The sequence below is a fragment of the Melopsittacus undulatus genome, chromosome 7 (assembly GCF_012275295.1).
Source record: "Melopsittacus undulatus isolate bMelUnd1 chromosome 7, bMelUnd1.mat.Z, whole genome shotgun sequence".
Lineage (NCBI taxonomy): Eukaryota > Metazoa > Chordata > Aves > Psittaciformes > Psittaculidae > Melopsittacus > Melopsittacus undulatus.
The window spans coordinates 62,465,518-62,753,875 of NC_047533.1; the positions used below are offsets into that span (position 1 = coordinate 62,465,518).

General features: G+C 38.6%; 3 protein-coding genes across 7 annotated transcripts in view; 2 read left to right on the plus strand and 1 right to left on the minus strand.

The window, feature by feature from the left end:
* Window positions 1–15,899: 15,899 nt before the first annotated feature.
* TTC29 (tetratricopeptide repeat domain 29) lies at window positions 15,900–142,284 on the plus strand. The gene is made up of 12 exons (XM_034064461.1): window positions 15,900–15,990; window positions 18,832–18,928; window positions 22,388–22,471; window positions 36,682–36,905; window positions 49,475–49,660; window positions 68,618–68,830; window positions 72,055–72,137; window positions 88,406–88,497; window positions 93,253–93,376; window positions 96,380–96,611; window positions 141,980–142,052; window positions 142,179–142,284. Coding segments are annotated over exons 1-12 (1,500 nt in total). The 3' UTR covers window positions 142,180–142,284.
* Window positions 142,285–163,319: 21,035 nt separating this feature from the next.
* POU4F2 (POU class 4 homeobox 2) lies at window positions 163,320–165,003 on the minus strand. The gene is made up of 2 exons (XM_034064909.1): window positions 164,707–165,003; window positions 163,320–164,261 (listed from the first exon to the last, which is right to left on the minus strand). The coding sequence occupies exons 1-2, from the start codon at window positions 165,001–165,003 to the stop codon at window positions 163,320–163,322; spliced, it is 1,239 nt and encodes a 412-aa protein (XP_033920800.1).
* A 28,808-nt stretch (window positions 165,004–193,811) lies between these two features.
* The window catches only part of SLC10A7 (solute carrier family 10 member 7), a 144,240-nt gene continuing 49,693 nt past the window's right edge, over window positions 193,812–288,358 (plus strand). For 2 of the 5 annotated variants that reach the window (XM_034064948.1, XM_034064950.1), the window contains exons 1-5: window positions 193,883–194,018; window positions 197,806–197,888; window positions 203,102–203,238; window positions 207,450–207,525; window positions 242,269–242,307. In XM_034064948.1, coding sequence (XP_033920839.1) covers window positions 193,919–194,018; window positions 197,806–197,888; window positions 203,102–203,238; window positions 207,450–207,525; window positions 242,269–242,307 — 435 coding nt within the window. In that variant the 5' untranslated portion in view covers window positions 193,883–193,918. Of the gene's footprint in view, window positions 194,019–195,423; window positions 195,483–197,805; window positions 197,889–203,101; window positions 203,239–207,449; window positions 207,526–242,268; window positions 242,308–288,358 lie in introns of those variants that run through there. The other 3 variants (XM_034064949.1, XM_034064951.1, XM_034064952.1) reach the window with 3 other exon arrangements.

A 288,358-nucleotide genomic window follows, 5' to 3' on the forward strand; every position in this document is an offset into this window, starting at 1 on the left:
GGCAACCTGTTCCAGTGCTCTGTCACTCTTACAGTAAAGAAGTTCTTCCTGATGCTTATCAGATTTCTTCTGATGCTCTGGCAACTAATATCATGCTAAGACATTCTTAAAGAGAAATCCTTTCTCCACCAGTCTACCCACTCTGCTGGAATTTCCTTCTTCCAGCATCAGTCACATCATTGTCTCAGTTCTTTCAATGCTGCATAGGAAAGGTCAGCTCCAAGCAACACTACTTTGTGGCCTCCTCTTTACCTAGTAGTGGATGATTCTTGTCATCTCTGTTGGATGCAACCGTGTTAGTTTCTCTTTTTTCTGAAGTGGCTTAGGAAGAGCACTGTTCTTCATTTAAGAGTCTGCTTCTTTCCTACATTTTTATTTAGAAAAAGATGAAATGTAAACATCAGCAGTTTCTTCTAACACAGCACAATTTCTCTGGTACTCAAATATATAATTCAAAGCCACCACTATTAATGTTTTTTGCTGCCGAGATGTTATTTTAAAAAGATATTTTATGGTCCCCTCCCTTAAGAGAAATGACAGATAAAATTGTTACTCTTTTTAAATGGTGCCTGACTTGAAGATATTGTTAACATGTGGAATAGATAGAGCAATAGAAGATGGTACTCCCTTCATCAGGGTATTGCCACCTTGTCACTCAATCCTATCCTACTGAAGGTATCTGAGAATGAAAAGTCTGTTTATATGTTACAGCTGCCTTGGATATCTCACCTTTTCTTCAAAACTTCCAGGCATTGTATATCAGTCCACTGCATATCCAGTTGTATTTACCTGCATTTTCACTCTTCTTTCTCAGCCAATACCTGCCCTGATAATATTTTACCTCTATTTTCTCTCCAGAAGTGTATTCAACATGTTTTTAATAACTTACTTTCTTCCACTAACATTAGTTATGCCTTCTTTTCTTTGCATTCTAACTACTATTTTTAAATCTTTCATCGTCCTCCACACTTCCTGATCTTTCTTCACTAACCATTTTTATTTCTTTGGATTACCTGTTCCATGTTAGAAGTCTATTATTCTTCTCCTCCTCTTTCAATCTTCACCTTAGTGTCAATCTTTATTTCAAAATTTATCTTTTTTCTGAAAAGTTGTTCTTAGTTTCCACATACATCCTTTTCCAAAGGATTTCTAATCAGTGTGCTAATCTACAAAGTCATAGTCCTTTCTTCTTTCTGGAGATTACTCTTCATTGCTCAGTTGCCTTCTTGTTGCCTCTTGTATGCTTTACACCCAGTTTGCCGAGCTAGATATCTGAAGCAGCTATTAGCTGTTTAGGGCAAACCTAAACATATATGTTGATAAGATATCCAACTAGTAATAACAACCCTAAACCGGTCCTTGCACACAGATGTAAAACATCTTAATATTTGCTAAAGAAATTTAACAGGCATGAAGCAGCCAAGATCTAGGAATATAGTTCCGCAGTTACACAGCCCAGTTCAATGTTATGTTACAAAAAGCAATCTGAGCATTTTCTCCCTACTAATAACTAGTACGATCTTACCTGTACAATTAAAGAGCAATGTAACCACTTTACATTTAACCACTTAGCATTTAATTCACTAGCCATGAGTATATATATATATATATATATATATATATATATATTGGGTTTTAATGTTAAGTTAGGTGACCCAGTTTTATAGTTTGTGGTTTTATAACACAATAAAATTCTAGTCAAAATAACCACAGAATGTATATACAAGGTGAAGACACTGTATCATAGAAGAAAGATCCCTCTACCTCAATGAATAATTCATTTGTGAAGCATAGAGGTGATAAAAATCTGAGAATAATAAATAAATGTAATCCATACCACAAAGCTTGGGAGCGCTGAGCAGAGGTTACTCACTTGAGCTCAAAGATAGTGGAAACAGTTTGGTTCTAGCTGCCCTGCTGAAAATGCCAAGACTGTTATCTACTATGTTTATATAATCAAAGCTATGATCACAATCTCTTCAACCACAGGTGCAAAGAAAACACTACAGCAGAAAAGCAGCTGTCAGTTGTTTCTAGAGCAACTGAAGAAAACAGGTTGCTAATCCAAACTGATGACAAGAATGAAGAAAATTAAGAGACCTTTACTCCAAAAAGATTTTCAGTGGCTGGCAGCAGAGAATGTAGGAAATATACTGTGGTTTGTAATAATTGCTGTCTGCCCTGGGAAATGGCATCAAGGCCAGAGCAGTCACGGCTCCATGCAAGCACACACTCTAATTATTGAAAAACCTGTGTAGAGTCTCAATGTTAATCAGTCTCTCAGAGACTTCAGCTTTATGTGGTTAGTGCAGATTTATGGCATTTTTCTTTTCTTGTTATTAAAACTGATATTTCATAAGGAAGAAACTATCTCCAGACAACTGTTAAAATGCAAAGTTTCAGTCATAAAAGAGAACGGCAGGATTATTCTGAGACTATTCCACAGAGAACCCAAACAAGAAGGGTAAAGAAACAAAACATCAAAGACACAAGGAAAAATGCAAAAAGATGAGATTTTAAAATATTAACTAAAGATGCAACAGTTGGCCTATAGATTCAAGAGGTTATAGTGTAATTAATTAAGTGCTTGTTACAATTAGGGGAATAAAACAGTGCATACGCTAATGCAACATGAATAATGCATAATTATAAGAAAAATTAAAACAAATTCAGAGGTTTGCATGGCCACATTACCTGAGTTATTTACATATTGTATCAATAGTGTCCTTAGAAAACAAAAAAACCCAGAACTTTAAAATTCTAATACATAATCACAGTTTGCTTCCTTTTACTAATGTTGCAGTAATAGTATAACATACAATTACTGATTATTCCATATTTCAAATTATATTTTGGTCCACAGTACTGAAGAAGTTTCGAATTATACACAATGGTCTTTGCCAAATAATATACTTAATCAGTAACATTTCAGATTTTCTACCAGCTGTGTCTGCAAATTTCTGGAGAAGTAGAAAAAGTTGTGTGTCTCGGTATCTTTTCTCTTACTCTTACATATTACATCAATCTCTACTTTCCAGAAGTACCTGCCACTTCATAAATAGTAGAACCCTGTGAAAGTTCACAGAAACGAAACCATAAAAATTGCAAACTTCTGTGTCACTGACAGGATTGGAGAAGTGCTCGGGAGGGGGAGAGATAGCTGTGTTAGTCACACATCATTTAGTTGTTGTCATGATTTTGAAAATATGAAATTGGAGATCTGATTTGTCTACAGGTTTTAATTTACTAGTGATGGTTCACTCACTTCTGTGGCCTAAATTAGTATTAAAATAATCCTTCTGGAAAGACATGCATAAATACTGCATAAGAACTGACCGTAGATTGTACTTATAATTTAGAAGTGGCATGTTTACTCTGTGTAGAAAAAGACTGTGCAAGATACCCAATTATCTATATGGCAACAGGATGTTCAAAAGATGTAACCGGAATAAGCAGTTGGAATGCCTGAATCAGAGCACAAGACTGGAATCAAGAAAGGATATGCAAACTGACATCTGACATTGGCTTTTTATTTCACTTATGATGCTAATGCTTGAAAAGAAAATAAGGACAAAAATACCACAGATGTATGTGCAGAAAAGATGCACAATGATTTAAAGTACAAAAACTTGTATGGAAAAGCAAGCAATGTGTGTTCAAGAATTCTCTTATCATCGTACAAAGCTGTTAGATAGAAAGACATCTAGGACTCTATTTTAGACTAACTTACAGTCCACTTCCCTAACTGTGATGGTATGATAAATCATGTCACTTGCACTTAAAAGTAAATCACAGGTGAAGTTTTTTACTACCTGATTTACTCTGAAAATGCAAGCAATCACGTACAACAACCAAGAAATATTTATGCAGTCAAGTGCTTTATCTTCTGTAGAGATTATGACCAAGTCCAACCCACAACCAGAACACCTGTTTCTTGGTTTGGATTTGAATCTGAACAAGCTCCAGCTAATCCTGGGAGGAAAAACATGCACTGAAGTCAGTATTTTATTCTCAGAATGGCATATAAAAATGCATCCCCATATGAAGTAACGTGTACCAAAACAACTAATACTGTGATAATGGTTATAATAGCAAATAAAAATAACAGGGGAAACATAGAAAGCTGTGCTTGCTAGTGTGTTTGTGAGCCAGACAAATCAATTATACTGATGATTACTAATTGCAGATTATAACTTAGATGTGTATCAAAGAATGAAACCACTCTGTAATAACCTAATTGATGTTTTGTATATAGCAGTTTAGATCTGCATATTCTTACTTGTATACATTTTTATTTCTCAGTATTAGCTGCCACACTGCCTTAGTAGAGATGTATGTCTCTACTTCTGGATGCATGTCCAGAAAAAGTTGAGGGTTTCTCACTCTTTTATAAGAACATCATGCTGAATTGCAACTGTATGCTGATTATATATTATCTATAGCATAGACATGAAGGTCTAGGTTTTCATACTTCTTTCTACCTGCATCATTATAACTGTGCACTTGAATATTTAGATGCCCACTCTTAGAATTTGAAAAACTGAATTTTACTGGGTGAAATACAAAATGAAGTATCACATTTATAAAGTACAATATTCTACAGTAACTACTGCAAACTGCAGTATTGTTATTGTTACTTATAGTGTCTTAAACAATTGGTATAGAAATCCTGTAGTGATATTTTAAAAAAGAGGAGAAATGCTTGATTTGTACACGTAAATATAATTTCCATTCCCCCAAAATTAAAAATACTCAATTTAACTTTCAAATCATACATACAGCTATCATCAATATTTATCCTCTGCTTCAACTATATAAACATAAAAAAGTATAACACTTCATTCTATGATACATTATTATCAATTAGTGAAAATACAGCTGAAAGCATCAAAAATATAAACAGAAAGTGAATTTTAATAAGGGCTTAGTCCACTGCTTTTCTAACCTGCCATTTATTGACCTTATAATAATGACAGATTATTCTACCTTTTATAATAAATACAAGATTTTTTTTAGGTAAGAAACTATCTAACTCACCATAATCTTTTAAGACTGAATGGCAGGCTTGATTAGCACTTTTTTTTCACTTATAAATGAAGCAGATATTCTGCAGACTTAAAAAATTTAAATCAAAATTGTTGCATTAAGCAATCATTGGCCATATAAGAACATATATATGATTTTTTATTTTATTTCATTAAATTTTATCCTATTTTATAAGCCATCCACAATTATATGTCAATATCCTACTTTTGCCACTGCCTGCACTAGACATTGTAAGCTGTGTCTTGATGAGTTTTCATGTACATAAATAAGTTATCTGAAATGAATGAACCCTGACTAAATGTTTCCTAGAAAAAAAAAATAGATAACTCTTACTAAACTTCCATGTGGATATGACTGTGCTATAAGCAATATGATCTGCTTTTCTGGGCATGCCTGCCTATATACTAAGTTTCCAGTATTTCTGTGTGTTCCTGAAGCCCTGCTTGCCTACTCCCTGTCTGTATGGATACAGAATTTTGGCTCTCTTCAAGAGGCGATGTAAACATAATGAGAAAAAAATATCTAAGGTAAAAATGGCGAAACCAAGGGACTGCTGTTGTAAGAAGGCCCATTTTGCTATAAGCTCAAAGAAGAATCAAGAATTAGCTTTAAATTAGAAACATCAGTACTTGAAGGAAAACATTAGCTGCAAAGGAGAATCACTAGCTCTTTCTTTAGAAACATCTGCTTGAAAACAAGCCAGATAGCTGTGTGTGTGTCACACATTTTTGTCCAGTACTGTATATTGATAAAAGTAAAACCAATCAAGTGTAGGATCTTTGCAATGCCAGTATTTAATCCACTTCAGTGATTGCATTGCTATGGTACTTTAAGAATCTATGCCATTTAATTTGCAACTGAGAAAAGAAATACTAAATTCCTGAAGGTTCTTGGGGAGCTTGTCTTTGTAATGAGTTCTCTCTGGCTGGGTAACAGGGACCCAGCTCTCCCAGGAGTGTGCAAGGCAGTGAAACTGAATGCTGAAACTGTATACAAAGACTGAAAGGCAGTGCCTAAATTCTGCTGAGGTTGAAAAGGGTAACTATGAGACCTTAGCAAGAACTGAGATGCAGAAGTTTACAGGGCAGACAAGAAGACAGCTGTTAAATTACAAAATTAGGTAATCGTAAAATTAAAATGTAGGTGATTATAAACCTACATTATGCAAAATTCTTAACCCTGTGCTTTTTAAGCAGGAAAGGTTCTGGTTCTGCAGAACAGATAGGAGGAATTCTGTTGATTTCCAAACTTGTTATCCAACACACTGTCCCAAGCCAGTTCTACCATTTTTTTTTCTTGCTCTTTGGTCAGCTTCAGTTTAGCAATGCAGTCATGCTGCTGCTGGTTCCAAATACACACCTGAAGTCTTTCCCCCATCAGACTAAGCAGCTCTAACTAGGCCTTTCCATTCTACCCCCAGCAATGAGAAATGCCATTTTTTGGGATGTTGACCCCAGTAGTAGCTGGTAAAACCACCTTCCATAAGTAGAGGCACAGGTATGTCCTGGGTAAATACTCTCTTCAGGGTTCTGGAGACTCCAAATTCCTCCCAATAAATCCAAGAGTAAAGGCACATGGGTGCTGGCATTAGAGTGTATAATCCAGCAGGAGATTATGTCTTTCATTATGGATGTTAGCTTCTAATCTTTCTTGCAGCAAACTTGTATTGTTATCTTTAATATTGCTGTAATCCATCTCCCAGGTGAGCCAGGTGACTAAACTTCAGCTTGTTTCAAGACAGAGATACTGTGTACTTAGCTGAAACTGTTTGAAAAAAATTATTAATCACTCTGTAACATATATCTGGCAACATTTAAGACTAAAGACTGAAGCTAAAGACTGATGTTGGTATGACATAAATGTTATGAAGGTTTTGAATTGACAGTCAAGTCCCAAGAAAAGGAGCCCTTAGCATCATCCTCACTTCTTTCTGTAAAGATTAAAAATTCAGAAAGCATGAGGATTATGGAAAAAAATATGGTCAGGGTAGGTGATTCAGATGCCTGCATTCTCTGCATCTGAGGAAACTGTGGTGTAAAATTGCTACATATGTATGTACTACAGTTACAGTAAAGTTAATCCATAGAAGAATCAATGCCAAGAACATCCCTTTCCAATAAACAGTGTACTCTCCCTAAGGCTAATCCTTAAGAAACTGCCGGATACAAACTTCTGTTTCACATTTAGAAAAGAATGTGACTCCACAGTTTTGCCCATGTGGCCACCACAAGACAAAGGCATTTACGTCAGAGCCTACTGCAACTGCACGTAGATCCAAGTCCAGCTATTACCATAGCAAAATGTCTTTTCCAGGATTTATGGTCCTAAACTGTCATTGCCAGCTGCTGTCTTCAATTTCACTTTCTAAAAGATGTTACTTTGACTAGATAAGTGATCAGAAAAAGGCTGGACTGAACCAGTATTACTTTGAGTAACATTTGGATGTCCCTGCAGACTCAGGGGCAATAAATGTCATCTCCAACTCTAAACACTGTTTTGAGGCAGATCCATGAAGAATGAGTGAAGCTGTCCTTTCAGGGAGGCAGATATAATGGCTTATGCTGGGGAATTTCTGCTTCTCTATTCTGGACATCATGCAACAAGTTAAAAAAATCTTCCTTCTCTTTGCAAAGTACAGAAAAAAATCAGGCAAATGTTAGTGATTCCAGCAATATATCATTTCAACAGAAGCTCTGTGCCTTGGCAGTACTTTACTGAATTCTCTGGCTTCATCAGTTCAGTTATTATTTTATAGTATCTGGTAATTTAGATACAGTTATTGTAGGTTCTTCAGCCTGTATTAGATATTGTCTATACTCCCCAGAGTTTTGTATCCTGTTTCATACTTCTCTTGTTTTTACCAGTTATCACCTATTGTGCCTCAGTATTTTACTCTCAGGTGCTTCAATTACATATGAATGTGATGCGGTTCACAGCTGCTAGTTTCCATTTTCCATCTAAATACCTTTGTACATGAATGGAGTAACCTACATTTAAATTCATACAGTTGTGCAAATCTACTGTATTTCAATTTTGGGGTTTGGGGGTTGGTTTTATTTGATACATTATTTCTAACTGCTTTTTTCCTCTTTCCATATCAAAAATAAAACAGGAAAAAGAAAAAAAAAAGGGCAAGATGTCACAGAGCCTACCCCTAAACCTGAAGGGAAAGAAGGGAAAGAGGCTAGCTTGGAATATTAGAGAGCCTATTTGACCTAAGAGATTTGGTCATACTGGCTCCTTTGGTGTAGCTCATGTACTTAAGCTTGGCAATTTCCTTAAAAACATCTATTTCAAGAAAAAGTAGCTTGTCTTCTATCTTGTTTTAATGTCTTAGTAATAGCAGTAATTATTTGCAAAGCTTTGTTAGTACCCCACAAAACTGACTTTCAAAAGCACTTTCATCCTGCAATGAAGCAGAGGCTGTTTTCCCAGTACTCCTAAAAATAAGAACCTTTGAAAACAGAGACAAGGTCTCTGGTCTAAGAGTATTGCCTACATAGACAACAGCCAGGTAAAGAAGACGCAGATGTATGAACTGGCAATGACATTTATATGAATATTCTTTGACTCATTTTCAGCAAATATTTGCAATGTCCAATACACATACATGTATTTGACATATTTGACACTTGTGTAATTTTTAACATAAATACGAAATTCACATATACCTCACATCATACTTCTCTATGCTCCTCATATAGTACCACAGGATAGTGAAATAGAATTTAGTTTCAAATTCTTGCAACTTTGAGGTTGGGCTGTAAGTGTTAAAATCATATGAGACAAGAATCAGTGCACTATGTTATCAAAACCATTTTTCATTTTACCAGGTGATTTTTTTTCCTCACTTGTTTGTCAGAACGTCTTTGCCTCAGTCTACATTATTCAGAAAACATAGTTGGTAGAAAATATCAGTGAAGAAAAATAATCTGGCCACAACTGTTTTAAGGATGCTCCCACTTCTTAAAGTCACTTCACGGAGCAGATAATTATCTGTTCAAACTCATGGAAATGCTTTGAACTAATGGTATTAATACTCCTATGGTATTTTGTTAAGTACACATCTTTCTGCTTGTATCTGAATTTCATACTCAAGTATGCTTTTAATATAATGCCAGCCCTCAGAAAAAAAACATAAAAAAATAACCATATATTCTTGTAGGGGAAAAAAAATCTCAGTACTAGAACAGAAAACAGCTGCATTGGGACAAAAACAATTCAAAGCAGAATCCTTCAATATATAGCAATATAACATTGTATTTGTTTTGATTTTTTTCTCTTCTGAATCCCATGAACACTAAATGTATCTTTTAGACTAATTTGAAATAATTTTGAAAGTAAATAATTTGGTAGGACTTTCAAAATCAATTGTTAATCTATTATTTGACTGGCAGTCTCACTAATCAGGAAAGCAGCATGACCAAGGGTAAGTAAATACAAATCAAAATGCACCAAGAAATAAATGTCTGGAAAAACCAGCAATGCACCAGGGGATTTTCTGACTTCAAATTTGTGCAAATACAGATTGAGCTTAAGATGTGTGGTTATTGGTTAAACAATTTTTAATGAAATATAAAGACCTATGTGCTCTTAAATGGATAATTTATGTGCATTGTTATTGTCTCTCAAGGTTTAATTAAATGTTTGCCTTGTGGCTAATCAGCTACAATTAATAAATGAAGTCTATGCTCATGTCACTGATAGGGAATGTTAAAATGGCCTCCATTAGCATTTCAGTATCACTTTTGTGGATGATTGATAACAACAATACAATGTACCAGAAACTTACACAAAATAATTTGGTAAGAGTACTAAGACAAATTACATTCGTATAAAGCAATGTTTTTAACACGGTGCATAATTTTAAGTTCAGTTTGAAGGTAAGTAAATGTGGAAGTGCATGCCTGCAAAGTGCTTTTCATCCCCAAAGTTTCTGAAGTTCAATTTTAGTATCTACTACACCTAAAAAGAGCAACACTTCTTAGCCTTATAGAAGTTTACACAGGGGAGCAAAAACATCCATTAATCGCTTGACCTACTAAACCCAAAGGATTTGATCTCTGGCACAATACACGAAATTTTGTCCTAGGACTATGAAACAATGCCACATTATTTTCCTAGGCATGGCCTTTCCGTGCCTTTTCACTTCTGCTATTTTAAGTTATAATCCTCAGTAGGTGAGCATTTGAAATGTAGGTGAGCCTCTACCCACTCTCCCACCTGAATACATTATATAAATCACAGACCAAGAGAGAACAGGCCAAAGGCAATCCTGGCTGTCACTGACAGTGTTCCAGAAATCGACTAGAAAGAGAATTTCAGATCTCCTGACCTCAAAAGACATCTGTTCTATGTAGTTAACATACTGTTATTTATCATTTACACTGCAGTAGTGCACAGAGCTCTCAGGGCTAGGCTCCATCAGGAAATGTTACCTGTAAATAACACGTATTTACTTATCTATATCAGTGTTTAAGATGGGAGGCAATCAACGTGTGTAACCAGAGCTAGAAAACAATAATGGAAGAAGAATTTTATAGCAATTAAGGATAAACAACCTGCAGGGTCCAAGTGTAAAACTCAGAATTTCAACTTACTGAGGAAAAAAAATAATCCTTCAGTGTAACTTAATATGAGCACCTTTTGCTGTCAAAGTCTTTCTGATTATCTCAATTTTTTTTTCATTAATTTTAGCACAATCTATTAGACAAGGAAAAGAACTGTATTGGATAATTCTATTTTCATCACTCAAGTCATTAATTTTGACTGCACCTCTTTCGATTTAGTTAGGTTATCATTCAGCCACAAGTCATACCATATACAGAATCATGAACTTCGCTCATAGTAATATCCTCTATTAGTACAAAAAAGGCATAATCAATTACAGTACAGTAAGGATATTGGCTGTATACTTTGTCCCAGGAAATGAAAACATATTTAAGAATAACTTATTTCTTTTGGGGTTGTAAAGATATCTTTATCTGTAAGTCACTGTTCTTTTGCTCAGGCTTCTATTTATTACAGAATTAAGACTATACAAATAAATGTATCAGAGCTATTCAGCTCAATTCTCTACGAAACAGAGCTTGTCCCAGCACATACCAGAATAAACAGACAATGACACACTGTATACACAAAACACAGTGAAGTTTTCTACATATGATTATAGTGGCTATTTCTATCAGTCACTAATATCAGTTCTACAGATAAAGCTTTTTTAAAAAAAAAAATTCTGTAAGATAAACAGTCTTAACCTCATTCTGATTACTATTTTCCATTCAATCATGAAGGAGACCTTCAAACTCACTTGCCCGAGGCACTGAGAAGCTCCAGGTCTTTGACGCTCATGAAAGAAAGATAACGATCACTCTTCAGGGGAGAGAGATCTTATTATACATACCCCGTGGGGTTTTTTTATCCTTTATCAAACTGCACCTTTGTGGGCCTTTAATTTCTTAATGGGTTGTTTATCCTTTCCCCCATAATTCATGATGATAAGCTAGATGTCACACAGATATTGTTATGGTGATGAAAAAGTTGTACTGATGAGCCGAGTCAGTGATGTAGTTTGATTAACTTTTTATATAAATCTTTTTAGACAACTTTCCAAAGAAGACAAACCAAGTAAGTTGATAATGTTACAAATGTTTCAGAAGATTAAAATCTCATGCATACATATAAGTCTGTGAGTACTAACACTCGAAATAAGTAAACATTACCACAAAACTAGGAGGAGATATCAAAGGGATAAAAATCAGTTTATTGTAAAATGAGGGAGCAGAAGTAAATGTATAGAGTGCATGCTGGGACAGTTTTCTCTGCAATACATGTAGAATGTAGGCATACAATGGTATGATAGAAACGACAGCATAAGTTTTGGAAAGCAGTATTACTTGTGACTCCATTATTCACTAATAAGTTTATTCCTAGGCATGCAAAACAGTAATGCCCAATGATGAGAAATAATTTGTCCATTGTAGCCCTTAAACCTATTTGTTTAGAGCTAAACTTGGAAGAGTTGATACTTATTTTAGCAAGTTTTTAGCTACATGAGTAGCTCCATTTTGAGTGAATGGAAAAACTTACATAAGTAAATGTTCACTGTGTGTTAACACAGTCCTATTTTGCTTAGTTTCCCATTACAGTGTTTGAATTGCCATAAGCAAAGAGAAATGGAAATTGTGATAAAACAAAAGTTTATGGTGTCTAATCATTTTCTCTAATGCTACTCTGGAACATTTCCATCTATGAGTTGCAAGCTACAGCAAGATGAAACATGACAAGAACCATGAAGTAAAGATTTTGGAGACTTGCGTTCTCTGTCAAATATTTGGCTCATTCCTGAGCCTTGTATGCCAGCAATGAAACTTGACAGTGATCTAGTATACCGATGTGCAATATGTACATAATTTGGCATTGCACATTTAAGAACAGGCAGTATATTAACAATTCACTTTTCAAAAAACCATAAAAGCTGCATCAACACATTATCTGAAAGGGGACCAGCTACTCAAAATTATCAAGGTCTTGTACTTTTTGCCTCTTTAGATTACAGTTTTTGAATATTCCAACATCCAAACACCAAGTTTGCTCAAACAAATTTTCACAGTTTTTGCGAAGTTGATCTGCTATAAAATATTATCCGTCTTTGTACGTTATTGTTGCTTGCAGAAGTGGAAGAAGACCTATGCCAGTGATAGGAACAAACAGTGTTAGCAATTGAATTGTTGTGTTGTTTTTTTTCCATTAACAGACACCCTTTCCCTTCAGAACTTGCAGGCCAAACATTTCTAAACTAATTATATTGGTGCTGCAACATAACACTGTAGTAGGAGTTCGTTTCAACCTTAACCAGAAAAAGCCTTGTATAAATACATAGGTGTAGACTGCCTTTGATTCTTTTCTAGAGAGTGTCATCTCCAAGTTACATTTTGTTTGGCACGCAGGACCCTTTGAACACATATCCATAAAAAAAAATCTTACTTTGCTTCCAAGTCAAATAACTTATACATGCTTAATATGGAAGACGTAGCCATGGTGTAAAATGGCTGCTTGTGAAGTACTTCAGAAATCATTCCAGAATATTACCAGTAATTTTAAGTCTGCTGGTTTATCCTTTCAGTCTTTACAAGTTTTCTTTGTAAGTTTATGTACAGGATAGAGACAATTGTGCTACTGAAGTGTTTCACCAAAATACCCGTGATAATTACTCAAATGCTTTACTGAAATCTCATTAAATTACATCAATAAATGAAACCTGCAGCCTCATTAAGAAAACAAAGTCTGTTTGCCAGGCGCTATTTTTCTGACTATATACACATATATATATATGTGTGTGTATGCATGTGTATAGCAGAACCACAAGTTAATCAGAATTATCTGTGATCTTTTAAATTTTTTGTTAACTGGCTTTTATATTGGCTGTTCCATATTTTGCTTGTGAAGAGTGTGACATTGATAAATTACTATTAACCCTTTTATTCTTTTAAAGTATTGGAAAACTACCAGCTGTACCCTCTTCATGTAATAGTGTTCCAAGAAATTCTGAATATGAACATCATTAGTGTATACAATTTCTTGACATGTTCATTCAAAAACTCACTAATACCAGTTTTGGTTTAGTAACTGAAGTTGAACTGTCCTCCTACATTATCATTTGAATAGAAAACAACTAATTGATGCCATATAACATAACTGCTTCAGCTGCCATCCTCCCAAATGTGCAGAAGTAAGATGTGTGTGTGTGTGTATATATGTTTTAACATACAAAGTTTGTCACTAATTGTGGTTAAAGCTGACATCATCATTCTTTAATAGGGTCTTCTCACTACTCAGATAATTTTCTATCATCTATACTTAAAATTCCTTTTTCCACATTTTAACTTTGTTGACCATATGCATATTTTCCTCACAACCTTTTACTACCCACAGTAATTTTCTACAGTGTACATATATGATACCACATTTCCTTCTTCTGTTTCATACATGTTTTCCTTGTAAACTACCCTGGCTTTTCAGCAAATGTATTCCCTAGTTGTGGGATTACATCTTTGTGGGTATCTGGGCTAAGGTCCTTAAACGGTTTCCAATTAACATTCTCCCATTTCAGATCAAATTCTTTCTCCCAACAGCTTTACCTTATAATGGTATTCACCTTTATAAAATTAGCCCTTGCAAATCATTAAGTATATATATTGGTTTGGACTTAATTCTGTTTGCACATAACAAATGGGATCAAATCATTATGAGTTATATCTAAGGTATGGCTAATTTTTAGTTCTGTGATCAATTCCTTTTCATCTGACAAGATGAGGTCTAATATAGAATTCCCCTGTGTTGGATGCAACACTTTTTGAGTTAGGAAATTGACATTTAAAGTATTTTGAAATGCCAGGTACATTTTAACACAGGCAGCATGAGACCTCCAGCATATGTCACTCAGATTGAAATTCTCCACAGTACAGCAATGTTTTCCCTATATATTGTAGGTGGGTAAGACATAGGTCATGCTGTTCTCTAGTGTGATTTGATATCAGCTAAGTACCCTGTCAGTTTCTGACTTATCTATTAGAACACTGACCCATAAACATTCAAGATCATTTGCTTCCGACTGCCATCAACTCAGAGAGAGGTAATGCCATTTTTGAAGTGCTTTCTGTCCACTTGATCCTTCCAAAACAGATTATAACAATTGATTTTGACATTGTGGTTTTCCAAACAGTTTTAGCAATAAAAACTAGGTCAAGCCTGTGCTAAAAAAAAGTGATCTCTTCTGCAGGTTTCCAGCACCAAAAAAGAGGCTACTGAAAAACCTCTGCTCTTTGTATTCTTCAGCATCCTATTATATTTCTCTTATAATTTTCATTTGCATTTACAAAAAGCTCATTGGTTCCTTCTCACTATTTCCATTTCTTATAAATTCCCAGGATCCTTAACCAATCTGTCCCATAGAAGAACAGTTTCTTTCCTACAATAAATTGAACAGCAGGATCTCATCAACAGAAAGCAACAGAAATTTTCCATTAACCAAAAGCTTTCATGTTGTGTCATTCACTTAGCAATTAGGTCTAGACTTTTCTACTTGCTCTTTTCTGTTGCACAAAAGTCCTGAAGGATGTTGGGAAGATCAGAGATCCTGAAAGAAAAAAGCCTGCTTCCAGCAAGTGTTCATCTATAAACTGAGAGACTGCCCACAAACCTTCCTTTTTAAGTATCGATATGATATTGTCACTGGTTCTTTGTCAGCCTCAGAAATTCACTTAACTTTGAGACATGCTCCCGTTTCAGATAAGCTCATTTGGATTTCATTTGAGCTCCAAGAAACCACACAACCACTCCGTTAGCTGGAGGACCCGTTAACGAGGAGCACCTCGAGTGGTCCTGATTTCTCACAGCGGCCACGTTTTCCATGGTCTAAGCCGGACTTTGAGGCCCACCTGCCCCGGCCTCACCCAGAGGGAGGCACCAGGCTCGCTCCTCACGCCTCGGAGTCCAACCGCCCCTCACACACCAAGGGCAGAGGTGCCTCACACCGGGGCGGACGGTATGGCCTGAGGGAGGCGGGTTCGGGGCAGGCAGCGAGGCGGGAGGCCGGCCCTCAGCGCCGCCCACCCCCGTTGCCATGGCGAGGCACCAAGCGTCGCGGCTACGGGCGGTGGCAACGGGGCCGAAGCCGGCGGCAGAAAAGGGGCCACGACCGTTTGGGGCCATTGGGGGCTCCCTGTGCCCCCCGCCCGTCCCAGGACGCACACGTCGTCTCGTCTTAGGCGATGGCAGGAGAGTAACGAAGCCATTAAGCGAAGGGTTTGGAAGGCTCGGCAGCGAAGAGCTCATCCTGCAGCCGCAACACCATGGGTAGAGGTCTGTTCCCTTACAAAGTTCGGTTAATTCTTTCTTATTTATTTAAAGTGGCTGAGACCGTACCAGAGCCAAGGATTGAGGGTATGTAGGGTAAGAGGATGGTTAACAGGTGAGGGGAACAAAAAGTGTACCTGTTGGTGGCTGGTGAAGGACAGGAAGCGGCAAGGGGAGGCTGTCTTCTGTTGCCCACAGCCAGGGATGGATAGCCACAAAGCCAGAGGAGGTTCAAACCATGGGTCTGCTGCCCCAAAACCAAGTGCTGGTCTGAGCTGTGGCCTCATCCCGGCTACTTGCACCACATTCCATCTATCATGAAAGCTATAGATTAAAATAAATAAATAAATAAATAAATAAATAAATAAATTGTTTTAATCAATCATATTGGTACTTTCAGCGTGATAAAGAAGCATGGCTGTAAGTCAGTCCTGTCACACTCTGACATCCTTTTGTTTTATGAGGTGCTGGGTAGCAGCAAATAGGTGTGCAAAGGGAGCTGGATGTAGCCATGCCTACTTCCTAGGCTGCTGCCCCTCAGAAATGCTCAGCTTCCAGTTGCTTTTGTGCAGAAAATGCATGGGAAGAATGAGGTGGCAGCAAACATGTTTCCTAAAATGCGCCAGGAAACACCATCATGATCAGTTGGCATTTCATCTTTAGTCTCAATGCATGCTGGAGTAATTCCAGCCTCTGGGGAGATTCACTTCATGTGATGAAATAGCTCTTCTTTAGGAACAAACTTCACTGCCTTGTCTTTTGCTGAACTCTGCGGGTGCTTGATTAAGTAAATTAATTAAACTTGATTAAGTGGCTTGGGCCTTGTATTACAGCAGTAGGATGGAAAGGGATCAGCAGTCTTTAAATGGTCAGCAACAAAATGTATGTGAGTGTAATAGGGCACATTTCAGAAGGATGTGTTGCTGATACCTTCATGTCTCTCCATGATTGTAATTTACCTGTAAAGATTAGAGATACCTTGGAAATGAGAGAAGACCAGCATTTCATTGGAAAGCAACCTCCCCCTTCTAAAGCAAAAAATTAAATTGACATTAGTATGAAGCAGACTTTTTTTTTCAATCCCAAGATATGAGTTTGAAATAGGAATCAGCACAATAGTTTTAATCCTTGTGAGGCAGTATTGGACTCAGGAAATGTCTGTGTCTGTGCTTCATGTTAGTGTGAGACCTGTGTGTGCCAGGCTGTCTTATCATATGCTTGATGTCTGTAGGGTAGGAACCGGGAGTGTGTGGGTCAGTGAGGAGCTACTGTATGCTCCAGCTAGGTCCCACGTGGGTGCAACATGGCGCCTGTGACCTGTGGCATGCCACAGAACACAGCTACCAATTGATAGCTTTTCATGGTTGCAGTGTCTCCACCAGGGCTTTCCAGGGTCTCCCTTCAGCAGTTTACCCCTTCCTTTTCTACACTACAGCTGCAAATGGTCATCTATCCTGCCTTGCCAAATGCAACAGCTGCCATTAAGATGTTGTCTACTTGCTTTTTCTCACCTAATACCTCAAAACTAAGAGGACTGTAGAAAGATTTTCATCTTCTCTGGGCTTCAATATTGTTGTTCCAAAGTTTAATTACTATTTCTTACTGAACAGCATCTTCCTAAAAGGAGATTTTACTTTCTATATTGCTTGTGAATAGAAGCCCATCGTTCTTTGTAAAAAGTGTACTCTTTTATAGTGATGAATTACCCATATGCTTTTATTCTATTGATTTTGTTTTTCTATGACACACTTCTGTAAAATGCTGCCTTTAATTGTAGGTTAGTTTATTAATAAATAACATTATTTTCTTTCTGTAACAGATGTTAGCATTAGTACTAAGCCCTGAAAGAATGACTTAGGGGAAATGTCATATGCTGTCATCTTTTCAATCTCTAATTGTCTCAATTATTCCATTCTAAGTAATGCAATTAAAAAATTATTTCACTAAAACTGCAGCAAAACATTGCATCACTGGAATGTCTTTTGATCCCAGAAGTGCTAATATGTAAAATATCTGCTAGTCTGATGCTGATCATTCAGAATCAAGTTGGCTCATATCTAACATTTATTCCCTGTAAAATAAATTTCCTTTCACTAAATGTAGCAAATGGTTAAATTCTTCCCCCCCTCCTATTATATTCTATTTTCTCATTCCCATTAAAAGTTTCTGCCTTGAGGCCTACCAGCAGGGCATGCAATACCTACATTAAACCAAATTTAAAAGTAAGGGTGCTCCTGCTGCTAACGTCCTCAGATCACAGGCATGCAAAATGAAGGAACTGGCAGCTGAAACTTTAATGGTAGGAAGTGTAGACTGAATACTTGGGGAAAAAACACAGTAGCTCTATATGACAAAAAAGTCCTATTAGCATTTATGTACTTCAAAATGACAAGCTAGATGATTCTACATAACTGTGGGGCTTTCAGCTTTTGTTTTAAGTAAAACCCTGTGTTGTAAAAATAGCATTACTTACATTTTTTATTCAAAGGATTGTTACTATTATGATTATGTATTATTTTGAATGTTAATACAGTGCCTGTTGTTGCATTGCACTGTACATTCAATCATTTCTCCACCTTATGTATTAACTTAAAATATTACTAATACTTGGATGTAGATAGCTTGAGGAAGAGCAGGGAATCATGTGCAAGTAAGGTTCCTGAATTAGTTGTTCCTGTGCAAATCAAAAGCACTCTGAGGAAAAAGAGAAACTCATTGAAAGAAAGATCATGACCATTCATTCACGTTATGTCCTACTGAAGTAATGCTGAGGCCTGAAAAGATTTGTGTGGAACCTGAGTCCAGGTTTATATGTAATGCACTGGAAAAAAAAGGAAGTTGACTGAGGAGCAGCACAAAAAGGATAAGAAAGTTTGTCATTGTGAAGACATTGTTTCAAGTAACCTGTGTTTTGTTTGTTTGTTTTAGTTAAAGTGAATGTGTTGCCTCAAGAAATCCTGCAAAGCCCAGAGGAGCATCCCAGGTTCATAAACCAGACTCTTGGCCCCTCATTAGACTCTGCAAGGTATGTACCTCTTTTCTCTCAGAACTTATGGTGAATAGCTTCAACCAGCTAAGGTGACAAATTCTGTTTGGGTTTTTTGCAATATTTAAAACTGCAAAAATCAAAGGCAAAGAATTTCTTTTTTAGGAAATTTTCATAATTAAAAGAGGGGAAAAACCTATATAGGAAATGTGTTCTGCGTAAGGTAGATATCCTAATTTCTCAAAACCCCTTCAACAGCTGCAGGAAGGTAGTTCTGTTTAGCATTGTTATGAATGTAGGTCATTGAAAATGTACTTATTTGGATGGAAAGACAAGATTTTGGTTTTGTTGGGTTTTTTGTTGTTTGGGTTTTTTTTATTCAGGCACAAAATAGTTTTGCATCTCTCAAAATATGATGAATAAAACTGGCTTGAAAAGCATTATCCTGTACTTAATAACTGAGTTAACAACAGTGCCATAATACTTCTAAGCCATCTTCTTGCAGATTCCTACAAGGCTTCCTATTCCATTGCATTAATTTCTTGTTTTAGTTACTTGTATCTATACATTTTTGTCTCCCTCAGCACGTATTGGTCTCAGCTACTACTCTGCCCCAGTATGGTCTATTTCCTGGAACTGCCTCCATTTCAGAAATAATTGTGGCTAATTTCTTCTTCCTCCTCATTTCCCTAACACCTCCTCCCAAACCCCCATGCTCAATCACCTTAGCCTTTGGCTGAAGAGTCTGCAACATCTTAGAGTTCAGCAGCTGCATGTCCATGTCTAAAAGCAGTGAAGATTAGTAATGTGGAAGCCATATGCCCAGTCTCTCTGAGGGGCTCATACTGCCATATTCTTTGATAGGAAATTTTGAGAAAACTGGAGTCCGAGTTAACAGAATAGGCAGTGAGAATAGAAAGCTTTGTGAAAAACAGTTTGGTCCTTTATGGAACTTTGTTCTGTTCTTTAAGTAAAAAGCCAGGTGTATTAATCATTAAGTTTATTTCTAGGAAAAATAACAGTAGTTATTTTTTTTGTTGCGTAAACTGGTAACAGAAATAGTGATAGGAAAGCATGGTGTAAAATGTTAACTCTGGAATAGGTGTCCATTGGATTAAATATATTTGTTTTTAATAAATGAGTTATATAAAATTAAATAGAAGCCAATTTACAGGTGAAGTAGACTTTTTAATAAACTATTTATGAAATACTGTGAGTCATCCTGAAAACACTGGAGAAATAAGGCTAAAATAGTTTGGAAATAGCAAGTGACAACATCTGAAGGGAAAGAAAAAATGTGTCTTTAGCCAGTGCCACCCTCACCTCATTTCTTTATTAAGAATCAACATCCATTTCAAGTCACAATCCAGTTCTTCACATTAATTAAAATTATTGGTTTTAATTCTCATTGCATATTATAAACCATTTTAAAAAATTATTTGAGTTGACAAAATTTTCTACCACGTATTTTTTCCTATGTATCATCTGCCTGTCTTTTCTATGTTATTGCTGCATTAACACATTTGATAATAACAGCCAGAATGAGATAAGAATTGATTGTTTTTACTAACTTTAGAAAAGGTTATTGCAGAACTTACGTAAACAGTAATTGGTTTGCAATTTCTTGCTTTTGGTTTCCCCACCCCCCTTGGCTGTAGTTCTCTTTAAGTTAGAGGGTGTTAGCAAACAGAGCTCAGAAATTTATACCTTGACTATAAGGCAGGTGACATTTTAAATTGTATCTGATTCTAGGGGCTTTCTTCCTGATTACTTTTTCTTAAAACACCTTTGAGAAAATAAAGAGAAGGCATCAAGCTTTCCTTTGTTCCAGTTTAGAGATGATTTTTAGCTGCAGTGTAGATTAAATTACAGCAAGCTGATAGTGATGCCTAGGAATTTGTTTGTTTTAGTTGACTGTTTCAGTTTGGAGGTTTGGACACCCCACCCATATCTAGTGTGCCCTTTAAGTGCACAAAGCTAATTTTTGCAGTCTTAAAGTACGAAGGTCACCGAGTGCTTATTGTGTTGCCTACTGAACACTTCATATTTAACTATCCAGAGATATTATTTTTCAATTTTTGTATTACCTCATGTAAACCTACTGGATCTTGAAATATGTTTTACATCAAATTAAAATATGCAGTAATTACCTCATCTTCATTATCCTAATTTATCTTCCTAAATTGTCACTGGTTTGGTGTGAAAATTTTTATATGGATTAAATATTGGTATTGATTATAACTGATTTTTTATGGCAATATCCATAAGGTGTACATTTTTCATGGTCAGCAGCAGCTCATATGGCTTGTGTTATGTGCAGCTTGAAAGCATAAGCCCTTGTTTGGTGCAGCAGTAGTAATAAATTCTGGAACAAATTTAAATGTACTATTTATGCCAGAAGTTTTTACTATTACATTGTTTTAAATACAGACATGTCAAAATATCTCTACATTGCTTAGCTATTTTGTTTTCATTTAAATTAACTTCATGAAGTGTCTTTGGTGTTCTCAGAGCAATAAGGAGAATGACACTTATATTAGCTAACATTATGAAAAGAGTTTAGTCTCATCACTGTAATGAAAGACAGCAGTGTAATACAGAGAGAGAAAGAGGAAAGTAGTAGATTTATGTGGAACACTGATGTTGAATTTCTTTTATCTTTGAGTGATTAACCAGACAATCCTCATGCTCTTTTAAAGAAAAATAAAAATAAATTCACATTAATTTTATAAATATCCTCCAAAGTCAGGATATCAGCATCTATTCAAGTACACTTTATGGTCAGTAAGTATGTATTATCCTTTAAAATTCTAGGCATCTCTTGTGTATCAGAGTGGGGATGCAAAGAGATGATGGCTCAAGTGAAAGGTGAAATGATGTACAGTCCAAATTTTAAAATTCAATCCATGCATCTTGAAATTTGCTGTTTATTTTGATGCCCCTTGTATTACGCTGTTAGTGGACCACCTTTTGAAATATGCTGCTTGAAGTGTGGAAAGCTGAGAACAGCATTAAAAGTCTGCAATGCACTGAGGAAAACATTTTGAGTTGGGTTTGGGACAGTTTTTGCAGAGGTTTGTGTTTTTTTTTAATTTAAAAAAAAAATAAATACAAAATAGATTGGACCATTGTGGCCCATACTGGTAATACAAAAATGTAATGGTTCTTCTTTAGAAAACAGTTTAAATATGGATGGCTTAATCAATTATTACTGATTTAGCTAATACACAATTTCTTCTAGTTTAGACAGAAATATGAGGTAACTGGGTCCTAGAAAGCTAACACCAACTCTGTTTTCTTCTAGAAATCACGATTGAAATACCTACAGACCAAAAAATTAACAAGATATTTGTATGTGTTTATAGAATGTCTGATATATTACTTGCTCAGTATTTCAGTATTTAGCTCTACTTGGCAATGTTAATATATTATACATGCTGCAGAAGTCTATTCTACCACCTCACAGTGTTTCTTTTATTTTTTTTCATTTAAATTTAGGATTCATTTGATCAAAGACAAAGATGGCATAGATGATTATTTGGCGACGAATATCAAAGGGTTGTCAAAACAAGAAGCTGCTGCGTAAGTTGGCCTTTTTTGAGGCATTTTAACATACCTAAGTTTATTGTTTCCTTTGTTTCTACTCATCATAATCATTTAAATTTAAAGCTCCCCAGGCCCTACCCTTTTTAGTGGAACTTGGCATTTAAAATTGAAGTTGATATTAAATAGTGATGGTTCATTTCTCCTGATCTTAATATATCAAAGCATTTAACTCCTCAGTTAAATAATTTGTATATTTAACAATTATATCACATCTGTAACATTATTGTTAAGATTGTGTCAGTAATTATATTTGAAATTCTGTTTCTTTTTCTTTTTTTTCCCCCTTGCTTTTTTTTATTGAGCCTCTGTGAAATATCTCCTCTGGGGTGAAAGCTTTGTATACCGACATACACATTCTTGCAATTTTAAATTACTGTTTAGCCAAGCCCAAGTGCTGACTTCTGTGGTGAAGCATTTAATACACCATTAGTTATTTAAAAACCCAACGAAAGAAAGAAATCTAGATAACTTTTGATTTCTTAGAGCTGAGGTATTTACATTTAGAAGTTACAAGAGACTACAGCTGACTTATTCTTCTGGAGTCTTTTAACAGATCTGGGGTTCAGCATCATCAAAATTAATGAAAGAATTCTAAGAAATCTGAATTGCTGGTTGCTTAAGTGAGATTATTTATTTATTTCAATATTTAAATAATAAAAAGATGCATATACAAGGCCTCTAGGCACCTTAACAATTAATATTGTAAGATCACCCTTGCAGCATAAAAACATTTTATCAGTCAGACAGGAATTCGACCATTAGTTGCTTGCAAAGCATGCTTCTTTTCTCCTTCCTAGTTCAAATATGGACCGACAAACCTTTCCTAAAAACTTTCAAATTAAAATCTAGAAAATTAACAAATTTGAGTTGAGGGGTAATGACTTTAGCAGTGTCCTAAAACCATACCAGATAAGACTCAGCCAGCAGATGCCTTTCTCTTTCCTGTAACACATGTCCAATTTGCCTTTATTTTTACAATGGTAACATGATAAAGCTAGTAAGTGTTCTGACTGTCAGTACAAAGACTGTAATGTGTCTGGTCTGATGCTCTAGGAAAGCAGTCTATTTAAAGCAAACTCATACCCCAGTTCTTTTATTTGGGTTTTGCCTAGGTTCAAAAATGAAGGACTAAAGGTTCACTAAACCAAAGTTCAGTGGTAGGATTGATCAGGACCTTCTCAGTATGCCATTCCAGGGTTTGCAAAGTTCAATTTGTTCCTTTGTTTCTGTATGAGAATCTGTCATCGTGGTCATGGTCTGTGGGAGACAGCAGCCTGACAGTGACAGGAAAGTGAGTTAAGGAAGTCCCATGTTACTGCTCTGTGAGTACATGTGGTTGATGTGGGACAGTTACCTTTGATCATGCTGTCGTACTAATTGTGCTAGGTGTCATAGCTGGTTTAAATATTCCCTGCTTAAAGAGAAGGAAACTAGAATTGGTCTATGCCTCAGTCACATTCTGCCTGAGCTGGATCAAAATAAGGAACAGATCCTTCCTGAGCAAATGCTGTGTTGACAAGAGGTCCTGTCTCCTGAATTAGGGGTAATGTAGTTGCTCTGTGAGGAAAGATGTATCAGGTCCCAGGGAGCAAGCACAGAAATAAATACATTCACTTATTGTTACCCTAGTTCCATGCCAGCTATGCAGTGTTGCTGTAGTCACTACAACAATTTCTGTAGACCAACTTGCCTACCCAGTGACCTGTTTCAGTCATTAGACCCAGTGGATTTCCACAGTACATACACTGTGGTAGGGACAGAAGTGTTCTCTGTGATTACACAGGAAGTCACTGCTGTTTTAGTAAAGCCTTGGGGCTTCAAAGTTAATTTTACAGATCTGATTTGGTCATGTCAGCCTTTTACTGCTATTAAAAAAAAACCAACAAAAAAAAAAAAGCCAACAACAGCAACAAAAACCCACACCCAAAACCCCTTCCTATGCAATTTTTCTTTTTATATCCAAACTCTTAGTCTGGAGGTTGTGGAAAAAGAAACCAGCAAGGAAATCCACAATGAAGTGAGAATTTTATCATCTGTTTCGCAATACCTACACAAAGTGGGGTGTTTCCTTACTCGTTTGTAATATGCTGTTTTTCAAAGTTATCAAAGCATCTTGCAAGATTAAACTGATACATGTATTCTAATTTATTTCTATGGAGGTTTTTTGAGTACATCTTTTAAAAGACTATATTCATGTTCTTTGTGTTTAATTATTCTCAGAATTCTAGCTTTTGATAGTAGCTTAGCAGTTACAAAACTTTGATAGTATGTCATTTACTACTGCTCTTCCATAAACTTGATACAATCATTTGAGAACAAACAAGTGGTAAAAAACTAGCAGCTACACAATTAAATTAGTACTAAGATAATATCTTTATAAAAACCTAAATAACCAACTGTAATTTTAAACCAATTTATAAACTAAGGAAATGCCATATCTATAAATGATCTTACTGAAATCGATGTTATCCTTTCTATGCCTTGGCAGACAACAGATGTTTTTCTGGAAAAAAAAAAAGAGAGACAAATGGCTTATAATATGCTGTGTATTTCTTTAAGTAGTTTCCATTCAAAAAGTGGATTATTGCACTTTTATCTTCATATCTGTATTTTTGTTTAATATGGAGGTTGTCAGTCATTTCTCTGTTAAGAGAAATTCTTGTAGCCACATCCTTCCTTAATAGTAAGCACTCTTTTTTTTTGGGGGGGGGGGAGGAGGAGTTGTAGATGTTAGGCAGATTTATTACCTCCTAAATAAAGGAATGTATGGCTAGTAGCATATTTATGGGGAAAAGTAACAATATTTAAATGAAAACTGTTCCCTAAAATTGTGTCCTTCACAATATTCTTTAAAATTAAGTTAGTTTCTTCAGAGCTGAAGGAAAAAAAGGGTTGCAGTTATCCCTCTATTATACAGTACTGTACTTTGTTCCAGACTTCAGCAAACAAAATTTTTGTTGAGTGTGCTTATGTTATAACCTCATTTTTCTGTGAAAAAAAATTGGAGATTTTTTTCATTTCTCTTCTTTGTCATAATTTTGTGTCCCAGGGTGATATAAGAGGAAGAAAAAACAGTTCTTAAGAGATAGTACTTTAATCCTATTAAAACAGGTTATTACTTTCTTTTTTTCATTTTGCTTTCTTTCCTTCTCTAAAACTTTAACTTGAAGTAAGAAATGAATGCAGTGCATATAGCTGGAAATGGAAAAAAGTTAAAGTTCCATTAATGCAGCATGTGACTGCTTTCCTGCTACAGCATTAGGCTTTTGTGAGCTTATTAGGAGGTTCGCTGACTCCACTGGCTTCCAGTGAGCCTTCTGTGATACTTCTGTTCCTGGCCTTGACTCACCAAATCATTAATGCCTCAAAACTGGGTTGCCAGAAAAACCAAGTAATAGTTCTTTAATCTTCAAATCAATGAAAATTGTCCAAATATGACCATATCATCAAAACAGAGTTAAAGAATAGAAGAGATTTTGAAATATTTTTTGATGAAAGGAACAGTTTATTATTAACAAAAAAAAAAAAAAAAAAACAAAAAACAAAACCAAAACCAAACTTCCATTCGTGATGCTCCTAGATGTATTTCTGTGATTAGATGATGCAGTTCTAGTATCCTCAGTCAAGACCCCTTGGTAATCAAATGACACCTGAATTATTTTCCAGAGACCATATGGCTTGACCTAGATATGCAGAAAATTTGTGTTTGTATTTTCTGTCTTCTGAGTGGTGGGTCAGTGTGTTATTGCCTTGATAAATTTGTGTCAGTAAAGACAGGCTCTGATACGACTTTTTTAGGCAGGAGATGAGATTATTTTATATGCATTCAATCAGATGCTTTTGGAGATATAGTAGGTTGTTCTGCGTAGAATTCACCAGAAAGCTAGTCCTTTTCAAGATCACCTGGAACACAAAATGGCAAAGGCTTTCACCCTCAGGTGGGCTGTATCTCCCAGAGAAATTGCCAGCTAATTGCTAATACGGGGAAGATCAATCATTCAACTAGTTTGCAGATTGTATAGCAACAACTGGAATATAGTATTTTTGCTCTACGAGGAAATGGTTGAATATAGTAGCAACCCTTTGCTTCCGTAAATTTTTTGTCCTTCTCTTCAGATGGAGCAAAGGGATTTTCGTCTGAGTTTAACTGATACAGAGGACTAGGTTAATTACCACATATAATCAATTTAAATAACTAAGAATAAGTACTTTGATTAGTTAAACCCATTCTTTTAGGATTTACAAAACAGCTTTAGAACAGGGTGGATTATACTTTTGAAGCACCTGTTCCATAGCTTACATAGAGAGCTTAAGGTGACCAGCTCAAATGTAAACATGTAAATATACCATTAAGTCCTACATTGGAGAACGACTGAATTTTGAAAGTTGTAAAAAGGACTAGGTAGAAGTCTTAGAGTTGTGTTTACTACTTCCTGCAGTAGCATTTCTACAGGAAGCTGGCAAGTCCAGAACAAAAGTGACCTGGCATCTATTTTACATCTTCTGTTTGTGACATCTGCTAGAAGGTTATTTTTCCATTCTTCAGTGAGAGAATGAAAAGGGACAAATTCATTACTCTCCCCCACTGCCTCCCCCCCCCCCCCCCCCCCCCCCAATGTTTCTGCTGTTTTCAGTGCCAGTATCAGCTACGTACAGTTAAGGAAAAAAGATGCTGGAAAATAAGACTGAGTAATTCTGAGTACTCAAGTTTGTGGAAATAAAAGATTTCTTTCCTACATCCTTGCTTCTACTACCAATTTGGCTTCAAATATTCCACCCCATCTGTCCTCCAAGACTACAGGAAGAAACCTCCTCATCTGATTAGAGGCCAGGATGATTTGGAGAGTCCACTGCAGGAGAAGAATGGAGTTTGTGGGCTGTTGGAGAAGAGGAGGACTAGCTTGAAGGGTGTTTTGTTCCTTATTTTCATCATAGCCATGCGTCCTGAGTTCAGCCAGACTAGTAAACCCTACTATTAGGCTGGGCTTCTTATCTTGTCTTCTCTTTGTAAGTTATTTAAATCATTTGGTACTCAATTTTAGATTTTTTTTTTTTTGCTTTTCTATTTGTCCTTATTCTGTCTTTTGCATTGATGGACCAATTTATTAAGTAAGCTGAACACAAATATCTTCTTGGAGTTTTGATTAATCCAGGCTTTCTAGTAGCTGTCACTTCTACCAAATAAATCATTAAGGTGACTTCATAGGTGACCTATGAAATATTTTACTCAACAAATAGATTTGGACAGCTTATCATATTGTTATGGGTGAGGTTTCTTCTTTGTCATTATATCACATTGTTCTGGTTGGACCGTTTTTCACAACCTTAAATTTTTACTGGGGCTTCCCAATTTGAACATGCATAATTTAGGCTAAAGAATTCTGTGTCATGAAGTGGATATGACCGTTTCTGTGTTATGGGATGAGATGGTGTTATGTGGCACTTAAGTGACAGGGGAGGGATACTGCCAAGAATAAGAGTTAGGAGAAAAATAACTTGTTGGTGTGGGATTAAGGCAAGGAAGGAAGAGTGGCAGCTGCTGTTACTAGAAACCTTGCATAAGGCAATTTTAGACACAGATAATGTGTAAATGCAGATTCTGCTTCTATCTTGTATTGCAGTCCCTAATTGCACAGTATTTGGTTCTAGTGGTTTGAGCTGCTACCTTTTCTTGTAGATAAGCTAACTTTACTTTTGTAGATAACACTATGAAGGCAGAGGGAGAGAGGAGGGCTCAGGGTAGCTAAAGAAGAACACAGCAGCAAAAGGAGAAAGGAGTAAAGTGTTCTTTCTCTTTCATGTTCACGCCCAGCTTGATTTTGGTTCTTGCTGATGTCAATCTTTGGATATGACCTGTGAGCACCTTATGACTGTTTGCATTACTCTGAGAACTGGTGGAATGTTGTGTCAACTCCACATTTCATGAGGATATTTCTTCACTCTTAAATACTAAAAACTATGGAAAAGGGTAAATCACAACCAAAGAAATGTATCTTTTCATAGTAAAAGAAATTTTAAATTAAGGCACTCTATCCCAAACTCCCTGCTGATTGTGGAAAGGGAGATGGCACAAGTCACTTATTGAGCTAGATGATAAATTTTAAATTTCTTTTACAATATTATTTAAATATGTATTTTTTTCTGTCTGAATTATTCCTAACAATCTTTCTTGTCATGACCAGTTTTCAATGTTTATTAAACAACTTTCAAAAAGAGATTTTTAGCACTTAGAGGCATACATTCCTTTTGGTTAAATGAATGATCTCTGTGAATTTTAGGCCTGATAAACATATTATTTAGTGTAATTAGACAGTGATCTAAAGAACAGAACTGTGTGGGAAGTGAATGGTTTGCCTTTCCTAAAGAAACTTCTCTGAGAGTTTGTGTAATGTGAAAGGTTTTTCTTGAAAAGGTTAAAAAAAGTTCTAATCAACTTCTGTACATTATGTAGAACTTCATTTTCTAAACTCTGCAAAAGAAAGTTTCATATTTAATGGGAAATCATGAATTATTCCATTTATTATCTACTTCCTCCTTTCAAAGACATGATCTGGATAAAAGGCGGGGTGAATAATTTCAAAAAATACAATACATTTTTAATGGGAAGGTGCAAACTACAGATTCTCATGACTATTAGCAAGTATAGAGGAAACAGAATTTTACTTGCAAAAACTCATCAAACTCTTGCAAAGATAAAATACATGACATACTTTAATAAAGAAGAACACAGTGAGCTGAAGTTTTCCTTTTTTTATGTATCTTGTTGTTTTTACTAAGTTTGGTCTTACAGTTTTCTAGTGCTTTCATTTCTCAATAGTTCAATATTTAGTACTGAAGATAATATACAAGCAATGCACAACTGACTTCTATTTTTAAAACACTCATAAAAGTGAAGTATCTCTAACATACAAAGAGAGTCTGAAATAAAAAAAGACAGTCTAATTTGTCCTGGTACAATCATGACTTCCTAATAATTCTTGCAATGAATCCTTCTGAATTGTGTAAAATCCTCTCTTTTCTTTTTCCCTGTAAATTTCTGTGTGGTCTATTTGTCTTTAGACTACTGAATAAGTTCTGTTAGGGACTTGAATGAGCTATCATAAACAAAAGCAAAAATAGTGTGGGAATTGTTCATAGCAGTAGTATAATAAATGTACAGATTTCAATAGGGTTCTGTGATAATTCACAGCATCAGCTTGAGAAGAATCAGAAAGTAAATAGTTATGATTATCTTTTTCTAAAGACAATTTTGTACACTGTGAAAGAAACTTGCAGAGAAATTTGACTTCTCAAATATCATACAAGTCAAATGGAAAGGGTTCCAAATTCAGATGTTTCTAGCTCTCAGTCCACTAGGTTAGCTCTGAAATAAAAGAGGAAAGTTGAGAAATACTTCATTTTGATAAATAACAGTTCATAAAATATGGTTGGAATTACTCTTCGTTAATGAGCGTAATTAATTTAGAAAGAAATGCAGAAAGATTAATGAAGGTAATGTTTTTGTCTGATTATGCTTGAAATATTCACAGGTGTGTGTGAAGAATGTTTTTATAAGGCTAGCGCTTTTATCTTTATTTTTAGTCCTTTCTTTTCATTTCTGTTTAGGGACATAATGTTCCAAAAGTTCATTGCTAAATTTGTATTTCCATTTTCTGGGTTAATGAGGATTCTTAATTATTCCAATACTTACATTTATTTTAAAGTACTTTTTCTGTGTCATCCTTTGATGTTTGTAATTGATTAATTTTTCATTTTATGTAGTATTAAAGTGGCAGCGTAGCTTTGAACAAAAGGAAGCGAGTTCAATATATGTGTCCTTTGCAAGATCCTGCTGACAGGTTATGCATCCACCTTTGATTGCATGATTTAGGTTAAAGTTTGGTTTGACAATAGTCAGAGAGTCTGAAAGAGAAGATGAAAAATACTGCATTACTGATGCTGAAAGTTATATGGAATAGATGGTATAAAGTACTTATATACTTGTTTTCTGATATACTGTATTTTCATCTTTCTATTAATACTTCTGAATACATAGCACCATAAACCTTTTCTTATTTAAAAACAAAATCTAAATTGTTACAAAAGTCAATTTATATTAATGTTCTTCCTTCTCAAGATACATACAAATTATCATGCAATATTTTTTATTTATTGTTTAGAGTAGGGAATTCCTTTGATAACATTTTGGAGGCTTAGTTGATTTCATGTTTTGTTTTTTTTTTTTAATTAGGACAGTAGCTATTTCAGCTTTGTAATTTGGAATTAAACACCATGCACCCATTCCAATGTAAGCTAATTCTCAGCCTTAGTAATGAAAAATTCTGATGTGTAACCAATGTCTATTACTACTTAATGGCACTTATTGTACTTTCTTTAATGAGATTACTATAATCTACAATTTAACATATTACTATCCAGTAAATATTTCATAGAATTAGAAGTTTTTAAAGTACTTAAAAGTATTTAAAGTATTTATACAGTCTTTAAACTAGGATTAGAGAGTTGTGCCCTGATTCAGTTAAAGAGCTCTGTATAAGTAGCAGCATGCAGTGAAAATGTGCTGAGTACTTGACCAACTGATACACCAAAGTACTTATGTGTATAAATTTTGACACTGAACTCAGTTACTCAGGTGACTGAGATACATTTTCAAATTAGCTATGTACCTATAACTTTGGTGGATTGCAGCCCAAACACATGACATCTAGATTTCAACAGTGTGAGTACATGGGTATGTTTGTAATCCGAATCGTAACATTGCTGAATGCAATAGTCAAATCTTCAGCTTCCAAATTTACCAGGTATTGCCATAATTGCTTTTGGGTTCAGCAATGCCCTGCAGAACTCTGAACTGTATTTCAGATATGGGTCACTAACAGGGTTGGGTTTTGACTGTCCAACTATAACTAAATAATAATTCCTCTTTCAGTTCTTAGGCAGAGCAACCTGAAGGTGCAAGCTCTTACAGCATGCTTGGCTTTTTAGTGTTTTGTGTATAGTTTGTGGGGTTTTTTTGTTTTTTTTTTATTTAATGCCCATATTTTTTAAATTTTAGTGAGGAAATTCTGGTCTCCCCTTGTTTATGCTGTTTGTTTGCACATAAATTAAGCACAAAGTAGAAAAGTATTCACATACTGATTTAATTTTAATTTTTTTTAGATTTCTAGACAGGAGATGTGAGGGGGAAAATAGTAAAATGTATTTGTTTGAACAAACCTAAGCAAAAATGTCTTGATTATTTTTCATAATTTTGTGAGCCTTCTCCGAGACATTTATATCAGCCATTGATTTACTAACTGCAGAAGGAAATTCCAAATGGATGAAGCCTGTTTGAATACAGTTTTTAAACATTATAATAATTCATAATTATTTTACATGGGAAGTACATTTTAATATTTCATATACTATCATTGTTTAATCTGTGCCATTTTGTGTTTTACAAAATGGAAGTGCTATAGTACACTTGTGTTGTAATCAGCTGGCATTAACCTATAGTAGTAATTAAATCCTATAAATGTAAAGATATGAACCCTGATACTAAAAAAAAAACCACAAAAAAACCCCAAACCAACCACATAAAAACCCCCCAACCAACCAACCAAAACACACCAAAAAAAAACTCCTGTCATCTGAAAATAGTAGACTTTTCCACTTATTTTGCATGTCTGTAATTGACCACACCAGACAGGAGGCACAGAGAATTAAAATAATGATGAATAAATCTGTTATGCTATACTGACTGTTTTGAATTTTTCCGACACCAGTACCTGCCTCTTGGTCTCTTAATTTCTTTTTTCTTTTCTCTCTTTCAGTGTGAAGTGTAGAATGCCAATAGCCTTGCTGTGCAGGATTTTAAGTTAAAGGGAATGTAGTATAGTACTGTCCTGATCACCTGGCTTTGCTTAACTGTCTTGTAAAAGTACAATGCTAAAAGATAGGAAGGTACTTGAGATTGTGACAACAGTGTAATTTCATTAGCCTCGCTGAAGGTTATTATTTATGATTTTTGCATGGGTAAAGACAGATTAGAATCAGATTTCCATGGTTCCTCAGCATGATTCCAGATAATTTTAGAATAGCAATGATAATAAATAAAAAGAAATCCATATAAGAAAATCATATAAGTAGCTATGTAGTTTAAGAAAAGTATGCTTGTAGGAATACTAGGTACAGTTTAAGCACAGTGTTAACAATAGCAAGCAGTGCCTTTTCAAGCTTGCAGATCCACATTCAATAAATAGCTTCTTCCACCCATGTGATATACTACATGAAATCCTTATCTACAGCATGGCATCACCAAAATGACAATTTCAACTCTTGGTGGTTGTTTTTTTGGTGCTAAAAATTATTCTGATCCCTCACCCCCATGACACACATGCAGAAGGGTATAGATTTCTTTCAGCACCTCATGCATAAAATGTCACATTGCAGTAACTGCTGGTATAAGATAAATGCATAATACCTTACCAGAGCTACTAAGTGGACCTCATTTATGTTTAACCCAGTCTGATTAAATAAACACGCAACAACATGTGCACAATTTCAGTAATGACAGAGGTAACTGTACAGAGAACAGTGGATTCTCAGCACTGTTTATGTTTAAGTATTATAGTTTTCATCTGTTGAATTTCATGGATGGAAAAAAAAAGAAACAAATCTGCTTAAAATTAAAAACAGATTAATTGGTATCTTTGTTTTTACCAAAAATGCACATATATGCTGCATATTTCATTAAAAATTAACCTGTTTTCAAAAAAATCCATCTGAAACATTTTTTTTCCTGGCATGCCCATGTGATCATTCGAAAGGGAAAGAGGACTTTAGGTTTATATTCACCTCATGCTTCAGTTTTAACATTAAACCCAGCCAACATGACAGCTGCCTGCTCTTTCCAGTTCGACCGGTTGAGCTCCTTACAAGCAGCGTTTGTGTGGCTGTGGCACTGTTCTTCAGCAGCCCGGCATAAGGCAAACCGGAGCCTTCGCAGAGCAGGGAGAGCACCGTGCTGTCCCTGCGCGCTGCCGGAGGCGCTGCGCTTCCGCGTTTCACCCGCGCGGTCCCTTCCTTTGTTCTGCGGCCGTGCCCCGCCGCACTGACAGCTCCGGGATTAACATGTCCTGGGTGCAGTTTTCCGGATTTCCAGTAGATGCCCCCAGAGACCATTAAACCTCTTGAACGGCTGCAAACGAATGAAAGGCCAGTCTTTTTTCATTTTCCTTGTTGAAGTAACATCATTGTTCAAAGGAAGCCTAAACTCGGCGTGAGCGCCATGCAGAAAAACAAATTTACCTGCTTAACATTATTAGGTAGGAAGGTTCAAAAGGTTTAGCGTAAACTTCTTCATTAATGTAGTAGAAACATGCTGTTAACTGTTGGATTTTGTAAAATAATGTACCTTTAATTAGATATCAGGTTTTTAAACTGATATTAGAAATAAGGTGATATTCGGTTACATTAAACATGAAATGCTCTATTTAAACTCACATTTTATATGCTGCATAACAGCATAAAAAAAACAGTATGAAAAGGATTTTAAGGGTTGATTTATAGTTTATCTCAAGATATCATGAAAAGTTTACTTTTATCACCTACATTGCTCCTTCTGTTCAAAAGCACTGTTTGGTGGGTAAAAAAAGGGCGCTGGCATTTTCATCTGTAACCACTTCAATAACTGAATAAATTTCAGAATTCGTTGCAGTGTCAGGCTCTCTTAGGTGTCAAATACCATTCATCCACATAATATCATTCATTTCTAGCCCTATTTTATTGTTTGTGTGTGATCAGTCACTTGTGGCTGATATATTGTAGAAGTTTAAGAAAACAATAGTATTATTTTGTGCTTCGTGTATTTTCTGGTTTTAAGAATAACAGAGAGATAACTTTATGACTAAAATTTGAATGGTTGTACAATAGATAGCAGCTTCATTGCTTGTGAGCTAAAATCAGTTATCTTTGCCTAAGGAAAAAAACATGAGCTGTGCTGTATGATTACTGCAGCATTATTTCACTTTATTAATTAGGATAGGATTTCTTAAAAGAATATTGACACTCATTTTTAAAACTTACCTATTTTATTGTATGTTTGCTCTCCTGAACTAGTTTGCTAATAATGCTGTCTGGTGGAGAAAATATGCTTTGACTCCAAGCAAACAACATCAGTATATGGGAAATAATGTTACATGCACGTGGTCTTCCTGTTTATACAAGTATAAGTACTATGCTCAGTGACTATGCAGCAAATGTTAAAAATCAACTGAATGACATTTTGTTTAGTTACTGTAAAGATCTTTTTGCAGTATTTTCTTGTTTACTTCTGATACATCTAATGATCTAATGCAGGCACACATACACACATATAAAGATCACATTATAGGAATAAATATGCCTGTGTCTGCTCTGCAAGTTGTTATTTCACTGCTCTGAGTTGTATTACTGTTGGATTCAGTTCTAGGCCTTTGGAAGTTTACAGTAATTTTTACCCATATTCTTCAATTATTTTTAGTTAGAATTTTAAAACAGAAAGCAGAAAGCATTCAATATATGCTAGAGAATATATTGTATGGTATTAACATAATGTCTTTACCATATTTTTAAGCTATATACTGTGCATCTGATTTATGACAAATATAGCATATACTGGCAAATTAAAATGTACATTTTTAAAGATATCATTTACTTTTCTTAACATTTACTTCTCTTAACATTTACATTTACTTGTTGCAAATATTTTCTGGTACAAAATAGTTACATCTTTTCTCATGTCTGTATGAGCAATGCATGTTTTTCAATCTCAAAACCCACCTATTTATTTATTAAAGATAAAATCAGTACTGTCTAGTCTAAATTATATCAGGCTTTTGTAGTACTTTTGTGTTCAGTTTTGAAACTAAAATACAAAAAAAAAAAACCATGAAGGATTACCGTGCATCTATGGAGTAAGCAACAGATTTCATTTTAATCATATTAAATGTGAACTTATGCTGATTATTTACTTCTTACATCTTATATTATTTTTTATTTTATTCACATCTAGTTAAGAAGTTTTTTACATCATTTCCCTCTTACTAGCATTGTTAAAGAACTGCAGTAGCTATTTTTGGCTAGAGGTATTAGTCTCATTAGGCTATTGTTTAGCATGAGGTCATCTGAATTTATTACATACACTATAAATCCCAGTTTTCAGAATTTCATATTTATTTGAAAGCTGCTGAGAATCTGAAGTTAGTGGATTTTAATCTAAAAAGATAGTCTTGAAAACAGTTTGGAGACTTAATGGAATATAAAAAATAGAACTAACACTTCTGGGTCCTTGCCATTTTATTGGGACAAAGTTTTGTTTCCTCACACTAGATTCCTACTACTACAAACCTTTACATCTGTACTTTAGTGTTACAGGCAGTCCCATTGGACTCATAGTTTTCTCCAGGATGGGACACAATGATTGTTTCATGCCATATAAAAGAAATATTTTGATTATTCCCATAAGTAATACCCCAAAAAATGTATTACCTCTTGAGAATATCTGATTTCACAACTTTTTGATATGCATATCTTATCAGTGTTTATGAATGAGACAACTTTGATATAAATTCATCATTGCATCATTAAATTAGGGAGAAATTATCAAAAGTTTACATCAGTAAGCCAGTCCCAGGTGAAGTTACATGCTAAACAGAAGCAAAATAATACCTAATGATTATGTTTCTGGCATAGCATTTGTCTGACATTTTAAACCAACCCATCATGTCCTACAGCAAAACTATTTAACATATACATCGTTTTGACATGTGGAATGTGCCTCATTTTTCCCTGTGCACTGTTTTAAAACAAAATAAAAGTTCATTGTGTTTTCATGAACTAATATAAACATGGGGAGGGGGATCTCCCATCAGTTATCCTTTTTTACCAATATCAGCTAAAGAACACCAGTATATTTTTAATATGTTTTCAATATATATATATATTGGTATTTATTCATTACTGGCATATTTACTTCCCTATGGTATGACATTTGTAATCGTATTTTAGCAGAATGCTTTTTGAGCAGGGGATAAAAATACCCCTTCCCTGCTGCTGGACTGCAGAGGTCTCTTCTTGAAAGCTGTTTTAGTTATCTGTACTTATTTGGTAAGGCAGAGAACAGAATATGGGTTTAAAGGCTTAAAATCCATCTTTCTTATTCCCAGTAACAGGAATTCATACAAGAAGAACATCTGCATAGACATGCTGCGACAGGGTTATCACAAGTCCTTCTCCGAGCTCTTCGCTCTGATAGAGAAGTGGAATGCCTTGAGGGAGGCTGCAGGGCCTGGGTCAGCCATATGGCAGCAGAAGTCCCTGGAGGAGCAGCCTGATAAGCTGGATCAGCTTTACCACTTCCTGACCAGGGCTGAGGCAGCCCATCGAGCAGGTAAATGGGGGGATTGTGGGTAGCAGAGCAGCGGGAGCTGCAGCAGCAAATGCCTGGGGGAAGCTTCCAAATTGTTTCATGTATGAATTTGAAACGCTATTGCATCTTAGCACATTTCAGCCTTAGTCAACTAAGCTGTATTTATAGAATAAATGATTAGGAACTGCAGATATCAGGAGAGGTTTTGTGAAGGGAAAAAAAAAAAGGAAAACCATGTAGAGTGCATTATGATATCATCAGAAATGTTTGATGTATTTATAGCTTTGTTAAGATCTCGATTAATTTCCCATTGTTTTATTATTTATTGTTTTTCCTTCTCTATTGATTTGAGTAGCTGGGTTTGTATTAGAAAAATTTAATAGGTGGTATTCTGTTTCACACAGTAATAGTTTTATAAATCTGATTTTATTAAATATCCTGTCTGCTAACTGTGTTTGGATTTGTGACTGACTTAAAAAGGATTGTGAACATGTCAAATAAAATACAGCACACAGATGTAAAATGCCACCTGTGAATTACTAGATATTAGTGAAGACATAAGTCCAAATTACTGTATTTTCTCTATTGCCTACTATTTACTAAGCGGCCATATCTATCATTTCCTTTTACTATAAATAGTAATGTAACTTATTCTGTCTTTCTCCTTTGGAATAATTGTAGGGATAGAGGTGGATAAAACTCTAGCTGCAGTGCTGTTTGATGGCTGAGCTGATATCACTATAGTTGGCTTGTTTCAAGTTTTGATCATTATAAATATGAATACCTACAGTAAAATAATTTTAAAAGGGAACAGCAAAAAAACCCTTTCAGCACTTAAAAAAAAAAACCAAAAACAAAACAAAAAAAACCAACAAAAAAACCCTGCAAAGCATTCATTTTAAATGTTTATTCTATGTTTACTATGAAAGCCAAAAGTTGTTTTTCAATGTTAATTCACTGTAATTCTAGACAGGATGTCTAGCCATCCCATGACTGGAAGGAAGCTTCAGATTTGCATGAAATATATCTAAAACCTGAATGGAGACCCCTGTACCTTGCAGGAGTAAAAGAGAAAAGTTCTGCACTCAGACTGCCCTGACAGAAGCATACTACTGGCAGCAGGTTGTTCAAAAAGTAGTACATATGCCCTATTTTTGATGGACCTGCTTCCTGCAGCTGCTTAAGGAGATAATTTTGCCTTCCTTCAGTGCTACAGTGTTACAGACTGATGTGTGGCAACAGAGTTGGCAGACATGCAGCCAAAGTCTCAAGGCACTGTGGAGTTTCTGTCCCTAAGAAAGGCAGGGGCCATTTCCCTCACTGAATCCAGCAATTGTTGTTGCTGAGTTCCTGTAAGTCTTTCACCTCTTACAGAGACAAAATACTACCAATTGTCTGACTGATTGTATCTTGCATCTAGGAAAGAGTATCTCCTAGCTTTACCTGTTAAAGTTGACTAAAATGAAAGAACATTAAATGAGAACATATCTCCAGAGCTGGCAAGCATCTTTACTGAATTTTTAGATAAAGGTATATTTTTTTCACCTGTTTCAGTGCAAACCTTTGCACAAATCTCTTGTTTGCATTAAGTGAAGCTCAAGTCACCTGACATGTGAAGTGGTAGATGCTAATTCATATTGCAGGTGTTAGAGCTAGTAGCGCTGTGAAGATAACACAAATTACACAGCTCATCAAATACTAATTCAGTAGTTCTGCTAATCCAGTTACTCTCTGATTCTAATCAGATTGCTTGGGGCTCTGGCTTATGATCTCCTGACAACTCTAGTTGACACCATTTAAGAAGCATTCAGCATTTCACCTCAGCTGAAACTTAGCACGATGTAGCAGTCACAAGAGCAGATGACTTGTGTTCCCTCTTCAGCTGCCATAGTTCAAGCAAGGATGAAAGTATGATTTGAGGATGCAAACTGTAAGAATTTCAGTGTGTCTGCTATCACTAATATTAGGCTGAAAGAACCTTTCTCAGGCATGCTGTCCTGAGCTAGGAGTTGCGTGGAAGAAGGTATAAACTAGGAGGGAAAAAAAAAATCTTTGTGGCTTGTAAGGTTTTTGACAAATTTAAACTTCATGAGAGGATTGCTTTGTAACCTGAAGTGGTAAGTGGAAAGCAAAATTCCACTTACCTTGTCAGTAAATACTTTTCTTATTTGTTATTTCATTTTCTCACCTGGTATTCTTGCATCACAGAGTGTTTCTGTCTTAATTGTGAACATAACTTAGAGCTGCTGATTCTGTTTTAGAGTTTTATGGTTGTTACCATAGTGCACAGAGAAAGCTAGGTATTCATATACTTTCCATTTGCTGGTGGAATATGCCAATCTTCATTTTTTTTTGTAGTTTGCAGTTATAAGATACTGTAATGCTGGACATAAATTTTTTGCTTGAACAGGATCAGTGCCATCTGCCATGATGTGGAGGCTGGTATCAAAGAGGAATTACTTTCTTTACTGCTGGGCTTGAAAATAGTAACATATTGTTTATCAGTGTTAGATTGTACAGACTGTTTGCCTTTACATACACCAGTGAATGTTCTCTCTGTTTTCATTTTTAGTGGAACATTTTGATTGAATTTCAGATCATACAAGAGTCATCTTTTTTTTTTAATTGGTTATTACCAATATTATAGTGTGCAATGAAAATACCTTTCTTTTTTGTCCAGCTTAATCTCATTGTCATTGTATTTTAATACCTTCCAAGTATTTAAAAATAGACAGCTCGCATTAATCCTTGCAGCTTCTTGGAAAAATAGCTGACAGAGTTATTTTGAACTAGGTACAGCATTATCCCCAAACCAGTCGCAGATGGCAATACTTGACTGCATTCCTATTTGGTCCATTTTAATGTAAATACTGTAAATGTTTCTGACTTCAGAATTGAATAGTTTCTACTTATTCCCTGATCTTCCTTCATTATCCTGGACTAACCTCTTCTTTTACTAGTTCTAGTCTCAGCAGCTTAAAAAAAAAGAAATACAGTGAGACAGTCTAGCTGTTTAAATAAGTGTAGTAGGGGGTCTTTTACAGAAGAATGCAGGATAAATGCCAAAGCAACATACCTGCATAGCTTGGCTTTTGATGTATACAGTTATTTCTTGGCATGTGCATGGAACTGTTGGTTTGGTTTTGTTTGGGGTTTTATGTTTGAAGTTTTTTTTCAAAAAGAAAGTCATATTTTGAGGCTGTGAAATGGCCTCCCCGCTTGACTGACTGATTGAGCTGCTCAGAGTAATTTCACTTAAAGCTATAATTGTCCTTGAAAGGTATGATACACTGCTAGCAAGGTGTTGCTGCTATCTGTTTGAAAAGGCATAGCTCCCTAGCCTCTGCCCAGTACTGTTCTGCAAGTTAGCAGGAGGGAGAGTTTGAAGCCATTGTCCATCCCTGTCTGATATTAAGGATTGCTAACTTAATACCCTCTACCCTGTGAACAAATGATGACCATACCTTACAGTGGTGTACTAACTAGATGGAATATTTGTCTGTCTAAAACATGGACAAAATTTAACTCTATATGTCTGTGTATTTCAGTAGGTCACTGGGAAGATGTAGGAACAAAGACAATATGACTAAGAAATCTTTTATTTATATTTTGGATTTTTTTAACAGCACCCAGTGTAATGTGTGCCTGGAAGAACAGTGCGTTATAATGATAATCTTGTTCCTCAGATAAAAATATTTAAAAGTGAAATTAAAACCTCTAAGCTTGTATTTGTACATTTGTTCATTTTGCCATATGAATGTAACTGATACTTTAAATCACTACTTGGCTGTTATAATCTGTCTTATTGTTTTATAATGCATTGCTAATTTACTTGTTGGGTCTGTGGGCTCATCAGGCTAAGGCACTTAGTTCTTTGAATCATCTCATCAAAGTATGATGTAGCTACTTTTACTTAGTTCATTAACACTGAGCCTACTAGAAGAATGAATGATGTTATGCAGATTATACTGCAGAGCATCAATCATGTGGTTTAGGCTGAGGCCAGCCTCTCAATGATAGTGTACCAAATTTGATTTTTGTCAAATTAGAGGTCATCTGTCCCACTATTATTTCAGAAGGGCTTGGAAATTATTGCTCTTCATATTACATCTTAACTACATATTTAATATAGGTCTGAACCCTAACTGGATCCTTACCTAGGACTAGCTAAGGCCTTGAAGAACTGGTATGATCAGTGCTTGTTAGAGTGAGCTGCTTTACTTATACTGTACAAGAACAATTAAAGGAAGGGATGTCTCAGACATTGGCTCTACTTTACCAGAGCAGAGGAACAAAATCAGGGAAGGTGACACAGTTCAATAGCTGCAATGTGTATTGAGCAGTCAGCACTATAGCAACAGATCACTGTATTCATGGTGCCAAAACCAGTGCATGGAACCTATACCTGGGTATGAACATGCCTTCCAAAAGGCACTGCTAGTTAGTTGATCTCTGGGACAGCTGGTGGAGAGTAGGAGTTAAGACCTGGAAGCTGCTGCCATTCTCAGATTGCATCTGCTCATGACTCCTGACCCCATACAACCTTTGTGGTACGCTGTATGCTAAACACTGAATCTGTGTGGGTGCCGCAGGCTGCAGACCCTTGTTCTAGGGAATACCAAACATGCAGAATTAGAAGGAAGTGCTAACTTGCCTCTTTTTAACTCAATTCAGTGTAGAGAAAACTTTAGACAGTATGAGTTATCATTTGTTGTTGTTGTAAAAGATGACTTTTCATGAAGTTTATGAAGAAAGCATGAGTATTTGATATTTTTCCACTGGAAAATTTTTCTTTGTCTGAGGTACTTAAGGTTGAGAATGGAGTTTAGTATTTTACAGTAGAAAGCTTTTCTGTAAGATTTCACACTTATGCCTTAGGCTGGGCTAGAAACATTGCAATAACCATATTACCCATGCTATTTTGAAAAAAAAAAATGGAAAGAGGTCAAAAAGAAAGAACAAGGATGAGCATACCAAAACCTCTGCTAATATTTGCTTGGAAGAGGCATACTTTGGTTTGGTTTGGGTGGGTGAGGAAAGGAACACTCTTTTACATTCTGAGCAGATTTCTTATTCTTTTTCAGTTCTTATTCTTATTTCTTATTCTTATTCAGTTTTTATCACAGGGAAAAACACAGCAGTTGCTAAGGACCAGTGGAGGAGTTATTGTTTTTGTAATTATCTTACAAAAAGTGCAGTGATTCTGCCTAGGAAAGAAGCTTTATCGAAATATAACAAATTGTAGAACTACCATTGACTTCAGCAGAAGCAGCATTTCTTAGAAAAAATCTGTTGTGTGTTTTCATTGCAAAGTCTTGGAGTTCCACTTTAGCATCCAAGATTACCAGTTAAGTGCCTTATATCATTATCATTAGATATCTTTGCCCTAACTTGGCAAAATTACTTCCTGCCTGTTTCTTTAGTATCTCTGTATAGTTTGTACTTTCACTGAATATATTCCCCTTATGTAACCAGCAATATTGGAAGGGGTGTGCTCTTTGTACACTATGCCTCGTGATATATAGGAAACAGCAGGTCTGCCTGAAACTGAATGGTGTCAACATGCCAAACACATCAACATTTCTTTGTGTGTGAGTTTAGGTTATATATAAACTTTCTGGAAAGAAGAATGATTGGGTTGTCCTCAACCTGTAGATGTAGAAGCATGATTGTTAATGGCCTGATTTAAGAAACATATGTAAGGCATGAATTATCTACATAGTCAACTATTAACTATTTCTTTCTTTGATGTAAAAATGCAGGCTTAGTGAAAGTGGGTGTGTTCTTAAGCTTTTTTATGGGTCCTACTCTCAGTTTTCACTTATTTGGTGAAACAGGCTTCCAAAGGAAATGGTGGAATCCACCACTCCATTCCTGGAAGTGTTCAAAAACTGTGTAGATGAGGCCCTTGGCGACATGGTTTAGTGGTGCCCTTGGCAGTCCTGGGGTAAAAGTTGGACTAGATGATCTTAAAGGTCTTTTCAAGCCTAGTTTATTCTCTGATTCTATGATTATCCTGAACAAGCAAATGGGACTGATTCTTTGCTGTGTATGGATCCAGGTGGAACTAAAACTTCTTGCAGCACATACTCCATTGATATACATGCTTCTTTTCGAACCAGCAGTCTCCATTCTGGATCCTTCTGTATGTGGATTCTTCACAGCATCAGCTGTCTTGTTGCTAAGTCACTGGTATTGATCTCTTTGGCAAAAGAAAAATGGAATTTCCTGTATTAATGTTGTCTCATTCTGACATAAAAAAAAATGACTCCTAGTGACTTAATTGATCTTAGGCCACTCCTTTATATGTCTTCAATAATGAATGGTCAGTTATAATCAAATCATAATTGCTGAAAACAAGTAACTGAACTGGAAGACAAGTGTTAGCTGTTGAAAAGTTTCCATATGGCCTTCATCTGGCAGGAACAAATGACTAACTGGGGCTTTTTTTGAGTGGAAAATATTGAGCCATAAATGGATGTTGAAAAATTTCTTTCTGATATCTGTATTTCAAAAATAGGTAAAAGTTCTATTTTCCATTAACAACAACACTTCTCTTTTCAAGGACAATACCAGGATAGGATCACTTCATGATGTTGTTTTGATCTGTTCTCTAAAGACCGTTTTGTACTTCTTTTCCTTTCTTCCACTACCTCTTATCATGAAGGAGATCATGTACATGTGACAGCAGTTGTACTTACATCATAGTAGTATGGCTTGCAGATCTTCTATGTTTGTTTTCTCTCACCTTAGCTCTCTTGAGATTGTTAAACTCCACCTTGCTATCCCCATGCATTGCACTACTTAGTAGCTGTCTAGCTGAACACCACAAACATGCAAACCACTGAATGATCCTCTGTTCCATGCACAACTTTTCTTGCCTGAGGTCTCAGAAGATGCAATCAAAGATATTGTTCAGTGGTCTAATCTGGAGCTTTAGCTTGAGCATAGCAAGAGGAGATCCTACTTGACAGTTGAAATGCACTTGAAGAGATCCTGATGCAGAGTAGGAAATACTATATTGTTTAACATATGGAGTTTAATGTTTAAGTTCAATTTGAAGGTATTTTTTATTTTAAATAACAAAAAGATCTCACAAGATTTGATAGGGATACTTTCCTTTTGTGCATGCACACCCAATTTCAAAGTTGTTTTCCATTGCAAAAGTCAATAAAAATTAAATATTTTGTAAATTTCAGTTCAAACAAAAGGAAAGAAGTCCATTTTCTGTAATTTAAAATCTGTGACAGAAACATAAAAATATTAGAATATTAAAATAAATACTGCAACACAGCGTGACTTTCGTTTTCTGCTTAATTTTTGTGAAATATTACTGCCTTCAATTTGGTAATTCAGCATTGAAAAAAAATTTCTGTTGGATAATTCCTGATAAGATATGCTCTTAGCCCTGCTTCAGATCTTCAGTAAAGTCCAAAACTGCAAACTACCATGCCTCCTCACCATCTGCTCCATCAGGTTCTGTTTGCTCCATGTAGCTGCCAGTTCAGGTAGATGTTCATCTTTACAGTGTTCTTACAATCTTGTGACTTATATGTTCCATGAGACCTGAATTTAGCTTCCAGTGTTTTATGAAATGAATATCATTTTGGACATACTAATGGGATCAGCCTTTGAATTTTTATTCATGTGCTTTCTTAATTGTTTCTTGTTTAAAACCAGGCATTTTTCTTGCAGGAACCATTTTGCAATTGCTTGTGTGATTCAGACCTCTGTTTCTGTTCATTGGTATCACATTCCAGTGCCATCAGCCTCTGTCTGATAAGTGATGCAGATAATTTTTTATATGTATCAACAGATACATAATGATTACTTGTCAACATATATTCTGTTATCAGCTATAGAAAAATACAAAAAATCAGAGCTCAAAGACTTAATGACTGAACTAACTATGGGATATTTTATAGAAAAGAGTATTTACTTATTTTAATATATTTCTTCTCCTGGGGAGGTAAAAATACACTTTTACTAAGTCTGATGTGCTAGCTATATTGCTGTTGGAACAACCTTAATGAATTTCTTGATTTGTAAATCAGAGTTCAAATCCGGAAGACAATATGTCTTTTAAAAGTCTCTCTTTGGGGTTTATTTTATGACCAGCATATCTGGTCAGCCCATGTCCAAGACAATTACAGGGAAATGGTTGTCTTTGTGCACTTCTCATTGTTATTCACTGGCAGGATAGTCATCAGAGGGTCACATTAAAGTTCATTCAATCAAAGCTGTGGCAGTAGCAATAGTCCGCCTCAGGTCAATTCCCTCTCTTGGGATTTGTAGGGCACTACCTGAAGTTATTTGCGTAATTTTATGTAGCATTAGTGTCTTGATACTTTGTAGCAAAGATTTCAAAGGCAACAAATCTGCATCTAGTGTTCTACTCCAATGACAATCCAATTATCTTTCCTCTTACTGTGTTATTGTAACCATTTTTATGTATCCTCTGGTATCTTCTAAATTCATTTGCACTTAGCTGTAATCTACATATAATGTGTACTGTTATCTTTATGTTGGTTGTTATAATTAGGTTTTGTATTTCTCTGTTCATTTAGTTATTTGTTATGTACTTGTAAACATTGTTGGAACCTGTGCCTTTTACTTTTGAAATAATTTTTAAAAGCACTCCCTTCTGCTGCAATAGGTAAACCATAGCCAAGAAGTATCTGCTTTTCTTCAATGAAAGTAAAGGGATCTTAGGCAACCCATATCTATATCTAAATCAGTTAGTTTGGGTGAATCCCAACTGTGTCTTGGTTTTTTTAATCTATGCATATGTACAGATATGCTTAAATACACAGAGATTTATGTGTGCACATGCACACATAGATATACATATATTAAGGCCAAATCAGTTCTGTTACTTCCATTGCAGTATCATTTTCAGAGATTTTTATGAGGCTATTTTACCACAATATTCTTCATTTCTAATGCATGAATAAGTTTTATATGATGTACATTCCTGAATATTCTGCAGAAGAGGTACCTAAAAGGTACTTTTTCGCCCTGAAGGGGGAACAAAAACTTGAAAACTCACAGCCATGAAGAGTGTTCTGATCAGGAATATATGAAGTCTATATGTAGATAATTATTCCTCTCAAAGCCAAATTTCCAAACTTAAACTGATATTTTGGTATCAAACCTTAAATACAAATGAAAGCACGAGATTATAATCTAGATGTAATTTCTGGGATATTTCTATTTTGGGGATTCTAAAGATACTGTGAAACATTCTTATTTATTGGAAGAGGTGTTATTTAAAATACTAAAAATTGAAATGTATGTAACACAAACTGGTTCAAAATCATAATTTTATATATTTTGATGAGAATTATTAAAAAGTTAGAAACATGAGGTACTACTTCATGGAGGAAACCCTGTGAGAAAATAAATAGGACAGCAAAATAACAGCTAAAAAGTCTAAAGCAATGAAAAGTATTTTTTAGCATTAAAGAAGGTAAATTAACTTGTAAATCAAAAGACAAGGCCAGAGACTGTTTAAGAATGAGGAAAAAACGTTTCAGCTCAATTTCAGAAAAATAAGCATGGAAAATTCAGGCAATGTTCTCCAAAATGGCTTGAATAGATAAAGATGAGGGAGAAACAAATACTAGATAAACCTTTTTAAGACTGCAACATGATTAGGTGGTAACAATATTTTCAGAAAGCAGAATAAAGTTCTTACAGTGTTGTGCAGTGTGCTGGAAAGCTTTATCAGGATGTTCTGAAGTCAAAGAACTTAGCCATAGAATCACAGAATCATAGAACGGTTTGGGTTGGAAAGCACCTTAAGCTCATCTAGTTCCAATCTCCCTGCCATGGGCCAGGATGCCTCACACTAGGAATGGGTTGCCCAGGGAGGTAGTGAATGCTCCATCCCTGGCAGTGTTCAAGACCAGGTTGGAATGAAGCCTTGGATGATATGGTTTAGTGTGAGGTGTCCCTGCCCATGGCAGGGGGGTTGGAACTAGATGATCTTGAGGTCCTTTCCAATCCTAACTGTTCTATGATTCTATGATTCTATGTCACTCAAGGCTCTGTCCAGTCTGGCCTTGGACACTGCCAGGGACGGAGCATATACCACTTCCTTGGGCAACCTGTTCCAGTGCCTCACCACCCTCACAGTAAAGAACTTCCTTGTATCTAACCTTCTTCCCCTGTTTAAACTTGGACCCATTACCTCTTGTCCTACCACTAAAATCATGACAACAGACAGGAGATTAACATTACTTCCTATTACGCAATACATAATTTGTCATTTTTACTTTTGGGACAAGAGATGCTAGAGATGAGGCTGAGGAAACACTTTCTTGTGTGGTTTAGTGATACATTCCAAGTACTTTGTTGAGTAATTGTGGCTGTTCCAAACCATAGAAGTGACTCTCACAAATGATTGATAGAATTTGCAGTCAGGAAGTCCTTTTTGAAAGTCGGATTTTCCTTAATTCTTCCTGCAGATAACAAAAGACCAGAATTTAACTGCTTCTTCAAAACTTTTCTTCAAACTTGTTTTGATACAGTATCATAATTTTAAAACGCTTAGAGAAGATAAGGACTTTGAGTGAGATCTTGCCTGTATTGAAATATTGGGTTTTTTCCTCTGGATTTCTGTGTGGTGCTCAATAGCCAGGTGTTTCTTTTCCCCCTTTTTCTCTTTGTTGAGCAAAGATTACAAATTGCAGAACTCTCAAAAGAAAAGCAGTGCTGTTCACACATCTAGCTTAACCAGTCTATTAACTGCTCCAAGACTTGTGCTTCTTAACAACATCTTTATGCAACTACATGAAAATTCTTTTAAGAAGTAGCTGTTCAGCTTACATTCATTTAGCAGCCGCAAACAAAATAAATAGCAAATCAAATCTTCTATGGAATTTTAGCTAATTATTCTCTTTTCACATCTGATACAAGCAGTGTTGAAAGAAAATTGTAGTTCAGCTACTGATAAATTTAGCTGTGAAACATATACGTTCATTTTTGTCATGGTTTAAGCCCAGCCAGTAACTCAGAACCACACAGCCGCTCCAATCACTCCCCCCTCTTCTTCCTAACCCTGCTCCTGGAAGGATGGGGAGGAGAATCAAAAGAATACCATTCACATCATGCTCAGATATACATTTTTCAATATAACTAAGGTATAACACAAAACCACTGCTGCTACTACCAATAATAATAATGATAAAAGAAATAACAAGGGAAGAGAATACAACCACTCACCACCTGCCAACTGATACCCAGCCTGCCCCAAGCAGTGATCTAACCCTTCCAGGTGACTGCCCCTAGTTTATGTACTGAGCATGATGTGCTGTTGTATGGAATACCTTTCTGGTTAGTTTGGGTCAGGTGTCCTAAGACTCAGAAGTCCTTGGTGAGAGTAAAGATCACTGAGCAACAGCTAAAAACATCGGTGTTATCAGCACTGTTCCCAGGCTGAAAGCCAAAATCACAGCTCTGCACCAGCTACTAAGAAGGAGCAAAATGACTGCTACTGCTGAACCGAGGACAATGCTATACTTTATCTTACAGATTCTTCAGTATCATATAGGGAACATATATCTCAAATCCTCCTTAGGGATAAGATACTGTGAGAGTTGTCACATAAGTTTTAGATCTCTACTCCAAATTAATATAGTTTTGGAATAATTCAAAGATTTTTTTGTGGATTTTCTTTTTAAAGTGCTTTTCTGAGAGGAATAACTAATTCCATGGAGGCTCTCATTCTGAAATTTTAAATTGTGAATGATATATTTATTGATAAGCTTGTAATATGACTTAGATTTGTGACTTGCATTTGTTGTATAAATTTTAGCATTAGTGTGTGTTCATTTAGCTGTCTGAGATGAAAAAGAGCCGGATCAGGTTTTTTCTTCAGATCAAAAAGGAGTCTCCCCTACTTTCCACACTTGTTCTGAAAGCAATACCTAGTGACCTGTCTTTTTCGTGGCAAGGTGTAGAATTTCTTTGTCCTTAATTTTTGAGGATTATAAAAATGGGAATATAAATTAAAGCAGTAAGACTTAGAAGAAAGTCTTTCTTTAAACATTTTAAATTGTATGAATTAATGGGTTTTGATTGCAAAGTGATCTATTTGTCTCTTTATCTCCATCACCATAGTCACTCCCTTAGACCTGTTTTGAAAGCTCTCAGTGCCTTTTCAGGTTTAAGGGGCTCAGACAAACACTCCTCTGGAAGTGATTGTGTGCTTATTTTCTCACTGTAGCTTCTTTCTTTTGTCTTATCTAGGTTCTACATGTTTTATTGAACTGAATTTTGGTTTTTGCATACAAAATAAGAGCAATTGATTGTGGTTTTGTAAAGTTCTCAGTTCTGCCTAATCTGTAAGGTTATCATTTTCTCCTTATATTTCTTTGAGTGGACATGTAGGTGAAAGTTCTGCCTAATCTGAAAGGTTATAATTTTCCCCTTATATTTCTTTGAGTGGACATGTAGGAGAACTTGGTATTTGAGTGGTGGAAATATAAATAGCTCATAATTTTCATTACATGATTATTGCTGGGATTTGTAAAATTTCTGAAAGTTGATAATAATCTAACATTTTGATTATATTTTTTTTCTTGAAGGGCACTATGAGGAGGTGTATGACAACCAGCTTAACCTGGCCTACTATTTCAATGACCCTGAGGACAAGTGGTTAAGTAATTACTTTTATGAGGAATGCTTTAACACTGCTAAACTAATAACAACTGATATAAGGAAAAGAGAGGCACAAGCACATGCAAATATGGGCCTCATCAAAGAGGAACAAGGTAAGTCACTGAGATCATAAAGCTAAATTTTACCAGTATTTTAGACAGCCATCTTTGATTTGCAACCATAATTTGAAAGAAGTTTTAAAACAGTTACAATTTTAATTTTTGGAGCTGCAAATAGGAAGACAGAAAAATCTGTAATTATTCACAGATCTGTTTCCTCTGACATTCCATCTACTGTTGAGAGTACTCCATCAGATGAAAACCAAAACACAAGTTTAAAGGGTACATTTGTTCAGTGCAAAGTTTCTTTGGGTTTGACCTTACTTCATTTTGCTTGTTTTTGATGAGACTCCTGATGCTGCCTCAGGCCATCAGCATTTGAATAGAATGGCATCTGTGGTTACACAAACTGAATTGATTTAAGAGGTATAAATGAGTAATTCAGTGTAGTCCTGCCTCCAATTTACACTTGGATAAAATGGCCTATATTTTTTGTGTCCTTTTTAAAAACTACCTTCTGGCAGTTTGAGTGAACAAGGCACCCAGTTTGTTGGTACATGACTGTCACATTGGTGTTTGCTTCAGATTTGTATCTTACCACAAGCTCCTTTTCTCCATTCATGAATCTGTATCCTCAAACTGTGAGACTCTGAAATTCGAAAAGATATGAACAGAAGTAATTAGAATCATAAAATAGCCCAGGCTGGAAGAGATCTCTGGCCCAAACTTTCATGGGAAAGATTACCAAGATGAGATTGTTTAGGCACCTTGTCAAATCGCATCTTGAAAAGCCCCAGTAATGGGGACTCTACCACATCCCTGGGGAGGCTGTTCCAGCGAATTATTGCTCTCACTGTAACTATTACATTCTTATACCAAGATGAACCTTGTTTCTATGTTTAAAAACATGTACATTATCTTTCATGGCTGAAAGCTGTGTGTGTGTATAGTACTCTGGGTATATAAAAAAGTGTTTTTCTATATTTGTATTAAATCCTTTCATGCTGTGGGAAGACAAGCAATGAGTGATCCTCAAGTAACTGAATAAAATCTCTCAGTTTTAATTCCAAAGTGTAGTGGAGGCCTAACCTTTGCTTAAAATACATGTGGTTTGTATAGTTATCACAGTTTTATTTTTAAGTTTCTCTTTGTGAGTTGAAACTATCCCAACTTTGAGCTCAGCTTGTGGCTGGTTTCTTGAATAGAATGGCTTTTCTTAGAGAGAAAAAAGATTCACAGAATTTGAAATATTTTTTGGAAATAGTGCCATTCCTGTAAATATCTGACAGAATGGGTGTGTCTTGAAAGATGGCCTAATTTCCTAACAGAAACCTGGACGTAAAACACAAAACCTGCAGCCTTCTGTTCCCTTTCTGTCTCCCCTTCATCCTCCCCTCCTTCCTGCCCATTCCCTACCCCACCCTGCCCCCTTAAGAGGTGATTGTCCTGGGTTATTTTTCTCATCTTCTTTTGTAATTGAAACATCACACTTTTTTTCAGTATGTCCTCATATTTTCTAGGCTGCTGGTCATTTACACTGTTGTCCTCTGAACTGTTGCTGTATCTGTCTTGCCTGCAACATCCAGAGCTGAATTCAGTTTTAAAATTTGTGTTCCTATCAATGATAAAAAAACCCATTTGTTTTTCTTACAAGTGGTTGTATATGTGCTTTCAAGTATGACGTTCACATTCTTTGTTTCAGCTTAAATTGCATACTCAAATTCAGTTCATGACCTTTAGTAATCTCTAAATTTTTTCTGAAGAACAATTAAACAACTATTCTTTCTCCATTCTGAGATCAGCAGTTATTTCTGCCACAATGCAATATGTTGCTTTCTTTTTGCATGGAGTAGCATCCTGTGTTTTGCATGCAGTTTCTAGAAATTGTCAATATTGCTTTGAATTCTGAATTGCCCTTCAGCATGCTTTCTCTTTTTCCTACTTTGGAATTTTTTGAATGTTTTAAAAGCATTTTCTATCCTGTAATTCAGATTCTTAATGAAAATGCTAAGTAATAAACTGGACCTAGTACAGGCATCTGTGGAACCTTATCAAATACATTTTCCACACTATAGTTCCACATAAGCAGTTCTAATGAACTACTTATAACCAATATCTATATGGGATTTCCTAACTAGTTTGAACTCACCTAACAATAATTGCAGGTGAACTACGCTTCCCTCATGCTTTACAAGGAAGTTATATTATAGAAATTATTATCACTATGTAGAAGTTATATTTACAAGAAAGTTATAGACAAAGTGAGAAAGAATTTACTAACTTAAATAGAAGACTGGTTTGATGACATTAGCTCTTGATGTGTTGGAGTTGGCTATAATATTTTCATGTTTTCTTTAAATGCTTGGGAATAGTCTGAGTATGTATTTATTCCAGGATTGTTTTAGGAATTTAAGTTAAGCTAAATCCGGTTTTCCAGTAGGTAAGATAGTGCTTACTTAAAGCCCAGTCAGTCACAACCAAGTTATCTTCATTTTGAGTGAAAAATGCTTAATTAACTTATCTGTCTGATGCTCAGCAGGATAAAATTATTGAAGTTGATGGTTTGATTTGGTTTGGGGTTTTTTTGCAGGTTTTTTACTGGTCCTTCAGTTACTAAAAAATAAAATTATGAGAATGTGCATAAAAGCAAATATCCCTATCTTTTTGCAGCTTCAAAGGCTTATACTAAGTGTGTCTCACTACTGCTATCCAATCACTGCCAAAAAAAACCCAGCATTTCCTAATTCTATGATGTGTTAAGCAAAAGTTGCTGGATACTTAAATATATTTAAGCTCGTTACAAAAAAACAATAAGTATAGTTATGAAATACACTTTGAGATTCTCAGAGAAGGGTGAATTTCATTTTCCTGCTGTAAAATATTAGAAACTTCCAGAAGGGAAGCTTATTATTAACATTGGTAGGAAGAGATAAAGCAAAGTGTTTTTTCACTGTCCAGAGTAAAGCTCCACTGTATCATAGGATCCGTCCTTTGCAAATGTTTCTTTCCGGAGGGAGAGCAAGGCAAAAAAAAAAAAAGGAAAAAACTGGGAGAGTAAGAGTAGGATTTGTTTTGAGGGACTACTGAGTAAAAGACAGCAGATGTATTCCATGCACTCTTTATTTTCAGTAGGTGAAAATTTAAATCACAAGTTCTGTTTGAAGAAAAGGTGTAGGAGCAGGTGTTGAGTTGGCATTGTATAAAATTGCATAAGTATTTATAGTGTTATATGTAACATTCTAAACGTGCTAATTTTAATATTAGGGCAGATGGACATAGTTTGTAAATTGGTCTTTTTGTTCAGTTATTTATAATTATGTAATCTAATTATCCTGTGAACTGAATGAGTCAGATGCTCACTTCCTATGGGTGTGTATATACATATACATACAGGAATAGATACACATGTATAGACAGGTATGTATGCATTAATATATACATATACGAATATGTATTTGTGCCTATAGTCCTCGAGGAACTTAGTCTAGTGGATGGTGTCCCTGCCCGTGGCAGGCAGTTTGGAGCTAGAGGTTGGAACTAGACCTTTAAGGTCCCTTCCAAACCTAGCCATTCTATAATTCTATATAAATACAAGGATATCTCTGTAGGTATGTGAATGACACCTAACATTTACATGATACTTTCATCTGATTTAAATCATTGTATCTATATTAACTTCATTGATTAATAGTGCAGTCAGGAAGATAGGAAAATTTGCAGGAACACAAAGTTAGTCTTTTGCTCATATGTGCATCTTTTTAACTCTAAATATCTCGTACCAGTTTTATTCAGTTCTCTCACCCAACAGTGTATTTTTTATTACTTGTGAATGGAAGCTGTCTATATATGCTTAGGACTGATTGCTTGTGAATATAAAGTTAAACGTGTATTCGTAAAGGTTGTTGTTTGCCTTGGAAGCTAATCAATAAATTTGCTGGGTAATATTTGTGTAATCAAATTTAAAGTTCTTTGACTTTCAGCCTGGTCCCTGTCCTAAAGGCTGGATATAATCTGATGTTCATTAATCTTCAAAGATAAATATTTGAGGTGTCAGCAGTGTAGACTTCAGTCATGGTATTTGGATGCAGGTGATTATGGCTGTCAGTAGAGAAAGGAAAGAAAAGACTAATAATTGGGTAGCATTCTACAGGCACAAATGAAACATTTGGCTTGAAGCAAACATTTAGTGATATTTCTTTACAGAATGAGATTTTAACTTCTTTAAAAAAAAACTCTGTTAAATCATAGAATCATAGTATAGTTAGGGTTGGAAAGGACCTTAAGAGCATCTATTTCCAGCCTCCCTGCCATGTCACCCCAGGCTCTGTACAACCTGGCCTTGAATGCTGCGAGGGCTGGAGCATTCACAGCCTCCCTGGGCAATCCATTCCAGTGCCTCACCACCCTAACAGCAAAGAATTTCTTCCTTATACCCAATCTAAACTTCCCCTGTTTAAGTTTTAGCCCCTTATCCCTTATCCTGTCACTACAGTCCCTAATGAAGAGTTCATCCCCAGCACTCCTATAGCCCCCTTCAGATACTGGAAGGCTGCTATGAGGTCTCCAAGCCTTCTCGTCTCCAGGCTGAACAGCCCCAACTTTCTCAGCCTGTCTTCATACAGGGGGTGCTCCAGTCCCCCGATCATCCTTGATGCCCTCCTCTGGACTTGTTCCAACAGTTCCATGTCCTTTTTATGTTGAGGACACCAGAACTGCACACAATGCTCCAAGTGAGGTCTCATGAGAGCAGAGTAGAGGGGCAGGATCACCTCCTTTGACCTGCTGGTCACGCTCCTTTTCATGCAGCCCAGGATACGGTTGCTTTCTGGGCTGCGAGCACACATTGAAGCCGGCTCATGTTCATTTTCTCATTGACCAACACCCCCAAGTCCTTCTCTGCAGGGCTGCTCTGAATCGCTTCTCTGCCCAACCTGTAGCTGTGCCTGGGATTAGTCCTACCCAGGTGTAGGACCTTGTACTTGTCATGGTTAAACTTCATGAGGTTGGCATCAGCCCACCTCACAAGTGTGTCAAGGTCCCTCTGGATGGCATTCCTTCCCTCCAGCGTATCAACAGAACCACACAGCTTGGTGTCATCGGCAAACTTGCTGAGGGCACACTCAATCCCACTGTCCATGTCAGTGACAAAGATATTAAACAAGACCGGTCCCAACACCAATTCCTGAGGGACACCACTCGTTACTGGTCTCCAGTGGGACATTGAACCGTTGACCACAACTCTTTGTGTGCACCCATCCAGCCAGTTCTTTATCCACCGAGTGGTCCACCTATCAAATTGATGCCTCTCCAATTTAGAGACAAGGATGTCGTGTGGGACAGTGTCGAACGCTTTGCACAAGTTCAGGTAGATGACATCAACTGCTCTACCCCTGTTCATCAGTTCCATAGCCCCATCATAGAAGGCCACCAAATTGGTCAGGCAGGATTTCCCCTTAGTGAAGCCATGCTGGCTGTCACCAAGCACCTTGTTGTATTTCATGTGCCTTAGCATGCCTTCCAGGAGAATCTGCTCCAAGAGTTTGCCAGGCACAGAGGTGAGACTGACTGGTCTGTAATTCTCTGGGTCATCCATTTTCCCCTTCTTGAAAAAGATTCAGATAACATACGTCAGTAATAAAACAAGTCCAGGTGAAACAATGAATTTGTACTTGGATTTGCTTCAAATAGGTTATAACAAAATTAAATATAGTATATTTCTGTGTTATTCAAAAGCATAATAAAAAATAAAAACAGATATCTGACAGTGTACTTATTCTAATAGCAACTGTTAAGGCCACTACAAATAATAGATGTGTTTGTATAAATATGTGTGTACATGGGTATGTATGTATGTGCATGTATATATACATACACATATATATGCAGACATATGTATGCATACATGTGTGCACACACTTTCAAAATAACCAGTGTTTTCAAGCAAGTACTGCAGATGACACCAAAATTTCAATCTTAATATCAAACAATTCTGCATTTGTGAGAGAAGAGAATCTTAAAGATGACTAATTAATATATCTGATGGTGTTTTCCTTAAGGTGCACCCTTATAAAATATAGGTTAGTGGTACATTGTCTGTGGAACAGTGGAGAAGGAAAAGTCGCATCAAGAACTCTGGAAGTAATGAAAACATCATCACTACAAATTTACTATAAATATCTATCCTCCCACTCTCAAATAATGCAAGAATCTCAACACTTACACTTCAGAGGTTAGCAACAAAGGTAGACATCCACGGACCACCATGGTTGCTTTCCTGCATGAGTAAAGCCATGCTCAGGAACGTCTATGGTTGCTGGAGCATAGCCTAGTGCTAAAATGGTGTTACTAGTCCTTCAAATGCTTGTGCTAACTTGGACCTTCCTGCCCTGCAATTATTCATGGGTGCAGTTTGGTAATTAAGAGTGTTGCAGGGACTTTTTCTAACAGTTTTCAAGTAGTCACACTGTTTTGAAGGCTAAGAGAGTTTACTAGGATAGACATACCTTTTCATACCTTCTGGTTGCTTGGAAACATTCCTGGATACATCTAACTAGTTTTGAGAAAGCACGAAAATATCACAGTGTAGTCTAGTGAATAAAACTTTCACAATTAATTCTAAATGTAAATCAGTGCCATGCCAGAAACTGCATAACCCCAGGTATAAGAGCTGTTACTTGTGTAAACATTATGCTGTTCTCTCAATGCAGTGGTGACTTCGAATTAGTCATCAGATTTGTACTCTGCTAGCATATAAGGATCAACAAAAAGAAATGCTTACAGACCAGAAAGACTAAAGGCAGACAGAATTAATAACAGAGAATGCAAAGCAAATGACAGTGTTAGATATCTCATTGATGACTCCTATAACATACAGCTAATCTGTGAATCAAATTTTGTCTGTCTTTGTGTGTGTTTTCTGGGCTGCAATTCTTAAAGAATTCCTGATCAGGGTCTCCTCAGTCCTTTCTAAAATAAGCTTAGACACTTCAAAAAATCTGCCATATTCTCCAAATTAATGAAGATTTCTAAGTGTTCAGTCTTAATCCAGTTCTGCCTTGATTGCAAGCAATGTTAAACTCCTGTTGCTTTTCAGTCAGAGCAGTGTTATGCCAGAGTTGATAATTTCTGATCTCTCTGCACCTACCCCAAAATATTAATAAATTGCACCTAATTTATGAGAAAGATCTAATTGTTCTATCTGTAATCATGGATAAAATACAGTCTATTTTATATATTAGAATTTTATACAGAATTTTTTGGTTGAAAGGCTACCAAACACAAGGAACTTATAAATAAATTTAATTAATTTGGGGGTAGGAGTGGGGGTGGGAAACACAGTTCCTACAAACTTTGATAATTTGGATTAAGACCAAGAAGTAGGATTGTGCCTATCATGTAACCATGCTGCTGAAATTAAAGTTTTTAATCAAAGCATTATAGAGCTTGGTGGAAAAATCCCTGTCCAGTTTAATGGGCTTTTGATGCAAGCTTCTGAAGATTAAGTACGAATTTCTAAATATGTTTGGTAAACAACAATTTACAGAAAGTTCATAACATCAACTTTTTGTTTTGGAACATAAAAAACCTAAATTGATTATTTTCTTGTTCTTAGCAGGTCCTATTTAATCCATTCATAAGAGATGGTTGGTTTTGTATTTATGGCAAGTGTTTTTCAATTAAAAACTGTAATGCATAAATGAAAGAAACTCGGCATACATTCATGAGTATATATGCAGAGGAAATACGCACATTTAAGCAAAATTTCCCCAATTGGTTTGGCTTCAGGCAGAAATCATCTATGTTCAGATCAAAAAAAAAAAATAAAGATGTTAATATTGCAAAACGAAGTACTATAAAGGTCTAAAAAGGCAAAAGTTAAAATTCTTATGAAATTTCTTATGCTTTTGTGTTTGAACATTTTGTGACATTTTCATTGCATCAACCTGTAGTGTGTTCTAGGAGATTCCAAAGTACAGCCAGAATAAAATTCATCTGTGGGATAGGTGGCCCACATGCATTTTTGATGTTACTAGAACTATATAAAGTTATCTGTGTTGTTAGTCTGCTAAACCCACTTACATAGTAAATCCCCATTGTGCTGTGTAATGTAGAAATTAAAAGTGCTGTTTTGCAATCCACAAAATTGGGTACAGTTGGTAAATAAAATAAAACTGTGGGGGGACATTTGTGAAAAGTGAGATTCCTTTTTGTAAGAAACTTCTTTTGGTTTAAAATGATACTCAGGTCAGTTTGATTTTTTGTAAAGGATTAGCCTTGTAGCTTCCTTTGTCATTTTTTTATAATTGGATTTTTCATAATGTGGACCAAAAAGAGAAAAGGGATTTGAAGTTACAAATGCCTGTGTAATTTTTTTTTATAGGAAACCTGAATGCTTGCTAAATATGGCAGGGGTTTTAAGGAGAGTAGCTGTTCTAGAGATTTAGAGACTATCTATGCTTTGAGTCAGGAACCACCATTCTGCTCTGTGTTTATACAATACTATTTCCTGTATGCTTCTGTATGTAACACTTGTACTTGGTAAGGTTCAGTAATAAATTGAAAACTAAATGTGAACATGCTGCTCAGTGCTTAGTTGCTGCCAAGCAGCATGCTGCCCTCTATAATACATACAGCACAGTTCTACCTGTCTGTTTGGAACTTGGATAGATGTATATTCTTAAGTTATTAATTTTCTAAAAAGTAGTGGGAATTTATTGTCCTACAGACTTCTTACAACTTCTTAGCAAATTTGTTTAAAGTTCACTGCAAATCTGATTGGAGGACAGTATGGGCACATAGGTTTGTTTCCTTTGGAGACTGACATGAAAATGTCTTTTTGTACTGCTCAGTGTTTGGAGAGAACAAAAGAAACAAAACAGTGTTTCATTTGATTCTTTTACTTTTTCTTTATATAACAGACCTTATTTGGTAGTAACCAAATACCATTGATTTATCATGAATACTTCAGATGCGAAAACTTATATTGTCTCACAACCCTATGTCTTTGGTTACATATACCTGTTTCTGAATTTGGTCTGTAAGTTCACGTGGAGGCATATTCTTAAAAAGAATCTCCACATCAGGGAACTTCAAGAAACCTTCCCTTAATGACACATGGAATTCTGCATACCCAGTTTGACCATTTAGAACACTTTTAGTCATTGGTTTTCATCATATCAAGTGAAGCTAACTTTCTTTGTTATTCTTTGCTTACACTATTTCACAAGGTGGCAATATCAGGGGTTGTTTTCTGGTTGCTTAAGAATTAAATGCACAAGTTAACTGGGAAAAAAAATATTGTTGACCATAAGGAACAGGAAGTGATTCTATAGGTATGTAGCGAATAAAAGACAGACTAGGGATAACATAGGCACCCTTCAGAAGCCGTCAAGAGAACTGGCTACCCTAGATTTGGAAAAGGCTGAGGCTCTAAATGACTTCTTTGCCTCGGTCTTCACTGGCAACTGCTATGACCACACCACCTAAGTCCTTCAAGGCAGACTCAGGGACTCTGAGAATGAAGACCTTGGGCCCACTGTACGAGAGGATCTGGTCTGGGACCATCTTAAGAACCTGAATGTACACAAGTCCATGGGACCTGATGAAATCCATCCATGGGTCCTGAAGGAGCTGGCAAATGAAGTTACTAAGCCACTGTCCATCATATTTGAAAAATCATGGCAATCAGATGAAGTTTCCGACAACTGGAAAAAGGAAAATAAAACCCCCATTTTCAAGAAGGGGAAAATGGATGACCCAGGGAATTACAGACCAGTCAGTCTCACCTCTGTGCCTGGCAAACTCTTGGAGCAGATGCTCCTGGAAGGCATGTTAAGGCACATGAAAAACAACAAGGTGCTTGGTGACAGCCAGCATGGCTTCACTGAGGGGAAATCCTGCCTGCCCAATTTGGTGGTCTTCTATGATGGGGCTATGGAACTGATGAACAGGGGTAGAGCAGTTGATGTCATCTACCTGGACTTGTGCAAAGCATTCGACACTGTCCCACACGACATCCTTGTCTCTAAATTGGAGAGGCATCAATTTGATAGGTGGACCCCTCGGTGGATAAAGAACTGGCTGGATGTGTGCACACAAAGAGTTGTGGTCAATGGCTCAATGTCCCACTGGAGACCAATAACAAGTGGTGTCCCTCAGGGATCGTTGTTGGGACCGGTCTTGTTCGACATCTTTGTTGCTGACATGGACAGTGGGATTGAGTGTGCCCTCAGCAAGTTTGCTGATGACATCAAACTGTGTGCTTTGGTTGACACACTGGAGGGAAGGAATGCCATCCAGAGGGACCTGTATTATTTCTCTGTAATGAGAAGATCCTCGGAATATTCCCAGCAGTGCAAAAGTGGTAATTCCAAACTTTGTAATTTATGTTTTCCTTAAAAAATTTGACATATGCACAAAAACCCAACCATAAATTAGTTACTGTTCTTAGTTATCTGACCATTGTAAAGTCCATTTTCAAATACATCACAAAATTGCTGAAAAAGTGTTGCTGTTGTTTGCATTGAATGATTAAAGATACAGTATCAGAAATATTTTTAGAAAACATTTTATGTACACTTGGATATAAGTGTAACACTCAAGTGAGTTGTTTATGCATATCCTTATGTAAGAATCATATTCTTAAGGTTTTTGCTATCAAATATTGCTGTTTGCTTTATGTGTATGTTCATGAGACTATGACATTTAATGAAGAGATCTTTTTAAAGTATTGATAGCTGTGAGTAAATCATACTATGTTTGATCTGTGTTAAAGATTCAAAGTCCAAGGTCTTTGACTAGAACTTAGAATAAAACTAATTAGGTTACATCCCCAAAGTCTGATATATCTTTAAACAAGACTGCAAATGAAACTTTATTAAAACTTCAAATGAATTATTTCTTTGCTTTTTTAAATCCTTTTTCCCTCTCTTCTCTTTCATGTCTATTACTGACATTGCTGCTTGTATTTTACCTGTCTTTTCCAGGGTGTTTTAATTATTTACTGCTTAATGACTGGTGTTGAGACTAAGCTTCATTCAAAGCTGCCTGCTCACTAACAGATTTTTTTGCTTCAAAGCTTTGCAAGGTCTTGGACTACTGCAGCTGAACTAGCAGTTGTCATCGTAAACTTTCCTGGAGGCAATTTCCTCCTGGTAATTGATAAGGGAGGTACTGTTTCCGGAGGTGCCTTCTCAGTGGGACTGAAAACTGATGGAATTGCATGTCATCAGCCGTTATCAGTAATCTGTAGAAGTCATAGGTAAAATAAACACTATGAAGCTATTAACAAAAATACCTTACTCTTCAGGAGATCATAGGATAATTCAAGTTAGAATGGACCTCAGCAGGTCATTAGTCCAACCTGCTACTCAAAGCATCCTTCTGAAGTAGATTATCTGCACAACAGAACAGCTCCGGTGTTAGAGTGTTAGGGTTAGGGTTAGGGTGAAGCTGTGAAAAGTAAGGGGAATGGGGTCGAATCTGAATAAAATGTAATTGCTACCAATAAATTTAATCTGAGGAAAGCATTTGACGTGAGTTAGCAAAAAAAAAAAGTAATCTATTGAAACTCATCTGCTTCAGTGTCCCTTTCTGTATTTAAAAGATAATGATCTTTGAGATGAAATTGTAATATAATGTGTTTTCATTTAGTTCTATTGAGCTAAAAAAACCCCTTAAACTGTGAAAAAGTTAGCTGCAAAACATGTGACATTCTTCACTATTTATCATTGCATTTTCACCTCCCTCTCCTCCCTGCATTTGGATATCTGCCTATAAATACTGAAATATCTGTGAAACCTGGAGTGTGAGCATCCCACTGAGTGTGGGCCTGCTCTTATTCAGAGCCTGGAGCCTTACATTGTGAAAATTCTGAATACGTTTTGCGTCTTAGATAGCCTTTGCAAACAGAAAGCACTCTGAAGCTTTACAAACATGAAAGAAGATGGTTTGAATGTTATCGTGAAGCAAGAATTCTATTCTTTTTAAGATGGGTATGTTGTTATTCAGCTAGGGTCCAATATTGTCTGCAATGTTCTCTAGATTAAAATTGACGTATATCAAAAGTGTTCGCTTATGTAAAATCAAACAAATTGGGAAAAAAGGCATCATTGTGTTAGTTCATCTGAATATGAATGCAGACAGACAAGTTAGTGTAATTTTTGTATGGGGCCTCTTCAGTTGTCCTGAAGTGTCCTGAAGTTGAACACTGATCTTGGAAGTGTAAGCTTTTATTTTTATTCCAGGTTGCATGTGGGCAAAATGCTTAACCAATTTGTGCAAAAAGTGTTGCAAAACCTCCACAGATTCTAGATTCCATCCTAACTCTCTGTGAAAATGCCTGAAATATTTTTTTTTTTTTCACTGTCAAGGCTAAAGAAAAGGGAACCATTGGTGGTATAATGTAGTTCGGATAGCAAGACGGTGATCACAACTACATTTTTAACTTTCCAAGTTAAGGTTACACTTAGTATGAAATTGTTCTTTGATTTATTACTGTCTTTCATGTATGTCCATATGTTATGTTTTGTACCACTCTGTGAAGTATGTGTGATGTCTGTGTGCACATAGTTTTGGGGGAAATCATGTAATTGACACTGGATTTTCTTTGTAGAGTTACTCCAAGTAGTTGAAATCAATCTAGAGAACACCCCTGTATGTCTTAGAGAAAATCTGACAGGTTTTACATAAAGATAGAAGCAGCTTAAGGCCTGGAGCTAACCCAGAATTTTGAGAGTGCAGTGCAGTAACTGGAAGAAAGGCAAGAGGAGGATTTTGTTCCAGTCTTCACTAGAACAGAGCCTGTTCCACCTGTACTTACTCTTCATGCTTTCTTCTAAGAAAAAGAATATTTTTCATAGCAGTTCCTCTTCTGGTAATATGCTCTTCAGTTAATTACAGGGGTTTTGTTATTGCTAGTCCCCAGTAAACTATGCCCAAAGCAGCTGTTGTTTCAGCTGCCTCTGGGAAACTTCTTTGCAGTTCCGTAGTGTTGGCAGCATCAGCAGAAGGGCAGGCAAGCAACCTGAGAAACTAGTATTATCCCAGTTTGTGAGGTGCTTCTTAAAGAATCTTTTAAGCAACACCTTTTTAAAGCATTTTTAATATCATAATGTGTTTATGATGTGATATATCATACTGTAAACAGTCCTACAGTGGGTGCTACAATATGCCCTGTCCTCTAGGTTTTTATAAGTGTGTTTAGCTTTAAGGTAAGTAAATTAGGGCCTCGGAAGACAAGATTATGTATATATGTATATACACACACACGCACACATCAGGGAATCAGTCTACCAATGCCATATCTCAAGTTTTGTGATGCTCAACTTCCCTTTTATCTCTCTTCTCTCCTTTATGTCCTCAAGCCTTCTACTTCTCAGGTATACTTTCAGTTGACCTTGAGCAGCTTGCACTCTAGGGACAGATCTACTGGTGTATTGTCAAGCTGAGGAAATTGTCAGAATACCCTGTGATGAAGCAGTGTGTTCATTACAATATTCTTATGAACAGTCTATGTCATTTTGCTAAAACTCCCTGTGGAATCTTTCTGAAAAAAGTTATCAGCTCCTGTATAGTAAATGCAAATAACTCTTTATCTTAAAAATATTCATCTTGATTGTTGTCTGATTTGTTGTGATTTAGAGGAATTTTCTAGAGCTAAGGAACCACAAAATTTCACCTTAAAACTCTTTCCCAGTTATGCCTTGCTTTTGTAGATGGCACAAAGTCAGGTTCTTTTATATGAAGTTGGTCCTAGTGACCTCTATACATTTCATTTTATCTCAGGAGTCCAAGGTGATTCTACTATTTACTGAATGAAGGTCTTCTTTTATGATTCTTGTGAACTTTTTTTAACACCTCCCAATGTATCTTGTTGTAATTTAGAAAATTGCAACCTCTGTAGATAGTGGTTCACATCGTAAACTGTGACAGATCCTTAACTATTTCAGCATGAATAGTGCCACTGAATTATCATAACTGATCATATGAAACTAAAAATAATATAGGTAGTTCAAGCAGTTAAACTAAAATGTAAGCCATATATTTTAAAATAGTAATAACATTTTTATCTTTTACTGTTAACTGTTGCTTCAAGCAGATTTTATGTCCATGTCGCACAGTGAAATAACTGATTAAAAAGATCTCCTAGTTTTAGGTTGAAATATACTATAATATACGTAAAGATTTATTGTTCCTTTAGGTTGTTGTTTTAAGCTAAATTTAAGTATTTTCTAAAGTCCTCAATAACTGTTTACATTTTAGAATTAAATGTGCTTTCTGCTTATACTACTGCTGCTGAAGAAATGTACCTAGCAGACCTGTCACTTTTTTGTGTGGTTGTTTCTGTGGCATTATTTTCAGTGGTGAATGTACAAGCTGATAGAAAAGGAAATCATTAGTTGCTCTCAGTATTGCTGAGGCATGGAGCTAGACCAGGTCAGTCACTGCATTTTGCAGATTGTGACATTTTAAATTACCTGTACACTACCGGAAGCAATCTGTGGACCTAATTAACATCACATCTAATTAATATCAGGACTGTATATAGAGAATTTGAGATAGCTTTGTGCTGCCTTTATTTATTAAATATCGCATTATTAAAATTTGTTATCTTTAATTTTAGTATTGAAAACTTCAGATTTGTGTGCTGTTTTCTTAAGTGGGAGTAACTTCCTTTTTTTTTTTTCTCCTTCAAGTAATCAATGCACTGCTGAATGAGTTCATTTTAATGCACTCAATCATGCCTCTAATGTTTGTAGCTTACGGGCGCAAGCATCAGTAATGCAGGAATGTTATATGGCTTTAGTTTGGTCCATTTCATAAAATATTCATGGAATCAAAAATGTGCATCAAAATAGCGGCTGGGAGAATTACATTTATGTGCCTGCTTTTATGGCAGCTTCACATTTAAACCCATTTGTGTTAATATCTAGTCAATCTTTCTACTTAAAAAAAAAAAAAGCAAAATAGTAGTCTTCATGTATCCCCCTTTAGGTCTGATATTTATTTTGATATAACAAATGTATACTTTTGGAGTGGGTTTTAGGAAGGAGAATTATAAAGGGAAGTTTTAGATAATGTAAAAATGTTTCTCTTCAGTATTTACAAAATTACACCAAGCTCTTTTGCTTGAATGAATAGATTTATTTTTTTGACTTCTGAGCAACTCAGTGAAAACTGTAGCACAAATCTTTGTGCATACGTATGTAGTTGGTATGAAAATAAGAGTAATTTCTAAAGTCTGATACTGTTAGTGGCAGAGTAATGTCTTATCTTCATCTAATTGTTTAAAACTGATTCTTTACTCCCAAAATTATATTGTGGCAATGTTTACTTCCCCTATTTAAGACTGAACTATTGCTGATAGGGTTTCTTTTGTTATGCCCTAAGATATATAAAGCTACAATATTTTAGTAGTGATAGTATATATGTTGTATATATACAGTATATATGTATATATGTAAGAGGTACATCATGTTTTGTGGTTTGTAGGGGTTTTTTAAGTTCTTTTTATAAACATGGAAAAGATACCAGAGATTCTCAACCTCCATTTAGTATATTCTGAGTTAATTTCTGTGTACCAGTGGGAAAAGAAATACACAATTGCTGTTAATGTTGCCTACTGAAAATAACTATACTGCTCTGTGTAACACTTTGCAAAAAAAATTTCAAATATAGATTTCTGAGAAACACCTTCTGTATTTTCTTCTTTGAATTCCTAGAGGTATAAAAGAGGTATTTCTACAAACTTTTCCTACTCACCATTTTTCCTGTCATTTTGCCTTTTTTTTCTTTTCCATTGACAAAAAGTCGTTTAAAAGTCTACCTTGTCACTTAAGTGAGATAAAAATAATCTTACTCTCAGAATGTTCCATAATTCCAACTGAATCAACTCATGACAGTGAATGAACTTGCCACACTTCTGACAGTGTTTCTTTTTCTTTCTCCCCACAATATTTGAGGTTCATGTAAACATTATGGATGAAAGAAGTAATTTGTCATTTGCCAATGAGAACAAAGGGATTCAGACTGTTTTGATGACAGAATTAAATCCAAACTCTAAAATGTTTTACCTCCCATTAATGTGAGAGGTCTCCAAATAGCTAGTATAACTTCAAAAGTCTTCAGCAAACAAATTCCCAACCACATAAGGGCTTTCACGTCAGGAATTACATCTCTCCTTCATTTAGGAAATTAGCAAGTATTTTGATTTTTTTGCTTGGCTTCTTGTTTTTAGTATTTCTGTATTACTTTTTACCTCTTAATCTTTCTTGGTAGTTCAGTGAAGTCAAATGCAATTTAGTTACAACTGAATACTACCAGAAAGATGCTTTTGTGTTTTGAAGCTTGATGTAGATGGATTGTTTCTAAAAAGGTTTCACTGAGATCTGGCAAAAAGGATGTCAGGTCATAGCTCTTATGGTCAGGTCACAGTTCTTATGGTTAGGTCAACTCTTGAGAACTTTGGGGTGCATGGAATATATGAGTTCAGTTTCTAGTCTGACAGAAACTTTCTCAAGGGGATACTGCAAGTGAGGAAGCATGGGTAAGAATTACCATACCCAATAGTTCTAACAATCTAAACAATACTTCTGAAGGTTGCACGTATTATTTACCTAAATAGTATGTCCCATTAAGAGATTATGTTAGAGAATGTTAGGAGAAACTCGGATACTGTGTTCAGCTTCAAAGTTCTTGTCCAGGAGATACCATTCATTTGCTGCTTCCCATTCTTACTAGAAGTATTTTAGTTACACGTGAATCAAACTCTATTATTCTAGAGTCACACATATAGTGAAAATAGATCACTTAGGAATACCCTTTCAAAAGGACAATCAGTTGATTAAGAAATTTTGGGGAGAATTCCAAAGACAAGTCTGTATGTGTTTATGAGGATTCAAGTGATACAATACTAGATCTAGCTATTAACACTATATTTCAACTCAATTTTCTGTCATTTGTCACCAAGCCAACACCAACCTATTTGATTAATATCTTAAGTCTGCATTTAGCAACTTGGATAACTGACATTCTGTTGACCTCTGTGTTGGGCTTCCCTTAAAATGTTATCTGGACTGGATAGGCAGAAACATAAATTCAAATTGGAAGTCTCTTTAGAACAGACAAGAGTGTTCATCTGGGTTTAGCAAGTCTGCATCTCTATTTCCTGTTACATGAACTGTCAGTGAATCCTTAAACAGCTTGTACTGGTCATAACAATTTCACTTCGCATTTCTGTTTGTTCAGCCTGATATGAAGTCTGTGACATTTTTGAAAGAATGTATTGATCTTTCCCTGTTTACAGGTTCTGATAACAATATGCTTTTTCTCTCAACATTTTTGGACCATCTTTCTGATACCTTTCCCTAGCTAGAGTGAAATTGAATAAAGCCTGTTGTCTCCCTTTTCACCTGGCACTTCACTTTTTGTTGTGTCCTCTGGGACTTATATGGATCATAGGTCATAGAGCCTGAAAAAGATTTTTCTATTAAACTCTTAGTTGGTTCTTTGAAAGTTTCTTGCACGTCTCAGTTTTAGTTGAATTCATTTTCATCATCAAAGCAGCTTAATATGAAAATAAATTTAACTCTAATAAAGATAAGGGTTATGTTTCATTGCAAAATTGAAAGCATGGCTATAAAATGGTAACATATGCAAAACACAAATCTAAGTTAAGTTAATGAGAGGGATCTGTCATAACTCTTCTGCTGCCTCGAGGTTGGCTGGAGGCTTCGGGAATTAGCCTCATTTTCTCTTAGAATCCTTAAGGAAGGTCCTTCTCCAAGCTTCTCTCTCTCACTTTCTTTCCCACAGCGGGCAGCAACTTTTCTTCTTGCTTCTTTTTGTAATTTGAATTAGGCACTGTAAAAACAGTCAGCAAAACAGAAACTGTTCCTTATAAAACATGTTTCAGAAGAGGTATAAACTGCAAACACATCTATACAAACTTAGTTTATGGCTTGTTTCAGCTTTTAAAAGAAATAGCAACTGATATATTAATGATCTATGGGACAGGATTCCTCCATCACACATAAACAAACTTAAGAAGCAAGAGTGACATTCACAGTTCTCCCAACTATTAAACATTCTTTGTGTAACATTATATTAACGTAAGATGTCTCATCTTCTCAGCAGTTTTTCTGCACCTCTTTTGTATAAAGAAAAGTTATTCTGTTCTTTCAAAGGGCATTGAATTTCCATTTTCCAGGAAACATGGAAATCTACCTTGCATGTATACACAGAGATAAGTCTAGCTGGAGGTAAAGGGGAGGAAAAAACTACTTACATGTTGAAATGTGAAATGAATTGAACTTTATCTTCAGACTTTTGCTTGCCTTAAAGATACTTGAATAACTTATATTTGAAGACCTCAAAGTGAGGTCTTAGTTGAGTATCAATAATTAATCTATTAGTGGTTGATGTTATTCCAGTAAGTTTACTATAACCAGAGTTAGTCTAGTAACAACTGTTGAATAAATTACTTTGCATAATAATTCTTTTTTAACAATTAATTTATTTGAATGAAGACTTTCTTTTTCCCCCATAGCACACACTTTTGATACCTCTATTTTTCACATCTCAAATCTTTCAGCACAGGTTTTCATTATGAAAAAAGAAACTTGAGGAACAGTTTGAATTGTGATTACTTCTGCATAGATGTGATTTTGAAATGTATGATCCACAAAAGGTATATTAATGAATCTATAATAGGTGTATTTTCTAGAAACTTCTGACTTTGCGTCTTTGGGATCACACACCCCCAACATTGTGACTCTACAAAGGAAAGCTAATTTAAATTGTGATACATTTAAATTACAGAATTATTGGTAACTGTGAGATTTGGCAGTGTTTTCTAGGCAGGAAATTTTCTAGTAAGTTGTATATTGAAGTTTCTTGAAAAAATTTGATATGGTTTGCTACAGCTTATTTCTAATGAGAATATTATTCTAGGTTAATAACTTAAAAATTGTACTGTTTATACTGATTGTAATTACGAATTACATTTTTCAGGTCATGTCTTGAATGCTGCTGAGTATTATGAAACATTTTATCATCTAACGGTTGGTTCAACATGGAAGGATGTGACAGGCCGTACTTACAATTCACTGGCATCTGAGTATCTCTGGAGAATTTATACATTACTAGCAGACAAAATGCTAGAAAATAATGAACACCAACAGGCCATCAAGACACTAAAAAAAGCTTTAAAAATAGCAAAAAATGGTAGGTGGAAAATAACATTTTCCCACTGCTTTACTGACAAGCATGTTATGATTTTCCAAAGAGTAAAGCAGAAATTGTCAAGTGTTTGACTGGGTGATTATTTCCTATGAAATGCAAAGACCAGTGCTATCGATACACTTCCAGATCTTACTAAAGCAGAAAAACCTTCTTGCAGACAACAAAGAATTTGTTAGATTCCTGAAAGCTTAGTGTCCAAAAAAACACCAAACAAACCCACCTTCTGCGAATAACAGTGTACAACAGTGAAGTCATAATCAGGAAGTAAAGTCACTGACAAAAACTCAGCCCACTGATTTTTTGCTTGGGAAGTCACTGTTGGTTTGGCAAATTTTGAGTGCTGCTAGCTGCTGGGTCACCACCTTTTCACTCTACATGTTTATTTAGTACTTGAAAAAAAAACAGTTTTATCATGAGAAAACAAAATTTCTTCTGTATATCTTAATACTTGGGAGCCTAAAGAAAAAATTACAGAATTGTAGGTAGGGAGATACCCTTGGAGATCATCAGAATCAGCTAGAGCAGGCTGCCCTAGACTACACATCCTGTTAAGTTTTTAATACATCCATAGGTGGAGATTCCATAACCTCTCTGGCAAATATTTTCCACTGTTCAAACACCCTCACAGTAAAGAAGTTGGGGTTTTTTTGAGCTCAGATGGAATTCCCTTTTTTGTCCATTGCTTCTTTTCCTGTCACTGAGCACCATTGAGAAGAGCCTGGTTCCATCTTATTTACTACTGCCTAAGAGGTACTGATAAGATCCCCCTCTGAACCTTCTTTCTCTTCTGTGGCCTCAACTGTTCCAGCTCCCTCAGCCTCTCCTCCAAGGACAGATGATCCAGTCCCTTCATTATCTTTGCAGCCCTTTGCTGGATTTGCTGCACGATGTCCCTCTCTCTTGTGCTGGGAGCCCAGCATGAGACACAGCACTCTTGAAGTGACCTCATCTGTGCTGAGCAGAAGCAAAGGATCACCTCCCATTGATCTGCTTGCAACACTCTGCCTGATGGATGATCCTACTGGTTGCTTTTGCTTTGAGGTTGCATTGCTGTCTCAGCTTGTGTATGAAGGTGTTATGGGAGATACTGACAGAAGCCTGGCTAAAATTGAGAGAAACAAAATCCACTGTTTTTCTTTCATCCATGAAGCCAACCGTCTTATTGTAGAAGGCTATCAGGTTGATGAAGAACAAATTGCCTGTATTAAATCTGTGGTGACTACCCCTGATTGCCTTCTTTTTCTAAATAAGGGCTGTATGAAGCTCTGTCTACATATGGATAGGTTTAAAATTGGGAGAAAATAGAATAACATTTGAACGTTATGTATAATGTGAGATGTTGATCAGCTAGAAATACTAGCTTTGGAGCATTTCTTACACATGAGAGGGAACAGAGAAGACAGGGCAAATCTTGCAAGTTGACTTTATGGAAATCCTTATAATTTTCCAGATTTTTTTAGAAATCTTAATAGTCCTTGTTTCTTAAAAGATGCTGTTAAATGTCTGCTTCTACAGGCTTACTTTTCCTAGATGATTACCCAAGACGATTATTGGAGTGCTTCTCAGAAGACAGGTTTCAAGTGATCATGTTTTTCCAATCACACCAGTTCAAGAACCTTTCATGGTATTCCTTAAGGGGCATATTTTGCATATGAATTGCCCATAAAATTAATATATAATATTACTTCAGTATTTATCACCAGATGCATTAGGTTTTTTAATAATGTGTGCAGAATATGCTTGCCATTGTTCTTTTAAATATGAAGCCTTAAAAGCTTCTTTCAGATGAGTTGCCTAGTCCCCATTCCACAACCATAACCTCTACCTACAAAGCCCATAGTTAATTTAGTTAAACCCATACTGACTCTGGCTACTATTTGTAATATCTGTTTCTGTCCTTCTGGACCATCATCTGTGTTTATGTATTTTATGAATTGGGATTAGATATCATCTACTTCAGACTCAGACTGTTCTTAAGTGAGGAAAGAAGTGTTTTATATCCCTAGCAAATTCTCATTTATTATCCGACTGGTCATCTGTAATTCTTTTTTGCCTCATTAAGCCTTTTAAGGGTTATTGAACACTGGAAAATACCATCAGGGTTTGATTTGCAGAGTTTTCATAATTTTTGTAATGTATTAGGTAGAGCACTACTATGGCCTCAGCAATTATATCATTCAAAAAGTTCCAGAACTAGATGTAGGTTTCTATGTGTTTGAACATAAAGAAAGTATTAGTAGATACCATAAATAGATAATCTCCCCTTTTGTTGCAACTGTGTTTAAGCACTTTACTATATATCTTAATATGTAGTTATGCTTCAGCTTGATTTTTCCACTCTTCGTTTCTTTTGACAAGAAGGATATTGAACAATAGAAATACTGAGGTTTTGTTACTTTATTTTTTTAATGGATACTCATGTTCTAGAGAGAAATTTTTTAATATAGTGTGATACAGTAAGCAGCTATATAATTAATTTATGTAAATTTCAGTACTGAATGGATGATTTTCTATTGAGGGAGCAATATAAAAAGACAGCAAGCAGTGTTTGTTAGGTGAGTATTACTGAAATAAACTCTGGCATGGAAAAGTGTGATGCACCTCAATTAGCAACTGCCTGTGCAGAATTTTCTATGAACTCTGCTTGCAAGTGTAAGTTAGCCTTTTTTTTTTTAGCTATTCCACCCTACAGTAGCTTGCAAAATGACCATGAGAATAACAAATATGAATGTTATCTACTGGTAGTTCTGTCTTGGTATTTCACGAAGTTTCACATCAGCAAAGTGTATGGGTCAACATATTTTGTGTTTATATTTTTTGTTACACTTCGATAGCTACTTTAATTTTGTACATTACTATATAGAGGCTAGTGTGATTTTCTAACATGAAGACACTGTTATTAAGCAACTCATGACAGAGATCATAACAGCGTGTTACATTGATCGTACTGCATTACTTACTGGAAGATATTTTCTTTAACTTTGCTGAACTTTCTTGTTGAACTCTGATTAAATCCATTGCATCTATTTTTAAGTGCCAATATACATTTTTGGAAATAAATAATTGGCAATATTAAGGAGAAGGGAATAGTTAATGTAGTATTTAAATATCTGTATGTTATTTTAGAACCTGCAAGAACTGTCTGTACTAATGTAATTTGTTCAGATTATGCTGGTAAAATGTAACTTTAATCCTTTCTTTAGTAGGTGAAATGAAGATCGAAGGAGAAGCTGCCTATTGCCTAAGTTTAGCGTATTGTTTTGCTGGAGAAAACCAGAAAGCATTATCAGTAAGTTTATTTTAAAATTGTTTTAGCTTTCCCAATGTCTTTCTTTAACTTCTTGGCGTTTTAGGCACTTTGGAGAGTGGAAAAGACCTGGAGAGGCTTGGCCCACAGACCTTTTATAACAGTATCTAGATCTGTAAACAGGCTTAAGCAGTTAAGGTTCAAATAAATGCCAGAACTGACGGAGTCCAGATTTCCATGTGTGGATCTGTAAAAATAATATAAATTTATAATTCAGGTTATATGTGACTAGCTTTCCTTTTCCTCTATTCATACATACATAAAACAGATACTTTTTAGTTATGGTTTTGGTATAAAACACTAGTTTTACAAGCTAGTTTGATGCAGCATATTTGTGAGCAGCAAATAAAAATATGTCAATTCACATGTTCAGCTTTTCAGAACATCAGGAATTTAGAAGAAACATGAATCACTTTTGGTTTGAAAAGCTGTAATGCAAAAAAGATGCAATCCCTTCTGTTGATACTTCAGTTCAAGCTCCTCATGTTTCCCTTGAGTATCCCATACATAATAATTCTAACAGAATGAGAATTCTACATGTGGAATTCCAGTCTCAGAGGAGGGTTCCTCTAGTTCATCGTAGGTCAGTATGAAGGGAAAGATAAACAGCAACTTGTCTTGTCTGTGCCAGTCATCAGGGAAGTTACAGTCCTCCATTATCCTCTTGAAAATGTTGTGTGGAAAATTAATTTATTTGAATATTTTTTCCATTATTATTGCAATTAATTAGCTGGATAATTGCTATTTCTGTTTCTTCCTTTAACTGCAGAATGACTTGGTATTGTATTAATGAACACATTCTATAGAGGTCATTCTTTGAGGTTATTTTTTTCTGGTGGTTATGGTTTTCAGAAGGCTAATAGAAGTCACAGAGTGAATTCAGCATGAGTTTCAATATTGCTTGCTTGGCCTCTGCAGTATAGGAAAGGTTCTAGATTTCTGTCTTGAAATATCTCCCTACATGCTTTTAACGGTTTGTGATACGATCGTTTTTAAGAGTTATTGATTATATATAATTCCTCAACGCTGATACGCCTATCTTCCATATAAATCAACTGAAGGCTAGAAAGTGGGAGCTTGTTCTTCCATCAGTTGTAGTTAAAGTCTGTAGCTGAATGTGAAAATATTTCAAAACTTTAAAAGCTACATATAATTTTATAAAATTATATTTAATTGCTGCAGCAGCATTGAGAGGATTATTTCGTCTCTTCCAAGAATATGGTACAAGAGATTAGACTAGAATTTTTTGTACTGAACCTTATCTTCATTGTTTTTTGACTGACAAGTATGCCAACATTCTTATCTGATCAACTTTTCTGTTAAGTTTCTGAGAGTTGGCAATAAACTGTGTGAGTGATGACAAGCAGCAAGATAACAAATGTGCTAAATATAGAAGCCTGAGCGCATATTTGAACTCTCCATCACAGGAGAAATTAATTAATGGACAAGACTGCACAGTCTCCATGATATGAAAAGGATCAAACCACCCTTGAAAGTGCTGGAAATATTACATGCCCTGGCATTATCTCCTCAGGATCCATTTTGCTTATATTTTGTAGTTACTCCTTTCCTTGCATTGCTCCCCCTTTGCTCCTACCAAAAAATTACAGCAGTCATTTGGAAGATCAATTTCTCTTTGTCATATGCAGGTTTATTTTTTAAGAAAGATTCTGAAAACTTGAGTTTTGTAATGTACTACAATTAATTTAAAATATATACATGATAGATTATGCCTACTGGGTTTGGTCTTACAAAAACACCTGACAGTAAAGGAAAGCAATGTGAAAAAGAGGAAAAAAAGACTCTGTAGTACAAAATATAAATGATAGTTTATGATAAGAGTATAAAAAGTTATTTTAATAGTAATGAAAGTAACAATATATTTCAGTGTAAATAATATTATATATTATTGTATTATGTTATAATGGCATTTCCTGATATGGCATTTCCAATAATATTACATAAGAAAGCTATGCAGTACTTTCTTCCAGAAAAAAATAGTGTGTGTTATGGGACTTAGAAGAAGGAGTACAATTTTAGTTCCTTTTGTCCTTCACAGTGATCAATGTAGGACAGCAATAAAATATCAGTGGCTGACAGTGCTGTTGAGCACAAGTTGTCTTCACTCTCCAATTGGAAATCATTGCCTAAAATTTACCCTTCTGTTCTCAGTTTAATGGTCTCTGTATCCGAGGGGAGCTCAGATGCTTACAGAGATGAAATCATTGCATCCTGTTCCCAGAGGACTACTGGTTATCATTACACATAACATGCAGACAATACTGCTAGGAGCCAGTTTGCCTCATGGTAATATGTAGTTCATCACCAGCTTCTGTAGCATGCTAAAGAGGTCTTGCCACACAGCTTGGGACTATTCGGATGTAGACTCAGGGGTCTCAGCAGTTATTTTCCTGCTTTGCATCAGTTTTTATCTTCTTTATCCTTTTGTGCTGTGGTCCACCTCAGGCAGTCTCCTTCTAGGGGAATCTGAAAGGAGCAGCTGTTACAGATACCATTTCCTCCAATTGTTGCCACTGGTTCCTTTTGCTGTTTAGCGTGCTTCTCCCTCCCCCAACATGCACACACAGTAACATGCATATAAACTTGTTTCTCTTTCATTTGTGTCTTCTAACAGCGTGGAGAAGCATATGTTCAAAATATTCATTATCTGATGCAGTAATTAAAGGTTGAAATGATTAAGCTGCAGCCTTTTATATAAAAAATATGCAGTCACTTTGTATCAAATGGGCTAGTTTTGTTGGAGAAAGTGTTTTATTTGCTAGGCACTTGATGTTTAATCTTAGGTAATTTGATTTGGTGTGTAATCTGTATAAATTGCTTTAATTGTATTTGATATATATGATTGATTTCAGTGGACCTACTCAGATGTAAAAACATAAGTGTTTGCAAGTTTAAAACCTGAGAACTAATTATGTTCAGTAGCAGTGTGGTATGTTCATAATATTTTTCATACCATCTGGTTTATAATCAAGCCTAATGACTATTCCACAAAATATGACACAAAATATTAACAGTTCACATTATATAGATCTTATCTTAAACATTATAGATTTTTTCAGGGAGAGTTCTCCATCTAGACTAATTTTAAAATAAGTTACTATTTGCTAATTTTTCTTTAGACTTCTATAACAAGCTAAATATTAACTGAAACACTTCTGTGTCATTAGATATATTGTATGAGGTATTGCAATCTAAGGCTTGATGTGGGAAATTGTTTTTAACCTGGGCTTTCAATAATGCTTCAAAGAGCAGAACATCATGATTTTTTCCTCTTTTAATTAGAGCTGCATCCCAAATCATCAGGAGAATTCCAGTCCTCATCCCTTGTCTAAGCATTAGGCTTTTTCTAAGTATTCTTATGTTTTAGATATCGAATCCTGTGTTTCAGCTATGTTACACATTTAAATAATAGAGGCAGTGCTCATGAGTACTGAGACTCAAGCCAAAAATAAATGTGGTAATTTATGACATAACGTTACTTGCACGAATTGTCAGAATTACGATATACAAGCCACAGGCATAAAATTATCAAGAAAATTTATGAACTTACAAAGACATCTTCACATTTGAAATGACCCTATTAAAGTAATCAGAGGTGATTTATGACCATAAAGTTAATTTCTGCAAAAGCCCATGTCAAAACACCTGAAAATTTTTTTCCCAACTCATGCAGCTAGAGAGAATACAAGTAAAAGTGTATGCGGATATCTTGAAATGAGTATCACAGTAGATTTTATCTAATTATATCTATTATATCTAATTGCATAGATTACACCTATATGTATGTATAAATTTGGTGAATTACGGAGGATCTTAGCAAGTAAAGGAATTCCAAATGGTGGACTGAATGTCATGCTCTTTTCTCCCAAACTTTGTGAAAGGTAGTTCCTTTGAGATATGCTTACTATTCTAGTGCTTTGCTAAAAGGCTGAACATTTCTGTCAATGGTGACTGGGTAGACACTGAGTTTATGTTTAATCTTGCATTACTGTTACTACAAAAAAAAACACTTAAATGAACACTTGCAAAACACATGAAAGGTACTATGCAATGGAAATTATTTCAAAGTTCCTTCTTTTAAATCAACCAGATTGTCTTTTATTCATCTGTGATATTTAGCAACTAGTAATGAAATGTGACATTCTCAGCTTAGCAAATGCATCACCTGCTTGAAAAAAATATCCACAAAATCCCAACATTTTAGCATACCAGTTTAAGAAGAGGTCTTGTCATTATTTATCTTAGAATGGTTTAATCTTGGAATGATTTGGGTCAGAAGGGACCTTAAAGATCGTCTAGTTCCAAACCCTCTGCCATGGGCAGGGACACCTTCCACTAGACCAAGCTGCTCAAAGCCCCATCCAATCTGGCTATGAACACTTCCAGGGATGGGGCATCTGAACTTCTCTGGGCAACCTGTGCCAGTGTCTCACCACCCTCATGATAATTAATTTCTTTCTTAAACCTAATCTAAATCTACCCTCTTTCAGTTTAAAGCCATATCCCCTTGTCTTTTCACTACATGCCCCTATAAAAAGTCCCTCTCAGATTTCTTGTAGGCCCCCTTTAGGTACTGGAAGGCTGCTATAAGGTGTTCTCAGAGCCTACTCTTCTCAGCCGGTCTCCATAGGAGAGGTGCTCCAGCTCCCTGATCACCTTCATGGCCTTCTTCTGGATATGCTTCAGCAGGTCCACAGCCTTCTCACATTGTAGGCCTCATCTCTGGACACAGTACTCCAGGGAGGGTCTCACAAGAGCAGAGTAGAGGGGCAGGATCATTTCCTTTGAGCTTCTGGTCACACTTCTTTTGATGCAGCCCAGGATATGGTTGTGAACAAACACTGCAAGCTCATGTGCAGTTTCTCATTGATCAACACCTTCAATTCCTTCTCCACAGGGCTGCCCTGAATTTCTTCTCTACCCAACCTATAGCTGTGCCTGGGATTGCTCTGACCCAGGTGCAGGACCTTGCACTTCATATTGTTGAATTTCATGAGGCTGGCATTGGCCCACCCTTCAAGTGTGTCAAGGTCCCTCTGGATGATATCCCTTCCCTCCAATGTGTTGACTGCACCACACAACTTGGTGTCATTGACATTCAGGGTGTGTCATGGACAGTGGGACTGAGGGTGTACTCAATCTCACTGTCCATATTGCCAGAAAAAGACGTTAAACAGCTTCACTCTTAGAGGCTTAACTTTTATTAGAGCAATTTTTAAATTGTTCTTACAGCTGTAATCATAGAAATTTTGTGGTTTTCATATCTGAGGAATAAAAAAACAAACAAAGCTCTGAGTCATCTTTGAAAGCGGGCATTTCTGATTGATCTTGTCACTGACAATGGATTATGTACAGAGAAAAGTTTTCTGCTTGAAGGCCTAGAATTACTGAGCCAATTCTGAGGCTGATTAAATTTCATGTTTCTGAAAGGTCACACTGCTGCTAGTCATTTGTGAAGATAGTACAAATAAAATTATGTAAGAACAATTAGTGCTGGTAGTGAACTTTGCCCTGACAAAATATACTAACTCAAATACAGATGAAATTGAGAAGGTACAAATTATTTGTGTTGAGAATCTTAAACGAAAACCTGAAACTTTAGGAAAAAGGTGAATGCCTGATCAGTTACAATTTTTTGATAATTTAGCACTTAATTCCTAAGATGAAAGAAAGATCTAACTTTTTATTTGAATATGAAAGTCAACAGTCTTTTAGTGAAGGGAAGATTCCTTCTGCTAGTTTAATCTAGGTAGCAATTTTCCTGTTTTAGCCAATTTCTTGAAAAACTAAAAAAAAAAAATAACAGGGAAAATATTCTGAGTAGATTACAGATGTAATGATACTATTTTCCTTCAGTTCTCTTCTGTACATGACACATGTATACTTTCCTTGGTGACATGGTGTCTATTATACTTTCGTTGGAACATGATATCACTTTCCTTTTGAGTCTGTTTCAAGTGGCATTTTTCTTGGTTAATGGCATCAGAATAACTCCCCTCAGTAAAAAACGGATTTTTATCAAGTGTCCTACAAGAATATCCTTTGTAAGAAAACAGACCTAAATGTAGTGCTGCTACAGAATTGTAACAGTAAAATTATACAAAAAATTATAGAGCATGAGAAATAAAAACTGTTGCATATGTAAAAAATCTATTACTTGATGACAAGCAAATCAGATTAACACATTTCCACGTTTTCCCATAGCAACAAAGAAAATAAATGCACTAGTAACTTGTTGATATCAGCCCTACTCTGCAGGAGTCTCATATTCCCTAAGACTGGCTACCATAAATGGGTGGATTTTCCTCTCATCTTTTACAATTTTAAATTTAATCATTCATACATCCCAAAAGAGCAAGACAACTGCAGTGAGCTGCAGATTTGACTGCGTGTTCCATCAGATAACTCTCTAGCACCTTGTCAGAGTTTTAGGACTATCTGACCACAAGTATTCTTAGAAATCTGAATACAAGCTGGTGGCATAAAGTTTGGGTGCTATGCAGGGAGGACGTTGTTTTGTTGGCATGTTGTTTCCCAAACTTCAAACTCTATTTTTTTTAAGAGTTTTACTAAAGATATCTATTACAAAATGGCAAGTTTTACTATTACCTTTTACACATATGTACTTGCACACATACATTCTCTATATGAGTTCACGAAAGAACTGACGTGGTTGCAGTGCAACATTAGTAAGAATAATTACATGCTTCTGCTTTAATAAGAAGAACATAAATCCTAAGATCAAGAGAATTCTTTATATGATTCTGAATCATTTCCATATAATGTTTGCTAGCTGTTTTCTTTGAACTTGAAACAAATTGTCTAGTACGGTATTGGAGGTTTACTTGGCTCTAATATGTTAAAACATTGGGGACAAAGCCATAAAAACCCCTTAAAGTGTTCTGCAAGGAAGTGAAAATATCTTTGCATCTGTTTTTCACAATGCAGGGCATGCAGGGCAGAGCAGCTAGCAATCATGGAGCCTTCACTCTGGTCCTACCTTTTTGATGTAGCTGATGGGACAGAAAAATCTCTGCTATCCTCTGGTGGGTTGGCCAATGGGGATGACTCTTCCTTATGCTTTGCCAAGCAAGGCAGGAGCTCAGAGTGTGACCACAGCTATACAGTGTCTGTTTTATTGGATATAAGGTTACAGTTAGTCCACTTGCCCTGACTGAGGTTTCTAAAACTGTACCGTCTTCTGTCAGTTAAAAGATGTGATTTAGGCAGACATTTTCTACTTACTCTATTGAAACTTTGTTTTAGAGTAGCTCATAAAATATGCTACTTTGTTTTTTCCTTTATTTTTTTTCTTTTTTTAAATAACTGCTGATATACAAGTTTACACTCATTTCATTCCCACAGGCTAGGAGCAAAAATGACAAAGCAGTACAACTGTATGTTATAGAGGTTATTTACTTTATGTACTTCTGACTATATTGGATTTTTAGCCTAGGTGTGCTAAACCTTGAACCTAAATGCTGTATATAATTGGAGGAAAGAGTTAGTTATAGCATGTCTGAGTTCATAGTTTATATTATCTGAGAAGCAATAGCATGAAAGATCTTAAGAATTGTCAGTAGTATGTCCATTAGTGAAACCACACATTTACCCAGGGCTTAAGGAAATGGCTGAAAAATTGTATGAAAAAAAAAATCTAATTCTGTTAGATAATATACTTATGGAAGTCAAACTTTTTGTATATTTTTAGAGGTGAAGCATTTGTGTCCACACTGTACAAACTCAGGAATTTCGGTACTTAAGTGCAAATATATTCATAATCTCAGAAGGTTTGTTTTCCTTTGTATAGTTTAGTTTAAATGTACAGGCTTAAAAAAAAAATCTACAAAGTAAGGCTTTTAAAATTAGGTTGGTTTCTCAAATTGGTATAGTTCAAGCTACAGCAATTTACATATTAAATACGTGTTTAAATTTCAATTCAGTTATTCCCATTGACTTCAATGAGACAACACATATTCAGGTGTAAGCAAATGCTTAACAACTTTGCTTGATCAGAACCATTGATAGCTACATTGGAGAATAGGAGATCTTGATTCAGGCATCAGATCTTAAGGAATTTAAAATTTATCCTTTGATAGATAAATAGCTTGAGAAGTTAAAACACTGAAGCATGCCAGTATAAAGCATGGAGCTTGCTGCTTCATTGCTAGAAGCAATTTGTTTTGCTGATTTGCTTTCAGCTTATGTATTATTTCAGAGCTGATCAAACGAATTGGTAGCAAAGTGTGAAATAAATTGTACTTCTAAATAAACCGATTTAACATTCCTTGGTGCTTTAAGTGATTTCAGTAATATTAATATTTAAAATATTTCTGTCTGAAATCTTTTTATTACTACATATAGCAATAATGGCCACCATTTCATTCTGCTGTTTTTCATATTAGAATATTACATTGTAAACATTGTAAAAATACTATCTTTTAGCACTGAAATAGACGCAAAAGATTTCAAGTGTCTATTTGCATGTAAATGACTCAAGTTTTATTCAGTCAATAAAACCAGTCTATTAATCCTTTTACTACATTTCTTACATGGGTTTAAACCAAAGAACATGAGGTTTTCAGCTGAGCAAGAACTTTTGCTTAACTTTCATATAGGTAGGCAGCAAAATAATGGCTTTTAACTGACTTAAACTGGGAAGGTATGCAAAAAAAATATCTCTGCAGGTTTTTCCATTATATTATGCATATTTAAGGATTTATTTGCTTCCTTTTAGCTAAATTGTGTAATTAAAAATACCTGTTCATGGGTGTACCAAAGATATTAATAAGCATGAAGCAGAATATTTTTAGCTGTTTTGTCTAAGAAGTAATGGGCATTTAAGCATACATATGCATATCATATGATATTAATGTCTTAGGAGGCTTACAGCAACCTGACAGCCAGGTACATTCATGTAGACACAACTGTGATAAAAGCAGTCCAGACATCTGGATCACAGTGCTGCTATACAGAAACATTTCTGAACAATTCACATTATTGCACTTACCCAAATTTTCAGTCTCGTCCACCCCTTTCTCCTTGTTTCTTTCTCAGCCTCTGCCTTTGTCTTTTATGTACTTGCAGAATCTCATTTTTCCTTTACAAGTCACCTCCATCTGCTTATGTGTCAGTGTGGCCCTCATGCCACACATCACATTGAGGAATTCTCAAGATGAAGGGCTGTATTCACATCAGTACTTCTGTCTCAGCACTGTTTCATGCTTGTCACTGTTCAGCACTCAGCGCCACACTGCCTTGTTTTGTCAATAACCATTTATTTGTTGCTGGAATAGTAGCAACCATTACATCTGACCTCCCTGTTTCATCAATTATGGATAGATTATTGGATGTGAACATCTGCAAAAGCTTGCTGTTGAACTTACCTCCTGGCTGGGATTAGATAAAGTATTAAACTGTTGTTTATTGTCAGGCCAAAACTCTACTGGGAAGCCAGGGAATTCCAAGACTAGCAGTCTCCCATCAGCAAGCACCAAAAATTGTTTAGTATTGCCACCGTTTCCCATAAGATCGTAGCCATTTATTATTTACACTTATTACTAGTTGTTATAACATACTTGATAAAAGCTCTTGGCAGGCACAGTGTTTCCAGCTACTGTCACATCTGTCAGGATGGAAAGGATACATAAACTGTTTTTTCCTCTTATATTGCTGTTAAAGGGTAACAGATGAAGCTTCTTCACTCCAGACTGTTAAGCCATGCTTTATTTTGAAGAAATATGTCAACAATGGCTGGTTTGGAAAACATTACATTCCTGTACTAAATAAAGATTGCAACAACATTTACTATAGTAATGTCTCTTGCAGCTGAGATTTCAAAATGCATGGTATTAACAAACTAAAACACCTGATTTTGATGCTTGCATAGGTTTTTGCTTTAAAGGGCCTGATTTTTTAATTTTTTTTAATTTATTTTAATAAAATGCTTCATGAGATATACTAAATAATAAAATTACGACTGCATTCCTGCCATGTTGTAGGTGTAAAGAATCAGAACTAATATAATTTAGTGGCACAGAAGACCAGAATTAAGAACAGTGATCCATCCAGAGGCTAATACAGAAGAAATGGATGGGAACAAAAGTTAATGTTTATTCAATCGTGTGTACATTTCATCTCTTTAAAGCTTCCTGTGCAGCAAAATGGAGCATACAGGATGAACTCCTGACCTTGTAGGAAGGCAACAGACATTTGAAATTGCTCTGGGGAAAGGAACTTTTCCAGTTAGTTACTTGTATTTACATATCATCCATTCAGAATCAAAGCAAAATACTCTGAGTATTATACAAAGCATACAAGACTAAATACAGGCAAAGAACCCTAGGTCTTAACTTGGTAGACTGTTAAGGAATTAGTTAAATATTTGTATTCTCTCATGCTACAAACAGATACAGAGTAACCTAAATTGTGGATTTCCGTTCAAGTTTATGGAGTGTCAAGGTAAACAATGCACTTCATAGCCAGGCATAACAGGGGAGGGAAGAGTGAGGACTAAATAGAAGAGTTACCTCTCAGGGAGAGTGTCAACCAAGCAACACCTTACTGACAGCCATGTCCTAGAACTGGTGCTCCATTTCTGTGTTTGGCTCAGCCAGACCTCTAGGTAGGTTCCTCTACATCCCTTCTCATCCTCCTGTCCCTGATTCTCTTGCTCCTAGATGCATGCTTATGCTACACATTATCCAAATACACACATTGAAGCCCCTGGAATAGCAGTTTGGCCTATTGCAGACAAATTCTTTGTCTCAGTAGGAACAGTGATGAAGTTTGTTCATTTCTGGTTTGGGGTTGTTGGTTTTGTTTTTTTTTGGGGGGGGGGATCACAGTTTATTTATCAAAACAGTGCAGTCCAGTGGCTAAGGGCAAGAAGTTAGTATTCACATTTACAGAATTTGAGCTGATGTGTTTCAGTTTGGGAAAAGAAGAACTAACAATTCTAGCAAATCAGGGACTATTCACTCTCTCCCCAGCATGGCACCCAGTTTCAGTATCCCTTAACTGTGAGCACACAGACAGAATGCTGTACTGCTTCTACCCTGGATGCTCATTACATCCAAATACATTTATCATTAAACAAGGTGCAGCCTGCCATTCAGTTGATATTGGTGTATTACTTTCTTGGGATCAATAAGCTCTGCTTATTGTAATCAATATATTACATGAACAATATAATTTTCTTATTGCTGTCCAACCTTTCTCACACTGCATTTTAGCCAAAATAAGAATAAATCCGGGTTTGCATTGTGAAACTCTTCTTTGACCTTATGCAGGATGGCCACAGGCATGTAACCACTCAAATTATGGCAATAAAAGCTGTGATTTTTAGGGATTTCTGAATATGCATTTCTTGTGGAGCTATGGGAGAGAGTTTACTGAACTGCAAAATGCCTATGCAAAAGGTTCTGTTGCCTTTTATTTTCACTGAATGGTGTCAAAATTATTATTTAATGAGTGTCAGAGCTATGTGTATTTTCTGAAAGTATTTAAGAGGTTCTAAGTGGTATGAGGCTGGTAGTCTCACTCAATTGCATTGTCTTCTACCAACACCTATTGCTGGCTCCAGAAAAATGTCAGATGCTTGCTAGCCAGCCTGGGCCTTAGTCTGTTAGTGCAGCGCCTGTCAGAAATCATTAGCTAGTGATCTCTTTGACTAATGTTCCAGTTGATTGTCTGATTCATGTTCAAGATCTGTAAATGAGGCAGAAGCATCTTTACTGCTTACCAGCTGTGAAATGGCTAAACACAGCTAGATTTTCAGAAATCAAAATAAATGTATTTCCAATAAAGTTTGACAACAATATCAAGTGCAAAGCTAAGAGCAGAACTACAGTTTTGTGGTTTTTAAAGTTACAGTATTATAAATCAATATTATGCGTTCATGTTTTTGTCAGAGTAATGTATTTTACCAAAATAGCAAAATACTGGTAGTAGCATTAATCTTGTGTCGAGTTGGATAGACATTCTTCATTCAACATAAATTCATGCCTTCAATTTTTACTCTTTTGTCCATTATCCCCAGATGTGTCAATGTTTAGGACAGTCTATTATGTCCTTTTGTCTGAGTCCTCAGTGTATGCTAACGAGGTATGTGCATGTTTTTGTGTATGCATAAAAGAAGTACAAGTGTGACAATAAAAAAAAACAACAGTGGGATTTTGAGGAGGGAGAGTTTTCGGGGAGGAGCTGTTTTGTATTAATAGAATAACCCCACAAGGGTCGTACTGGCATAATGCTGAGATAACTAGAAGCAAATCTGCTCCTGGGATCCGACTAATATTTTTCTTGGCAAAGGGGGTAAACATGAAAATCACCTCTATCTACAGAATCAGTGCAAGAGCTGTATGACAAATAGGCTCTAGTTTGAGGATTTAAGCAGAGCTTGTTACTTTATCTTTGCACTGTAACTAATTGTAGACACAATAGACTTACCCAGGAACAGAGTTGATTTTGGAAAGAGGTGCTCCCACAGTAGCTATCGTCCTTCCAGATGCACCTGCATCCAGCTTTTGTTGCTGAGCAGGAAAACAAGGGAAATTGTACAATACATCCTGTTGGGTTTTTTTTTTTTATTTACTCCTATTTTGGAACCATAAAAACACCTTTTTCTCTTTCTTCCTTTATTTTCCATTTCTTTTACCTTTTCCCTTTCTTTTCACCTTTCCCTTTTTCCTTTTTTTTTTTCTCTCTGCATACACCAAAATAATACTGGATAGCATGTAGGACAGTTGTCTGTAATGTGGAAGACAAAGTTGGAGTCTTCACCCTGCCACCTTCCCACATTCTGCATAAATAAGAACAAGCAGTTAAAATCCACTGTTCATTTCTATATGACTTTTATTGTCATTTTATTTTGGGTTATTTTAGCCAGTAATTTTACTGTAGACGCACAGAAGTATGAAGTTTGAGACAGTCAGTGTGCTTTGTCACACAGAGCCAAAAATTCATTCATTATCAGGATCAGTGCAGTTTTCAGAATTTTTATATTGTTAAACTTATCTTACATTTTCTTTTTAGAGGGAGAAAAAAGTGTACACTATACTGATCTGTTCAACTGCATATACAATCATATTTTTCCACTAGTTGCTAGGAGTATCAAACTCTCTTTGAAACAGTATGGAAATTTTATAATGGAGTCTAGCATGATCAGGATAAATTTATTGCAGCAGCTTACTTCCTCAGAAATCTATGTACATATCAAAATAAAACTAAAATTAAAAAACAAGGAAGACATTTTGCCCCTTCAGTAACTCTAAATTTCTGAAAACATTGAGTTACCAAGATGACATTTTAATGCACAGTATTTACCATAGAATACTGAAGCAAATGAATGTTACTTTAATAATAAGACCGTTGTTCCTCCAACATTTACATGTTAATCCAGCATTTCATCCAGCCCTACCTCCTCTCCTTTTTCTATCCTGAATGTTGAAGTTAAAGCATGCACCATAATTGAGGAGGCTTCTCTTCACTTGCTCTACATAAATGGATACTGGGCACCTGTAGTGTACAGGGGCACTGTACAGCTCCTTTCCATCAAGACTGCATCCCTCTCTGTGTCCGTATGTAATATATGAAGCTGGAGGAGTTACTTAAAATACAAGTATATTTTCTATTATATTTCTATTTCTAATACAGAATATTTTCTATTGTAATTTATGAAGATTTCCTCCCTTTATGTAGATGATTTAATTATTGTTCTTTCATCATTATTTAGCATGAAATGTCTGATTTGTATAATGTAGTAGTAATCTGAGACCAAAATGAGCACTTTCCATCAATACAAATGAGTGGCTTTATTTATTTACTTACTTACTTTCTTTCTTACTTACTTGGAGTATTGTATGCAGTTCTTCTGGTGTCCTCAATAGAAAAAGGACATGGAACTGTTGGAACAAGTCCAGAGGAGGGCCACAAGGGGATGATCAGAGGACTGGAGCACCTCCTGTATGAAGACAGGCTGAGAAAGTTGGGTCTGTTGAGCCTGGAGAAGAGAAGGCTGCGTGGAGACCTCATAGTAACCTTCCAGTATCTGAAGGGGGGCTATAGGGGTGCTGGTGAGGGACTATTCATTAGGGACTGTGACAGGACAAGGGGTAATGGGTTAAAACTTAAACAGCAGAGATTTAGATTGGATCTAAGGAAGAAATTCTTTCCTATTAAAGTAGTGAGGTACTGGAATGGGTTGCCCAGGGAAGTTGTGAATGCTCCATCCCTGGCAATGTTCAAGGCCAGGTTGGATGAAGCCTTTGGTGATATGGTTTAGTGTGAGGTGTCCCTGCCCATGGCAGGGGGGTTGGAACTAGATGATCTCAAGGTCCTTTCCAACCCTAACTATTCTATGATTCTTTCTAGCAACTGTTTCAGGGATGCAGTGAACCAACTTTTTACTTTAGCTACTCTGTCTAGGTTTTCCCTTGGTTTTAGCTGTACTTTTTAGGCTTTTTCATATCTTTAATAAAAAGAAAAGTACGGTAGCCCAAGCCTTAGGCACCAAAGTAAACTTCCTGTGCTAGACAGTAACAACCAGAGGCCTAGTTAAATATTGCAGAGGACAGTTTAAAGTCTTTCTGGATTTCAGTCCTGTACATAGCGTTTTGGAAACCTCCTGACACTTTTATGGCAGATTTTCTTACACAGACACAATTACTACAACAAATGCTGTAGCTCCTCTGGGTTAAATGCAAGCCCAAGAACTGTTTTTTGGACACTTGTGTGTGTCTCTGATACCATCCTGGAGTATTAGAAGGACATACTACAAGCTTTGACAACTTTGAGTTTTGGGCAAGTTCTGAACTGATGTGACAAGTTACTAACTGAGGTGCCTTTATGCTGTTTTTGTCATATCTTGTGCATTGAAAATGACTCAATTGAGAATGACTTGATTGAGAATGACCTTCAAGTATAACATGCAATGCTAATGTACCTGAGAATATAACTGATAAGAAAGTACTTGAGGTATGGTAAGTAGTGCAGTGAACATTTATAAATGCTACTTTTTGTGCACACAGAGCTTATGTAACAAAAAAAAAAACACAAAAAAAGAGCCTTGTCCAAGGATACTCCTGTATGGAGTAAAACTCTTTCAAGAACTAACAAATCTGCATAGTAGAAACTGGTAGAAATGGTGACATCCACAGCATTAGCATACACAGGTTGTCTTCTTTTGACCCATGTACTTTGTCAATTACAGGGGATGCAATCTTAATAGAAATAATGCCCTATCTTTTATCTTAGTTTAAATAGGCGTCTTGGGGCATGGTCAATACTGTCGTATGTCCGTGGGCATCTCCCATCCCCCTTCAAAGCTGGTAAATGACATTCACTACTCCTTTCTTGGAAATGTGCAAAAAGGATTTCCATAGATCGTCTTTGGAGATTTGCTGTTTCCTCATGTGTGTAATAGGTTGGATCAAGCAATAAAGAGGAGGGAAGAAAGAATAAGATTTAATTTTATATGTACTCTCCCATCATCACCATTGGAAACAAAAGGGCTGAAAAGAGAAATTATGCAATAGTGGTGATGGCAGAGTTAAGTTAAGATCACATTTTTATACAGCAACTGTAAGCCTTTGGTTAAGGAAGCGGTCATGATAATAGAGTACATTCCCAGCCAATGTTAACAAATTGCTTGTGTGCATAAATAGTCATAAAAATAACAACTTTATCTACAGTTTTTTTTAAGGCAACATAGATTAAATGAATAGCCTATAAATTATTGACTTCTTGTGCATCCAGATTCTACTAAGAAAAGTTGTCAAGTTGATAGTTTAAAGAAAGAAAAATATTAAGTTTATTTCAGCATATCATTCTAAAACACTATGAATGCAAAAAATACCATCTTAAGGTATTGATTATCAAACATTCATAGAAGCACAGCCTCTTAAAATCTTTTAAATTATGGATAAGTAAATTTATATTGTGAATCAGAAACTATCCCTTTGGCTTTTGCAGAGTGCTAAAATACAGGGAATTAAATGCAGGTTATATCTCTTTCATTTGTAATTATTGAGTAGTTTCAAATAACTGTAAGTAATGATCAAAAAACTAGTCCCATTACAGCTAATTAAGGAAGTTATGTACAAGTGGGAAAACTTTAGTTTTGTGTCTCATATAGACACAAAGACTGAAAAAGAAAAAAAAAGGAAAGAAAAAGAAAAAGTATAAAATGTTAGCATTTTATTTATTGGGTTTATTTTCCTGTTTCACAGACTTTGGACACCTCTGTAAAAATCTTCACACCACTTTGTGATTCTGCTGGCCTAAGCAGAGCATATGCAGCTATAGCCAAGATCCTGGTAAGGTAGGTTAGCACATCCTTGTCAGTGCAGATTCATTCAGCTGTGAAAGACTTAAATTGTTAGAGGTCTGTCGCTTCCCATTACTGACTGCTTAAATTTTAAGCAGTGCCCTTTTTGCAGTAAGTGACCCTTTCATGGAAAGTTATTTGAAGCTCGTACATATTTTCTAAAGTGTATGATCCAAGATTTTCTTTACCTGTAAACTATAATATGTCCTTTTCCCCTCCCTACTTTGAGGACTGGGTTTTTTTATATGTTTATTTGTTTTACCCAAGACTGGGAGGGATCTTACTGGAAAATGGAAATCCAGACATATTTTGCAGGTTAAAAAAGACTTTAAAGAAAGTAGCAAGCTTCAGCAGGTGTCTCAGTGTAATCTTTCTGAGCTCTAAGTTTCTATTTATTGTACTCTCTTCTGTGGAAGAATTTCTAATTTGTGCATGTGTAATTAGATACAAATTTGTTGCAAATAAAATACTTGTCTTCGATGTTTTCCTTTCAGCATCTGAAATTAAAATCTACTTCCAGGTGAATTCGCTTGAAATTCTTCAACTTGTTACACAAATAATTTTGACATAAAGTTGTCTAATGTAATTATCATATGAAATAAGAAACATAAAAGAGGTTAAAGTTAAGGTTGCAGTTTATCCTTGATTCCTCCTATTTTTGGGGATTTCTGTGCATATATTATAGAGGAGGGCTTCTCACTAGGTTTATTTCAGTGTACAGAGCAAATTCTCCGTCTGAGTTAGATCCCTTTTCTCTCAGAGCACATAGGGGCCAGCAACAATCACAGGTCTCTTCAGTTCCCTAATACATCACTTACAGCTACCATCCTCACTGTAAAATATTTCTTCCTAACATCTAATCTAAGTCTACCCTCTTTCAGCTTAAAACCATTACCCTTTTCACAAGGGTATCACAACAGGCCCTGCTAAAAAGTCTGCCACCATCTTTTTTATACTGATTAAAATCTTCATTAAGAACCTGGATGATGTGACCAAGTGCATCCTCAGACTCTTTGCAGACAATACAAAATTGAGGAGAAACGATTGATCAAAGGGACCTCAGCAAGCTGGAGAAATGAGCCAAAGGCAGTCTTATGAAGCTCCGGAATGGGAAATGCAACATCCTGCACCTGGGGACAAATAACCCCAGGCACCAGCCTACGATGTGGGCTGCCTGGCTAGGAAGAAGGTTGGCAGAGCAGGACCTTTAAAAATCACTCAAAATTCCACAGCCTCCTCTAGGTGACCCTGCTCTGAGCAAGGTGGATAGAGGTAGTTCTGGAGATCCCTTCCAATCTTAACTATACTCTGATTCTGTATTGCTGTCTTAAGCAGTCCTAGATAAATTGTTTTGCCATGTAATTCTCTCTAGCAGAACATTTTTGGTAACCCAGCTTGATGAATATTTCAGAAAAACCTACTTCTTAAAATTCAGCAACAGATTTTTTCATGAACAAAATCATGCTGACCCAACTCTACTGCTTCTCCCTTATAGGAGGAAAGGGCAGAGAAAAATGGTTTGAGAAGGCAGTGTAGGGACATTAAAAAAAAAACATATCTGTTTACTTTACTTAACACCAAACTTTTGGATATTTACTTGTCTGATGTATAACATTCTGGCAAGCCTGTTCAGAAAACAGTGGATAAATGCATGAATGCATACTGTTGGTGACAGAATTTCCATATCTAGCTTGATCGCTTTTTCTTTACTTGTATTTTTATCTGATCTAGGCTAGACTTGTGCAAATAATAATTTGATGGGCAATGTCTTTACAAAGAAAAGATGACTGTTTCTCTAAAACATAACATCTGAGAGTTTGCACTTACTGCCTTGTGACAGGTTGGAGGAAGTGAGCTGAGCCTTCCCAATCACTCAGAACTTGTCTATAGCTTTGGAATATCTTGTGAAATCTGTTCCAGATGTTTTCACAGACCATGGGAAAATAAAAGTCTCTATCGTGTGCATTTAGGCATGTCATTTTCCAGGGAAAAATCTGACATAATAGCTTCGTGTTCTTGACTTATTCTGCAGGTGTCCACCATGGTAATGACTTCTTGTGGACACATGATTTATACATCCAATTCAATCACATGAGCAATCCTATAAAAGGTGCATATTTTCATAAAAGTCTAATAGGGGTAAAAATCTCATAGGGCATTTTAGCATGAAACTGGAAAATGAGTTGCTGTAGATGTGTAATCTCTTCTGCTGAAGTCATCATAACTGTTCTGTGGGATCATGAATGACTATATCTTTTGGAAATTGCATTTTATGCATTTAGAGAGGTGATGTCTAAGGAGCCTAGAAAGTATATGGCTGTATAAAATAACATGTAGATTTTTGAAGGAACTATAAAATATTAGCCCTTTGAGTAGGAAAGACCTGTTCATCATGTTATTTGGTCTTGTACAGGATAAAGTGTTTCAGTAATCCTTCTAGCATATTTTAAATATCTCAAGCTGGAGTGCTTTTAAAAGTACTTCCTTCGAAAAACTGTTAAACTTTACCAACCAATTGCCAGTTGGCATAAGTGAAGTTCTAACAGTGAGAAATATCTTTCTGATGTGTCAAATTGATCTCTGTTTCTTTGGAAGAGGTTATATGCGCTAGCACTTTTCATATTTTCTATATGCAGAGCATAGGTTTTTATACAAAATATAAAAAAATGACCAAAAATACATCAAAACATTTCTATTAATTCATGAAATTAGGAAAACCTTTTTACATTTTCTCCTGTCACTGATTCCATTTGCTTTATTACTTTCAGCCTCAAGCCCGCAAACTTGGTGGCACAATCAACAAACCCCTTAGTGGCTGTTTCATCTCTGCTCTATTTGATTTCTCCACTCTGAGTAAATGATTAAGTTTTCATGCATTGGTTCAACCAAAATCTATGTTCACTCAACCACATCCTTTATTGATTACTTCTACTGCAAACAGTAGGCCAAGTGTGATATACATAATTGGACAGTTGTCAGGGGATGTGGGTGTTAACAGTCCTGTTTTCCCAATTGGAAACTGGAATCACCTTGATACACAAATATTCTGCACTGTTTCATTCTCATTCCTTGGACCAAGGAGTCCTTTTCCTCAGAATATATGTTTTTAACTCTCAAAGGTCTGGTTGAATGGATTTAATGATTATACCATATAATATGCTCTTCAAGTTGCACCTGTGCACTGCATATAGAAAACTAGAAAAACTGGAATTAATATTTGTCTAACACTTTAACCTTGTCCTTTAACTTATATAAATCATATGCTGTGTTTCTGTGGAGGTATATTTGATTTTCTCTTCTTAGGAAAAAAAAATGTGTTTCTAATTCTAAAATTTAGAAGTCTTTTGATGCTTGGCAGATGTTTACAGTACAGCATATTTAATGTTCTCATTGTATTAAAATACTTAAATTAGGAAAATTTAGTAAATCCAGCTTATTAACAATTAAGCTTTATGGTAGCTTATAACGTGGTAGTTAGTTTGCAGTGTTTTAGCATCTTTTTCTAGGAATCTAGCTTATCTCAGTCACATATAGATAATCACTACAATATTGTAAATTTGCAGCCATGTTTTGCTGTGTTTCCTATTCCCTAGCAGGGTCTTTCCTGTTATAATTAATGGAAGGGAATTGCAGACTTCTGACAGATTTTGAAAGTACATATACCTAATATAGTTTATAATAAAAACTGTAATGTAAATGAACCTCAGTCATTTGCTGCAGGAAGGTAACTTTAAGGTGCTTTAAAATGGTGAGAAAATAAATCACAATTCTTTATCACTTACAGGAACTTCTATTTCTGTGAGTTTCTTAATTAAGCCTAGATTTTTCTGTCTTGCTTGGTGGCTTGACATTTAGCATGCTATACTCCTACATTAGTGACTCAAGTTCATGGCTAATATTGAGGTCAGCTGCAGTAACACTTAAGCCTTAAAGGGAAAAAGAGCGTAGTGCCTTACTCACAAGCAAACCTAGTTATCTATCTTATGTCTTGTAATCATACTGCAGAGATCTTATATTGTTAATATGACTGGCTTTATTAAAAAATAAAGGAAATCTGCAAATATTACTGTCAAAGTACATCAGCCAATTTTCAACTTAGATTCAGCTGTGACCTCAGGTTGCTCTGATCTCACTGGGATTTGGGAGTGACACCTACAGTCCACAGTTTATAGGTTTGCCTGTGTGATTCCAGCAGCCTTTTATCCACCCAGCCAAAGTGCAATATTGCACTCAGGGAAAGGCTGTTATCCCCGGAACTAAGAGACAGCACCATTATGGAGCTACTGCTGCACCACTAGGGTTCTAGAGCAAGAAATGGCATCTCTGAATGACAGGAGCCCAAAAAGTCTTACTGAAAAATTAGCTTTTTTATCTTCTTCCCCTATATTGTCAGGATGTGGGGTCCTGCTGTATTGAAAATGTTATCAGCTGCTCAGTAGAAAAACCTGCAAAAATGGAAACTCCAAAACCCCTATAAAATCACCACCTGCATTTTCATTTGTGGCCTCAAAATGTGGCACCATATTCAGAAGAAAAACTTTGCTTCACTTAAAGGACCCAGTTCTGCCCTCAGGGGTTCTTTGTGGACTCTTATTATTGGTCTCAGCACAGGTAGTGCCCAGATGACTGTTTTGGAAATAAAGTCCAGTCATGAATGAGTCATCACAAGGTTGCTTCAGAACAAGCAGATAGTTCTTCAGCATTTGGAGAAACCGTCTGAGTAGTTTTTGTCCCTGTCTTTTGCTTCAGTCAGGGAAAAGCAGCAGAAACTACGAAGCACTTGGAAGAGTTTATGAAGGCTTCTGAGAATGCTCATCTAAGACAAAGCCTGGTGGATGCATGTGTATTACTTGGGAATATTTACAACGAAAGAGTAAGTATTGTTTGCAGTAATGATGTCAAACAATTAGGTTTAATTCATGGTAAAAAACTAAGTTTGCATGTGAGATGACCTAGAATGATTTGATCCAGGTATTGTGTCTTACAAGAGCTACCAAAGAAGGTATTGTGTGACAAAATGTGCCATAAGTTTTTTGGTGAGGTGAAAAATTCACACCATATTTAATGCATAGGTGTTTGTTCTAGAATAGGTGAATAAAAACTCCAAATTCAGATTATGGAAAATTTTCAGTGTTGTGAAAATCTGCATCCAAATCACCATTCAAGCCTTATATGCCCATAAAGAGTTAACACAAATGAAATCTTATTGTACTACACACTGAAATTCATGCTTTTTTAAAATGAATGTATACTATATTGAGTATTAATAAGCAGTATTTTATTTTAGCTTTTATTTTCTCTCTACATTGTCTCAGCTAAATTTAAAAAGTGGCTGCTAGCAACAAATAGTTTGGCAAAAGTCTCTGCTGGTAGTTTGCTGGTAGTGGAAGTGCTTTCCCTCCTATATGCCTCCATCCAGTCTTATGGCTTTGATTTGGCCTGTCTAGATCAATAGTCAGTGATAGGCAATATTAAATTAAGCCAGAGGTGACTAAGAAACTCCTTTATTATAGTTTCTAAGGTCTTTTGAAGTGCTTCTTTCAGACCCATGTGTCAGTCTCCAAATGGTTCTGGGGTGGATCCTGCAAAGGCAGCAGTTCTCTTGGCACCCTATCTGACTAGCAATTTCCATGCTTACTCTGTCCCTTACCACATCTAGAGATGTAGCACTTGCACTGCAGTAGCACTTTTTTTTAATGAGAAGGGTTAAAAAGATTACTGCAGAAGTGAAAGATTCGTGTTGAGCTCTTAAACACCTATTTTAGAGCTGAAATGTTACATTAAATTGTTTAGATACAATGAATAATAAAAATAATGTATTGCAGACTGTACAATGTGGAAATTAGGAAACAATTCCACTATTAACAAAATAAAAATAGAAATCCCATTTCAAAATCACCCTTTCCAGCTTCTGTGGTCTGATTTTTGTCAGAATTTCTTTTCTATGTGTAATCTGTAGAAGAGGCTACTTGCCCTTTTTCACTTGCACTACCATCAGATGCCTTTGGGTTTTTTCTGGATTTCTCTGTAAGAGAAATCCCACTACCATATCTGCTGGCCTTTTTTTTTTTTCATAAGCTGTAGAAAAGATTCTTACTCTGTTCTCTGTATTAGCTTAAGAGGCTTCTATTTTACATATATTCTTAGCATAAATGCTAAATTTCCCATTGAAAATCAAGTTTTGAGTCCTTGAGATTTCGCTAAAGTAACTCTAAAATGGATCTAAAATTTAGAAGAAAGTGGAGTGATGTGACACTGGCTAAATTATTCTACTCCAAATTCAAAAAATAATTAACTAGATTCTGCTTAGCTATATTTCACTGCTTCTGCCACCATTGCTAATAATCAGTTCTATGACAACTGATATTCTAAGAATTAACCTCGTTTTGGTTATTATCTAAATTATCCTTCACATTTCAGAATTTGCTGCCGTAACTGAGATAGTGGTGTAGAAGGGAAGAAATTTAGTAACTTAATATAATTAATTTACACAAAATATATAAATTAAACATACACACACAAAAAATCTTCTCAAGATTTACAATTCCCTGTATTCTACACCACTTTTTCTGCAAGGTCAGCAGTGTTTACCAAAACTGAATCTAAAGTACCATTTCCTCTCTTGGGTCACTGCCTGCTTGGTGTCAGCTGTCATCACCAGTATTCTGTAATTCATTATTAGGGTATTTTTATTCAACTCTGTACTTCCCTGGTGACACAATTTGCAGTAGTACTATCCTTTTCATCGAATTAAAGATATCTCTATTTATATCCAGATAGGTCCTCAGGGAGCCCTTAGTAAACCAGGGATATAACTTTTACTGTACTTCCTAAAGTGACTTCGACCAAATTCACTTTGTTCTGTCCATGCTGTTGCTGTATCTTTACATTTCTGTCATCTTACTATTCCATCATCATCACTGTCTTTCTTTAATGCTGAACAATTGGTTCATGGTTTCTAGACAGGCTTGGTTTACCCATATGTTTCTTGTTTCCTAAAATGCCTTGGTTTGTGTTATGTGCAAATATTAGGTCTAATTTCTCCCAGTTTAATTAAAGTAATTTAAGTAAGTTAAGAGTTCCTTACTTAATATGCAAACTCTGACAGTTAACATGACACAGTGTCATTTTTCATTTTACTTTTCTCAAGTTTCTTAGCCTGATTTGTTGTATTCCTCTCACTAATTGCATTACTTAACCTATTATAGTTCTCATGAGTATGATATGTAGATGTTTCTGCTTTTCATCTATTATCCTACTGCTTATTCATTATTGTGTCCTCCTAAGCCTAAATCTGCTCTCTTGTATTAAACAAAGATTAAAGACTATTTGAATTTCTGTTACTCTTTCCTTCTTTTTAAATTACATGCACCTTCTAGCAGTTATATAAATTTTGATCCCCAAAAGTAATATCAAGTGCAACAGGTATCAGCTGGAGTCTCTCCTCCTGGTCTATGCTCTATGCAGAAGGAAGTTTCAAATTTATTAAATTGAGCTGAGAGTGAAAGAATACAACAGATCTGAAAGTGTTTTCACTCAGGAAGTTTGTGCCGTCAGGGCAGAAGAATTCCACACCAATAAGAGAATGGAAGGTATCTTCCAGAGGTGCTTTAATTTGTATTGTATGTTTAAAATACTACAAAACCAGTTTTGTTCCTGAGAAAGATATGAGCAGTGTTATCTGGATTTTAGAGCTTAGGAAACAGCAAGGGAGAGTGATTTGCTTAATACCTTGCCATGAGGCATTCTGTGGGCTGGCCTCTCAGCAGCAACATCTTTGAGGTGCCAGAGGAACAGGCTCTAACTATAATGTCAGGATAAAATACAGGTGTCTAGAAGTAGTTTTTACAATTTAATTTTTTTCTATCTTTACCAGGGGAGCTATAATGAAGCTTGTGAATATTTCAGTCAGGCTTATGAGACAGCAAAAACGTTAAATAATTTGCCCTTAGTGGATGAAACAAAAGCTTACTATGGCATTGCAAAGGCTCATAAACTGATGGTGCCATTTAATAGCCATATAGAAGCAGAAGATCTCATCAGCCTCAAGTATCTGCTGGCATGGAAGGAGAACAGAAGTGACATGTGCACTGACCCTCTTACAGCTGGTAAGGCATTGGTTATGAAACACATTAGTGCTGTATTGTCCTCAATGGTTAAGTAATTTTTCTTGTAGAGTTTTATTAAATTATTTCCTGGGTTTAATTCATGTGCTGAGTGGGGGTTGGATTTACTCCTTTGTCCACTTATTGTAAAGGCTGAATTAAGTAAGTTTAATAACAAGTAGAAACAGGGAGAAAAAAATGTAGTGGGAAACAGATAGTAGTAGTTGCTATGGATGCTAACTTACTTTTTTTCAGTGCTGTTTTCCAAAACATCAGCTATGGGCAAGCAGTATTGTATTAGTTTATTCAATTAACATTATTTTAATTCTTAAAAAAAAATTTAAAAGTCTTCATTTCTGGTCAGTTTTTCATGTGCATCCAAGGATAAGTTCCCTGTTTCTAAAAGTAAGAAATAATTTCTGCTTGATATAGGGGGCATAGTTGTGAATTCAGAAGAACATGCTGTTTTATTTTTAGCATCCTTATACTTGACACTGGAGAGGAAGGAAAGAAAAAAAAAAGCTACTCTGTTTTCTTCACTGTGTTTCCTTATCTGAGATAAAGAGTAGAGGAGGACTTTGTATGGAGTAGATCTCTTGATGGGTGAAATTTTCTTTTTTTTTCCCCCTTTGCTATGTGTTAATACAAGAAAAACTGAATTATGCATTATCTCCAAGTATTGATAGTATTAAACTGTATTGTTCTTTGGAAAGAAAAGGGACAAGTGTACTGCCTCTTAAAGCTTTCCTCTGTATTCCTGTGGAGTGTGAATCTGGAGTATAGTGAAAATAAATGACAGCTGGGCCAAATTCGTAACATGGAGCTTCAAAGTTATTGTGTCCAAATTCCCTCAGTTATCATACTCTCAGGGACAAAGAGCTGCATGTCTGCTGTTTTCTTTTGTATCTTTTCCTTTCATAGAATTGGAAAATGAAGTATAACTTCAATTGTAAATTTTATATATAAAATAAGTGGTTAATAGACTGATATTCAAAGATGTTAGCGGCTTAAGAGCAGCCAGGATACTAGAGGCAACACTGGAAGCAACTGAGAACTGTGGAACAAAGACATTCACTGGCGTACTGAAGTAATGACAAATTAGGTAGCACACTCTTTGGAGTTCTAGTGATGGTAACAGGGCAGTCCTTTCTCAATGATATTGTGTTTCTTTTTCAATGACTATATATTTATTATTTTTTGCCTCAATAAGTGAATATTCAGCACACTTTGGTGGCTGGCAGAGTTAATTGGGTGCATGTCTCCTGCAAAGAACAGTAAGCTCCTAAACCTGTATTGCACATGCCAAGAATTCCAATACGGTCAAAGAAGAATCCAATGTCAAGCAATTTTATATGTATTTCACATGAGGATTATTATCTGTAGCTGATGTAAATAGGAGGCAAAGAAAAATCAACAATGGCAACAACAAAATAACAGGAGCCTCAACAATATAGGATGATATTTGTATCTTCAACATGTATTTTACTTCTTTCACCTAAAGAGGTTTTCCATTCCACTTTTATACATTGCTTTCTCCAGTCAATTGTGAAACTTGTTTATATCCTGAAATGATATGTGACCCTTTAAGCTAGAGATTCATGCTTCTTTTTAATGGTGCATCAGGGATAAAAAGAGTATGATTAGAAAAACCCTTTATGTCCTGGCAAGCATAATGCCAGAAACAAGTTTTGCCTGCTGAGATTCTCTTCCTTTTGCATTTCTGCTTAGTTTACCCTCTGTTACTTTCAGTATTACAGTTTTTATTTTAGTTCCAGTTAACTCCAGGAACCCTGTGGCTACTGCATATTTAGCAGCTCTTCCAGTTCAATATCATTCTTCTCATTAGTGCTCCAAGCTTACTCTCATGATACCCCAGATTACATCCAGGAAAACATAGTGTCACACTGTCAGCACAATCTGTAACATTCTTCATGTTTTCTGTGCCAAATCTCTCGTTAGTACTGGCATTACATTTTTAATATCTTTGTCTGGCAAAACATGACCTGGCATTAATTCAATATTAGGATTCACTGGCTTTGAGTTTCAGGTACAGCCTTTATCCTACCTTCCAGGAGAACGTCTGTGCACCCTGTGATGAACTCATCACTTTGGAAATTCCTGCTGTGATAATAGAACCGTAATTCTAGCTCTTTCGAACAGTGCAGCATCGATAACCTACTAGATTTTTCTCAGGCTTTTTAGGATAAAACAGCTAAAGACAAGATACAATACTAATTCTTAATCCATGGGGGATTTTAATGACAGGAAGGTAATAAATTTTTATTTCTAACTGTTCTGACTGAATAATATTTCTGTCACAAAAAAAAAAATCAGAGTAGTTTCTGTATTCTTAGGCAAAATAAATGCTTAGACTATTAGACAAGCAATGACATTTAAATTCAAGTACTGCCATGTACCTTATGTCTTTCAACCAAGGCTTATTTTCTAAATCAATCATTTCAACAACTAGGCAGGAAGAACCATTAATTACTCAACTTATCTCAACATTTATTAATAAAATGGACACTTTGACCAAAGTTGCCATGGACGAAAGGGACAGGATTGTCAGAAAACTGTGTTTACAAATGCAAAGGACAATGTGTTTCCATCTCCTGCATTTGATTTGGTCACCTGTCTTCACTTACAAAAGGAATATTTATGCCATTGTGAGATGCCACTGCAAGAACAAATAATTTTTTTATTGATCTTTTATGGTTAGTCAAACATGTTTTCAAAACAATCAGCAGAAACAGTAGATAAAAAGGCTTGTGACTCTGTGTTAGAATCTAAAAAAGAACCTACAGCACAACTAACATTGATAAGAAAATATTTCACAAGTCTTTCAATAAATAATCTCCAAGGGAGAAGAATAATTAAAGGTGATGAAGGCAGGAAAATTTTTGATCAGATTTTTTTATATTGATTACATGAAATGCTGATCAGGAATTGTGTTTTCTGTGAGTCCAGCAACTTCTAGGTCATTGCATCTAGCAGAGCTGTGCCTCAGCAAGAGGCTTTCAATGCTTGAAATCATCTAAACACTTTTAAGAGTAGATTTAAAATGTATCATTTTCCTCATACTAAAAAGTCTTCAGTTGTTTTCTCGAAAAACATTATGTGCATTTGAGCACAATTTAGTTTACATTTCTTAACTTCGGAGAACTCTGAAAAATTGGCACATTTTACAGTCAAGGTTTTCTGTGTTTTCTTGTTTTGGTTTGATTTATTTTTTTGGTTGTTTTTTTTTTGTTTTTTTTAATAGCTATAAATGCAGTGTAAATTATTGTCTTACCCATATCATCAGTTGTGATGTTCTACAATCAATGGAATTATCTTGTACCATCAACTTCAGAACTATTTCTAGCATTCCTCTTTAGAATGTGGTAAACTGCTTTTTTTACTGTCTCTTCTTTCTGAAGAACATTAATTCTAGGAAAACTTCTAACTGTATGAATCTTGTCTTTCCTTCTTTAATAAGTACCTCAAATGCATGCTAAATGAAACTGTTATGCCATGGCACTGTACCCAAAATGTTTGACTATACTTGAGCAAATCAAAACCAATCTTCATCAGGAATATGCATTGTAAATTATATTTTGTATTTGCCCAGTAGATTTGCCTTGGTGGTAGCAGATATTTTGATCTGAGAATATTTAAGAGAAAGGGAAGGTATGGTGTACTGATCAAAACTATAAAACCAGCAAGTGTTTGTACCTTACACAGACAAACATCCATAAAATAGTTTTTATGTGATATCAATGGAAAGGTAGTGGCTTGGGTTAGCAGGTTCCTTTCACTGCATATTTCATATTTAAAGTTCTATCATAGATTTTAGCCTATCGTGATACTGACATAGGACTATCAGAATTGTGCACATGCATGCACTCCCTCAAAGCCACTGTTTTTGTCTCTCTTATATTTACTATTTTAAAAGGTCTATTCTTCAGTTAACATGTACGGAAGGGAAATATATATTAGCTTGCATGGTGACTGAAATTAGCATGCAGTCTTACTTATGACTGCTGTAAAGACGTTGGGAATGACTCAGGCCCTCATTTTGGGAAGCTGAGAGCATGCCTGTGCCTCAGAAGAAACCTCTGGGTGCCATCCTCCTCTCAGCAGTCTGTTCACTGTGCTAGAGTCTGGATGTAGGATCTGTAATGGACACTCCTTCAAGTTCTATATGTTTATGATTTACATCAATATCAAATTGTTAATATGACCAAAATGATGAGAAATAATAAGGCCTTTAGAGACAGGTTTCAGTGTTTTCTGAGAAAATACAGCTGAACATGGAATAAGGGAATTATACACTTGTTCCCACTGTTATATAAGAACTATGAATTTAAATTATCAAAAGGTGTGTGACCAAGTACAGATCCAAGGCTGTCCCTGTGCCAGGGCACAAAGGCTCACTTCTTCATAAGCATGTTTCAAATGTAGCTGAAATGTTTCAAGTGTCCCCTACTGAAATTCCCAGGATAGCTTCTGCCCATTTTTGTGGGGTTTACTGATTCAAATAATTTGCTCTCTTCTGGAAAAAATACTGTGGTTAGAAATGCCAAAATAAATGCAAAAAAAAAATTAGGAAAAAAAAATAGAGGTAGTTCTGTCTTTCCTGAAAATTTTCTAAACTTGTACTACCTCTGCTTGTTCATATCACCCAGCACTCACCAGTTGCTGAATTTTAGTTTTTCTCACTTTTCTGTTTAAAGAATCTTTTTTTTTTACTGCCTTACCTTTGATATTAATGCAAAATATCTTACGTAATTGCTGAAAACCAACACGCTTACCTGTAGACATTGATGATGTGGAACAGATGTGTTTCAGAAAATCAGCTTATATGCTTATCGTGGTTTAACCCCAGCCAGCAACTAAGTACCATGCAGCCACTCATTCACTTCCTGCTTCTCCTTCAATAGGATGGGGAGAAGAATCGGAAAAAAAAACCACCAAAAAACCCTCATGGGTTGAGATAAGAGCAGTTTAATAATTTAACTAATGTAAAATATTATAATAATAATTGTAATGGAAAGGAAAAAAAGAGGAATAAGCCCCAAGAAACCCAAGTGATGCACAGCTCACTACCCGCTGATCAATGCCCAGCCCATCCCCAGGCAACAATTGGTATCTCCTGGCCAACTCCAACTCCAGTTTCTATATTGAGCATGACATTCTATGGTATAGAATATCCCTTTGGCTAGTTGGGGTTTGGTTTTAAGTATTTGATTAAGTCTACTTATTGATATACTTTGGTATTTAGAAAGTGAGAGTGATTATTGCTTGAACTACAGATAAAATCAAGTACAAAGAACTGAGGGTCACAAGGAAGTTTTTTGTCGCATTGTGATGAGCAGCCGGACATAGCAGATTCTCAATGAAGAGTCTGAGAACTCAGTTCTTAAATGTCAGTTTAGCTATGTGTGCAGTAGCTTGTTGTGTCTTCTGCTGATGGCTAAAGCTTGTCTGACAAGGAAGTGTTAGTATTCAGTATTCTTGTGCTTTGTACAAATGCGCTAACCAGCTTTTCTTCCTGTGATTTATTTTTGTTTTTCTCATGCTTTTAATGCTGCCTTAATTGGGATTGTGACCCAGGATCAGACTCAGGCCAGCTGTGTGGATTGGCAGTACCAAATTTGAGAGGATTTGTAGAATATTTTGATGTTTAGCCATGGAATAATGTTGTAGGAGAAGTTTCTTCATATTCTTTTCCAAGAGTTGGCAGTTCTTCTATAGCTAAGTGGTGTTATAACTTCAAAAAATTCATTATCATACTGCCTAATGTTATTGTGAGTACTCTTGCCATCAGTTATATATAAACATCTTAACCAGAGGAGGATTTGGATCTCATCTAGATTTTTCTTCCATCTTATACTTTCAATTGAAACATCTAAATCTCACCATACATTTATTTCCTTCAGGCACATCCTGTGCTAGATGTTGTTGGCATCCAGCTGTGTTTTCCCAGACAATCTTTTTAGATCAGCAGAAAATGTTTTCCTAAATAAGGTGAATTGTTCTTTCTTGTGGGAAAAAAAAACACCAAACATTAGAATTGGTGTTCAAACTACAATATATTGTCAGACTTTTTAGTGTAGTTTCATCCACTGAACTAGTGTAGCTTTGTGCACTGCATTGTCAGTGCTTCTTCCAAATTGTAATTCCCTGCCAGTTTAAATTCTCAGGGTTGAAGCTCAGTCCTGCTCTGATTCTCTTCTTTAGGACACTTGAAGGGTACAAAAGAAACAGAAACTCTTGCCCAGCCACATTAGGACACTTCCAGAGAAATCCTTGATTTGAAAGCATCTAGGAGTTTCAGCTTTGCATGCAGTCCAGAGCATAAGAAATGCATTGACAAAGAGAAGAGTCATAATGCAGAACAGCTGGCAGCTGAAACCACCTTTCTTTTACCCCAAAATCCATCTCTCTTTTTATTCTTTTCCATAATCACTAGGGATAGATCATGATTTTTTGGAACAGTTTCTGAAACAGTAGTTTTCTTTTTGTTTTTCGTCCTTCCCTGTCTGTTCCATGTCCTACATTTGTTTTGTCTCTCGTTCTTCACTTTTATATAGTAAATAATTCCCTCCCCACTTTTTGGCCCCACACCTTCATTCCAAACCCCAGTTTTGTGTACGTTTCCAGCCAATGTTCAAAGAGCAGAAGTCAGTTACCCCTATACCCTGTAGTTCACATCTCAATCTATACCTTATTAGGTATATCTTCTGTGTTTGCTTTAGAATCAATAAGTGTTTTTTAAGAGTGGTGTTTCAGTTTCTTCATACTTGCCATTCTGACACTGATCATGCTGTGTCTTTATTACACTGTGATCAGAGAATACACTGGAAAGAATCACTCTTCCTATTAAATACCACAGTAAATTGGTTAATAGAAAAATGCAAAGTATCAAAATAGCCTTTAAGGAGGCCTTAGTCACCTAAGTTTAAGTATACAACTAGTGATTAATTAGCTTGAAGATCCAAATGCATGCTTAAGCAGATGACCATGCCCCCAGGCTCATCCACTTGTTTCTACTCAGTCAGTTAAGCATTCAGTATTATCTGTAATACAAAATATTCTCATTTAAGGGCTCATACAAATATTGCCACAGAGCTAAGTAATTATACAGCATTTCCATGATGTGTCATACAAGTGCATTGTTTTGAACACGTAGCTACTATCCTATAATACTGAAAATAATAAGTATCAGATAGAGTAATTGATAAGGGGAGGCCAATTTGAAATTGTTGTGAATCAAAGGGGTTTTTCATATTTTTGCCATGGTTGCTACAGTGTTTTAATCCAATTTCTTTTCCTAAAAATTCTGGCACATTTTTTGATTTTTGAGATGTAGTTGCTATGGATGTTAGTCAAACAGTGCTGCTAGTGTCCGCTCCTGTGGGGAATTAATCTTCTGAAGTAGTTTTTGAAATGGTAAGTGCAGGTGCCCATCACCATCATATCTAAACTTTATTCTTATTCATACACTAATGGTAATGTCTGTGAAAGCCTGTACTCTAACTGTGTCTCTTTTGTGAAGGTGTATTTCGTGCTACTTGATATTTACAAATGATGTGAACATCAAGCTGTCTGATTGTGTCTACATACCTCAGCCAGGGTATAGTTAGTACTGTGCATTCAACTCATTGCTGATATAAAATTGAACCTGAAAAATGGAGGTTGAGTATGTCATATAGTAGTCTTGCTCAGTTCATGTTTTGTGCCCATGGAATCTGAGGAATGAGAACTTCAGATTATGCCCCAGTAGCTGGTGTCAAGGAAAAATCAGAACGTTATAGTTGGCAGGAATCAGCAGGGGAGAGGGCTGAATGCTGCACAATGTTGGTAATTCTGGGCTATTCAGTGATTTCTTATCCCATGTGCAGAACTTGCAGCCTTCTGTTTACCTGAATCTTTTGTTCTCCTGGTGGAAAATGTCACTTCAGGATACTAAGGAGCCCAGTCTTTTGACTCAGATCCTTTCACTCTGCCAAACAGCATCTTGAGATGTGTAATTCCCTGAAAACAGGTTTATCCTAGCTGGTACCTTTAGCTCATTTTTGAGAAGAATATTAAAGCAAAATGTATTTTATTTTGTTTATACTTCTAAAAGTATGCACAGTTATGCACAGTAAGAAGAGAACTGAGATGAAACAATTATTTTAAGCAACTGATATATTGGAGGATATCTGGGTTTCTGTTCTTGTCATCTCTTATATACCTTGAAATATCTCACTGTTTGCATGGGGGAAAGCATTATTTCAGTTGCTGTATTAAAACTTAGTAGCTCATATTGAGAGCAACAAGTTAGATGTGATTACCAGAAAAAGATTTGGTCATGACTTTGACATTTGATTTAGATAAATTTAATTTGGTTTCAGTCCCAAGTAAAATATTTCTTTCTCTCACATACTTTGGGTTTATTAATTATTGTAGTGCAATTATACTAGCTGTTTGGAAGGTGGGAGTGCATGTGGATTATATATACATGTATATATACATACAGGGAGCGAAACTACACAGCAAAGAGAGGAAAATGTAAATATGCTAAATAGGACCAAAATAGGACCAAATAGTGCTTTTTGTTATGCCCATAAAACCTCGTTGAGTTGCAGGGGGTTGCATTAAGTGTAACTGTGAACAGAATTTATCCCTTTTACCTGAGATTCATTACGAAAAACAGAGGTTCAAATAATTGTGGGAATTGCTAGCTATGGTATGCTGGGGAATATAACCTAGATAAAAGGGAGATTCTGACTGAAGGCATTCTAATAAATTTTAGTGTATTTTGTATTTCTAAAGCATGTTGCTTGAGCATTTGAGTTGAGAAGCACTGAAAAATATATTACTAATCATAGTTGTAGAATGCTTAAGGAATGTTCATGCAAGTATAATTCAGAAGGTGGAGGAAGAGTTCTAATGCATCCATAGGAAAATACGGGGTTAAAGTGGATAATATTTTAAGCAGTGTTCAGTTGACTTGATGTGTGGGGAGAGACTGAGCAGTCCTGGCTAATGACTTGTAGGTACTGAATCCTCAGGTCTCTCAGGTGGTTTCACTCGACCAGTTTCAGCAGAATGATGAAAAGGTTGAGATAAAATAAACTGACAGTTGCTACTCATCGCAGGCAGCAAGCTGTACCCTGGCAGATGAGACCCTGGGAGCCCTCTTTTTTAAACAAAGGCTTTCACTACAGTGAGCAATGAACTCCACACAAAAAGGGAAAAGGAGAGAGAGATTGGCAGCTGGTGACCGACGGGAGGAGGGAAGGGAGGGAAACTGAGAAACACAGCAATTGTTGGCTAATTAGAAGCCATTCCCACCTACTTAATACCAACCCATTAAGCAGAAAACACTTTTCATCTTACTCTCGCTGCTACACATGACATTGTACTCCAATCAATACCTTCCCACCGGCTGCCCCACTGCCCACAAATGAATACATTGCAGTTCAAGAATGCAGTAATTGAGTTGGGGCAGTGAAACTGCAGCTCACAGTCAAGATCTTTCTCTGAAGATACTAATGTAGTGTTCATGGTGCTTGGATAAAGAAATCAAATCCTTGTATTAACAACTGTCAACAACTGGCAAATGGACGAAGTCAGCAATGAATCCACTGTAAGCTTTGACTGAAGAGGCAATCAGTGTTTATTTTCAGAGTACTTTCTCCCATTTGAGTAAGAGCTCTAGAAGATTTGGGCACAGGTGTTTAGAATTTCCAGGGCGTTTTGAACTCTGATCCTCGGTTATACCTGCAGAATATATATATATATATATATACACACATCATTTTGTACATGCAACAATGCATATCTGCATCTCTGTACCAGTATATCTCACGGGGTTCTCTGTTTTCCGGAAAGTTTTGATGTAGTCTAAACCTTTTAAAAGTGTTTACAGCAGTTTGCTGTTTTAGTTTGGTTTGGTAGGTTATATACAGTCTGGCTAATTTTTATTTCGTTTTAAGTAAATCCTACTATTTTTAGGGGTTACCTTAAAATGTATCGTTTGGTCCACAATAGTACATTGTGTGGTAGATCTGGGATCTTACATTTCGACCATTAGGATCTCACATTTAAGTCTTGCATTTAGATTCTTGCAACTTCCCCCCCCCCAAAATTAAATCCCTTGTTCCCTGAGCCATCTGGAGCCGGTAATACTATGCAGAATCTGCAGCATAAAGTATCTGTGCAGACTGCAGTGTACCTCCTTCTTCATGCCAGTTTTGTCACCACAGAATTAAAATAGCAGGACGCTGTTACTCTCCCTCCTTGGTTAGACTGAAGAAGACATCAGCATTAAGTCTTTTGGAAGAGCTGTTCCAAATGCAACGCATGAAATCTCTCCATCCCTTTCAATTCCAAAGTGAATTGAATATCAGTTCAGGAACTTAGATTCCTTACAGTGTAAGTTTTAAACAATCTTTCTGATATAAATAAATTGCACACTGTAACACCTGATATTTGCAGAAAGAGACTACCATAGTGTGTGTTATTCATTGTCATAACAGTATTGTGGCATCTGCAGTATGGCATTTCTTCAGATGCTGATTGCTAAAGTTCTTCTTATGCATATAATTGTATAACATGCGGTTAACCTGCCTAGCCAAGCCTTGAACTCTTGAGTTAGGCATTATGTATGTGCAATAACTTAGCTACTACTCGGGGCTCTCACTATTTAACAGCTTACCCATGTCTGAGTAAGAACAGCAGAAGCTAAGTGTAGTCAATAAGGCTGACAAATGTTTCTCATCTTTTGAAATTGAAAACCAAATAACAAGTTGCTACTTTGTTGCCTCTTTCAAGTTGTGTTATAATATTTTAAGCTTATTAGTATAATTATATTTAAATTTCACTCAATTAATTTGTTTCTTAATATTATAAAGCACCTTTAAGCCACCTTCTTTGTGTGCACTCTCTGGGTGTGTTTTAATACACGTTAATGACAATCTTAGAAAATGACCTGTCCTCAATATGGTCTGTAAAGAAGAAATAATTGTCTTCTGATGGAGAAAGCTGGAATATTCAGCACTTGCGATGATGCAGTTACCTAGGACATAGGAGTGGAATGTGATCAGGCATGGAAACAGAGGTTTTGTTTACTTAGAGATACTTGGATAGGACAATCAAAGCAGATATATTCAGATTTCACATAAACACAATCTGCTGCTTAAAATAATCGGTTTCTAACATTTGTTTCTATAAACTATAGGACTTTGATTCATTTAAACACATACGTGTACAAGTTCAATCTTACTTTGACTAGATGCCAGTTAGAAGGATCATAGGCAGACTAGGGAAAATGTGAAGAGCAGTTGGCAGTCTTTCTCAGTGCAAACGCCTGTGGGGTTAATTTGAAGATACCCAAATCATCTTGGCAGCATAATCTCTACTCTTTTCCAGAACTGGAATTTAATGAGCCAGGACAATAAACATAGGATCATAGAAAAATAACAATGAAAGGGAGTTTAAGAAGTCATCTTCTCCAGCCCCAGGGTAGAAGTAATTGTATTTATGTAATTTCCAAGAGAAGTTTGTCTTGCCTGTTCTTAAAAAATATCCGGCAATGGAACTTCCACAGCACCATGGACAATCTATTCTAAAGGCTAAAATGATGCAGGAAAAGACTAGAACATTTTACCTTTATGTCTAAAATTGCCTGTAATTCAAACTCATATCTATTCTACCCAATGAGGACTTCAAATTCATTTCTTCCATCTTTGTAATAATCCTGAGGGAAAGGAGTTACATGACAAGTGCCGGGGTTTAGGAGAAAATTTTATAGTGATTTCTGAAAAGGATGGTTATAAGGATTACTTATTTAATTATTAATTCAATATGACAGAATGTAGTTCCTTTTTATGAGCATGACTTCTGGAAGGAGGTAGAAAGTAGATGCAAGGATCCTGTTTCTTTTTTATTTATTTTCCAGTTATATTGTCCAGTAGGAATAGTCCACTCAGCTGAGCATAGTAGATTGGTATTGGGCCCAAAAGGGCAGGAAGAACAAGGACTTCATCAACAAGACTTAGACCAATGCAGAGGGAAGGGTTGCTGCTAATTCTTAAATGGTCTCTCTAAGTGCTGGGAAGCTTTGTTATTCAGTCTTTTACATAATTCAGGACTCTTCTCCTTACATAACTTTCTAAAGCAGGAAAGCAGCTAGATTTCTGAATTCATCTTATTGAGTTAATCCACTCATACACTTACTAAAGGTGCAACTGAACTCAAATGAAATGCTTTAGGTCATTATTTATGACTGAGGGTGCTTCTAGAAACCCAGGTGTGAGATCTGAGCAGTCTCTTTATCCATTTTAGACAGCATGTTTTGATACTTCACAAACCAGACTCTGATTTTTCTCCAGGTTCAGAGTTCAGTAATTGAATCCATATCCTCAAATAAATATGATTACACTACTGCTCTGTGCCTTCACAACCCTCGATTCTTATAAAGCTGTACTAAGTCCTGTTTTGCCAGTCTTTCATAGATAGAAATCAAAATATTTACAAGACAAATGGCTTATCTTTTGAGCCCTTATCAAATGCTTTTATTCCCTTCTCATATTTTTTCCCCTCCCGTGGCAAATTAAAGCATTTTGTTTTGATTTTTCTGATCTTGGGGACCCTTCTAATAGTCTTATTTGCAACAGCCTCCTAGGTCCAGGTTTCAAGTCAAATTCTTTTCTAAATGTCACTCCTCTTTCTGTCCTAAGATTTGACCATAGCAGCCTCTATTAGCTTCCTGCAGAGAAGCTTCTATCTAAGTTAGAAGCTGGCAAGGCTATATGTTTGCATAGGACTCATTCATGAAAAAAAAACTCTGAGGCTCTATTTGTCTTCTGCAGAAGTTATAACTAAGGGAAGAGAGTGCAAAAAGTATCAGTCTCCAAACAGATCAAATGAGAAAGTAAAACCCACTCAAACTGCATCCAGCAAGCATTCGGCTCAAGGAGACATTGCTTCAGGAAAAAGACTTCATCATAGTTGAACAGAATGAGTATCCTATAGAAGCAGTTATGGCCAGACAGTTAGTTGGTGTTCCATACATTTTTTCACATGAATTAGAGGTGTGTTTGTTTTTCTTCTACCAATTTCAGCCATCTCTCTCTTCTGTGAATGCTCCAGATTGATAGATGGAGCCTCACTGGGGAATAAGGATTTTTTTTCCCCTACTTAGATGTGCACTGAGCACTGCAAAGACATGTACTGTTTTGGTCTTTATATTGTGAGACACCACGGTATGTGGGGATGTTGGTGAGACGAATGTTTCTAATGGAAAGAAGAAAATTGTCTATGAACATTGTCAGACTTAAAATGTGTTGTCCATTATTGATTTCCATAAACTTAAGCTTTGTGTTCAAGTTCCCATAATCATTGTGTCTTCAATGCCTCTCTAGCTGTAAATGTTTCCAAGTATTTGCCTCTAAGGATGCATGTGTGGGACCTGCACATGCCCAGTGTTAACAGTCACATTTAGTTAAGGGGAAAATGTTTTTTTCCTAACCTTATAATTTCTGCATACACAGAACTTTGTGGTCTAGATATTAAGGAGGCTGTTGCATTTTATTTAGACTATTTCCTATGTCCTGAGAATCTCAGTCTCCATGGATAAAACAAGGGCTTAAGAGCTTCTGAAGTAATCATTACTTAGAAGACTGAAGGATTGTACTCTATAGATTCCTGGGAACAGATGAAAAAAGCTTCCCTCTATCAGTGTTGTTTTAATTGTGATTCTGAGGTATTAGCAGATGATATATGTTAGCTTCAAGAGTGAGCTGCAACTTCATTTTTTACTTACTATTTTAAATGACAGTTTTGATTAAAAATTGATTATTTGCATGCACACCCCCAATATATTCAGTTTGGGTTTTTTTTTAAGTAATCCTGATTCTTCATAGTTCTTTCCTTGTTCCAAAACTGTCTCTGTTGACAGATTTTGGTGCAGTTCTCCAGGCTGTACATCCTGACAGCACGAAATTTTTGTTTATATATATATATATATATATATATATATATATAGTATGTGTATATGTGTTTGGCAGTTACCTGATTTTCATATCAACCCAAGACCTGTGAGGTTCTTTCACATTTCCTTTGCTTTACACAATTTTTTAGCCAACTTTTCATATGCTAAAAGATTAACAAACCATTATTAACAAATATAATAACTTAAAAATTTGGCCTATAGAACAATCTCAGATGAAGCCACAGTGGCTCAGTCTCAGTAGCTGCCTGGAAGTGATGGGTTTACCTGCCTGATGGCTCATGCTTCTGCATGACACCTCTGATTCTGTATCTCTCTGTGTTGGCACGGTATGAGCTAGAAGTGAGCAACACTCCCCTGTTGCAAAGTCACTCTTTCCTCCTTCTTTTCCTGTCATGTCAGCAGTATTGTAAGCAGAAATACTTGAAGCAACAAAGTGTGGCTTTTAAAATCAGTTTTAACTGAAACTACAGCCACTAGTGGTCATTTTATATGTATATTACATGTCACTACAAGATAACTGCTTCTGAACCATCAACAGCAACTGTTTTGTAAATCTGAGATTCTTTTAAGTATAACCTTAAGGTAATTCAGAATTTCCTAATTTTATTATACTGGGGAGGGGGAAGGGAGGGAGAATTGCTGTTATCTTTTAACTGCTTTTACACACAAATTCCAGACACAGCCTCAGACTTGATTACATCAAATTCAATTTTATACATGAATGATTGCAAACTTGTACCTGAAAATTTGGTCTATCTTGGTAACCAGAGAAAAATATGAAAGCATTTGAGATATTACATGTATTTATGGCCAACCTATGGTATCCATTAAAAAAAAAAAAAAAAAAAAAAACAAAAACAAAAACTTTTTTTAATAATCAGTATGAAAAATAAGATCTTTAATAGAAAATTGTTTCTTAATGAACACAGTACTGTCTTGGAAAGCCAAGTGTAAGAGATTTACCATGTAACAGTTTTGTTCTGAGTAGGATTTTGGTAGTTCCAGGTCTACTCTTCATGTAATTTATATAGACAAATAACTTCATACTATTCTTGCCCCTAATTAAATGAAATTGGTATTCTTTCACATGGATGCTTTATTTAGCAGCAGGGAGGTATAGCAGGGTGTGAAATATGAGAAAAGAAGTAGTCATTACACTGTGAGCTGAGGAACAAGGTTCACAAGCATGAGCCTTTACAAGTAGCCTTGTCTTACCTAAATGACGTTTACAGCACAGTTAATTTCCATTCAGGAATGGCCCTGAATCATTTAACTGGAAATACTCTATATTGAGATTGTCTTTGAGTAAGAACGACAGGCTGTTGAATTAGTATATAACCTCTTTTCCTTGAACCTGGGGGAGCATGCCTGCCTTTTGAGTCCACTTTGCTTCCCCTATGTTTCTTTGAAATTATGAGCTTCATGATGTAGTCCAGCATGAGCAAGATGTGGGCCTTATTGCAGGCAGCAGTAAGAAAATCTTATTCTTCATTTTGTTTGTGCAGCCTTACTATCCCAGGCAGCAATGCCTTGCAGGATGTACTTGTGAAAGAACATTCCTTACTAACGTTTTACATCAAGAAACCAATGCAAAACTAATATTTTTAACGCCTCTCTCATAACCGTCTATGGTTGTTTTGTTTACAAGAGGTGATCTAGGGCCAAATACAGCCCTCGGGTGAGGGGGTGACTTGCAACCCTGCCAGAAGTTGCGTTTAGCCTCTAGAGGGTGCACTTTGATCCCTCTTGATCACACAACAATTTGCTGTGACAAAAGCAAAGCGAGGGGGTGAACATAGGCACTTAATGCACGAACAGCAACATCACACACCAACAGACACTGTTGAGGCAAGGCTCTCATCTTATGCAATAAACCATTTCAGCTTGTACTCTTCAGAGGTGGAACCTGCCTCTTTTTTTACACTGAATTGGGTGTAAGGTATTCAATCAGCATTCAGATTTATGCTTTAGATGCTCATGAAAGAGGATGCTTTCCTTCGTATGCCTGTCAGTGGTGATGCTTGCTTGCAGTTTTTATATTTCTGGAGTAATTTTTTTTTAAATATTAGCAAAAACATCCTGCCACATAGACAAATCTGGGGAGATACTGAAATCTGAAGAGTTAAGAGATTTGCAATATAAGGTTTTGTTTTACTTTTTGACTTATTATAAATCTTTTTATTTTTTTTTTCTTCTTCTTTAATGTGAAAGGTGTCTTCAGGAACATAGCTTATCATTTTCCTGTGATAGATGTGTGCTTTAAAATGTAGTCTAAATTTGCTCAGAGAAAATCGCATTCAGGATCTAGTAATATAGTTGCATTCAAGACAGAATAAAGCTACATCTGGTTCAAAACAATGGCTTAATTGGCCAGGAAAATGTAGTTATCAGATGATAAAGATATGAAGTCAAGGGCAAGATATGCCTGAAAACAAGCATTTTCCTGCCTAAAATTAGGCAAAGTTAATAGGTTAAATTTTGTTTATTGAATAAGAGAACCCAAAGTTGATTGATATAGTAATTTCAGTGTTTGCTATGGCAAATATTTAGCTCATTATCAGTTTTAATAGCATTTTGCAGAACAAGCCTTTTCTTGACATGCAGAAAATACTATTAAATTTCCCTGCATAGATACATTGTTATGACATGCAATAACTACTTGAATATAAAGGGTATTAATAATTTAAAAGGTGTTAACAAATTAGGGCCATCATTAAAAATAGACTTTGAACCATTTTGTAGAAAAATCAGATTGAGGTAATGCTCCGCTCTTATGATAAAGAATTACAGCATTAATTCTGCAAAGTGAACTTATTGCTCCTATTCGTCTCCAAAACCCTGGAGCATTAAAAGACAGGAAGAATGAAATGATCACTGCGTTTTTTCAGGCACAACAGCTCTAATATTTCCATCACAGTTCCACAGCTCAGCTTGCATGGTTGCGCTATAGAAAAAAGCCCATAAACGTCATGCTTCTCTTTGTTTTGTTTTTGCTGGTCTTATGAAATCAGGTCGAATTTTTTTCAGACAGTTTATATTAATATACTGTGAATTTTGCTTGTACAGCATCTGTGCAGAGTACAAAGCAAACATTTCTTCTGTACAGAAGCTGTTCTTTTCTTGATTTTAGAATGTAATCCTCAGTTTTCTTTTTCATTTTGTTTTTCCTTTCTTGAAACAGTTCATGACCAGAGGCATTTCAAGGTTGAATTCTTGTTGGTTTGCAAATTATTGTTTTCTCTCCAACTTGAGGCAAACAGAAATAAGATCACTTTTAAAGCCTTTCCTATATTATTTCACATTGCTTCCTTTAAACATGCAGAAAAATAGATACCTTTTTTTTTGCCATCAGCACATTAGAAAACACATTTGTGATTCTTACTCATGTGAGTAATCCCTGCCCATATGAATAGTTTCACTGCAGCAAGGGTTAGGATTGGACCCTTATTGTAGAAACAGTTCAGCTGAAAGATTTAAACAAGCTTTAAAAGGCTAAGCTTTTATGGTTGCTTCATGCCTCTCACTGTTTTCTTTCAGATGTATTTTGGAGAAGAAACAAATAATTTCTGTGATTTTAGTAATAAATTTCACATTTGAGGGGCAAAGATACTACGAGCTCTTTCAAGCCCTGAAGGTAGCAAAATATTTGTCCTCTCTCTCACTCTTATTCTCACTTACCATGGTAGTCACCTCCCTTTATAACATTTCCTTCTCATCCACCTTCCTGAGTTCTCCCTCTCCTTTTCCTTGCATTTTCTGAGACCATAGAACCCATATGGTGCCCCCAGTGTTGCCGGGTCCCAGGGGAACTGTTTCTGTTATGGCCACCTCTCAATAGCTGTACTGAGACACATGCCAAAAGTCCAGTGCTGAGATATGCTTAATTTCGGTATAATTTTCTTTCCAATTAATTTGTTTGTCAGCACCAATTTTTATCCCTAACCTCAAGTCTCCAAAATTGTCAATGCTGCAACACAGAGTTTGAATAAAGCAATGAGTTTCCAGTCATCTAGTTGTGATTTTAGCAGAGTCAGATGTTGTTAAAACACCGATCAATAAATGGTTAAAGCATTATTTATATGGGACCTCTCTTTCTCCTAATACTGAAAAATTCATAACACCATGACATTTTTCAGGCAGAAGTGCATATGTTGATACAGACAAAAAGAACATCTTTTATATACCAATGTACCAGAGTTTGATTTTTTTTTAATCATACAGAACTGTATATATGGAGAAGTATGATGGAGAAAGTAGAACATGTAGCAGAGGAGAAAAATTCATGTTCTGATAAAGTAGAAAATAAGAGTAGGTGTGGTAGAGATACAGTTAGCAAGGGACATCAAGGACAGCAAACTATTAGTTCGTTATTAGCCAGAGGAAGATCAAGGGGAGTACTAGTCTGCTATACAACAGAGGGGAGAAACTCTTAATAGATGACCTAGGGGAGGCCAATGTGCTTTAATGCTTTTTTTGCTTTAATCTTGACTGAAAAAGGTCAGCTGGGATCATGTGGCAAACAGACTTTATATCTGCCACAAAAAAGCAAGATCTAAGGCTAGAACAGGAGAAAGTAGGCTAGAGAGTACTTAGAGAAGTTAGATCTTCAAATCAGATGGGCCTCAGAAACTTCATCCTACAACACTTAAAAAACTGGCTGGAACAATCTTGAGGTCATTAGCCATTTTTGAAAACTGATGGAGGTCAAGTCAGGTTCCAGAGTAGTGGAAAAAGGCAAACCTGATGCCTGCTTTTAGAAAGAGAAAGAGGAGGAGCCACCAAGGAATTTCAGAAAGATCGGCTTAAGATCCTGTCTTGGAAAAATACCAGAATATAGAATCAAATGTTTAACAGAGACCTAAGAGAAAAGAAGGATATGCATGACAGCCAAAATGGATTTGCCAAAACTAATTGTGTAAAGCCAAAATAATTAACAGGGCAACAGGACTTCTGTGTAAAGAGGTTAAAATAAGGAGAATATATGTTATAGTCTGAAGCTTTTGGCATAGTATTATACAGAATATTTATTAGCAAATAATGAAGCATGGACTACATGAACCTACTATTAAGTGACTGAATAATGATTACAAAAAAATGTAACTGATAAAAATTATCAGTGGCTATTAGAAATGGAAGGCTGTTTAGCATGTGCTTTCTGCAGAAATCTGTGTCTGTATTGCCTTGTATTTTCATTCCTTCTCTGGAGACCGGAATAGAGAGAGTATTCTTATTGCATTTGCAGATAATACAAACTAGGAAAGGAGCATAAGCATTCTGTTTCGTGCTATTGCAATTGCAAAGGATCTTGATGAATTGAGAAACACATGTTGTAATGTTCTCAGCATTAATGTGTGTGCATGTGTGTGTGTGAGTTTATATAAACAAGAATAAGTAAGTGCAGAGTTAAGAAAACAAAGCAAGTACCAATTGTACAGAGAGGGGAAGAAAAAATCTAGACTTGCAGTAAAGCAGAAGCTGAACCTGAATCAACAGTGTCAAGCTGTTGTAAAAACTGCAAACATCTTGTTGGATATGAAAAAATGATGACTCGTGAAGTAATCCTTGTGTCTACTCAACACTGATAAGGTCTCAACTTAGTATCAAGGTGGTTCCAGATATCATGCTCTATAAAGTATGCAGGCAAGCTGGAGAAAGTTCAGAAAGATTGAAAAGTATCTAAAAATTGTGACCAAAAGAAAAGATTATTTATAGGTTTCAAGCTTCTGATTCTACAGGAGAAACACAGGGAAGACACAATAGCAGATTTAAGAAATGCATAATTTGAAGAGGGAGAGAAAATAAATAATAATCTTTTCTCTTTGTCCATGATAGCTTGAACTAAAAGTGCAATTATTGGAAGAATGCTTCCAATTAGCCATTGGGAAAAACTTATAGCAGTTTGAGGATCAGACTGAGTGATGTCCATTTTATATACATACATATATATGCCCACATGTTTCAATGTTTTGAGTTGCATTAGGATGAGGGTGATTTATATACATATATATAAATATATATATATTTGTTCATACATACAAACATACAAACAGCAGCATTCTAAACTTGCTGTAATTCTAGAGATATATCTGTTATTTTCTGAGAATAAAGAAACTTGCATTTTATTTGAAAATAAACACTCATTTGCTAAGAAAGGTTGGGTAAAATCATTTCTTTGTGCCTCAGTTTGCCCATCTGTGACATCAGCTTCAAGATGTTGATATTTTATATAAAATAGCTTTCCAAAATATTTCTTGACTTAAGGATAGTAAGAGAGAGAGATCCCTTGCCTACACCAAATTATCCCCTCATCCTTTCCTCCATGGAAGCTCTCCAGTTCTTTCTTCTCTTCTTATCCTTGCTCCTCTGCAGAAACTATTTCAAGGCTTCCAAAGTATTAATTTTCATCCAATAGATTCCTAGGGCAACAATATTGAGTTTTACCTATTGTCGAAAAGCCTAGAATCAGCTTTGTATGCAGGTTTAGTGTGAGGGAAAGCTATGAAGACTGAGTGAAATCCACTTTTGCCTCTAAGGAGCAAAGTTCACAGTTGCAGTTCATACTCCTCCCTCCTTCCACTGCCTGTCTCTCCTCTCTGGCTAGAATAACAAACCAGTCTGTTCATCCTGCTTGAACAGGCATTACTATGTGTCAACTTTCCAGCCCAGGCCCATTTTATCTCTTACCATGATCAGGCTCTGGGCTGCCGTGATCTGCTACAGAATCTACTAAATCTACCAGGATTTACTACAAGCAGTAAATGCAATCTTTTACTTTTCAGCTTTTGTCTCCTTCCAGAGCATCATCTCTTGGGGCTTAAGCCATGTGCATGACCTCATATTAAGCTGTTATTAATGGTACTTTCATGAATGTGCTGGCTACATAGTACAAGGGTTTTGTTGCTTTTCTGTGATTTTTATCTTCAGGTAGAGACATTTTCAAATTCAAATATTGCAGTGAAGAGAACATACGTATTCTAAATTTGTGACCTCCTCCTTTGCTATTCCCTGGGCTGCATACCCAAAATCTGACAAGCTTATCTTAAAGAAGCAGCAGCATGTGGTTTCACCACCATCCTTTTTGTATAGAACCTAAAGTCTAATGTTGGCAGCTTTGGCTAGAAAGCATGGGAGGGTAGAGTGTCTAGCACGAATTAAATATATTTCTTAGGGTTTGGGGTTTTGTTGGTTTGGGGTTTTTTTCACATGAATTGTTTGATTGTAAACAAATTGTATGTGTGCATACATTGGTGTACATGTTTTTTTTCTGCAAATGCTGAAAAGCTTGCACCATATGAGAAAGTGGTGAAATTACTGAATGATTTCTAAGAGACTTTTGTACTCAAAACTAGAGTTGTGAGAAATACTGAATCTCCTATTCCAGATGTAGTATTTATGAAAACCTGAATATGGCATCCCTGTAAGGTTGGGACATATGTCAAAGAGGGGCTCCAATCCAAATTGTTCTGGAAAGCAGTTCACAGATAGTGTTTAAAAGGCATTGAGGGTAGCTTGCAAGTAGTAGTGTTAGGATCAAGAGTAGCTTGCAAGTAAGAATTTGGGGTGGAGATTATTTCCTACTTTCTTGTTCTTACTTCGTTTCAAAAATCTTTCCTGTTTCTCCAAAGGCAAGTCAATCTTGCCTTGATATGTTTTCCAAATAATGCACTGTATAATTACTGTTTTAAAGCTACTTCAAGGTAAGATGTTCTGTTACATGCATTTGTGAGTCTTAGAACCTCTGGTAATTAGCATCCAAAGATGACCACATGCTATAATTGAAATGCTTGTTTTCACTGGCTGATATCACCAAGGGATATGTTTTCCTGTTCAACATTTTATGTGCACTCACAAAATTGATTCTCTGGCTGCCAAGTCCTCTCAAGTAGTTGTGATTTTCACTAAAATTTATTTTTCAATTTTAAAATGTTTCCATGTTAATTCAACTTCAGGCGTAGGTAACTAACAAGTAAGATGAACTTGAAAGAAGTTCTGTTGGGTCTATTTTCTCCCTGTATTCAATATTAAGGGATCTGTAACCCAAGAAATTAAGTAAACTGAGCAAACAGAAAATCAGAGAGGGAGGTGTAAGCTGTAAAATATTAAATATCTGAGCATTTTTCCATGTCTTTTGGCCTGTAGAAATTACAAGTATTTATGGATTTGAAATTCAGACAACTATGTGGAAAATGAATTGAGTACAATAATTTCTGGTTAATCTGTATCTATAATTTCACCACTCTTTTATAAGCCTTTAAACTATTTGATTACTTACATTTTAGAGGAGGAAGAGAAAGATAAAAGGGCTATAGAATGATGGAAGTTGTTTCAGAGTCTGACTTAATAAATGTGGTGATCAAATATGAGGATTTTTGGAAACAGGGATAAGTGATGCTAGCCTGAAGGCTGAACTTTATGTCAAAGAGGGTGTTCATGCAAAGTAAAACAGTGTATCTAGTAAACTAGAGAAATATCATCTTAGGAGAAAAAAATCTCTAAAGATTTTATGCCACTTTTAACAGACAACAACAAAAAAGCCCTAGCTTTTCCTCGGGATATGATCAGTCTTTTTGAACTGAATTTGTTCAGTGCTTTTTTGTTCTTCAGTGCTGTCTGTGAGCATTCCCTGTCTCAGTCATAAGGCTCAGAGTTTGGCAGTTTTATTTCTTTGTTATATTTTCATCATGTGAGATAAAAAGTCACAGATGAGTGATATAATGGAAACAAATGTTACCTGTGTCTGAGCAGGAGGAAAAAAGCCCTCAGTTGCACTGAATCCGTGCTCTTATTCTTTCATAAAATTGTTTGAAATCTTTTGAAAATGATAGGTGATTTTTTTTTTCTTCTCTGCTCAGCCAAACTGCCTCTCTACCAGAAGTGAAGTTCAGTAGCCACCTTAGGAATAGCATTTCTCAGGATAGCTGAGGTTGAGACTGATGTAGGTATGAAATGTTCAGACTCTGTAGGAGGGGATGAAGGCTGCATCACTCTCGAGTAGCCCCTGGAGGTTAGCTTAGAGCAGCAGCAGTACAGCTTTGGAGGAAGCTGTCAGCCCTCTGGGCTACAGAGATGTGCTGCTTTTAATAAGTACATTGCATAAGACAGTACCTATGTGTTAAAGTGTATTTTCTCACAAGAAATTCTTTTTGAAAATAATAATGAGTCCAAAGCTGCACAGCTAATTTCTAAGAGTATGTTCAAAATATCACTCACTCCTAGATGTGTTAAATGTGAATACATCCTAAATAAAATACTTCTACAGATAGGCAGTTTGGCTCATCTCTTTCTCAGAGATTTGACTTTAAGCTTGATTTGGTTTTACCAGTTGTGAAGGAGTTGGTTAGAGATACGAAGATCATTTAATTCCATTCAACAGTGGCTTTTCAGCTAAATAATGTTAAACCTGATCAGTCAGTGTATTCATTTTTGTGGGGGAGGAATTGAGATAAGGATAAAAATAGGGACTATCAATAAGTATGCATTTTCTAGCTATTACAATGCCATATATATTGCAATAAATTGCTTTCAGACTGTGCAGTGCATCAGATTTTGAGGCTATGTTTATAACTCATACTTTCATTTCTTGCTTTACTCTTTGGTTGTGGCAAATACTTCATTTATCATGTTTTTCAAGTTTAGCTACTTATGCTCTTCAACAATTAGTTACTGAATGATTAGGCTTCTTTTATTTTGCACATAGTAAATATATCAGAAAGCTACTCAAAAATTAAACATACTCATGAGCAACAATTGAGTGTGCTAAATCGGACAATACTTTCAATATGACATGACACAACAAAGAGTCCCTTGTATTTTCTTTTATGTATTTTTCTTTATTACACAATCTTGCAAATCTGGTGCTCATAGACATGATTCACTGACCTGCTCATTGAATTTGGGCAGTCATAATCAAAAAGTCCTGCAGAACGTCATTGACAAACTGGTCTAAAATGAGACCACAGGATTACTTAGCTTTTCATTTCCAAAGAAATGCACATCTGCCAGAAATGAAGGATGAGGTTCTGGTTGTCCTAAAGCTATTACGAGTGGGAGATTATATGAACATATATGGTAGTGATGAACAAAGATCAGAGAGACCAGAACATCAAGGGAAAGGAGAAAGGGGAATTAAGAGATCAAAGATTGTAGAGAAACTGAAGGGAGATATGGCTTTGTCTTCTCTGCCAAAAAAGGTGTGGTTTTCTAGTAAAAAAAACTAATTGTAGTATTAATTATTTTGCTGTAGAAGGCAACAAAAGCTCTGTAGCTTTTACCGTGATGAAGGTGAACAAGTTCAACTGCAGATGTGAACTATAACACTTCTGTTCCTTGTCTCCCATTATGCTGAACAGTAAGATAATTTTTAATGAATGAACAGTGAAAAAATTGCTCTGAATTTCTCTGGTTTACTTTGTTGAACACTGTTCAGAGAGGAAAGCTTAATGATAAAGAGCAGCCCAACTTGGACAAAAATTATGGAGTCTGATTTTCATAGTAAGCAATATTTGATACCCAGGAAGGGCTCAGACTGTCAGAAAGGCACATAGGGAGTAATATCTGGAAAGGATAAGGCACTGAAGGTTGTGCAGTTTGAGATAGCTATTTATTTGCCCCTTTGCCACCAATTTGATTTGGGTATGTTAAGAACTCACTTTTCTTCTCCTTTCTTACTTTTTTTCTTGTTTCTTAAATAATCACAGAAAAGCACAGTTATTCATTAATGCTTCTCTTAATCTTATTCAAGAAAAGAGCTTGCTGAAACTGAAGGTCAGATCTCTTTAATATTGGCTATTTATAATTAGGCAGTGAAAGCAATACCTAAATATTTAAAGCATTTTGAGATGTTGATTACCCATTACTCCCAATGAAAATACACACTTTACCTATAAGAAGCCTAGAGAGAGAATGAAATGGGGGAAGAGGGTGTGGTGGTGGGACTGGGGGGGTTAAATTGTATGCTAGAAAAGTGTCTGTCCAAAATGGTTCAGGTAAAATTGATTTTGATCAAAAGTATTCCAAGACTGTTTTTTTCTCACTATTATCTTCCACTTCTTGGAATTCAGTCAAAGATGTAGCATTAAATGCCTAAATGTAGTACTCCAGTTTTAAAGACATTTTCTACAAATAATAACTTTTATATACTTTCTCATATAAAATTAACTGAGGCTTTGAGGAAACTTGTCTACAATTTCTCCCAACTCAGCAGTAGTAGACAAGGCTTTGTTGGAACACTTTGCATAAAGAAGAATCTGTGAGATCACACTTACCATACAATCTCAGAATAGTTTGGGTTGGAAGGGGCCTTAAAGGTCATTCAGTTCCAACCTCCCTGCCACAGGCAGGGACAACTTCCACTAGATCAGGTTGTTCCAAGCCCCATCCAACCTGGCCTTGAACACTGCCAGAGATGGGGCAGCCACAGCTTCTCTGGTTAACATTTTTCAGTGTCTCACCAACCTCACAGTAAAGAATTTATTCCTAATATCTAATATAAATCCACCCTCTTTCAGTTTAAAGCCATTCCCTCTTGTCCTATCACTACATGCCCTTATGCTGGGTCATATTGTAAGTGCCCTTTATCATATGAGTCTCTGTAGAAAGAATTTGCACAATATGATTATTTGTGGAAGAGTTGATACAGCAAGAATAGAATTTCTCATGCATGAGATGCATTGAAACAATTACTTCCGTTTGGTGAATTATTTTAGTTCCATTAAATTTACATCTACAAATGTGTGCTGGAAGCCTATATACCTACCACCAGGTTACTTTCTAGAAAACACAGTATATAATTCTCTTTTTAGTACCTGAAAATGATTAAGAGAGAAACTTTCTCACCCCCAACGTTAAAAAGCAATGGCAATGTCGCCGAATTGTAATAACTTTATTTTCTGGTCTTCAGGATAGAGCTCGTAGTACTATCTTCCTAAATTCACTGCAAAAGAACAGTTTAGTTTTTTAAGGGTAATTTTTCCTCTGGGATTCTGTGTTTAACAGATGCTTACTGTATACCTTATCTAGGGAGCTGATTCTTTGTTTAGTATAAGTAGCATTGGGATCACAATAAAAGAGAAGGCTAGCCTCCTTTGCTGTCTGCAGACTAGATTGCCTTAAGAGACATTGAGACCAGTAGAGAAAAAAGAAATTACACTGATCCAATAGATATACTGCTGAGAGGTTTCTATTATATTCTTACCTCAGACATTGTACCACCATTAAATTCACACTTCCAGGCCCTGGGAATCAGGTCAGCATGACAGAGAAGTTTGGCAAAATGAATCTGCTATATTAGTTTTTGTGAAAATGATTAAGCTCCGCAGGTTCCAGATCAGGACTATTTTTCAAGCAGTCATTGTTTCAAAGCTAGGCAAATAAACCCTAATATAAAAGAGAAAATGAGAGGGAGGCAGAGAAAGATGAAATTGAGCAACAGAGTAAACAAACTACCTGAATACATGATCTCAAGTAGAAAACAACACAAAGTCTTTCATTTGGCACAGTTGAAAATCAGCTGGCAGGCATTTTTTTTTAAAGTATTTTAAGAGAACTGCCTATCAAATAAGCATAATTATAATAAAAATTCTTACAACGTCCTCAAAATTCCTAAAGGCAATCGGCTCCACTCAAATTAGTAACTTGGATAAATCACCATTAATTAGCTAATATAAGCCAGCAGGTGGTTTTGAGCCCAGAGAGATTCCCTGGTTATTTAAATTATGTATACTATACTACACCAAAGATAGAGTAAGTGAAAGGGGAACAACAGGCACAAGTCTGTTTAAAAAAAAAAAAGGTAAATAAAAAATAAATGTTTAGGGATGATGCTCAGCTAAAGTCTTCTCCAACTCCTACATCCTACCCAAAGGATTACAAGGTGGCTTTGACCCTCAACTCAGATAATATAATCCAGGAATGTGCTGCATAGTTCCTATTTCAACACTGAAATATATGCAGGAAACAAAACCTGCATTGGAAGCTTGCTTGAACAGGTTTCTAATAAAGATATTGTGATTGCTAGAAGAATGGACATAGTAGTGACTATGCTTTATAAAAATGCATCATTGAAACCACAAGGATAGTATTGCTAGCATTCACATTAATCTCAAAAACAGGGGTTGATTCTTTTTTGTGAGCTTGTGGGCTCAACTTCATTTCAGAGTCTTTGATTGAAGCTAATGACATTGCATGGGAGGAAATGGCAGGATCAATGCAATATTTGTATTTGTCCCAGTGATAGCATCTTTGAAAATCTGGACTGTGATGCAGTAGCAGTACTTTAAAGGATTAAAAATCCTGCCAGATTTTACTGAATGATGTGCAGGTCTGGTAGTAATATTTAATCCCAATGCATGCTCTTGGATCATCATGCTTTTCACATTAATCAGCTCATTGTAATGTTCTGTTTACCAAGAACTGAGATTGTGTATTGCACTGTATTACCGCCTTTGAATCTGGCAGACTCATTGCTGGCATATGCTTCATGCTGGGTGATGTATTTTGATGAACTTGTTTTCATACATTTATGCAGATTTTTAGTCTATCACATTTTTTTCATTGTAAATGATAAAATGTATTATAAACACATTATCCAACAATTATTTAGCATTTCCATTCAAACATGTTTCTATAAATTGAGTCTGTTCAATACTAGAAAGAGTAGCATAGGAAGAATGCTTTTTCATTACTCAATTATAACCCAAATCCTGAAGTCCTTATCATTTCATTTAACAGAGAAACCATTAAGTCTGTACTTACCTAAGCCCTCTGCACTTCCACAATAAACACTTAGGAATCAGGCTTACCCCACAGAAATGGGGAGTCAAGGCAGTTCCCAAGTTATTGTAACAAGATTCAAGGTGTGTTGCAAACTACTGTACTATTTCCCATGGCCTCACAGATCCCGCTTCCTCAGCAGATAAAGTCCCTCACAGAGGATGACAAGAGATAGATAATGATTGAAAGCCTGGAGATAGGTTCACACTGTCAACTTTCTGGCTGCCCACAGCAACTCGGTTAAAAGATGATACAGACTAGAGCCGTACTCATTTTCCTGTAGACTTCTTTACCCATCACCATTCTCCATGGTCCTGCCAGAGTTGCTTTAGGTCGCTCTGCCAGAAATGAGGGAGTCTGAACAAGGGCCAGTGTTTGTGCACAAAGTCTTGAAGTTTGCCGAACTTGGGGGTGATTTTGCCTTGTTTTTAAAAGGTTTTCTCCAGCTTTGCCCTATCCTTTCACTCTTCTACTGAAAAAGAAACCTAGGACATAAGCAATGGTTTTTGAATATATCCTCAGTCAAATGCAAAATATGTAAAGACAGTAACAATCATAACTAATTCAGTAGGTAAAAACAATTCCATATATACACAAAATATCACTAGATTTTAAAAAACGTATCCTGCACTGTATTTTAAACTACCTTAAAAATTCTTTTTTTTCTGGGTATGGTACAGAAGCATACAACTGTTCAGGGAAAAAAAATGCAGACTTGTTGCTCAACACATGCAACAGTGCCCTTTGATATCTTTTTTTGGACTTTGTAATAATGCTGTGACTACTGCTGTTCACAAATATTTTATTTATAAAAACTATCCTCCCACAGGGCTGTTGCAGATGATCTGCAAGCTGAAGACTAGCCTGTAAACTCCACTCGCTCTAGGAAATGGCACTGCTGTTTTTAAATATCAGTGCTTGTACTGGGTTTTTTAATAACTAGTAGTGTGCTCCCAATTTCAGTATATAGAGTAAAGAGATCTAGCTGTTGGGCAAAGTGTTGAAATAACAGTTTAATGTCCAGTCTTTCTATGAAATGCTGTTATGCTCTATTATTGAGAAAACCTAGGAAAACAGTCTAAATACCTCTATGTTAGCATGACAGATAGAATTAGTGTTACTTTTTGCAAGTAAAAATTATCATTTCATCTCTTGGAAAGATCAGCACTCAGTAGCTTTTGACTGGGAGCAAAATGGGCATTAACACTCAAAAAATGTCAAGTTTAATAGATTGAGTTTTAGTGACCAAAAATGGGAAATTTAAAGAGTGATGAAAACCCTGGAATAGTGTTTATCAGAAGTAAGTTCAGTCTAATTTCATACAGGGAACAATTCAAAGAGTTCCTATGTAGATTTTTTTAATGTTAACCCTTCTCTAATCTCCATTATTAGAGATCTTGCTTTTCTACTATTAACATGATATACTGGAAAAATGACTGCAGTAAGTTAGATCAAAGGCCTATCTAGTCTGGTATATATCTAGCAGTGGCTAATATATTAGGAAAAAATTAAGAACAGGAAATTTGGAAACGATATTTCTGTCTGGTATTCTCTCCACATCTTCAGCAGCCTGCAAGACAGGAACTTTTTGAAGAAGCTGTTGAGTGTAGATCCCACAGTATTTAATAGGCATTCCCGTAACTTGTCCACGAACTTGTCCAGTGTATTTCCAAATGTTGCATAATTTTGACAGCCAAGGCACCTCACTGAATTTTACAGCTAAAATATAGTATCCTTGAATCTGTCCTTAATTCACTGTGTTGCAGTTAGTTGTGGCCCCTCAACTTTTCCTCTGTGAGAAATTGTGAGCAATCATCTCTCGCTTCTTTTCTTCACGGTGCTCATGAAAATACATACATCTCTGTATCCCACGGTCAGTCATCTTTCTATTAACCTGAAGCTTGCAATCTCCTGATACATAAAAGACTGTTTTCCACATGTGCATTAATTTGCTTTTATCAACACTGAATTTTGTCCAATGCTTTATTGCCCAGTGACAAAGGGTTTTTGAAGTTCTTTAAAGTTTTTATATTGATGACCCTGTGTAGATTTTTATCAGCAGTATATTCTGTCACTTTGCTCTTCACTAAGATTTCGTGGTTTGGGGGTTTTTTTAGTGTTGAACTGTACAAATTCTGCCTTAGATTCCTGCTGAATTCATCACTGATCTGTCTCCATAGTGAAAATCAATCCATCTGTTCTTACCTTTATTTCCTACCTTTAACTAGTTATTAATCCAGAGGAGCTATCTGAATCATTCTGAGAGTCTAATCAACCAAGTAATATTCATCCAGATCCTCACACATTCCTCAAAGGGACAATAATCTCATGAGATCTCTACAAAAGCTATCTTGATTTCTTCATTATAACATTTTAATTCATTTATCTATCATCATATCCTTCGTTAGAATAGTAGCTAATTTGCCTAGTATAGAATCAGATTTTTATGGCTCTCTCCTCCCAGGGAAAATTATTGATTTTAATTGATGTCTTATTTAACACTTTTTATTATTCTGGTGTTGAGGCTGATTTAAGCAAGAGGTATGTGTGTGTCCTTTAAACCTCTTGAGCAAATACCACTTTCTTGACTGATTCATTTCTGAGTTTGTTCTAATTCTCCCCAAATAATGTTTCAGTTTGGGATTGTTCCTCTGTCTTACCTAGAAAATAAAGATATTGATGTATGACTCTGCTGAAGGCCTTCCTTAGTGATCACCCTCCCAAGAATACACTTCACCCATCTACTATTATCTTTTATTCCTTGAACACTTTTAACACTAGTGTGCAGTTTTAAATGTATATATATATATATATTAAAAAGAAGCATGTAATTATGCTTCTTCCCACTATTTTATTGGAAGGGTACAAGCAGAAATAATAAATTCTGTTTGGAAAATAATATAATCTGTGGAAATGTGGTATGTGAAATCTGTGCTCTGTTACCTTTTTGCGGTCCTCAGAAAATAAAGCAAATGACTAAGCTGTATTTTTTGTGCCTATACCCTGAAATATTTTGGCTCTTTTATTCTAGAAAATTGTTTCATATATCTTAGCATTGTGCAAGTTAACATTAGAGTTTATTTTGAAGCCATGTAGTCATCAGCTATTTGGAGGTGCAGGGAGGGTGTCAAGTTGATGTTCTTGGGCTGCAGCAGTGAACAGGTTTCTGTGTCAGTGGCAAATGAGCAGGATACAGACTGCAAAACAGCTATACACTCCTGTGCTATCTAAGGGAATTTCTGACAGGCATGTCAAACTACAGAGGCCATGATTCTGCTTTTAATTAAGAGCTATATGTTAGAGACATCTGGACCTACCTTCTTGCATGTTGAAAAGTCCTGGGAAAGCTTCTACAGTAATCAGCGTCAGAATACAACCTTCTGTGTTAACTAAACTTTTAGCAATTTACTGGTTCTTCACTGTATTGTCTTATTTGTCATGTGAGAAAAAGTGCTGTATTGTTCATGACCATTTCTGCTCTTTCCTCTTTCATTATTCTTTTCACATTTTTGCTGTCTTCAGGGTTTTCTTCCATCTTTTCTCTGCATTTCTTTTCCCACAGGGACTTCACTCCTAATTCTTTCCTCATAGCACTGGTTAAATAATCAGAGATGAAGTCTGGCTTGATAGCAGTGTCAGTATTTGAATTTAGAGATAACATCCTCATCAAATTGGGAGTGGAAGAAGCAACTTACTCCTCAAGGGACATTGCTTTAAGTTGTCTGCTCATTTAGGCAAACACCACTGCATTACATATTGGAGGAACAATGTGAACCTCTGGGGAAACAAATGGAGGGAATAGTTCAGTGAAACTATCCTACAAGTCTTTGTGTATTTGAGAGAAAGGAAGAGTTTGGAATACATAAATGCAATGAAACAGTACAATCAGCAGTAACATCAGCACTCAAAGAAAGACAGATTTGCATCTCCTAAGAGTTTTGCCTGGTCACCCAATAAGGGGGGTCAGGGATTCAAAAGAAATTGAAAATCCAGTTTGTGATCCTTTGTGGCTCTTTTTTTGGCTGATATTCTGTTTGTAAAGGAATGCTTAAAGGTTGTAGGCTTGCTGAATTGTTTTGGAAACTTTGGATGTGGTGTGCGCTTTGTGGTATTTTGTGTGAGCTTTTCGAAGTTACCTTTAAAGCTCCCAATGCTGTATGCTTAAATTAAAATGTCATGGTTTGTTTAAATGCTTGAAAAAAATTTGAAGAAGTAAAAATGATGAAAAATTCATGTCCTTTTCTTGACAGCTTAACTTTTAACTTTTTACTTTGTGGTGTCCTCATCCTGCTGATTTTCCTATTTAATTTCTTTACATAGTCAAGACCTACAGTTAAAAGAATAAAGCATAAAAGTATGTAAGTAAAAATTTAACCTTCAATTTATATTATATAACCTTGTATTAAGGCCTTGTCTGCAAATGGCAGACCTCTTTGTTATCAAGTTAGTTAAGTAGCATCATAATGCAATTATAAACAAAAAAAATAATCAAAACCAGACAGATATCCTTTTGAGCTTGCTGGGGTGAGCTTTGCATGCAATGAAATACTTAGTGTATGTTCCAAATCCCACCATAGTTAGCAGAGTGCATACACATACACCAAGATAGAAGACCTTTAAAGGTAAAGGATAATGTTGATAGAAGACGAGAGGGGGTTTTATAAGTTGGCTCATTTATATAGGTCAGGAAATAAAGGTAGAGATGTCTTGAAAAAATCCTACCATAAAGTGTTAGGGACTTCTGTTAAGGTAGGATTTAATACTTACATAAACAGGATTATACTATGTGACTGCTACAGTTAGATTATGATCCTAAAAACACAGAGGGTTTTGATTCAAACTTATAAACTAAAAAGTGAAGATTCTCAGGCACTCCTTGATGCCTGATTCAGTTTTGGGAGAGCAGTTTACAATTCCCTTCATAGTTTTTCATGGCATGTTTTAAGACTATTGGGGATCTAGTTATTTGTGCTTTTAATTTCTCTCACCCTCTTTTAGCTGTCCATAAGCAGTTTCAGAACTCTTCAAATAAGTGTCTCATATTTCATAATTCAAACCTCTCTATAAAAATTACTTTTAAAATGCCAGTAGCTGTAGTCTTTATTTATTTGTAAATCCTTCATGCATGCGTGTGTGTAATTAAACTTCAGAGTAAGTTATAATAAAATACTCTGGTTTCTCACAGCATTACTTAAAAGCTCCCAGGGAACTGAGTTGTAAATATTGCTCTCTGTGACATGTTTTTCCTATAAAATCAGAAACCCAATTTCATTGTAAATTTGCTTTTTCATATAATTATTAATTGTGATGGTTTTTGCCATTACAAACAATAACGTGAGTGGAAATAGATCAAAAAGATATGTACTTGAGAATTCCATATTTTTAATGTCAGTGAATTTACCTACTGATCTCTAAACTGGCAATGTCCTAGGAGACTACAGAATGATTCCTGTTTCTGAATTTCACTTAGACATCTAAAATTGTGATTAGTAAGAAAGACCAAAATTCAGAAGTGATTTAGCTACTGTGCAGATGTGCCTCCATGGATATTCTGGTTTGAGTCAAGAGCATTACCAATAACATAAGTAACACACCAAAAGGTGACATTCAGTTGTGCTTCAAATCCATCTCTTGGTCTGTGCAAGTCATTTGCATGGTATTTGGTACTGTCTTACCTGATCTTTCCCTCCACACCGTATCCAGCTATTAGAAAGAACTAAACTTACCCTTAGTCCTTGTGGAACTTTACAAGAAGGGATTGTGTTTCTCCAAAAGTGCCTACTTTTGGGAAGATTCAAGCCGTGTTTGAGTCTTACTGCTAACTTATTTTGGACTCTATCCATCTTGTTGAGGTAAGAGCAATTTTTAGTAGTTTCAAATGCTGAAGAGTGGTCCAAAGGAACAACTTTTCTGTCTGTCCTGTAAGTGTTGATTAAAGGAAATCTGATCTCAGGGCTTCACAAGCCAAGTATGGTTCCATGTCTTTGCTTGAATTTACACTGTACCAAAACTCTAAGAGTGGCTTCTAACTAGAAATTCCTTGTAGTTAAGTCTTTGAAAATGCCATCTTATGCCAATGTAAGAAGTGGTTTTGGGGAGCATAATACTTGACTAGAAATGATGTGTGTATTGATGATGATTGATCAACATTGTGTCAGTAAAAATAGAAGAAAGTATTTCTTTTCTGAAGAAGTATTGCTTATCTCATCTGCACTCAGGAAGGAGTAAAACCATACAGAAATAACAATTATAATGATTAGTGTGCCTATCAATAAGGTGCACAAATTGGTACTTAGATTTGGATTAGTATTAGAAAAATAATCTTGTGAAAGTTATTTTATTTGCATATTAAACAATTATGATAATGAAGAACACTGCTGTTACAACACGTGCTTGAAGTTCTTACCCAGAAGTAAAACACACAAAAACTAACACTGACTTTGGTTTCAATTCTTTCAAGTAAACAAACTTGCAGATAGGTTCAAAATATTTAATTACTATTGAAATCGAAGTCAGGGACTAGAAAGGGAAAATGTGCATCGCAGCTTACCCTAAGGGAAGAAATATTGGGCTGATGAAAGCAACCTATAGAGAATGTGAAATAACAGCCAAGTGCTGGCATATTAGGAATGTCTCTTCATAGATGTGCAAGTTTTATTTCACATTGTCCTCACCCTTCTCAATAAGAATGACTGATAGCTTCACTTTGTGATTTCCCAGCTTTTAAGAGTCTATTTTTATTTATTTTTTATGACCAACCTTACACTTGTTAAATGTAATTTTTGCTTTATGTAACATAAAAAAGAGCACATCTGCAGTATGCTGTCCCATGAATTAACAGGAATGACTGGACATAAGACAAGAAATCCTTTAAAAACATATGTTCACATTAAATATCTGGGCTATCTCAGTAAAGGAGGTCTTATGGGGTCATTTTTGATGCAGTGCAAGTAAACCATTTCTGCTTTTCTGAAATAGTTTCTTTCAGGTTTATATTGAGCTTGTATAAAGGCACATTACATAAATAAGGGCTTAGTTTGTACATTAGTCGTTTACATCTTGGATTCTCACTAAATCCTTGTTTTTACCAACTTGATGCTTAAGAGAGATTGATTTCTGCTACACATCTATGGTGTTTATTTTGATATGCCTGGGATTAAAAACAAAATTAACACGCATAATCAATTTTCTTAGAATTAAAAAGGGTGCTTTGGTACCTTTGGCTACATGATTCTGAAGAAAAAGGAGAGTAAAAGAGATGTGATAAAGGGATCGATTTAGTCAATCACTGGGCATAAAAACATTAGCCCTGGGAAAGACCCTTCCTCTAAGAGCTTTAGCTGCCCAGTCTCACTTGTGTGGCACAAAATAATTTGCATTTTTAGAGAAATTTCATGTCTTCTGTGAGCTCTAGTGAAACATGAATAAATTGCTTTCTTTTCCCCTTTTTCTGATTTTTATAAAGCTGAATCCATTAGGGGCTGAGTCAAACTGTAATGAAAGAAAGGCAACAACTGAGATGATGGAAACCCTGGATTAGATTTCTTGGTAGTCCAAGCCCAGCTGTCATGGCCTACGTGTCAAGTTAGTGCTCTTTGGGGAGGCTTGACAGTACATGTGAATATTTTTTTACCTGCTGTGTTACAACAGGTCTCTAAAGCAGCTAGGAATTAAAGAGAAGCAAAGATTAAGAATTAAATAGAGCCACAGCAAGCAGTTCACCACAGAGGTTTGCAGTCAGACAAGTAAACCTTTCCAGGCCTGTGAGCCCACTGCCATCTGCCTGGCAGGCTTGCATGTGACCCACTATGCCCTCTTTGTGCACACTGAGTTTATGTGCTGCTGAAGATGCGTGTAAAGGATGTGGTTGTTCATGTCACTGAGTGCACTGGCCTCGTCCTGCTCTAGCAGAGTCTGTCAAATTCACTACAAACCAAAGTACAAAGTCTGTGGATGGTTGGTATTTATATTCTTTCATATTACAAATATTCTTCTTAGCTAGTTTATAATATAATAGGTACAATCTAAACAAAATCCAGAAGAAGACAAAGTACTTTCAAGTTTTATGCCTTATAATTGAATTTGCATACCAGAATCAAATAGCTTTGCTATTGGAAGAAGGGCAAACCTCAAGATCTGTGCCTGTGAAATATCCCTTCTTGCTAGAACATAGTTTTGCTTGGAGATTCTTAAACCTAGAGGTGGTTCTGTCTTATTCTAATTTATAGCAAGGAGTTTTGTCATTCATTTTTGTCACTGGCATTTCAAATAGCAGCAACTGTAACTGAAATGGTGTCTGCTTCCACTTTGGCTGATGCCTTTGTGAGGGGCTGAACTGAGAGTCAAACCATCCCTTAACAGTCTAACTTATGGCAGCAACACAGAAATAACCCTGTTTCCTTTTCTCCCCTTTCATCATGGCGGAGGGAAAGGTACAAAACAAACCAAACTGTTGGTCTCCTACCCTCAGGTCTAGAAGTCCATGCCTCCCTTCAGTCTCATTAAGTCTCTGCCATCCTGGAAGTATCCAGTGGTGTCTCTCGTCTCGCCCTTATCACTGCAGTCAATGAACAGAGTGTCAGAGCAACATCTTTTACTTCACGAAAACATTTGTTTGCCTGGTAGATGTTTCCAAGCTCTGCTATTCCTAGAGCAAAACAATGTGATTAGTATGGCATAGTTCAAAGTGAATTTAAAATTACTGAAGTCAAATGTTTTCTTAAAAGACCTATTTTGAAGCAATTTGGCTAAGCTGACATAATGATGCTGACTTCACTGAAGCTGCATTGGTTGCATCACTTGAGGGTTGGGCTCAGACTAGCCAAAGCATTTATTTTTAAATTCTAGCTTCTACTGACATGTTCTTAGAAGTCTCTGTAGTTTTATAACTTTCTGAAGTTACTCACAAGTTGTAGGCTGACTGCTAATAAAACAGAAAATCCATTTCCATTTTTCAGTGTAATCTTTTTTTCATGTGAATCTATTTCTCATCAAAAGAAGTGTATGACTGGCCTGAAAGATAGAGTTCTCAACTGTGAAGACAGAAGAAGAGTAGTGGCCTTTCAAGTTGTCCCATGTTGTCTGAAAGAACATGGGCGTAAATCCAGAAGCTAAGAGGGAGAAACCCAACACACAATATTACTCTGCCCAGCAAAAGTATTGTTCCCAATGCCTGGAGAAGAAAAGTAGGTCTGGTCTCATTACGTTGGTCAAATAAGCAAAGAAAGCTGAGACAAAGAAGCTTCTCTGAAGTGCCTGTGAGAGAGGAATCTCACAGCATTGTATACGTGTCACCACATGTGAATCCAAGGACCCTGCATAAACCAGGACCTTAATTTCCAACAGGTGGTTTTTGCTGGTTGTTTTTTAAGTGAGAAAGAGGACCAGTTTGCATCAATTTTAGAGAAGGACCTTAGTTGCTACAGAGAATGATATTCTCCCCAGAAAACCTTAGTCACAAGAAAATTGATACTTCCATAAGGGATTGTGTCTTCTTTTAAAGAACACAATCTTCCAGATTTTTCCCCTACACCTCCTTAACCAGAGAGAATGCACTCATGCCTAAGGTGCATTAGAACAAGTAAAGCTGAAGTCAGGTAAGGAGAAAAAAATCTCCCTGGGATCCTTTTTCTTTTTGTAGCAGATGCATTGCTGGATTTTCTCTGCTTTATTACATCAATTTCTGTACCCAGAAAGAGGCCTTTGGCTAAGCTCTTGGAAGGCAGTTTCACAGGCAAAACCAAAAGAGTTATAGAAGCCTCGATGATAAACAGTTTGGGAGCCATCAGGCAGAGTAGTCACTGAAGGTGCTGAAATAAAGAAATTTCAATCATGAAGAACTACTCTTACATAGAATTATAGAAGTAAGCCTTTAGAAGCCAGAAAACAGCAGAGCCAAACCAGAACATAAAGAATGAGTTGTGTAGAGCAAGAAACTCTCAATAAAATAACATACATCACTCATGTCAAAATAGGGAGATTAAGGCAAAAAGAGTTAAAATCAGGCATGCATCTACTCAGAGCAGTTTGGTACTATATTTGAACCACAGTGTGTGAATGGAACATAATTAAGTAAGAGGAATTGTTTAAGTAATCGTTCCAGCTTTCCCTCCCTTTGGGACACCTTTGAGGGAGCTGGATTTCAGAGAAAGGGGTACTAAGCGCTCTCTGATAGCCAGATCCTTTGAAGACACATCAAGCTGCATATTCAGAAATAAAAATGACACACTACCAGTGATTTAAATATGAAGCTCCTCTATTCAGTGACATATTTTGCTCAACAGATATAAAGTGGAGTTTGCAAAATGCAGTTATGAACTGTCCTGCTATTTTGTCTTGCAGGTTTAAACTGTGCCTTTATAGCAGTACTTAACAGAATTAATGCATGTTACGAGTAAAGGATAACGTATGAGGTTATGTGTAGCCATGCAAAAATATTGCATAATAAGTGCATAAAGTTCTCAAACAGACTATTTAAAAGTTTTACAGGACAAAGACTGTAGCGATTTGGGGAAAGATGGCAAGATTTTTTCAGTGAACTGGCTTGGATACCAGTTGGTCTTAGACTCATCACTATGTCTGAAATCTGTGTTTTCACATCTACTGTACTGTAATTATTTGCTGAGCACCTGATATACCTTGCTTTGGTTTAAAATGAATGTAGCAATAATAATTCTGCACACAAATTGAAACCCAAATATTCTGCTTCTGTTATGATCATTATGTTGTCTGAAACATCAGGCCACTTACTGCTTCTTTGTGCTTTGCAATGAGTTTATATTTTACTCATAATTATAAAGCAGTGTTAAAAACTTCTGTGCTTACATCATTAAGATACACACATTTTTGTTAATGCCTATAGTAATTTCTTTAAAAATGCTATCAAAAGTTCTCCAGGACTATAAAATACCACATTCTGTGAGCAAGGTAAAGATTTCCTTTTGTAAGGATTTCTAACTAGCTTTTGGGCTCAATCTTTAATGGCAGCTCATGGGTCTCAGCACATACAGAGGTAGTGGAAGTGTTTTTATACTGCTTGTATGTTCTTTCCTCACCAACTCCTCAGGTAGCCAAGGGTGAATTTGGCTTCTACCACAAGAGTGAGCAGCACCCGCTTTGCTCAGAACTTTGCAAGTTCCCCTGGGGCTTGTCCTGTCCTTAGGAGAGAGAAAGTAGGTTCCAGTTGTCATAATTATTCTGCATCTGGGGGGAGGGTGAAGGAAAAGAAACCCTTCTGGGCCATCTGGGAATTCTCCTCTGCCCTGTGGAAGCCTTGATTAACCAGCTGGGCAGGCACTCAGCCTGCTTTATGTTGATGGGCAATTTTGCCTTGACTGGGAAAGTTTAGAATCATAGAATAGTTAGGGTTGGAAAGGACCTTGAGATCATATAGGCCCAAGCCCCCTGTGTCCTGGGTTCAGCAGTTTAAACCATGACACCCTGCCATGGGCAGGGACACCTCCCACTAAACCGTACCAACCCAAGGCTCTGCCTAACCTGGCCTTGAACACCACCAGGGATGGAGCATTCACAGCTTCCCTGGGCAACCCATTCCAGTGCCTCACCACCCTTACGGTAAAGAATTTCTTCCTTATATCCAATCTAAACTTCCTCTGTTTAAGTTTTAACCCATTTCAAGATACTGAATCAGAAACATTGTTTCCTTAATTTCTCCCTAGCTTCAGTTGGAGTACAGCAAGAGATGAGATGCTGTGTTGAAACTTTAAACTGAGAGTTCAGATTTCATAAAAAAATTGTTGACTATAAGCTAAAAACTGGCTGGTATTTTGTTTAGGTTTCTTCATGTTCAAAGTGATCTTCTTGATGACTGTTTTGAAAGCTGATTTTACTGTGTCACCAAAATTTGTGTAGAATTTTTGTGATCCCTAACTTTCGGATACACAAAAGACACAGTGTCATATTTTGGCCTCGAGAAAATACCTTTTTTCTACCTACAGTCAACAGTCTGACCTAATAGAACAGTTAAAATTGATATTCAAGAAATAGTTTGTGCAAAAGATGCTGCTGTACTACATTGTCACAGATGAGTGTATAATTTTCACAATGAACAGAACTGAGAGATGTAAGATCAAGAGAGATTTCCATTGAACAAATGTCTGGCACATGCCCAAACTCTGTGAGAGAAGAAGATTAACTTGTCTGAGGACTGCTGAATATGAATAAGTAAACAATGGAAGTTATTAGGCAGAGAAAAACTCATATTCCCGTTAGGTTTTCTCATCCAAACCAGAAAAATCTTGCACTTTCCTTATAGTGCCATAGTCGAGTAGGCTCTTTAAAAGCATGCAAAATAAATTCTGCTTCTCATTCATAAACTTACCCATCTGTGAAGCCTTTATTCAGAGAAACCTACCTGCTCAAATGCTTGCTGCAGTTCATTAAAGACTCCCATTTGTACTCATAAAGACTCATTCATTGCCCTGAATAATATATATGATATACTGAAAAAGAACCACCTCTCACTTTTACAATCTAAATTAAACAACTTTGTCTAATAAAAGAAGCACTGTCTCATTTCTAACTAGGCCATAAGCCCTAAGGGTCTTGTATGTGTGTGCATTTATTTGTTTATTTATTTTTGCCACATTGTCCTGCAAGGATCTGAAAGCTAAGTGAACCCAGCTGACTACATTGTTTCTTTTCTGCCAGCAGGCATGGGCACAACTGTACTGGAACAAATACTCGCCTGCAAACTTCTAAAATGCAACTGGATGATCTCCTGTCCTTTCCTTGGTTCCACCTTCTAACCTTTCTAATCGTGAGAGTTCATCTCTATTATATGTGGCTCTTACAAATGCCCATGATTAATAACTATTGTGATTCATTAGCCTGTGTTGTTGGTATTGTTTTCCCAGTGGGAGCATTTGCTATCTAGGGATAGTCCATGATTACTCTGCCATGTGGAACAGTAAGATGCTTTCAATCTAATGTGTTGTCCACGTTTTAGCATAAAATAATATTAAGGCATCCACATAATGGAACCGTCTGAAGATCCATTTTATTAAGCACTGAAAGAAAATGTGTGTGTGTTTGTATGTGCAAGGGAAATATAATCATCAAATCTTTTTCACCAGAGACATGATTTCAGTAAGCATTTCACATAAAGACACAGCTCTTTTGAGGTATAGTTCTTTGGATATGAGGTTGAAAAAATATAGTGAAAATCTTGCCTGGTGCAATTAACTTATTCAAATTATATACAGCCTATTCAAAATAGGAAAAATAGGATGCAGAGGTAGGGTTATTGTGTTTATTCCATTTTGTGAGTATTTATTTTAAATGCAATCTACTTTCAAGTACAAAGCTGTAGTGCTCTTAAAAGATTACTGTTTCAAGTTACTTCACCTACCTTAACAGAGCATGTAACCTTTTTACATTATATGATCAACTTTTTGACAGTGCAGGGCCAGCACAGCTAATGGAATAATAGCCTGCAGGGTCCAGCTAAATGATATACGAATATAATCAACCTTTGTGATGACTATTCAAAAGTAATCCCTTTAGCTTTCAACTGCAACATATATTTCAACCAGGCAAAGCCATATGAAGAAAATCTCTGCAGACTCCACTGATACAATATGGCCTTCATATTCCCACAGTGTGTTTGCTGCTTACAGTGAGTTTTAAATTTAAGGTAATGGCTACTGTGTATTCATGTGAGCATAGAACAATACCTTTGATTTGTTGGAGAAATGTTACATTAGCTACCAAGGGCCCTATTCAGTAAACTTTGACACAACCCTTATATATGGTTTACTGCTTATTCTAAATGGAATATGCCTGATAAAAATGCTTTGCATGGCCAAATTGTACAAATTCATTAATCTTTATATTCATAAAACCTCGAAGTTCAACTGCCTCCATTCCAAGCGAACCTAGTCAGGATACGTGGATGAACATGTAGGCCCAATCTGCTTTCAAAAAAAGCCTTGCATCTATTTTCATTTGTCAAGACATAGGAAGATCTGCAAGTGTGAGGCATGCATGTTGTTGGCAGTCACATTATTTTCTGCTGTATCTATATTACTACTCCATTACATCATTCTACAGATTATACAACTAAACCCATCTGCATGACCTTTAAAAATTCAAGTAATTTTTAAACTACAATAATGGGTTATATCTTATCAGCTGCATTACACCAACATGACAATCTAGAGCACCCTACCAAATCATGGGAAGGATATAAAGAATATGGTGCAATAGTCTTGCTTTCTCTCTCTCCCTCTTGTGACAAAACTACAGTATTGGCTGACAGTGGAATTAGATGTATTAAAGGAAAATAGACTAACAGTAATGAAAACACTGCATTGTCTTATATTAATACTTTTATATGTACAATACAGTAAGAGTTCACTCACATTAATAGCAGTTGCAAATATGGTCTTGCTTGCATATGTGTACCTAACACATGTGAAAACATAACAGCACTGTTGCTGTCTTTTGTTTGAGATGTTGTATTATAGGATTTTATGCCACTTAAGCCAGTTAGCTATAGCGGTAGAGTAGGAGAGGTACAGACTTTTCTCTTATTTCTTTGCCATATTACTTCTTGAGCCTGCAGAAAATTAGGGCATTCCTGCAACATCCTGCAGCAGGGAGTTCTAAGGATGAGTTAGCCATGCACAAAGAAGCCCTTCCTTTGACTCCAAGCCCATCACCTGCTGCTTTCAGTATATCCTACCTCGGTCTTTTATTGCAAGAGACAGTGAAAAAATGGTTTCTGGGTCACCTCCTGCATGCTACTCTTGTTCTTAACTTTTGTTATCTCCTCAAAATACTACCTTTCTTTTTTTCCAAAGCAATTTCAGCTCCCAAAACAATAGTCCTCTTATGATCCTTCATCGGTTCATGAAGCTTTTCAGTGGAGTTCTTGTTTAATAGAGTCCAACAAACTCTGAACAATTAAAAACCTGGAGTTGAATGCTTTCCCATCACATGGGCCTGCAAGCTCATGAACATGAGCATTGCCCGTTTCATGTCATTTAGAATCTTTTGAGAGAATGGTGCCAAAAATTCCTACCCTCTCTGGAATTAGTGATCATTCTAGCTTCAGTCTTTGTAGGTGCAGCTTTCATTCTCCTGTATGACTTCTCACTGATTATATTTTGTAAAGGACTAGCAGCTCTGCTTAGCCTTCTGCCAGGAACATAATGGAATAATGAGATTTTTAGGAGTGTAACACTCTTTAGATAGACACATGTAAACAGCAAGAAGGGAGATGCCAATTCTAGCTGCACTGAAAATTCAACCAGACAATTTTAATTATATTTTATCAACAGCAGTGATAATGTGTCAGGAACATCCTATTATGATTAATTATATTTGCATACTATTAATACATATTAATGTTTATCTCTACATTTTGCCCAACACAATATGATAGAAGAAGAATGCTTGATGGTGTGATCTGTGGTGGTATATATGTATTATCATTATGAATATGAGATGCTTTTATTGTTCCTAGAGAGCCCACACCAAACAAATGCCAAGAAAACATTTATGGCTCAGTATTCCATCAGTTATCCTTGATACACTTAATATTTGCTGGGAGGGTAGAAGTGTTAATCAGACAATAACAGTTTGGTGTCCAAGTATGAAGGCAAAAGGCCAAAAGGTGCATAAAAAAAGCAATTTATACTATAATTCCCCATCATGTACACATCCCCACCATTTTTTGCATGTGTCAGTGTATGTAAGATACATTGCTGTCAGAGTCACACTTTTATGTGTATTTACTTGCAAATACATGTGTTACTCCACATACATAATCACATTTTGGGCTTGAGTCACCCATCTGTCTCGTATCACTTTTTTCAACAATAAGCTTCCACTGGAAAGAGCAATAATGCTGCCCTGGTTTAAAGCTGTGTAGGGCAACATAATTCAGACCCTTTGTTAGCACTTTGGAATTGCATGAGGCTCTCAGCTGCTTCACAGTGTTTGAGTTCCTAAGCCAAACTGAGATGGTACAGACTGCAGCTGTGAGCAGAGTGCCTTGAATTCAACTAGGTTTTGTTAGGTTTTTTGCTTAGATGTGGTCTGTTAGTAAAGGAATTTCTATTGATGTACTTCAAGCCTGGTTTCAGAAAATGTTACCTGGAATAACTACATTGCTAAATACACAGTAAACCCCCTAATATACATGTTGCCTTCACAGCTTAGACTAATTCTCAGATGTTGTTCATAGTTTTACTTATTCTTACTTGCATACAACTACAGGTGAAGTCCTAGTTAGCAATTTCACTTAATAAAAAACTATGATATGATGAAATGTAAATTTTATTGAGTATTGAGTGGTCCAGTAGTTTGTATCTGTTCCAAACATTGCATCAGCAGAGACACTGCTTTGAACATTATTTTTCATCTCCACCAGAACTGGATTAATGTATTTATTTTGGACATTAAATTAAGCTATCATATAAGTACCATTGGTATTGCTGTGGCTGAAAGAAAGAGTTCAGTTTTAGGCAGGACAGTACAAATTAAGGAGAATCCAGCCAAGGATTGTCCAGATAATCCTTGTCTACAAAACACAAGTTCCTTTCAAATATTGAAGAGACTGAATCTTCAATTCAAATATTGAAGAGACCTCAAAAAGAGATTAGAGGAAGGGAAATAATCTCTCAAGCTATAAAGAGCTGTTATAAAAGAGGATGGCATTCCTCTGCTCTTCGTGTCTACCAAAGGTAGAAAAAGATAAAAATCAGCTTAAGTTGCAATAAATATTTATCTTGAGTATCAGGGAAGAAACTGAGCTATAAGATTGTGAAGCACTGGAATAGAGGGATTAGGGGTGTTGTGAAACAACCTTCATCAGAAGCCTTTTAGAATAGATTTGACAAATAGATGTCAGGGATGGACTAGATATATGTGCACTTTCTTCATTTGAGGAGGTGAACCACATCAGTAGCTCCCAAAACAGGAAACCATCCCCCAGAGATGAGGAGGTTGTAACTAGGCAGACAGAGATGTGCTGGACAGTCACTGAGAACAGAGCAGAAAGTGCAGCTAGGAGGTGGCAGTTTGGTGCAGAAATAGAGCAAAGAAGGAGCAAGGCTGAGCATCACAGATCACTGGAGCAAAGGAAATGTGTGGCTGCCCAAAGCTGCAGTTAAGCCATTGCCTCCCAGCCACTGGCTTTTTTGATTACATCCCATTAGGAGGACCCTGCTGAGAGGTGGCAGCATCACTTATCCAACCTCCTCACTCTCCTTTTGCTTTCAGCCCTGCTCACTTCTTCTCCTGGATAGTTTTCTTACTGCCTGCCATCTTTCAGTGCTGTCTTCTCCTATATGCATCTTCCTTACTGGCTCCCCATCTGGTCCCACCTAGAACTATCCTGCAAAACTGGCCTGGTTGAGAGCAGCTTCACAGGAGTGCAAGAAATAAGAACAGAAAACCCTATCATTTCTGTATTCTAAGATTATTATTTTTGTGGCTCATCTCTGTGTTGTCTGAGATTCCTTCTTTTGTGACTTTTTACTGTATTGCACTTTTCAAATAAACCTTCCAGGCTTTCTTACCATTAAGAATGTTGAGAGTCTAAAGCATTAATGCACTTCTTTTCTTTTTTTTTCTTTTTTAATAACAGAACCTGATAAAGAAACAAGTGCTTCAGAGCCTTGTGAGCCTCTTCCAGAGACACCAGATCTAGATCCTTCATGGTACAGTATTTGCTCTTAATCCATAGCCTTAACCAGATGCTGAACCCAAATATAAAATATGTGGATATCAAAGTGTATATATACTTACAACATTTACTGGCTTTTATTTGCTGTTTTTCATTATAGAAGATGCCTGCTTACTTACAGAGAAGCTAGTAATGAGTACAAGAAGAGCACTGAAGAGTCATGCAACCAAGTAGGAATTTTGCTAGAAGTTTTGTCATTTAAATGGAAGCAGTGTTGCAGTATAAATATCTGACAGCTGGAAGTACTTTTATGACTGAAGTTTGGCTTCAATGTGTATTGCATGTTTTTAATCACAAATAGTTGGTGTCATTGAAATAAATACAAAAGAAAAGGAGTAATATGGAATATAAACTTTGCATATTGTGCCCCTAATTCTTATTGCCCTCCAAAGTGTCAAGATCCTCCTGTTAAGATACTAAACATACTTTATGCCTACTGAGTGAGAATCCAAGATGTTCAATACCTTGTAAGATCAGGTTCTGAACGTGCCTGGAGAGTATCCTTTAAATGCCAAATTATTGTCCATTTCAGAAAAAATCAACTACAAGCTTGACACCTTATTCATAGGGCTATCAGTGATTTTAGCAGCTGTGCTTAACAGTTGGTGTTCAACTGTAGTTTAAATAGAATAGATCCAACATGGGTGGCACATTATGATGTGATTTTTACCTAATCTACATCGCAGGTTGGACCCAAAGCACAACTGTTTGTTTAAAATCTGCTTGAGTACACTCATGAAAGTGTTGAAAGCCCGTACAATCAAAGCATTTGAAATGTCATTGACTGTCTCAAGTGCAACGTTAATCTACAGGCACAGCTGAAATAATTGTATTTAACAATGAAAGTACATCTGGTAGAATACCTGTACATCACATTTTCAAAAGTGAACATGAAATTTCCCTTTGAGCAAAGCCTGTGTTCATTCACACAATCAGGTAAAAAATTCTGCTTAGATTCTTTCTGATAAATAATCTGAAGCAGTGATTTTGGAGTGTGTCCAAATGGTCTCCCCTTTCGAGCTGATGAAATTCTTGACTGTGGATTCCCCATACAACCCACAGCTGTCCAACTCCTGCTGTCTTCACGGTCTTCAGAAGACATTTTCCAGCTGCCATTGCTGTTGGCCCAAAGAAAAATTAGAGGACAGAAGATGGAGGTTATCACTTTGCAAAATATATGTAAAAGCAGGATTTAGAACCTTTAAATTTTATCTGGTGCAAGCTTTCATAATTTCATGTATTAGAAAATCTGTTCTTTCAAACCACAAAAACAGAGCTTTCTGAATCCAAATATCAACCATTTGTTTCTTTAAACAGAGGTTTCCAGATTCAGCAGTTGAAACAAGATCCATTAGACCTGTAATCAGTTTTTATGGCAGTCTTTGAGCAAACAATAGCTTTTGCCATAGTAATAACTCAATTCACAGTTTTGTTCAGGATTGCAGTTTGAGTAACTGGTTGACATGTGACAATAGAATTTCTCCCTGTTTTAAGGCGTGGTAAAAATGTTTTCATTAAATGTTTCATTAACTAGCTCTTATTAGACCATTTTTGATGGTCTAATAAGAATACACATAATGTACACATTTTGATGTGTATATGCAATGAAATTACAATACCTCAATACTATTATTCTTTTACTTAGAGGTCTTTATCATCTGAACACCAAGATTATTACTAAATGAACACCAAGAAATGTTCATCTAGAATGTTTTACAAACCTGAAAAGTTGTATAAGAATGTTCCTACGTGTAATTATGCACACACATGAAGATACACATCTCTTTGCTGAGTGTTAAAAAGAGGTGAATATTTTATGAAAACCAGGAAGATGATAAACAGGATCATGAATTTAATATAAACAAAAGGAGTATCCAGTCTACCCCTTATATTTTAATGCTATGGACATAAATATATATACATATCAAACCAGCACCATTTTGAAATAATATTTGAAAATCACATTAATCTGCAAACTCTTCTGATCTTGATAAGTATAGTATGACTGCTTGTAAGAAGTTGCTATTTTTAGATAATTGGAGTTTCATTTGACAAATTTTGACAAATTTGATGAAAGAACTTGTCAAATTCTTTTGACAATATTTATCAGAATATTGCCAAAAGAAATGGTGTATTTTGATTTATCCTTCATAGTAAGAATAAATAACATCAACCAAGCAGACATTCTAGAAAAGACAATTCTCAATATTTCAAGGAGGGCAGGTTTCTATATTCTTGATGGTTTTGAACCTCATGTACTTTTCTGCAGCAACTGATCATTCTGTGTATATGTCCCAAAAGTTATTATGCAGTTATATTAAATAGTGTCCATGATAATCACTATTTTTTGCCAATCTGCCCATATTACTAAGTGATGGTTGTGGAAAAAAGTTTCACAGGTTAATCCTCTAGAGTATTAACTCTCCCATATTTTTTTATTATACCTTTTAGTCCTAAATCTTATAATGAAAATAAGGGAAGTTTTATCATCCTGTAATAATATACATGCAGGTTATGTTCTCCAGTATCAGGAAGCTTTGGGAGAAAATTATCTTTATTGGGCTAACTTCTCAGGCATTGTTCTGCTCCTCGCAGACTTTTTCAGCAGGAAAATGAAGGCTCTGCTTTCTCTTTCAAATTAATGGGGCAAGGAGGCTAGGCAGAATGTTGTTCCATACCTTGTTTGGACAAGATCCTGGAACAAACCTGTCAGCTGTTAGAACAGTCCAAACTCCATGGGTCATGGGCAGGCCTTGGTCTGTCACCGCACGTGACCTAGTGTGAAGCGCAGTGCTCACTGAGACTTGGCTGCAGTAACAACTCAGTATTTCTTTAGAAGAAAAGTCACCACTTTCTGAATTACCAATGCTTCTTCCCACATCACCTTTCTTGGACGATCTCTTGTCAGACATAGTCCTGCTGAAATTAGAGCTCAAATTAGTATAATGGAACTTTAGTCATTTATCTCTTTACATGAGAGATGCTCTAATTTCTTTAAGGAATTCCTCATACGGAATAGAATTATTCTCTACTTTGCCTGGTTCATTATCATTGCAACCCTTCCTCCAAGTTTTTCCAGAATGCCCCTAATCCCCTGACCCTTAAGACTTTGCAATCAGAAAGGAGGACTCCAGAGAGAGTATGGATTGCAGTTGTAAATTTTAGTGTGCCTGAGAAATCATAGGCATAATTTAATGAAGTTAGGAAAGCAGCTAAATTAATTTAGCCTATAATGCCCGTTGTCTGTTTCAAAACAAAAGCTTGTCAAACACATTATAGAAGATGGATCTCTGAACAGTTCTGAGGTGTAATATTGATATTTCTAAAATCTCTGTCTTAAGGTATTCAAGACTGACAATTAAGGCTGCTTTTTGAATAGGGTTTTAGTAGGTTTCACTGTGGATGTGTCAGATGGTATTGACTAACAATTCATAGGGGGGAAGGTTATATCTCAGGAAGAATTCTGTTTATGAAAATCATGTTTTATGGCCATCAATAGGGTATATCTTGTTAATTATTATACTATACAAGGTATTTCACCTGTGAAGCCATTTAGAAAAATAGTGTTTGAGTCACAGAAAGGTTATTGCCATTCTGGAAGGAATCTATTCATCTCTAAATATGCCATCCAAATATAGACTAAGAAATACACTATATATAATTACCTAGAAATAGATGGAATAAATAAGATTGATGACAGGCATTACTAAAGCCATGTTTTAGTTTACTGCTATGAAGAAGTAGAATATAACTGAAAAAACAATAATATACATGTAAAAATACAAGAAATAGGTTAAAATCTTACGTAGTTAAGTGAGATTCAGCTATTACACATGAGGTGAGCACTTATCAACCTTCAGAAGTGGTGTACATCAAGGCCTTTGTCCTGAGATTCAGTCAGGTATTTCTAAAGACAGATCCTACAAAGAAGAGAATTAAGACGATTTTTTTTTCTCCAAAATCGTGTCTTGTTTGACAGCATAACTTCATAGTACCTCTATATTTGCCATATGCTTACAAGCAGATAGAATGTATAAGCTGTCTAAATAAATATATTAATAAATATTTCCATCTGTGTGTCTTCTCTTGACTCAGGCATAACACTGAAGAGTGATGCTGAGCATGAAGGAGCCCAGCCACTGTGATGGTAAAGTGGATTGCCAGGAGTTTAATCTTAGGAGATAAACTTTTCTTTCTAAATATGTGAGGTTTCGTTTTTAAAGCTGCAAAACAGAAGCCCAGAATGGCTGCTAGTCAAGCGAGGTCTCAAGCCCATTTAGCAAAAGAGAAGAAAGAAAAAAAGATGTGAGTGTGCTTTTCATTGAAAGTCCACTGTTTAAACTTAGCTCACCTGCAGCATGTGGGAGGAATTGATCTCAATAAGCAAAAAAGCAATTTAGTAACCAAAATTCCCTGTCCGCATCTCTGCTGAATTAGTCAGTTTGTTTCACATGGGTTAACACTGTTTGTTTCATTATCACATGAAAGGCTGGCAGACAACTCTGCTACAAGAGCAGCTTTCAAGCACAGCTGACTTGGGTGAGATCTGAAGCACTGGCGATGGCCCTACCTGGAGTCTCTGAGAGTTGAGGGTGTGCAGCTCCAAAGGAATTGCTCAGCTCTCTGTAAGATTGTGGTAGGGCAGGAGGGAAAGTCTTAAGCTGTTCAGCAGCTTCCCATTCTTCAGTTCTGTAGCCTGGCTGCCTGCAGTATGGGTGGGCAGAAGGGTAGACAGCAGACTTCCAGTAGCACACAGAGCGGCCGTGGATCCTGGCTCCCACTCAGCTTGGAGCCCAGATAGGACTGAGATCTTCTTCCCCAGACAGACTGATGAGAGGTAAGCCTTGTCTGTAGGAGGCAGCTTCTTTCAATACCAGCAGTCATAACTGGTATGTTTAACCCTGATCTGGGATATACATACCCCTGTTACAGCAGTGAATCACCTTTGAAAGGTTGATTTCTCCTCCACTGAGCCATTCTATCCCCACCAACATTGCTCTTTGGTCTTCCTGGACTGTTTCAGAAAACATTGCCCCATCTGGTCACAAGTTTACTGCTTGTAATTGAAGTGGCTTGAATGTGAACCGAACACAGCAGTGCTTCTAAAGACGTCTTCAAAGAGCCCTCCCTGAAGCATGGTGCTCACTGTTTTTTTCCCGTTTCTTTCATAAAAGTTGTCTGCCTCCTGGCTCCTCAGCATCAGTTGGCTGAGAAAATTACACACTCTTCCTTTTCTGTGTGAGTACCAGGAAATCAGTTTCCCTGGCATTGCTCTCTGCTTTCTGGGCAAGCTCATGCTAGGTTCACAGTACAGATTAAGACAAAATTTATTTATGATAAGGGAACTTCAGGATTACCTGGCTTCTGTCTCTAGGCCCCACTCTCTCACAGCAGCCTCTTTAACTTTTACATTCTGAATTGCAATGAGCTTTCATGTCTGCTGAGCCCTGATACTCTCAGAGGAGCTCTGTGATATTAGAATATTTTGATGAATTAGAGCCTTTGCTTTTACTTTGCCTCCACCAGCCTCTGTTCTGGGAGAGCAGTATCACCAATGCATTCCCATTTTGCAGTGCATTTGGCAGAAATGGCTAAGCAACTGCTTGAGACAGGGACAGTTAAACAGAAAGGGGAGAGGATTTATGGCACTTTAAATTCTTCCTGTCACACTGAAATCCAGCACTTGCATTCTCTGTTTACATGGGGGCAGGGGAGGGTGCATCTGGCCTTGCCAGCAATAGAGCAGATTATGTGCACAGAGCCAGCAATGCGTGGACACCAGTGCAGGGTTATAAGATGTAGCTGTTCCTGAGCTGGCTGTGTGGAGGTTCTAAGGGCAGGCAGCAGCTCCCTTATGTGGCAGTGTGTTGGGTTTGTTTTTAAATAATGGCTGTAGGTCAGCCAAGCGGCTGTGTACTTGCCATGATACCGGAGCCTGGGGCTCCACAGAAGCAGTACAATCAGTGCTGGCACTGCATACTTACTCTGAATAACTAAGGGGGGACACCACAAACAAGACTCACTGATGTGCCTGTAGGGGAAGTTCTCATTAACCAGACAGTTGAAAACCCTTGTGTGAAATCAGCGTGGACCAAGGCAGCTCAGTCTCCTGAAGCACAAACTTGCCGGCCAGCAAAGGTGGCTCTGGCAAGGGCAAGAAAGATGTCAAGGATCGCTGTGAATATTTTAAGTGCAGTAGGAGCCAGTTAGACTGTAAGATGTTGGGACTAGGAACCATCTTTGAGATAACTTGTGCATAACAGGCTTGGCACAGTAACTGGGGACCAGGAGTGCTGTGCTGGCATAAGCTGTGCCCATGCACACATGCCAAACTGCCTCAGAGCAGGTGATGTTCAATCAGAGTTTGCTAGTTGGGGTTACTGGTGTAAGTCATGTTCCAGGGGTTTGCTTTCCTCCTCCTTCCTAATTAGAAAATTGCAGGGTAGTGGGACCTGGCTAGAAAACCTGTGCCAGAAAACTTTGTAGTTTATTCAAAGTAAATAAAAAAACATGCTGTGAAAGTGAACAAAGTAAAAGAATAAAAAAAACTAAACTAATATATTTGCAAGTAGTAGCCCCCTCAGTTTCTCCCAGATCCCACATCCCACTGTAGGGAGCTGCGGTATTTCCATCAGTGAGACAATGTATTTTCCCTTGAAAGCTGCTGGGTTTAATCTCACCATCGGATGGTGTGATTCATTTCTGCAGTCCCTGTTGTACATTTCATAATATCAGACATGAGTGAAATATCTTCAGGACTGTGAGTAAGAGTTGAGTTAACTATTTTTTGAAAGGAAAAAGGTGCTGGAAATACATACAGCTGAAAGCACACATGATGATGGGCTGTGCATGATGAGCCTGTCATGGTATTGACTAAGCAAGCCAGCCAGAAAGAGGCTTTCACACCCCTAAACTAGAGGCAGTTCTGTTCAGCTGAATGCCACATGTAGTTCAGAGCATTTGGCACCTGCCTGGAGGTGGCCACATCTGGTGAGTAACAACTACACCCATGAAGAGAGGGCTTACGCCAGTTACAGGCTGCATGAATTCGTCCACAGCACAGCAAGACTTTCTGCTGCCTTTGCAGTGCTACAGTGGCTCCACAGAGCTTTATGAATGAACAAAAATCTTCATGTAACGCTTTAGGTTTTTACTCATCTTCTGTGAGACCAGTATATGTACAGAGTCTGCTTTAAATATGGTCATCATATGCATTGTCTCAAATCATTGTATAGGTCAAGAAGTCCTCCTGAGAGCTGTGTTCAATGAAGACAAGCTAAAGTCCTTTTACTTTTTCCTCTGGTTTCTGAGTCTTTGAAGTTTATTCAGGGTATATGCTAAAGCTTTTTCCTGCAGCAGCTTTCCTGTAATGGAAGCTGCAATTCTCATGTCATGTCCTGACTTCTGAAGCAAAGGCTTCAAAGCCTCCCCAGATATTGCCAGCTGACATAAACATCTGCATGTTAGTAGCCCTGAATTACTTGTCTTCGTACCTTTGCTTCCTGGTGATTGTACTCAGGCCTTTTGAATTTCTACTTGCAAATCATCTTCAACACCTTGGAAACACAAGTGTTTGTAATGGTGCTATGAGCTGAAAAAGTTTATTTCATATTTTAAAGTGGTCATGCCATCGTTAGCTGTTCTTTCACATCCCTGTGTATTGATCACCCTTTAGTGGGGAGCGCTTTCCATGGCTTTGCTATGACCAGTTCCTTGGTTAGGAGCTTTGTCTTCTTTCCTCATCCTTTTCCCCATGCAACATCACAGTATTAAAAACAATCTGTTGATGAGGTAAGTGAATATTCACACCACAACTAAGTTGGAATCTCATTCCCCAGCAGAAAGGCTTTGGGTTGAAACCCAAATACAAATGCCAGTAAAACTGAGATTTTGAGCCTCTGTATTCATTTCCCATTTGCACTTTCTACCCCACTCTTCCTTGTGCTCATTTGTTTCCTTTTTCCCTCTCATTCATATCCTCCCCTCTGTCTTCACAATTTTGATTAACATAGAGTGCTGCAGGAGCTCATTCACCCACACCACTTGCCAAAAAGTTGGTGTGGGCAGTTTCTTCTTTACGAGGAACCACCGTCTCTTTTCTCTGATTGTCTGAAACCACTTCCTAACCAAAGGTAAGTCACATCTCCAAAATGATCATGAACTTGTTTTCACTGCTAGGGAAAATGAAACTGCCCTGTAGTGCTGGAAATGAATAAACTCATGTGTGCACATGAGAAGTGGATAAATTCTGTTTATCTGTGTTTATTCTTGACTTCATAACTTTTCCCCAGTTCTCAGGTGTCAGCAACCTTTGAAACAGCAGGATTTGCTCTGTGCTGTTATAGCCTACGATTCTGGTCTGTCTGCTTTGCTTTGCAGCCTTCCTTCATTGTCAGCCTTGTATGCCTGTTGAATGAATACTTGATCCAGAGGAAGAGTAAAGATGAAGAGCTATTTCTATTTAAGCTTTGCTTCAGATAGCTGATTTGTAATCACACCTCAAGAAAAACAAAGGTATTTAAGCCTAGAATGTCACTGATCTCTGTATGCCAGCCTGCTGCTAAATGAGGAACTTGGACCTTCATCTTGAGATCTAGCTGTGGGGTGTGCTAATGGATCTGTACATCAGAGTAACACAATGAGTTGTAAACTGGTAGTGCTCTTACCCAATATCATCCACAACTGCCTCCCCATTTATTCTCTCAGCATGGAAGCACCCTGATGTCTCCTTAATAGGGGTTAGCGTTATTTATGGCAATTTACAGGTGTGCTGCTAAAAGACGGAACTGTAAATCACCTCAAATGTTGTTCCATGATGAAGTGCCCCTACGTTATTTAACAAATTGACTGAACGTGACTGAATGAGGCACAATGGAAAAAGTTGCCCCAGAAATGTAGTATTGAAAAGGCCACAGCACTGCATATCTAGTTGAGACTTGTAATTACAATTGATATTACTCTGGCGGTTTTGTACTCCAGGGGTATTTTCAGCTTCAGAAGCAGAGTACTTCTAACCTGGGGGTGTCAGCGGGCAATACGATGCCTTATACGTGTGACACTTTTACAGCTGGCACTGCAGAGGTGTTTGGCACAAAAAAGATTGGGCTGCATGTGCGTGTTATAGTTACAGCTTACTGCCTAGAGTGTAAGGTAGGAACGTTGTTTTACAGTGTATGAGAGTGATTCTGCTTCAGTAGAAAGAAGATTGAGGTGTGATGAAATGCCAGCCAAAAGCGCCTACAGATACCTCAAAATAAAGAACTACACATGTACTGAGATGTTGGTCTGTCGTATTCGGCCTTAATCTGATCACAGTGCTTCCCTGGGTCAAGGAAAGGCTTGTAATCTTGAAATGAGAGGAAAGGTGGAGCAGCATCTTCTTCCTACAAAGCCTGGACTGAAAATGAACCACATTAATTGTTATATTGGTCCTTTCTCTATAATGGCAGGTGGTTTACTTCCTTCAGGCATGCCGAGTATCATTATGTGGTAAGCAGCTTCTATTCTTTGCTGGATCAAAGGCAGCTTAAAGATTGTCATGCCTAAAACATACACCCGGAGGTCTCACTGGGTGAGATCTGGCACAAAACCTAACAGAGCCCAGCACCAGCAGCCAGGCCAGCAGCTGGTTTCCTCTGGTCAAGAAAACTTGTTCACAGATGCCCATAGGCAAATTTGGAAGGGCAAAGGAGGGAAGAAGGGATATGGAGGGGTGATACTTGGTATCAGTATTGCCTTCCCAAGGATTCAGGGTTTGAATGTATGAATCAAAGAATCTTTTGTAAATGTGAGGATTTTAGAAAAGTTCTGTGCCTCTGTTGTTCCTTAAGGAGTAACCTTTATTTTTGAATTTAACCTTTTGAGTTTTCTCAGTTAAATCTTATCAGTCAGAGCTCTCTTGATGTGATCTTTAGACAAGACATCTAAAACTACTGGCAAGGATGTTTAAAATGTTGCTACAGGAGTTAAATGCTCATTTCCATGTGGATAATGGGGCTGTTTGTGTTCATGCATGCCCATGTGCAGGAGAACCCACTTAATTAAAGGCAGCCTCAGACAGCAGATGCATTAAGGCATTGGGAGGATGAGGGCTGTTGCAGCAGAAGCAGTCTAGGGGGCAGGAAAGGGTGAAGGAGGTATCCCGGCTGTTGAAATGCTCACCCAAACAGTATCTGTTTTTCTTCAGGTGACTCAGTCCCAGATGGGAGCCCAGCTTCTTCAGGAGGGCCTGGGGGACCGCACTCCACATGGCTGTCCCTGTCTGTTTGTACCTCTGTTTGTGCCTCCACCAGCCTCAAGCTGGTTTTAAAACTGCTTTAAATCCACTTCAGACCAATGAAACACGGAAAGGGTTTATCTGGGAATATATCCTCCCAGATTTTGTGCAGTGAAGCAGCTGACAGAGGGGACCCCATGTGCATCCCACACAAGGGAAAAGGCAGAAAATCACACATGTACCAGAAAGACTGCCCCAGGCAAGAGGTTTTATTAATGCTCAGTCCTCAGGAAAAGCATCAGTCAGAGTTTGTGCCTTATTTGACACCAGAGAACCCAACAAAAAGACCTAGGAAAGTTACTTTTGCCACTCCACTGCCACTCAGCCTCCCCACTGCTGTACTCAGGCTAAGCTTTAAAAATGACTGTGGTGCTGCTGCTGGGGAAATACACCACATCTTGCCGTGCTGGAGGCTGAGGTTGGAGGTTGGAGGTGGATGGGTGTTTCAATGGTGCTCCCAGTGTCCTGGCAATGAGATAAGCAAGGACATTACTGGTTCAGCTTTTTGGAGGTGCTGTCAGATGGAGCAGGGCTGGTTCGTGGTCTGAGTGCTCTCCTAGGACTTAGGAGACTTCTCTACAGTTTCTCATCCATCCCAAATGTCTGTTTTCCTCTACTGTAAGGTTGTGTGGCAGCACATAGAATCACAGAATGATTCGGGTTGGAAAGGACCTTCAGGTCATCTAGTTCCAGCCCCCTGCCATGGGCAGGGACACCTCACACTAGATCATATCACTCAACTCTCTGATACTACCAGAGAGAGGGGCGAAAGCACTGAATTGCCATGAAGACCCAGGAAGATCTGTAAAACTCTAGGGGGAAAAAAAAACCCTCCTTTAATAAACCAAAACAACAGCCAGTCTACTGGGACATGGTGTTAAATACACTGTCACTCATACCCACTGTGGCTTTCCCTTTTCTGCTTGCACTCTTCCTCCTGCAGTTCAAGCCAGCACATATGAAATGGAACCATTGCAGCACACACAAGCACTGGAGTCTGGACTGTGTGTTTTGCTTCACAGAACACCTCTGCCTCAGCACTAGAAACCTTGGGAGTGATGTGTTTTGCAAATAAATAAATAAAGGAGTGAATGAAAATGTCATCTACATAAATATGCCACAATAAGTTTAGTCTTTGGATCAAAGTGCTCAAAACGACACAGCTTTGAAACAGAAAGGTAGGAATTGAAATTACACATCCCCACGTTATCAGCTCAGATGACAGCTGCTTAACTGAGGTGTACATACTGCAGCTGATTAAATGAAAACATTTTAACAGCTGTCTAAAAAGGTAAAACCCTCTCCCCATCTTCCTGGGGCTGTACACCATCCCCATGGGCTACCCCAGGGGAGTGGCTGCTTGGCTCCAGCCTGCGCCTGCCCCATCTCTGCATGTGTGCACGGGCTACCAAGCATGCAGGGCTGTTCAAGACTCATCTAAAGGATGAGTAGTAACATCCTGGGCAAGGTCCAGACCTTATCATATCCTGGTGCCGTTGACTCATAAAACTACCCCTCTACTCCACTCATGTGAGACCCACTTGGAGTACTGCGTTCAGCTCTGGGGCCCCCAACACAAGAGGAATGTGGATCTGTTCAGAAGGTCCAGAAGAGGGCCACGAAGATGATGAGAGGGCTGGAGCACCTCTGCTATGACAGGCTGAGAGAGCTGGACTTGTTCAGCCTGGAGAAGGCTTCAGGGAGACCTTAGAGCAGCTTCCAGTGACTAAGGGGGACCCAAGAAATCTGGAGACATTTTACATGGGCGTGTAGCGATAGGACAAGGGGAAATAGCATTAAACTGGAAGAGGAAAGATTGAGATTAGACATTAGGAAGAAATTCTTTACTATGAGGTTGGTGAGACACTGGCACGGGTTGCCCAGAGCAGCTATGGCTGCCTCATCCCTGGCAGTGCTCAAGGCCAGGCTGGACGGGGCTTTGGGTAACCTGGTCTAGTGGAAGGTGTCCCTGCCCATGGCAGGAGTTTTAGAACTGGATGATCTTTAAGGTCCCTTCCAACCCAAACTGTTCTATGATTCTATAAAAATTGCATCTGGACAAGAGCCCGTCAGCTGGCTGGCTCTAATCCAGACTACTCAATGAGTTATAAGTAGTGCTGGCTAATTCAGGGGAACAAAGCTGCTCAACATCTTATGGGGAGAAGGGCTGGACTTCATATCCAAGCCACAGCCTGACTTCCCCAGCAGGGAAGAGGCTTTATGGAACAGAAAAGCCTCTAGGTAAGCAGTAGGTGATCTCTGGTGGCTGCATCTCTGCAGTCTGCAGAACCAGCTGGGAAAGGTTCTCCAGCCCTGGGGCCAAGAGGCACTGTGTGACTGCTGATTCACTTCCTCTATTCCCACCCCAAAACCGCAGGGGCACAACCAAACTGCCTGTTTGGAGCACGTACTGTCCCCAGCCCATGGCCAGGCATTGCCTGGGAGGGTGTTTATGGACTCTGGCCAGCCTGGCAGAGGCAGAGCTGTCTGTGCCCAGGCTGGTGCCCCTGTCCTGCTTCACTTCCTGGTGTAGGCACAGCCAGGAGATGCTGACCTGTGATGCTAACCAGGCTTGAGCAAGAGCAGCACTCGTGGCTTCCCAGGATCCCATCCCTTCAGCTATGCTGCATGGATGGTGATATTCTTCTTGCAGCACAGGTGTTTCCACAAGCCCCAGCACTGGCTTTTAGTAGTGTCCTCACCAGAGCCAGCAGCAATCACACTGCCTGGGCTGCATCAGCCATCACCCCTCTCTGAACACAGCCACCCACCCATAGGAGGTGAGTGTTCCCCAGCCATCCCGAGCAGACCAGGGATCAACCTGGCCACAGAGACAAGAACTGGGCATGTCACCCTCCACCACCCCCAGCCCACTGTTGACATCCACCCTATGCCTGCCTATTGATGGAAACTGAAACAAAGAGTGGTTTAAATTGCAGTCAGGTGGGAGGGTAATGGGGCACAGGCAGACACCCCAGCCATCATGGATGAGCTCCAGCACTTAGCAAGAGGATCCTAGCTGGGCTTCCCCTGCTCCATGAGGAAGGGCCAGTGGGAAAGGATTGAGGACATCTTCACATAAGGTATTTAGTACAAGAAACTTGGGAGAGTTGTGTGTCAAGGCACCAGGCATTCCATTAACAGTCATTTTTAGCAATGCTGCATTTTAAGAATGTATTCTTAAGGAATCTGTATTTCCAAAATGAAGAGCAATCAGGCCAGGAATTTCACAACTCAGGATGTAAAAACAGTTTGAGAAGTTACATCTTTTGCATAGTATCTGTTGTGTTTAAGTGTGTGCTTGTGAGCACCTGCAGGAATGACACTTTTATTATGGTAAGGTTTGTTCAAGCCCTCCTCATCACATTCTTCTCTGGCCCATGATGATTGGTGGGCAGAGCCACACGTGTAGCTGCCAGAAGCCCACCCCAAGAGTCACAGTTATTACTGGGATGGGAACTGGACCTGTACATGGCTCATTCACTGCTGTACAGCTGCCATGTCTGCCCACAGAATAAGGCAAGAACCTGAACCTGAACTGCTTTTCATTTGCTTAATAAGTGCTGTTGCCATAAAATGTTCTCATCATTGTAACACAACACTTTTCCAGGGCTTTCCCTCCCTCTCTCTGGCATGGCCTGGTTTGCCCAGCTATGTTTGACACAGTGGCTTTTAATGCTTTTGTTAAATACAGACAAAGCTGTAAAGCCCTGTGAAATGTCCCCTCCTCCCCCCCAGAAAATATATATATGTTCTCAATGTTAAGATTTCATAGTTTTCCATCCAAAATAACATGGTGCCATAGGCAGGAGAAAAGCTACGAGGGTTTCAAGAGAGCAGATGCATAGGAAAAGGCTTTCCACCATGCAGTGAGCCTTCTCAAATCCAGCAGGTCACACACGTGCACCCACACACACCCTGAGAGGACTCAATCCCCAGATGCCACATGCAAACAGACAAGGAAAGCACATGCCAGCCACGCGCACAGCAATGTGCACTTGTGTCACATCTCCTGTATGCTCCTGGTGGCAATAGCTGAGCACTTCTGCAAGTACCATTCAACGCGTCAGCCTTGGGCCTTCTGGTGGCTCTTTGTGCCTCTTGTTTTTGCCTGCTCGGGCTGATGCTTTCACTCGTTGCCCTGAAGGCATTATCCTCTGCTGCTCAGGGAGTATCTGGGACCCGTGTAGCAGTGGTGGCTCTCAGAGGGGGCTCACGTTGCCGGCAGCGACCCTGGGATCAGAAGAAGAAGCATCCAGCTCTTCAGGACCAGCCCTCTTGTGTGCAGGTCTGGGGCTGTACGCACCCCATCCAGCACAGGTGCCCCCCCGAGCTCGCTATCCCAGAGGCAGGGAGGGCTGGGGGCGGCTCTGAGGCTGCTCACACATCTCGCTCCCAGCTGGAGAGATGGATGTTCCCACGGGTGTCAGTGTGTCTCCAGGACCGTGGTGAGGTAAACACCCGTTTGATGCAGGCCTGGGCAGAAAGCCGATTACAGCCCCTGGGGTGGGGGGTGTTTGTGCCAGGCTGCAGTGGGGTTTTAAAGGCCACTGATACCTTCCTCCTACCCTCCCCGCAGTCCCCCTGCCCTGGACCCTGACCCGCAAGCTCTGGGAGGGTCCGGGGGCAAAGGGGCCTTTCCGATGCTTGGCGAGAGCCCCCTCCTGCGAGGAGAGTGATTGCCGGAGGCCTCCCCACCTCTGCCTATGCCGCCAGGGCAGAGAGGGCCCCTCTCCAGGGCCTCGGGGCGGGAGCTGCGGGACTCCGTGTCCCTTCCCCGGGGGCTCCGGCCCCTCCGCACGGCTGTCACCGCCGCCTCCTCCCCGTTATTTACATCCGTCTTTAGCAGTCTAATTACCCACTTTATTGCTTTCGCCCGGGGGAAGCCCGGGGACGGCGGCGCAGGGAGGAGGGGGGGACCGTCCCTGCAAGCTCCCGCTCCGCCCGGGGCGGACAGGGAGGGCTCAGCCGGGCTCCCCCCCGTCTCTGCCTGTTCACAGGGGTTGCGAAGGGGGGGTTGGGGCAGGTCTGCGGGCCTCACAGCCAAGCAGGGCCGGGGGAACCTGGGGGCGGGGATGGGATGATGCGGAGGAGGCTCCCCACCGCCTGAGGCGGCTTCGCCGTGTTGCACCAAAGCGATGTGCGGCAGCGGAGGGAAAAACCCCGACGGAGTAGGTGGATTTTCAGGCGAGCAGCAGAGGTAATTTATTGGCCTTTATGCTCTTCCGATGGAACGGGGAAGAGCCGCCGGAGTCGTGTCTGCCATCATTAAGGGGGTTTACTCCGCCTCGGCCAAAAGAGGTTCCCCTCGACCCCCGCTGCCGGGGAATGCCCCGCGCCCCAGCCCACGAAGGTGCCCCGGGCTGCCCCTGCCCAGGGCCCGGCGCCACTGTGAGGGTGCTGCCCCGGGGGGAGCCCCAGCCTCTCCCCTTCCTCCAGGTTGTCCGCGACGCTCTCGCTCTTCCAAACTCATCTAAATTACATCAATAACAGAGCGCACTCTTTAATGAGCTCTCAACTTTAAAGACTTGAAGGATATTAACAAGCCGCTTGACAAATGGTGCTTAGAAGCACATTAAAGACGCTGCTAATGGAGCGCATAATGACGGCTAATTTTCGATCAGATATAAATTAGAGCCCCAACAGTTATTTGCCTTAAGGACTTTATGTAAATGATCCTGTTCTGTATAAACGGGGAGGCGAGAAGCGAGCCGAGCCCCGCCGCGCCGCTGAGCTGTGTTGCAGCCGGACTGGGTGCGCAGCCCCCGGCTCCGCCCGCTGCGGAAACACCGCGGGGCGCCGCGCATGCTTCTGGCCCCTCTCCACACACACCCAGCCCCTTCCGCGTCGCGCAGTGGCACCGGCCCCCACGGGCAGTAGGGAGGGTTTGCTGGCGGAGAAGGTGGAGGCCGAAGACTGGTCCTGCTCCGGGGCTGGTCGCTCTGGGCTCCCTCCCCGGCCCTGCCCCAGCCCTCCGCTACCCTTGGGACAGGGCCGGGAAAGACCGTCCAGCTGCGAGGCTGGCCCCTGCTCACATACACCCACTCCGGGGCTGTCCCGGCCTTTTTTCTCCCTCTGTTGTGTCACTTCGGGGGTTGTGTTGAGTTTTGGGGTAGGTCTTTGGTTTGATTATGTTCTTTTCCTTGCTTTCAGCTTTCTTTGGCAACAAGTGCCGGTGGCAGGGCAGGGAAGGCCTGACCCACCCTGTCCGAGAGCCGGAGGCAGTTCCCGGTTTTGTGACAACCCCCGACCCTGTGCGGTCCTGTGAGCAGGTCAGCATCACCCCGCCGCTGGGAGGGGAGGCCGGCTGTCTGTGGGAGCCCTCGGAGCCTGCCTGGGGGTTGGTTTTGGCTGGTGGGTTGGGATTCCTTCTCTCCACCCCCCTTGCCGCTTCCCTGCGGGGTGTCTTCCTCCCTCCCAGCACTGCGTGTACCTTGCGGGTGAGCCGAGCCGAGCCGCGGGACGGGGGCCGCTCCTGCGGGTCCGGGCTCCCTCCTCCGGGAGGGCCGGGGTCCCACCTGCCAAAACAATGATAACAATAACGGCAGGAGGGGAGTGTTGTGTCCCCGTCCTCCCCCCCCGTTAACGCTACAGGACCACGAACCAACCGGGCTGCCCGGGAGCAGGGCGGCTGCTGGGCTCTGCCGCCTCCTCGGTAACGGGGACCTGGAGCAGGGGTCCCCCCGCCACCCCAGACCAGCCACCCCCTCCCGGGGTCCCGTGATCCCCCCCAGCTTTCCGCTCTCAGTGCCCTGCGGGCCGGAGCGCGCTGTCACCCGCCGGGGCTCAGGAGTTGCGCGGGCGCGGAGGGCCTGGCTGGCGGCCGTACTCACCCGGGCGACCCCGGGGCTGCGCCTCTTGCTCCGCGCTCGCTGCCCCGATCCATCGATTTGTTCCTGGAGAACGCGGCGCATTCTTATAGCAGACACGAGCAATTAATATTGCATTAACCCGATTAAAAAAAGGCAAAGGGAAAAAATCCGCGCCCCGCCGAAGCCATCCATTATTAACGCGGGGGTAATTGCAGACCCGAGACGTTGGGGGTGTGAGTGTCGTGGGGCAAGGCAGGCAAACACGGGTGTGACAGTGTGTCGGGAAGGAAGGGGAGCCGGGGGTGGCTAATATTTAATTTCAGGTCTGTGGTTTTCTAATTCGAGATTAAAAGCAGTCACGTCTTTGAAGCCAGACACTTGGTGTAAATGTACAGTTAAAATATTCTATTCCAGCGTCCCCAGGCAGAGCTCTGCTACTCCCAGGCTTCATTAAATTTTAATTATCATCCCAGACTGGAGCAAGGGAAGAGGGGGAAGACTGTCCACCTAATTGCAATTGATAAAGGCGAGGAAGCCGAGATCTTTTTCCTCGCCGTGCACGCACAGCAGTTGTTGTTGTTGTTTTAATGCGGGCAAAGCCCGGCGAGGGCAGCGTGACAGTCTCCTCCTATAGATCTTCTGTATACAAAAGACGCACGTGAAGGAAAGTGGGAAGTGATGTTATGGATGATGGAGGGGGGGACACACATCAGCTCTTGGAGAGATCTGGCGAAAGATCAGCGGAAGAACCAGGGACCCTCATTAGCGCTCGGCAGTTTATTGTCTCCCAAAACAAAGCGCGGCGGGGCCTCAGCCCCTCCCGGCCAGGGCAGCGGTGCCGAGCGGCAGCGGAGGGATGCGCGGTGCCCGCCCCGGCTCCCCAGGAGCCTCCGCCCCCCCCCCCCCCCCCTCCAGCCTCCCCCCGGCTCCTTCCTGCCCTTTCGTTTGTTATAATCTGCATGTATGGGACAGGCAGGTACTGGGGGAAGTCGACCAATTGCCTCAGGTTTTTAATGTGGGGAAACCAGAGAGCAGTCGATCTTCAGGCAGTAAAACGTAGGGAAAAAAAATAAAACCCACCGCGTTTGCTTTCTAAGCAGCTTCCTATTATCACATCGCCACTTAATTTTATTTCCATTCTCTCCAAGTTAAATAGAAAGCCGAGCTCACAGGGGAGCTGCCATGTGCCTACAGACTGGGGATGTCAAGCAGAGAGACTCACTGTGCAAAGTTAATTTCAATTCCCGAGGAGGATTTCACATTCTCGCTCGCTCTGACCCACAGTAATTAGCTGAGATAACTAATGATTACTTACTTATTCCTTGTAATTATCTGGATTTAATAATTCGCTGTGTAATTTATTAATTCGCCCGTAATAGCCTTTAAGTGAATGGCTCATTTAAGAGGGCGAAGCAGCAGTTCAGGGGCTGTTTGCCGCCCGCTGCCTGCACCTGCTGACAATTTTGGGGGGCTCTCTGCTGCTTTCAGGGGTCCCAGTGGCCCAGGCCCCTGCCGGGCTGGCTTGCCACGACCCCGTGCCCGCGGAGGTTGCGCGGCAGGGGCAGGGGGCATTTCCCGCAGGAGGGGGTGGGAGAGGGGTTAGAACGGGGGGCTCAGCCCTGGGGTTGCCCCCTCAGCGGGGCGCGCAGAGGCGCGTAAGAGTGCGCGGTCTCCGCGGAAGGGCAGCGCCGCCCCTTCCCAAAAAGCCGTCCTGCGCCTGCAGCCCCGGCAGCGGCTGAAGGAGAAGAAAAGCTGCGCTGAGCACCTGCGGGAGCCCTGCGTGCCCGCGGATGTTACGGTACCGTAGCAATGACGGTAATGAAGCGACAAGCGCTGGCCATGCCGGGCTCGCGGAGGGGGACCTGCCTGGGCCGGCCGTGCTGGGAGGGGAAGGGACGAGGTGATGCCTCTGCGGCCCTCCGCTCCCGCGGAGCCACCGCCCCTGCCGTGCCAGCAGGCCGGCACCCTCGGCGTGCCCGAGCGGCTTTGAAGATGCAGCTGGAGCTGGTGACTGGGGGGAAATATGAATATTTAATAGCGGTTGGTGGATGATCTCCTCTCCTCTCCCCTCCCCGCCGCCGCCGTCGGGTTTCCCCGGCTTTTGTGAGCGCCATGCAGGGAAATTACTTTTTTCATCCCCTCTTTTTGTTTGTTTTTGTTGGGTTTTTGCGCGTGTTCGTGCGTGGCACTTCTGGCTGTCCGGCGCCGGGAGTCAGAGCGGGTCGGGCAGCGGGGGAGCGGCGGGGCACCCTCAGACCCACATATGCCACATACACACACACACATGCCCCACCAACCTCCACGCACAACTGGGGCCACGCACACGCTTACCCACGACAGCCGCGGCGCTGTCCATGGTGCTGCCCGCACCCCCGGGCCGCTCTACTCATTTCCCCCGTCGCGGCTGCGCGATCTGGGGGACCCCGACACCACCCCTTCGGCCCCGAGGCCTGAGCGAAGCCCCGGGCGGGAGGTGGTGGTGAGCTCGGGCAGGGGGTTTTAAGGCAAGAGGCTGCAAACGCGTTTGGACAAGAAAACGTTAAAACCCTTTTTTCCCTTTTTTTTTTAATGAAAGACGATTCAACAACATTTAAAAATAACTTAGTACATTACTAGAATAAATAAACCTCCTATTAACCAAAATAAAAATAATCAAACGAAACCGGGCCATGTACAGAACTTAAGACTTCAAAACAGCCTCAGATAGAACAGCGGTACAGCGGAATCTGTAAGAATATATCTATATGTGCTTCAACGCCAATGAAATATTTACAATCCATACAGGGACCCAACCGAGTACCCTCTGCTTATTGTTGTCGTTCCAAAAAGAAATGTACCAAACCAGTTGTGAATTTACAAGCAGTGCAGCCTCGCTCCCTCCCTTCCCTACAAATTGAAATTTGGCTTCGCTACAACCAGACCTCCAAAAGGGACTTTTCCTCCGTGGAAAAGCATTGTGATTAAAGGTAATAAATAACCGACAGACCAAATAAATAAATAAATATATAAATAAATAAATAAATAAACAAGCAACCGGATAGATAGCTAGATAGATAAATAACCGAACCGGTCTGAATCCCGTCGCGAAACAGCTTTGAAATCGAGAAGGACGGATATTGTGCTGGCAAGGAATCCGAAGCGACAACCCCAACACCCTCCCTCCCTCCCCTCTGTCACCTACGCGGCCGCGTTCTTTCTCGCTCCGGGAGCAGCGTGTGGTGGGGACAATGTGGGAATCCCCATTAAATATGTAACGCGGTAAACAAATACCTCGGACAGTGAATCAGGCTACACAAATAATGTAGGACATCTACTACAGGGTGCCGACGCCGTACGAATAAGAATACTCGCCAGAGAAATACCTTAGGTTTAGGTGACAATTTACAGATGGCCAAAAGGGACGTTCAGAAGAAGAGAAAAAGCTCACGTTCATAAATCCTACCAACACAAAATGTTTGATTCTCACTATCCATTTTTTTTTACTTGTATGAAGACTTAGATTAAAGAGGTGTAATTAATTAGAATGAGCACGAAATGAAGTTGCTAGAGAGATAAATTAATAATTTACAAGGGCTTGTTTGGCAGTAATCTAATAATAGCTTTTGAAGACCAGTGAACACAGCAGGATCAGCTCTTTCCCTAAGCGTTATAACTTCAGAGAAGGAAAAGGATTATAACCACAGTAAAAATATATATATATTTATATATTTATAATACGCAGTGTAAATGCAGAAAAAAACTGCCTTTTTATCATCATCATCATTATTATCATTATTATCATTATCATCATCATTTAAATCAAAATACTTTTGAGACGTCTCTCGCAGCGCAAAGCCTCGACTCTAGGTTCAAGTTTGGGCCCCGGGGAAGCCCTGGCGTTGCGGCCACGCCGCTGCGAGGGGCTCCCTTCGCGCTTGCACCCAGGCGAGGTCTGTAAGAATAAAAACCAGCGGTACTTGCCGGGCCGGGTCCGGGCTGCGGCTCCGCTGGGAAATTCCCCTATAAAGTTGGTGGCGGGGCGGGCTGTGGGGTGGGCTGGGGAAGGGGGTTCCTCCTTTCCTTGCTTTTTTCGTTGCTGTTGTTTATTTATAATCTTTTTAAATGATTCTTATTTTCTGTTACGGTGATGCTGTTGGCTCCCCGCGGCCGCGGATCAGATGCCAGCCGAGTACTTCATGCGCTTCTGCTTCTGGCGCTGGTTGCAGAACCAGACGCGGACCACGTTTTTCTTGAGGTCCAGCTTTTCGGCGATGGCGGCGATCTTCTCGGAGGAGGGCCGGGGCTGGAGGGCGAAGTAGGCCTCCAGCGAGCGCTTCTCCGGGGCGGCGATGGAGGTCCGCTTGCGCTTCTTCTCTGCGCCGCTGAAGAGTTCCGGCTTAGCCAGCTTCTCGCGGTGGGACTTCTCGGCCTCCTCCAGCCAGGCCTGCAGGATGGGCTTGAGGGCGATCATGTTGTTGTGGGAGAGGGTGAGGGACTCGAAGCGGCAGATGGTGCTCTGGCTGAGGGAGCCCACCCCCGGGATCTTCAGGTTGGCCAGCGCCGAGCCCACGTCGGCCTGGGTCACCCCCAGCTTGATGCGGCGCTGCTTGAATCGCTCAGCAAAGGCCTCCAAGTCGCGGGGGTCGGCGTCCACGTCGCTCATGCAGCCCATGTGGGCCGGCAGCCCGTGGCCGTGGGCCATGCCCAGCGCCGCCGGGTGCATGGGGTTCATGCCGGCCATGTGAGGAGCATGGCCCGGCGTGGAGACCACGGCGCCGTCGGGGCCCGCCATGGCCCCCAGCGCCAGCCCCGGCGTCAGGTGCTCCAAGAGTTCCCCCTCCAGCGCCTGGTGGGGCTGGTGGTGGTGATGGTGGTGATGGTGGTGGTGGTGGTGGGTGCCCGACAGGGCGGACGGGTGAGAGATGGGCACCGAGGAGGAGGAGGCGGCCGAGGTGCAGGGGATGGTGTTCATGGTGTGGTAGGTGGCGTCCGGCTTGAAGGGGCTGTGGTGCGGCGGGTGGTGGTGGTGGCTCTTGCTCGGGGAGACGATGTCCACCGCTGCCAGGGCTTCGGCGCGGGCCAGCAGGCTCTCGTCCAGACCGCCGAATATATTGCTCTGCAATTGCAAATAGAAGGCACACATAACGCTCAGCAGGGAATTCGCCTCCCCGCGCACTCCGCCGTGCCACTAAAACCTTCCCAGCATGTTAAAAGAGAAATCCTGGAGAAGGGGAGGAGGGGGGAGGTTGGAGAAGGGGGGAGGAGAAGAGAAGAGCGAGCGAGCGGGGCGAGGGAGCGGGCGCGGCGCGCAGCCGCTCGCACAGAGGCAGCCAGCGGCGGGCGGACGGGCGGACGGACGGGCGGACACACACAGCAGCCGCACGCAGCATCCCAGGTCATCAAAATTAATACGGGCGGCAGGAGCCGCCGCATGCATAAGTTGGGCGAGCGCCCGGCGGCGCAGGGTGATTTGCTGCGCGGCCATGAAAAAAACATCAGGCGGATCCGGGGGCCGCCAAGGGGCTCCCCTTAAAGCGGGGCGGCGGGCGGCGGGCACCTACCGGAGGGGCGGGCAGGCAGGCCCTCCGCATCGCCTCCGCGCCGCCGCTGCTGCCGCCGGGGCCGGAGCCGGAGCCCGAGCCGGAGCCGGAGCTGCTGCTGCCGGGTCCGGAGCCGCGTCCGGCGGAGCCGCTGGTGCCGTTGCTGCTGGGGGAGCTGGCGGCTGGGGCGGCAGCTGCGGCGGAGGGGCAGGGCGAGGCGCTGTGCAGGGCCGAGTACTTGGTTTCGTGAAGGCTGCCGCTGCCACCGCCGCCGTGGGGGAGGCCGAAGGGCTGCTTGCTGCTCAGGGACATCATCATGGTGCTCGCCGCTGCCGCGGCCCGGCCCGCCGGCAGGCAGCCGCCGGAGGAGGGCAGGGGCGCGGGGCCGGGGGCCCGGACCCCCCGGAAAAGCCACAGGAGCCCCGGCCCCTCCCCCCTCCGCGCCCCCACACCCGAAAAAAATGAAAATATAAAAATTAAAAAAATATCCGACTCTGCCCCCGCCGCCCGCACGAGTCCCGCCGGGGGGGACACTGCCGGGAGCGGCGGCTGCGGCCAGCCGGGGATGCGCGGGGGATGCGCGGGGGATGCGCAGGGGATGCGCGGGCTGCCTCCTGCCCGCCCTCCGCCCCGGCGCTCGCCGCCGTCCGCCGCCGCCTCCGCTCCGGCGCCGGCTCTCGCCTCTCGCGAAGTGCCCTCCCCGCCGCCGCGCCGCTGGGTTTTACTCTCTCCCCTCCCTCCCCTCCCCTCTCGCCTGTCACTACAGCCCAACTCCTCGGGAAGGGCCCCTCCGCGCCTGCCTCCTCGGCCCCGGCCCCCCCGCTGCCGCTCCCTGCCCGCCCCCCGCCACCCCCACGCGTGCTCCTGCACTCACCGCCGCGCCGCGCCCCGCAGCCTCCCGGAAAGGGGAGGGAAAGAGCCAAAATTGAAGGGAAAAAAAGAGGGGAAAAATAAGGGGGGGGGGGGGGAGGAGGAGCCCCCGCCTCAAATCTACGGCCATGAAATAAAAAATTAAAATTAAACAAAAAAAAAAATAGAAAAGTCCCATCCCGGCTCCTCACAACGACCCCGCACCCGAGGAGTGTCCCGGGCGCTGCCCTGCTCCCGTTCCCCGCTCCGGGTGGCGGCGGAGGGGAGGACAGGGAGAGGCGTCCCGGGAATGTCTCCCTCCTGGTGTCCCCCTTCCCCACAGGCGGGGAGATGGACGGATCGTCCTGCAGAAGCGCAGCGCTGTCCCGGCAACTTCCCCCTGCCGAGGTCTTGGAAAGAGGAGAAAAGGAAAAGAAATAAAAAGAAGGAAAAGGGAAAAACAAAAGAGAAAGAGAAAATAAATCGGTGAAAGTCAATTTTACCGGCGGCCGCCGGGTTTATTTCCATGAATTTCACTTTGCAGCAGGAAGGTTAAAATAAGTGCTTAGGTGTTTAATTTCTCACCTAAACAGCAGACTTGGTAATTTTAAGGGAAATAAATAAAAAAAATTACATTGTATCAGCTCTCACTGTCGCCAGCTCGGAGAAATGAAATAAATCAAAGTTAAAAGCTTGAGTATCATTTAATTATGGTGCGAATAGCGCTTGGAAAGAAGTAGAACAACATCTCTAAACAAATTATGGCCGGGCCAGGAAGGAATTATTAGATTGAAATTTCATTTAGGCTCGGGAGACACAGCGCTTCAATATGTAATCTGTTATGCCTCATCTGATTTGTATGCTTAATTCAGCTTGACGAATTTATTAGTTTTCATAATAGTAAAAAAATTGAGCAGCACTATGGGCTAATGCATTGTGTGTACTATAAATTGTATGTCACCGTTGAAAGGCTGAAGTCTATAGAAATCTTTTATTAATGACAACATAGGAAAGAGGATTTTCTTGCAAGCCTTTAAGGAGTTCATGCCAAACCTCCGCGCCTCGCGTCTCAGTAGGCTATTAACATATCGTCATCTTAATTAGGCTACTTCATGAGTGATATAATTTCAAACTTTAAATTATGTTCTAATTAACAAGGGTTGTCCAATTCGCTTCATCTTCAAAAGGCTTTTGGCTTCTCTAATTACTCGAAAGCACCGAGCATCTCCAGCGCCCGAGAAAAACCCATCAAGATTGGTTTTGCCTTATTTTCAGCAGACCCGGGCAGGGCCCAGGCGGGGCGCGGCCCGCCCGTGGCAGGCAGGGGCTGGCGGGGAGGAGGCTGCCCGTCCCCCCGCCTCTCTCCGCCTCCCTCCGCGGTCCCGGCCGCTCCCGCACTCCATCCCCTGCCGCAGCTCTTGGCGCTTCAGCCCCGGCGTGCCAGGAGGTGCGTGCGGGCGAAGGAGGCAAACCTGGCGCTTCCTGATGGAAGGGAGCAAGAGGGGAAAATACAGAAGAAAACATCCCTCCGTGCCGGGTCCGCGGAGCCGAGGAGTGGCTCTGCCCCCCCGGCTCCGCCGCTGAACTTCGGCAAAGAGAAGGGCGAGGATAAACCCCCTCCACGCTATACATTTAACCCCTCCCGCACGGAGTTTAATTACTCGCAATAGTTGTTCTAATGTATGCTGTCACACGGGAGAATTGAGAACGCATATCGTTAATATGAATTAATCTTGATTTTAATAGCAGCTGACAACCCATCCTCCGAAACGCCGAGCGCTCACCGCCGCCCCGAGCGGCCGCGACCGGGGTGCAGCGGGGTGCGGAGTAGCACGGCGGCACAGCTGGGAAAACTTTCCTCGGTGTCGGGCTCCGGGTGGCCCCATGGGGTACCCGCGGAGGCCTCTCCTGCCGGCGGCACCCCAAGCGAAGGGGACTGGCTGAGGGCTGAGGGGCTTACTCGAAGCCCCGGTAACCCGCTGCCAGCAGCGCCCTGCCAGCGGCCCCGCCACCGCCGTCTTTCCCTATTGCCCCCGTTTCCACCTGTTCTGGGGGGTGTTTGTTTGCTTTTGCTGCCCAGCTGCACCCTCTGCCCGCTGTGGCGAGGGACGCCCGGGAGAGCGACAGCAGCGGCGGAGCCTCCACCGTCCCCCGGCAGCTCGACGGTCCTCCGGGGCCTCGGGCCCCACAGCCAGCTCTGAGCACCATCGGGCCTCCTAAATAAAAGGAGAGCCCTCCCCCTCCTTACCCACGCCCACAGCCTGACCCACGCAGACATCTGGGGAGAAATCACTGTCGCCTCTCATGTATCCATGTTCTGATTTACGATTAAAATTTAAAGACGCACATTCATATTTCACCGAACCTAATGCGCCCTATGAATTTTTAATCCATGAAGATGCGGGCTACACTTTGAGCAAACTCTACCTTTGTTGTGAGCACGGGGCAGCACCAGCCCCATTTCTACCTGAGGGGCTGCCCCTGCAGCCTCCCCGCCGCTCTCCTATTGCTCAGGAGGGGACACCCGGTCCTGCCTCCCCGGGTTCAGACGTGTGGCTGCAACCCGCGGCGTGGCGGCAGCCAGCGGAACAGGCCGCCCCGTCGGGCCGCACCCCCTGCAGCCTCGCCCCCTTCAGTCCGGCACCGCTGCCTGCACCGGCTCCGGCTTCCCCTCTCCTTCCCTCCAAAGCTGGTTTCTGTATGGGCAGGCACCGGGGGTGCAACCTTGGAGGGGGCCCCGCCGCCCCTCGGCCTCGCAGGGGCCGCGCCGCCGCCGGAGGGAAAGTCAAGTCACGAAGTCAAACTTAAAGCCCGGAACGATCAATGAAGACTTTTGCCGTCCGTGGCGCCTCGTGCTTCCTGGCACTAAAATAAATGCAAGAAATCGAAACTTAATTACTTGAAAGAAATCCAGAAATCCCTCTGCATAATTTATCCAGGCATTTTCGTGGCGTTTGTGTTGAATGCATGAGTTTAACTCCGCAAGCTCCCCTCACCGACGCCGCTCCCCGGGCTCCCGGACCCTACCAGACCGAGGGGCAACGGAAGGAGTTAGGGAGCTCTCTGGAGGAGACAGGATATAGCTCGGGGTCGTCCGGCGCTGAGCTGAGCCCTTCGTCCCGGCTGAGAGCATCTCCGGGGGCAGGGCTGCGAGCAGGGCGGTGCGAGGTACCCTCTCCTCACCGCCTGTGACGTCTGAGCCCTGAGTGAAGCGCTAGGCAGATATTTCCTGATCAGGAGTGTCTGGTGTAATAGAAAGTGCCATTAAAGTAACTCAGTTATGCTGATAAACTTCCCCCTTGTCTTTAATGATACTCCCGCGGCCTCCACAGTCTTCCTTATGAATAGGGTACGACACCTGCGAGCTGGGGGTACTACATTAGCTGGCAATGCAGCTCTGGCCTCCTCGTTTGCCATCTAGCCCTGCTGATGGGAGCCTGCTCGGTGGGGCTTCTGCTGAATTCATTAGGACTGGGAGTCTGTCGGCTCGGGAGCAAACTTTATCATAGACACCTCATCGAGAAGTTGAAGTAATGTTATGAAAGAATGAAAAATACATTTGGGAGCTGCCTGGAACTGAAGTACATTTTGATTTAACTTACATTAACAGAAACCTAATGTAAAAGTGAAGGGATCTAACAAAACCATTAATAATTTAAAAATAATTACAGGTAGTCTATCCTTACTATTCATAACCACTCAACATTTTAGACAAAGAAAGCTGAACATTGTGGGATAAAGATGTGAGCAGACTGCTAAGCAGGAGCCATTTGGGTCACACTGCCTCTACTCTGCTCATGTACATACATGGCGTGTTCCACACGGTGCCCAGGGCACCAGCCAAAAAGTACGTTTCCATGAGAGAGGGTGAAAGCTGGCTGGAGGTGGAGGCAGGTCCTACCTTTGTGCAGGGCTTTCTGGCAGGTATATGGCAGGGATTTCAACCCCTTCTTCTCACTGGAGTTGCTGTTTGAGGTGGGCCTGGTCTGGCGTGGGAGACCAAGGATGCTCTCACACCTCCTTGGGTTCTCATGAAGCTCTGACAGCCTCAGAGGCTTCGGGAAAGGCCTTTTTGTATCCATAGCTTTGGTTAACACTAGTGGCAATGGTGACTCCATGCTGTGCCAAACTGTTAATATCAGCAATAAATTGATATCAGCACCATACATCATGTGTTTGGCTTGCCATGGCTCCATACAGAAGTTATTTTCAATGCATCATTTGAATTCAAGTTTCCATTGTATGCCTTATAGCTCAAGGGCCTTGAGCATCCTGCAAGGCCAAGATTTTGCCTGTGTTTCAGTTCATTTGTTGGGGTATTTTTTGAGATAGACCTGCTGTCCAAATGCCGTGTGAAATCAAAGCAGCTGGATATGCAGCAAACTTCACTGTTTTTCCTTACAGATAAGGTAAAAATTGTAAAGAGGGAAATTCACAGGCATAAAGTGTCTACTAAAGAAAAATAAATACTGGACAACACGAAGTAGATAAGAAATTCAGTTTTAACTCTCACAGCAACCTGTCTTACAAATAGCCTCACAGGTGGGATCCTTTCCTAACCACTTCCACAACCACTCCTTCCACTGAGAACATTAAGATCTCAGTGATCATTAAAAAGAAATAATCCTATAAATCACACTGCAGATGTCCTTGGGACTCTGCTTTTGCTGATTTAGACAAAACCCTGGTATCTTAGATTACCCTTCATTAATTATTTTCATTAATTTCCCTTGTTATAGATGTATTATCACTAATCATATTCCAAACACATTCCCTAATTAAGCAAAAAATTCCTCTCCACCTCTGTATGCCATTTAAATGGAGCAATGAGAGTTTGTGTGTTCAGCCTGGTGCCCAGGGGCTGGTGGCAGGCAGTCTGTGCAATAAAGGACACTGTTCATATGTCAGTGATCTTTTGAGACTTGCTCTAACTCACAGAACACATTCTGATTTTCCGTTTGGTCACCAACATGGGCATGTTCTCAGTGCAGCGCTCTCAGCCCTTCCAAATGTTCAGTGTCCTCTATCTTCTTCTGCAGTAGTTTAAAGGTAAATCTGAGTTCCTTTTCTGCCTCTTCCATCATGAGAGGTGTTGGCTGATGTCTTTATACCTGCCCAGGATACACTAGGCACCATCACAGAAAAACTATGACAGGTGATAACCATTGAAAATGGTGATGAAAACAGCACATTTCTGAGGAGGCTGTCAGCAATGGATAGCTGCAATTATAAAAGTGATTTAACAGCTGTGTCACTGGATTGGTGTTTGTAACTCAGAGTCACTAAACAGTGCTAAAATACTTCCTTAGATAGACAGCACTCTGTGGCCCCATGTGAGAGGTGTATAAGGGACACCTGTGGTATTAGGTGTGCATTATGGCATGTTCATGCTTTCCATGGGCTCCTTAGTTTTGGTGAGGTTTTGCATGGACACATCTTGTGTTTTGAATGAGCAGTGGAAACTGACTGTGAATTATCCTGTTCTCTCTCTTTGACTCTATGTCCATATGATCAGAGGATGATGAGACTGGACCCTGCTAATAAGGAAGGCCCACTAGGACCAGTCTTTGCTAGAAATACTAGACACATGCTGAAGCATCTGTTCCTGCAGGACCAGGCACCTTGAGCTCAGACTTAGTCTACAAACTCATTGTACTTGAAAACCAGATTTTAGTAAATTCTCAAGAGTTATGTCTGTGCATAAGAGCAATGGTAATGGTGGTGGGGGTATGTCCACCTTACATGTGGGCATAGACACTTGTCTACATTTTATTCAAAGCTAATCACAATCATCTTCTCTTTTTCAGAGGTTAAAGTTCAGTGGAATTACATCCCACCAACCCTTTGGGCACACATCAAAGCCCTTCCCTTCACACACAGAGCATGGGCAGGTATCTGTCTGTGTTCTCCTCTCCCTTTTTATAAATGAAATTTTGTATGTTCTGAAGGCTGTTAATACAATTAAATCATATTGTGAAATGCCTCTGCAGCTCCTACAGACATTTCCTATAGGAAACAGCCTGTTAGGAGTATGTTGTCATGTAGCTCTTCCAGTCTTGAGTCAGCAATTGAATTCCAGTGAAATCTCTTACCAAAGGCAATTAAACTGGTCAATGGGAGTTTTGGCAGTAACATCAAACCTGATGAAATGATTCTGTGTTAAGAACTCCAAATACACACACAGAAAGGGGGACAGAGCAGGAAACAGGACTATGAAAATAAAGACAAAATAAGATGGAAAATAAACAATACCCAGGAAGAAAAAAAGAAGGGGGGGGCAAGAGATTAGTAACTGACTGACATAAATAGCCAATCTAATACAGAGTTAAAAATGTAGGCAGCATAGTTGTCTGTAACACAGACTTCTGCAGAGGCATTTACTCAGAAGAACTCGTATCCACACATCCCGATATACATGTTTTGCTGAATTGGGCTGAACTAAACTTGTGCTTAACCTGTTTACTGATCGTTTTGACTGGGCAGACGGGATAATCCAAAGAGGTTGTCATTTTAAAACTTTCAAATATCAAGCTGCATATGTCCACATATGTGCCTGTTGCTATGTATATATGGTAAATATAGCACCGTTAACCCTTAGCTGTAACGTTGCCTGGCAGGTACCCTGACATAGTGAACTTCTTTGAGCAAAATGCATTTGTTTCTCTTGTTTTGGCCAGCATGTTTTCCTGGAGTAAGTCGGCTTGCTGCTGCATATCCAGGAGATGGAGGCAACACTTTCTAACAGGTCCCAGCATCCCTGTCTTTTCCAGTGACTTGGGCTCCCAGTGTGATTGCCTGTTTCTGGAAATATTCCTGCTGGCTTCATACACTCTAGCCCAAAGTAGGCCAAAATGGTGGGGCTGTTTTTTTTGGGTGCCATTTTTTTTTTTCTCGGGGTGGTGGTGGGTGGAAGAGAAATTTTATTTATTTTTTATTTCTTTATTTTAGCTTGATACATTTTTAATAGCATTTATGGTGGTTTTGAATGAGAGTGCTGGATCTGACAAAGCTTTTACCATCATTAAAACCTGTCTGCTTTAAGTGCTGACAGCTGTGGAATGGCTCTTAATAAGGAGGGATGGACTCGGGCGCGCCCTGCCCGTAGTCTATCCGTGGTGGTGACCGGCGGTGCAGCATCGGCTTGTGGGAAGCCGCCAGTGTCCCCAGTGCAGAGTGAGAAAGGTGCGGGTGGCTGCTCCATCCCTATGGATACAGCTGGGGTACCCTCCGGGGGGCTGCTCCTTGTTTTCTCCCTGGAGGCCGGGGCAGCCCAGACGCCGGGAAGAAGGGCTCGGGAGCAGGATCCTCCCCTCTCTCCTCTCCTCTCCCCTCCCCCAGTCCCCGACGGCCCCGAGTGATGCTTTAGGGCGGCAGTCGCTGGTGGCAGCCGGCCCTGCCCGTGCTCCCGTGGGTAAACCCGGCATCAGACCCTGGAGAGCCGCCGAAGGTTTGCTCCGGTTGGGATGGCAGGGCCGGGGTGCCGCGGGACAGTTTCCTTGCTGCCGGTTTCCAGGCAGCAGGAGAAATTCCTTTGCCTTCTGAACCGGAGCCAAAAGCAAACCCTCTTTGAGATTTTCAGAAGAGCACTGCAACCCACCCGCTGCAAGGATCATGGGAGGGAGGTAAGTCTTTGAATGGAACATGGTTTAGTTCTTACTTGGTTTCTCTGTTACACCTCGTGTCCTTCCATGTCCCCAGTGTGACACCTCATGGCATGTCATAGTATCATAGTATGTTGTAGATTGCTATATTGTGATTCTTATGTAAGAGTGGGCATGTTAATTTATTAAGAAAAATAAAAATGCCTCAAGGGCAAGAGACATGTCAGTCTAGAAAGAAGATGGTTCAGTCTGTACCTGACAATTGCCTAAAATACTAATACATTAACCAAAAGCCCAGAAAAGCTCAGAAACCTGACAAGTAACTGCTATGTCTTTGGAGGCCAGAGCAACTTAATTTCACAGTAGCAAAGCCCAGCTGATCTAGATGCTAAAAGGTGTGGAGAAAGGGTGTGTGTGAAAATGACCACAAAACAGGTGGGTAGAAAGAATATCATCTTACTGGCAACTGAGGAGAAGATCAACAAAACAGTTTGGGCTTATTTGATCCCAAATTGTGCTCCAGCTATGAGGGGGAAGCCTGGTTAGGGAAGGGAAGAAGACAGGGCTGGTTTGCTGCACTGCTGTTTTGGGGCCAGCCTCAAAAGGCAGAGGATTCCTGTAGATATTTATTCTCCCTATTACTGTGTTTTAGCAGGGGTGAGCTCTCTACACATGGCTGTTGTTTTCACAGACTTGTAGATAAGCTGTATCAGCACAGCCCTTATAAATCCCATTTTTGCTAAAGATTTATGATGTAACTGTAAATGTGTGCTCTGGACTGGTGTTTTCCATAGAGGAGTTTAGTGAGGGATCTTATTTTTAGAAGGTTGGTGAATTTATTTTCTATGCCTAAGATACGTGATGAAAAATGTAATTTATAATGTGACATAATAAAAATTGTTGATCTTTGATGGGACAGCAGACTTCTGTACCTACACAATGTCTTTCTTGGTAGCATTTTGATAATGACTTTATATGTGCATTATAGTGGTATGAGAGGTGGTGACAGTGCATCAGGCAATGGTAGGAGCTGCTGCATTGACTCTGAACCTACCAGTCACCACTATGTGTGTATGAAGTGGTCAAGCTGGATAAAGAGAGAGGGAAGAAACACTCATTCAGCAGAGGTACATAACTAGATTTTGCTTTTATTGATTCCCTTTAAGCCAGAAATAACTGAGTGAATTGAAGCATCTTTGCTGAATTAACACATATGTGAATGCTCTGAACATTTAAATGTTCTTAAGAAATCCAACCGTCCTGGGAATAGCTGGGTAACTTTCTTCTGAGAGCTGAGATATACCACCTCCTGTACTGCTGTTTGGCAAGGCTGCCTGTTTTAAAGAGGCAGCCCAATGTTCCAGCTAGTTTTAAGCTAGGCTGCATTCATTATTCCATTTTGTGTGGTATTGCCATACCTGTTTAATTTTTAATCATGGTAACTTTCTTGTCTGTGTGCAAATCAAGCTGTTACACATGAACTGGCGGAAAACAAGAGATGTTTGTATCTGTATGAATAGTGGCTGCTTTTCCCCTTACTCAGCGACTTCACGCACTTAAGGTGCTACAGGCATCTGCAAAGCAAAAGCTGTGGAAATGATAAATGAAAGCTGGGGTGGTGCATTCTTCTTGTGGCAAAACTCCTTCCAAGTCAGGCACCAGCCATCAAATGAGTTTCACCTGAATCTCCAAGAGGGACTTAGACTGTACTAGTACTACTAAAATTAAGACACTGCTAAGTGAAATTCACAGACTTGTTCTGGTTTCGTTTTTGGTTGTTTTTTTTTTTTTTTAATGAATTTTTGTTTGCTTTTTTTTTCTTAAAGAAATAACTGAAAACAAAGGCCATAAAAACTTAGTGGCTTAATATGTATACATACTGTTATGTTTTGAAAATATCATCCCTCTTTATACTATGCAAGCAGAAGTTCCTGTCTTATGTTAGCCCATGCTAGTATGAATTCTGTGATGAGCCGAAGAGAAGTAACTGTGTCTCGAGTTGTCTATGTCTGCTTCAGATTGGTAAATATGTCCTGTACTGCTCAGAACTTGCTTGAACTCTACTGATAGTTTATGCTTATCTGCAAATAACCTTTTTTTTTGTTTGTTTTTGATCTGCTCCTAATTGCTATAATCTATCATGAAGACAAAGCATTTTAAAGCAGGTAGGGAATAGTGGGATCTCAGGTGATGGCAGGCGGGGTGTGAGCAGGGAGCACAAGCCTTCCGAAGATAACTTGTTTTTCAATTAGGTCTATGATTCAGAGGAAAAGCAGTAGAGAAGAGCAAGAACCTGGTGCTAGAGGGTTAAAAATAGACTACTAAGTCATCAGGATGAAGGCTTTTGTTCCTCTGGTGCAATGAAAGATAGTGCTGTAGGGAATGCTGTTTTTAAACTCTAACTTCATTAATCCTTGTCTCTGCAAAAGGAAAATCTTCCTTCAGGACTGGTTCAGGGTATGGAATAAGCACACCCAAGAACTGGTGACTGATGCATACTACCTTCTACCGCAGGTCCCACACACTTAGTTGGCTTGCTGGTACAAAGTTGTCTTTGTGTTCAGCTGAAGCATTTAATCTCATACCCACTTCTGAAAAGAAACAAAACAGAAGAGAACTAAAGAAACATGACAATCTAAACAGGAGGAAAAAATAGGAGCTGAGTGGCTGGGGTGAAGATAAGGGAGGAAAATTGCCCTGTATTAGTCATTACTTGTGCTGATTAATGTATCACCTGTAGTGACACTTGGATGCTCTAGCACTGAGCACCAGTATGATGACTGGAGAGGTTCCTGATGGGCAGAGGTTTTCAGGGTGCATGCTGCAGGTGTGTGCCACCAGGACCTTATGAGAAGGGTGAGCTGTCAAGCAGGAGGATGAGTTTAGGCTGGGTTAATGTGATGGCTTTATTATCATAAACTCAGCTGATAACAGTAAGTCTGAATCAAGCAAGTTTTCATAACTGCAAGGGAGAGTTTCCAGAGATGGTGTTAGGCCTCTGGGTTCAGTCTGTTAGCTTCAGTGACTGTGGTGGATTTGAGTTTGTAATTTCCAGAAGCAGTTAACACAAGAAAATGAAACACTGACTCAGTGAGGTGAAGCAAATATCACACGTTTCAGTACTTACTCAAAAGTTACTTTTAATCCCTGCACTTGGCTAACTCAGTCCAAGAATTTATTTTTTCTCCCTATCAGAATTGAATTAAGATTTTAGTCCCACTTATGTCAAGATGCTCCAGAAAACTCTGAACAAATGTGCTGTGGCTAGTGAATGACAAACAATGCGCTTGGGGTTTAGAAAGCATCCACTGAACCTTGTTTTCCATTTGAAGGTTCTTGCTGGTTCCAAGTTTTGGGAAGCTCAGGCTGTGTTGGCAAAGCTGCCATTCAGCCTTATAATGGACACAGACCCACCTTTCCCATAATGAACTCATGTTTAGTGAGAGTTTCATTACAAAAAGCTGAAATCGGATACTAATCCCCTGTGTGGAGTATGTTGGAAACTGTCCTTTTGTTCTTGGGAGTAAGTTGAACATCGTAGGTTTGGCAGTAGGTGGATTTGGTCCTTTTATTTTCATAAGAAGCTGAATTACAGATGTTGTCGGAGCATAATTCTTCTTAATTCTAAATCATCAGGTAGTTTATTTAGTAAGTAGGATGACACATAAGCATGAGGCTGCCTGCTCCTTTTCAGGCAGGGATGGGTCCTGGCAGAGCTGGGCTCTACCCATGCCTGGTCCCCTGGGCCATCACTGGGGCTCAGCCGCAGGATGGTGCTGGGTTGTCAGCTCTTTGGAGTGGCTGCTGTCTTATGGTATGCCTTTATGTGCTGAAAAGCACAACTGTGCTTGCTTCTGGCTGGGGTCTTCAGAGGCTGCTGTGACACCAATAAGTAAAAGTTAATTGCAAATTTATTTCCACGTAGCAATAAGGGAAAAACACTTGGGGCCCGTTTCCTTTAAAGAAAAGGGGGGAAAAGCCTGTTCTACACTCATTTGATTAACCCATGCTGTTAATCACTGCCAGGTTTATGAACCTCTATTATAAACTTGTTACTCTAAGGGGTTTTGGTTCAGTGATTGAAAAACAGCTTTAGGGCTTGGGTAGGTAAGAGTAGCAAGAAGTACAAGTAGAAGCACTGAGCCTTTGAAGAGGTGTATAAATAATTAGCAACATATTTCATGTGGACTCTCTCGTTGAGATACACTGTCAGACCTGGGATTTTATCAGAACATGATGAAAATATAAAGAGCTCTATATTTATTCCAGCATAACAATGCTGAAATATAAAATAATTCTGTGTATTAGATGCTATTTTAGGTCACAGATAACAGCTCTGCACTGCTGAACTGCTCTTGTGTCTGCTGTAGTTTCTTCAGAAAGCAGAGAGTGTATGAAAGGTTCTTTACACTCTTGTGTCTTTTGAATCTTAGATCCATATTTCATGGTTGCAAAACATACAACACAGGTGAAAACCTGAACTGCATCTTAATAAAGCAAAGTGATGAATAAATAGTAGTCCATGCTACTGGTGCAGGGAAATACAGCTGGTAAAATAGAAAACAAATGTGGGAACTTCTCTAAACACTCCAGTGGAAAAAACCCAAACCTCTAAACCCTTTAGGACATATACCCATGTATCTCACTCAGAAGTGACAAAAGCTGTGTTCTTACTAATAAACAATCACAAATCTTCCTAACAAAATACAGGTACCTGGAAGTTAATGGCATTGTTAAGTGGCAGATACTAAGCACAACACTGCTTTGACCATGGCTTGGTCTAGCATCTTTCCAGTTGGTGTGGGTTTGGTTTTTGGGTTTTGCTTTTTCCCAGTTCATGTGGTGAAAGTGTTTGCTTTTTAGGGCAAGATTTCTTCTCTCCCATTTTCAAACAGTAATCCTGATCTCTGGGGGAAAACCCCAAGCTCAGCTGTTGCAGATGGCTTTGCTCATTCCCATATGGAGGAGGAGTTCAGTGGGCATCAGCAGGAGTTTTGTTCTACTAAATTCATTTTGGCAGTGTTGACAGGTGGGTTTGGGACCCCTTTGAGAAACCCACGTGCTCTAATGCAGAGGTTATTTTAGCAGAAATGCAGCTGTCTCTGCTACTTTTGGAAATGCTAACAGGCACTTCAGAGAGGTCAGGACTTGGAATAGGAAACTGAAGCTAAGTAAGTTCAGTTGTTTATAGCACTTTATTAACCTGAACAGAACCAAGATTTCACTCTTCACCTCTTTCTATCAAGGCTTTCTGCCCAGCTTTGAAGTCTGGAAGAATGAATCAAATTCAAAGAGTGAACTTCATTTTGCCTCCAGTTTGAATGCTTGGGACTGAGTGATGGTAATCTTAGTGCAAACCCATAGGGCAGTGAATTTCTAAGAGTCATTTTCCACCCCATCTACTTTTATTAGGAATTGTATAAGCTTGTTTAAATAATGATTACAGGTTTTTATTTGTTTTTAATTTTAGCTTTATTTTTAATAACTATTTAATATATATATTCTAATATGTGGAATCCTATAATGCCAGGTTGCAAGAGACCTCAAGGATCATCTAGTCCAACCTTTCTTGGCAAAGCATGATCTAGACAAGATGGCCCAGCACCCTGTCCAGCTGAATATTAAAAGTGTCCTATGTTGGGAATCCACCATTTCCGTAGAAAGACTATTTCAATGGCTGATTGTTGTCACTGTGAAAAATTTTCCTCCTGTGTTCAGTCAGAATCAACTTGGGAGTAACTTGTGCCCATTGCCCTCATCTTTTCCATGTGACTCCTTGTAGAAAAGGAGTCTCGATCTTCTTTGTAGCCACCCTTTAAATACTGGAGCAGGGTGATAAAATCTGCTCTGAGCCTTCTTTTCTCCAGACTCAAAAAACCCACTTCTTCAAGCATCCCTCATAAAGCAGGATCTCCAGTCATTGGATCATCTTTGTGGCCCTTCTCTGGACCCTCTTCAGCCTGCCCATATCTTTTTTGAATTTAGCGAGGACCAAAACTAAGGTGGGATAACGACATCTTTTTTTCTGCTGGTCATGTCCTTGTTGATGTAACCCAGCACCCAGTTGGCTTTCTTTGCTGCAGCAGCACACTGTTCACTCCTATTGACCTTGCTGTCCACCAGGACTCCAAGGTCCCTTTCCACAGAGCTGTTCCCCAACCAGGTAGATCCCAGCCTGTTCTGCAGTCCTGGATTGTGTTTACCCTGGTGCAAGACCTTACACTTGTCCTTGTTGAACTTAAGGTTCCTTTTAGTCCTTTCCTGCTTAAGTGCATTTGTGTTTTAAGAGGTTAGTACTTGGCTTTAAATTGTATTTGTTCATTATGCTAGTAAAATACTTTTCAAGGAATATGCTGCATGAAAAAAATGGTGTTCTCTATTTGTGTGTTATGTGATATGAAATGCAGTGGGATCTTTATAGAATATAATGCATAGCAAAATGAGAAGTTCCAGCTGATACATGGAAGGAGATAGTATCACCTCTAATCCTTCTGGGCTTAGCTCGGCAGCACTTGAGCTCCTACAGATATGACACAAAGCAAAACTGGACCTGGTATGTGCCTGTGGGCACTGCCTGTAGCTCCAGCCATGCAGCCAATGTATAGCTGCTTACTTCTGCCAGTGTTTACCCACTCAAACAACCCTGCAGGACTCTCAGGCAGTTTGTCATAAACCCAGTGAACTCAGCAGCAAAGTTCTAGCTGCAACTGTACACTGGTCCAGGTGTTACTCCTCTGCAAATTGCTACTGAAATTAGCCTTCCTTACTCTTTAAATTGTCATTTGCACTCTTGCTTAGAGTGTACTACTCTCTGTTTTACATTTCTGTCTTTAAGCTTGCCTTTGCTACTCAAATGGGAAGCAGTGTGCAAGGGACTAATATATAAATAATAAATAAATATATATAAAGACCAAATACTCAGATATAAAGCCAGTCCCTCTTCCTTAGCACAACTGGTTCTTTCCACCCTGTCTTTAAACTGAGAGGAATTATATGGAAATCCAGAAAAAGAAAATAAAAAGCTTGCGTTTTCTTATGTACTTTCAGTCTTTTCTGGTATCCTTTAAAAGCTGGCATTAACCTGACCATTTCATGTCCCATGGAGTCAGACTAGCTTATTTGGTAGCCATCTCTATGTTGAGGTTGATTTTTATTTTCATGGTAGCCCATAGGGCAGGTATTACACTTGACAAGTGAGTGGAAACTGAGATACTTGGCTATTACTTTTTAATCTGCTAAGCAGGAAAGCAAGCCTTTTAAGTGCCTGGCTTGTGGGAGGTCATCATTAGTCTGTCAAGGTATTTCTTTATTGCTGTCTTCCATAAATGTATTTGATATGGCAACTTCTAGTTACGCTGTTTTGAACAGACAAGACATACTGTTTATGAAAACAGATTTCTTAAAAGCAGGCTGTGGTAGCGGGTAAAGGAGGAGAGGTTGTTTACAATATTTTAAGCCAAACTGTTCCTTTGGCAGGAGGTTTTCTGTAACAAGTGAGAACAACGAGAATTAGCACTCTCAGCATTTCAACAAGCAGAGATTTTTGTCTGTAATGAGAAGAATGAGACTTGTTTGACACAAACTACAAAACAACACAGGAAAGATGAAAAACAAGGGCAGAAATACATTACTGAAGGTGAGGAAAAACAACTTCACTGCTCTACTGTGAATTCAAGATTCTTGCTCATTATAATGTATAATTACAGCTGGCATCATTCCAGAGGAGGGGTTGAAAGAAGGTACGTCTTACCAACCGTGGCAAATCCTGTTGAGGAACTGACCACAGCAGCATCCTACCCGAGTTTGTATAGTCCAAATCACTGCCATTTTATTCTTCTATAGCAGGTCCTTCTTTATGCAGAAATGCAAATGCTCTTTGGACTCCTGAGATTTGAAAACTGATTAGAATTTTTATGTTCCTCCGTTAGGGGTAAAAATAGATTATCCCAAGGTAGACAGCTCCTCAAATTATATACTGATCTGAGAAAATGGGAATAACTTAATTTTGTCACTAAATGAATAACTACTTTCAGCAACCAGTGCCAATGGTGTGGTGTTGCCATTTTGAATTTTTTGCTGTCTTTCTGAAGTTTTGAGCAGTTTTAATGGTAAGTTTACTAATACCAGATTCTATTTACGTGAAGTAGGATATTCATCCATATATAATTTAAAAGCAAATATTTGGTTTGCTTTCTAAATCTGGTATGAGACTGAGAACAGTGGAGAGTTTACATATGTGGCTATTCTAATTTCCTCTGCAGCTCTCACAAGGAGCAGAGCTTGAACCCAGTGAGGAGACCGAGCTGAAGTAGTTTGGCCATCTGTATGTGTCTGGGTAGATATGTGTATGTGCAATCTCTAGGGCATGGCTTTTGTTTTGAAAACAATGATGCACCAGGATACTGTAGGGCAAAGTGAATATTTATTGAATTCAAGCTCAGGATTCAAGCTTCAAGTTGTTGTTGGCCAGATATTTCCTGTGTAATAAAATTGTGAGGCTCTTTTTTTTTTCCCTTCCTCCCCCCCCCCCCCCCCCCCCCCCCCCTTTTCTTTTTGTTTTTTCCTCTGTGCACAATTGCAAGGCTAGGTTGCACTGCTGAAGACCTTTCACACCAGTAAATGGTGTCATCTAAGCAGCGGTGGATGGCACAGATGACTCTGGACCCTGGTTTCCTGGATCTGAAATACCTGTTCATTTGGTGGTGTGTTTTGTTTGGACTGACTCCCAAAAGCTCTTCACATCCCTCATATCCTAGTTACATTGATATTGTTCTTCTTTTTCCAGGGTCTTCTTACAGCCTCAAAACTGGAACTAGTCATAAAGTATCCACTTAGTCACTTGCTCACCCCAACTCTTGTTGGGTGTTGCATGGCAGTTGTCTGAGCTTTGCTCCCCTCCTTGACCTGTAGCAAATTGTGTATGTGTGCTTCATTTCACTGAAAGCTTGGGATAGGAAACTGATGAAGTGGTCTGTTTGGTGGGGGTAGGGTAGTAGAGGGGGAGAAGCTAAGGCTCTGTGTAACGGAACAAGTCTTATCTGTGCAGCTTTCATTCTGTTTGGATGCAACTGTGTGCTGCTTATTAATATTTCATTTGTATTGCACATGCACGCGGCTAAGAGTGGTGCTTATCTAGGCATAAAAAGGCTCTTAATGACAGATCCTATATGTATCTATGGGTTTCCAGAACCCTGTTACAGAAGTGATTCTTTTTCCCTACTTGCAGTGCTAGAGGCTCCGTTTACTTCTGCTTACTTTATTGCTGTGATTTTTTTTATTATTATATAAGGAGAATAGCTAAGAAAATCAAGGTGTCCTAGGATCTTAAAGGAACTAAATAATTTTTACAGAGAGTTTAAGAATTATTTGGAATGATTTCTTCCTTTTATTTCCTGTTGGCAATGTTATTTTTGTTACTAGAGCTGTCTGGGGAAGTAAAGATGTGTTTGGTCAAAGCCAAAGGTGTGTGTATTCCACTATATTTTACCTACAGGTTTTGGTTTAGATCCTGATCTGTTACACAGCCATAAAGCAGGGGTAATGTGATTGTAATAATGGTGCAAATCAGGGTTAGGTCTGCAAAGCATAAAATAAGAGTTATATTGAAGTAAAGATTTATGGGGCTACTCCTTGTTGTATCAGATAAGGATAAAACCATGGATGTCTTCTGTAAGCATATGGATATATATATGTACATATATAGATATATATAAAGTTATGGTATATATAATCTACTGAACCTTATTCTTCATCAGTATGATAAAAGAATTATTAAATCAGCAAGAGGAAAATGAGCCAAGTTTTATTGCTATGATAGGATTCTTACAATTTCATGTCTATGGTGGCAATTTGGAAAACAGAGGTTATTTTTGGCTTTATCTTTTTTTTTGTGTTTTTTTTTCTCAGTGCCACTATGAACTATAATTAAACCAGGTACCCATATGTTTACATAGAAAGACAAATGGTCTGTTTATTTCAGCAGCTGTTTAATAAGCCACCAGCAAAATCAATTAAATTAATCCCAGGAAATAAAACTTGAAATAAAGATGATATCTGCAATCATTTTTATTCATGGTTAGAGACCATGCAGATTCTTTTGACAAGTTGAAAAATCTTATGGGTGATGTTGAAAACTTCAATGTACAAGTGCTAATTCAATTTGAGGGGAAAAAACCTGACTTGATAGAATGGTTTCTGTAGAGATATTACTTGGAATATCAAACCCCCAAGCAATACAAAGGCAGCCAGAGTATTGTATGCTCATTACTTGAATTTTCAAATACTTAACAACTGTGGGAAGTATGAATATGCAAAACTTCCAGACTCTGACCACCATTTCTTGTATTTTTTCTATTCTTGGAATGAAAAAGGCAGTGGTTTGTCATTGCATACATGTAACTGTTACTAACTCAGTTTAAAGTTGCATATGGTATAAGGTCATAGGTCTCTAACTCAGGAGAGCATTTAAGTAAATCAGCCTCTTCACCAGCTGTAGCACCTTAAATATGTGTGCAAGTGCTCTGTTGAACTGGGGCTAAAATTTCAGCCCTTGTATCTTCACAGCTGTTATGCAGGGGAGATGAAAAGTGCACCTTGCATAGACAGTACAATATTAAAAATCTGTTAAGTCACAACTATGGAGATTATAATAGGAACAAACTCTTGCCTTTAATGGTGAGGGTCCTAAACTGTTATCCTCTTCTCTAGAAAAAAAATATACACGAGAGCTTTACAATGAATGGCCCATGTGGGGAAATAGTTTGAATAAAAATTCTTCTCCTACGTGGAAGACCCCTTGACCTCCATGAGGATTTTCAGGACTTTCTGTTGGATCTGAAGGTGCCAAAGGCACTGTTAATGTACCTAATTTTAAGTTCTGGGCCAGATCCTGCAGGCTCTTTTTTGCATATATAGTCCATTATGCCTGAATATTTTCTGGGTGATTTCTGATAGTGCACCAATTTGTGACAGACAAAAAAGAAAAAGATATTTGTGCAAGACAGGATCTTGTGCTTACTGCCGAATACTCAAAGCTTTGACATCTATTCCTAAACGAGACAGTAAAAACTACAAGAGTCTGGGTTTTTTAAATGCTAAAATCATATTGCTATAAATAAAGAACACCTCCAATATCTGCAGGTTAAGGTTAACAGGAAAGTAGCAAATCTATTTGTATTTGACTGGGTTTTTAAAACACATTTTTCTTACATTTAAACTAAAGAACCTGACCTGTGTGTAGCACTGAAGAATGCCACACAAAAAGCAGTTGATATGCCATGAATGCTTTTATCTTTCACAAGTTTTTATTTTGTGCAGGCATTAAAAGATTTGTTTTGCAAGCTTTTTTTCTGAGATACTTGCAGTCGTTCTCCTTGCTAGCTCTTGCTCGTGCTGTTTGCAAGAGACTTCTCAGCTGCCCGAGTGCCTTGATGGTGGCAAGTAGGCAAATATCATAACTTATGACAAAAGCATCAATGCTCTGAGCAAAGAGCTGGCAACAATTTGCATTCGCTCTGAGCTCTCAAAGTCCTAGTGCTCTGACCACTTCAGTGGGATCTGTTGGAGCACTTCAGTCTGACTGCTCCTGTTTCCTTTCTGTGGAAACCAAGTGATACAGTGGGCAGTGGAGCACAACTTGGTCATGTTTCGGTATGGAGATAGGTGGTCATGTGCCCTGGGAGCTGGATAGTGCTTCAGGGTCCTTAATATATGCTAAATTACAGTGGAGGAATGGAAGGAGAACTGTCATTGTAGTCTGGAAATGTGGCTGGAATCTGAAATGAGACTCAGTAAAAGCAAAGCCCCTCAATTGGTCATTAGTATCTCCACAGTGAATTTTCTCCATGGACAAATTTTCAGCAGATTTTTACTTTTTTTTTTCCATGTCTCAAATACTTAACCTGAAATGGGAAAATCAGTTGGTTTTCTGCTTAAATATTGTCAAAGAATTTGTCTACCTACTTGCCCACTGTAAATGTGTAATAATGTGCTAGCTGACAAATATCGTGTATTTTACTGACTTCAAGGAATTTTTGTCTTCAAGAAACCTGCTGATTTTTAAAGCACAACATCATCTGTAAACTAAGCTCATACAAATGAAGAGATAAGCACAGGGAAGGAATGGCGTCACTTTTACATGCCCAAAGTTCTGTACATGCCGCGATCTTAACTACAGAGGGCACTGCCAACTGCTGACTAGAATTCAAGGTTTTAGCTGCCATGTGTCTTCCTATCTAACAACTGACAAGTAAACACTAATCAATATGCTGCTGCTTCCTGGAGTTGTACACATTTCCTAATAATCAATCTGAATTTTTGTTTGACTGTCATTTGTTAAAGATGATCAGAAAAGAAGGGGTTTGAATATAAATGAACTATCCTATTCCTCTAGGTTGTACAAAATGGTGTTACTTGATGTTAACTCTGTAGCTTGCTTTATGCATAAGAAGGCTGGCTCTGTATTTTGGAGTGCTGAATAGAAAATTAAAAACGCAGGCCAGTCTTTAGGAACATTTCACTTACTGTTTTAATAAACTTTTGTTTATGCCTAGAGGTGCCATTAAATTACCAGCCAGACATTAATATACAGTACACAAGGGATCTTGTATATAAGCAATGATTATTACTGTGTGACTCTGATAAAGCTTGCTGTAGACAGAGATAGTTGCTGGATGGGAGATGAAGAGCAAATACCTGTCTGGAGGAAGAATGGTGGTACTTAGGCAGAGGATGTGCCATTTGGTCAGTGTCATGGTTTAAGCCCATGTTTAGAAGTAAATTATTTCCTCAGAGTAGAAGCATGACTCATGGGGACAGTGGACTGCCATAGTAGAAGAACCTTTGGTTTCTTTCATAAAAGTAAGGGGGAGCAAGTGCATGTTGTGGATGATGCTGGAGCTAAAGGTACGAAGCATTTTCAAGTGAAGTATTGTTCTGGAACCCCTTATAGACAAAGAGTCTTTACACCCTCAAAGCATCTGCTTCAGTTGCTGACTCTGAGTGTGCAGGGATGCTGGGAATACTTAATTTCAAACACAACTTATTTTCTGTGCTTCTGTACCCACAGTAAGAACATAACCAAAGGAAATAAAGACTGCAAGAACAAGCTAGAATAAACATGGGCCATGGACATCACACTGTAAGGTATCTGTCTGAGTCAAAGTGTGTAGAGGTAAAATCGGAAAGATGTATTTTGCTGCAGGCCCTGTGCTTGCATGCTTTCTCAGACAGGTACAACTTGAAATGGGGGATTGCAGAAGTAAGTCCATCTAGAAGGAAAAAAAATCAAAATCCCTCCAGCTTCTGAAAAAATGTATGCCAATTAATTCTGAACTGGGATTTTCCTTTACATTTGATCTACTTAAGAATGCACCAAATGGAAATCTTCCTATGAGGAAAGCTTAGAAATGCTCTCAGTGGGAAAAGGCACTATAATAACTCTCCCAGTTCCTTAAAGGAATCAGGGTAGAACTCTGCTTAATGCACATCATCTAAAGGAAATATAAGGCCTTACCTAATACAGCCTCCCTAGGTTCTGCTGCTGCAAAAAAAACCCCAACCAAAAAAAAAACCCAAACCCCAACCAAATGATCATTCCCCATCTCTGTTCTTGTTTTTTGCTTCCCTGCTGCACTTCCTGAATAACTTGCATCTACAAGAAGAGTTCCTTCCTTCTGTTGTTAAGCACAGGCTCTGGTGTTAAAACTGTTTATATGGAAAGAAATGGGTGAGACTGGATGAGACTTGTGAAAAGAACAACACAAAATCAACCTAAGATGAGTTGTGTGGTATAAGCCGGGTAGATGTTAGGCAGTGAAGAGTGCTACTTGGAAGTCTTTGTGAAACCTGATTATGTCATAGGAATATTTAAAGTTCACAGAAGAGTAACTCTTTCTTTCCTTGGGAAAGGGAAGCAGAGGGCAGAGTATCCCAGTGGTAGAACTCTTCAGCGATGTTCTTACAAAGGCATGGAACAGATGCTGAGCATGAGAGAAGGGAGGAGTCAGAAGGTTTAACAACTTCAGGGCTGTGCCAAAGAAACAAGGGATGGTGCTCAAGCACTCAGTTTGCCAGAGATGTAAAAGTCTTGCCTCCATGTATTTGCTTCCATGTTTTTGTTTTTCATTTATGTCATTAGTTGCCAGCAATAGGGTCATGTCCTTAGTTTTAGTTCAGCTTTATTCCCTTGTCCTTATATGATATTGTTTTAAGTACAAAGTGTCCCAGTTTTCTTAATACTTCATCATTTATTAATGCTACAGATTGCAGGATGAAGAGTTCTCAGCATCCTCTTTTTTCTTCCCTGTATCGACAGATATAATAGCTGATTTGTTATTAGATAGCTTTTAAAGAATCTCTTCCTCTCTGGTTGTATTTTTTTCCTATTTGGTATATTTCCCAATACCTTATCTCCCTACCTTACTACTAATTTTTTGGGGGCAGCCTTCTTTCACATTTGAGATAATTTTTCTGATTAATTCTGATGAGAGGAAGTTCCAAAGCCTTGGGGGAGGGGGGGGGGGGGGGGGGGGGGGGGGGGGGGGGGGCGAGGCGAGGCAGAAGTGAACCTGATTGATATCAGGTATATCAATGTGTCCTCATGCTTCTCTAGGAGAGGACTTGTGAGGATGTCTGCAGGAGGTGGAGGAGGAGTTTGGGCTTTAACTCAGTTCAGAGTACTGCTAGTGGGGATCTCCTGACAGGTCCCCATTTGTACCAGTTTGTACCATTTATGGTATTAATCACTGCAGCTGATACTAATAAGGGCTACAGTAAAGTGAGGTCGATAAGTATATATGCACTACAGTTATTTGACTGCAAGTATGGCTGTAAGATCCCCTATTAGTGTTTTAAGAAAGGTCTGATTTACTGAGGGAAGAGCAGGCAAAACCTGCCTTTGTAAATCTGTACCCTAATATGTATAACAAGCTGCTTGGTTTCCATTCTGCAGGGGGAAATCATGGCTGGTGAGGACTAAATAAAAGTAAAGTTATGAACATGGTTTGTAAAGTTATGAACATGGTTTGATGTTCAAAATACTCAACAGAAGTCAATATGCCAAGCTAAGCACAAATGATGTGTTTATGCTTGCATTTTTCTGTTGCATACCATGTTGATCCTGAGACTCTAGTCTCCTAAATGACCAAACTGGCCACGGTCAAATTTCACCATTACTCTGTTTAGGAAATGTACTTGGCTTTTCTCCAGACTGATGGAGAGCTGAGTCCTGGCGTGCAGTGAAGACATGCCATGGCAATGACATGCAAACATCCAAGAGGCATGAAGGAACAGGTGCTGTAGCTGTAGATGCTGTAGGAACAGGTGCTGAAGGATGAAGTCAAACTGACAAACCTGTGAAAGTCTAAGGACAACTGCTATGGCATTTTCCCTTGCAGAAACTAGTGAATTTGCCCTGTTTCTCTGCACCTTTAAACTCTTTTGTAATGTTAAACTCAAAAGTGAAAGACACAAGAGAAATCAAGCCCCACCTTCCATTCAGTTAGGTGAATATGAAATTTGGAGCACGGGCTGTCCTTCCTCTTGGAAGATTTTTATACTGCAAAATACAGCAGAGGTTTTTATATTGCGACTGTTCATTTTTTTAGGTGTTTTGGTATGACTACTGTAATACTAGAAGGTTATTTTTGTAAGTGTAAGGAGAAAAAAAAACATGTCTCTGAAGTGTCTTATTAACAGGTTAATTCAGTTAATCCCAGTTGTTCATTGTGAAATCATCCAGAGAAGCAATTTCATGTTCTCACCTTCATTTTTCAGGTTTAAATATGGACAGCTTTTCATCATTAAAAAAAATATTTTTAATGTGTTTAAATTGCAGCTAAAGAAGCCCACAATGTGCTCTGAGAACAGCTTTATTATGCCAGTTGCTTTTTGGTTTTCTTTGTTCTTTTTTATTTTTTTTAATCCAACCTTCTGAATCTATTATATCCCTACTGTCTATCAGGAAACCATATTTCAAGTGCAAACATGAAAATTTCTCTAATCTATATGGTCTCTTAGAGGTCTAGGAGGAGAAGGCTAGAGAATATCATGAGTGGAGCAGCACTAAGCCAGGTTCTGTTTCTCTGTAAGAACAAGCAGGTTCTAGGAAAGGGATCAGCAAAGTCCTGTTTGTCGCCTTTAAATTTTCTTAATGTGAAAATTTCACAACAGGCTCTTAAGTAAAGAAAAAAAAAAATGCTTATTTTAGGTACCTAAACATGAGGACCCTTTATTACAAGTTAAAATCCCCTCAGCATTATGCACTATTACAGAAATAAACCCAAACAATCACAAAACCTTTTATCATCTTTAAGCTTCTATGTAGAAAAGCACACCTATATGTGTGTTTAAGTCCCATTAAGCACTGTTCTAAATTGAACTTGTACATAATTCCTATTACTGCATTTTGCTAGTGGTAGTGAGTCCCACAGCTGGCAATACCAAAGTGCTCACAGGTATTTACTAACATCCAGTAGCAACAATTCAAAGATCCCTTGCAGATGCCTGAAACAGTGTAAGGACCTAGGCCAGGATGGAATAACAGCTGTGAATTCCATTTCTATAAGGAAAAACAGCTAATGGGATCAGCATATCAATCTCTTCAAGCACCTGAAAAAATCGAAATCATGCCACTAAGTGCTTGTGAGAAATATAAATGCATTGTAAACCGTCCCATATATTTCCACTTTTTCTCCTCAACTTTCCTATTTATAATTAACACCTCACTTTATCTTGTTCATTCTGAATATCTTTGTTCTTTTCAAGTTAAATTATTTAATACTATCTCTTCTTCTCATTTAAGCTCCCTTTATCTCGTGATCCCCTCCCCTTTATATTGAAATCTCTCCTGTCTAAATGCATAATCAGATGACACCTGCTACTATGGAACTTAAAAATCCCAGCACATTCCCTAAAATAATTTAACTGTGTAGTTATTAGGCAGCAAGGTATGTTGTACAGATAAGAGGGTGGGTACACAAAAGAAATAGGCTCCATATGGTACAAAGGGGAGCCGATGTCTTGGCATCAGTTACAAACCACATAAGACTGATTGCTCATTACATGAAGCTCAGAAACACCTAGTCCACTTCTGCATCTTTGCAGACATGAAAACTAGTCATTGCTCACTTGAACAGTTCTGTTAATTTCAACAGATGACCTGTGAGCAATGAAGATTTGGTGTCACATAGCTACGCATGCCATAGAAGCTTTTGTATTATGCAGAAGGAAGCACAAAGGCCTTTAGAGGTAGGAAAGCATCTGGAAGCCCCAGGGTATGTTTGCAGTTGAAAAAAGATGAAAATTTGGTCATGTGAAATCAGAAGTTAAATTCTCATTCCTGTACTGTCTAAGCCACAGCTAAATATATCACAAAATGGTGATGTAATGGATATGTATGTATGTATGTGGCAGACCATTCTGGGATCTGTTTGAGTGGCACTGGTTAATTAGGATATGTATATTACTTGTATGGAAACCTGATAAGGAAAGTGAAATATTGCAGAATATACTTTCAGATGACAGACACTGAGCTGTCCATCTCTAATACTGACCAAATGCCTCAATGTGAATGACAAATTGCTTTGTAGCAAAAGATATGCTGTCCTGCAAACAGATTTGGGACAGGTGAGAGTCCTGTCTACACTTGCAGTGTTTTCTTCCTGCTCTGTGCCGGGGCAGGGCAGGGCTTACAAAGTGCTCTCTCATTTAAAAACAGAAACAATTCAATTTCTTTCACTTGAGACTTACATGTTTATCATAATAATTGAAGAACAGCTTTTAAACAAAATCAGCTTAAACAGCTGGTGGTTTAGGTCTTTTGATGCACATCTTAGAATATCTGTGTGTGATCTTAAAGATTATAGAAGACAAAAGCTACATGAACCCACATCTTTTGTAACTCAGTTGGCAAAAGAAGTTTGTTTAAAAACTTCAGATCTCTTGGAAACAAATTTCCAGGCAAAACATCCACTCAAAGCAACAGAGCCTTATTAAAGCTTCTTCTTTAGTGAGTATAAATAAACCTTACTTCTGTCATATCTGATGACCACTGGCAAACCACTAGGGGTTTTCTTATATTTCTTACACTTTTTTTTTCTTTAACTGTTCTAAATCTGATACATGGTGAGATTGTCTCTCTAGAGGAGAGACAGGCTTGGGACAGCACACAAGGGATGATCCCTTTGGAGGGGAAAATTAGAAGAATCTTCCAGAGCCTTGGACTGAACCTGAGGCTTCCAACTTCAGTCAATTAGATCTGCTGTGAGCAAACATCTGACACTTGTTGGCAAAATAAACATAGAATTAACTTGGGTGGCAGGCAAGATTAGAAGTTCATAATTAGTATCCACCTGCAAAAAGTGAGGGGCAGAATTAGCACCATGTAAAAACTATGTTGCAAAACCAGGGAGAGGCTGCCGTCTTAACTGCAGGATTGAATTTTATTGCTAGCCTGAGCAATCTCCATACCCACTCCTTCTCAGCATCCATCTACAGCTTCTGCAGCAACTGACATTGCAGCAACTTCATTCACTATGAAATCTGGCTGCTTCTAACTTCTGATTGCTTAACTTTCAGCTTCAATAGATTTATTTTCTGTTAGTAAAGCTTTCCTGAATTGTGCTGATACTGTTTGCACCTTTCAGCCCTGCTGGTGCAGAGTGAAGCCTCTGCAGCATGTAATGAATCAGCTGGGCTGGATCCCTGTTAGCAGCTTGAGGGTTGCATACACATCCATGGCACAATGACCTGGGGAAACACTGGACATCTGCCTGGTCTCCTGCTGTATTCAGGTCAGAGGGCCTATGCTCTTGCTAATGTGCTTTCAGAGCCATGTGGGAAAAGATGTAAGCACTCTGATCTATGAACTGTGCCATGTCCTAGAACTAGGGCCACCTCACCTGTGAATGAGTATGCACACAAACGTTTCACATAGTTTAGATGATAAACATTAACTTTCCATCTTTAGCTGAATCTCCCTGTTCTTCCTGTGCAGTAATCAAATCCTTCTGTACACTAAAACCACAGCTTTGTAACAGCCATTATGCCTTAATTTTCTCACAAAGCTGTCAACCTGTAGCAGTTGCACAGGTAAATGCAGTGAAGTTTTGCGATCTGGCACTTGTATCTAAGAAGGGAGCAAGGATCAACATGCACTCCAGTGAACTTTAGTGAAGCAGTGAAATCTGTAATCTTAAATGCACATTTTGGAACCCCTTGTGGGTGCAGGAAGGCATATTCAGCCCTTATTAAAAACTCAGGTATGACCTACACGTTTAGATAAATGAACCTCAGAGGATGCGCACAACATCATATACCTCCTGAAGTAGCTGAGCTCAGAAATGAGTTTAAAGCCATAAATATTTATTTACTGGGTAGCAGAGAGCAGAAGGCATGCAGCAGGGAAGGCATGGTCTTGGAATTCTGAACGTATCTTCAACAGAGACTGCCAAGTATAAACTTACCTACGTGTCTGAAAAGCACACAGCAAATCTGCTGGGTGTTCTAAGGCTGCCGGACCACGGCAGCCGTGGCAGTATTGAGTTCCGCGTGTTTTGAGCTTTTTAAGCGTTTCATGCTTTATCATTTTCTTGTTAATGTGATTTAGAGCGACGGGGTTGCGACCGGGCAGGGGCTGGGCTAACGAATCCATCCGGGAAGCGGCGACAAGACAGGAACAGAAGGAACGCGCGGTCGAGCACCACAGCGAGGGTTTACGATACTTTGTTTTAATGGAAATGCATTTCATACTGAAACAAGCCCACGGCCTCCGCACCGGGGATCGTCTCCCGTCTGGAAGCCGGCTCGCTCAGCAGGCATCCGCGCACGGCGGCATGGGACAGACCGCAGGAGCCGACCGGTGTCGGCAAGTCGCGATAGGCGCTTTTCCTCAGGGCAAGGCAGGTGCTTTCGGGTCTGCTCAGCCCTGCCGGGCAGGCGCCTTCCTACTGCAACATCAGGGTGAGCAGAGAGGTGATGAGGGAACGGCCGGTCACTGTCTTGGTAACGGGACACGGGTGCGCGCGCACCGGCGACACGTCGGTGACCGAGCCTCCAGTCCGGAGCAAATCGCTTCGCAGTTAGGGCCGCTGGGTATTATGTATGTATGAATGTATGTATGTACGTATGTACGACAGCATTTGCACTGCCGGCAGCCTCGGCCTGCACAGTGACGGGCAGTGCCAGCACCCCGAGGAACGCCGCTGCCTGCTCCAGTCGTGCCACTCGTTCCCAACGGCCGCAACCGCCAGCGAGCGCCCGCCCCCCCGCGCGTCAAACGCGGGGCGTCACGCAGACGTTGTAATGTACCAAAACAGCGCGCACACATCCGTCCGCGCTCCCGTCCGCTGCCCCACCGCGCCCGCCGAGCACCCGCGCCCGCCGGGACCGGCTCCGAGGGCTGTCCTCACGGCCTGACCGGCGATAGCAGCAACGGAGGAGGTCGGCGGCGTTGCCGTCCCGTCACACCATCCCGCGCCGCCTCGACCCACTGCGACTATCGGAGCCCCCGCCTCTGTGCGGGGAGACAGCGTGGGGCGAGGGCAGCCAAAGCCAGAGGGAGAAGAGGGAGCGCGTCGCCGGTGCGGGAGGGCCGTCGGTCGGTGGCTGCGTGTCTATTAGGAGGTGCGTGGTAGTGATGGCGACGGTGGGTGAGACTTTTCCTGTCAGCGGATCCGGCTGGCCCTGCCGGCGGGCGGAGGGGCTGCACCCCGCCCCGGCGCTGCGCCGTGGTGCGCCGCGCCGGGCCGTGCTGTGCCGGGCGGCGGGGAGCGGCGGGGCGCGCCATGGGGCTGCTGGAGCGGCTGCGGAAGGAGTGGTTCATTCTGGGGATCGTGCTGGTCATAGCGGCGGCGCGGCTGGAGCCCACCGTCGGCGTCAAAGGGGGTGAGTCCGGCCGCTGCCCCGCTGGGGACGGTTTGCCCCGGCAGCTCGGCTCGGCGGGCGGTGCGGGGCCCGCCAGCAGGGCCACCGGAGCCGCCGCCCGAGAGCACAGGCGCCGTCGGGGGTCCGGCCGTACTTTGTCAACTCTCGGGGCCGGCGCTGACCCCTCGGCGCGTTTCGGTCCTGCGGGCCGGACCTGGCGCTGCCCTGCATGGGCCTCGGTGGGAAAGGCAGGGCGTGGGGCGGGCCGCCCCGGTGCTGGGGGTGCAGGCAAGGGAGGGTCTGTGGGCCTTCCGTGGGGACCCTGGGCGGGGGTGCTGGCTGCCTCGCTGCCGGGGACGCTGAGACTTGCTCGGGTGCCCCTCTGGCTTCGGGGCACCAGCGCAGAAAGTTTGGAGCTCGGGTTGTGAGTGGTGCAGGAGGGAGAGCCGCAGGGAGCGCGCCGGGACACAGCCGGGCCATCCGGTAGTCCCTGCACCACCAGCAGCTCGCCTCTCGGCCGGTCAGTCGGTCAGTCAGTGATTCTCAGCCACCGAAGAAATAGTCTGGGATGTGTTCCTGTATCTTTACTAGGCACTGCATCAGTTGCTGGAATAATAGCTTACTCTCTTTGGGTTAGTAGTAGTGAAACCTGGATAGCAACTTCTTTTGCATGCACTCCTGTTAAAGTAAGTAATAACTTCAAGAACTCTGAGATGGGCATGAAGTCATTGCAGTTCGGTGTGTGAATGTCTGCTATCTGTGAGCTTCTTGAAAGATGTAGCTTATGGTATACTGCCTTAAAATCTTAGGTGCTGTATTTCAGCCGGATGATTTTTTTTACTTTATAATAACACTCATGTATTTTAAAGAGCTGTTGCTATTGTTCCGTCTTAATTCATCATGAAAGATGAGTGAAAACAATGAAAATAGTTCAGTGCAAAATGGTGCCAAATGCTCACAGTAAACAAATGAGAAGTAAGATCTGCCCTTTTCTAAGCAGCGAGGACTTGTATGTTTCTTGGAACAAGAGCTGATGAAACATCCAGTGTTATTTAAAAACAAAGCAGTATATTTTTAAGTATAAATGCTGGCAGCATGTGCTGGTTAGTTTCTATTGTAACTTCAGTTCCAAATATTTACAGTTTTCAACAACTAATTTAATTTTATATATATATATTTCCAACTGGTCTTTAAAGGTTTAAGAAAAGGGATATAGAACATATGAACAGAATTCCTCTAGCAATTCTATGTTATAGGAGGGGATTAAGAAATCTGGCTGTTCTTTTATATGCATAGGTGTTTTTCTTTAATTGTATTTGTTTTCTTAACAGAGCTGAAGTTTGGGGATAGATGGTTTTTCACTGAGGAGCCAACCTTTCCCCCTTTTCCCCTTTAGGTTCTGGGAAAAATGAAAACGATTAAAAAATATATGACTCTGAACATTTGCTGTGGCAGCTAAGGCTCCAGTACTTCATGGAGTTCAGGGTAGGCAAATTTCTGCTGTGCGAGGATCCCTTCTAACATCTGTGTGCTGTATTGCATAGGTGAATAGGACCCACATGGAGCTTCTTGCAGGATCCATGCTGTGTCTTCAGCAGACCTTAAAGACAACTTAAAATTGATAGTGTGAGGTGGCTTGTCCCTTTCTGTTTGATTGTCATGCTAATTGTTAGCAGCAATGTAGGAGATCCTTTTAACTAGGATATGAGATAATTTTCCCTCAACTTATTTCCTGCATGGAAGCACTATGATGGAGCACTTCATTTAATTATCCTGCTGCAAAGAGATGTCAAGCTTTGACGTGATATTGTTCCTGGGACAACTTGCTTGAAAAATCTTGTAAGCATTGATTGAAACTCATGAGCACATGTTCCACAAAGTGGTATCTGTCCCTCTTCTGAAGCTGTGTGATCTCAGTGGCCTGAGGAAAAAAAACAATAGTTTTTTTTCTCTTTTTAAAGCCAGAAGAAAGAAGAGGTGGGGGGGTTGGAAATATCAACATATAAAAAAAACCCTTAGTTTGTCATCTTCCAGCTGACAAAACAATGTACTGTAATTTGCAGGGCCTTTCGAATGGTATGGGTGGTCCAGCATCCTTACCAGTGGCACACAAATAACAAGGATTTGTGCTGTTGCCACCTTCAGGGCATAAGCCAAGCCCTTTTTGAGTGTTTTCCTATTTGATGAATGAGCCTATTTAGTTCCTTTGTGAACAGAGCTTTCCTGACCAGTCTTTCACACAAGAGATGAAGGGAATCTGTTCTGAGCAGAGTTCCCTGTGCTCCATGAACGTGTGTTTGCTCTAGTCTTAGAGGTTTCTCCTGTGTAAAGGAGTTCAGGCAGTCCAGCAAAAAACCTTAAAATAGAAAAACTGAGTCCTGGAGGAATCACTGTTTTAGCCAGACTAACTGACCCCCTGCCTTTCTGCCCATTGTGTTTGTGCATGTACATATATGCTCTAATCTTCTAAAAGATTAGAAAAAGTATATAATTCTATATATTACACAGTTTTCTGTATAACTTTACATATATTTGTGTAATTTTTCTGTTTACCTTTGTCCTATCCCCCCTGGCTATTCAGTTAACAAGCCATAATTTTGTAACTAGCCATGTGCTTTGCTGCAACTTTAACTGTTGCATCTCTTGGCTTATTTTTACCTTACACTTCATACAGATTGGTTGGTTGGTTTGTTTGTTTGTATTTAACACACACCATTTCGGTGTCTCATCAACAGAGCCCTCTCTGGGGGTAGGATTTGGGTTTAAATGACTTCAGATGCAAATTTGATTAGACTCAGTGTATGGTCAAATCTTTCTGAGGACCTTACTCCAGTGTGACCATCAGCGTATCACTCATCTGAAAGAGCAGAAAGGATCTCTTCTTTAGTGTCAAGTAAAGGCTTCTCTGTCTGCTGCTGCAGTTTTGCTTATGACAAGTCACTGTCACTTGTAGAGTTAGGATATTACTTTGGTCCTAAGTAGACTGCTGACAATTTCTTTCTAATGACTGGTTGAATGCTTGTGGAAAAATGAGTATATACAGTTTGTGCTCAGTGGCCTCTGAAGGCAAAGTGTATTAAGAGAATTCATCATTTTTATAGGAGTATAAAAAGTATTTTATTTTAATATCCCTGAAAAAAGTATACAAATATATACAAATGTAAGTCTTAAATATAGTGAAACCCTTGGAGGTGCAGGCATCTGCCCTTGCTGATCTCACTCTAGCAGTGTGTCTGAGATGTGTTATTGTAGGAGCAAACCGTTTTGCCACAGCTCTGTTGTAGGGCAAAAATGCAGAATTGTGTTGTCCATGGAAACTGTTGCAAAGTATGATTGGGTTTCCTCTGTGGAGGCAGCTGAACAGGTGTGTGTGTTGTGGGGGAAGGATTGAGACACAGATATGTGAATGGTATTGATGGTCCTGTCCAAGAAGCAGCTAATATTTTTATTTGAGTGTATGGTTTGAGTTTGCTGATGCTATAGGGACACTCTGATGACAGAACTGTGAAAAATTCCCTATTTTCACATTTCCACAACTTGCCCTTAGTTACTAGTAGCCTGTAATCATGGAAGCTAAATTTGTATGACATCATACTTCACTCTCCACTCACTGGCTTGCTTTTATTAAAAACCAGATAGCATGCTTTCTGTAACCTAATAGAAACCCCATTATTTTTATTAGAGACTTTAATGATTAGATTTTCTCCAGGTGTTTTTCTAAGTATTCTCATTTACTTTAATGTAATACATGTGTATCGTTATCACTTTGATGGTAGTTCACTTTGTTTTCTATGTCTGTATTTTTTAGGACCCTTGAAACCAGAAATTACCATAACTTACATTGCTGTTTCAGCTATATTCTTTAACAGCGGACTCTCCTTAAAAACTGAGGTACTGTAATTTCTCATTGCTTCATTCTTGTTTTGCTCTAAAAAGATGTGTTGCTTTTGATTAGGTTTGAATATAGTTGGATTATTTAATTATTGTGTTGTTGGTGATGATGCTGGGAAAATGGCTAACAAGAGGAGATAAATACTAGACGTTTATGGACCCCTCTTTGATTTCAGAAAATTCTTCACAAAGCAATGACCATGATGAGAAGGAAAGTGCAAATAAATTTCAACCATCCGTAGAGAGGGAGGTTTAATTGATTTTGCAGGGCTTTGACTAAATGAAAGTGTTGAGAACAATTCTGAAACTGGGTCTACTCCCTGGATGTGTCCCAAACCCAAATTGTGGTGAGACCCAGAAGAACACCAGCACCTGCCTTTTGCCACTTCTGCTCATTGACTTCCCACTGTTCAGGTGAGATACAGGCCAGAAAACTGGGATAGAAACCAGTGTAGGGTAGAACTTTGCAATGAGTTAGGTAGAGAGGGGCTAGGTGAAGTCTCCATGCCTCTATAGAACACAAATGGAAGGTTTGAGCTCTTAGTGCCTCTCTCCTTCATCTCACCTGCTGGTCCTATCTCTACATAACACTAGGCTAGTCAATTGACAGGATTGATAACAGGCAAAGATCTGTTGGCATTAAGTTACCATGTTGGGTAGGCATAGGACAGCAGCTAGTAACACAGAAGGGTTCCTCTGCAAATGCAAGGCCAATACAGGTACAAAGTCTTGGCAATCTTTTCCTATAGAATTTAGTTGTAGACAATTGGGCTTGAAGTGCCGATGCACAGCTGCATATTGCAAACAGTGAGACATGTTTCAAATGTTGTCATGTTTTTTCAAAGAGAAACAATTAGGGAGTAAGAAGAGATGAAAGAGAACTTAGTGATGTGTAAAGGAGGCATGGAGGAAAGAAATGGTGGCTACCTGCCAAGAAGAGATGGAGCAGCCAGAGTTTGAGTGAAACACTGCATGTCTCTACTAGTCTAGTTTCTCGATTCCTTTTATGCTGTTGGCTGTCCTAACAGGTGATATCATTTGTATGTTGCTTGATACTGATGCCTAAAGGAATTGCCATGATATTGTCCAATAATCTTCTAGGCAAACTGGGAACAGCTGGAACTGTATGAATTGTATGCATTCCACAACAACAAAAAGTATCTATGCCTGTATCATGGTTATAGAGATAAAGTTTGTAAAGGAGGTGGTATTTGAATTCGCAGCAGCCTTCTGCCTGTGTCTGCTGGCAGTTTTGGCCTCTGGTTCTGCTGGGACACAGTGTAAGTGAAGTGAGTAGCTTTAGTCAATTCTGTAGCAGCTATTTCAAGCCTTGTGGCCCTGTGGGGAAGCAGGAAGAGCCATGCTATCTATTTGTCTGGGACAGTAATTAATCCTAATGGAAATAGGCTGCAGAGAGGAACTTTCTTTTACAGAGAAGAGAAACCTGAAACACAAAACCTGAGTAGTACTAATGGAGTGGAGTTTTCTGCTTTCAGTGTTAGGAATCTGCACGTAGAGAAAAAAAGTCAGACTTCTTTCCCTTTCACTTAGTTGTATCCTTGAAGCTTTATATCTGTGAAGCAGCTGTGAGTGTGAAATCAGTAGCATTATCAATACCAGTGTCCATCTGACTTTTTCCAATTGAGGTGATATGACTTGCAAGTTCTTGGGCAATGTGTCGTGTCCTATTTTGAATTTTCATAACTTTTTTCACCTGTGGTTCTAAAAGCAATATATTGATGCAAACAAAGATTTTACAGGAGCTGATATTTATTTCTAGGTAGCTGACCTCAGGTTCTTTTGGAAATGTTAATTAGGACTGATGCTGTACATCCAGCTTTATGTTCCATCAAGAAGCTTAGCCTTTCCTGAATTTCTGCCATGGAGGCAGAAGATAAAAAGAAGAAAAACATTTCAGTCATTGTACCTTGTGGTATTACTTTCTAAAATGTACGTCAAAAACTATACTTAAATGTGTTAGGAGGCCAGGCCATTATTTCAGTAATATATTTTGAGGCATGTTTTAATTGTTTAAGGCACAACCTGAAGTTGGTATTATATATAATTTTAATATATTTTTTCATTGGATTGCAAAGGAAATAGCTTCTGCTTTTGTCTTTATTAGTTCTTGACCTGTGTGTTGGCTGTTTACCTTGGTTAATATGTTAGATTGAAACTAGTGTTTGGTATGCTTTATGAAATAATAAAAAATTGTGCGTTAACTGAGGCCTTCTGATAAATATGACAAAACTAGAAATAGCTGATGCTCTTTTAAGGTTGTGCTTTATCTCTGTGAAAGCTCATGCACCGAAAAATTTGCTAACATGCATTCAGACAGCATTCTACAAAATAATTGGCACTGTTCAGGGAGAGTCTGCCTGTGCATGGGCTTGTGACATTTTCAAATCTAGAGGTGGCTGAGGGCCTCTTATACTTGTAGAAAGAATCTGAGTCCAGAAATTACAAGAACGAACATTTGATTTCACTTTAATATAATGCTCTTTTAGTTTTCAGTGACTGGATAGCTGCTTTTTTAGAGTAAATACCTCCTATAGGGCCCCAGAAATTAAATCACATGCTAGTTATCCATTTCCATGAGGGATTTGGCAAGCCACTGAAAACACTGTTTGCTCTGTGTGGGTGTGTTCCCAGAGGAGTCCAGCTATGACCATCTAAGTATGGCTGGATGGCAACATGACTCATGCTGACCAGTGAGAAGCTAGGATGAGCTCTCTAAAGGGTTTGAAATACTGGGAAAGACAAGGTAACCTGTCCTACCTAGTGTGCAGAAACAAAGTCATAACTAGAAGCTTCCAGTAACTTTTCTGAGACTTCTGCTTTTGAGGTCTGCAGTGACAGATGCCTTTGTAAATAACTTAAGAGGGTGAAGGCTGTTTGCCTTGGTATTTGTTTAATGATGACACTGTCTTAGGAATAACTATTCTAACAGGCAATCACTAGAGATGTTCTAAAGACTGGTAAATTGTATCTGCAAAGATCTGTTCCACTAATATGACATTCCTTCTTGTACTAGCCTTCCTTGCTCCCTGGAAGCTCTAACCAGTGTTCTTGTCCAAGTTTCTGTCTTGGATTTTGCTTTTGAAAGTATGAGAGCTTTCTTCAAATCATATATTTTTAAGGCATTTTCCAGTTGTAAAAAATATTTAATCAAAAAGGCACTTCTGTATGTGTGATGGTGCTTAGATTGGGGGTGTCTCCATAGATTAGGCCACTAAGACATCTGGGGCTGGAGATGACTTGGCAGGGAAGAAGGAGGAATTAGCAGCTCTGCTGAAAGAAGTCACAGAATCACAGAATCCCAAGGGTTGGACTTGCTTTGTTTTTTTCTCGACGCCATTATTTACTTTTAATACATGCACTTTTATATATAGGTATTTCCAGGTATCTTGTCTTTCTGCACAGGATATGTTTCTACTACTAGGTGTTTAATTTTTGCTTTCTGTTTGAGATAAGATGAAATAGTGCTACAGTGAAGCTCTTCGTAATGCCTTGGGTATTGTAACCGGTTATGTGTGAAGGCCTTTTATTTTTTTTTCCATGTTGAGTGATACTAACCTGCTCAAGAACTGTCTTTCTTTAAAAATAATTGTTTCATCCACGTGTCTGAAACAACATTCATTCATTGTTAACCAGGTGCTGAATTTAGTGATACTTGATAAAACCTGATCAAGATGTAAGTTTCAACTCTCTGTTTTGTGTAACTTGAAGAATACAAATGAAAGGGTTTGTGGGTTTTTTGTGGAAGGTTTTTAACACTAACACAAATTTTCGGAGATAATTTTATTATCTATTTATTTAGTAATAAAGTAACAAGGACACAGTGCTGACTTGCTAGTACTTCCAGATGTATAATTACATCTGTGTGCATTTGGATGGTTGAAAATGCAATATTTGATTGTGCTTCATAAAAGTTCTTTTTTCTTGAAACTGAAAGAGGGTGGCACTTGAAGATTGGCTGCTGCATGTCTATACATGGAAATACACTTTTTTATAATCCTTTTTTTTAAATGCCTTTGGGGTGTCAGCTGGAGAACCCTAGCAAATTAGGTTTTGAATGAAAGTGTTATCAGTTCTTTTCCTATTGCATTGTTAACTTGAAAAGAGAGCAAGTGATTTTGAGAAAGGGGAAAAGGATTTTTTCTTCTCTTATGAGCTTTGAAATGAGCCTGAAATGTACAAAGCTTTTTCCCTTCTACTCAAAACTGTAAAAGATCCTTGGAGTGCCCAAAAGACAAAAGTGGAGACATGGAGGTAACTGAAGATGTTATTGCTAAGAATACTCAGTCACCACACAGGAGTGCACTTACACTGTTTAAAATTAAAATTTTCCTTGTTTTCTCAGTCTCCAGTGGTGTTTTGCATTTTATTTCTGTGAATTTTATGGCTTAGCTATTGTTAGCTTGTTATGCTCTTGTTATTCTTTGTTTGCTAGTCATCATCCACCTATTTTTTTTTGCTACGTATTTCCTATTTGTTGGTACAATAAATAATCAAAATCTGCTACAGATTTCATTGCTTTTTTATATTTGTTAGTCTTTCCTTAAAAGAAAACCCACTACAGATGATGATCATAATGTAAAAATGAGAATCCCAGTTTGTGGCTGTCTTTAGACTAGACATGATTTTGAAATCATGTGGATGCTACAAATTTCCCTTCCTCTTTATATCAGCAGTAAATAAAATAAACAGACTGGCAGCTTAGTGGGTGGTGAGGCACTGGAATGGGTTACCCAGGGAGGCTGTGAAAGCTCCGTCCCTGGCAGTGTTCAAGACCAGGTTGGATCAAGCCTTGGGTGATATGGTTTAGTGTGAGGTGTCCCTGCCCATGGCGGGGGGGTTGGAACTTGATGATCTTAAGGTCCTTTCCAACCCTAACTACTCTATGATTCTAGCACAAGTTTTGAAGCAGTGGTGAAGTGCTAAGGCTGCCTGCTGGAAAGCTACTGTTATAAGAGCTATACTGTTATTGAAATGGTGGACAATTCTTTTGGAAAAATGCCCAGGAGCTGCCAGAGCTTTTATGTTGTCTGGATGTACTTCATTATTAAAGAAGGGATCAGATGATCCCTAAAGGTGCCTTTTTGACATGCACTCTCTTTGTATTATAAAGTTGATCCTAGTTTTAAAAGCACAAACATGATCCTACTTTGGCTGTTATGACTGCAACTTCCTCTCTTCTTTTTCTCTTGCAGGAGCTGACAAGTGCTTTGATGCATGTGAAACTACACCTTTTTGTCCAGATTTTTACACTTGTGTTCTTCCCAACAGCAATATGGCTCTTTCTTCAGCTATTATCAATCACACCTATAAATGAATGGCTTTTAAAAGGGTATGTTTAAGCATAATGGAGTGAAATATATTTGTATCTGTCTTATAGGACTGCTTATCCTGCAGTGGGTGCTTTAAGACTGTATTCTGAATGGATTTTGCTGGTTGATTTTGTGCTTCAGCACTTTGCTGTTGGAAACATGGTACACGCACAAGATTATCCTTTCAGGAACTGGTCTCAGTTTTGGGAAGTCTGGTCAGTTTCATCTGTGGGGAGCTTTAATCAAATTAGCTTTCTCTTTCATAAAGCACAGTTCAAGTGCTGTGCTGGGTCTCATTTTCCCTATGGAGGAAGGAAAAGGAGTGCTGAAGGAAAAAAAAAAGGAAATTGGTGCATAAATACTGCGTATGTCACTTACTGGTGTTCAGTTCTGTTTTTAGTCTTTATTGAGCATCTCTTGCATGTGTCCAGATTGAGATTCAGTATCTGCTCCTAGCTAAATTACGGGGAAAGGGTGGAAAAAGAGAAAATGAAGTTTCTGTAGGAGGAGAACTTTGAGGGGAGCAGAAGCTGTCACCATGAAAATATTGTGGTTTTAATCTTTGGTGTACTCTGCCAATGCAGGCTTCCAAAGCTGTATTGAGGGTGCAGTAGTGATAGATGCTATGAAAAATAAAAAAGCTTTTTTTCACAATCAGAGGTCAGTACGTGGCACCATGCAGTTACACTGGGATGTTTAAATGCAAAAATCAGTTGTTTTAGAAAGCTACTTAAAGAATCTCCATTGTTTCTTACTGCTTGGTGAAACATTGCTTGGGGAGACTTCCCTGTCTTAAAAGTTCAGTGGTAAAGCTGTTTATGTTCTACAAGGCCTAAACTTAAAAGAACATTTTGGCTTCTCCAGGTGTTCCACCACATGTGAAGTGATCCAAATGATACTGGGAAGGTGAAATTGAGATCATAGGATCATTTAAATGTTAGCACTGTTTTGCTTAACTGTATGTCAAGGAGGTAACAAGGTTGCTATACAATGTCCATTTGCTTTTAGCTATATAAAGATTGTTCATTAAATTGTTGCGAAGTTTTTCCTGAGCTATAACAAAGGCATGATATTCCACAATGAGCCAAAATTCCCTCCTAATCCGTGAGATCTGTTTCTGAAGTGCAAAGTGCAAGACAGTGTTTTGGTGTTTTTTTTGTTCCTTGCAGCACTTCTTATCCCTTCTTTCCTATGACTCTTACACCACTTTGGTTCTTACTATTTAAGGGATAATCTGTGACATGGATGACTATATTTGAATGTGTTTACATGCACACCTGTAAATCTGAATTTAAAACTACATGTGTATGTATCTTTTAAAAAATAACCACTTGTATGTGTATCTTCTGAAACGTGGAGCCTAAACCAGCCTTTTCTTGAAAGTGTGTCTGTATTTTACCCCTGAGCTAGTATACTTCCAAGTGTTTCAATTTTGCAGGCACTTGTTCCTTGAGTACTGTTTCTGCTTTGGCTGTGTTTTATCTTCCAGTGCAGTAATTGCTGTATTGAGATTTCATTTAAAGAATGGTCAGATTGAGGAGTTAAATGCAAGTGGGGTTTTTCTGTTGTGTGTGGGGTTTTTGAGTATATTTCTGATAAATACTGCTGTTCAAGACATCCTCAGAGCAGCAAACATTTTGTGGCTCTGAAGACATCCATTGCAAAGGGAGCTTTGTGGGAGCTGTACTTTCAGTGCTATGCAGGTGAGGAAACTAAGTTCTGTCCTCATTCTTGGATAACACATTTTAAGGCAGGTACTCCTGTGTCTGTGTATGGGTGCCTGAGAGTGAGGAGTGCATGCGAGGAACAGTCTGTGCCTTGGCCACTCTCGCTAACCAGAAGTTCATCATAATGTCCCACAGCTGTAGCCTTTATTCCCTAGAAACACTAAGTGCACTTTGATGAAAAACAGGGAGACAAGACTGACTTTGGCAAAGTCAATTTCTCTGCATGCATGTTTAGCACAAATTGCAGTAGGAGCTAGATAATAGTCCTCACAAAGGCCTGGGAAAAAAGGCATATGCTCCCAAGGGTGTCCAGCATAAGCATCTTCTAAGTTAATTTTTTGTTACCTAACTAGGTTTTGCATTGACAAAAGGTACATGAAGCCGGTTATTAATGTTTGCACAGATTCCCCTCTTCTGCCACTCTTAGCATATAGCATTTACAGCACAGGTGGTAAGGCACAAGATGCAAAGATCTGGTATAAGACATGGGTTTGGTAATTTCATACCTAAAATATAGGACTGTGAACCCTACTACTCAGTTGTCTGTAATGTTTCAGCAGAACAGGTATTATTTATTGCTCTTAAGCAATGGTATAATGCTTATACCATGCCTGAACCACTGAAATGTTTCAGTTTGGTTGTCTATAGTAATCTGTTGGCCATTAGAGAAATTTGTTTCTATACTGGTAGAATTGTTTGTAGTTGATACAAAGCAAGAAAAAAGTTCACAGGTGCATGTTCTGATACACTTGATTAAAAGTATTTCCATTTAGTGTGTACCAAGTTTTTTTGTAGATTAATATTTTCATATGAAGACTACTGAAAACTGCAGTTTGATAGTGATTTTAAGTTTTGCTTTGTTTTTTTTTTAATTCCAAATGAATTATTTTAAAGTTCTGAGGGTTCACAGAGATTGTATTATTAAGTCTTTCCCTTATAGTGTGGAAAATCCCTGCCAGCTGAGATGAATGCCCTTGCACACATTTCTTACCTCTCTGGATAACTTTGAACTTAATCCACCCCTTATTAGTTCAGGTGAGAAGTTCTAGGAGCTGCCTGCCAAGAGACCACATAGAGTCACTGCCGCTGTAGGGGATGGACATCAGACTCACCCTGTGTTTATCTACTGTATATTTTCATATATATTTGTAAACTTTTTCACACCATTTCTTTTTCCTGTATTTCTTTTCAAGATAACCTTATCCTGCTAAGTGCTGACAACTCTCTGCTTCCATAGCTTATTCACTATAAGCTGAAGGTACTATGTAATTCCAAGGTGGTGCTTGGCATGTTGTGATTAGATTTATATATTGCTTGCATTGGTTGCCTCATTCCTTTTCCACAGTGTCTGTAGCTGACAAACTGAATACCGTCATTGTCATTTACCTGTTTCTTCTGTTCAAGCTTTTTGTATATTTGCAGCATATCAATTGCTCTGTAATATGCTCCTCTTTGTTCCAACCTGGTTGATTCTATGATTTAGCACTTCTGTTTGCTACAGCTTTTTGACACTACATTTCTTTGGGATGGACTAACAGAGATACCAAGTGCAAAGGAGTTCACCGCTAGTAATTCATTGTCTTGAAGTAGATTATTGTCTTTAACTTCAGTACTTGAAAACACAGATTCCATGCTTTTTGGGGTTTTGTAGATTGTTTTATTCCATGCCTTACTGTTCCTCCTAAGTCAAAACACTTTTTATTCACTAACTCTATATTCTCAGCCCTAAATTTAATTGTAATATACTGTAGTATGTTCTTGTTTCTAAGTACATATTTGGTACATCTAATTCTTATAATAGCCAGTTTTAGCAGACTGTCTTTGAAGACAAAGGAAAGCTCACCACTGTTTTTTCTTACTTTGCAACAGCATTTACTACATACATCAATAGCTCTGCTGCACAAACAGTGGAAAATATGACAGATAATAATAGTTCATATTTTAGGCTTCTTAAATGCAGAAGAAAGCTTTTGATGTTTTGATTAATCAAAGTCAAGTGATTTTACTAGGGAGTGAAAACATACATAAAAATTAAACTTTTGATGGCCTTTTAATGTTCAGGAAATAAAAAGCTTAACTGCATTATTTTTTGCCTTTTGAAGAAAATAGGAACTTACATCCTTTTTTTTTTCCAAATAGTTGCAGATATCCCAAAACACATTACAAACTTTACTACATCAGGACACTTGGTGCAGTTATCTTTGTGACAGATGTATAGATATCTTTGGGAATGGTAGATACAGTACTTTAGACAGGGGAAGTGTAGTCACAGACAAGTTATGTGTTTGTGTTTTCAAATGGTGACATGACTCTTCACTGTGGTGGTTGGTAAGAGATGGCAGAGAAATCCTTCCAGTTGATGCAGGGCTGTAACTGTGAATCAAACTGGGTTGCACAGGTGATAAGATTATTTTTTTTCTACTTGACTACTTCATATTTTAAGGCTTGAGGTGCATAGTGTTTGCATCATGTGAGGAATTAACAACTGTTTTTGTTGTTTTCAGCTTGCAGACAGTAGGCTGCATGCCTCCTCCTGTGTCTTCTGCAGTAATTTTAACCAAAGCTGTTGGTGGAAATGAGGTGAGTTTTCATTTTGCTTTTGAATGTGTTTTTTTCTTTTTTTTAACAGAAGTTCAAAGAAATATTTGTTTATGATGCGCTTGTGGCAGAACATTGACTGCAATGTGATACTATTGTGCTCTGTAAAAATGCTAGCATTAAAGCTTGGATATTGTGCTGGTGTAAATGGGAAATAGCGATATGTTGTCTGCTGGCATTGGTCAAACTGAAAGAAACTCAGTTTCCTGAGGTGATAGAAAACATTCTGATAGAAATCAGTGTTAGGAGATTTGTTTGTTGCTGCACTGTAATTCCTAATCCTGTAATGTTTGTATGCTGTGTACTGGTTACCTTGTAGACCATCAGCTTTGTGGTGAAGATCTGTGTTTGCAGTGATTGCTTGAATGTTGTTTAGTATTAAGAGATCCTAATCAATGAGGTTGGTTCCTTTATACCTGCTTTCTCAGAACTGCTTAAGGTGGATGAGAGCTGGTGGGTGAGGAAGGGAGAGAATAACACTAAAGGAGATTGGTTTTAAAGCTAGGTCTGTTTAGATGCTGTTCTGGAGGGTTAGAGCCAAATCTGAATTCAGCCATATTGCTCCTGTGTGAGGTTGGGTGAGACACTTCAACTACATTTTTTAAATATGGCCATTAGTTGTGTACTTCTCATTTTATGAGTTCAGACTCTTGGGACTGATTAATGTCAGCTTTGAAAACACATGATAGCACTGAAATAGATTGAAGTTGTACTTTGTACTGACAAAGTGCTGTTTAATTGCTCTATCCTCTGAAGAGAGACCCAAAGCATCTCAACTCAGGCATCTCTAATTATGGGCAATCCTGATGCACATTGCTGTCTCCTGGTTTGCTACCTGAAAACAAGAGTCATAAAATTGTCTGATGGAGGTGCTGTGGAGTATTTAGTATAAAGAAACAATTCAGGTGCATAATAGTAATCAACAGAAAAATGAGATATTTTCTAGTTACGATTTTAGATATGGATACTGTAAATTATGCAGATCTGCCACACAGTGAACAGTGAGGATGAAATGGAGTACTGAATGAGTGCTCATGCAGTGTTAGTACTGTCTGTCCTATCCTTAGAACAAGGAAAAGATCATCTGCAAAAAATATGGTGTGATTGGTTAGTTGAAGGCAATATCATACAGCATTTGTGTGCAGGAGGGAGAGAAGTACTTTGGTTTCTTGACCATTAGAATTCACTTTTTGTTTTTTTTATGGTAGTTTTCTTCTGGGTGGTGAGGGTGTGTGTATTTTATATCAGATGAAAACCAGAAACTTTCTATCATGTGAGTCTTGTGTAAGTAATTGCATAAAACACTGACAAAGTAAGCTTGAACCTCTGATTCTTCTGTACCAAACTGGTGTTGGAGGAATGTAAAAATGCATACCTTGTTAGTGGTTTTTAAACACAGTTGCTGTGAGCAGAGAGAGTGAATTGAGATTTTTGTCTTGAGAATTGGGAGTCCTCAGTCAAGCTCTAGAAAGTTATACAGGAGAAAACACCCTTTAAACATGCTCAGTGTGTGGCAAATTTATTGCCAAACTTGAGCAAGCTTCCAGTGCAAACATACTTCTGGAATTTTATGCTTCTCTGTCATTCAGACTATAGTTAATTTTTCTTCTGAAGTATAGCAAATCATATCCCTCATGCTAGGGAAGAAGACCCTCTCACATCTGTCCTCATCAAATTTCACCTAGCCATTACTGATATATTCTTTCTGACATGAGCAGAACAAATCACTTTTTCCCATTTTTATTTAAATCCATTCTGATCTACAAAGAATTTAAACCTGGGAGTCAACTGGAAATACAAGTGATTGTACTGTGAGAGCATTTGTTCATAATAATGTCTCTTAAATGGCATTTGCCTCGTCAAGCATGTATTCCTTACCTAGAGAAATTGATTTGTCTGAGGGTGTATCTATGCTGCATAATGTACTATGAAGATAAATGAGCTTGCTCAGAAGCAATATAGTGAGGAAGCTCTACGTGAACTAATTAGTCTGAGAAGTGTCCTGCTGCTCTAGAGTACAGACATGCCCTCAGTAAGTGCTCTGAAGACTTCTTTGGATTTCTTGAAGCACAGCACATGAGAGCCGTGGTAGTTGGCTGTGTTATGATGGTATAGAGGAGTTTAGATTTTCTTTGTCTAAATAGAAGTGACTGTTAAATGTCAAATTGGACCTAGGTTATTTTCAAAGAAGTGTCAGGCACTGTGGCATGGTAGAAGTAGTATTCACCCGAGCTGAGGAAGCAAGGATTCTATTTTTAGCTCTGCCATTAACCTGTTGGGTAAAACAGTGGGGTATTTTGTCTCCGGGGTTAGCAGTAATGGATCAGGGTACCTTTGTGAAGTGTTTAAAGATCACTGCTGAAAAACCTTCTGTAAGAGCTATATTTTGTTGTTCTGGGACAGGGTGATTAAATATTTGATCAAATACTTAAAGAATCTCCATTACTAGAAGCTATTTGGATGGGAGATTTTTGCTGCATATCAGTTGGAAAATTTGTTTGTGAGATACCAAAAGGAAGACATTTCTATTAATCTTACAAGTATCTGTAGATGTTAACTGATACATGCCTGAAGGCATGAAATAAAATGCTCTGCTTTTGTTGGCTAACAAAGGTGTGGTCATCAAAGCTGATACTAAGAATTCTGATTAAACTGTGTTCATCGTTTTAAAAGTTAGTGTTCTGGAGTTGTAAGTGCAAACCCAGGTAAGATAAAAATCAACATAATGTTGAGGAGAAGCATTATACTTGGAAGCCAAAAGGTTTCCAAGTCTTTTGGTGTTTGAGAGGGAAAACTTCTGTCTTCACTTAGCTCTGATGATTGGTGGCTTGTTTAGGGAACTGGAAAGAGCCTTCTTCACACATCGTAGGAATTATGGGAGGGGGGCAATCTCTACAGCTTTATAAGAAAGAAATGAAAAACCAGCCAAAGAAATAATTGTACTGAAAACCAGTAGCAGTTTTTTGTGGGTGAATTGTTTTTTTTTGGGTGGGTTTTTTGTTTGTTTTTGGGTTTGTTTTTTTTTTACCACAATCCATGGAGGAGAATGGTGTTGGTATTAGCAGAATGGAAGAACAGAAAGATTCTAGCTGCAAGGAGAATAATGGATTGACTAGCTCACTGCCAGTACTGCCTTTTACATGAGACTTAAGACAGACTTTTCAAATCTCATTCCCTTACACGTTGCCATTAATGGCAGTGGTAGCAGTAGAGGTGTTTAGCTGTTCAAGACAGTGTTTCTGTACTACCTCAGTATAACTTGTGTACCAGTAGTGATATATCTACCATGTTTCAAAATTGCCTGATAAGCAGCACTATAAAATATTTACCTGAGGTTGTTGGAAGAAGGTACAATAAAAATTAAAATTCCAAAGATTCAGACAAGCTAGGAGCTAGTGTTATTCTGTCCACAGGGGTTTTGGCAAATGAGAGATATAAGCAGTGGGGAGAAAAACCTCTTTGTGCTCTCTGAAAATCTTGGACAGGAAGATGATATATGAATATTCTGTCTTTTCTTCTGGTGGAAGTATCTGTTCTTGGTGAGATGAGCAGAAATAGAACTTGTTTAGCAGGGCTACAAATTCACACCTGTTGACTCTGACCCATTCTTCAACTCCTCTCCACGGGCTATGTATGATGTGTGCTTTGTTTTTGCATCTGTCTTTCAACTCTTTCTTCTTTGTTCTGTTTCTCCCTCTTCATCCCAGTTTTCCATCATTGTTCTTGTGATCTCTTCCTATATGATGTTACTTTCATTAACCCTGCAAACAACTTTCTAAAATAGCCTATTCCTAGCTTTTCTCACAAATACATTTAGTTCATTAACAAAGCCAGTTTCAAGTACTGAATTTAATTAGAAGCATATGAAGCCCTACGTGAACAAAAAAAGTGTTCATATGTACACTGGCAAAAAGTAAGGAGAAATCAGAATCTAATTTGGTGATACTTTCTCAATTAATCAGTTGTTTCTGTCATCAGTAGCATTTACAAAGTCTCTTGATTCATGAAGATGACAGTCTGTGTAGTTAAAAAAACTTGGAATCAAAACCAGGAGGCCTCACTTCTGTTCTTTGCTCTTGTTGAGTGTGAATGGTCAGGGTTTTAATGACATTGCAATCTCTGAGAGCATGGAAGGTTTTTATGTCTTTTTTTTCTCAAAAAGTCTCGTTTTTCATTGAAATTATAAAACAGATTTCTTTAAAAGTCTGTTTCTACCCATGCATTTCTGCAAGAGAGAGACAAATAAATATGTCAGCATTTCAAGGTGCTCTAAAGACAAACCGATTAAAAGCTCAGAGATCTCAGACAGAAATGCTGTAGAGATGCCAGATATTACTACAAAGTATTCAGACAGAAAATGTCATATTCTCCTTAAGAATCAAAGTAACAAAGAGAAGAGGTTGAAAATTAGATCTGTAAGTCTATTACCAGTTTGGGAGCAAAACCAATTTGTGATGACTTTTATGGCAGCTTAATGACATATTTTTGAAAAGTGTAACATAGCAGGCAAGAGCTGTGATGGAATTGTACAGATAAATTGTGGCAGACAGTTCATTTTATTGAAGAATACTATGGCTATTTTGCCATCATGCACAACAAAACCATTGAGGGTGGCTTTTTGTTCAGTTAAGCTGTAGCTTGTACAAAACCACTTAATCAATGTGCTGTTATTTTTTTTGCAACTTCCATGTGGATCTGCTGTGCCTTTGTATAACAAGATGTTGCTTATGAAAGAAAAGGTAATAGAAAATAGACTATAATGAAGAAAGCTAGGGGAGTATTTACAAAATAAGGTAGAATGGAGTTCTAGTATTGATTTTTACATTTGCTTTCTGAAGCAGATGTAGAACATAAAACTGATTTTGTAAAGCCCACAGGGAGATTAGTAACATTTTTGCCAACAAATTAGATGCAATAGTTTTAGCTAATATTTTTAAAAAGAGAACATAGGAGTATTTAAGTGAGAAATGAGCACTGGGAAATTCCTCTGTGAGCAGTGAAGTTTTCTTAAGTAAGAACAAAAATGTGAACCCTAAAACTACTGTAAAGTCACAGGAAAGATATTGATTTCTCTAAAAATATCTAAAGTCCTTTGAACTGTGTATACACGTGCATTAACCTTTGATAACAAAACTAAGTAAAATGAATAAAAAGAAGTACAAGCACTAATGGTTCATGATTTATACACTGATGCATCAGTGTACCAGGGGTATTTACCTTTGGAAGGTAACATATGAACATTATGAAACAAAATCATGTAAGATTTTCAAGAAATCTATATGTGTCATGATGTTTAGTTATCTTCTGTAAAATTGTTCTTCCCTAAATATGTCAGAAATTACAGTGATGTTGTGTAAAATGTGATTTCTAAATTGCACTCGAAATATTAATATTTTTAGGTTTTGTTTATGAAAGGGTAATTTCATTCTATTGTTTTTATATTTGGTACTGTAAAAAGAAAAAGCCTATCATGAAAATGTGATGGTTTTTCTTCTTTTTTAGGTTTGTTTTGTTTCCCAACTAATAAACTTTGTCTGCTCACACAGATCAAATAGTTCTAAATGAAAATGTAACTAATTCTACCATTATACACTGAAGTCTTTACGAAACGTATGTGGGTGTCAGAGGACAAATTTAGGGAAGATGTCTGTACTTCACATGTACAAATATAAAGAATTAACTTTGTAAGCGTAAGCCTTGTATGAACATAGGAGCTGTTGTGCTATTAAATTCACTCTATTCTAGTATTACAGTCTAATTTTTTATGTATCCTAAGAGTTTACTTTTCTTTTATCATTACTGTGCTTTGAGCAGATGGTTTTTATTGAACTATTTATTGATACTTAGGGTTTTTTCCTTCCCTGAGTGCTGAGTGCATTTTCTCTCCATCAATGCATAGGACTAGCCCAAATTATTACTTACAATATGAATTTCATACTCGAAAATGTGTCCCAGTCATGCAGCTCCATTAGATATCTCTAGAGTTCCTCATCGTCTTCTGTAACCCAAAGCAATTGTGGTCTTCAGTTGGTTTGTTTTTTTCCCCCTCTATGACTGTTCTTATTCTTTATCACTAGTATTTGTAATACCTGAACAGTTCATAATGCACAGGATTTTCACAAGCAGTCAGCTCTGCTCTTCATTGCATGGAAGTAAGTTCAGGCTAACAGTGAGGCTTCTGAAATCCTCATTTTCAAGCACTTTACCTCCAAACTTCTCACTTAGTTTGTATGAGGTTTCAAATTCTCCCAGCACCTTTGAAAAGCAGCTGATTTATGAACCTTAAGTTGTCAGTGGTTGAGTTAGACTTGTGATAAAATATTTTTTCCCTGGCTGCCAGTGCCTCTACATGGCTTATAAAGTGTCCAGTGAAAAAAGACCCTTTTGCATTCTTGGGATAGGGAAGTGCAAAAGATATATTAAATCTCTGAACTGCACAACTTTATATACTCTAAGATGTATGGCTCAGAATTTGCAGCCGTGTGCATGTTCATCCTTCCTAAATCTGGGATTCTTGTAGCAGCTCTGCCATAATTTAGAAAGTTATAAAATTGCCTGTTTAAATTATGCTAAGCTGCTTGGGCTGTGGCCATAAACTACCTGGAATCATCTTAGCCTTATGTTTTTACAGGTGTGTTGCCCAACTGTCCTAGATCCGACTTTGTAACCAGAATGTTTTCAGAGGCTTTACTGTTGCTGTTCTACAGTGCTTGGCTGGGGAGACCAGTTTTTTGTCTGCTATGGGATATTCAGTCGCCCTGAAAGCTGTTTGTGGCATAAAGAAGTCAGGGCAGAAGAAGTTTTGCTCTCACACTTGGCAAAAATGCCCTTTTAAAGCAAGGTGGTTTTGTATTTGTCTTGGTCTGCAGGTTAATTCGGTGTGAAGTTGCAGTGCGCAAGAGCAGGAAGTACTGTACAAAATGCATTGCCTACGCAAAGCAAGCATTTGTAACTGTTTGAACAAATCAGTAATACTTCTGTTAAAATATTTGCAGAGTGGAGGGTCTGCTGCCCCTCTAAAATTCAGTTTCTGCACTCTCTGCTGGTTGATCTTTATGGCTTTTTGAAAGACAGATTGCAGCTATTTTACTAGTGAAGGAAGTGTTACCCACTCTCCCTGCCTCAGTCATTTCTTGGAGAGCAGCGAAGATTCGAAATACTATTTTGAAGGTAACAGTTTCAAAAAGTTATAAGTGGTTTGTTTGCAGTGGAGTGTTTTATGAGGTCTTAGTCCACTGAATGCCTGAACAATGGCAGCATTCATTGGCACTGAAACCTGGCAACCTGCAGTGTTCTGGTTCTGCAGTCCCTCACCTGGCTTTCAAAGCAAAAATATTAATTTTAATAGTTAGTGAACTGTTTAATCGTTGCATTTTACAATTTGTGTTAAGTCACTGATAGAGCAGGACAGAAACTGTTCAGCTTTGTCTGTTTGTAGGTGGTTTATTTTTTTGTCATGAACAAGAAAGATGGTTCCTTCTGTTCATGTGTTCACCTGTTTCTGTGGACTTGGACCTTCTTGCACAAGGGGATACTACTGCAAATGGTTTAGCATGGCTGTTGGTGGCCCCAGCGTTGTGACTGGGCATGAAAACATGTATTTATAAAACCAGCAAAAGCTAATATGCAACAATATTGATTGTAAAAAAATAAATATATATATATACATATAAATGTATTCAGTATTTTTTTTTCTGTGAAGAACATTTGTAATGGTAATGTGCAAGGCATTCCTAAAATTTTGAACCCTGAAAAAATACCATTTACTGGTATTGACTGTAGATAAAACCAAACTAAATGTGTCTATTCAGAAGACAGAGTGCCCTTTAGGAATATCTTTAGTAGATTTAGTCAAGGAATAGCATTACTGTTCTTGAAATGCTCATGTTCTAAACACTGGTTTATAAAGAGATCGTGCTATGTTGTTTCTCCTTTTTTAAATTTGCCTTTTGTGTGGTAAAATCCAAGCTTCAGACAATTTACATTTCGTTTCTATCCAAGCACATTTTTCTCTGGTGTGAATATATTTGCTTAGTGGCTAATATTAATATATGGGAAAGAAAGCAATAAGGCTTGCAAATTCAATATTTCTGTAATATATTTTTAGAACTCTTTTGGGGTGTGCAGTGTTATGTCCTGAATTGAAGAAATCATATATGTAAAACATGAAGCAGGATTTTCTGTTAAAATAATGATTATCTTTAAATTTCATTCTTTTTCAAGGAAATTAAATTTATTTTATTATCCTTTTTTCATCATTATGATTATGAAAGAAGATTGTTAAGGTTTTGCCTTCTAAATTTCAAATGATTATATGTAGTACATATTAAGGAAAAGTGTCTTGCATTCAATGAGGAAAGCCTTATCTGAGTGAAGAGACAGAAGAAATTTCTAAATTCCTTTATTTATAAAAAAATAAACAAGCCTAAGTTTATTTAAAATATTTTTGTAGAACTCGTATGGGGAGATGGGATATTTCAGAATTGTTTGCAGTTTACATTTTTCTGTTAGCATTTTGTTCATTTGTTAGAGCATTTGGCAAAAAGTGTGGAGAGCAGTAGAGCAGCAGATTTTCTCTGATTTCAAAGCATTATTTAGGCTCCAGTTTCTGAAAATATTGGCCTATCATAGAGTCTGAAAACAGCAAGCTTCTGGTAAACTGTTTCTGGATGTATTGAAGAAAAGCCACGTGCCTCCTGGGAACCCTTTTTCAGACATGCAGTCCCTACAGCTGTGTGCTTTCCTTCTCAGTGAGAATATTTGCAGGTGTTCCCTTGTGCATATTGGCCTTTTCTGTCTGCAGTCCATTACTATTGCTGCCACTTCTAACAAGGATGGAAGAGAAACAGTAGTACTCAGAGTAGCTGTAGCAGAGGCTTAAACTCTTGTACTCACATGGGAAGTCTCTATGAGAAGATGGTAGTATTTGGGAAATTTTGAGGGGCAGGAGACTGGGAAAGTGGTATTAAGATGTTCACTTTACTGTAGTTGCCCTGAAAGCACAATAACCCCTGATTATTCATCTATGTGATGGGGCAGAAGTTTTACCATTAAGTACCATCTTTACCAATCTGTTGGGTACGTCATCATATACATCCCCACTGCAAGCTGTGTTTCTAGACTGTTTGCTTCTGTGGCATTTCGGGTCCCCTCACCACCCTCAGCCTGACCTCTCAAGGTCTGTGCTGTCTGCCTCTGAATCCTGCTCTGCCTCAGGCCCTTGTATGCATCCTCAGGGACTTAGCACCAACAGCTTCTCCATGAAGTGAGACAGTGCAAAGCAGTGATGAAGTGGGAACTAGTAGGTGACACAGTTACGCCTAGCAGTATGTTATCTTTCATTGGTGTGCACTTAACATTGTGAGGCAGTAGCTATGTACTTTTTGGTTAGGGCTGCAAGCCAGTGCTGGAATTTAAGGTAAATGTTTCTGAAGCAGTTTTCCCCAAGATTCAGGGGAGCAAAAAACTTCCCTTATATTGAGGTGGATATAGGAGTTCAGGCTTCATCTATTTATTTTTAACAATAAAGGAATGTTTAGTAAATACATGAGCAAAGAAAGAAGCCAATACACTGCTGATCAGCTAAGAAGTCAGCAGCCATAGACTACTAGCAGGTAGACTAATGCAGTAATTCTGGTAATGATGTGGCACCTAAACTAAAAAGAATATGACCGTGTTTGAATTGCATTATGTTTGAGCTGGTTAAGTCCAGAGCAACAGTGTATTTCTCCAAATTAGTTTGACAATTTACATATATGTACTGCTTCCATGAAATTTTGAACCTTCCTGTTCTAGCAGGTATTGTGGATTATTAGAGCAAGACTTCCAAAACACTGAGTTTCTATTGTGTGGATGACTTTGTTTAGCTAGACCTTTTTGTTATTATATTTTGTAATGATCTGTATTAATTTTGTTTGTTGATATTATTGCAAAATGTCTGTAATGTATATGGGGATGTATACTTTGATGCATACTGTGTGTTTCAGCTCTGACTGCATATCTAAAACCTCTTAAAAGGAAATCTCAATGAGCCCCATGGGACAAAGTAAATTATTACATGTGGTGAACTCTTAAGTCATAGACCAAGGTCATGGCAGTGAGAGTGTATTTCAAAAAGGTTTTATCTGTGCTTGGAAAGCAAATGAAATCTCTCATCATTAACTTTAGAATTATAGTTATAAGAGGATTTTCACTAGAGGTGAAAGATCAAGTTCATGGCGGACATAATGGAGTCTGAAAAGTTATTTCTCAGACATAATAGTGGGGCATGAAACATTGACTGAGGTTTTTACATTATCGATGTTGAGTTTACAGCCTTTCATCTGGATACTGAAGTTAAGAATCATTGTAATTGCTGTCTATTGTGGCTTTGTTTCCACCTGTTTTAGATTAAAATAAACTCTTTTTTGGTAATTATGATGACTTTTAGAAAAATTTATATCTTCTCAGCTCTGTCAGTCTCTGTCATAGCATACAGGCAATACTTTACTTAGATAATAACAATACTCCTATAGAAATGTAGTTTATTAAACCTGAATGATCTTCAGTCCCTAATGAATAAGTCAAAGCACATCTTCGTGCAATGATATGATGTCTCTGTCCTTATTTGTTGATATTTCATGTAACCCAGAAAGATGTTGAAGGGAAACAAGAGTGGAAAAGTGTAAGTAGAACTAAGGTTTTTAGTAACCCAGATTATTATCCTGTCAATGGAAATAGATATTCATGTGTCTGTTTATTCAACAGACTTTTACCTTTTGCTTGATTTTGCATGTGTGAGCTCATGCATTGCAGAGGTATCAATGAGCAATAGAAATCTGCTTGATAGTAGAGTCTGAACTCTGTGCCTGCATCTTGGGAATGGTTTTACTAATATCCCTGCCAATAACAGCACTTGCTTGTTTACAGAGTTTACAGTGCTCAGTCTGTTTGTTTATAGAAGTCTTGAAATTTGCCAGTGATGTGTTGCATTTAGAAGTAGAGTATTAAACAACCATTGGCAAAAAATAATCCCTTCATACTTGTGCTTTCACTGTAAATGAAGGCTATTACATTTATTGGAAAGTTCCAGTTGTTGCAGTTTTATTTGGAGGAGTCTATTTAGTCCTGTTTTTCTGTCACTTCTAGGTAAGATTTAAGGTTTTGGTGTTTTGTTTTCTTAGATCCTTCCACCTACTTTAAGAAGAGGTATTTGTTAAAAGGTTCATTTTTGTCTGAGTTACAACTGCAAGTGACAAGTGCAGACATATTTTTGGCAAGTGATATTTTGATTTCTTTGAAAATATAAAAAAAAGCCCATACTTCTACAGTAAGAAGGTTTTATAACTGGAACTAGAGAAAGTCAGCTCTAATAGTGGCTCTCAGGTTTCATTCTACTTAAAGTACTTTGTTTCAAAATCAGTGTGTTTTTAGGGAAACTTTTCTTGTATTCCATATATGTGATTTCTTGAAAGTGCTATGATTTTTAACCTATGATAAGTTGCCTGTAATTCAGGAAGTGACAACATTAAAGTTGGACATAGAATTTCAATTCTGATATATGGATATATATTACGCTTCTGTTTTAAAATGGCATGTGATCATACAATTTAAAAAGTATATCCTGCAACATTTTTTTCTGTAATGTTAATGTCATATGTGTTATTTCAGAAATACTTGCTGTACATTCATTATCCAAATGGTCTAGAATATCTTTATTGAGTGAGCCTTTCTGTATAGGTTATGTTCTCTAAGGGGTGTATTTTAATAATTTAGCCAATGGCCTTTTTATAAGCAACCAGCAGTGCAACCTCTATTGTACAGTTGTGAGGGATTTCTTTTTCTAAGCACAGTCACAAAGATCTCTGACCTATTGATACTAAGATGTTTTTGCTGTTCATATCTTCCATGCTGATGACTTCTGCATGGCTTGATTCTCTGCAATGTAAGATCTAAGAAACTCAGAACAATAGATGTTATTTGTAAGTATGGAATACGCAGAAAAATGCAGTGTTGTAAAGTGCTGTCCTCAAATCCCTTCTGAAAATGAGTCATTCTCGACATCTCTGCTTCATAACAGGTCTGCTGTTATGACCCCCTGAGTAACAAATGCCTGTATTGCTACATTTCGTTTTTTAAACCTTCCTGATACACCCAGTAGATAAAACTCAAAAGTAGTCATCTTCTGCAAATAACAAGAAAATACCTACCTTGTAACCTTAATTTCTTTTAGTTGATTTGTTTGCATTTTCTTTTTTCTTTATAGTGTTACATTGAAATGAGTTCAGTTTTATAGGTAGCGATTTTGTCTCTTTTTAGATGTACATAAATTCAGAACAGTAACCTCTACACTACTGATTTACATTGGTTTATGTAAATATGAAATCATAGTACATAATGATGGTTTATGTGCCCACGTACTTTGTGAGTCTGACAGCTGAGCTCTCTAAGTTGTGAACAGGATCGAGACATGCATTTTTGTCTTCAGAATGTGTAAAATGTCTTTCTCATTGTCTTAGCAGTATAGTTACGCTTACCACCCTCCTAATTCTTCCCTTCTCTGGTATTTGTGCATAATATAAGTCACTGTGCCCATTGTGTAAGCATCCTGTCATGTCTGTAAGTGATCACACCGATTTTATTTTCCCTCCTCTTTCAAATCATCAGCCAGTTCCAGCATGTTGTCATCTTCCTTACTAATACAAAACCATGTTGAAATCTGCAGTAGTGTTATGTTTCCCAGGCTGCCTGGTCTTAGTAGCAGTCAGTGTTTCTAAATTGCAAGACATTATTTTAGGCAGGTGAATCACTTGTTATACTAACTTGTGAAGTAGATGGCTCATTTAGCAGTACTTCCAGCAGGTTGTGTTCATTGTGTCTTTATCAGCAGTTGTGGGGATTTTGTTTGTTTTGTCGGTTGTGAGGGGAAGGAGTGTGTTTTCTTACTCTAATAATTTTTGGCAACCTAATGCAGATTTGCCATACAACAGATTTTAAGGAGATTACCTGTTTTTCAGGTTTCAGCTTCCTTCTAAATTGTGTGATGGGAGGCAATGGAAAATTTCATTTTGTCAGGTTATTTCCTCCTGTAGAGCATATTGTAATAGGCTGAGACTATTCTGAGCTCTCTTTCTTCTCAGGTGTTTTTACAAAACTAGAAATAGTTGATTTTTGATTTCCTCCTAATCAGCACATGCCAGCTGCTACCAGCAAAAGTAAACCTGTGCTCCTGGTGAGGGTACCTGGGAACTTGGGCATGATTCTTCTTCTTTATCCTAGTATAAATCAGGCATTTTTCTGTTCAAATCAAAGCAATGGACTGGATAAGTGTAGGTAAGAGTCACAAATGAAAATCTGGTCTATACAATTTGGAGTAGATGGATTCCAGAAGCAGTAATTGGTCCTAGCTGGTGTCCTTACGCTAAAGTGTTTAGTTGACATAAAATGCTAAGTAGATACATAAACAAGTACAGTACTGCATTTTTGTCCGCTGTATTCTCATGATAATTACTGTCTTTTGAAAATACAGTCTTTGTTTCAAATAAATGAAACTGTGCCTGTAAACTTAAAATAGAAGAGTGAAGACAAGTATCGGTATTGTTTGTGCTGTAAATTATTCTAAACATGGAACATTAAATGTGAGTTTAAGTGTATGTCATTATCTTGAAGTTAGAGTAATCATGCTTATCTTTCTTTAGGAAGTGTGTTCATTGGGAAACATCACTAAGCTTTCCCTCTGCTATCTCCTTATGCAGACATTTGAGGAGTATAAAGTAATTTTATTAGCTGACAAGCTATTTAATTACAAGATAAGAAACAGAGCTTTGCTCTGTGGAGGAAATAATGGAGTTCTTCCGTGTGCATTCAGAAGCCTACTTCCTCTGGCCTTCACTGGAGGTAAAGGCAGCTTCCAAACCTGGGAGAATTTAATCAAAGTAGCTTATAGGTTTATAAACAAACCTAGGAGAAAACATAAAGAAATAAAATATTTAAATCATGAAGAACTGCTTATTATACATATAGTCAGCAGCGAACTAGAGAGCTATACTGTTAAGTGCCCTAGATTAGGAAAGAAGAAAGATGTAATAGGCATCTTGTTGTACAAAGGGTGTGCATATAATATACAAGGCTTGTATATACAGCCTTTCCATATATATATGTTGAAACTGAGAGTGCTAGTTAGAGTTTAGTTCTTGGGCAGAATTAATGGTTCTGCAGTGAGATCAATGCTTGAACTGTATGTCATTTAAAATATTGTTCATTAACTCTTTTGGGTATAGACTAGGTTCTTGGAGGAGTTCCAGGTGTTGTTCAAGGTGTTGTTATTAATGTGTGAATTGGCTTTTCCTCTCCTACTGTAAAGGCAGATAAATGGGAGCTACTCCATTCCATTGCCAAATTATGAGAAGTGTTAACATGGCTTTTGTTTGAAGACCTTTTTTCTCTGGAGTTTGTTTTCATATTTGATTTACCTTTGTATGGATATGTTGGCATTCCTTTCATGTTGCAGTGTTTGTTTCTTCCAGCTGTTAAAGTTTTGGAGAGTGGCTGTGGGGAGTTTTATTTACTGTTAGAAAACCTCACTGAATAGCTGTAATTTCATAATAGGTAATGCAAGGCAGTGTTAGTTACCAGTGTTTGGATACCCATAGAACATAAATCAGTACTTAGAGTAAACAGAAGAGTATTTATGTTCTGATGTGTTTGCTTATTTGCTGTTGGAGTCCTGGTGATGGCATATGTCTCTGAAAATAAGTCTGTAATACGTATATCTAAGCTGTAACTGTCATATTTAAGACACTCATACAAAAATGTGCTTTAGACAACGTGAGAAATGCTTGTTCGAACCTATATATCCTGTGTATATTGCTATCTTTAATATGTAAGACTTAGTGTGGGGTTTGTTTGCTTTATTGACTAACTGCTCATTTTCTGTGTATTTTGTAAAGTACATCTTACATGTTCATATGTGGAGTATTTCTTTTTTGTTGTTTTGAAAGGAGTAGGGGGAAAGGTAAGTGTGTGGGATGCACCATTCAAATTCTATGGCAAGTGACAACAGAGGGTGTGTAATTAAACTTGTACAGTGCATAAAATACCAAAATTAAAATTCTGCCTACTTTTTACTTATTTTTGGTGTTACTTGTATTAATGCCGTCTCCACTGAAACAATCATGTGCTATTTTTTAAACACATTAGTTTGACCTGTTCTACCTTACAACGCTTTTCTTGTCACACTGCTCTCTGTATTGTTCTGCAGTAGATGATGTATTAATGAATAAATGTGAGTTTTTAGTGTGGAATATTTTATGACTTTTTTGATTCTGTTGCTTAAAGCTGCATGCAGTAGTCACAGAAGTCATTAATTAAACTGTAACAAGTTGCTATTACAGCAAAGCTTTTAAGAGAAGTATTTGTTGAGCATGTGTTGTATGCAAAGAGCTACAAAACAGTTTATGTTGTCCTGGTGCTGCTGGTATTTAAAAATTGAATTATTTGGACTAACCCACATTCATTCTGACAACCTACCTGCTTGGTGAGAAAACAAAGGAGGATTTGCTTCAGTCATACTCAGAAAAAAACTGCATAGCATCTTTCTGAATCTCTGAAGTATGCTGAATTGTTCAGGAGGATTTGTTTACTGTTGATAAGATGTAACTAAAGCTAGTGAAGCACAGGTTCTTTTTGTCTTGATGTAGCTTTTTACAGTGCATTAGGAAACTGCTAAAATACATTGGGGTAACTTTTAGTATTGTTTCTGCTACCAAGAGTGGAATGTTGTAGCTGGAAGAAAGGAGGATAGCTATGATGTGAGAAATAGGGAGAAAAAGGAAGTAGGATGATGTGTAACAGCATGATCGCTAGTAAAGTTTAGTGCATGATTTTCAAACTGCTTCTGTCTGTAGCACTTTTTAACAGTTTTGACAGGGATTTGTTTTCTTTGGGAGCTGGTGTGATACAGCAGATTAGTCAGAGGTTTCTCCAAAGCTTTGTTCTGAATACTTTGAAAATATCCTGAAATGAGGCAAAGTTAAATCATACAGGTCTGCCCTTAGAAAAAGATTAGAATCTGAATGTATTTAGCATCCATTTTTTTAAGTTGCTCTTGCCAATGGAAGGGAAGAAGAGTTGTGGTGGTTGATTTGAAACAGAAAGGACAGCCACACGGAACTGATTTCTTCCTTACTGCTGTTGTTATGTGCCACCCCTGGGCTTTAAAAAAAGTGCTGCTTGGAAGTACCTGGCTGGGAAAATGTCCATAGTATGGGTGTGCTTACTGCCCTCAGAAAAATACACGTGATTTTTATTTCTTCCAGGTCTTAAGTGTCCTGGTTCTTTGTGTTACCAATTGCAGGCAGTAAGCATGCATTGGGAACACCTAGGATATAGGAGCACTGCTGCTGGAGCAACGCAGGAACATCCATATATAGGAAAAGGGCCTTCTGTAACAGTTCTTGTTGAGCTGACAGTGTCACATCTTATTTAATGTATAGTGGTTTGAGGAGGATGGGAATCTGATGGACCAGAATCTGTGGCAAACCCCAGGTAGCCTGTCTAGATGATAAGAGTCTGGCCTTAGAATTAAACCTTTCTTTCTCGGTGTTTGCAGCCCATTTTACCGCTGTGGGCTCCATGCACTGTGAATTGCCCTGTTTCTAAGCCCGGAGCACTTGGCTGAATCTGTTGCAGTCGTCAGAGGGTCATACCTCAGGGATAACACTGCTGGCAGCTAAACCCCATGAATTAGTGAAAAATAGAGTGTTTGGATCTTGGAGTTGGTTTTTTTTTTTTTGGTAAGCTTTTAAAAACACTGTTTGATCATGCAGTGTGTTGACCTTTCAATAAAATCTTCATTAAATCCACCCATTCCTTGCTGTTTTCTTAGTTCTGTTTGCCTTTGTCACACGGGCTTTCCTGGATTATCATTCATTAGCTTCTCCAAAGAGATTAACAGTTCCTTAAAACAGGATCATGTGCATTCAGAAAGCAGAGCTGGAGAGCAGAAAAGCCACAGGATCCCTATAGAAATTTGAAGACAATTTTGATGCTGTAGTCCACTCAAAAATCTGCTGATACTGTAATGTTTTTTCCCTTGCCAGGACCCTCCTTGCCTGGTGTCATTTCTTGAGCTCTCCTGGGATGAGATTAGTCTAAAACAACAAAGTAGCCAGATGTCTGGTTCTGAGAGAGTCCCAGAGGCCCGGGTATGGTAGGCAACAGTAACCGCTTGGGGCAGAAGATCAAAGATACCTGAGAATTACTTATGGGCACATACTATGTGTCATTCCCATTATTAACAGTCTGAGAAAATTTGTATCCCTAATTAACCCTTTTGTTGGTTAAATTTTCTTTCCAGTACAGTCCTGTCTGTAATAACTATTTGCTCTCTTTGGTACTGTTACATAAGTACATGTTAGTTAAAAAAAGGAAAAGGCAGTGCTCTCGTAGTAGCAAATTTTTGTAACCCATCCGGATTCTTTTTATCATGGTCGTTTGTAAATGTCAGAAGTTAGCACCATTTCTTTCTGTTTACTATGCCATCCTCAAGGCTGGGGTTATTCCTACCCAGAGCTGTGTCTATAAGAATAGTTAACTTATCAGGGCAGTGGTTTTAGTTCATTGCTTCCTAATCTAAAATGAATTAGAATCTAATCCCAGAGGCAGGATGTCTGCACATCACTGGTTTTCTCCATACTGATATTTCTAATGAGATGCTAATTAATATTTTTTATTGATCTTCACTTGTTTGTGTTATACTCTGAAATAACTAAGATTGTAAGTGCTGTCTCTGAATTTTTGTAGTGGTTTTGGAATGAGTGGCTTCTGAAGAGAGAGAAAAGACTTCCTTGCTTTTTTTTTTTAATCCTCCAGATGAAAATACCAAGGTCATGAGTGGAATGTCTGTTTTACTAAATGATTACATTGTCTGCTGTTGTTTAACTGAAGACTCAGAACAATTCTTCTTCACGTTTGAGTAATAAACTCTAGTTATTAGAGATACCTGTCTTTTATGACTGCTAAAGTCTCACTTTCTTTAGCATGGTTTAACATTAATGTGTGGTAAATACAGATGTTTGAATGGGAGGTTGCAAGTTTCTGGTCACACTGGATGTGTTTGCAGTCTGTATTACATGTGTTCAATAGTTCTAAGAGGCATTTTTGAGTGAGTAGTGAGTGAAGAAAAGATCGCTGGAGTGATTTAACAGACTAAATTGATTTATCCTTTTGACTCTTGACAGTCTCTCTTAAAAGCATTTTATTTGCACAAGAACCCCAAAAAACTGATCTGCCTGAAAGCATATTGTGTTTTTACATTTTTACTGTTGACATAGGTGTACCAGCTGCCTGCATGGTGTACAGTGTAAGAAACTCAGCCATGACTGCTACTCTTGTCCCCACTCCCATTCAGTTGCATACCTCATCAGTCTTTTTCTATACCCAAAGCAGTGTTAAAAAAAAACATCTAAACAAATGTGTAGTCAAAGTATTCTGGTGATGCAGAGTTATTTCACCTTTCAGGCCTTATGGCTGTCAGCAGGTGCAGCTGATAATCTTATGAACCATGTTAAAAATTTCATAGATTAGAGACAGGTATTGTGCTTCTTGAAAATGCAAGGGGAGAGGGAGCTGTGTAGGAGTGTTTCACAGGCAGAGGAAATAGCTGTCTTCATATTGGCACTCTGGATTTTGGATCATTTGATGCCATTCATGTGCCAGGCATATGGCCATTACTGTGACTGGTTGGGAGCCACATGCTGCTCAAAACCATCCTGTGATGGTATCTGCTCAATGATCTCTCCCTGCCCTTATCTTGACCCATGAGCTTTTAGTTATATTTTGATCTCTCCTGTCCAGCTGAGGAGGAGGAATGATACAGTGGCTTTGGTGGGATCCTGGCATCTAGCTGAGGTAAACCCACCACAGCAAGCTGAATAAGTTTGAATACATAAAGGTCTTATATTGCATATTAATGAACACTGCTTTATTCTGAGTACTTGTATTACAAAAGTCTTTATGAATTTGGAATAGCTCTTTTAGAGGAAAAAACATAGAGGAACTAGAGAGACTGCTCCCTGCAAATCTGTGGGAGGAGTATTCTCTCGTTAGGGCTGGTGAGCATCTCGGGTAAGAGAGTCTTATTTGTTCTGCTGGCATGGCTGTGTATGGAAGAAAATAGTTGTCTGTTGCACTAATGTACTCCACTCTGGTATTTAAGAATGAAACCGTAGGAGCTGTGTTAGCTATGAAAGAACAAGGGTTGTAGTCAGTGCAAAAGAAAAAAAAAAGATAGTTGAATTAAGGGATAAATTATGAAGGAAATTAAAGTAAATCATAAGCATGGACCTAATAATTTGTTGCTTCAAGGCAGTATGGGGTTTTTTATGGTGGTGTTGTCATATGAAAGCTATTTTAAACAACAAGAATATATTTTTCTCCATACTGCAGCTTTTATATTTAGTAATTTCAGGACTGTTCACCATTTTAAACAGCCCATTGCAATCCAGGCATATCCCATATCAGAAGTTTAATCCACAGCTTTGCTTTTCTTTATCTGAGCCATTGCAATGTTCTGACCTTGGGCTGTGTAAAATCAAGTCTAAAAATCTCCTATTGACTTAATTGAGGCATGGATCTGATCTAAAGATGATGCCATGAGATAATTAGAAAAACCTATACTTCCATTCACAAGTTTATTTCTGTTCACATTTTCTATTCACGACATTTGAATTAATAAGAAAAATTATGAATGTAACTAGCATTGCAGTTTCCTGTTGTCATCTTGTGGCAACATGTCTATAAGCACAAAGCATTCACCACCAACTGCCAAACTACGTGATGACTTAATTATACTCAAATTCTTGGTTGAGAATTCTTGCCGTTAAATATCTTATTTTCCAACATGTCTGGTACAACTTATCTGTACTTCAGTCTGTGGAGTTTTTGACCTGTAATTTGGAGAAGGAAGGACATGGGTTAGAACAAAACCTCTAGAAAACTAAAAGGGCTTGAGGGATTTTTATACTAATCTCTTGTAAATAAAAGTGTTAGCTCCTTTTTCTGGATTATGGATAAACAATTTATATCTAGAGGTGCTGCAAGAGGTGTAGTTAATGTTCCAAGTGCTGTTCAGTTTTATGTCGTCGATGTGATGGTATTTGGTTTGTGAAGCAAAGGAAATGGTTGGAAGGATCATGAGAAAGTTGTCAAAGCTCTTCCTCTCTAAATTGCAGGTCCTAAAAGTCTAAATCAAGTCATAGTAGATATGAATGCGTGCCTGTGTAAGAAGACTCTTGACTGTATTAAAATAACCCATAGGTCATTCTAGTGTTTTATTGGTGACCTTGTGACCTAGAATAAATCCCATGCAAAGGGCTATTTTAACTGCACCCCTCTTCCCAGTTCAGCGGGGCATGCTGCGAACCAGTTATCACGACACTGGTGGCAAGAGAGAATGTCTGTGCTGTGAAAATGAATTGCTTGTAAGCAGATCTATTTTAAGTATGTCCTGTTTTTCACAATGTATAGTTTTTGTTACCACTGTGTAGTCAAGGAATTGTAATAGCAAAACTTGCCTAATGGTTACTTCCTAAAATGTTTAAATTATAGCAGTAGCATTATTTACGTGATCTTTCTCCGACAGTTGTGACATGGATTACTATGCATTACACTTCTTTGTACTGACAATGTAACACCCAAGCATTTAAAATAAAATATGAAATTGCTTCTGAATATTTCCTTCTTTGAGAGGGCTGGATAAATGAAAATTAATGAGGTTAGGGAAATTTTGCTTCACAAGTGATCAAGTAAATCTGGCTTTGCATAGCCTGCAAAACATTGTTTTAATGAGACAGTATTGCATTTCTGTTATGCCTTCCATTGTTAAGGGGAATTTGAGAATATGTATTTTTAAATGAAATTAAAAGTTATATCAGAACCAAAGGCTTTTTTTCCTAGTAGTCTTTGAGATTGTCTTATACAATATGGAGAAAATAGTATCTTATACTGGCGAGTGTGTTTATTATTGTTCTTTCCAGTTCAGTACCTGAGCTTGTGCTCTGTACAAGCAGCATATATGCTGTAAAGAGTCTGTAAGAATCATAGAATAGTTAGTATTGGAAAGGACCTCAAGATCATCTAGTTCCAACCCCCCTGCCAAACTGCATTGAAATACACTGCATAATATATGTAAACTTTTTTCCTTTTTTTTTTTGAAAGGCCTCACTATAGGGGAGCATGCATATTAGTATTCTGAATTGCAGTTTGCTACCCAAAACATTTGAAATGCGGGAAAAATTCTTAGGTATTAAGAAATGTCAGTTGGGAAGAGTAGTAAAATTATAGGCCTTCTTTAAACCTGATGGATTCATGGGTCCTTCGTCTGAAATCAGCATTGTATACGGCAATTTGTGGAAATGTCTTATGTGTTTGTACAGCTGAAGCCTTGTCACCGGCTCTATTCCTTAATCAGTTGCCATGTCCTGCATGCTGGCAGGCCTTGTCCCAAAGATTGTGAAACAGCTTTGCTGCTGAAAATACTCCAGTGCTGCAAATCCCACAAGGAATAAGTAAGCCAATTCCTTGGATGGCACAGTACAGAAATAACAAAGGCATGCATCCGCCTTTCTGCCTGTTTGGGTTTTCCTTCCCTTTCTTTCAGGGACAGATAGGGCTGAAAGTTGCATCTGGAGAGCAGTGCTTTGTATGTGAAATGTCGTTTCAAGGGCTGGTTCCTGCTGGCAGCAGCAGTAGGCCTTGTTAAAAGTCTCGGTCTTCCCAGAAGTTAAAAGGCAAGGTGTGAGTCCGCTGGAAACAACACGGCAAGGTACATCCGAATCGTAAATAAGGACATGCAGCAGGTGCATTAAGCAGACGTGGAAAAATGGATGCATGCCTTTTGTGGGAAGGTAATTGGGCACCGGGGCTTGGGAGGAGCTGGCGCAGAGAGGCAGGGGTGACTGCCACAGGTTGATGGGCAGGTGATCTGGCGGCTTCCACCCGGATGGCGCAGGAGGCCTACCTAATATGCTGTCTGCCCTAAGGGCCTGGGGGAACACAGTTGGATTATTATGTTAATGCCTGAGCCTGCTGCCCTCTTCCTATCCCAGCTGGGCTCCCTGTTGTTAGGAACTGCTTTGCTCTGACAGTGGAGTAATATACTTCATGATTGAAAGGGCAAAGGGGCTCACCAGAAAAAAGAGCAGGCCTGCACAGATATGTAAATGAAGGGGGGAAGGCTGTAGGAGGCTTTGCATGTAGGTGTGTGTAGAAAGTTTATTAGGAAATGAGTAATATAAATCTGCTAATTGAATTGTTATTTACAAGTCCCATTTCCTGATTTGTTTCTTTGTGCATTACCCCCCCCTAATGCTGATGTACAGTGAATTCGAAGTGCTTACCAAAGCAGGCACTTAGGTTGATTTATTTTAAACCAAGGTGCTATAATACACTGGTACCAGTGTACAGTGCTGACAATGGTGTATTTTTCAGGACTTTGATTACTGTTTCATGCTCTGCCACTATATTGCTATGCTACAGCTTATAGTGGTGATGTGATTCTTTTATATATTATAGATAAGTATATCACTCTGAATTTTGTTGATACTTCCACAAGAGTAGGCGATAGATACCGATTACAGAAATATATTTGTTATGGTGTTAGAGCAAATTGAACTTTGATTCAAAGAGATGGTGACTACGTTGTGATATTTTTCTGAGGTATTTCTTGCAATAGGATTGACTAAGCAGTGACTCGGTATTAGAATGAATGTATATGAGAGATGAAAATCTGTTTCATAAACAGATTCCCTTCCCTTCCCCCCCCAATCCAACGATGATGATGTGGCTGGTATACAGTTTTTCTCTACCTTTTATCAAGCTTCTGTCAGTGGCAAAACCTGAAATACCAGCCAGACATGATTTCTAAGTTCCTTATTTGTCTATTTTAACCCCAAAGTGCTGATCACAGATCACTTAAAAGAAATATCTGTTAACGTAAATTAAAGTGCTTAAGGTGAGAGCTGTTTTTATGAAATGCAGCTATGCATTTAATTTATCAGTGATAAACTCGTGATAGGTGAAGTGTTTTTCTTGTAAATTTAGCTGGCATTCAATGCTTATTTAAGATGGGATTTCTGATTGCTTCTAGTGTATAGTGGTGACATTTTCTACTCTTCAAATGTTTGCATATCCCAGTTCCTTTCCTTAAGTTTTATGTTCACATGTATTGCTACTCTGCATTGCTATTAAGATGTGCCTGTCTTGGTATGGGGACCTCCTGCTTTCACCTGTTTTGACCTGGCTGTTGTGAATGTGCTTCTTATACCCTCTTGTCCTCTTATATATTATAGGGCATCTTATGTTGTTGAAGTAGTTTAAGGTGGAAAAGAATTCTGGATTTACGTTGCTTCTGCAACCTTAGTTTGTTATGACTGTGTAGATACAGATGTTCTGGACTTAAATGGCATGACAGAGTACAATTTTGCATCCATGCCCCTTGCCTCATTGGGTGCTCATGATGAACAACCATCACAGAATAGGTATTAACAGCATCTGTGTTCTGCTGGAGCCTTTGTGATTAACACAAAAGTACTGATTTCTTTATTGAGTTCTCCTTGGAGTACTTTGTGGGCAAATCAGAATGTGTTGATCTTGTCTCTACAGGTTATTAGTAATGTGAGAAGATAGTTTTAACCACAAAATGCAGAAAAATAAGCATATTGTTATAAAGGAAGTGTTTTCCAGTAGAAAGAGTATTTTTCCAATAATTACATTTTTATTTTTTTTTCATACTGTATGTGCACCTAGTTCTTTAATAACTGCCTTAGAAATACATTACTTGGGCTACAAATTGTGTTGAGTTGGGAACTTTTCCATTCTTGTTTTTCATTCCCCTGTATATGCAATATAGGCTTTGTAGAAATGTGTCCAATTTCTTCCAGGAAGATCAATGTGTAAATATTTTGTTTCAGGTCAGGTTAATTTTGCATAGAAATAATTCTGATGTCCACCACATTTTTCAGCGTAACTTCGGTGCTCCATGCTTTCATTTCTCTTGATAATCTGATCTCCCTGCCTGAATCTTCTCAATGCATCATAAGAATTTAATAACAGTGCTGCTTGTGGACCAGCTGAAAAGCTTTGTGCGGTGACAAACACAGACAGAGGCCATCTTCTGTTAGGCATGAGAGCAATTCAGCTGAAAGCAGCAAAATACCAAAATGAAATGGTTAAAAAAGAAAATTTCAGTTGTTGTATGAGAAGTGGTGATTCTAGAGGTGGGGGGATCTTGGGTTTAAAGCAAATACTTAAGTATGGGAATATCCCTTATGCCGGATATTCCAGTTTTTCAGCCAACTCTGGATATAAATGGAAACTGTAGAAGCTCAGTGAATGTTACTACATGCTTTTGCATGTTCAATGCAGGCAGCAAATTTGTGACCTTTTTCAGTAAAACAGTTTGTGCATTTCTTAGGCTTGCACCCAGCACAGTTCTTTGGTGAGCCTCTGCTATCCGCAGAACATGGGTAGAATTCCGTATGTGAAACCCATAGGTTTTAATGTTTTCTCTCTACCTTCAGCGAAGTAGTGGTTATATGATATTTTATTCTATTACAGAACAAAGAAAATTACTATAAGAAAGTGATAAACGTATCTTTAATGTAGTTGAGTCTCTGTGTTTTATATATGTATTTATGTAATAAATACGTATATGTAAATGAAAATTCTGAAGAGCAGTTGCAGCGTTTTTGTGGTTTGCGATGTACTCATGCTGGTAGCCAAGTAGTTGTAAAATGATGTCCTTGACTCCGACTTGATTGGCATTTGAGTATTAATCCTTGCACTTTAATGAAGACTTCTTGCTCCCATCCACCCCCTCTTTGGATTAGGGGGTATAGCAGTCCTCTTGGAAGAAAATGGGGGTGACTAACTGATTAGAATTTAAAGATATTTGGGGCATGCTTCCAAACAAGGGTGATGGCACATAGCAATGTTGTAGTTAATTTGCTTTCAGATAAAAAAACCTTGGATGATAAGTTGTTGAACTCCTTGGGCAAATTTGGGGGATACATTATATGTAAAGACACACATTTATGCACTTTCTTACTTTGCGTATGTGTAACTTTTAGTTATATGAATTGTTAAGTTAGATGGCAGAAGTATCTGAGCAGCATTTAAAAGAATGCAGTTGCATGCCTTAAGATTGTTCCTTTTCTTCACTTATTTCAGGCAGTGAAGGAACTGAAGCACTGTAGTGCTGGTCTTTTCCTTATAGTTTGCTACTTTTCTTTCCCCTCTCTTTCTACCTCTGCTATGATATTGCAGCATGCAAAGCTTTGGCTGGTCTCATAAAAAGGGAATTTCCAACATCATACAATACTGGCTTACAGTAAAGCCTACCCTTTGGGCGAGGTTTAAAAACAAAAACAGTAACTGTACTTTGAGATATAGACAGACATTTGTTGATGAGACTAGAATCTCCTCCTTTTACCTGTGACACATTCTGACATGAGCTCCAGATGTCAGGGTTCATGGATCTCTTCAGTGGGCCACACTACTTTCTATTTTGCAAAGCTAGTACTTCAGCCAGCCTCCCCAGGATGTGGCCTTCCTTGCAGTAACGTTTTGTTTCCTATCTCCTGTCATTGCACAACTAATAGTGAGGCTGTTCCCAGTGGTAGTAGTGACAGGGACTTTAATAACAATGCCATTATGAGCTGGTTTCAGTGGCATAGTAGTTAAAGTGTTTGGTTCTGCTACTAAGTGCCCAGAAAGTAATATGACAGTGGGATATTTATAGAAAAATACTGGTGCAGGCACAGCCCTACAGTTAATGCAAAGGGCACCTTTTAAAAAGTGGCCTTGTGCTTTCATTTCACTTCAGCAGGGAAGTAATACTCTTTGGAGTTGTGGGATACATTGTTTAACTAGACCTCTAATCATTTTATGGATGATGTGTCTCCAGGAGAATCAGGGGACAAGACCTTTAAGTGTTTTTATCACAGCTTAAGATCTGAGAAAATGTGAACTTAAATAAAAGTATATTTGGGAGGTTGTTATTGCTCTGTATCCTTTTGAGGATACCTTCTACAGTAATTTTTTTTTAGAGAGAAACTCACTTACAGTTATGAAGTGCTTGACCGTGAGAGAGGATCAAGTTGTCAGTTACTTGTATACTGCAGTTCAGCTGAGCCTCCGTTATTAAATCATTGTTCAGCAGTCCATTTGTTTTGGTGCAAGAGCTAGTGTCTTCATTGCTAAGGTAATAAGCCTTGTGTCACTAACAAATGCATGATGTAAGGTTTGTGGGTAGTTTTCATACCAAAGTGTTAGTGGCTGGTTAGGATCTTTCCTTTTTGCCCTCTAATTGTATAGCATGGTCTGTTTCATAGGTCAAATCTATGGCTGCTAAAGCTTATGCTATAAAGGATGTAGGTAGCAGGGGGAAGTTGCCATGCTTCCCTGTGTCTAGGAAACAAGGGAAATGGGCTTTCCATTTAGGGGAAAATACATACAAAAAGTTTGGCTATATGCCTTCCCAGGAACCTGGAGCTTTCTGACGTGGCAGAGCCTTATGAAGTTTGTGGAGGAAGAGGTCAGATGCTAGAGCATGAAGTTTGCAGATAGTTATGCACATTATGTACTCAGTATAAGAAAGTGTGTGTTGTCATGAGTCTGTCAGCTTTAGATCACTGCTTGCTTGAGTGTTTACACTGGCACTGGGCAGTAATCTTAATGTTTGCATTTACAATTTTTAAGTAGAGAGAAAAAGAGAAACTGTGTCTGTATGTTCATGTTGGTATTCAAAGGTCCACTGTAGATGTTCACGTTGCCACCCCATTGGGGTGTGTGACATGGGAACCAACACTGGAAGGCACAGTGTTTTATTCAATTTTGTGTTTTATACTGCTAACTTAGGGTGGACAAGAAGATGGGCTACAGCTTCAGGGTGCCACTGGGCTTGGGGTATGGCTGATCAATGAGTTACACAAGGGTGAGATGAGAGTATCGGTGGCTGTCTTTGCTGACAGCGCTTCTCATTGTTAAAAGGAAACAGACCATGGTTATTAGAAGGAGGAAATCTCTTGACTTGAGCATCCTGAAGGGATAGATGTGAGGTTGCAAAAGGTGTGTGTTGCCTATGTTTGTGTTTCTGGATAGGGCCTATATAGGCCTTTTCATCTGATACTACCCCTGTGAGCATTGCACTGGCTTTGAATGCTACACAGACACATAAGCATCTGCTATGGTGGATCTGGGGCAGTTTGGATAAAGCAAAGCAAGTATGAACAAAGTGACAGTGTTGTACAACTGATTTGTCTGGGATAGCTGGGCACTGTACACTGTGTCGTAAGAATCATCTCTTTTGTACTTAAGGAGACCGAGTCTTGGTTCTTTCAGTGTGGACATGGACGTTCCAACTCCTGAAAGAGATTAAAAAGAAGAGTATCCTGGCTTTCTTCATGTGATCATTCTGACACTGATGACGAAGGCTTTTGGTTTTGTTCTGCTTGATTATACAAGTATTATCAGGTAGAATGAGCCACTCATACAAGACAGTGTTGCTTTCCAACCTGTGCTCAAAATGGATTTCCTGCTACTAATCTATGTATTAGTGGAAATTTGCAGACTGACACATAAACATACCTGAGACCTGAATGCTTAATGTTTGCCACTTGAATTGTCAACAAATATTTACATTTTGGTTTTACTCTCTGGAAAAAAAAAATCTGTGATGTATATATTCTCCTGGTTTTCAGTTTTCATCTCCCATTGCATCTGAATGAGAAATGGCACACTGACCCTCCAGAACTCCCTTGAGTCATGCTGGTTGCTCATGGTAGGGAGAAGTTACCATTTCTGATGAAAGGAAAGAAAGGGGGATAGTTTTCTTTCTCTGTCTCAGTACTGCTGAAACTATTGATAAAACAGAGAAATCCTTCAACTGAGAGCACCACATACACTAAGTGTGTCTAAAAAGCCTGCTTTTTGACATCCTTTTGATGGATGGTTTTGTATTGTGAATGTTATTACCAACAGACGGTGGTTATGAGGAACTACAAAAATGGGGGAGTGAAAGACTGATCTTTAACAGAAAGAACTTGACTAGTAAGAGGTAGGAGGCAATAACTCTCCTAGCAGAGCCCCTAGCTTGTTTCTGTGTACTGCTCATGGCAGAATGCTGAGCCTGGCTGAAGCAGCACAAACTTGTACTTTGGCTATGGCAACCTCTGCCAGCCTGGAACTAATCTGTAATGTGCACAGCTTCAGATGCACAGTTCAATGAGACATGTTCTCTGGATGACATTCCTCTGCTGAAATGCAAACAAACAGCATATTAGTTACTCTGTTTTCAATTTCTGGTGCCTTTTCAGCATCATTTTCATAAAACTGATGCTTATTGAACATAGTGAAAATAAAAAAATGTTTTCATACTGTCAGCACAGCTCTAGAGGCAAGTTGGGGATTAGATGATATCTATTTCGTGGTCAACAAATTGTGTTGAACCACAGGGAACATAGCAGGGAATGAAAACAAAATCTCCCCTCTATCTTGGGGTTTTATGCTGGTGTTCTGGGGTTTCCTTGGTTGGTGTAGGTTTTTTGGTGATTTTGTTTTTTTAAGAGGATACAGTTATGTGTATATTCTACTCCTTTACAAAAATAAGAGTGATTCAGTATTTGTCTTTAAAGAGACTTTTTGAACATCAGTTCGTATTTCATAAGATTTCTTTGGACTCAAAATTTAGTTGTTATCAAAGGCTGCATTTGGTTTGTTTTTTATGTTGGGGTTTTTGTTTCAGGGTTTTGTGTGTGGTTTTGGTTTGGTGTGGGTTGGTGTGTAAATTTTTCTTTCTTTTCAGTGGGATACCACTGCTGAGGGGGCCTATCACGTGTACAACATATGGGGCCAAATTCATGTGTAAGATGCATACTACAACTTCTGATGTATTCAGTGTGGAGTGTATGTACATCTCCAAGAGTCAAATCTAGGTCTTGTTGGTTTCTCAAAGATGATGCTGGAGTGTTAAAAAGGCATGTGATTTGCCTCTGAGGGGGCAACTGTGCAGCTAGAGATTTTGTGGAGCAGTTAACACTACCTCTTTTATTTTTGCCATGCTGTAGAAGGATTTTATATGCATTTTAGCAGTTATTTAAGAGTCCCCATATGCTTAGAAAAGAATCTGAATATATGTGCCTTTTTTAAAGCTGCATCATAACTAGGTTATTTCATCAATACAGTAGAATGACTGGGAGCTGCAGTTGGAACAATATGTAAAAATACAGCTTGTAAAAGATTTCCTTTATTAACTGTCATCATCCACAGAATATATGTTCAAATAAACGTTGTGTAATAACTAAATTTGAGATTAATAGGCCCCTTAAGAAACAGCAAAGTCATTCAGGATAGTCAGTGAAAAATAGCCTGTAAGACTGTAACATGCACATATTGTCCTGCTTACATGCTCTCTCTGGTGTCATTCCCATTTATCAATGTCGGCAGGCTCTGTTCTCATTAAAACACTCTTGCACAAAAGCAACTTAATTTTCTTAAGAGAAGAGGACACCTGATTCAATTTAGTGCTCAAAACCAGGAACTTGAATATATATGTATTTTTCCCGTCTGAACTCAGATGAATAGTTATGAACAGCAATACAGATTAAACCTTATTAGGTATATTTATATTCTGTTTGCAGTAACAGTGCTGTGGCAAATAGTTTTCTACAGAGCTGTAGCATCTTATTAATGGAAACAGCAGTTAAAACATGAGCTGTGGTAACACTCACATGAGATTTTATTTTTAAATAGGAGATTGAAGGAGTTGTTTAAAGGGACTCTGCCAACTCATTCAAGCTTCTTCTGATGTCCTGCCTTCTTCCTCCACCTTCTCGATCTCCACTGATCTCTTTGGGTAGATAATTTTTTCTTTTCTGTGCTGTTTGGTCAAACCATTTCCATCACTGCAGTTTTTTTGTTGGTTTTTTTTTTTTTTTAAAATTGTTGTTTTCTTCTCCCTGTTAAATAGGAGATATATCTATTACATTTTGCTTTAATTACATGGACTCTATGAAATGTTCTACTACTACATTGTGTTCTGTGCCTTCTACTGCATAATCCTGCAGTAGTACTGTTAGAGTACTTGCCTTTCTTTAGTTCCTTTCTATGCTTCCTCATTGAGCTATGTGTGTTAAATGGGATATTTAGTCTTGGGCCTGGTACTAGAGCTGTATATCCTACTAGTGCATGTGTGAAAATGGTAAGGTTTTAACCTCAGGTAATGGTGGGTGTACACAGAGCAGCTTTGTATGATGCTTAGGTTGTTTCCCTCTGTTCAGTTTCATTGCTCTGCATCTGTGGCCTTGGCCCTGGAATGTCCTTTCCACATATTGGTGACGACTTGGGGCCAGGCAGGTCCTAATGTATGTAGCATGTGCTCTCTCAGCTATGGGGTGCCTGGGGGTAAGCACGGGGTTAAGTATATTTAGGAGGGTTACGTCCCTAATGGCTGCCAAATGACACTCAAGAATCAAAGATTTTAGAGTTAAAAACATATTTATAGGTGAAAAAGCCTTTTACTATTTTATATAGTCACATATAAAGCTGTGGGGCACCTTGTTTCCCTATGGCTCTGCAGTAAAGAAAACTACAGCTCCAGTTGAGCTGTGCGTGACAATTTCATATAAATCCTGTTGATAATGATAAAATGTTGGGGTTTGACCCAGATATTTCAAGTATTGCCAGTGTATCTTTTTCTCTTTTTTAATGTAGTCCTGCTATGTTATTATCAAAAAATATCTAGTCTAATAAATGCCAGGATAGGTTAGTTCAATACCAAAAAGCTTTTCTTTAGGTTGGTTCAAGACCAAAAAGCTTTTCATTGGGTTCAGGTATGGAAAAAGGAAAGTTTCTGACAGATAGGTTTCCTTCAGAGGTGGGCTGCTTACTTCTCACTAGAAAGTGCTCCAGGCTAGATGATCATTCCTGGAATTACAGATCAGCAAGAGCGTTCCCTCAAGCCCGGTGACATACAGAGTTGACTGAAATTTTATCTGCTGAATATTAACTAAATTTGTTGTTTAGTGGAGCTAGTGTGTCCTATTTTAAACTCAAGGGGAGACATACATGTGTTCTTCTGCACTAGCCCATTTAAGAGTACTGTCAGTGGCTTTCAGTCTTGTCTCTGACTTGATGTAACTTAAATAATTGCCTGATTGTTACTACTGCTGCTTTTGAATGTGATCTGACCTTTCAGTACATGCATTTACCTTTTGAATGGATTGTGTTACTGATTTTATAGAGACTGCTCCCCTCATATTAATAAGTGCAATGAACAATTTTCAAACACATGCAAATCTGAACTTGGAGTATTATAAGGACATGTAAATGTTTTCATATTTTATTGTTTCGTTTAAGCTGACTGCAAATAGTCTGATATCTGTTGACATACAAAAGGAGCAAACACTAAAGAAGTTATACAATAATAGTGATTAATAAATGTTTCAAATAGCAAATGAGGAGCCTAGCTGTATCATGTGTCAGCACTAATGTTTATTTGTATCATCCCTCCAAGGATGTCAGAGCCCTTTTTAAGCAATGAATTAATATTGACAATGCCCTGTGAGGTATGTAGGCAATATTATCCCTCTTGATAGAAGGGAGTTGGAAGCGCACAGTGTTTAAATTCTACAGGGTCATGTACTAGGGTACATTTAATTACAAATTAGAGCAGTTGATTCAGTTTACTACAGGTTTCTTTAAGCTGCACCAGAATCACAAACATAATCTACAGGTTTGTGGGTATCAGAAAAAAATGCTTCTAAGTTTATTTTGCAGGGGAAATGTTTTTAAAGGAAACTGCAAGTAGAGTACTTAACATGTGTAAGTTCTCCCTCATTGAGGCAAATCATCTGAATAATGATAGCTTAGTTTCCAGTCTTCCTGCTTTGTTTTTTCTTCTCTAGCTGTAATGAGTGTTAAATCAGCTGCCATGGAAGATTTCTGGCACACTGGGGAAAGGGAATTAAAAATTGCAAACTAGTGTACTCCTGGACCATTGTGAATTATGACTTTTGCACATGATGGCCAAATACCTAAAGCATAAAATTTGTCTGAGATTGTTGTCTTAGTACCTGTTAGATTCTTGAGAATATTAAAAAATCAGAATTCTTTTGGGTGGATCAGGAAGGTAAAAAGAAAAGTTTGTTGATAGCCAAAACAACACCATCTAGTATCACCACCACAGAACCATCTAGAATCTCTCCCTACCACCTTTCCAGGTGCATTCCTGAAAGTGGAATTGCAGCGTATTTTAGGTAAAATTTTTCATGTCTGTAAATGATCCTCAGATCAGAATTGGTAGCCACTGATGTGGCTAGAACTAGATGCAGTGTGTTCTTTTGTGAGTATTGGTTCTTTTCAGCTACTGCTTTCTTCTTTGTTAAAATGACCAGGGAAACAGTTGAGGGCTGTCTAGCTCTGAAGTTATTTCTCTAGCATTGGTAGACATGGTCTGGTAGGCTCACCTGCAATGCAAGCAAAAGCCTGGCCTGAGCTCAACTTTTGGTAAAGCCAGATATTTTTGAGACAGGGGGGTGAGTTTGGCATGTTGGGGAGGGAAGGGTTACATTTTATGCTCTCTATTCATTTTATATGGGCTTCACCAGCTTTCCTGAAAAGGGTGAATGATAAGGTTCTTGGTGGCAGGAAGAAATGTAATTGGCACTCTGCACACAAAATCTGCATGGGGCGGAGGGGATGGTAAAGTTTCCTCCCAGCCTTCTGCTGCAGAAGTGAAGCCCAGATGCTTCTGTCTTGCAGACCTTCACAGTTGATTTACACTGTTTTATATAGCAAAGATTGTTTTGCAAGGAAGAGATCTTCAAATATGCTTTAAAATGGACGTCTACATTCTCCTTCATAGATTCAGAGACACGGTGTAGTAAAAGGAACCAGATTGAAGTGGTGAAATACAGTCTGTGTAAGAGTGGCATGTGCCCAGCAAATGGCAGAGAGACTTGGTAAACCTGACGGGTTTTATTAACATATAATAACAGCAGCTTTAAAAGGAATTTATTAACAAAAGATGCCTACAAGGACGTGTCCTGTGTTGAAACTGATCCCCTTGCATTAGGTTTGTGTGCATGGGTGTAATGTGTTTCTCCCTTGCCACCTGAAAGGATTAGCTGCATAGCTTCAAATACAAGTAGAAAATCCTGATGTCATTCACACTTGTTGAAGAATTGTTCTAAGTAGTACTCACTGCTTTTTAAGTAGTACTTCACTCTTTTCACTCTCATTGCTTTCAGCTGTGATCTCTGGCAAGAGGAGCTGTTTGGACTTGTGCCTTTTTTTTTTTTTGAATGTTCAAAAAAGGAGTACTGATGAGGAAGAGGTGTTAAAATATGTTATTGTACTTTACAACTGTCAACTATAATGTTTTATTTAGCTATATCTATTCAGATGCTCCCTCCGCAACATGGAGTGCCATATGCCATTGTCCCTGTTAGTAAGCAAGTCGGCAAAGGTTTCCCAGTCTGCATTTGTTTTTGTATTTGGGCCACTGAGGATCTGTGGTCCAGTGCCATCTTTTATTGATAGGGCCAGCAGAGGAGGAATCTAATGAAATTATCAAAGCTTTGAATTAATTATGAACTTGAATAAGAAAGCTAAGCTCTCTAGAGCCAAGGATCTCATTACCCATTCATTTTCATTGCATCCTCTTATGGAGCAGAAGGCAGGTTCAGCTACAGCTCCTACCCTGATTTTTGGACTTTATTCAAACTTGCTAAACTTGCTAGCATCCACTTGTTATTAATATGTGGCTGGTAGTGTCCAGGGTGATTAATTTGACTCTGCTCTAAATCGTCAAGTAAATGGTAGATTTCCCTCCTTCCTTTCCTCTTACCTTTGCTGTGTGGCTTTTCATCATCAGACTGGCTGCCATACAAGAATTTTATTCTTTCTTGGTAAATGGAAAAAACTATTATTCAAGACTAAGGTTTTTGAACTTCCTGGAATTTAAAGGGTTAATCTTAAGAAATAGCACTGCTACTTTATATTTCCTGGATATTTAGGTAAGCACAAACACTTCTAAAGTCATTATCAAAATTGTCTATTTCCTTATTTTAAAAGACTATGGAGTAAACATTTTGGCCTCAGAAGTGTGGGGTCATTGTGAGTGGTTTTCTAGTATGTTTGGGGTATTTTTATTGTTGTTGTTGTTGTTTCTATTTTAAATTTGTTGGTCAGTCTACAGAAATGCCTGACTTTGTCAATACCTTATTATGATGAGCAATTAAATTGGTTTGCTTGCCTGATGATTATTCAATTAAAATAGTTAAAAGTCTCTGAAAATGCAGTGGTTTAGTTAAACCAAATTATATTTACTTTGATTAATGGTAAATATGTAAAAATGTTCCTGCCAAATAAAAGCAAAAGCAGTGAGCCCAAGCTGCTGTGTAATTTTCTTAGTTCTCCTGAATATTTCCTCTTAAGTCTACCGGCAAGGGTTTTCTTCTCCTCTTGCTTTTGTCCATTTCAGTGATTATTTATGAATGCATAAACGCAAATCTATCAGTTTTCATAAGTTACAGGCCACTGGCAGTCTTTTAAGCAGTGGCTAACTGCCTAATGGTCTCTGTGTATGTATTTGGAGAATCTAATAGCTTTTTGGGCAGGGGAATAACATTTTGTTCTTGTACTATCGCTATTTTACCATTGTTGATATTTGTCTTTTTCTCTCTTCAGGCAGCTGCTATATTTAATTCAGCTTTTGGAAGTTTTTTGGTAAGTAATGCAGTATTTATAGCAAGTGCTTTAATAGTCTTATATTTAACAGTATCATGTGTGTTTGTATTCTTCACATTAATGTTGGTGGAATTGTGCCATTTAGCTGGCAAAAATTTGAATCATCTTTCAATTTATGTCACCATGCCATTAAATACAGATACTACAATTTCTTTTCTTTTTGTTGAACTCTTGAGAAGAGTAGTGAATAAATTTTCTCTGCTCATGATAAATTAATAATGTGTAAACACATCTTCATTTTCTCCTTAATGGGTTAACAGAATCTATTATTATGCAGATGTTTCAGACATAGGCATCAATATATTGATTTTTCTAATAAGGCCCATCAAATACTCATTATTTTCTATCAAGAGGCCATGGATTTTGAAAAGAAAACATGACCCAGCTGATCAGAGAATAGATGCTAATTTACTCAGTGACTTGTCATTTGTTTAGCATATTTCACTGTCAGTGAAGCCACTCAATGTCTCTGAGGAACACACTAAAATAGCTAGATATGGGAAAGCAATCAATCCGTATGGAAATATAACCATTTCTGTAAAAAAGCAAAACCAGTATTTTTGGGCCTAGTGGTCTACAAAGATTCAGAAAGAACACTAAATAAATATATGTATGAAGAAAGAAAGAATAGATTTTTTTATTGATACATTTAGAAAGACATTAATGAATATTAAATACAAATTATTTTATATGTAGACAAGCTACTGTGACTGTTTTGTTTATGCAGCTAATAATTGAATAATTATTTTTTTTAATTAAAATTTGTGCATGTTTAGATGTGTGTGTTTGTGATTCCAGTCTTGTGTCCCCAGGGGGAAGACTATTATGTATAAAATGAAGGAATGACAAAAGAATTCCAATTAGGAAATTAAAATGAAAACTGCAAGTACAAAATAACTCACTTTAGGTATATTAATTCTATGAAAAGCTGGATTTTGGAGTTTAAGTATGTAAAACCTTACTGCCAAGAGAGAAACTTGCATGGCATTTTGAAGTTATGCATTGTGCTGCTGCATTTTTGAGGGACTAGGTTAAGGTCAGGAGGATGGATGTATGTTTTGTGGGTATAGATGTCCATTCACATTTTTTAAATATCAATTCCCAAATACTTGGTCCTTTTTGTCACTTATCATGTCCTCCTCCAATGGGAAGAAGGTACTTTCAGCCTCAAGTTGTGGAATCCCAGTGTTAGAGCAACTCTAAAGTCGGAGTATGTGCATGGTATTTTCTCTCATTTTTTGGCACAAGCTCCCATTTTTCTGCTGTTCCTAGCTTTTGGTTCAGGAGGTTTCCTTGAATACCCAAAGCTCTCAGTTCAGCTGTCATTAGGAGAATGTCTTTTGACTTAAAATAAGAATTTAGGCCCCAGAGCATCTGACTACAATGCTGGCTCCTTGTAAAGCAACGTAAACATATTTTAATCTCTAGAACCTGTTTCTTCTTTCCTCAAAGAAATCTCAGTTAAAGAAGCTGAACTAGTTGGTATGTTCATGTAATGCTTCTGATTTTGGTTTTAATCTTAGTTCCGTTAATCATTGGAAAGTTCTATTCACATGTAATTACCTCCTTTTGCTTTACCGGTTTCACTGTGCTATAGGTCTACTTGGTCTTTAATTGAATGGCTTCTGAATGTCACTAGCATGGGGTTACTTACTTTGTAACTTTTCTGTGGACAACTGGTGAGTTATAAAGGAATAAATATTCTTGTTTGAAGACTAAACCTTTCTATAAAATATAAGAATAATTGGCCTGTTTCTGAGAAAATAATGGAAGCTTGTGGTGATGTTTTTGGTAGTCCATCAGTTTATATTGGTGCTTAACTTACAGCGTTGGCTATAGGTAGAGATCCTGTTTCCTGTATCTTTAATTTATGATGAATCTAAATCACATTTGCATTTGTCTTGTTGGTCTGATTATGTGCTGTCTGTGGATAGGCTTAGATGTAGCTATATACTTTTGTGACCATAACCATATGCATGTCCTAGAGATAATTTGGAAGTATCTGACCACTGGCAAGGTTGCAGTTTTTCTCACGTTCCTTGTCTTACGGTGTGTAGCACATGGGCAGCTTGCTGCACTTGTGTGTAGCCCTGATAAAGCCTGGAGGACAGTATGTTGTTGTCTGTTTCGGACTATGTCCTGTTGGGCCAGTGCTTGTGTATGATAGTGAGAAGCAAACTGATTTGAAAGGGCTGAAAGATGTGCTTGGCTTTTAACTTCTTTTTTTTTGGTGGGTGTGGGGTTTTTTTTTGACTCTTTAATCATTTTTTAAGACTAGAAAATGGACCTTGAGAAAAATAAACCATGGAACAAAATGTCTGAAGGAAAAGAACCTAATTTTAGTATGATACTGAGATGCGTTATTTAGATGAAACGGAACACATTGTGATAAGCAAAATGTAAAAATGCCAAATATGTCTTGATAAGCAGAAACACACTTATATTAAGCATCCGCAGGTGTTTTCACTGGTAAGGAGATTTACAAAAAGCACCAATCCAATCACAAAGTAATTCCTTTTAAACTCCACCAAAGCCCATACTCCTATAAATATACAGGCAAAACAATGCATGGAATTGTATGTACATATTTACACTTAGTTTAATAATGTCTTGGGTCTAATTAAAACAGTGTTTTAAAGAACTGATTGTTACAGAAAAGGATTTATATGTAGCTAGATTAGTAATAACTAACAATAGATGAATTCAATTTACATAATTTTCAGCCAAGAGGATATTTAGAATCATACCACTGAGGATTGCTTTGAGTTGGGTAGTTAATGTCATTATCTCCTCCCCTTGTTTAAACAGTTTGGTTTACAATAATTGTGGAACATAATAAGTGATTTCAGTTTTTCCTTTTAACAGGACTTTAATAAAATCTGATAGCGTTTTACTAATACTGGCTGGTTGGTTATCAGCAAGGTTGCTACTGTAAAGCATTTGAATGTATACTAAGGTCTGCTGAGAGAAAGAAAGCACTGAGGTATCTGCTTCTACTTGTGTGGGAGAGGATAATTTTGCACCTCAAGGCTAAAGAAATTGTTTGGGATGTTAAGTATGGGTCTGCTGAGATTCTTTATAATTTACGCATTACTGTGCTTCCTAAGCCTTTCTAGTCTGCTTCTAAAAGTTGTGCTTCAACAGAAAAACAATGCTTGTTAATGTCTAAAGGGCAGAGCAGTAGGCAGGATACTGCAAAACTTGTTTCACTGATGGTTGTTCCATAGTGTTTGCTTGAGTGGCTCAGCTCGTTTGATGTCAGGTTCACCAAGGCATAGCCCATCATTGAGCTGTTCTTGCACTGAAGCGGAGACACAGGTTCAGTTGAGAGCTAAACTCAGTTTACCGTGACAATATAGTGCCATGTGCATGGAAGAAAGAGAGGACCTGAAGTCTAGAAGAGGACGTCCTCAAAATGCTCTGCACTGCTGGATTAGAAGCAGTTTTGTCTATCTTTTTTTTTCCACACATTAATCTCCTTTCTGCTTGAGAGAGTGGGCTTGGAAATAGAAGAGTATCCAGGCTGTGATGCAAGCCAGTTGTCTTATTCTTTGATGCCTTGGAGTTATGAACAGTAAGTGTGAAAGGAGCAGCCATCAGGTTCATCTTAAACAAAGAACTGTAACCAAGATGTGAAAGTCTGTCGTGACATGAAATCAACTCAGAGGACCCTGCTCTGGTGACCATTGCATTCCTGAGAAAACAGAACAAAGGGTGGCCAAAAATGAAAGTGTTGGTTGAGACTTCTTCCAGTGCTGTCTAGAAATAGGTTAGCTTTCTTTGTTGAAACCTATGGGATGAAATACGTCATGTGTTCAGGCTACATAAATCAGTCATAAGGAAGTAACCTCTAGTCTAAGTGCCTATCATCTCGCTAACCTCCTTTGTCCAAATTAAGGATGTATTGTTTGTTGTTTTATCTGACCATATTTTGAAGGCAATAGAGATGGTTCGTGTTGTTCAAAACTCAAATAATTTTTGGAAGCAGCCACTTGGCTGATCAAATCAAGGCTAGTGTTTTTAATTACATTGTTTTCCAAATGAAAGATAAAGCTAGTAGGGAATATAAAAGTTAGTTTGTCACATACACACAAAGCCTAGTTGGTTAATGAAAATGTATGGAATTCTTACCTACTCTGCTTTAGCAGGCATAATGATTTACACAGCCTGACAGCACTAGTGCAGCAAGTAAATGCATTAGTCATAGTGTCCATTTTTCTTGCAAATTTGTGACACAGATTTAATTATGGGAATGACCAGCAACTTACAAATCTAATTTTGGTAGGCTGAGCCAACTTTTTTGTTTTAATAACAATAGATTTTTTAGCAATGATTTCATTACTATTTAAAGAAATCCACACATATGGAAATAACCAATTGGCTGAATTTATTTAATTTATTTTACCTTAATGGATGTTGAATGGTTTAGGTTTCTTTTTCTTATTTTTCTTTTTTATTAGTAGTACTTTTTAGTATTAGTTATTTCTAGGATAAATATTGTTACCTGGCTTAACTATTTCTAGCACAAATATTGTAAATATTTTTCTAAACCCAGGCAAATGTTTGTTTACCCCTTTGTTCCCTCTTAATTGTGGCTTTACAGTATGAGAAGGGGCAGAATAGTCATCTGGGATTCTCTTTTTACTGTGCTAGCTGTTTACAAGAAGATCTTGCCAGGAAATCTGTTCACAACAGGTGCTGAATTCCAGATTCACTCTGGTTTAATTTCAAAGTGGAGCTGCTTTATGGTGTACCACCTCACTCTTAGAAGAGTTCTCCTCTTCCTCTTTGAAGCAGTACAGTGCTAATGCTGGATTGTGCTCCAGATTTGATTCGGGTAGTTCTCAAAATCCTGAGTAAGTTCTCCCTGCTAATCAGCCACTTGGGAAGCCACCTCAGCCCTGAAAGACAGGTTTTTGCATGAGTGAAAGGGGATGGCAGGTCTCAGCAGCAGTGAGTCTTCAGACCAGATACTATGTACCTGTCAGGAAGAGTTTGGATTCCGTGGAATATAAATAGTCTTGGGATCCACTTATGATGCTTTACTGTAACTTTCTCATATTTTGTGCCTGGTGCCCAGCTTTCTCATTTTGATTTCTGCTATCTTTATTTGAAATATCAATGTAAGTTTGGACATCAACAGCAGCTTCCAGGTCTGCCAGCATTTGAAAATAGGCCTTCCCTGTTATTGTGTATTTGTGCTTCCAGTGTACAGCATGCTCGGTTTAATTCCTAAGTTTGAATAAGTTTGTTCTATTTTGGTACAAGTAAGGCAGAGTAACAAAGCTCACTGTGATGACAACCTGTTACTGTGAGCTTAAGAAAAGAGCCCCTTGATAACATGATTATTTTGAGGGATGGCTAGGCATGTGCACCCATCCCAGTAGTCATTCATTCATTCTTTGTGCTCCCCCCCTTCAGTTCGTCCAGCCATTTTTAAAATAGAAGAAGTATAAAGGTGCAATAGTCAGGAAGTTAAAAAGAAGTAAATGAGATCTTGCTCCCGAGGGACTGAATCAGGTGGGGGATAACTGAAAATCTGCTTATTACAGCACCTACCGTTTGGTCTGTCAGATTTGAAAAGACCAATGAAGTCAGTAGGGATTGACACAACCAGCCAGTGCAGACTGTCTGAGAACCAGTTAACAAATAACAGCTCTGCTGTTGGTTATCTTTGAAATGTTAGGGAGATGGAGGATAGGTAACCTGATGATGAAAGAAAATATGCTATGAAGTACTCAGAAAAGTGTATCCTCTAGAAAGCCAGTCAGTTCCTGTATTTTATTTTTCAATGTCTAAGAGGAAAATGCATTGAAATCTAAATAGAAACAAAAAATGAAACTACTAGCTATCAAATGTTTATAAACTATGTGGGCTGTAGCTGGTCTCAGTACTTTCTTAGTTTTCTCATTAGCTTTTGCTACTGACCATTTAATTCATCTCCATCAGACTTATGGGACTCAAGCAGCCAGTTCTTCAAAAAAGGAAAAAAAAGTTTATTTAAAGGTACCAATAAGTAGGCTATTAAAAATATCACTTTGTATTTTCTTTGCTGCCCCCAAACAATTAAATACTGTATTTTAAAAGATAAATATATTTGTATTCTTCTTTTTCCACTTCCTTATATGACAAGCAAACGGCAGCTTACACCCACTTTTTTTGTCAGCAGCTCTATCTAGTGCTCTTGCTTGGTGTGTTACTTGGTGACTACCCCTGAGACAGTATGTTGAATCCTTCCCCCCCTTATTTTTTTCATAATTTGTAAAATTCATCATTGTCCTCTTTACTGTGAAAAAATGCAATTTTTTGTCAAAAGAGTATGCTTGTTTTGGGCAATTTTTTTTCTGTTTCTACTTACTTTCTGTTAATGGTCAGTACTTGGGGGAAAAAACCACAGTTGCATTAGAGCAGAACTTGTGTGCGGGTCATAATGTTGAAAAAGGCCAGGTATTGGTTTGTGATGTTTTCTGGTCTTCTGTGTTGCAGTGGTTTCCTGTCCTTTTACTCCAATACAAAGAAAATAAAATTAACAGGAGGAGTTCTCACTAGTTCTGTTAGAAAGTAAGATCAAGATGTTCTATTTCTGGTTAAGTCACTGACTCTTCTATTGTGGAATGGTGTCGTATCACTTACTTAAAATTAGTTTTAAAAATGGTTACCTTGAAAAGCTGCGTTACTGGTTTATGACAAATGCTTGGAGAAATATTTCTATGCTTTGTTTAAAAGGGTGAAAACTTTCACCACAAAACTGAACAGTTCATTTGTAAAACAAGTTTTAAAGTTCTTGCAAATAATTACTTGAGTCTGTGGGAAAATGTGCTTGCATTTATTGGTTCTTTACATTAGGTAGATTGAAGGAGAAATTGAGAAGGGAGGCAGTATGAAAGACAATTTGTTTTTATTTTGCCCTCTCTGTAGTATCTTTTAACACCAGAAGAAGCAAAACAAAACAGTCCTCTAGGAACTGTGGTTGTACACAAACATGTAGTAATTTGGCCTGATTTAAGGGTAAATGTTCCCTGCAGAAAGATTTGGAAATGCATAAAATATGTAATTTTCTCCCTTCCTTTTAAAAAATTCATCAAAAGGAAATGAAAATATTTTTAGAATTGACTGTTAATGTTCTTCCCCAGCGTTTTAGCTTCTGATGGAAATGATCCAGTGATCTTTCCTCTGTGCTGCAGCTTCTAGTCACCTGCATGAGAAGAGTGTGTGTTGGGTGAGGAGGAGTGGAGACAAATCATCGCTTTGTTTGGAACAGGAGTATATAAACCCTCGTCTTCTGCTTCATTGGCATTTTGAACTAGAGCTGCTGCAAGGAGGAGTTAGTTTCACCTGGCATCTGCATATGTTATGGAATACAATCTGCTATGCTGAGGGGTCACCTACGTGCATGCAATAATCTGGAATGGAGCATAGATCTCTTTCTCCTTCTGTCTGCCAAATGTGGTTTCAGCAGCTAGCAAGAGTTGAATTCTAGAAAGCAGAATGCATGTTTCATGACATCCCTTTTTACAAACAGCAGTACCAGTGCTGTATTGTTCTATGCAAACCTTCTAATCTAAACCACATTAATTTATTAAGCTTCTTGATTTTTGGCCCAGAACAGGTTAAAGCTCTGCCTGGATTTGAATGGGTTTTTTTGGATGGGGTTCTTCTCTGTCAGCCCTAGCAGTGCCTGTTCAAAACTCGGCAGTCTGTGAATTGGCAGCCCTCAGTCTCTTGGGATAAAAACAAGAGGGACATCATTATTACTGTAAGTTGAGTGGCTGGAAACCATTCCTCTTGCTGTCAGGGTGACAAATACTATCTTAATGGAAGTGCCAGAGGTTAGGTCAAAAGCTTTCGTGAAGTCTCAGCTAGAAGGCATGGTTAGCATAAAATTAGAGCTTCCTTCAGAAATTCATGTTATTATTTGCTGATAGCTTTTCAAAAGGCACTTTTGGGAAACCATCATGACCCTTCAGAGTGGGACAGCAGTGGTTCATTATTTTGTTTTTTGAATGGCTGTACTTGTGTTGTTGCTGAGAGGCTCCTTCATGATTATTTTGTCTTAGCTTCTTTCAAAGTATCAAAACAACCCTCAGCTTTCATCCTTAATTCAAACATTTAGAAAGACCAGTTATTGTGAAGGAAAGGAGGGAAATACTTTAATTGATGGTCTGTCATTATCTGGCTTCTTTTAGCAGTGTTCTGTCAATTGTATAGATTTTTCATTTTGCTTTATGTAAAGCAAAAAACAACCAACAAAAAAGCACCCCAAAACCCCCGTCCAAACCATCTTTAATTCCTTCATCTTCCTTGAGGCTTCCTCAGACAATTTATCATCTTTCTTGCATGGCACGTATGCACTTCCTTGGATCTTTCCTCCTCCTTCATTCCCATTCCGCACCCACTTATCACTGGATACTTTCATATACTGATAAATTGTTTATTTGTTGCTTCTACTTTTTTAAAAAGACTGTATCACAAAATTCCTTTTCTAAAGTATTTTCTGAAGGCACCTTCTTGATCAACTCCAGTGTAAGGGCTTGTTGCAAGAATGGTTAATGCTGCCCCATCCCTGTTAGCTGACAGAAGATTGGAGTAGATGATCATCTGGCTTTATCTATGAAAAAACTCAGTATGTTGTACAGACTGTATGTGAAGTCTGACAGGGTGAAGAATTCAAAAATTTGCTATTTTGTCTTCCCAGTAAAAAGAATTCTTTTGACTTGTATCTAAATGTGGTGACCACTCCATGTCAATTAGAGAATTTTGTATCTTAATATGTGAAGGTGAGATGTCACTTTGTAGTGTGGTATGATACAGATGCTAATGTTGATACCCACCCGAGTAGAAAAGTCATTGTAGCTTATGCCTCCAGGTACATTTGAGGCATGTGCTAATAGCCTGAAAAAACACACCTCATGGTGTCTCATTGCTTAGTTGTGATCTAGTTTCTTTCCCACATTTTTACTACTGTATGGAAGGTGACTGTTAACTATTTGAAGGAGAGCTATATTACACAGGATTAGATAACATGAATAATGTGAAAGCCAGGGTTTTTTAAAAATCTCAAACCTTTTAATAAAATGGAATGTCAAATATATGAGCATGTCTTTCAAGAAATGATCAAAAAACATGTGAAAAGTTCCATATCCTTTTTAAAGTCAAATAATTATCCACGATCATAATTTTTGTTAGATGGACAGTACAAAGATGAAAGAAAATTTTATAGATAACATTGCACTTCATAGCCGACTGAAGCAGGTGTTAGAAATGCAGATTAAGTATACTGACTAAAGACTATATAAATTTGAAGTGAAAATGCCACTGGTCTACTTGCAATACCCTGCACATGTGAAGTTTCAGATAGTTAAATTATTAATTGTATTGTGTGAGATAGTGCAGCAGTTAGTGAGAAGGTCCTTGTGCATTTATGATGGGGTTTTTTTTCTGTAATCTTTTTTAATGGTACATGATGAGCTGCTGATGAAATTTACTTCATTGTGGAAGTTTTGCTGTGGAAAGCAAGTACATAATGCAGCTAGATAAATCAACAATGTAAGCTTACTTGCCAGTTAGGTGTTTTACAGGAACATGAAGTGCAGACAGGCCATTGAGGGTGAATACAATTTCTATGAATTAAGGAAGCTGAATGTTAGCGTTGCTATACAAATCCTCAGTCAGTGCAAAATTTGTGCTTTGTCTTTCAGCGCACTCCTGTTGTAATAGTGTAAGGTGTTAATTTACATGTTGGTCTTTTCTGGACTTCATAGGCTTTGTGTGGACATTATGCTTCATGATGTCCTGGTTTCAGCTGGGATAGAGATAATTTTCTTCCTAGTACCTGGTACACTGCTCTGTTTTGGGTTTAGTCTGGGAATAATGTTGGTAACACTCCAATGTTTCTGTTGTTGGTGAATAGTGCTACCCTAATCTGGTTGTTCTCAGCTTCCATGCTCTGCCAGTGAGGAGGGGCACAAGAAGCTGGGAGAAGCAGAGACAGGACACCTGACCCAAACTAGCCAAAGGGGTATTCCATACCACAGCATGTCATTCTCAATGTATAAACTTGAGGGAGCTGGCCACGTGGTGCTGATCGCTGCTCGGGTACAAGCTGGGCATCAGTCAGTGGGTGGTGAGCAGTTGTGTTGTGCATCACTTGGGTTTCTTTCCTCTCTCCTCTATTAGTTTTTGTTGTTGTGGGTTTTTGTGTTGGGTTTTTTTTTTGTTTGCTTGTTTTTACTTTGTTTCAGTTGTTAAACTGTTCTTATCTCAACCCAGGGTTTTACTTTTTTTTCCCTGATTTTCCTCCCCATCCTACTGGGGAGGGAGAGGGTGAGTGGCTATGTGAGACTTAGTTGCTGGCTGTAGTTAAACCACAACAGATATACACGTGACTTACTCACGTGAGTGATGTGAAGTATGTTAGGTTTTTGGTAGGAGGGCACTGGGAGATGAGTAAGGGTATTTTCTTTCCTTCCAGCAACTCAGTAACCTGCTAATAAACTGTACTAGCCCATGAATTTAATTTTGTCGTGACTTATCAAGTGCCTGGAGCTAGTAATCAATCTGTAGGAGGTCTAATTCTCAGATAAATCAGAATTGGAAGTGGATTGGGAGATACAATTTCTTAAGGAAAGTGAGGAGCAGTACTGAGGCCCTTGCTCAGCATGAGGGACAGTCGATTTTCTTCTTACTCCCAGCTGTTTTGAGAAGGTGGCAGGATCTCTGCCTAGCATCTGGCTGGCAGGGGAGACAATAACTAGGATGTGGTGCTGTCCTCCATAACCTAGAATGACTACAAGGGAAAGACAGCTTTTGCTGTGGATTTTTTCATAGTATTTCCCAAATCTGCTAGTTCTAAAAGTATCTTGTCATGAAATAATTTTTTTTTTGTTTTTAAATAAACAGTATTGTTTTATCCCTCAGCTCATGGGGAGTGGTATTTGCACTGGCAGCAGCTGTGCCCTGACTAGAGGAGCTAGTCCATAGTCTAAATATCCTGTATAGGGTTGAAAAAGCTTGGTTGTAATGAGTGAAACAGATACTCAAGTGATTCTCCAATGCCTCCTAGGAGATAGACAGCATGCGGTTGGTAAATCAGTCATTTGAAATTTGAAAAGGCTATAAATAGTTGTTTTGCATGTATTTATTTTTTTTCCCATAAGAACAAGAAATAAATTCCAAATGTTTCACTGTTTTCCATACACCTCTACCCATAGCACCTAAACCTATCTCTGTTTTTCTCTCATTTCTGAAAACAGGTACTTACATACACATTTTAGTTCCTTCAGTGATGGTCATGGTATCCATCCCTATCCTAGAATCAAGTTCCCTACAGTGGGTGCAAAATCATGTGAAGTTGTATGAAGTCCCCATAAAGATCACTTGGTGCATTTGCAATACAGATAATGCACTATAATGAAGGAGATAGCAAAATAACAGTGTGAATTCTACTCTAGCCTTAACTAGCATTTCAGTAAGATTTTTCTGGTCATTGACTTTGAGAAGCAGCTTCTATCCATCTTCCTTATTTTGCAGGCAAATTAAACCAGAGAAAAAGACTACATAGTTCATTTTACATAGATACTTAATTTTGCAGACTGTGTTGTGTCCCCAAGTAAGAACTGTTACATGAATTTACGTGTAAAATGTATTTATTATTATTACTTTCCATATTTTTAGTAGGGAGTTAAAATATAAGCTGAACATTACTGTAACACAAACAGCTTGTAAAATAATAACATCTAGATGAAGCCTGATATTTACAGAATACTGCCTTAGTGCTTAGTTTAGTCACTCTGTTAATACAAGTAGAAATATGGCTTTTACTGCCCTTTTTTTCCTTTGTCCCCTTCTAATTACAGTGTGGGCTTCCCAGCACAGCTGTCCTTTCTGTCATTTTGTCTTCCTGTTCCCAGATCTGGTCAATGTGCATACGTATTCAAGTCAGAGAACTAAAATAGAATTTCATCATTACTATCTCAGTTTGCTTACCCTGAAGCAGAGTTAGCAGAGGGCTGATTGTACCCCCATTCATAAAGGTCAGTCAAAATGGGATACTTCGAAGACATTTGGAAAAATATATGATCAGAGTCCTGCTGCATCAAGCTGTGGCATAATTATTGCACCGTAAACACTTGCAAGGCATTATGCTGGCTTCTTTTACATTTTTTCAGTTTGAGTTAACTCTTGGCATTAAAATCATTGCACTAATTCAGACAACAGCATAGTCCAGTGGCAGCTGAGCTTGTATTGAGAACATCTCGATCCACTGTTATCAAATAATATACAGAAAATTGTATCATCTGTAATACATGGGAGGAGGTATATTTTGTTCTGATTGCTGTTGGAATTATTTTAAAAGCTGTTAAGAGCCCTCTGCAGCCTCTTTCAGATAATTATTGTGCTTTCTTTTAGAGGCAGAAAAGGCCATCCCTGATAGAAAAACCACTGCAATCTTATCAAACTATTTCATAAAGCTGTTCAAACACTCTAGATTAATATGATATACATTAAGACTTCTAGGCATTTGTTTTGCCACAGTGGTAGTCACTGTCTCTAGGCTGTCTAGGTAAATTTTTGGTTATATACTTGGTGTATGGATTTCTTAAAGCCCTGTCAGAGTAAGGAGTAGTTTCTTCCTCTTTGGAGAATTAGCAAGAGAGAGATCCAGCAGTCATCGGAGTTCAGTCAAACACTGACGTGTCCAAGCAGATTAAAAAGAGGTTTGTGATGGAGAAGGGTTTTGGGAAGGGAGAGCCCTGGGGAGTGCAAAGTCTAAATTAAGATGATATATTGGAGAAGCATAATCGAGAGAGGATCAGCAGATCTCTGGGGAGTGCTTGGATTGTGCTGGCTTTGGTGCATACAAAACAACATTGCAGAAGGAAGAACAGCAAGTTCTGGGTTAGGCTGGATAGGGGTCCCCTGTCTGAGACCTCCTTTTCAGGTGGAGGATACACACACAACTGTCCTGCGCACATTCCTTCTGCACGATTGCCACATCCTCTGCCTATCTGTTGTTCTTGCTCCCATGGTTTCTAATTGTCATCAGCAATACGGGAGGTCTCATCCAAGTAATTGTGTGAGAGCCAACACTAACATAACATGCTTAAGCTGAGACAGGAGCATAGCTCTTCTGGGTGTTGACGTCAACTGAAAGCTGCTATAGTGGTAAACTTCTGACTTAGATTTTACAAACTGATTCTGTTACAAATACCCCAATAGAAAAATAATTGGTTTACGACATTATATGATAAAGTTCTTGAACTGAACTCTTAGGGAGTTAGTTTTCATGGATAATCAGATAGTAATATTGTAGGGCCTTTGGGTGCTATCCTTCAGGTTTTACAGGATATATCTTAAATCATGGTGAAAAGCGCATCAGCAGGACAAAGATACCGAGGCAACCTTGTGCCATTAAGATTCTTTCTGATCACCTATACAATCATTGACTGAAATGTGATTTCAATGGAGATTCAGCAAATTCAAGTTTTTTTTTTAGCTACTTTCCTGGGTGTATGAGTACTGCGTTAGCTGCTCTAGTGCCTGGGCTTTGTAATGGAGCATTGGTCCTTCTGCCACTTGCAAACTGTGGTGCACATTGATATGTGCATGCCTGGCATAGTGAAGGTGCAGTGTGGGTGTATTAATAGTATGCAGAAAGAAATGTTTTTTGAAGTTTTTTCTGAAAATTCTATTTTAAGAATTAGGACTTGGTTCTGAAAGAAGTTGTTTCTTGCCTAGGTTTTCTTTAACTCCTTTTGAGCTTCCATTCTAGAGCAAAAGTGTGTAAATCATTATTTTAAATTAGAACACAGATACATTTGTTACAGCGTAAATGTGTCTGTACCTGGAGTTACCTTTGATTAGCTGTTGCACAAATCTCTGAATTCAGTCTGTGTTAAATACCATAAGCGTCTCAAAAGGATGTGTTCTTTCTGTGCTTACTATTAGCGTGTGCAAAGGGTATTTTCGCACTGTGATCTAGTAGTCATGAACAGAACTGACTGGTTTACATACAGAACTATTAGATTTGCACTTGAGTCAAGCACACAGCTTTATCTCCTTAGGCCATAATCTCATACAGTATCCATGCTTATAGTAGCACCTTACATAGACAAGACTATTATCAGGAGCTGGATTGCTGAATTCCTATTTGATTTTATAATGTGCTGAACACCACTGTACATGCATGAGTAATAGATATATGAAAAGAAGAAACCTTTTCAGTATAATTCTTATGACAGTAACTTTTTAGAACCTGTGATTTTTTTATTAGAAATACTCAGAGGTTTTATTGTGTAAATTACAGAAGGAGCATTCCTGAAGTCCTTAAGAAAGAACCATTCTTTTCCTCTGCATCATGATAAACGTAGCAATTGTGTGTGTATACTAGAATAGATCATATTGAACATCCCCTGAGCTCCGTTTGCAGACAAGTCCTATCTCCACCATGACAAAATTCCCATAAGAGCTTAAATTATTAATGCCCTGGAATCTGCGGGGTTCAGCAGATATGTTCAGTGTTATTGATGGCAAACTTCATCCCTTTATTCTTAAGACACATAATGAAATAGGGAGTCCCTCAAATAACTACATTTCGTGTTTAGGCTAATTTTGTAGAGGCCAGTGGGCTTTGCCTTAATGTGTGTAAATACAATTTTTCTCTTTTACAGCAGATTGTGTGGTAGATGGGAATGAGACTGATTTGGCATTAATTTATGAATCCTTCTAGCATTCTCTGTGTGCTGCACCCTGTGCGGGCAAGATGCTCTAATTACACTTACTCTATATAATAAAAGCTTTTAATGACAATTACTGATTGTAGTTGCGGATGTTTAGGGACCATTTTTTTGTTCTGTCTTAAGATGATGTATTGGCTTTCACAAGAGAAGACTTTTATTTTCACTTTATGCAATATCTCTCTTTCCTCCCCCAGCCTTCACAACTGAAAGACTGACTGGTGAAGCTGCTGACACGCAGCCACAGAGAATTTTTGTTCAGTTAATTTAAGTTCAGGAGATATCATTTGTCACTGTTTTTATTTCTGAATTCAAGCCTGCATACTTGCATGTTCTTTTCCATAGTAATTTAGTATTTGGAGTGATGTTATACAGGTTGCGTTTGTTTTATATAACAAGATAAAACTCTACTTCATGCTGAATATGTCACTGCCATGTTAAGCAAAGACATTTACGAAAGCTTCATTTTCCCTGAATGTACTGGCATAAATGATATTTGAATACGGGGCTGTCGATTTTAAATAGGAGTAGGTTTAATCTTAGTTCCAGTTTTCAGTTAGATTAATTATAGTGGAAAACAGCAAGTCCCCTCAGTCCCAAATTGCAAAGTTGCTTTGCATAGGGCCTGCTTGTTTTTCTTGTAAGTAAGGCTGTGAGCCTGCTTCTCATTGACTGACATCTTTAAATATAAATACAGATTTGGGCAGCCTCCAGTTTAATGGTCACTTGAGAAAGTGAGCTATCAATAATTGAAAGATCAGTTTAACATTTGTGAGGAAGAGGCAGTTTAAAGATTATATTGTGCCCATCCCCCTTCACTTTCATATACTAGTTTTGTTTAGAGGTGTCTTTCTTTGTTTTGGTTCCTGCTGCTGGCAGTCTTGTATTGGTATGGGAAGTAAAGCCTTCTTGTAGTTCCAGAGAAGCAAAAGGTAATGTAAGAACTGCCTGTTTTACAGCACTCAGGGCTATTCATTCCCACACATCCCTGCAGCTTGCCATGCTTTGCATTGTCCTAGTGCAACTAGGAGTGAGAGTGGGCTGGAAGACAGACCTGGTCTGAGCATTAAAATAACCCTTTGTTGTTTGTTGTGGCTTTCTTGTGCTTTGTTCTAAGTTCTGACCATGACAGTAGTCTGGTTTATCATACAGCTTTCTTGAGTGAAAAGATGCTGTTCCAGCATGTGGAAACAGAAGTGAAAGGTTGGATGAAAGAGGAAAAAGAGTGGCTGCTTCTGGAACTCATTTATAGCTGAAGACAACACTTAACGTAATCAGACCATAAGAAAGACTGTATACTACTTTATTTCTGTGGTCTACCAACCCTGGGCCTTAAGACTAAACTCAGCATCTTATTACTAATATATATATGTGCTTCACATTTATTTGCTAATTCTGCTAGTGTGGTAATGAAAGGGTTTCATGGAGTCATTTCAGGTCTTTAGTAGGAAGAGCCAGCTCTTCTACTGTGTGGCACAGTTTCCAGAAGGAGTTTGTGAAATTAGAGGCTTAATTTGTCACTCTGTTAACATGATGTATCATTGCCTTCTCAAAATATTGAGTGTATGCAGATGCTTTAGACTAAAACATTGCAGAGGCTGGTGTCTGTTATTTGAAATCATAACTTTGGGCTAGCTTGGACAATCAGAATTGTACAGATAGCTGATACAAACAGCCTGGTTAAATGTAAAACAACAATTGTCTTCTAGGACCAGTAATAGAAAGCAAGAATTCCACTTCCCTGTTCTGGCACTGGTTCATAAATACTTGTGTTACTGGCACACAGCATGCACTATGTTTTGCTGTACAGGGTGATTGATCTGTGCCTATGACAAAAATGGAATAAGTCTGGGTTGCAATCTCCAGGGTAGACATGCTTTGATTGGATCCAGTTTCTGGATCCCACAGGCTTATGTACCCCTGGGTGTGGACTGTGGTTAGTTTTGCTTCCTGGCAGAGGACCTCTCTATTACACGTCAGGTTATGCTTGATCTTGAATAGAAGAAACCTGGACCTCAGACCATGGAACCAGGATCTTAGTCCAGAGATCACCAGTACGTAACATGGGTGCTGGAGAAGATGCTAAAGAAGAATTTGAGTGTACAGACAAGGTCGAGTGCTGGGAAGCACAGCATCTTAAGAGCTGTCTGTGAAAAGTGGGAATTCCCAGTTTCTGTATCCCAGTAAAACTTGCAATTAATAGAAACTGCAAGAACCTCACACAAAAATAGGGTTACCAGCACCCTGCTCTTGCCAAGCAGATTTGGGCTGCTTAGTTTCTGAACAGACTTGCACCTCTGCAAGCAGGCTTAGCCTCTGATTTCAGAAGTGGAAGTGCAGCCTGAGGGAACATCATTACAAGGATTTTGGCCCAGGCTTAGCCTACCTGTTCTCTATGCTCATTATTTTAATCCATCTCACACATACCCTGCCGTTATCTAGTGATGAGTTGAGGCTTTAATTTTTTAATTACTCTTAGCAGGAACTGCTTGTCAGGAAAGCAAAGAATCATGGACTTCAGAGAATGAATTTCTTATTCACAAATCTTACACAGCAAGAGAGTTCCCCCTGGAAAATAGTGTCTAACACTGCTTTTCCTTTGCTCTTCTGTCACTGCTTCTGGGAGTCTTGTATTTGTGCCAAGCAGTTTTTCCTGCCTTCTTGGCTCAGTGGGCATATTTTTTGGCATTGACTTCTCTTGCTTACAAAAGAACCAGCCCTTTCAAAACTGGCTAATTCCCAAGTCTCCCTCTTTGCTGCAAATTGGGTCGTAGTTTCAGCTCCCAACCCATGTCTTCATTCCTTGTATTCTCAAGCCCTCCACCTCTATGTAATTTAAAGTCCACACCACAATTAGTGGAAGATACACTGTTGTATTGGAGAGGACTGCTTTTGCACTGGTGTGTTTTATTTGCTCTCTGGTCACACCATCCGTTTGGTGGCAGGCATCTGTAGAGGTTTCTAGTGGTGCTGGCAGAAGGCAGTGGTGGTCAGCATAATTGTGGTAGCACTGTGGATCATGAACTGAATCTCTCTTTAGAATCATCCCTAATGCACAGACAAAAAAGTGTATCACAAAGACTCCAGAACCACTGCAAGAGTTATTGAGTATGACGGGAAAATTTGGAAGAAAATTTATTTTTGAAGCTTATACACTTAATGATTATGATTATTATTATTTTTAATTACTTTTCCATGTTTAATGGAAGTTTTCCTCTTAAGGAGGACTAAAAGGGTAAAACTGAGTGTCAAAAGCATGCAGGGGTTTACTATGTGACTGGAGAGAAGCACTTTCAAATAAGTCAGAAGTAGAGTTAGTACCTGCTGGAAAGGACATCTTAGATGTCTTATGTCTTTTCTAGGTAACAGTTAATCTTTTCACTGTAACTGTGATTAAAAGTTGTTCCTGTCAAGCAAAGATATAGTAGCCTCTTCAGGTTGGTGAGCAGGTTTGAGGTTATATCTTTTGCTTGTCAGTATTACTATAGGCTGTTAGGAGACTTGAGTGGTACAAGTTTCATTCCATGCAGCCCTGAACAATAGTGAAATGGCTGGGACAGGAGTATTTTGTGGGATGCTTTGGACAGATTTTCTGTAGTAAGTCAGACTTACTAAAGGGCAGGGGGGCCCAAGACTGTTGGTTGATATTCAAGGGTCACTTACTGCAAGCTCAGGAGTGTTGTGTCCCTGAGAAGGAAGTGCAGCAGGAGGGTCAGGAGACCTCCTTGCATGGGTATGGAGCTCCTGAGCAAACTTCAAAGGAAAAAAGAGGCTTATAAAAGGTGGAGGCAAGGACAGGCAGCATGGGAAGAATACAGGGATGTTGTCCGGGAAGCTAGGGACTAGGTCAGGAAAGTTAAGGTCCAGTTAGAATTAAACTTGGCTAGGGATGTTAAGGATAACAGGAAAGGATTCTGTAGGTATGTAGCGAATAAAAGACAGACTGGAGACAACGCAGGCCTCCTCCAGAAGCTATCAGGAGAACTGGCTACCCTGGATTTGGAGAAGGCTGAGGTTCTGAATGACTTCTTTGCCTCGGTCTTCAGTGGCAAATGCTCTGACCACACCACACAAGTCTTGGAAGGCAGACACGGGGACTGTGAGCATGAAGACCTTGGCCCACTGTAGGACAGGATCTGGTTCGAGACTGTCTTAACAACCTGAACTTGCACAAGTCCATGGGACCTGATGAAATCCATCCGCGGGTCCTGAAGGAGCTGGCGAATGAAGTTGCAAAGCCACTGTCCATCATATTTGAAAAATCATGGCAGTCAGGTGAAGTTCCTGGTGACTGGAAAAAGGGAAATATAACCCCCGTTTTCAAGAAGGGGAAAATGGATGACCCAGGGAATTACAGACCAGTCTCACCTCTGTGCCTGGCAAACTCTTGGAGCAGATTCACCTGGAAGGCATGCTAAGGCACATGAAAAACAACAAGGTGCTCGGTGACAGCCAGCATGGCTTCACTGAGGGGAAATCCTGTCTGACCAATTTGGTGGTCTTCTATGATGGGGCTATGGAGACTGGAGCACCTCCCATATAAAGACAGGCTGAGAAAGTTGGGGCTGTTCAGCCTGGAGAAGAGAAGGCTGCGTGGAGACCTCATAGCAGCCTTCCAGTATCTGAAGGGGGGCTATAGGGATGCCGGTGAGGGGCTATTCATTAGGGACTGTAGTGATAGGACAAGGGGTAACGAGTTCAGTCTTAAACAGGGGATGTTTAGATTGGATTTAAGGAAGAAATTCTTTGCCGTTAGGGTGGTGAGGCACTGGAATGGGTTGTTCAGGGAAGTTGTGAATGCTCCATCCCTGGTAGTGTTCAAGGCCAGGTTGGACAAAGCCTTGGGTGGCATGGTTAAGTGTGAGGTGTCCCTGCTTGTATCAAGGGGGTTGGACCTAGATGATCTTAAGTTCTTTTCCAACCCTAAGTATTCTATGATTCTAAACCAGAGTCACTTTACCATGGATTTGTGATTATTACAAATGCATTGATTTTGATAGGCTGTTTAGGTGGACGGAATTAAAAAAGTGAAAAATACATCAAATAAGTTAAAAAATGAAGTTGACCTTTTAAAAGAAAATTTGTCATTTGGGAGCTAATCTTGTGTGAAAAGAAAAAAAGGGAGAGGGCAAGAAAGTGCATTCAAAAATGACTCAATATGGGCATAAGGCAGTTTGGTGTGTTTCAGTGATGACATCCCAGCTATTCAGTTGATTGCTGATGTCTTGGCAACACTGAAGAACACTAAGCTTCTTGCTTTGCTTGCTCTGCTGCTTTTATAAAGCAAGCAGTGTGCTTCAAATGCTGCAGTCATGTGGGTTTATAGAACGTTTCAAATAAAGGATATATTTTGCCAAATGTGTTTACTGTTTCACTTCAAGTTGCCCTGGTTTTGAGAGTTCTTTTGCTAGATAGAGACAAGGAGCTCAGGATGACCAGAGTTCTTGTCCAGCAACTGTCAGGGTTTTTTTTTATAGCAACTTCTCTTTTTTTTTTACAGCACTTCCGAAAGGGATGTGTGATCCAGTAAAATGGGATTTTTCTTAATCTGAGGTGCAATTCCTCACTGACTTCTCTGGTGACAAAGACAGTTTAAGAGGTGACAACCCTGCTTTCCACTCCTCTCATGCTGCAAAAAAAAAAGGTGCTAACACGTTGGTTTCTTGGGCCATGTTTTAGATCTGTGCAGATACACGAGCTGAGTTTGAAAACAAAATGCTAGGTTTTATTTTCCCCACTTCGTGTCTGTGATCCTTTTTAGAAATGGTCTCATGCATTCCTGAAGAGATGGTTAATTGTGGCCAAAGGAGAGGAGCTAAGGGTGAGGATTTATCAGTCTGTTTTGCTGGAGAAGACTGTAGTGAAGCTGTGCCTTGTGTTAACTTAAAAAGGTAGAATTCTGCCCTGATGAAAATCGATGGAAAAAGCTCTTCTGATGCCCAAGTGCAAGGTTTATTCAGTAAATGTTTTGCTACAAAATGGAAGGATTAGAAAGAGAAGTTGCTTTTTAGGTGGTGGGTTGGTTTGTTTGTTTTTCTGGGTAGTATATTTTGAAGTTTATCTTGTCAAGTATTGAGATGCTTTAAGCTATAGGGAGGAAAAAAACAACTATGTGTGCTTCATATTACTCCCTTATCACTCTTAATGACCTTATATAAACCATATCACTCTCTACAACTACCTGAAAAGAGGTTGTAGCAAGGTGGATGTCAGTCTCTTCTCCCAAGAAACAGGCTGTAGGGCAAGAGGTCTCACATTGTGCCAGGGAAGGTTTAGCTTGCATATTAAGAAAAAATTATTAATTAGGAAAAAATAGGAAGATTTTTTTTCCTGATCAAGAAGGATTTGTCAGGCACTGGAACAAGCTGCCTAGGGAAGTGGTGGAATCACCATCCCTGGAGACATTTAAAAGATGTGTAGATGTGGCACTTCAGAAAGTGGTTTAGTGGTGTACTTGGCAGTATTAGGTTAATGGTTGGATTTGATGGTCTTTTCCGACCTTAACGTTTCTATGTTTCTATGATATTTCATTCTAGTTTTGAAATCTGAGTGTGGCTAGAAAAATAGAAATGCTATAAGCTCATATGCTAATTGTTAATGTATTATGAACACTGCACTTTTGTGGGACTTTTTAGTTGTTTAATATCTTCCATTTGCCATTTTAAATATCTGAGAGGTATGTCACATAGTTTGATAGTGAAGTTAAGACTTGGTAATGCTTCTGAGGGGCATGGATATTACAGGAAAGAGTTTGGGAAAAGCCTGCTAGAGTATGCTAATGAGATGGAACCTGAGCTCTTCTGGCTTCTGTGCAAGAAATCAGAGGCGAAATGCCCTGTGTGAGTACCAGTGTTGTATCAGTGGAGTGTGGACTGCTGGACTCCAGACAGGACCTCTTACCTATCTTATCTTCTGCTTGATGAAGCTAAATGGGGGAATCTTCTGTCCTCATTTATTTGTGGACAGGTCATCTTATCACCCAAAAGATGAATAAAGAAACAGTCTTTTCTGTCTAATTCATTGTTAAGATGAGCTGTGACATGCATGTGACAGTGTTCTTTGTTTCTCCTAGTAAGCAGCCCTTTACCCTCCCAGTGTTCAAGCAATGACAGCACAAATATAGCACATATATAACGTGTCTTCTTAATCCATCATCTTTGTCAGTGTATTGCATTTTATGTTAAATGCTTTGGGTGTGTACTTTGCAAAGTCTCATCTTGTGCTAGATCTCAGTACCTTGAATTCAGTGTATATCTACTGAATCCATTCTGTTCTGAGGGACATGAACAGATAGGTGTGCTTGTTCACTTCATGCCATTGCTGTTAACTTCTGTGACTCTTTAGGGATTCCTGTTAAAAATCAAGTTAAAAAAATAAATAAAGGCAACCAAACCAGACAACCTCCCTCATATATCTATCTGTCTCTTGGCTTTCTTTGCTGTCCTCTGGGATTTTTTAATGTATGTCTCATAAGCCAGGTTATAGACTTTTGGAGGAAGAGACTGCTTGATAAATACATACAGTTTGCTGCATATTGGGTTGTCTAACCATTTAGCACTACTGTAAAACCAGTAATGCAAATAACTATTCTAATGCTGAGAGTTGCCTGTTAATTTGTAGGTAAGCACTTACATTTTTCTTTTTATGCTTTTGTTTCTCCTGTATGTGTGTATGAAGACTGCATACAGATGAAATAAGAGACTGATTAGCTGCAGTATAGAGAAAAATCAGTGAAACCACCTACTCTGGCTGGTTGACAACCATTTGCATACTAAACTGAACAAAAAGGAGAGGTGCTCCTTAGTCTGTGTTTCAGACACAGCACTCTAATGAATTGTCCATAGCTATGAAAATTATTAAACACAATTTGTTCTTGAGGATTTTTTTTAAGGGTTTATTGTATTCCCTTTAAAGATAATCTGTTAGTGCTTTGGTACAAAAAGGAGGATTTATGTTTTTCACTGTAACATTAAATTATTTGAGGTTGTGCCATTTTTATTATTTTATTTTATCATATTTTATTTTATTTTTTATTTATTTTTTTAACCTACTTGGATAAAACTCCTTTCTGGCTTTTCATCATACAGAAAATATTTGAGATGAGAGCATGAGTGTCAAAATTGTGTACAAGAAGGGTATACAAGAAATCCCATTCATTCATTTAATTAACATTCAGCTGCCTGTGTTCTCTCCATGTGAAATCAAGGCAACATTTAAGAAAATACTGTGCTTAAATATGCCATTTCAGAGGAAAGACAAAGAGAGTTTGCCAGGGCAAAGGGCAAGGTCATCAATTTGTATTCACTGAATGTGACATACATTGCATAAAGAGGATTTGATAAAACCGTTTTAATGTACTTTGTTGAAAAGGTTGAAAGGAATATTGCCATAATAGTCTACACTGTATTGGCATAAGAAGGACAGATGGCTACTAGAGAAGTCTTCATAGGTTTTCTCTTCAAATGTTTGCAAGTATATAAGTGAAATCCTGGTTTTTGGATGGGATTGTGTTGGTACAACAAACACATATAGATCCATCTACAGAATTTCCCCTAATCCAGATGCACTAAGGTAGAACTAATTGATAGTGTAATTAATGTACTGGGGTTTTTTGTTGTTTGGGCATTTGTTGTTTGTAGTTTTTTTGGTTGGGTGGTCAGTTTTGTTGTTTTTTTTTCCTGTACGTGTGGGGTCTTTTTGTTTGTTTGTTTTAAACAAGTTTCTACTGTCCTTAATGTTGAGACAGCATGTCCAAAGATGGAGATAAACAAATAAAATATACAGGTGGCTGTGTTCTGTGTATCTTGTTGACCATGGATGGCCAGTTTCAGTGAAGTAATGAAGTACAGTTTCAGTGAAGTAATGCAATTTTCATCATGTCTGATTCAAAATACCACTTTTGAAAATGATGTCAGTTTGTGGTTTTGGCCTTGTATATACCCATTAACTGGATAGTTAACTTTTCAGGTAGATTCAGCAATGGAACAATACTTCATGTTTATATTAATGAATTTTATTTTTTGAAGTTTTCCACCCTTCGTGTCAATGAATATATTTGCATTTACTGTGTGTGTGTCCTGCTCATCTGAGATTCTGTAATATTTTGTTCTGCCTGAAAACCTTTCCCCATTGAACGCATTATTCCATTGGGTATCAGATTTCGTTCAACGATTTATTTTTATCTGTCCTCTTTGTCCAAAAGAATAAATATCATGTTGGAGGAAAATCTGATACATTTTGCTAGCAGGTCTGTAATACTGAAGTGCATAATTTGGCAAGAGCTTGGGGCTATTCTCCTAGCTGTTGGACATTTTACATCACTCAGCCACCAGCGGTACATCTTGATTCATTAGAAAACAGTGAATGGGTAGGCTTTGTTTTCTCTGTAGCCTAGAAATGTTCACTCAGAGAGCAGTGTCCGTTATGGTGTCTTAGCTGTCTGTGTAAGAAGCTTATGCACTGTGCTGAGGCAACGGGTCAGCAGAAAGCATCTAATTGCTAACAGAGATGACATGTCTCAAATAATATTCAGACTGACCGAGCGGTCTTGGAGGTTGTAGCTGCACATACACTCACCAAGGCAGGTACTGTGGAGGTAGTTATTTCTGGGTTCTGTGCCTGAGTTACTCAGGAGATAACTTCAGTGGAAAGGGAGTTTTTGTGCCACTTTGGCCTTTTAGCCTTTTTTTGTGAACTCACTGCTCTTTCATAGCTCTGTCTGCAGTTTATTAGGGAGCTTTTTGTTGGGTCCATTATTCTTCAAAGACTTAATTAAATTGAGCAGTGTAATTAATCTGTCATCTTGATTTCTAAAATTCTACTGTGTAGGTAATAAACCAACAGATTTTGTGGCTGCTCAGTTGTACTGTGAGTCTGGATAGAAACAAAGAAAATGTACTTTCAATGAAAAGTTTATACATGGGTGGCTGAGACTATTGCAGCAAAATGAAGTCTGTTATACTGGGGCTGACTGGCTATTCTTTCTCTTCCAGTGGCCAAGAGCAATGATTTAAGGAACACTGTATTTCAAGTTCAGTGAAATTGTATATGACACTTCCTCTGAAATTCTCATACTCTCCATATTTGTATTTCCTGAGCAGTAATTTCTGTGCATGTAATAAGTTTCAGCATGTTTATCTGTGTGAGCTTCTCCTATTTTCTCTTCAACTCACATGCATCTGGTTGTAAATATAATTCTTCTATTAGGCTTAACGGCAGATGGTTCTGCCATATCTTCGTATTTTGACGGTTCTTATGAGCTATGACTTTGGGTATTTTGTTAAAATAGTAGAGCATCGATATATCAGAGGCTCACACAGCAAATGGAAATCAGATAGCTCTTAGAATATGAATCTTCAAAAATAAGAAATGCTATCTGCAGGAGCAAGGCACAGCTTTAATTCCTAGTTTGAGATGGACATCAGAAAAATGTGTTCATTTGCTCTTTGGTTAGGACTCATTTTCTAAGGGATCATTCTTTTCAGGAGGATGGTCCAAAGTTCCACTTTTAGTATAAGGAACAAACTGGAACTGTTTGGGCAAAGGCGTATATAGGTAACTTGACTTTCCTCTGCTCTTTCCCTTTGTTGTTTTGAATATATTCCTTCTGTGATAGTTTCAGCTGCATATCTTATTTTTTTAAACAGGACTTCTGTGCAAAACATCTTTTGATGGTCAAAAGCATGTAATTTTGATTGTACTTTCAAAAAAAAAAAAGTCACAAGATGACTGTGTGCACTGTTTGATGGATTTATCTCATAACATTAAAAGTATGTGGAGGGTTTCTGCTGTTTCTTAATTCAGCTGTTGATAGGAGAGGGGAATACAAATATAGGAAAGAATAGCTAAAACAGGCCCTCTGACTTCACAACAAACATCGAAGAAAAAGCTCTGCCACCTGTTAATGTGAAAGGTTAGCAAGTGTGCATTGTTCTCTACTAAATGATTTTGCTCTTTTAAGTCAAAGTTAACTAGTTCAGAAATTATTTTCTTTTTTCTTGTTTTCTCTTAATTGCATTACTTCTGACATTCTTACTGTTGTTGGCATGGGAAATACCTTTCAGATACATGCATATTTAGTCTTTCTGGGCCACTATAAGCTAGTTGAGATAGTAGGTTTGGGGTTTTTTTGTTTGTTTTTTTTTAATCTTTCAGTCACTTAAGAAAAAGAAATTAAGCACAGTGCTTATTAAAAATCATTGCTGATCCTTTCAGTGTATGTTTACTATTTTTAGCATGTGTGTGCTAACAGGACACATAACTTGTATGATCTGTAGAGGGGACAAAGAGGATGAGTTCTATGAAATACCTAATGCCAACGTAACGTTTTAGTCTGCACATTCTTTATTTCAAGTACAACTAGTTTTATTGATGTGTTTCCCTTATATCATTGGATTGTCAGCTCAATTTTCATAATGTTACATGTTATGTTACAACTTGAAAGCCTGAAGCATTAGCACAGCGTTTTGATCTAGAAGAGTAGGTAACTAGCATGTGTGCAGTCCGGTTAAGAGATGGGATGAAGGGATGCCCAGTGATTGCAATAGAGATGTGGTTACAAGGGCCTAAGGTTCAGCACAGAAGGAGTCTTAGTTTCTGAAAACAAGGCAGGACTAAAACTCCCACTTACTGATGACTCACTCGGATGTCTAAACACATAGACTAGAGCTATTCTGTATTCCATTTTCCGATATCTGCAGGCAGGGGCCAGTGACTGCTGAGAATAACTTTTTCAGCTTGTACAGATCAAACATAAACAGAAGTGAACTCTGCATATGAAACAGTTACATCTCTTCCCCTTTCATTCCTATGAACAAGGCAAGGTTGCATCAGTTTGCTTATCCATACTTTAACCATCTGGGTGAACCCTGAATGTGTTTGCAGAGTGCACTGGGATGATGATAAGCTTTCTCTCTTATTTCCTGCACCTGATGTTCAGGTGGGTAAATCTGTAATGCAAACATGAGCTGCAGAAGTTGAGATATGCTGGTAAATTAAATAAACTTGAACTTCCTTCTGTGGCCATGGCTGGCAGCACAAAAAGGAAAGCAATGTTTGGCCTGAAGCATACAAAGAAAATACTGTTTGCAAATTTGGATGACTTAATACATGAAAGGGTAGGGAAAGTAAGAACCTGAATTTATTCTGTTATTCAAGATACATTAATAGGATATTGAAAAAGTTTAATTAGCGGTGTTTATACTGTGTCTGCAAAGCCTACCAATTTCTCCCTTAGCCTGTACAATGTTAAGGCAGCAACACAGCAAGTTGAATCCTGATTTGACCTTATGTGCATCACTTTTCAGCTCAGTGGTTTCCCTATAGAAACAGAAACTGACACTGCCTCACTTGAATTTTCTTCAATCAATATGAGTGTGGCACAATACAAATTATACAGTAGAACAGTGTTAAAGAAAAGCTTATCTATTGATACAGATGGCTAGAGAAGCAGGTTTTTATCTAAGAGCTTTCCAAGTATTCTTTACAAGTGAAATGGGACCCCATGGAATGAATTGTGTTTTGTTACTTTTTTAGATGCAGATATTCTTTTCAGCTGGCTCTAGTAATGTAGGATTCCTCTGTATTAAAGTTTGTAGAGTAAATGACTGTTACTGTATATCTAATAGGTAGCTATATAAAAATATTTATGCATATATTTCTATAATTTTCAGAACAAACCCTCAGAGGTTAGGTATTGTGCAAGTGCAAGTCTACAGCAGCAGAACTGTTAATTTGCCTGACTAGAAATATTAACCATACTATATCAAATAACTGCCAGGAACAATTCCCCACCATTCCCTGTGACTTCATTTTAATTGATTTTTTAAACTTCCAGCTTCTGAGATTTCGTTTACTCTGACAGAATGTTTATTAAATGTGTAAAAAGAAAATTGTTTTGTAAATTGTTTCTGAGGGTGTTTTTATCTTCTATAAATTGGTGGCTCATTTAACATTTTCCATCTACCTTTGTTTTCCACCCCTGTGCTCTGCCTCATTTGTTTTCTTATTGGATTTGGTGATTAAATACTGATCAGCTGCTGGTCTGATCAGCTGTGCATATTGCTTTTTTTTAAACATTGTTCATATACACCCTGAGGACAGGGTTACATACACAGTTATGAACAGTGTGGGGGGATGTTTAATGGTACCATTTCATCTGTTTTACAGATGATGGTGAGCTCGACAATGAACATTTGTAAAACTGATTATTGAAATAGATCTCTGTGGTAACAACAGAAATAAGTGACACACACCTGTCCAAAAGGGCTATTGGTTGGTTGCTTTACATTGCAGAGCTATAGTTTGTGTTTCAGGCTTCTGATGCTGAACAGAATATTGATAATGTGGATTTGTTGATGAGGATTTTTTCTTTTTGTTTTTTTTTTTTTTCCCCTCTCTAATATACTATATATGTGATTGCAGTACAGTACAATCTGTCATGTATTGCTGTGAAGATTCATGAAGGAACATGGAAGTTACCTTTAAATCTAAGTGCTTATTTTCTCTTTGGAAAGCAGAGATAACTTGTGCAAGTGTAACATTACTGCTAAGTGCTATCTCTGAATTATTTGAACAAACCAGGATAGTAAAGGAAATCCTCACAGGATTTAGACTGTACTTCAATTGGAATGCTAGTCTGTTTCCTGGGAGATATCATAATATTTTATTTTTGCTTGAAACAAATATTTCCGAGTAGCCAAATCCTATGAAATGACTGGAAGTTTAATAGAACAAGAGACATCTGAAAAATTGTATTGTGTACAGTACCAACCATGGGAACCATGGTGAATTCATAACTTTTTAGACTCGTGCAATTAGTGACAGGGCTAACTTCAGAACTCCACTATTCAAATTCAGTCCTATTCTAAATCCACTGGAATAAGTGTATTTGCGGCAGTGTAAAGCAGGGACATCACAAAAGTAAAATACCAATTTTCATTTGTTTGCCCATAGCTAGATATGAGTGGTGCCTACTGATTCCAGTGAGAGCCCTGAACAGTAATGCCAGAGTTGGATTTGTCCTTTAATCTTTTAGCCCTGTCTGTGAATGACATTCAGAATTAGCTGAACAGTTAAATAATTTTGTGAAGTGTTGGCTCTTCCAGGGTCAGTTTAAATCTTTTTGCTGGCTTATAGACAGTACTGCTGGTCTGATAAAAGTAAGCTGTTTTGCTGTCAAGATTTCAAACATACTTCTTGATACACTGAGACTTTCTGCAGATACTTACAGCATGTAAGATAATGAGTCTTAGTTCAGGAATACAGTTGCCATTTTAAGTATGCATTACTAACTTTCTGCATGCTCTGCAAAGTCATGGTAGGTAAAACTTTTTAAAGTACCTAATCTGATTTCAACGGGAGTTTCATTCCTAAGCACCTAATTATCGTGTTTATTTATTTGCCATCCAGAGGGACCTTGACACAGTGAGGTGGGCTGATGCCAGCCTTATGAATTTTAACCATGACAAGTGCAAGGTACCTGGGTTGGAGCAATCCCAGGCACAGCTACAGGTTGGGCAAAAAAGTGATTCAGAGAAGCTCTGCAGAGGAGGACTTGGGGATGTTGATCGATGAGAAAATGCACGAGCCGGCTTCAGTGTGTGCTCGCAGCCCAGGAAGCCAACCGTATCCTGGGTTGCATCAAAAGGAGCATGACCAGCAGGTCAAAGGAGGTGATCCTGCCCCTCTACTCTGCTCTCGTCAGACCTCACTTGGAGTATTGTGTGCAGTTCTGGTGTCTTCAACATAAAAAGGACATGGAACTGTTGGAACAAGTCCAGAGGAAGCCACGAGGATGATCAGGGGCTGGAACACCTCCCATATGAAGACAGGCTGAGAAAGTTGGGGCTGTTCAGCCTGGAGAAGAGAAGGCTGCGTGGAGACCTCTTAGCAGCCTTCCAGTATCTGAAGGGGGGCTTCTAAGGATTCTGGTGAGGGACTCTTCATTAGAGACTGTAGTGACAGGACAAGGGGTAATGAGTTAAAACTTAAACAGGAGAGGTTTAGATTGGATATAAGGAAGAAATTCTTTGCTGTTAGGGTGGTGAGGCACTGGAATGGATTGTCCAGGGAAGTTGTGAATGTTCCATCCCTGGTGGTGTTGAAGGCCAGGTTGGATGAGGCCTTGGGTGGCATGGTTAAGTGTGAGGTGTCCCTGCCCATGGCAGGGGTGTTGGAACTAGATGATCTTAAGGTCCTTTCCAACCCTAACTATTCTATAATTCTGTGATTCTATTATTTATTTTAAATGCCTTTAGACACCTCTGTCTGACCGTAATGAAATAAGTAGCTTTAAAAAATCCAGTCAGTGGGAGTTCTGCATCTAAGCCACTTGATCCTTGATAATCTAAGGAGCTAGGTGTGGTCATGAGGAGTATCATTGCACTTCATTTTGAAGTGCTTGAATATGTGGTAGGTGTTCAGCAGTATTCCTTCCCTTGCTCTTGCTTCCAGCTGCTGATGAACATTTTTTTTATTGGTTCTGTAATGTAAAAACAGGTTCTAGAACATGATATCCATCCTTTGATAAATGACCTGATGAGGCAAGTGTTCATCGCTATATGTAGAAAGCAAATGCAGAGGTGCTTTTCTCAGTCAAGACACTGCAGCCCTGGGCATGCAGTATTGAGAAATGTTAGGCACCTCTGTCATTTTACTAAAATGTTATTTGGTAGCTACAGACTTTCTCACACTTAGATTATGAGATTTTATTGAATACACCTTCAGAAACTCAGTTCTACTCTGGTAGCACTGTAGGCACTTCAACAGTTATGGCTCTATCCTTTGATTGCCTTTGCTAATTTTATTTATTGTTTTTTTCTTGAGACTTTTGTGCTGTAACGTTTAGAAAATGCAGAAGTGCTAGGCAATTAGGCCATATTTGCCTGAATATCTATGTATGCATCTACACTGCATAATACTACTCAGGTTGCAGCCAAACACAAAACCTCATAGCCAGTTGTGTACCTAGGTCTTGCAGATTGAGTGCTTCTGCATGTGTTACACTAGCTAGGCTCATCTTGCCTCATGTGTTAGCTGGTGGTTCCTTCTGACCCAAGTAAAATAGATGATGAATACAAACCAGTACGGAAATCTTCATAACTTCAACTGGATAATCTGAAGGGTCTTTTCCGCTTAATTGCTTCTGTGATAATAGGGGTCTTCTGTATAATGTGTGGAGAAGAGTCTAACTTCAGCACCCAAGTTAGATTTCTGATGGAGTTTAAAACGAAGCTCTCTTAACCATATGTGAAAGTTATATGTGTTAATATTAAGGGGTCAAATATCCTTCCCTGCTAACACTGTATTTAACAGAGTAGGTTCTACCATAATATGAATTGTTAATAATTTATCTTGCACATCTATTATTAGAGTTGTGGAAATAGGCTCTAATTAATTTGTGTTATTTCCATGGTTCAAGCAGCTTTTCAGATTTTTCTGCATTCTAAGTTTCTCAGTATGGTTGTGTTTCATAGTTATTTCCTGAAATTTCCCTCTTTTTGTTTGACAGGAAAAAACATTAGCCATGGTAACTGCAATAAACGTGTTTGTATAGCGAAGGGTAAAACTTCTGTCGAAAGGGGTTTACGTCATTAGCTGTCAAGGCTGCAGAAGATGAGTAGTTAACTGAGTAAGTAATGTGTAACATTATCACTGATGGAACATTTCGTACTATTAAGCCTTCAAACTCTTATTCAGCTGTCAACACATGGGTACTTTCTAGAGCCAAATTCTCTCATGCTGTGCACTGCCTGCAGCTCGCCTGAAGCTCAACTTTGACTAAAAGTGTTGATTTCGCTTCTTTTAGCCTTGTTCTCATTTAGCGTTAAAACCTGCTTAGAGTCTGCCTTTTATTCTGTAAAGTACACATGCATGTATCATTCCTCGCACACTTCTGATGTGAAGTTAAGGGGCTCAAAAGATATGCTAGTAATCTTAATGAATAATTGATTAGAAAGGAGTCTGGCAGTGTTAATTGTGAGGTGCAGCTGAGTGAATGCCAAAACAAAAGCTCTTCTAAATGTTTCCAAAAACCTTGTAAAGTCTTTAGCATTGAGCAACAGGGTCAGTGCACTGAAGTGGAATTTAAAGGAGGCTCTTCAGTGTAATGGATTTTGACTTCCCTTTGTCATGTGCCTCAGTGCATCATTGATTGAGCACTCATTTGTTAAATCAGCTGTATTTTTTGCCATTTGTCAGAGCATAGACACTTACTACAGCCTTTTTCCATTTAAACATGGGTTTCTTGTCTTAACAAATCAGAAGCGTAAATTAGTTTTTATCTAAGGTGATCAGTTTTTCAAGCAGAAAGGCATCTGAGAATGGTCACAAGGAAACAGTGTGAGCTTTTATTTTCTTAACTATTAGAAGAAAAGGGAAAGATCAGGAATATGTTTTAGCTGAAACATCGATAATTCATGTCTTTAAATTCAGCTCCAAGCAAAATGCTCAGAAATGATTTTATTTGGAAAGCCCTAAATGGTGTGCATTGAGAGCATGGTTCAAGGTAAGCAGTGTTCAGTCATTTCTTTAAGAAATGAGCAAAGGAAACCTGAGGGTTAAGGAACAAGCAGCTTACTGTAAGTTTGCAGCAATGAGTGATGCTCTGTGATTAGTGGAAAGGCTAATTACCTGGAGTATGCAGGAACACTGTAGGTGCCATGCATACCTGATTAGAGTTCTGACAGCAGGGCAGAAGAAAGAAGACCTTGAGAATGTGCCAAAAATATCCCTTTATGTAAGCAGATACTATTACCCTTGGAAGAGAATAGTCACTTATTCAGAATTGTTATTGCTGCTAGAAGGAAGTATTCTGGGGATGGGCCATCAACTTCTGAGAAATGTACATGTATGGTATTTAATACAGCAATTACTCATCAAATCTGGAAATGTTCATCTTGATGCTATGTGCTGGCCGGATAAATGAGCAAATCAGATTTATTTGCCAACTGTCACTGCAGCTCAGGGTCTGAGCAAGTAAGCAGTAGTTGTGAGGGACTGGACAGGCTAACGTTTGGGGTTGTTTTAATGTTGATACTAGCATTGAAATTAGAAGGTGGTTTTGGTCTCATCAAGTAAGAGTTCTTCAAAAAATATATCTGGGACAAAAAAATGCAGAGAGCCTCAGTGTCTTGCTGGGTATAGGCTTAAATGTTAAGTACACTTGTAAGTCAACTCCTTGGAGGATTATACTTTTAGTCTTTTTGGAGAAGATTTTAAAGAAGGGAAAAAAATGACCAAAAAAAGAAAGAGCCTTGAAAAGACTGGGGAAGAGAAAAGCCAATCATGTTGAAAGAAGAATGTAAACCTTTTCAATGGCATAAAGTTTAGCTCTGTAACTGCTTAGATATCATTAGAGTGAAGAAGGACAGAGAAACTATCTTCAGCTCTGACATCACCTCTCTTTTGAAATACAACTTTCTGCAAGGTGCATAATGTCTTCTGTTTCTGGGAGGAGCTGTCAATGCTCAATGCCTTCAGGCTTGGGTCCATAATGTGCAGAAATGTAAATTTACCACAAAGTGTCTGGTGAGTAGAGTGACAGTGCATTTTTTTGTACCAAGGTGAATCATGATAATTGTGAGCGTGACTCGATAAATATGTTTTATTTTGCTGGCAATTGCACTGCAGTGATACCTGCTAACATTGCAAAGGCTGTTCTTCCTCCCCCTCCCAACAGAGCCCCCTGCTCCTAGACCCACTCTACAGGTAGCTTACAACTTAAGCAGCTGTGTTCACTTTTGATACTGTCAGCCGCTTGGGGACAGTTTCCTTTCTTCTCTCTCTGGCTCCCTAGGCTCTATCAAAAGTGTGAATCTGAAACCAAACAACATAAAGCTTCAGTCCACATCTTTGCTCAGCCTTTACATGTACATTTTCCTGTTTTGAGTTCTTTTAAACTGCAGCTATCAGAAAGAATAAAATAGTGCATCACCTAGTAGAGTACTGAAGTGATCATCCAAGCAATTTTCTTCTCCCTGAAGCCAGACAGCCAAAGCTTTTTATTACTGACTGACTGAACTTCCTGTGTCTGTCTGTCTGGGTTGCTAGGCCAGCTTGTTGTCATGATTTGTGATGTTAGAGGCTTTTGATTGTAGTCAAACCAGAAATGCTAATTTAAAGATAATATTTACATTAAAAAAAACTATTACCTAAATAAGCAGTCATGTGGGGTTTGGTTTGTTTTTGTGTGTGTGTGTGTGTGTAAAGCTGTTGTAAGCATCTGGCAAACTGATCCTGGAAGTCTTTAGTTCATGTATCTTCTCAGTAAAACAGTGGTTAAAAAAACTTTTAAAGTCTTTAGATAGCTTGCAGTACCAATATTGGGAACTACCATCCCAAGTTATTGTTACTTCTAGCCTACAGGATGGTTATATCTGCTCTGTGTATGAGCTAGGGTGATGTCCTTTGTGTCTGATCCAGAAATAAGAGGGATGGTGGCATTTTTGCCTTTCATAATAGGGCCTTGATTTGCCCACTCCAATGTTATGCAGACCTGCATTATGTGCATTTGCATTGCCTGTAATTGCCTTCTAGGTAGAAGAAAGAGTTATGTGTAATTGTAAATAATCAAAGCAGTTATTTTTTCACTCTATCACCTGTGTGAGAGTATGCAGCAAAACCTCAGAAAAAATAAAAAAGGAACTTGAACCTTTTTCACTTGGAAATCATGCTTAGAATAAAAAAGGCTGACAGTAAACTGATGAGTAAGTATCACTTCTCTGATAAAACACACTTTTTGTAACTAGGCAGCCAGCAGCTGTTGTATTTCTCATTTGTAAGGTATCGTCTGCAGAATACAAGCAGAATCTGTATTTAAGACCAAGGTGAGGCTGTTTAACCCTTCCATGCTATGTGTATTAAAAGTCACCTGTGATGGATAACAACTATTACTTATTAACAGCTAATACTGGGATGGATGATGGGTTGGTGTCCTGGGTTCAAAATGGTTACATCTGGTAGATTGCAATGGTGTATAATGCTAATTATTATGTTATGTATCATTGATTTCTGTTAGATCAGTCAGGCAAACAATGCATTTGAGAACTACTTCAAAAATCAGGTCAGTTAATCTCAGTGTGGGTTCAATCTTGCTGCTCTCTCTGCAATTCCCATGTTCAGGGTGGAGATAGCAGGTGACTTTTTCTACAGCTTCTGTGGAAAAGTCCTGTCTGCCACCCACCAGGGGAAACAGTGCATGAAAAGTGTTAGATATACAAAATAGACACAGGCAAATCCTTAGTTGGTTAGAAAATCCTAGAGATTCTCAGTAAAAACTAAGGGCCTTAGAGGTATGTTTTGGCCCTTCAGCTAACTAGGTTCTGTGAATGTGTGTGATGTGTCATTTAACTAATTACACTTTTAAAAGGCATGTATTGTAGAATGAGATTTATTCTGGACACAGAGGACTGGGGCCTTTGGAAATTTAAGTACACAATGATCTAATCCCATATTGTGAACTTCCAGCCTTGCAGTGGTTCTTTGGGAAGATCTGCGGCAAAGCCTTAGGAGAACTCAGAAAGGAGGCACCTAGTGGGATTCCCTGAGGGCAGAGTAGACTGAAGGCTCTTGCCCTGAAAAGGGAGGGTAGCAATCTTGGGTAACATCTTTTAGTTGTTCACTTATTTTACCTCCTGTAAAGTAGGAAACACCTTCAGAGTTAATACTGTCTTGCCATTTGAGCTCTTTGGAGCTCAAATAAAAAAAAAGCCTTTCTTGTGGGGGCTGTGAGGGAATTACTTTCTCTTCATTTAGTTCCAGTCTCCCATGCCAGCTCCCTTCCCTGCCTAGGCAGTTTGTGCTAGACTAGGACTGTTTTGTTTTCAGAAACAATTTTCCCCCTCTGGAAATATTCTGTTATGTTACTGAATCAAAGATCCACATTTCAGGGCAGATGATTTAAATGCAAAACCAGTATTCACACCAGACAGGGGAAAAGCAGGCTTCTTCTGACAGCAAGCTGAAGCAGCATAACCCATGCACGAAATTGAAGTACAAAGCCAAATTTTGTTTGCTGCCCCCTCCTTACATTTCTTTTCCTATTTATTTATTTATTTATTTATTTGTATGAAAGCAGTTAGTTCCTTAGGTTGTCTGCCCAGGTTTTTACCTTTCTACAACTTACCTGCTCTGGTACTCCCAGAGAGTGCCGACATTACCATTCCCAGGTAAACTGTGATGTGCCATCTTTGTCAGAAGACACTCCTCAAAAAGCTCACTGCAACAGACGTGGGGTTCAGTGCTTGTTGCCATGCACAACCTCATAGCAATACCCTGCCTCTCATTGTGTTTGGGTGATATGGGCAATGCTGGTCAGCCTGAGAACCTTCCTAGGTGGCATTCCTGTCTCCTTGCAAGGATAGATGTGAGCCAGGCAGTGTGGCCTTGTGGAGGTGAATTTCAGGGGGGTGAATTTTCCTTGGACCTGCCAGCTCAAAATCAGTGCAGAGTGCTTTTGATGTGACAGCACTGTAGATTCAACTAGTTTCCTGCATGCTTCAAAGCGGATGTCAGCTGCTTCAGCAGGTGGAATGGGCGATTTAGGATGCTGTGCTGAGGGATAGGCTGCTATAAGCAATACCTTTGCCCAGTAGGTCATCTGTGACTTGAGCGACAGCATGCAGTTGAACAAATGCACCATTCTTTTGTCTTGAATATAATATCTGTATCTAGTGAATAACATAAAAAAAAAATTAATAGCTTTGAAGCAGTTGGTTTAAAAAAAAAGAAACAAACCAAAAACAAAACCCAAAATATTCCATGACTCGTATGGCATTGATAACAAGGGCAGGGGGGTTGGCCTGTTCTACTGCATATAAACAAACCCCTGTTGCAGATGTGCATATTGAGCACATACAAATGTGCTGTCTACTCTATGGGGGATATCCCAAACAAAATAGAAGTTTAACCCTGTATTTAGACAGACTGGGAAGGGGGGGGGGGGGGGGGGGGCTGAGCACCTACAAAACGACAAAAGCATGTCAGTAGGAGAAAAGAAGCAGTTTTTACTGGTTGCATAGAAAGAATAATAATCAGTCTAGTCATGCTGAAGTACCTTTGGGGTTAAAATTGAGAAACAACTTTTCTGCTGTAAAATAATTTGGTAAGTCTTTAAACAGAATAAAGTTTATTTTATAAGTAACTTATCTTTTTTTAACCAGTTAATTTAAATCACATTTCTGTGGGTTTTGGTTTTTTTTGGTTTTTGTTTTGGGTTTTTTTTTAACCTTAGTGTGCTGTAATGTGTACTTGTAAATTTTGAGGCAGTTATTTTATTATCTGCCACAAAAAGGTGGTTTATGGTCCTTTTTCCTTATTCAGAGTCACTAATAACATATTCAACCCATGAACGATCAGTGATTTACGCACATTTCAGTTCAGCTGAATACTATAATATTCTATTCTAATCATTAAAAACAGTTATCACAAGATAACATTAGGTCAGAGTACAAAGTGGGCTGTTTAAATCGTGTTATTGATTACTGCTTTGTGAAGATTTTCCTCAGTTATGTTCAAACCATGCGCTTTTATTTGCTACTGACTTCTAGAAAAGATGGCCTGGCAACATGTTTTCAATTGAGATGTCTTGGTTTTGATGCCCAGTTCAAAGTAGGTGCTTAGAGTTTCATTTTGTTTACAAATTATCTGGTTCCAGGCTTTATGAAGGCAAGGCTGCCTCTTCAGTTATATCTTCCAAAGTGGAGAATATTTATTTATCTACTACAGAACCTACTGTGGAAGTTAATGCTTTTATTAATTAATTTTACAACTGTAGGACTTACTCTGGAATTTATACAGGTGTAGGAAGCAAGGAAGGTTCAAGTTTACAACTGGCTTTTCAATCAGTTTAGTTTGTGTATGTCCTGTAGACATTTTGTAGTCTGCCACCCACCCTCCCTTGGGGGTGGATTGGTGGTATACCAGCTGGTGTGTTCTGTTTGTAAAATGTGTGATAATCACTCCTGTAAGACTACCGTCCTAATGTCTGTAGAAATGTATTCAGGAACACTGAGAAGAAAGAATGGCTACAAGAGCCATCTCTTTATATTAAACATTGTCTAACTCATTCATTAGGATCTGCATATTTTTTAATAATGCCGTTGCATTCATTGACTCTGTGTGTATGTATTTGCATTCATTAAGTTTCTTCTTCAAGAACAATTTTGAGAGTGAACTTACTGGATTCCTGGGGAAAAAAACTCAACCAAACAGCAAAACAAAACAATTTTTTCTTCCCTCTATTTAAGCCATGATATTTGACTCCTCTTAAGCATGTGTTCATTATCTTAAAATAGAAACAACCTCCCCTCCCTGTGCTCAGAATCAACATTATTGTTGAATTCCCAGGCCTAGGAGAATACTGGTTGCATTACAAACAAATAATTTTCCAGTCTGTATAGTGGAAAAAACTGTCAATTAGTATGAAAAGGTTTAATTGTTACGACTTTTTAAATACCCCTTTGTTTTGTCTATACTGTGTTTGCAAAAGAAGACACAATCAAATGGCAAACCTGTGTTTTTGTTCCTTTTCAAAAATCCCTGACAAGCCCATGACACAGGCTACTGCTGTAGCTGTACATTTCTATTCATTATTGATGACTTGGGGCCAGGCAGGCAGCACACAACACAGGCAATATAGATTACCATATTGGGGGCTGGGTTTTGGGGGGGTTTGTGTATACACGTGTGCAAACACACACATTTATGTGTGCATTTTGGCTGGGTTTGGCTTTGAATTCCTCAGTTCTGAGAGGGAATCGTATCTGGGAATAATAGTGGAAACAGATTGAATGAAATTTCTGATATGTTTTAGTAAAACAGGGCACTAAGACTAAAGGAAAAAATGAATCTATGAGTGACCTCACTCTCAATTAGTTATTGATAGCTTAACTTTCCAGCAGACTTGGAAACAATCCTGAAGGGTCCTGAGCATCTTTCGCCCTGGGGAATTTGGAGGGCATACCTTACCATACAGAGTGTAGTTAGCACCTTGGCTGATGAGATGGTTTCCTGACACCACTGTTGCAAGCTAATTTATCTGTAACAATAGTTATAGAATAAGCATGCAGTTGATTTGGTGGAGGGTGCGGGGGAGAGGAAGAAGGGGATCAGGTGGTATCTCCTTTCATGGACATCACAGACCAAACCAACAGTTTGGGTGAGTGTGAGAATTATGCCAGCACTTCAGTGGTACGTTTTAAGTGGTATTTCTGAATAGCAGGTCACCAGGAGACCCATACAATGCTAAGAAAGTGTTTTACTACTAGTGATTTGTAATTAATTCTTATAGGTTTTTATTGCCACAACACTCCTGCCCATTATATAAAGTTTTTATTTTCTTCCATGTGTCATGGAAGGATTTTACTGTGTTTTGTACTTGCACTGTTTGAGGTTCTTGGCTTGAAGAAAAAGGAGGAAGATAGTGGTTTATTCAAGCATAATGTTTACATTAAAAAACTGAAATGTACTTTGGTTTATATGTTGATGTTGGGTTTTTTTTTTGTACAGAAAGTGTTACATTTAAATAGTTTCAAATTATAATGAAAGCCGTAGAAAGACATAAGTAGAATCAATTTTGATAACGGTGGTATTTTTCTGTAGTATTTGTCCTAGCTTTGATATCAGATTTCTGTAATTTTTCAAGTAAGTTTCTGTTTTCTTCCATGCAACAGATTATCATGGCAGGAAAAGTTAATTCACAGTTTAGTTAATTCAAAGCTTATTGTGTTAAAATATATATTTTTTAAACCTTCCAAAGGAATAAAATATTGACTGCTACAGGGTGATTGGGTCCAGCTTACAAGGAAGGACAGAAGAGGTTTTAGGGGCGTTTTGTCTTCAGACATCACTGTTTTACATGTAGAACCCTTTAAAGTAAGACTGGTTTAGAGCATAAAAATTCTTTTCTCTTGTTTTAGGAAGGAGAGGTGAGAAGCTATTCCAAAAAACAGTGTCAGTTGAAGCAGAATGTTTGCTTAGTGTATTCCTTCCATTCCTGTGGTTCTGGTTTCTCTTTCTGTTACTCTGTACTCTTAAATGTGTTTGAAAATACGGGAACAGCTATGTGGCTAATTTAACAGTAAAGCTTAGATTTTAGGAGGCTTTTTCCCCTGGAAGGTCCCACAGCACCATCTAGTGTGCCATCCTTTCGTATTGCCAGATGGTTTTATGACAGCAGAGGTGCTGAGGCTGGCACTATTTACTAGTAAAGTCTTCTTAGTAATTAAAATTAGCATTTTCTGGTTACTCAACATAGATCCAAATGCAGGAGAAATTTAAATCCTTTTTAACTTTCTTCTGCAAGAAAAGAGACTTAAAAGTTAGTTGGAAAGATCATTTCTAAAATATGCATGTTACTGCATTTCTGGTTTTTACATATAAAACAAAGGAGGAATTGTGGTGCATCCTTTACACTGCACTAACATACCTTGCACCAAACATACACCCAAAAGCTGCAAGTTTATTATATCCTTATTAAATGTTAAATGCTTTATTGGGAAAGGGCCATCCTTACACCTACAGATACCATAATCCTACAAGTTGTGTCTTTCCTCCTCAACCCCACTGAGGTCATGGTATATGGTGTGGGAACCTGCCTGCATTGTACAAATGGCAGGATTGTGTCAAAGTGATTTTTGTGAAGATGGGGATTGCTCTGAAAAACATAAGGGTGTGAATGATTGAGAAGTTCCTTTCTCCATTTTATGCTGCCTCTAGGGAGGGTCCACCTAATAGCAGTTTATAAATTCAGTTCCTCTGCTGGCATACAGAATAATAGTGATCTTGTTCTCTGCTGACACCACACGAGAAATAAATTTGAATAGGAAGAGACAATGGTTTAATGAGCTGGAATTAGGAAAAGTATTGTGCACATGAGGAAGTTTTTAAAGATTCTCATTGAGGAGAGCGGTAAGGGGGAGGAAGGATGTTTTGAAGCGGGAATTATGGTCAGCAAACCAGCGGAAGAGGAAATTGGAAACGGAGCTATAGGCTTGCCAGTATCACTGGATGTGCTGAAGATATTAGCAAGGCAGCTGACTTCAATGTGTTGCAGAAGACAGAGACAGCAAAAAGTTGCAGGAAAGTATTACAAGTTTGCATGAGGGATACAGTTTGATCCAATTCCAGATACATGGGCAAAGGCCCTCCAAAATTTCCCTCAGTCACACACAGTGCTGCTGCAGTAGCAGGTGCTTGCAGCACTTGGGAAGTACAGCCAGAAGCGGTTTCCTCAGCAGCAGCCCCCCACCTATTTTAAGACCTATTCCACGCTCCCATCTAACTGAATTTCATTTAGATGTTCTTAAAATATTGCTAATACAGGCTATGATGTTTCAGGATATTTGATGAAAGCACTTATTTTTAACTGTGATTTAGACTTCTGATGTGTTTTGTACATCATCACAGATATTATTTCAGTATCACCTGCAAAGTCCCAAGAAGTTTTTATAATTCCTTTAAAACTTCAGGTGCTTTACTGCTGTGTTCTGAAATACGCTGTTGCTGTATAAGAACGTTTCTAATGTGTTGAAGATGCCCTCTACTGGCAAGTCAGGCAAACTAGGCTTGTGTGGAGTTTTACCTTCCTGAAATACTCTTCATACTTTTGGCTTAACTCTGAATATGATACTGGAAGCAGCCTTTGGCTGGTTATGCAGGTATGTGAAAGCCCTGTTTTGGCACTAGGAGTTGTTGTTTATATGATGTCTAAAATTAAGATTACTGCATAATAGCTGGGCACGGGACTATAAATCAAGTATATATATGTGTGTGTGTATATATGTATATATATGCTTTTATTCAAAAGGATGCATAATGTAGTATTACAGTAATAATCAACATATTACAGGGGTGTTGTGATGTGGCATTGTGGATCTGTGACCGGTCTGAGGGGTGAGGGTAGGGGGAAGTCTTGTTACTCCTTCATTTGAATAGATTTGGGAGTTGGCTTTGAGTGCTGTTATGGTCTTTACAATCTCAGTGGTGTTCTTGAAAGCACTGAACAATAAGCTCTTTGACCTTTAGAAGAGCACACTTTTTTCTTTTGTGATGGTACCAGATCTTTTGAGAACATGCCTTTATCTATATTTCTGTCAAAGCTCTCTCTTGCTCACAAACATACTGAATTCAGACCTAGAAGTACTTTTCTAGGGCCAGGGTTCTCATTTTGTAATGTAAAGCATTATAAAGTTGTCTGCAAATTTGTCAAAATAAAGAAAAAATCTTTGTTTATTTGGGTTTTTTTTTTGTTTGGTTGGTTTTTTTTGTGTTTTTTTTTTTTTTTTTTAGAAGAAACCACTATTCCAAGCTCAAAAGCAAGGAAACAAAAGATAAAAAGAAATAGAAATAATAAATGCTTCAAGATAAAGTCTCATTCATGTAAACAGAAAAACTGCAAGGATTTGTTTGTTTGTTTAGGGGGTGGGGACAGGCTGAGTTTCTTTGTTGTTCTCTTTTTACCAAAAAGGGCCTTTGGTGCTTGATATAAACCCTTGTGAGAAATGGTGCTGTACACAGATGAAGATTTAATTTCAGTTCCCATTCATGCTTGTTTTCTGATGAAATTATCCACAGTTCATAGCCATTTTTCTCGCACATTGCTCCATCAGTAGTAGTGGAGATGTTGCCCAGTTAACTTTTCACTGTTCAGTTTATAACACAGAAATGTTTACACTGGTACCCCTTTTTGTCCTGCTCTGTGGGAGCGTTCAAGAACATCTGTAGCTTTAAGCACAAGTAGATAATTGATTTCAGAAAGTACATGTTTGTTCAGAACCTTGATTACAAATCGTTAGTTTTCCTTTCTAGCCCTACCTCTTAAGATAAGTCGGATGTGGCTTTGGTTGAGGGTTGTTGGGTTTTTTTTCCGCTAGTAATTGCCACAAGCATGTCATACTGCTGACCTGTAAGAATGAAGAAAAATTGCATGGGAAATTTGTGTGTAAAGGAAAGGAAGGAAAGTTCACATGTATTTCATGCCTCATTACAATAATCCTTACTTGTCTTCTACCATGTGTCCCTCTGGATCTGTGCCCACCTTCCTCTTACTATTTGCATAATTTCTTTCTTAATGATTTGCCATCATAGTTTCACATCCATTATCTTACTTCCTTTTGCTGTCCAATTTGGCAATCAATTAAGTGTATTGATTCTACATAGTCTTTTGGAGAATAGACACCTTTTAATATCTGCTGTACAGCAATGCTGTACTGGGTGAAAACTGTGGAAAATCTCATAACATCTTTATCTATACAAAACAAGTAACAATTAAATGGATTTCCCGGTACATTCCTGCTGTTAAAGTGTACATTTGTACACGTGCTCCCACTCACAAACCTGTATTTAAGCTCCCTTAATTAAGACATGTTTCATGATCTTTAAAAACAAATGTGTTTACAGATATCTGACTATTCAGATTCCTATGTGGTATCAGTGTCTCAGGTCAGGCTGAGATTTTTTTTCTTCCGCTTCCGCTAGAATCATTGGAATGTATTCAGTCAATCTTTCACATCAGAGGTGTAAATGGATTTCTTGAAAGTTTTTCTGCTGCTAGGAAAGGGCAGTCACTTTACAACTCTGCCTCCATTGTGGGCACAGTTGGAAAGCTTAACACTCCACCCGAACTTTGAAGATGCTAAAACTGTGTAATGACCTTGCATTCTCAAGGGCAGATGCTCAGCTTCTGCTGGAAGTGCTAATCTACAATCTGTTTATCTCCATAGGCTATGTATTTGACAGTACTTGCCTGGAAAGCAAGGCAAGGAAACCTGTAGTCAAATTCAGTTACTCTTTCTTCTCTGATGGTGTTAGTGTCCAGTGGACTTAGAAGTTTTAGACTTATTTTAATTTTTAGCTTCCTTTATCCTTCCTTTTCAGCTTGTCAGTCTTAGAAAGCAACCACACTGCCAGTGTCAGAATACATCTTTTTGAAGCCTCTGCTAGTGCCTCAGCTGGACCATGAAGACTAACTTTTTTCCATCTTTTCTTTATTCTGATTGAATCAGATTATAGTTTTACCTTCAAAACACAAACAGCTCTTTGTATTTTCTATCAGTAGGCTTTAGACTCAGTGTGCTCTCTATATTATTATTCTTTAGTGGGTGTGAACTGAGATGCATCACATAATTCTTGTGAGTGTGTTGAGGAGCATGTTTCGAATGAAGACATAATGTGTTGAAGCCAGGTGGTGTGTGCAGAGAAAGGCAGTATCTGTTAGACAGATACAGTAGTCATGTAAACCCTTCTTCAGATCTGGAACAGAAACCTGAGTAGAAGGAGTTTGCACATAAAAGCATGTCAGTGTTTGCAGGTAACATAAAAATGAGCTTTACGTGCCAAAAGTTTGTTCTTTACTAACTCTGCTAGTCCGTCTGGTAAGAGATGTTCCCTCCCCTAACAAATCTTGCCTTGTTTGCCCTGTAAACCATCACAGTCACCAAAGCACTACTGACTGCTTTAATGTAATCTCTGTGGTTTTTCAAACTGGTGTTCCTTATCAAAATAAAACGTTAACATCAAATTTATCTGATTTGGCAACAGCATCTATTTTTTAATATGAACTTGTCTGTTCTGTTGGGTATTTGTTTAGCTTCCCAGAGGATTGTGTATGTGTTGCACATGTCAGAATTCAACCTTGTAAATCCTTTCTATGGTGAAGCAACGGGAAGCTTGCTTCTGATTATTAAGATCACTGGATTTAACAGTAAAATTTTGTAAAGAATTGCTAGAATTGACCTTTTGAATGCTAGTTTTTCAAGAAGCTTAGCCAGGAATCTATTTAGAATGTATACCATGATTGTCTTCCTCTCTGCTTGCAGAATTAGGAAGCAGTGTTATTGTCAAAGTAGTAATGTTTCCTTTTGTGATGTATGCTTTGATTTAGCAATGGCAGTTGCCCATTGTGTTAATATCACCATGCTTCTAAAGCAAATTTACACCAAGTCACAGGCCCCATGCCAAAGAGGAAGAACACCCTCTTTGTTTATCATCAAAAGAAAGGGAAAGGTCATTTTGTTTTTGTTTTATCTTAACTTTTTTTTTTTTTGTAATGTATAAAGGTGCTGTAAAATGTACTGAGGCGTGAAGTGCATAAGAAACGACTAATGGTGCTGAATCAATGAGTTCCTTCAGATTTAGAGAAGAGCTGGCAAAACTCACCAGCTGTCAGTGTATTCTCTTCTTCCTACACTCCTTTGTAGTCCAGGATGTTTTGGCGTATCACCTTCCACTCCATCCATGCTTCTCTTTGCTCATTGTGAAGGTCTGAAGGTGGAACTCTGCTGCAGGGGTGTTCTGCCATCCCAAAATTACAAGGTGCTTAGGGACTACCCAGACACTTGTGAAGTGTGGTTGCCAATAGAGAAAGGGGGAGAAAGGGAAAGTCTGGGTCATGTATTCTTAGTAGCAGTTCATACAGGTTGGAGTTGGGTTCTGATGAAGTGACTGTGTTGCATCTACATTAGACAGATCTTACTGTCAGTTCTTCCTTCTAAGCATCATGGATGCTACTGTACATAAGTATCAGATCAGCTCTTGGTACCACCTCCCTTCCTCAGCTTCTATTCTTCTACAGCTGGTATACTTGGACACTTGCATTTCTTCATAACTGTTATCTGCATTTTGGTCTAGGCCTCCCTGTAAACTGTGAGTGACTCCCTGAAGCAATTCTTATTGCTTCTACTTCTAGTCTTTCTAGTCTTTTATGATCTGTCTCAGCTGTGACATTTGCAAAAAGATAAATGATTATGGATAGCTAGGCTGTGGGGCAGTCAGATATGGCATATATTATTTATTTCAAAATATGTTTTTAAATCCTGCAGATCCTTCAAGTTGTACAGCTTAACTGTTTCCTCCTCAGTTCTTCTTGTCTGCTACCAGTTTTGGCATTTATTAGTTGCATTTTGTTTTAAGAACACAATAGGAAATCTCTGTGCCTAATGAGCTATCTGGACCTGTGACTTTTTATGGGTCCAGAAAGCAAATACAAAACTAGTCATGTAAGGTTTTTCTGTATATTAGCTTCCAAAAGATTGTTAAATGAAAAGCAGAGACAACTGCTTTTTTTTTGTTTGGTTGATGTTTTTGTTTTTGTTTTTTTCTTGGAACAAAAAACCAAACAGAAAATAAGCATCCTTATAGCTGAATGTGAGCAAGTTTTGGACTTCTGTCCATTGAACAATAAAGTTTGTGAATAGCTGAAAGACTAGTTTTTCTTGAGACATATATGGATGAAGAATAGTCTTGGGTAAGAGAAGTTCCGAGCAAGCTTTGTGAACTGGCATGCATTAAATGATAGA

Coding starts and splice junctions, on each gene's coding strand:
- POU4F2 (XM_034064909.1), bottom strand. CDS start 165,003: ATGATGATGTCCCTGAGCAGCAAGCAGCCCTTCGGCCTCCCCCACGGC. Junction 164,262..164,706: donor CCTGCCTGCCCGCCCCTCCG/GTAGGTGCCCGC, acceptor TTGCAATTGCAG/AGCAATATATTCGGCGGTCT.
- TTC29 (XM_034064461.1), top strand. CDS start 15,900: ATGGGTAGAGGTCTGTTCCCTTACAAAGTTCGGTTAATTCTTTCTTAT. Junction 36,906..49,474: donor TGAGGCAGCCCATCGAGCAG/GTAAATGGGGGG, acceptor TTTTTCTTGAAG/GGCACTATGAGGAGGTGTAT. Junction 88,498..93,252: donor ATAGCCAAGATCCTGGTAAG/GTAGGTTAGCAC, acceptor CTTTTGCTTCAG/TCAGGGAAAAGCAGCAGAAA.